General features: G+C 47.3%; 2 protein-coding genes and 2 long non-coding RNA genes across 10 annotated transcripts; 2 read left to right on the top strand and 2 right to left on the bottom strand.

Moving 5' to 3' along the window:
• The first annotated feature begins 31,916 nt into the window (after window positions 1-31,916).
• FSCN1 (fascin actin-bundling protein 1) lies at window positions 31,917-41,475 on the top strand. Its single transcript, XM_047713633.1, has 5 exons — window positions 31,917-32,880; window positions 38,990-39,146; window positions 39,234-39,355; window positions 39,554-39,721; window positions 40,154-41,475. The coding sequence occupies exons 1-5, from the start codon at window positions 32,049-32,051 to the stop codon at window positions 40,354-40,356; spliced, it is 1,482 nt and encodes a 493-aa protein (XP_047569589.1). The 5' UTR covers window positions 31,917-32,048; the 3' UTR covers window positions 40,357-41,475.
• A 3,055-nt stretch (window positions 41,476-44,530) lies between these two features.
• Window positions 44,531-50,311, bottom strand: LOC125091166 (uncharacterized). Of its 2 annotated transcripts, XR_007124594.1 has the most exons (4): window positions 50,230-50,311; window positions 45,599-45,721; window positions 45,081-45,336; window positions 44,531-44,702 (listed from the first exon to the last, which is right to left on the bottom strand). It is a non-coding gene; the product is annotated as an uncharacterized LOC125091166 (long non-coding RNA). The 2 variants fall into 2 exon arrangements; XR_007124595.1 differs by lacking the exon at window positions 45,081-45,336.
• Window positions 50,312-51,370: 1,059 nt separating this feature from the next.
• RNF216 (ring finger protein 216) lies at window positions 51,371-196,090 on the bottom strand. Of its 6 annotated transcripts, none has more exons than XM_047713079.1 (18): window positions 195,933-196,090; window positions 185,016-185,113; window positions 180,116-180,251; window positions 173,640-173,773; window positions 166,678-167,535; window positions 165,840-165,916; window positions 155,546-155,648; window positions 153,990-154,154; window positions 146,874-146,988; window positions 142,564-142,703; window positions 140,768-140,818; window positions 139,697-139,834; window positions 137,818-137,966; window positions 137,195-137,273; window positions 74,386-74,483; window positions 68,083-68,305; window positions 54,883-54,952; window positions 51,371-54,308 (listed from the first exon to the last, which is right to left on the bottom strand). In XM_047713079.1, the coding sequence occupies exons 3-18, from the start codon at window positions 180,180-180,182 to the stop codon at window positions 53,989-53,991; spliced, it is 2,787 nt and encodes a 928-aa protein (XP_047569035.1). In that variant the 5' UTR covers window positions 180,183-180,251; window positions 185,016-185,113; window positions 195,933-196,090; the 3' UTR covers window positions 51,371-53,988. The 6 variants fall into 6 exon arrangements, with proteins under 6 accessions (XP_047569035.1, XP_047569036.1, XP_047569034.1 ...); XM_047713080.1 differs by having other exon boundaries at window positions 185,016-185,110; XM_047713078.1 differs by lacking the exon at window positions 185,016-185,113.
• LOC125090422 (uncharacterized) lies at window positions 133,396-136,055 on the top strand. Its single transcript, XR_007124330.1, has 3 exons — window positions 133,396-133,496; window positions 134,423-134,675; window positions 135,396-136,055. It is a non-coding gene; the product is annotated as an uncharacterized LOC125090422 (long non-coding RNA).
• Window positions 196,091-229,418: the final 33,328 nt, after the last annotated feature.

Genomic DNA, 229,418 nt, shown 5'->3' with positions numbered 1-229,418 from the left:
TGATAACCTGTGGGTCTGCTCACTTTTTTTTTTTAAAGATTTTATTTATTTATTTGACACAGAGGGAGATATCACAAGTAGGCAGAGAGGCAGGCAGAGAGGGAGGGAGCAGACTCCCCACAGAGCGGAGAACCCGACACAGGGCCCCATCCCAGGACCCTGGGATCATGACCTGAGCTGAAGGCAGAGGCTTAACCCACTGAGCCACCGAGGCACCCCGGGTCTGTTCACTTTTCTGACACCCTACATTTCACTTTCGCCCCTGTGGCAATCCCAAGAGGTAGGCAGGGCTGCTTTCATGATACTGTTGTTGTTTTTTTAAAGATTTATTGATTTGAGTGGGGGAGGAGCAGAGGGAGAGAGAGAATTTCACCCAGACTCTGTGCTTATGCTCACGACCTCAAGATTACTGCCTGAGCCACAACCAGGAGTCGGAACCTTAACCAACTGAGCCACCCAGGTGCCCCTCATTATACTCTTATAGCTGTTGGCGTCAAAGCCCACCGTGGAGGTTGGAGCCCGGCCTGTTGTATGCACAGCTCCCTTCCTTTTGCACGGGGCCTTGCTCACCAGGATGAGGCGAGGAGGTGAGCCCCTAGCTGCGACCCACTGTTCCTTCACAACCAGATGCTCTCGGCACCAGCCCTCTGGGGGGGTCAGGCCCTGTCCTGCTCACTCCTGTCAGCTGCTGCAGGAGACCGGAGCTGTGGTCCGGGGCTCCCCAAATCCAGGTGAGGCCCAGAGGGGTGAAGGGACATGGCCAAGGTCACACCCATGAGGGAAGAAGGTTGGTGAGCTGGGGCATGTCTGCCTTCTCTGTGATCCTGGTCAAGTCACTTTACCTGGAAGAACCTTGATCTCTCTGTTAAGATAGGGGTGTGGGGCACCTGGGCGGCTCAGTCAGTTAAGCATCTGCCTTCGGCTCAGGTCATGGTCCCAGGGTCCTGGGATCGAGCCCCACATCAGGCTCCCTGCTCAGTTAGGAGTCTGCTTCTCCCTCTCCGTTTGCCCCTCTCCCCGGTACTGCGCACGCACTCTCTCTCCCTCTCTCAAATAGATGACTAAAATCTTTAAAATAAAATATAGGGGTGCCTGGGTGGCTCAGTGGGTTAAGCCTCTGCCTTCAGCTCAGGTCATGATGTCAGGGTCCTGGGATTGAGCCCTGCATCAGGATCTCTGCTCAGCAGGGAGCCTGCTTCCACCCCCCCCCCACCTACTTGTGATCTCTGTCTGCCAAATAAATAAATAAAATATTTTTAAAAAAATACAATACAATACAATACAATTGACCTCTCAAAAAAATTTTTTTTTAATAAAATAGGGGTGAAAATTTCATGCGGCTGCCAGAGGATGGACCCAGAGTGTGTGTTGAGTGGTTAGAACAGTGCCACGTGGGGCCTGGCTGGTTCAGCCGGTAGAGAATGGGACTCTTGATCTCGGGGTTGTGAGTTCAAGCCCCACATTGGGTACAGAGATTGCATAAATAACAACAACAAAAAAAACCCACAAAAAAACCACTTTAAAAGAAAAGTGCCCAGGGTCGCCTGGGTGGCTCAGTGGGTTAAGCTGCTGCCTTCGGCTCAGGTCATGATCTCAGGGTCCTGGGATCGAGTCCCGCATCGGGCTCTCTGCTCAGCGGGGAGCCTGCTTCCCTCTCTCTCTCTCTCTCTCTCTGCCTGCCTCTCTGTCTACTTGTGATCTCTCTCTGTCAAATAAATAAATAAAATCTTTAAAAAAATAATAAAATAAAATAAAGTGCCCAATGGAGGTACTGGGCTGGAAAATGTTCATTCATGTCGCCAGGGAAGAACTGGGGACCCGGTGGCTTCTTTATGGCACCTGCCCAAGGGGTCTGCTTTGAGGAGGGAGCAGGGAGGAGAAGGGTGTCCATGGATTCAGCTGACCAACTGAGCTTCCTGACCTTGCCTTTTGCCTATTCCCAGGGGCCGCGTGAGCAGAGGGCAGAGAGCAAAGGGCGAAGGCTGGAAGCTCGCCTCTCCCTGTCCTCCTGGGGCCACTTGTAGACATGATCTGGGCTTAATCATGACAGTCACCTTTCCTTGAGGGTGTGCTGGGTGTGGTGCCAGCCTTCCAGCTCAGCGTCTCTGAGCAACCACCTCACCTGACCCCAGCATTACCTGCGCTTAGGAAGGGCGGGGCCAGGAGTCTTGGCCAAGTCTGGCAGGCGCCCCCACACACAGAGGAGGGAGTGACCCTGCAGGTGCCTGAGCCTTGCAGGGGAGCTGGACCAGAGTCCCCACCCTCTGCCGCCCTGCCATCTGATACTCAGCTTCATGGGCCTTGGAAACTCTTTACGAGGCCTGGGAATTTCCGGGGGACTCAGGAGAATGACGATCTTTCCCAGGTCACTCATGGGGGCCCCTTTGGGTGCACCTGGGCCTGCATTCCCAGCATCTGGGGTCCTATGGTGGGGGATTCACATAGTCCAGGACTGAAAAGCAGAACCTGTGGAGCACGCTGGGCCCTGCCGTCTCTGGGCCTCAGTGTGCTCATCCCTATTATGGAGCCCAGTGGCCTGAGACCAGAGCTCCAGGGTCCCAGGGGGAACTCCAGACCACCCAGATGGCTGAAATACCGAGGTCTCAGAATCCCACAGTGCATCTACGCCATTCTGCCAAGTGGCCAGGGTTGGAGGACAGGACAGGTGAGGGTAAAAGAGGATATTCTCTGTCCAGAATCTGGGTCCAAACATCAGGCTGCAAGACAGAGACCCAGACACTCCCGGGTTGGGGGGGCGGGGGTAAGTGGCTAGGTCTAAGCAAATCAGAGGGCGGAGGGCCCACCTGGACACCCCAGGTAGGTAACTGCCTGGGTCCCCAACCATCCTTCCAGCCTGGGGCTGGCTTGGCCAGTTGGGGGGGGGGGTCCCATCGTCACTGCCTCTACCCAGGGCTCCAGCGCTGAGGGGTGGGGTGGGGTGCTATTATCTGGCGCTACCAGGCCCGAGCGGCTCGGGCTCACGTGGCCGCGGCTGCGCGCCTCCCTGGTCCCCGGACCGAGTCTCGCGCGGACAGATAAGCCGGGCGCTCCCAGAGCGTGTCCAGCACCGGCCTGAGCTCCCCGCGGGCCCCCTCCCCGCCCTCCCCCATCCCCGGCCGGCCCGGCCCACTTGGCCCAACTTCCTCTCCATAAAAGGCGAGGTTTGGGAGCGCCCGGGGAGGGGGCGTTGGACTCACAGGCCTGGCCACGGAGCTTGGCCTGGGCCGCCCCCCACGTCCTCCTGCACCCTGGGGCTGGGCTGCCGTGGGCGGCTGGGGGGTGGGGGGCTCACGGCGGGGGCGGGGTTTCCCCAAATCCCCGCCTCGCGCTTGCCGGGGGAAGCCCCCAGACTACCGTCCCGACCGCGCTCCCCTCCTCCCGACCCGCCTGAAGGCCATGCACTTTGTCCCCACTTCGCGTTTGAACAACCTGAGGCCCAAAGCCAAGCGGGTCCAAGGAGCGCGGGGTTAGGCATCTGGGAACATCAGGAACGACCATCGTGTCCGAGGGTCACACTGTTACTCAGCTCTGTGGAGATGCATTCGAGTCACACTCCGTGGGGGACGGTCGAGTGTATTTTAATACCTCTAGAGATTATACTCCCTCCCCGGCATCCTCGTCCCTTGGCTAGCGTGTGACCTTGGACGCCCGTTACTTTGGCGCCCAGCCTCAGTTTCCCTGTCCGTTAACCGGGGGACAGGCTTTTCGTCTCCAGAGTTAGCGCAGATGTAAAGCACAGCACCCAGCCGGCCCCGCGCGGGGTTAGAGCCGGAACCCCGAGGGGGGCGCAGCCGCTTCCCACCCGCAACCCCCTCGCCCCTCCCCAGGGAGCCTGCAAGGGCTGCGTTGAGGCTCAGAGGCCGCGGATGCGGAGACAAACAGTGGGTGCTCAATAAATGCAGCGCCGCACCCCCCCCTCCCCAGGGTGAGTCATCCCCGTCCTGGCCCTGCGCCGGGGATCAGGGCCATCGGGTGCCATCGGGCTCCACCCCACCGCGCAATGTGACCTCGGCAGGGCTCCGCCCCTCTCCAGGCCTCAGTTTCCCGCCGCCTAAGTTCAAGAGAGGCCTGGGCCTGACCAGCTTGGCGGTGGCGGGGAGCGCGGGCGGCCCCCGCGGCCCCCCCCGCCCCGCCCCAGGCGCGGCCCGCAGTCCCCGCCGGGCCCGGCCACGTCCGCTACCCACGAGGCCGCCATAAAAGGCAAGCGGCCGCAGGTCGCGCAGCCAAACTTAGTCATCCGGCCCGCGGGTCGCCGGGCTGCGCGCAGCAGCTTCCTCCCCGAACTTCCCGTTTTCCGAGGGGCCCGGGGAGGGGGCCGAGGTGCGGCTGGGCCTTTCGAAACGCCTCGGCTCGCAGTGACTGGGGGCTTGGCCAGGGGGCGTCCCCGGCAGGCGCGATCTTGCCGGAGCTGCGAGTCCGCGCGGCGCCTCCAGGAGACGCCTGCGGGGGAGGCCCAGGCCGCTGCCCGGGGAAATCTCAGCCGGCAGCCAGAATGTGAGAGCATCGGGCCGAAACCACCCTGACAGCGTCCCTGGAGCAGGGATCGGTCGGGAGTATGGGACAGCATGCAGCGCAAAGTAAGGAAGCGCTCGCTGGTGCTGCGCGGGCCGGCGGGGAGCGCATGAACCCCAGGGGCACCCCTCTCGCTGTCTGCTTTGCGCTACATTTAGAGCCAAAGCTAACTCGTGGTGAGGGCGGTCAGGACGGTGGCTGTCCAGAATGGGGGGCAGGTCCTGCTTGGCTTGGAGACAGAGGCAGGAGCCTTCCCAGAATAGATGCCCCCCCACCCCACCCCACATCTAGGGTGGTGGCCCTAGGGCTGCACAGTCAAGGTTGGTGACCTCGACTATGGGGAAATTATACCCCAATACAGACTGTTAAAAAAAAAAAAAAAGGAATGCACACACAGGACACTCCCATGGGTTGTTTAGGGTTGTCTACAAAGGTACCCAGGTCATAGGGACTTGGGAGGGAGTCAGTGTTACAGCTTCAGTGTGGAGGTGGGAGGGGACGCAGGAGACCCATGGAAGGGGACATGCCCACCGATTTTGGTCTCCTCTATTCCTTTCAGAACACAAAGCTGAAGGAAATGCGGTAAGATGATGACTAGGTCTTGGAGTACATTATCTTCCTCTCTGTCCTTTTCTTTTCTTTTTTTTTTTTTTAAGATTTTATTTATTTATTTGACAGGCAGAGATCACAAGTAGGCAGAGAGGCAGGCAGACAGAGAGGAGGAAGCAGGCTCCCCGCTGAGCAGAGAGCCCGATGCGGGACTCGATCCCAGGACCCTGGGATCATGACCTGAGCTGAAGGCAGAGGCCCAACCCACTGAGCCACCCAGGCGCCCCTGTCCTTTTCTACCTAATTGAAATATTGCACACTTTTCACAATGAACGCGGGGTGGGGGGCACAATGGCTGGGAATTCGACTCGGTGGTCACCTTCTTCGACCCTCCGTTTCTTCATCTGTACAATGGGGCCATCAGTAATCCCTTTGGGGAAGGTTTATTGAGAATTATATGCAGTGATGTATGCCAAGTGCTGAGTATGAGCCCTAGGTATGCTGTAGGTGCTCGACAAGGCGGTCTGTATGGGGCTCCCGTTTTCCTGAGCCGCCCCTGGGAGAAGGGAGAACTTGCTAGGTTGGGGGGCCAGGGTGGGAAGGTCTTCAGCCCACAGCTCCATTAGGCCAATGGCCTAGCATGGCCTGGCTGGGAAGGCTTGTGTTTCTGACAAATGGGGCCAGCCAACCCCATGCCTTGCCTGTCCCATCCTGTCCTTACTGTCCTGTCCCCGGGGCCAGGGTCACTCTGGGTGAGGCTCAGGGCCAGAGTCCCAGCAGGACACAGGCCGGCAGGTCATCTGGCCTCAGATTCCAGGTGGCCGGATCATCAGGAAGCCTCTGTGGATGGTGAGGACACACAGGTATGGGGGGGTGCCAGCCGGTTGGTCAGCCCTGTTGGGGACACAGAGTCCAGAGAGCCCCGGAGGGCTGTGGGCAACCCAGGGCAGCAGGAAGGAAGGGAGGAGGGTGCAGGGAGGAAGGGAAGAGGGGTTAAGAAAGGGCATCCAGGAAAGGAGAGGGAAGAGAAAAGAGAAAGCAAAAGGACGGTAGCCGGCTTTTCCTCCCAGTATTTTTGAACTCCCATATGCGGGCACTGCATCTGGGCTCTCTGCTGAAAGCCTCCCATGATCCTCCTAGGGGTTGGAGACACCCCCCCCCCGCCCCCCCCTCCCCCCGCCAAAGGCAGCAAGGTTACATGACTAGGCCAAGGTGACCTGGCTGAGAGGGGCAGGGTCTGGGGAGAGTGTGAGCAAGGGACATTGAGATTGTGTGGCGGGGGGGCAACAGAGCCCAGGGTAGGGACTGTGAAGCAACTCCAGTGAGCGGGGAGCCCTTGAGAGTGAGGAAGGAGGGGCAGGGCTGAGGCAGGACTGGCTGGAAGACATGCCTCTTGGGTGCCCTCTAGCGGGGACATTCTCCCTGGCTAGGCGGCTCTGTGTGTCCGCTTTCCAAACGTTAGGGAATGACTGGATTCTCCCCCTGGGGGACCCGGCCCACAATAGGTACCCCTTCATAGCACCTCCTTTTCAACCGTCCCTCACTTCCTCAGGCTCTTTCTCACCCCAGGCCTTGCTGCACAAGAGGAGGCCGTGAGAAAGCCTCAAGCAGGAGGAGCGCCCTTAGCTGCCCCAGGACCTAGCCATCACCCTCCCACCAAGAGGTCTGGTTGCAGTTTCCCAGCTACCCTACTGGGGGAGACATTTCTCTCCTCCTTTTTATTTTTATTTTTATTTTTTAAAATGATTTTATTTATTTATTTGACAGACAGAGATCACAAGTAGGCAGAGAGGCAGGCAGAGAGAGAGAGGGGGAAGCAGGCTCCCCACTGAGCAGAGAGCCCGATGCGGGGCTTGATCCCAGGACCCTGGGATCATGACCCGAGCTGAAGGCAGAGGCTTAACCCCCTGAGCCACGCAGGCGCCCCTCTCTCCTCCTTTTTAGATGAGAAATCTGAGGTATAGAGGTTACACAGGCACCCTTTCCCTGATGCACACAGTGGCACTGGGGGGCTGGGCACCCTGAGTCTGCACTCTAGCTGAATGCACTTGAACCTGAGCGTCTGGGTGCGGCAGCCTCTGGGGCTGGCTGAGGAATCGAACCTTCCCTGCTGAAGACCCCGTAACATCCTCGTCTAAAGGGACCCTCTTGCAGACGCCGACAATTCACCAGGTCTATAGACTGAAGTTTCAACCAACCCATCTGTGGCCTACATTCAGTGAGGCAGACAGGCCAGAACTTTCACGGGATAAGTGGGAGAAAGAGGCCAACGGAAGTGACTTATCATGGTAACCTGCACACCTTTGAGAAACATATTGGTGAGGCAGCAGCCTCATCCCTGTGCGGCTGCCTTCTGTGGCCGGGTGGCAGGGGTGGTATTCTACTGGGATGGACTCCTGATATCAGGGGGCTGGTGGAACCCCGAATGGTAGAGGCCGAGCAGAGACTTTTTTTTTTTTAGATTTTATTTATTCATTTGATAGAAAGAGAGATGGCAAGTAGGCAGAGCAGCAGGCAGAGAGAGAAGAGGGGAAGCAGGCTCCCTGCTAAGCAGAGAGTCAGAGGCAGGGCTCGACTCCAGGACCCTGAGATCATGACCTGAGCCAAAGTCAGAGGCTTAACCCACTGAGCCACTCAGGCGCCCCTGAGCAGAGACTCTTAAGGGTAAGAGGCCAGGTGGAAGAGGGAACACAAACAGGGACAGAGGGAGAGGGAGAAGCACACTACCCACGGAGCAGGGAGCCGGATGTGGGGCTCAATCCCAGGACCTTGGGATCATGACCTGAGCCAAAGGCAGATGCTTAACCACTGAGCCACAGTTTTTTTTTTTTTTTAAGATTTTATTTATTTGGCAGAGAGATCACAAGTAGGCAGAGAGGCAGGCAGAGAGAAGAGGGGGAAGCAGGCTCCCCGCCGAGCAGAGAGTCCAGAGCAGAGAGCCCGACTCGGGGCTCGATCCCAGGATCCTGAGATCATGACCAGAGCCGAAGGCAGAGGCCCAACCCAGCCACCCAGGTGTCCCTGCAGGAGTTTTTGATAGAGGCTAATCATGGGGCTCCTAGGATTGAAGCAGCTGATTTCTACTACAGTGTCGCTTGAACAATATAATGGGAAAACGCAAGGTCTTGTGGACAGAAACCTGACTAGAGCCCGCACAGCCTAGAGTTTCTAGGCTTGAGATACATTATTTAATGCACGAAGAAAGAAATGCATATATTGGTTACCGGGCCACACATTTGTACTTTCAACATGCTGAGAGCTGTGGTCACAAAATCCCCTTTTTAATTCTATGTATTTTATTTTACAAATTTAAAAGCGTCGTTCCTGGGGTGCCTGGTGGGGGTGGGGAGCGGCACAGTCGGTTAAGCATCTGACTTTTGGTTTTGGCTCAGGTCGCTGAGATCCAGCCAAGAGTGGAGTAGGGCTCCGTGCTCAGCGGGGAATCTGCTTGAGACTCTCTCTCCCTCTGCCCCTCCCCCTTGTGCTCTCACTCCCTCTAAAATAAATAACTAACTAAAAAAAAAAAAAAAAAAAAAGGCACATCATTCTGACCAAGTGTCCATGATGAATGGGTAAACAATAGGTACATACAATGAGATATAATTCTTTTTTTTTTATTTTTTTATTTATTTTTTATTTTTTATTTATTTATTTGACAGAGAGAAATCACAAGTAAGCAGAGAGGCAGGCAGAGAGAGAGGAGGAAGCAGGCTCCCTGCCGAGCAGAGAGCCCGATGCGGGGCTCGAACCCAGGACCTGGGATCATGACCTGAGCCGAAGGCAGCGGCTTAACCCACTGAGCCACCCAGGCGCCCGTACAATGAGATATAATTCTACTTTCAAATTTTTTTTTAAGATTTTATTTATTTATTTGACAGAGATCACAAGTAGGCAGAGAGAGAGGAAGGGAAGCAGGCTCCCTGCTGAGCAGAGAGCCTGATGCAGGGGCCCATCCCAGGACCCTGAAATCATGACCTGAGCCGAAGGCAGAGGCTTTAACCCACTGAGCCACTCAGACACCCCATAATTCTACTTTTAAAGGGAAGGGGATTCTGACCCATGTTAGGACATGGATGGACCTTGAGGACATAATGCTGAGTGAATAAGCCGGCAGGGAAAGGACCCATGCCATATGATCGCGCCGGTAAAGTCAAACTGGGAAACAGAAAGTGTAAGGGTGATTACCATGGGGTTTAGGGGAAAGGAAAGTTTAAAGGGTAGAGAGTTTCAGATTTGCAAAGAGAGAAGGTTCTGGAGTGCTGTTTCACAACGGAGTATTTCTGACTAAACTCCAGTTAAAATTGTTCAAGATGGGAAATGTTATGTTATGCTGTTTTACCACAATTTTAAAAAGGCGGGATGCAATAAAACCAACTTAAAGCCTTCAACGTTTTTTAAAAAGCATGATTCTGACAGGGGTCCCTATGTTGTTACCCTCAAATGCTAAGGACCACCGCAAGGTCCCCGGCACCCAAAAGGTTAAGAGTCCCGGCGTCTCCTATTGGCCGAACCTAGCAGGAATTCCGGGGGCGACCAGGGATTCTGGGAAGCGTAGTTTGCAGCCCCCAGCCGGAGCCTCGCGGTGATGGGTGGGTTTGGGGCCGGGAGACAATGGCTGCAAGACCGGCATCCGGTCTGGCAGGGAATTCTCAGGATGCAAGCTCAGCGCGCCTGTGCCTACGCTGCGCACGGGCAGCCTCACACACAGTTGCACGGTCGTGCACACCTGTCCCCTTGCACCATGCAGCATGTGGCGCTCCCCATTAGCAGTCTGCATCTTTTCCAATCTAACTGCTCACTCAAGGATCTGCGGGTCAGGCTGGCAACTGCCCTCTTGCTCTCCTCTGACACATCCCCGCTGGAGCAAAGACTTTGGCAGTGACCGTGGGAAGGATGTGCAGGCTACAGGTGCCCAGGGAGGAGCGTGCCAGTCCGAGGGCCCAAGCTTGTGCAAAGGCCCCGAGGCAGGAGCCTGCATGGCCAGTAGGGTGGGTGGGGGAGAACGGGAAGGGACGAGGTAGGGTTGGCCTCGTTGGCCACGATGAGGCCTTCAGAAAAGACTTGAGCCGGGTCTTCCAGGTGAGCGCTGGAGCGCTGCCTATAGGGAATCGAATGACACTTTCCCTCTGGGTCTGCCGCGGAAGCCAAGTGACTCAGCAGAATTCCCGGGAGCTGGGGGCGGGTGTGAGGGATGCTCCAAAGGGGCTGAGGAGGGGCGTTGCCCGCGCGGAGGCCCCACCCCCAAGCTCTGGCGGTGGGGTGTTCCACGAAGCACACCCGCCCACTGGTTCCAGGCGACCTAAGTCCCCATCCCCAGGCCGGGTTGGTGGTGGGATGTAGCCTGAGGATTTAGAGAAGAAGGAGGGAGCACCCTCCTGGCACCTCCATCCCTGAGCCTGGGCTTGGCTGTCAGTGGGGCCGACTGAAAGGAACTGGCGTGGCTTGGGGGCTGGTTGTTGGTAGTTCCGGGACCCAGGCCTTTGGAAAGGAGTTGGGTGGACAGAGGTGGCCCGGTCTGAACTCCCTGCTGACTCAGCCCGGTCAAGCTCTCTTGGGAACTAACCCCCTTCCTCTAAACAAAGCTAATTGTTCAATAAACAGGCCTGCAAGGATAATCATAAATTTCCTGGTGGCACATTGGGCATGTGTGTGTATGTGTATGTGTGTGTGTGTGTGTGCGCGCGCGCGCGCAACGCCCCCATACACACCCAGGCTGGAACAGGTTTGAGTGGACCAGAGCACCGGGACCAATATGCTAAGAACCGAGCCTCAGTTTTCCAATGAATAAAATGGGTATAAGGACCCCAAGAATGAGCCTTGCTGGAGTTAGCGGCAAGCGGCGCGCTGCTCATGTAATTCCCCTAATTCACGGCAAGATCACACTCAGGCTCTTGCAACCAGGAGCAGCTGGCCTGAGAATGCGAATTAATGACTGTCTGCATGTCCCAGCTCCAACATGCCTCCTTAGAGAAGCTGTCCACGACTACCAAGACAAAAGATACAGCCTGCTTCCTCCTAGGCGCGAGAGAGGAGGGAACCCCACCCAAGACTCCGCAGTCCTCAGGGACCCTGCGCGGTCTCTACGTCCGGATGGGGCTGCGGAGCTCCTGACGGCCGCCAGGTGGCGCGAGAGACGCGCCTGCTTCGCCAAGCTGGGCGGGGCTGAGCCGGTCCTGGAGTAGGGGCTCCTCCGGAAGTCTTTGCCTCAAACCTATTTAGAAGCCCTTTGTACAAAAAAGCAAAAAAATGCGTTCAAATATGAGTCAATATAGGTTTAATAACCGCCGGTCATTACATATTTCTGTGGTCAAATTACAACTGAACTAGCCTTCTCCGTCCTAGCCCGAGGCCTAGGGACCCCAGCATCCCTCTGAGATGGGGGTCTAGAGCAGGGGCCTGCAGACCATGTCCTGGCTGGGTTAGAGGAGAGAGAACTGGGTGGGGTGCTTCTCAGGGCAGGGAGGGTTAAGCCAGGCTTTAAAAGTGGGTAGAATTTTGAGGGGAGGGGGGAGGGGATTCTAAAAGCTGGGGAGTTGGGGCACCTGGGTGACTCAGTGAGTTAAAGCCTCTACCTTCTGCTCAGGTCATGATCCTAGCCCCCTAAGATCAAGCCCGCATCTGGCTCTCTGCTCAGCAGGGAGCCTGCTTCCACCCCCCAACCCCCTGCCTGCCTCTCAGCCTACTTGTGATCTCAGTCTGTCAAATAAATAAAATCTTTAAAAGCTGGGAAGTAGAATAGGTTCCAACAAGTGGAGTGGGTCACTCAGGTGGGCAAGAGGATGGCATCTGGCAAGTGTGTGGGGCTGTGATGCCCTGGCCTTGCCCAGCTTGGGAGTGGCCACACTTTGTCCCAGAGTGGTTTCAGGGACACTGACAAATATGGAGGCCACCATGGGCTGTCCTGGGCCCTGGGTATACAATGGGCCTGCCTGTTTTCTCCCAACATAACATGATCCATAGCTCCCCAGGGCTCCTGAGAAGAAACTGGGGCCTCAGCCTGAACCTCCCAGCTAATGGCAGCTAGACCTCCAAGTCACATGGGTTAGAATGGGCTGGACCGTGACTCTGACCTGGGAGCAGTGGCAGGTCGGGGTGGCGGTGAATATTCAGGGAGACCCAGTTCTTGACCCCCTTCCAGCCCAGACCTGATGCAGGTCGGGGGAGGAAGGGCCCTGGGCTGGGAGATAGGTGTCAAAAGTATCATTCCCAAAAAGCTAAGGTCGGGACATGTGGCTCGTTCAGTCAGTAGAGCATGGGACTCTTGATCTTGGGGTCGGGAGTTTGAATCCCATGTCGGTGGTGGAGATTACATTAAAAATTAAAAAAAAAATTTGTCAGGGAACCTGGATGGCTCAATCTGCTGAGTGTCTGCCTTCGGCTCAGATCATGATCGTGGAGTCCCAGGATGGAGCCTGCATCAGGCTCCCTTTTCAGCTGGGGGTCTGCTTCTCCCTCTCCCTCTGCCTCCTGCTCCCTTTGCTTGTGCTCTCTCTTGCTCTGTCAAATAAATACATAAAATCTTAAAATAAAATAAAATAAAATCTTTAAAGAAAAGCTAAACTTGGGACGCTTGGGTGGCTCAGTTGGTTAGGCCGCTGCCTTCGGCTCAGGTCATGATCCCAGTGTCCTGGGATCGAGTCCCACATCGGGCTCCTTGCTCATCAGGGAGCCTGCTTCTCCCTCTGCCTCTGCCTGCCATTCTGTCTGCCTGTGCTTGCTCTCTCTCCCTCTCTCTCTCTGACAAATAAATAAATAAAATCTTAAAAAAAAAAACTAAACTCATGACTTACACAGTTAGACAAGGAGCATTTGTCAAAGATGTAATTCAACTTATTAATTAATGAGGGAGCACTAAGATAGTAAATTGATGCAAAGAACATTTGAGGAACTGTATTTTTCGCTTTCTCCTACCCCCCCCCCCCCCGAAGAAACTGGCATTGATACAATTCATTTAAAAATGCTGGGATGAGGGGCGCCTGGGTGGCTCAGTGGGTTAAGCCGCTGCCTTCGGCTCGGGTCGTGATCTCGGGGTCCTGGGATCGAGTCCCGCATCGGGCTCTCTGCTCGGCGGGGAGCCTGCTTCCCTCTCTCTCTCTCTCTCTCTCTGCCTGCCTCTCTGCCTACTTGTGATCTCTCTCTCTCTGTCAAATAAATAAATAAAATCTTAAAAAAAAAAATGTTGGGATGAGGGACGCCTGGGTGCCTCAGTGGGTTAAGCCGCTGCCTTCAGCTCAGGTCATGATCCTGGGGTCCTGGGATCGAGTCCCGCATCGGGTTCCTTGCTTGGCAGGAACCTCTCTGCCTGCCTCTCTGCCTGCTTGTGTGTACTCTCTCTGACAAATAACTAAATAAAATCTTTTTAAAAAATAATTTAAAAAAGTGCTGGGATGAAAAAAAATGCTGGGATGAGGGGCACCTGGGTGGCTCAGTGGGTTAAGCATCTGCCTTCAGCTCAGGTCATGATCTTAAGGCCCTGGGATCGAGCTCTGCATCTCCCTCTCCTTGCTTCTCCCTCTGCCCCTCCCCCCTTTCTCTCAAATGAATAAAAAAAATATATTTATTTAAAAAATACTGGGATAAGGGGCTCCTGGTGGCTCAGTGGGTTAAGCCTCTGCCTTCGGCTCAGGTCATGATCTCAGGTCCCTGGGATCGAGTCCCGAGTTGGGCTCTCTGCTCAGCAGGGAGCCTGCTTCCCTCTCTCTCTCTCTCTCTCTCTCTGCCTGCCTCTCCATCTACTTGTGATCTCTCTCTGTCAAGTAAATAAATAAAATCTTAAAAAAAAATACTGGGATAAGATTCCTAATTCAAGGGGCACCTGGGTGGCTCAGTGGGTTAAAGCCTCTGCCTTCGGCTCAGGTCATGGTCCCAGTGTCCTGGGATCGAGCCCCACATCGGGCTCTGTGCTCTGCAGGGAGCCTGCTTCCTCCTCTCTCTCTATCTGTCTGCCTCTCTGCCTACTTGTGATCTCTGTCTGTCAAATAAATAAATAAAATCTTTAAAAAAAAAAAAAGATTCCTAATTCAATAAAAAACAAAACCTGACTAATGTCCTTTGGGGCAATCAAGAATAACCTTTGAAAGACGAATAGCATATAATTTCACTGACATGTGGAATTTAGAAAACAAACACAGGAACAAACGAGAAAACAAGTAGACTCTTAAGCACAGAGAACAAACTGGTGATTACCAGAGGGGAGGTGGTGGGGGGTGGGGAGTGGATGAAATAGGCGAAGGGGATTAAGAGATATAAACTTAGAGTCATAAAATAAGTAAGTCCCCCCCCAAAAAAAAGTAAGTCCCAGAGATGAAAAGTACAGCATAGGAGGAGCCCCTGGGTGGCTCAGTCCGTTAAGCATCTGCCTTCAGCTCAGGTCATGTCCTGGGATTGAGCCCCACTCTGGGATCCCTGCTCAGCTGACAGTCTGCTTCTCCCTCTTGCTCTCCCCCTGCTTGTACTTTCTCTCTCAAATAAATAAAATCTTTTTTTTTAAGATTTTCTTTCTTTTATTTCTTTTTTTTTTTAAGATTTTATTTCTTTATTTGACATACAGAGATCACAAGTAGGCAGAGAGGCAGGCAGAGAGAGGAGGAAGCAGGCTCCCTGTGCAGCAGAGAGCTGATGTGGGGCTTGATCCCAGGACCCTGAGATCATGACCTGAGCCGAAGGCAGAGGCTTTAGCCCACTGAGCCACCCAGTTGCTCCTCAAATAAATAAAATCTTAAAAATAACAACAACCCAGTAACTTTTGTTGCTATCTTTTCTATCAGACACAAATCCACAGGTTAACCTATAACTGAGCCCTTAAAAGAAAGCAAATAGCAAGGCAAACAGAAGTTTCCTAAAGGGGCGCCTGGGTGGCTCAGTCGTTGGGCCTTTGCCTTTGTCTCAGGTCATGATCCCGGGGTCCTGGGATCGAGCTCCGCATTGGGCTCCCAGCTTGGCTAGAGGCCTGCTTCTCCCTCCCTCTTCCACTCCCCCTGCTTGTGTTCCCTCTCTCACTGTGTCTCTCTCTGTCAAATAAATAAAATCTTAAAAAAAAAAAAAAAAAAAAAGAAGAAGAAGTTTCCTAGGGAGTTAAATCACCTGTAGATGCACTTGTTATACAAGGCAAGTCCTGCTCTGGGCCCTATTTCTAGGTTTTGGATGACTTTTCCTGACACAGGAGACGTGGCTGCTTGGCCGTGACCCATGGCAGAGGTGGGAATTCTTCTGACCCGTTCTGGCCTCAGCCTCCTTAGCCAAGGGGCTCGGACCACATCTTCTGGCTCCTCCGACAGTCTCCACCTTCCAAGACCAATATTACCTCCCAGATGGACCCAGGATCCCCACTTCATTTCATCTCCACCCCTCTCAGGGCATCTATGTTTCCAGTTGGCCAAAAGGCAAGGTGCGGGGGATGACTGTGGCTACCTCTGCCTGTTGTTCTGCAGAGGACCCCAGATTTGAGAATTTGGGGATCCTCTTTGCCCTTGATTCCACCGAATGCCATTCAATTCAAATGGACTGAGCCAGTGGGGGGAGACCCGATATGCTCCTGGTGCTCAGGAGCTGGGAAACAAGGTCTGGTCTCTTAAGATAATGGGAGAGTCAGGCACTTGGGTGGCTTAGTTTGTTGAGAGTCTCTGCCTTCTGCTTGGGTCCTGATCCCAGGGTTCTGGGATGGAGCCCTGCATCGGGCTCCCCACTGAGCAAGGACATTGCTTCTCCCTGCTGCTTCTGCCACACTCTCCCCCATGACTCCCCCTCTCCCCAGCCGTGTTTCCCTCTCTGTCAAATAAATATTTTTTTTTTTTTTTAAAGCTAATGGGAGAGTCTGAGACTTTGTGGATTCAGCAGGAAATTGTTTGGCAGTTGACTGGTAATGTCTGCCATGAGTGCAAAAGTGAAAACAGGTCGTAAATTCTGTAAATACCACCCATTTACCTAGGATTGATGTGAGAATGGAATCAACATTGTCAATGAATATCTTCACGTTGCAAGAAATGGACACCACCACTGAATCTTGCCTGAAACAATGAATTTTGGCTTCTGTAACTGTCTAGGGATAATGAGACTTCAGGTACGGTATGATCAGGGTTCTGGCTCAATTTCTCTGAGACTCTCTTAGCATTGTCTTTTCCACAGGCCAGCTCTGTCTACAAGGTGACCAAATGCCTGCTACAAGTTCAGGTGGCACACTCACAGGCCACACTGACCTGGGGTAGACAGCAAGGCTCTGAGCCAGCAGGCTAAGCAAGAGCCCCGAGATTGCTCCTCATTGGACAATTTCAGTCACATGCCCATCCCTGGAGCACAGATCGTTGTCTGGGTGGAGGGGTGGGGTAGGGAGGAATGGGGTGTGGGGAGGAGGAACAGGGCTGTACCCCAGGCTCACAATTGAGGGGAAGAGTGAACTGTGGAAGAAAACCAGTCCAAAGGAGGGAAGTGATGGATGCTGGGCAGGAGCGCCCGGAGAGCCCGGTGGTTGGGAAGAGGACTGCCTGTTAAGAAACCCCTCCAGGCTGTCTGAGGACTGCAATGGGGCCGGCCGGCGGGGGAGGCGGGAAGCAGCGCTGCAGCAGGGATGCGGGCTGGAAGGGGCGACTTTGGGGAAGGTTCCTCGGGTTGGAGATCTCAGAAACCACGCCCTGCAGGAAGCGAGTCCGGCCTCCCGCCAGGAGCCTCCACGTCCCCCTAGCCTCCTGGGGCGCTCTCGGCGGTCTCAGACGGCAGGAAGGGGGCTTGGGGGGTCGGGGAGCCCGCCCGGCCCGGCCCGGGACGCGGTGGGGGACTGAGGGAAGTACCGCGGAGCAGGGGTCGCCCCCTTCCCAGCCGAGCCTACAGTTGGGAGTAGTTGGGAACCCGGATCACTCGGGTCCCATCCCATCCCCCGCGACTTGATTCCAGGCTCCCAGGCCCCCAGTCCCCCTCTGCGCGGGGCCCACACCCTCTCCCCGCCTACAAGCACGCTATTGGCTTTCCAGATCTGCGCTCTCCTCGGATTGGTCCATCTCCGGGAGGCCACGGCCCGTCAGCGGCACAAAGCGGAGACCCACCCCGCCTCGGGGCGCTCAGACTCCGCGGAAGCTGGAAACCCACTCCCTGGCTGCGAGCTCCGCCGATCCGGAGGCGCGGCTGAGTCACGGACTCCGACGTGGGGGTTGTAATAGGAGCTGCGATCGTGGTTGTTATGAGCTCCAAATGCATGCACTTGGGCCTTGGGGTCTCCGTCCGTGTGTCTCTACCTAGACCCCGGCCCTGGTGCTCTATTACCTTCGTGGAACTGACTCACAAGTCCCCTCCACCCCCAAACTCCTCCATCCACTTCCCCTCCCTGCCCGTAGTGCTGGCGGTGGGTGATGGGTGGACTCATTTCATTATTAGTTACTTGATTATGAAGCTCGTACGGATGAGCAAGCTGAGACACAGAGAGGGTAGGTAATCTGCCATAAGTCACACAGCCGTCAAAGGTAGCCCATTACTAATAATGAGGAGTGGGAAAAGGAAGAGATGTGGGTAGTGTAATCATCCGTGCTTCACCCTCCTCCAGTTTCTCCCCAAATACACCAGAGACCATAAGCTAAAGCAGGAAGGGGTGGTCAGGCTGAGAGAAAGGTATCCCCAGGCAAGTTGTCTGGGGGTTGGAGGAGGGGATTTCTTTTTCCTTTTCTCTCTTTTTTTTTTTTTAAGATTTTATTTATTTATTTGACAGAGATCACAAGCAGGCAGAGAGGCGGGCAGAGAGAGGGGAAGGGAAGCAGACTCCCAGCCGAGCAGAGAGCCTGATGCAGGGCTCTACCCCAGGACCCTGAGATCATGACCTGAGCCGAACGAAGGCAGAGGCTTTAACCCACTGAGCCACCCAGGCGCCCCGGAGGAGGGGATTTCAATAAGAAAACTTGGCAGTGGTATTTAGAGAGCCTGGACAGGCTTTGTTCCCACCTCGCCCTCCCAGGCAAGTTTGGCCTCCTTGAACTTTACTCACCTCTGAACTCACCTCTGAAATGGGATAATAACAGCTGTGAGGATTAGATGAGACCTGCCCGGCGCCCGGCACACAGTAGAGGCTAGACATGGAGCATCTTTGGGTACCATGAAGACCCTGTGAAGGGGCCAAAGTCCACAGAGCATCCTTAGAGCAGGGTGAACCTGTTCAGTGGGGGCAGAGAGAGAGAGAATCCACAAGCAGACTCCCTGCTGAGCACAGAGCTGGAGGCAGGGCTCGACCCCGAGATCACGACCTAGGCCAAACCAAAAGTCACCAGCTCAATGGACTGAGCCACTCACGTGCCTGTGGATGGTGCTTCTGAAGCTCTGGGAGAGGGTGGGCAGGTTCGGGGGACACTGGCCAGGACTCCTGGGGTCAAGCTTGATGCGTGTGGCATATCTCCACGTGTGTTTCACCTGTGTCCTCAGTGGCCAGGGCTTCCCTTCACCTGTCCCCCAACCAGTCAGTGGCCCTGTTCTCCTGTATTTATAGCTCACCTTCTCTGCCAGTGAGAACCTGGCTGCCATTATCCTAATGTTTCTGTTTATTTTCTCAGTCCCCTGATGCACCCCTGTTTCCCATGGCCACCACCACCCTGCAGAGGTTTTTCTCCCTGGCTCAGCCACCAGGCCTCCACTGGATCTCACCCCACATGGGCTTGGATGCCCTTCACCTCCCCTGCCTGGAGATGCTTTCCCCCTCCACTGAGCCCCCATTCCTGCGCATCCCCCAGGGAAGCCCTCTCCACCTGCCGGCCTCTGGACCTCCACCCCTGCTCAGAGCCACAGTGTGGGTGTCCACTTTGCTCTGCCCCAGCTGCCGGCCCCAGCGAATGGCTTTACGACTCAGTTGTTCCAGAAGGGAAAGGAAAAGAGAAGGGGACAAAGAGAAAAGGAAGGGGTCTTCTCTGTTTCCTGCTTTATCTTGAGAATTTGTGCCAAGTATGCATTTATACCAACGCACTTCCTTTCGATTTAACAAGATACCCTATCCCACGCCCCACCCCCCAGCACACCTGCTGGGAGAGTTGATGGGGGCGGGGGGAGCAGAATGCTTCCAGGACCAGGGGTTAGGCTGCTGGGGAGGGCTGGAAAGGGCAGGGTGGGGAAGGGGGCGCCCTGGGAGAGAGGCAGACTGGGCAGACGGCCTCCTATCCTCTGAGCTTCCTCCCCAGACAATAGGCTGCCTTCTGGGGCGGGAGATAAGGGCCAACCAAGTCCGGCAGACCAGACGGATGGAATCCTGGCCTCCTGTTTGCGGCCAGTCCGGAGCAGGCTGCTTCCCTGGGGCTGCCCCCACTTCCCCCACCAGCCTGTGGGTTTCTGGTCCCCATCACCCTGCGCCTTTGAGAAAGGGAGGTGCTGAGGCCCTGCCTTGGCCCCAGGACCCAATCACTCAAGGATAATGTTTTCTTTTAGTTTTAGTTAGGGTTTTTTTGTTTTCTTTCTTTCTTTCTTTTTTTTTTTTTTTAAGATTTACTTATTTATTTATTTGACAGACAGAGATCACAAGCAGGCAGAGAGGCAGGCAGAGAGAGAGGTGGAGGCAGGTTTCCTGCGGAGCAGAGAGCCCGATGCGGGGCTCGATCCCAGGACCCTGGGACCATGACCTGAGCCGAAGGCAGAGGCCTAACCCACTGAGCCACCCAGGCGCCCCATCTTTTTTTTTTTTTTTTTTTTAATTGAGGCTTCCAGTACCTGAAGTACACAGACCTTTACCACTCAGACTCCGTGTGCGTTGATACGAGGGTGTGGACCAGGACTTCGGCCAGTGAGGCCCAGGATGGCCCCTGTGGTGGGGAGCACTTGGGCTGAGGGGGGAGGTGAGCTGGATGACTTTGTTCAGGGGTGGAAGGAACCTAAAATTTCTCAACAATTTTTATATGCGTTATATGTTGAAATGATCATATTTGAGGCACATTAATGGGTTAAATAAAGTATATCACTAAACATTGATTTCACTGATTTTTCTTTTTTAATGTGGCAGCTAGAACACTTCAAGTTACACCAGTGGCTGGTATGGAAAATGTCAAGCCCCCCAGGCCCCCTGGAGCCCCTGCCCCGTCAGCCACCTCCCTAGAGGTCACTTGCTTCTGTCACCCCAGACTAGCTTGGGTTGTTCTTGAACTTAGGTAAATGGTGTCGCACAGCAAGAGGCATCTGTGTGATGGCGTACTCACGGGGACCTTACCAACTCAGACCCTGGATGGGACAAGGGACCACAGCAGGGTCCTTGCCCTGGAGAGCCCACAAATGACAGAAACAATGCCTGGGGCCACCAGAGGCTGGCCTAAGTGAGGAGGATCCTCTCCCAGGGCCTCCCAAGCAAGCCCGATTTCTGGCTTCTGGCCTCCAGAACCCTAAGGAAAGTCCTATTGTTTTGAGCTATGCGGCTTGAGGTACTTTGTTTTGGCGGCGCCAGGAAACTCATTTGTGGAGCAGGAGGGGAGCCTGGCAGCCTCACCCACCCAGCCACAGAGGGGAAACTGAGGCCCTGGGAGCAAGAGAGTGAGAGCTGCTTGCGGAACCTGGGTTTGGGGCCCGGTCCTGACTCGCTGGGCCTCCCCAGGCAAGTCAGTGCACCTCTCTGAAGAGCACTGTCCCCGAAGTGGCGCTGCTGGGGCTGGACAGGGACCCTCCAAGCAGGGCTGATGGCACTGTGGATGGTGCGGAGGAGGAGTTGTCTCTCGGAATCCCACAGGCGCCCTCAGGTGGGTTCCAGAGTGGCACAGACGTGCAGAGAATCTCCCCCACCATCCCCAAAACCACTGTGTGGTCAGAGCCTGCAGCGCCCTGGGACAGTGGCCTCGAAGACACTCCTCTATTGGGATTTTGCCTTGTGTTGGTTTTACCAATAACCCCACGACTAGCTGGGCTGGGGACCCTGCTGCCCTCTGCCCTCCACAAGCCTCTGCCAGGCTGGGGGAGCTAAGAGGAGGAAAGGGAACTCTGCAGACCCTTCCCACCTCCATCTTCCCGCCTGGAGTGTGGGAAGCCTGGGACAGCGGGAGAGGAAGGGACAGAGGGGTCCCGCTCTGTTTTGGAGGCTGGGTCTGGAGGAGGGAAGCTGTGCAATATTACCACTGGTCATGACTCGAGGAGGCTTGAGGTCCCCAGGGGCCTATGTGGCCCTGCTCTCCCTCGCCACTGCCAGCCCTACTCATGGTGTCAGTTCTGTCCCCAAAACAGAAACTGCTTTCTGGGCACATCCTCTGGGTTTTGCTTGGCTGGCCCTTGAGGCCCTCAGAATTGGGGTCTCTGCCCCAGGTGCGGAGAGTCTCCTCCTGCGGGCTGCATTTCTTTCCCCAGCCTCGGCCCCAGGCTGGCTTCGCCTCACCATCTTCCTATAGGTGACAACGGGAGCAGTGCACACTCCCGCTCAGCCCTCCCATGGCTCCCCGGCGCTCTCAGGATAAACCCCGTGAGCACAGGCCTGCAGGTCTGGCCTCTGCAGTTCTGTCTCCCTTCCTCTGCACCCCAGATCTAACCTCAGCTGGTCCCTCAACTTCTACTCCTCTGCTGACTCCAGACGATGCAACCCCTTTTCCAGAACATTCCCCCACCACCCTGTGGGGTCGGCAGCATTGCCTCCTTTTTACAAAACATGGTCCCACTCGGAGGCTGTCTGTGCACTGACCTCTGTGTCTTTGGGCTCCCTTTTTCACTCCAGTGGTGTGTGTTTCTGTCTCCTCTCAGAAGGGCATGTCTCTGGGTGACACGGTAAGTCACAAAGTCAGGTATGGCCGCCATTCAGCTCCCGTCCCTGTGAAGGAGACTCCTCCAGAGACCTCATTCCTATTCCATTCAAATTCATATTTGTCCTTTATTGTCTAGCCTACTTCACACAGCGTCCTTGGGGCTAGTCCGTGTTGTGTGCTTTCTTTTTGACGGGTGAGTAATATTCCACTTATGGATGGACCGCATTCTGTTTGTCCATCATCCATCGACAGACCCTTGGGTCGCTCCCACCTTTTGGCCAGTGGGAGTCACGTTGCTGTGAATATAGACCCACAAATACAGTGTCCCCGCTTTCAATTCACTGGGTACAGACCCAGGGAGGAATTGCTGGATCACAAGGTCATTCTTTGGGGGTTGGTTTTAGAGAGGGGCACGTTTTGCAACTTGGCCAAGAGAATTCAGGAAAGATGTGCTAGAGGGGTTGGGAAAGTGTTTCTCTCTCTCTCTCTTTTTAAGTAGGCTCCCTGCCCAACCTGGTGATTGAACTCACGACCCTGAGATGGAGAATCACGTGCTCTAACAACCCAACCAGCCAGAAGCCCCAGTATTTCTTCAATGTGCAAAGATAGCCCTCTGCAAAGAGCTGCTGGAACTGGGGAGTCTGGAGTCTGTGAACCTGGGTGGGAAATAATCATGTGTTGATCGTCACTAACTGAGTTTAGCATTTCCCTCCTTTATGTAAGTGAGCAACAAACCCACCCAGGGCCCAGGCCTTGGTCACCAACAGTGTCACTGATGGCTTTAGCACATGTTACTCTTCCTGTGGAAATTTCAGAATACCATTTAGACTCAAGTCATGGTAGTTCTTGAATCCACCATGAGATATTATTATTAAGTGTATCATTAAGAAGCACACATATTAGCATATCACATTTAAACAATATGTTGACAACTTTAATATAATTGATTTCCTTTGTATTCGTATGTATTTTGCCTTCTGTGTTTAAATCATGATGCCGAGAAGAGGTTCATCAGTTGTCAAAAGCCTAGTGTAGATAATGTTAGGAAGATGATGTGATGTTTGGAGCCCTGGCAGCCATTTTTTTACTCTGAGGGGCTCAGCCTGATGGCAAAGCTGACTCAATAAGAATAGCAGAGGAGTGGGGGAAGTTCCAGGGTCCTTTCCCAGCTATTACCAGAATTAACCAACCCTGGAAACTCCCCTCTTTGGGACTTCTTGTTTCTTGCCATTAACTAATGGCTTCGTTGTTTGGCGAGCCAAGTCTGGGTTTTCTTTTTCTTTCTATCTTCTCTTTTTCTTTTTTTTTTTTTTTTAAGATTTTATTTATTTCTTTGACAGACAGAGGTCACAGGTAGGCAGAGAGGCAGGCAGAGAGAGAGGAAGGGAAGCAGGCTCCCTGCTGAGCAGAGAGCCCGATGCAGGGGTCCATCCCAGGACCCTGGGATCACGACCTGAGCCGAAGGCAGAGGCTTTAACCCACTGAGCCACCCAGGCGCCCCTCTTTTTTTTTTTTTTAAAGATTTTATTTATTTCGGTACCTGGGTGGCTCAGTTGGCTAAGCAACTTCCTTTGGCTCAGGCCATGATCCTGCAGTCCCGGGATCGAGTCCCACCTTAGGCTCCCTACTCACCAGGGAGTTGACCTCTCCCACTGACCTCTCTCTTTTCATGCTTTCTCTCATTCTCTCTCTCTCTCAAATGAATAAATAAAATCTTTAAAAAGAAGATTTTATTCATTTGAGAGAGAGAGAGAAAGCGCAAGCAGGGGGAGGAGCAGAGGTCGAGGGAGAAACAGGCTCCCCGCTGAGCAGAGAACCCAAGGCGGGTCTCAATGCCAGGACCCTGAGATCATGACCTCAGTCGAAGGCAGCTGGTCAACCTATGGAGCCACCCAGGGTTCCCTCTCTCTGTCAAATAAATAAATAAATAAATAAATAAATAAATAAATAAATAAAATCTTAAAAAAAAATCACGAGGAAGGGAAAATGCACTTAGCAAATCTACATGTAAGTGGGCGCACACGGTTCAGACCCACGTTGCGCAGGGCAGGGTGAAGTAGGCAATGGCGGAGCCGCTGGAGCCCTGTGGGGAGGGTGTGAGTGAGTGGAGAGGGACCGGGAAGGGAAGCAGGATGGGGGCACAGAGGCCAGACCATCAGGGACCCTGACATGCTGGGCGCTGGGCCCTGGGGAGCCATGGGAGAGGTTTAAGTGAGAAGGGCCCCATCACACTTGCCTTCTCAGAAGCCACTCGGGCTATCCTGGTGGACGCCCGGGAGCAGCTGTACTAGGGAGACACGCTTGTTACCCTTGTCCCCCCGCTCCCCCGAGCATCAGGAGTTGATCAGAACAGCGCTCAGGCCTCGCTGAACCAGGGAAGACAGACGCCTTATTCCTTGCAGCTGACCCGGATGGGCTGTGTTCAGGCCCTGGCAGCAGTGGATGGCCACCCCATTTGGTAGAAGGAGCCGAGGCCAGAGACGGGCCTGTCCCACTGAGGTTTTGTAGCACGGGTTGGGGGAGCCCTAAGGGGCGCAGGTCCTTCGGGACGGGTGGGGTGGTGGCCCACGCTAGGAGACCAAAGCTCGCCACCAGCCAGGGGCCTCTCCGCGGCCAAGGAATCCAGGCCCACTCCTGGCAAGGATGTCTTGGCAGGAGCGGGGCTCTGCCCGGGGTGCTAATGCCCTCTTAATTAGCCAGGCTCTTGCCAGGAACCTGCCGCTGCAGCCTCACTCTGCAAAACACGCCTGGGCCTCAGGGCCAGACCAGCATCTGCCCCCCTGGCAGGTGCGGCATCCTGGCACCCCGAAAACGGCACATCCTTCCTTAAAGCTGGACTAGGGCCTTTTCATTCCGTCCAGGCTTCGGTGGCCCTGTTTGTAACCAGAAGACACAACAGCCAGAGACTCGCAGGGGTGTTTGCCGGGACAGGGTGAGGGGGCGATGGCCTCCTTGTGCCTGCCTTGGCTCTGTCCCCACAGTGCTGGGGGGCAGCCTGTGGCCTTGGATGGCACAGGGGTCCTGGAGTCCTGCCCTGGAGGGACGCTCCCTCCCCCTTGCAGGCCGCTCTGGAGGGACGCAGGCCGTACCAGGCTGCCTCGAGGGGCCCCCTTCCCCAGCAGAACAACGGAAGCCATTCACAGGCTCCGGCCTCCAGGCAGGTCATTTATGGAGGGCTGAGCCGGGGACATCTGGGCGTCTGTGACGTGGACAGCGCTTCTGGCCCCTCACTGCCCGGGCCACACTCCTCTCCTTCTGAGGGACGGGAAGCCCAGTCCCCATCACGCAGCCCTGAGGATGCTGGCTCAGAGCTCCCAGGACAGCCTCATGCCCTGCCGTTTTGCAGACGACGAACCAAAGCTTCAAGGGGGTGTGATGAGCCAGCGGAGCCCCAAGCCCTGGTCTCTGGGTGATAGTCAAAGAGAAGCTTTGGGTGGGGGAGGGGTTGGGGGTGGCATGTGAGGTCTCCAGGGTCTCACTGGGTGTGGTGTGAGGCTGCCAAGCTGGGTGTGAAGGGGGAGCCCTGGGAGAGAGGTGTGAGGAGGCTGGGGGCTGGGAGGCTGGGGAGGCTGTAGCTGCCTGGGAGGAAGGGGTGTGACCCCTGCTCAAGGCAAGAGGGGGAGCAGCCCCCTGGGAGGGAGTACTCAGGAGTTTGGGTCCTCATGCTATCACACCTAGCGGCGTGATTTGGTTGTGTTCTTTTTTTCTTTTTTGGTTGTGATGGATTTTTAAAATTGGGGTAAAATTTACATAACATACAACTTACTATTTTGAAGTATATACTTCTAGGGCGCCCGGGTTGTTCAGTTGGTTAAGCGTCCAGCTTCGGCTTAGGTTGTGATCTCAGAGTCCTGGGATCGAGTCCTGCATCAGGCTCCCTGCTCAGTGGGGAGTCTGCTTCTCCCTCTCCCTCTGCCTGCTGCTCCCCCTGCTGTGGTGGCTCTCTCTGTCAAATAAATTTAAAAAAAAATTTAAAAAGTATATACTTCTGGGGCACCTGGGTGGCTCAGTGGGTTAAAAACCTCTGCCTTCAGCTCAGGTCATGATCTCAGGGTCCTGGGATCAAGTCCCACATCGGGCTCTCTGCTCAGCGGGGAGCCTGCTTCTCCCTTTCTCTCTGCCTGCCTCTCTGCCTACTTGTGATCTCTGTCAAATAAATAAATAAAATCTTTAAAAAAAAAAAGTATATACTTCTGTAATATTAACTACATGCACCAGCACCTGTCCTTAACTCCAGAGCATTTCTCTCACCCCAGAAGGAACCCTGCACCCATCAGGCAGTCCCTCCCCATCCCCCTGCAACCACCCATCTGCCTTCTGTGGGGTGTGTCCCTTCATCTCATCTGGGAAACAGGGAAGACTCCCAGCTCATCAGAAGGTTAAAGCAGAAAAAGTTCTCAGCACAATGCCTGGAGAATGAATTTTATGAGAATGAATGCCTGCCTCCCCAACCAGACAGACCCTGTGCCCCACAAGGGCAGAGCCCAGCGAGAGGGTCCCCAGGAGCCAGTCAAGCTAGCACCCAGCTCTCAGGCCGGGGAAGATTCCTGCCTTGAGGACCCCTGGGGCCCTGGGGTGTAGGAGGCGCTGGATAGCCCGGCTCAGCTCAGGAAGGGGTAGAGGTGAGCCCACGACCGGTCCAGGCAGTCATTACCCCAGACCGAAATGGGAGCGTCAGCCCCGTAGGAATTTCATGACTCCCCACATGCCCTAGTGTAAAGAGGTGGTATAGACAGCCCTGGTGACTGGGAGGGGGCGCTCCTTGGGAAGGGTCACCAAGGGATGGAAGCGAGATGCAGAGAAAGAAGCTGAAGCCAAGACAAATATGTAAACAAGGCCCTCAGAAATAAGCTATGCATTTCCGTATCTAATATCTATCACTATCTTCTATCTATCTATCTATCATCTATCAACCTACTATCTATCTACCTATGCATCTGTTTCTCTACCTATCTATCCATCTATCATCCATCTTTCTATCTACCTATCATTTATCAATCTATCTGTCCATCCACCATCCATCCACCCCCTATCATCTATCCCTCCAACCATCTATCTTCCCATCTATCATCTATCAATCTATTTATTCATCCATCCAACATCTATCTACCTATCTGTCCATCTTCTTTCCCCTACCTATCATCTATCCATCTATCTATCCACCCAACCACCCACCATCCATCATCTATCAACCTACCATCCATCTATCCATCCATCCATCCATCCATCCATCCACTTATCCATCTATCAACCTATAGTCCATCCATCCATTCATTCATCATCTATCAACCTACCATCGATCTATCCATCTATCCATCCATCCATTCATCATCCATCAACCTACCATCCATCTATCCAACCATCCGTCCATCCATCCATCCATCCATCCATCCATCCATCACCTCTCCACCTCTGTCTGCTTAACACATTTCCGAATCATCATAGAGAGGTCGGTCTGGTGGGCAGTGGTCGCAACACCAGGAGGGCAGCCCTCTCACACAGAGCTATGGCACAGGCGAAAAGAGGGCTTTACAACGTCTCCCAGGTTTTATTATTGTCATAAAAAACAACACGTACGTAAAAAACACTGAAGCATAGCGCACGTGCCTGTGCTCTCCCCGCCGGCGCAGAAATCACATTCCATCTATTCCCCCCGCCGCAACACACAACATTTTCTTGGAGGAGGGGCTGGGTATTTTATTTTTTATTTTTATTCTTGGTAGGTTTTTCCAAAGCCTTTTATTATGGAAATGTCCACAAACAGTTATTAAAGTAGAGACGATCATGTAGGGAGCCCTATGTGTCCGCCACCCTGTCTGGAATATTGTAAGGCAAACTCCAGGCGTTCCTGCCGTTTCAAGTGCAGGACTTTCGGGAGGGAAAGTGAAGACATTTGGTTGCTGTTTCTAATAGGATGTTGTGCTGAGATTATGTCTCCCTCGGCATTTTTCTGAGAAACTCTGCAGGTGTCATTACTCCCATCTGACAGGCAGGGAAACCGAGGCACCAGAGGGAAGTAATTGACTGAAGGTCCCACGGCAAGTATGTGTCAGAGCCAGGACGTGAGGGACGCCAGGGTCTACTCCTTGACTTCTGTGCCAGGTGAACCTTGGGATCTTGTCTCAGGAACCCCTGCTCATCAGGGGTGGGCTCAGGGATCCCCCCCGAGGCTGTGCTTGGGGAGAAAAGGTCTGGGTCTCCGTGGGTCAAGATACTCACCTGGGGATCTGGGTTTGGGGCCATCAGAGCAGCCCTTCCCAGTGGCCTCATTTCCCTCCCGTGATCAGGCACATGCCACAAGGTGGCCTGCCCAGGAGCTACTCAGGTCTGGTTCCCGCCATGTCCTCCTTCCAGGGCAGCTCAGGTGGCACCTGGACTCCCGTGGGGCCCGGGGACACAGTGCCCGTGTTCCTGTCCTTCCCCAGCGGGACCTGAGGCAGGGTCTGCCGACAGCACCGTGTGACTGTGCTGGACACAGAGGTGCCCAGTGTAACCGAAACATGGGCCGGGAGAAGGCCAGTGGAGGGCACACGACATGGGGGCAGAGCGGCAGGCGACTTTTGAAATGCTCTTTTGCTCAACTTGCCTGAGATTTTGTGCCTGTATTAGCTTCCCTAATAATTGATTATAATAATAAATATCTTTTAAAGCCAAGAAGCTTCTGGGTGCCTAGCTGGCTCCGTCACAGAGGCATGCGACTCTTGATCTCAAGGTGGTGAGTTCGAGCCTCACCCTCGAGTTGGGGGTTGAGATTACTTATTAAAAAAAAAAAAAAAGAGAGAGAGAGGCTTCCCTCTTACCCCATCCAAGACTCTATGGTCATGGGATCCAGACATGTGGTCGTTTGCCCACTCCATAGGACACCCTCGCTCCTGGCAGCTTCCGTGGGCCAGGGCTTCCTCACTCCCAAATCTCCAGGCAAGCTAGTGGCACGGCATATACATATCACCCGCATTGGCACTGGACAGAGGATGGAGTGAGTTCCCCATTACCAGAGGCATTCAAGGCAAGACAGGACAGCCTTAATTTCCTTACACGGTACACAGGGCATGGTCGGGCAAGGAGATGCACAAAAACATGCTGGTGTGTGGTTGAGGACTGCACTGTTGGGAGGGGGGCCTGGCCAAAACAAGGCATCCACCGCAACAATCCAAATGTCCATCCATACGGCGCCAGGTAAACAAACACGGCCCACAGTGCTGTGGAATGTTCTAGAACAGGGAAGAAGAACAAGGAAGCCGCTTTTGTACTGAAGCCCAAACGGCGTTAAGATAACCGAGTAAGAGGCGGCTGGCTGGCTCAGTCTGGAGAGCACGCGCCTCTTGATCCCTGGGTCATGAGTTCGAGTCCCATGGTGGGTGTCTTAAAAAAAAGAATAAAAAGATACATCAAGTGATAGAAGAATAGCAAATAAGGGAGAGAAGAATACAAAGGCAGTGGCTCGCCTTTGTGTAAAGACAGGGACACATAAGTGACAAATCTAACTGCCGATGAGGACAAGGTCCACTTTAAGTTTTTTGTTTTTTTTTTAAAGATTTACTTATTTATTTGATGGAGAGAGAGAGATCACAAGCAGGCAGAGAGGCAGGCAGAGAGAGAGGGGGAGAAGCAGGCTCCCTGCCGAGCAGAGAGCCCGATGCGGGGCTCGATCCCAGGACCCTGAGATCATGACCTGAGCCGAAGGCAGAGGCTTAACCCACTGAGCCACCCAGGCGCCCCTCCACTTTAAGTTTTTGATTATTTGAGTCATGGAACCTATCGTCTATTCAGGAAAAAAAAAAAAGCAACTTAAATACTAGTAATTTAGTTCCACATCCGTCAAAATTCACCTCAGTGCTTCCTATACTGACCCCAGTGACCCCAGCAACCTGCAGGCTCAATTTTGTTCACTGGGACTGTCCTTGTCCTGTGGGCAGGTCCCGGGGGTCCTTCCTCTTCCTCCTCCTCCCACCTCTGCCCTTTGCAACATTCAATTTTAATTTATCCAACAAATAGGCACAAGGCTCTGAGTTCTGATGGATCCTAAAGGCTTCCCACGACTCTGCCTTTGCTTCACCGCAGGACTAGGGTCCTGGGGATTCCTGGGGACTCTGGGGGCCAGAGAAGATCCGTCTGTGTCCCCAGGATCCACCTGTCCATGTTGTTAGTGAACAATAAAACAGTGATCTTTGCTGCGCTCTGACCACATGCCAGGCACTGTCTCCTAGGCGCCTGATGAACCACCAACTTTAGCTTCTACTGTCCTACTCGGCATTTCTGCTGGGGCAGGTGCTGTCACCATGACCCTTTCAGAGAGGGCAAAGCAGAGAGCCAGAGATGTGCATTTGAACCCAGACTGCTGCCAAACCCAACTGGACTTGGAACTTGCCAGTCTTTCTACCCATCAAAGCATCACCTGGGAAAGACTGGACCCTCCCCCACCTCTGATCTGACCGAGGGGCAGGAACACTTCCTGGCCTCCAGGCTGTAGAGTTGTAGGACGGGCCTTTGGGTCAGAGCAGGGGCAGGGAACTGCAGACCGGAGGGAGGGGCCACCCAGCCCTGATCCCAATAGGCGAGTCTCAGCATCCTCCAGACCCCCTGTCAGCACCAAGCTGGGCACTACACAGCCTTCTGGAAACGCCTACAACTATTCACCCGCCTTTCCTTTGAGCCTTGGAGGAGGTTGGCCAGAGGTCTGGGGTCTTTCCAATTAGATGCACGGCTTCCAGGGGACTGGACTGGCTCCTGAGGGTGGACAGGACAGTGTCTGAGCTCCATGCCCCCAGGGACACTGAGACCCTCCTGAGATGGGGGATTTATATCTCTTCTACAACAATGGAAGCTCAGAGAGATTACACAACTTGCCTGAAGTCACAGAGCCAGGGAGATCCTGGGTTTCAAGCCTAAGGGATAACCTCAAAATGAGAAATTTTTGATGTTCCAGCTCTTGAGGAATAGATTTCGTGGGGCAGGAGGATATGGCCACTGCCTGCCTGGGGTTCTAGGCCCTGCCAGGAAACACATTTGAGCCACAACGGTGAGAAGGTGACACCATCTTGCCCTGGAAGATTAAAAAAAAAAAAAAAAAAAAAAAAAAAATCCCTGGAGGGGCTTGCCTGGGGGAAGACACAGCCCAGACCAACCAGTTGGGGAGCCAGTTCAGGGCTCTATGCCTTTGGCCCCGAGACCTTGTGGGCAGCTTGTGGTCATGCTGGCATTCCACGAGCTTGCTTGGCATGTGGGGAATGTCCCAGCAAAAGTCCTGGCCTTAGAAAAGGGAAGTGTTCCTAGAAGGGGGAGGACGTGGCGGGGGTGGGGGTGAACGCCTGCAGGGAGTGTCCCCCTCGAGGGAGAATGGTACAGAGGAGTCGGGGTCCTGAAGGAGGAGGGCTTCCACCAGTTCAGCCACCTAGAAAGTGGGAGCCTGGGGGTATACATTGAAGGGCACACTGGTCCTGGAGCCCCCAGCCTGCCCACGCCCTTCAGACTGTGGGGCCAGGAGTGGTCCCACCTCTGACCAGCCCACCCCACCGCCTGGAAGACCAGAACCCTGAGACTTCTGCATCCCCAGAATGGGAACAGCAGTCACTTGTCTCTGTCACTACCTTGAAGAACTATTTTGGGCCAGCATGGCTGAGTGCTTGGTCCTTGGGCAGGGTCTGGGTGGCCTGCAGGGAAGTGTCTTACAAGGCCTGAGTTGGGTGAGTTGGGGTCTGTGAGCCCTTCCCCCAGCTCCTGTCCTGCCCCACCCCTCTTTGGCTCACCTGCCCCTGCGCCGGGGGGTGAGTGCAACCTCCCTCCTTTAAAGCTCTGCTTCTAAGGCCACCTCCTCCGAGCAGCCACCGGTCCGCCCCCACCCAGTACTGATACGTTCTGTGGTCTCTGCGGTCTCTGTCACAACCTCAAACCCTTCCTCCCGGCTAGGCTTAGAACGGGGAGGACTCCAACCGGTCCCGAGCTCCGGGTGGGTCCTCAGGCTGCGGCGCTGCGCGGGTGGGACCCTGGCACTGGGGGGCGCGAGCTGGGGGCGCTTCAGAGGGCGGCCGTGCAGAACCGGGGGCACGCTGAGAGCCCAGCCGCCACCCGCGCCCCTTGGGTCCCAGCGCAGCGCGCTCCCTGAGCCCCCTCCCCCGCCGAGCCCCGGGGCGGGGCGGGGGCGGGGCCTCGCGACGCTGACGTCACCGCGCCTAGAAAGGGGCCCGCGCGGCGCGGGCCGGCTTTGTGGAGCGCTGCGGAGGGTGCGCGCCGGGCCGCGGTCTCGAACAAAGGAGCAGGGCGCCGCCGCGGGGACCCGCCACCGACCTCCCGGGCCGCGCCGGGGCCCTCCCGCTCGCCGCCACCATGACCGCCAACGGCACTGCTGAGGCCGTGCAGATCCAGTTCGGCCTCATCAACTGCGGCAACAAGTACCTGACGGCCGAGGCGTTCGGGTTCAAGGTGAACGCGTCGGCCAGCAGCCTGAAGAAGAAGCAGATCTGGACGCTGGAGCAGCCGCCCGACGAGGCGGGCAGCGCGGCCGTGTGCCTGCGCAGCCACCTGGGCCGCTACCTGGCGGCGGACAAGGACGGCAATGTGACCTGCGAGCGCGAGGTGCCCGGCCCCGACTGCCGCTTTCTCATCGTGGCGCACGACGACGGCCGCTGGTCCCTGCAATCCGAGGTGCACCGGCGCTACTTCGGCGGCACCGAGGACCGCCTGTCGTGCTTCGCGCAGACCGTGTCGCCGGCTGAGAAGTGGAGCGTGCACATCGCCATGCACCCGCAGGTCAACATCTACAGCCTGACCCGCAAGCGCTACGCGCACCTGAGCGCGCGGCCGGCGGACGAGATCGCCGTGGACCGCGACGTGCCCTGGGGCGTCGACTCGCTCATCACGCTGGCCTTCCAGGACCAGCGCTACAGCGTGCAGACCGCTGACCACCGCTTCCTGCGCCACGACGGGCGCCTGGTGGCGCGCCCCGAGCCCGCCACGGGCTACACGCTCGAGTTCCGTTCTGGCAAGGTGGCCTTCCGCGACTGCGAGGGCCGCTACCTGGCGCCGTCGGGCCCCAGCGGCACGCTCAAGGCGGGCAAGGCCACCAAGGTGGGCAAGGACGAGCTCTTCGCCCTGGAGCAGAGCTGCGCTCAGGTCGTGCTGCAGGCGGCCAACGAGAGGAACGTGTCCACGCGCCAGGGTGAGTGGGGACGCCGCCCCCCTCCTCTCCCGGTCGGTGCACAAAGCGCACCCCACCCCCGTACCTCCGGCCTCCCGCCCTTTCTCACCCGCGGCGCTGCTACAGTCCCTAGCGACGCCGGGTGCGCCCTCGCTAGGCGCGCTGGCCACCCCGCCTTGTCGCGGGACGTGCGCTTGGGCCCGGAGGAGGGGGCGAGGGGTGGGGCCATGCCCATCCTTGGGCGCCACTGCACCCTCCTACCCGGCGTTGGGGTTTCGGCTCCCTGGGTCCCCGCGTAGGCGCCGCCCTATGTGCCACCCACCGAACCCGCCTGGGACTCCCCTTGCGCGCGGATTCTGCGGATCGCCCGGCCCAGCCCTGGGTTGGGGGGAACGCCCCTCCCCCCTTTCCTTGTGCCCCTCCCTAATCAGCCGGCCTGTAGCTCACGGGCGGAGGCGAGGGTCGCTACGCGCGCGGGGCTCACCCCCACCCCCCACGAACCTCCCAGCGCTTGCGGGATGGGGGAGCCTTTGATCTCCGTAGGGTGCGCTTCCACCTTCCAGTCCTCCGGGCCTTTCTGTACCTCCACTTGCAGACTTGAGGGGTCGGCCTCTGCTAGGGGGCTGCGTCCCGTGTGTCTGCCCTTCCCCCCCCAGCCCCTCCTCCCGCGCCTGCCCCGCGCTTGAGGCCGCGGCCTTTGTGAGCAGGGGGGCGGGCTCCTCCAGAGGGCCCTCCCTCGCCCCCTTTGTCCTGCTCGGTCTCTGCAGATGGGAAAACCAGATGCGGAGGGGCGGGGGAAGGGATCGGTTTTCTGCGGGCCCCCCCTGCTGAGGACCCCCCGCGCCGTCTCCGGCCTAGTGCCCCGGTCCGGAGCTTTTCCTGGAGGTGGCCTCCCTCCTCGCGCCCCGGTCCTGGGACGGCGTGGCGCGGATGGCGCCCTGCCAGGCACCCCGCCCTGCGCCCGCACGTCTAGGGTCTGTTGCGCTCTGCCCTGCGGGCGTTGGGAGGGCGGACTGAAAGTGAGCCCGGAGACCCTAGCCCGGCTCCCTCGGGAAGCCCCTTCCCTCCAGTGAACCAACCCCAAGTGTCCCGCCTGGAACAATTGACTGCAACTCGCTTGGTCCTTTCCCGGGCCTCCCGCTGGCCTGGCCATTTCCTACCGGCCTGCGCTCCAGAAGTGAGCCCCTCTCTTTCCCTTCTTAGATTCTCCCCCTGGGCGGATTCTCTTCCTTCTGGCGCCCAGTTGATTCTTTGCAGCCGGAGGCCCCGCTGGAGAGACCTGTGGGGGTCCCGCTCTGCTGAATGGGAAGTTGGGCCCCAGGCTCTGGAGATGGCTGGATGGGAGCCCAATCAGTGTCGTCCTCCTGGTGGAGTGGACTTTCCTGCCTTCATCCTGAAGGCCACCCTCCTGACTGTGGGCAGGGTCTGTGGAGCTGGGCCTTACAGCCCCCTAGCAGTGGGGTCCGGTCTGATGGGGTAATGGCTGTTTTGTGCCTCAGTTTGTTGATTGATTTGGGCAGTATTGTCTCCGTTGGATGAGCCTGTTTGCCTCAGAGAGGTGAAGCCATTTGCTCAAGGTCACACAGCAAGTAAGCAACTCGAAGAACTGGGTCTGTTTGATTACAGAATAGGCTCTTTTCTGACACCCCCCCCCCCCAGGCCTCCCAGCCTCCAGGGCACAGTAGCCTCCCCCCTCCCCCCACAATGTAGGTGGGGCAGGACTCCTCACCTGTTCAGCAAACCTTGAGCCCCTCCTACCAGGTGAGACATGGTCATTGGTGAACGAATGAGTATATGTGCCTGGACCCTTCCCTTTTGTAGCTGATGTTCTTCTTGGGACATGATCAGCATCCCAGAGGTGTCACGCAGAGGCCTAGGTGTCCAGAAGGTACATCAAGATCTCAGATTAGACTGCGGGGTGGGGGAGACACTTCCGAAGAGGACCCTGGAGCTGACCTGAAGGATGAATACAAGGTGGCATGTATCAGGCATGTGGAACAGGGTTGCAGGAAAAAAAGACACAGCTTGTGTAAAGGCCCTGAGGCAGGGAGGAGCAGAAAGCCCATTATGGGTGAGTAAGAGCCTGTGAGGTTGGTAGGTGTGATTGGAACCGCCGGTGGGGCCACAGGACCCACGATGGGCACTCACCCCTGCAGGGAGGCTGCGTCCCTGCTGGGCTGCATCCAGGGCCTTCCTTGGGGAAGACGAGGAGGAGCGGGTGGACCTGGCCCGGAGGGTCAGGGATCTCATGACTTCCTCTTGAGCGGAAGAGCAGAGCGAGTCTGGGCAGATGCCCTCTCCTCTTTATTAGCCCTTGCTGGAAGTGTCACTGTGTGATTCAGGCTGATGGGGCAGGGGGAGTCCGAAATTGGGCCAGAAGTGTTGGCTCATCTCTGAGTTTAAAGGTACGAAGAACTGGGGGAGGAGTCTTTGGGGGCTGAGATTGGGACTCTTTGGGCCTCGGATCTAGGGGTCCTCCTCTTGTTCTCATGTTAACTGGCCCCAAGGCTTCCTGGTAGGATGGAAGGAGACCTGCAGCTGCTGTGTGGTTGGGGGACGTGTCTCAGAGGCCATTTTGGACAGGCCTGCGTGGCAGAGGAGGCGGTGTCTGTATTTCTGACACATGTTGGGAAAAGTCAGCCAGGGAGGAGGCGGCTTCTGGGCTTAGCTGGCGGGGGGATGTGAATCATGCCCACAGGCTTGCACAGGCCTGCCTGGCAGGGGTGCGGTGCTCCCTGCTGACACTGCAACCTGCTCTCTGGCCTCAGTTTCCCCGTCTGTAAAGGGCTGGGCTAATTCTCTGAGCCAGGGTTTGTTTCTGGGAAGGGGGCCATCTCAGCCACCAGGGAGCGGGGTCCCGGTGTCCGGGGACTGATGTGATAGGTGGGTGGAATCCGTCCATCCCAGGGCCTCAGAAATTGTGTAGCTGTGACCACGTCACTGGTGAGGGCCCTGGCTTGGGCAGGGATGAAGGATGGCAGGGTGGCTGGGTGAACGGCACTTCCCAGCCAGGTGGGGTGTCTTCCGCCCCCAGTACTCCTTGGAAGTCTTACCCGCCCTGGATGTCAGGCCCACATTTCCCACTTGGTCTCAGCCTCCTTGCCTTGGGGGTCCATGCTTAGGATGCGCACTGTCCCAGCCACTCAGAGGCCTCAGAGGCCAGGCTGGCTGGTCGCCTGAGAAAAGGGCTGGTCAGGCTGGGCTTTGCAGGATGTGTAAGAGCTCTCCTTAAGAGCCAGGGCATTTGAGGTAATTCTTGTGCAAGGTTGGAGGACGGATCTGAGGTGGTCACGTAGTAGAAAGAGGGCATGGGGAAGGGAGGCCACAGGAGCTTCCAGGCTCCTTCCCCTAAACTGAATGGGGTGGTGGGGAGTGCCTCTTTTGGACCAGCCAGGGTAATTTGGGAAATGCCAAGGCTGAGGGGGATGGAATGTCCTCTCTGAGCCACCATAGGGAATAGCTCAGAGGCTTGCGACAGGAAAAGCCATGAGGCAGAGGGACAGGCAGGGCGGGGGATGTGGGGGGGAGGCAGGAGATGAGCTTCTCCCAGCCCCGCATCTGCCTCTCCGGGGCTCCTACGGGCCTGTGACTCAGTGCCGCTGCTGCAGCTGATGAAAAGAAAAATCCCAAAGAAAACCCTGTTCCCATAGTAACCCAGCTCTAATTAGAGACTCCAAGGCCAAGTGGGGCCTTTCCCGTCTGGGCAGGGCCTTGGAGCCAGGAAGGGCCCTGCAGGATGTTGGGAAGGGGAGACACCCCCCACTCCCACCCCCGCTGCTGTACTCCTTCCTGTTGGGGTCAGAAGACCTGGTGTCAGCTTGATACTAGGGCCCTGAATCCTTCCACCCTCCTGGCAGAATGGAGAGACCCTTTTGATAGACAGGGATACAGGCTGAGTGAGGGGAAGGCACTTTGGGCGCCCACTTTGGGCAGCACCCTGGCTGGCCCAGGTCGTTCCATCAGACCACGTCCAGGACTGGATACGAGCAGCACATGGGGTCTGAGCAGCCGAGCAGATGGCCTCGGCTGTGTGGCCCTTGGGTGGGGCCTCCCTTTGTTTTTCTGTGGGAAGAGCAGGTCAGTATGGATTTTGTGGAGCACAGGGCTGCTCCTGGCTAAGTCTCCCCGAGAAGGAGCCTCCTGACTTTCTGTTTAACCTCTGGCTAGAGATTGGACTTCTAATCCAGGTCCCTTTCCTCCTGGCTCTTTTGCCCTGTTTTCTGGAGATCCCCTTCTGTCCTGTCTGCTGCTGGAGTACAGCCGAGGAGGCCTTTCCTCCTGTCTCTCCCCTCCTTCTGGGCAGCCAGCACACCCCACATTGGGCAGGTGGTACCCAGGGTCTGGGGTGGGCTGGCTTATAGGGTGGGGCATGTCCACCAGCTTTTGGGGGACTCTGGCCTCACGTTGTGCTCCCCAGAATGGCCTTAGAATGGTCCTATTCTTGGTGGCTCAGCTACCCAGGGGGCCCAGTCCCTGTTGACCTTCATCGTCTCTGGGGGTGTGATGGTGGGTCTGGGTCACTACCTGCCTCCTAGCAGTCAGCAGATCCTTGAGATCAGGGCTAAGAGGGCCCAGCAGGCCTGGAGGCTTGAGCCCAAGGGGTTTTGAGAGGAGCTATTCAGGACCCTGGGTCTGCCAGTCCATAGAGAGAACACGCAGGAGGAGGCCGGAGTTTGCCCACTTCCCCTCCTGAGGCTTACCAGCACTTACCAGTTTCTCTCTGGGTGACCTTGGGCAAGGACATAGCACTTCTGGCTCATTCTCCTTGAAGTGGAGGTGAAGGTCTCCACCCCCTGGTGCTGATGGGGGTTAAGACAGGCTCATACCCTTCAGACCCTCCACTTGGTGATGGAGAACTACATGTGGGTCCTGGGCAGGGAACCGGGGCTCCCCCATCCACTAGCCTCCGTCTGCTTATCTGAAGGGCTGCCTGCCACCTCCCACTGTGATCCCATCTTCCTAAAGGTATCCAGACGCAAATGGTGACACACTTTCGAGCCCCGAGACTGGATGGCCAGCAGAGTGGGCGGACGTCCCTGCCGTTGCGGTTCTTAGAACCCAGGCGTTTGGGGAGTATGAATTTGTTCTGCTGGAACCAAATAGCCTATTTCCAGGTTGTTAGCTGGAAGAGGTAACACAGGGGGGGCCCCAGAGATCAGCCGCTGGGCAGCAGCGCACGGGAGCACGGAAGCCCCCTCTGTCACATCAGGTGATTTAGAGACAGGGAAATGTGTGTGAACAGTGTTGCCTTAGAGCATTTGCAAATCGAGATCTGTGGCACGTGTGCCCTCGAGGTAGTGAAAATACGTGTGTCTGCACCAGGGAAAAGGCGAGGAGGGTGTGTTTACCTGCCATTTGCAGTGTGTTCTGGGGGTGCGGGTGCGGTGGGCATTGGGGGTATGTGTCACTCCCCCGCCCCCGAGAGAGAGAGCAAGGCCAGGAGGGGCAGAGAGAGAGGAGAGAGAATCTCAAGCAGACTCCAAGCTCAGCGCGGAGACCCAGGACTTGATCTCATGACTCTTGAGATCATGGTCTGAGCCAGAATCAAGAGTCGGGCGCTTAAACTGCTGAACCACCCAGGTGGCCCCGTGTGACTCCCTTTTTATGCATTTATGAGTTTTATAAATTTTCTGAAACGAGTGTGTGGCATTACGTTTCATTCCTAACTTTTACACACATATGGGAGCAGGAAGGATAGAATCTATGGATTTTCCCCCAAGCGCGGTATTCTGCCGTCTAGCTCCATCTGTCCCTGTGTCACTGGTTTTGATTGTATTTAAAGCAAATCCCTGACATCAAGGCATTTCATCTCGAGATATTTGTGGATATCTGAAAAGTTTTCTTACATAACTTTTTCTTACATAACTACTATATGATTAACAATAATTAATCCTTATATTTAATTCTCGGCCACATTAAGATTCTCCCAATTGGTTCTAGAAGGTCTTTGTGCAGATGGTTTGTTGGAAGGTGTTCTGGCATGGGAGAAAATGATGTGAGGGTGGGCGGAGTCGGCCGCCTGGGGTCCTGGGTTCTGCCCCCTGATCTGGAGGCTGAGGTGATGTGTGAGGGCAGGGCTGTGGTTCGGGGTGAGGGGGTTCCCCGTGCCAGTCGGAAGTTCTCCCTGCAGGTATGGACCTGTCAGCCAATCAGGACGAGGAGACCGACCAAGAGACCTTCCAGCTGGAGATCGACCGTGACACCAAAAAGTGCGCCTTCCGCACCCACACGGGCAAGTACTGGACGCTGACGGCCACTGGGGGCGTGCAGTCCACAGCCTCCACCAAGTGAGTGCCCCGCCACGCCCAGGCTGGCCCTTCCCGGGGATCGGGGAACCGGGGGCAGCCCCGCCTGACCCTTCCTGCCACCCCCAGGAACGCCAGCTGCTATTTTGACATCGAGTGGCGTGATCGGCGGATCACATTGCGTGCGTCCAATGGCAAGTTCGTGACGGCCAAGAAGAACGGGCAGCTGGCTGCCTCGGTGGAGACAGCAGGTAGCCACCTGTGGGTGCGCCCCCCTCCCAGGTTCTCTGGGGGTTCTGCCCACCTCATAGCCACTCACCAAACTGCCCCCTCCCCACGCCCCCACCATCCCAGGGCTGACATGCTGGGCGACCCCAGACTCCCTGCTCTCCCTCTCTGAGCCGCGCCCCGATCATCCCACTCACCGCCCTTCCCCTTTCCTGGGACAGGGGACTCAGAGCTCTTCCTCATGAAGCTCATCAACCGTCCCATCATTGTGTTCCGTGGGGAGCATGGCTTCATCGGCTGCCGCAAGGTCACGGGCACCCTGGATGCCAACCGCTCCAGCTATGATGTCTTCCAGCTGGAGTTCAATGACGGTGCCTACAACATCAAAGGTGGGTTCTGAGGGGTGGTAGTTCTGGGGGGGTGCAGGGGCCAGCGTGGCCACACAGGGATTGAAGCGCCCTTGTCCCACATTGGGGCTCAGCCTGGCCACCTTGTGACTTGGCTCTGGGGACAAGCATCCTGTGGCCACCAGGCCCCTTCTCCTCTTCTCTGTGTAGGAGGGAGGACCCACAAGCTAGGAAAGGGGGAGGAGAGCAGAGAGGAAAACAGGATTCTGGGAACGGTGGACAGGGAAGGTGTCCCACACCTGAGTTATAGGACTTAAAGTCCTGGTAGGGGGAAAAGGCTCAGACCTCCATCCAGCAGGGGTGGGAGGCGTGGGTGGGCATCACACAGAACTCACCCCAACTCCAGAGGCCATGATTGTAGGGAGGGGAGCTGGCCCAGGGTGGGGCCTGATGGGTCTCACCGCCCCCCCCCAGACTCCACAGGCAAGTACTGGACAGTGGGCAATGACTCGTCGGTCACCAGCAGCAGCGACACCCCCGTGGACTTCTTCTTCGAATTCTGTGACTACAACAAGGTGGCCATCAAGGTGGGCGGGCGCTACCTGAAGGGGGACCACGCGGGGGTCCTGAAGGCCTGCGCCGAGACCATCGAGCCAGCCACCCTCTGGGAGTACTAGCCTGCCGCCCAGCGCCCCGTCCCTGCCCTGTCCAGACCCTTCTGCTAATAACTCTCTTCTCCAGGCGGGCTCTGGCGTGGTGGCGAGCCCCTTGCCTTTCAAACTGGAAACCCAGAGAAAACGGTGCCCCCCCACCTGTTGCCCCGTGCCTGGTCCTTGAAGGGATCTCAGACCCCTCTGTCCTCTCTTTTCTGCTATGGGCGAGGCTGGTAGCCCTTTCTTCTGACCTCAGATGACTCTGAGCCTTACTTCCCCAAAGTGGCCGAGGAGAGTGGGGGAGCTGGGAGGCCTTCCTGTGCCCCCGGGCCTGCTGGCGTAACTGGAATTTCCTGCCCCCTCCCAAGAGCCTCTGCCCGCCCCACTTCCCTGGAACTGGGTGCCTGCCCCCAGCCTATCACCCCTCCGCCCGGCACACCACCCCTGCGTCAGGGGAAGGCCGCAGGAAGGGGAGGGGGTGACACTGGCATGTACCCACTGCTCGCCCCTCTGCACCAAGCGGACCTGCCCACCGCACACCCCGTCCTGGCCTGACTGGAAGCAGAAAATGACCAAATCAGTATTTTTTTTTTAAACGAGGCATTATTGCTGGAGGCATGCAGGCCAGCCTGGTGGCAGCCCCGAGTGATCTTCGAGGGGTCTTGTGGGGGAATCTTGAAACCACATCTCTGGGCATCGGTGCCCTCCTTGTCTGCTAGCTGGTGGGGGGCAGGGTGCTTCCCTGAATCTAGAACCTGTCCCCACCTCCTTGGGGGCCCTTGCCGGCCCCCTCCCTCCTGCCTGCCCAGGCCTGTGTCCCCATCTGGTTGGTGCTGAGCCCCTCACCGCCTCAGCCAGAGCCCCCGGTGTGATCGGTGCTCCCTGTCCGACTGGACTCCTCGGGTCTCGGGGTGGGATGAAGCTGGGCGTCGCCCTCCACCGGGAGCCCCACGGGGAGGCTCCAGGCCCCTGGCTCCCAGCCCTGCCCCTGCCAGCCCTGCTCCCCTCAACCAGTTCATCTCTGCCATGCATCTCACTCTGGGTGTCTTGGTCTTTTATTTTTTGTAAGTGTCATTTGTATAACTAAATGCCCATGATAGTAGCTTCAGACTGGAAAATAAAATAATGCGAGTGTGCAGCCCTGTGAGCTGGCCTGTGTGTGTCTTGGGGATGCAGGGGGGTGGGTCGAGGGTCCTGTAGATGCTCTGAGCCACCGGGACATCTCTAGGAGAGGAGGAGGCCTCTGCAAGGGGTGGCCTTTGACCCCAGAGACCAGCCTGGGGCCTCCAGTGTCCCAAGGGCATAGTGGGATCTCCCGGGTAGGGAGGTGGCTGAATCTGGTTCCACAACTTCCCTTCTCCATATCTATCCGGAGGCCTGGAAACAGGCATGCACTTGGGCTGGGCCCGTGCACCGCATGCCTGTGTGCATAGGAGGTAGAGCGTGAGGTAGCATGATTGCACAGATCCAGCTTCCTCCTCCTGCCTCCACGGATGCACCTTGATGGGGCCCTCTTCACACACTGCAAGAGACCCCAAGCACACCCCCAAACACGAGATTCAGGTTCCCCAGGGGCTGGGATTGCGTGGTCCAAGGAATCCCCTGAGGATGGGCGCAGAGATGGGTTCGGATCCTGGGAGGAGTCTGCTGGATGGGCTAAGCTCCTTCAAAGCAGGACCCCTAGCCTCAGCCCCGGGAGTTGGGGGGCCCCGTCTCCATCTGGCAGACCTCCATGTGGCCTGCCCTCCAGGGACTTCAGGATCTCATTAAGCCAGAGCTGCGGGAGGGGCGGTGCTTTGCCACCTTACGGAGGAGAGCAAGGCTCAGAGCGGCAAGGCCTGGCGAGTATAGCGATAAGCAGATGGTGACTGGGGATGATTGAGGATGTGTGGGGGGCATCACCGGGTCCTGGGGTGTGGCTCTTGCTCCCACCTTGCTGCCCCATGGTCAGCGGAGTGGCTGATTGGCTGCTGGTGACCAAACCAGGATGCCGGTGCTGTGCCTGGGGGTTCCTGGGGGTCCCTGGAGGCAGGAGATTGACAAGGGCAGATGGCGCCACGAAAGGCTGTCGGGGCCCCAGTGGGGTCCTGGTGACCCATCCCCTACCCCTGTTAAAGCCAGGCTGGAAGCCAGAAACGTCTCGGTGATGTGGAAGGAACAGATGAATTCGTCTGAGCCAAGATCTTCCAGACCATGGTGGAAGAGGGGAGGCACACTGAGAGGGCTCCGGGAGCGGGCAGTGGGGCAGCTGGACATGGTTCCCTGCGATGCCTGGGAGAGCAGGAAAGAACTACCCTGGAATGAGCCCGGGGTCCCCTGGCCGAATCCGAGCCTAGTCTGAGCCAGGTGAGCTACACATAGGTTGTGGATTCCATTTGTTCTGCAAAAATTGGGCACCTGCTATGTGGCTGAGCTTTCTGGGGGCTGCTGGCTACAGTTTACTTGGGGAGATGATCACAACCGGGGAAAGAGGACAGTACAAGGGATGGGAAGGTCAGTCTGGGTAGAGGGAACAGCATAAGCAAAGGCCCTGCAGGAGAGATGGGACAGAGCCTCCTTGGATGGTAGTTGGAGACTTGGTTTGAGCGAACGAGGCTGGTTGCCTCCACAGGAATGCCAACTCCCCTCCATTCGCCTAGACCCCGACTGGCAGGTCTTCCTTGCCTCCAGCTGTGAAGGTGGGTCCCCTCCAAGCTTGCCATGGAGGGTGAGCAAAAGTTCAGCCTTCCATTGCTCAGATGGGGAAACTGAGACCTAGCAGATGCCCAGTGAGCCTGGGCAGGGGCAGTAGTGCTGAGTTCCAAGTCACAGTTAACTGTGAGCCCCAAAGATCATGATTGAAGGAAAAATGTTCCATGAAATTTATAAGGAAGAAAAAGAAAGGAGAGACAAGCACTCTTCCCCCCAACATGTCCGTCCCTGTCAGGGGCAGAAAAAGGCTGTGGACCAAGCAGCTTCAGACAGGCTGGAAACAGGTAGCCATGTAGCCAGAGGGCACAGGACATCCCAGGGCCTCACCCCTGGGCCTTACCCCTAGGCCTCCCCCCTCCTGTCTGCTGGGGTTCCCACAGGTGTGTCCCTGTAGGACCCTTGTTGGGATGGGACCCCAAGCCCCTGCAGGGGGACCTTGGAGCTGTCCCTCTGGTGGGAAAGGCCTCTGAGCTTCCCAAGGGTGTCTCCCTGGGACACCCCTGCCAAGTAGGTCCCCTCCCCAACTCAGGCTCCTCCCCTGTTTATTTCTGGGGAGACCTCAGTGGAGGGCACCCCAGAGCTGGCTGGGCCTCACTTCCTCCAGGGTCAGAGCCGCCTCTTCCAGAGTTGGGAGGGATGATAGGTGACTTCCAATGACCTCATACTGTAGCATAATGTAGGTGAGGCTGCAGAGGAAGCTTGACTCTCTGGGGACCATCTGTCCTCAGTTTCCCCCATTTGAGCAATGGGCAAATGGTTCCCAGGGCAAGACTGCCCAGTTGGAGGAGAACCTTGGGACAGTGAAAGAAGGGAACAGATGCTGTTTCTTCAGGCAGAAGAAGGCCTGGAGAAGCCCGCCTCCCCAAGACACGCCTGGCAGGGGAAGGGAGGGCTGGGTCGGGTAGAGCATTTGCCCTGAGGCCCAAGCCCCATTGTGGGGACCCTGGGCTTAACCGGGAGGAGGATTGATCCTCCAGGAGGGGTGAATAATGGAGACAAAAGCTGCACAGATGTGGGGAAAGGATCTGACCCCCAGGACGGGAGGAGGAGACCCACCTTCCAGGCACCTCCCACTGGTGTCAGGCACTGATAGGTCCTCTGAGAGGGTTACTGCGTCGTCATTGCTGTTAGCTTAGGAATTAAGGTAATGAAACGGGGCACCTGGGTGGCTCAGTAGGTTAAGCCTCTGCCTTCGGCTCGGGTCATGATCTCGGGGTCCTGGGATCGATCCCCACATCGGGCTCTCTGCTCGGCGGGGAGCCTGCTTCCCTCCTCCCCCTCTGCTTGCCTCTCTGCCTACTTGTGATCTGTCTCTGTCTGTCAAATAAATAAATAAAATATTAAAAAAAAAAAAAGAAGGTAATGAAAGCACAGAGTCTGGTGTCGGAGGATCCCAGCAACCCCCAGAGTAACACTGATGGCAGTCTTTTACTTTTCTGGAAAATCTTACTTTTATGTGAAAGCATTCATATACAGCCCTTGCTAGGTGCTGGGTACTTACCCTTCATTCACTGGCTCAGTCCCTGGGATGCGCTGAATTGGGTCCCCCGGGATTCGTGTATGGAGGTCGGAACCCCAGCACCTCTCGGTGTGATTGTGCGCAGAGACAAGGTATTTCAGGAGGTGATTAAGATTTAAAAAGGTTGCTGAGGTGAGCCCCACTCCAATCGGACCGTGTCCTGGTAAGAAGAGGAGATTAGGAGGCAAATGTGCACAGAGGGAAGGCGGGAGGCCGCGGACAGAGGCCGGGAAGACTACCCACCCCCTCCCCACTTTGGGACTCCCGCCTTCACGGCTGGGAAAAAACTCGATATGTTGAGGCGCCCAGCCCATGACTCCTACCACCCACATCCCAGCCCCGCAGGGGAGTGTGTCCTGCGACTCACTGCTGCAGAAACTGAGCTTCAGGAGGTTAAGTAAGTTGTTCCCAGCTCAGGGTGCAGCTGGGATTTAAATATAAACGTAACCCTTATGGGCAAGCACGTGGACACTCATCCTCGTGTGATTGGTTTCCCCAGAAACAAACAGACACGCACATTCAAGGCCAAGTGGCTTACTTGGGTGGTGACCCCAGGAAACGGGGGGAGGGGCGAGAAGGGAACGTGAGCCGGGGGTGCACAAGGCATCTGTCCTTCTGTGACCACTTGTGTGACTTGGCCCTGTGTCTGCGAGGTTCACCCGTGTTGTGGTGTGGGTCGGATCTCTATTCCTTGTTCTGGCTGACTCGTGTTCTGAGGGACACACGGATGTATGTGCCGCTCCCCGGACGGACACCGGATTGCTTCCAGCTTTTGGTTCTTATGAATGCTGCCGCTGAGAACACGGGTACAAATCTGAGTCCCTGTTTTCTGTTCTTTTGGGTTTACACCCCAGAGTGGCTTTGCTGCTTCTTATGGTCATCCCAGTTTCATTTTTTCAAACACCCTCCCTACCCTGTTTTGCACAGTGGCTGCACTGCTCTACAGCCCCAGCAACAGTGAGCGGGGGTTGTATTCTGCTTTTTTGCACACTCGGGATTGTGGGCTTCCATGGCCCCCTCCCTTCAGTTGTCACCTGACACATGTGTTTTCCTTACCTGCACAGGCAGACCTTGGTCCGGCTTCTCGAGGTCCGCTCTGTCCTTAGCCATCCGATCTAGTCAGTGCACCAGTCATGGACACTCCCGTCCATTCTCCCTCGTTCTGAGTGGCGTATGCTGCTGAATAGAACAACAGTGGGCAGGAAGGAGACACTTTATGAGGCTCTTGGGGAAGTATCTGGAAGGGCAATTCTTTTTTTTTTTTTTTTAAAGATTTTATTTATTTATTTGACAAAGACACCAAGAGAGGGAACACAAGCAGGGGCAGTGGAAGAGGGAGAAGCAGGCTTCCTGCTGAGCAGGGAGCATGATGCTGGGCTCCATCCCAGGACCCTGGGATCATGACCTGAGCCGAAGGCAGACACTTAACAACTGAGCCACCCAGGTGCTCAAGGAAGGGCAATTTTTAAGTCACTTGAGGTTTTGATAGATGGGGCTGGACTGCCTCCCCAAAGACCCTCCCACCCCCACCCAGCTGTGGATGAGTGTGTCTTTACGTTCTCCCCCTCCTGGATGGAATCATTCTGGAAGCTTCTTGCCAGGCTGAGGTGAGAGCGAGGGTGCTGCATAGGTCAGGAGTGCAAGGGTCACTTGTGGGTGAGTCTGTGCTAATGGGGAGCACCTAAGCTGGGCGGGGCCTCTCCACCTCTTCCCCCTGCCTCTTGGCATCCTTCTTCCCTGGAGCACGGAGCACGGCTGGCAGATTTGGGGGGATGTAAATAAAAGCCGCCACATCTCCCAGGGCCCCAGATAAAGTCTCCTCCAAGAGCTGGCTGCTGGTCCCTGCAGCTACAGGTGGGCCTAGAGGGGCTCCACAGTGGCCCATGCTGTGACCGGCTGCTCCGCACCTGGCCCCAGGGCCTCTCCACAAGGTCCCCGTTTGCAGACCCCGAGTGGCCTGTCCGGCTGCTTCCTCCTCCTTCACGCCTCTGCCCTGTGGGTCCTCGGCGTCCCCAAGTTTTCAGGTCTGTCTCCTCCATGTAGGGAGGTCCCCAGTCTCTGCCAGGCTTCTACCACTCAGGCTACCCAGCCCAACCCTTCCCTTTTACAGATGGGGAAACTGAGGCTCCAGCAAGCAGGGAACTTGCCCCCCAGGGCACAGGTGGAGAAAGCAGTTGCTCACATTTTTGGATTCCAAACACAATTAAGCTGACATCTGTGTGGTTCCACAGGTCACACTGTGTCTTTGCCTGCAGTAGCTCGCTGAGTGTCCTGCAGACCCCCTTCCAACAACTATTTCCTGAGCACCCCGGGCCCCAACTGGGTGCCAGAGATGCAGAGCCGAGCAGAATGGTGCTCTCGGTGCTTTGGGGAGGTGGACACTGTTCTCGGGAGGAGAGGCACAGAGGCCTGGGCCGTGGCTCACAGCTGGGGAATAGCATTGCTGGGCAGGAACTGTGTGCCTGCATGTTCTTCAGTGTTCCTGGCCTCCAGAATGTTCCAGGCCTCTTTTCTGGCCTTGTTCCCCATCAGAGGCAAGAGAAAGGAGATGTCTGTGGGGGAGGTGGCGTCAGAGTCGCCAGAGGTCTGAGGCTGAGCAGGTGAGGGCACCCCGTGGGGAGCCATCCGGGTCGCCCACTCAGTGCCCAGGCCCAGGCCTCCCCAGAGCCCCAGCGGGTGGCCCCCCAAAAGCCCATCAGGGCCTGGGGCTGCCCCTCCTGGGCCTCTAGCAGGTCATGGAGACGTGTGCTGCCTGCGGAGCTGTCTTCTTTGGAGCTATGGGCACATGTTCAACCCATGGCCACGGTTAACACTTACAACTCATGTGCTTCTCCATGTGAGTGGCCAGGAAGGGGGCCAGGCCACCTGGCTTCAGAGCCCCACTTCCTGCACTGTGCTCTTTTAATACTGTTGCTTTGCTTCTGTTCCAGTTCGGTTTTTCTGGTTTTCTATCATGGGTATTTTTTGGTTAAGTGGCCTCAATCTGGATAGAAAGGAGGAAAGAGAGAGAGAGAGGGAGAACGAGACTTGAGGGAGAGAAAGGAGACACCGAGAGTCCCCTTGGGCGGCTGCGGCCCTGGTCTCCTTGTGGTGATGTCCTGGGCACAGGTGTACCACCCCCAGGCTGTGAACGCTGCTCAAACTGGGAGTGGTGGTTTGTGGTCCCGTTTCTGCTTGGGAGGCAAGGGATTCCCCCGTCCGGGTGGCCCGTGGCTGGGTCTGGCCGGGAAGGATGCACGCGGATGGCTGCTGTGCCCACTTAGGGCACTGCAGGAGGGAAGCTCGGTCCAGGAGCGATGGGAGGCCAGGGCAGAGCAGCCCTCGCGGAGGCCATCTGGGGGCTGCAGTCTCAGCTGAACCCCAGCTGAGAGCGGAGTGGACTGGTTGAGCCCATGAACCTGCAGCGCTGTCCGAAGCAGCATCGCCGGGCTTCCCAAGCTGCCTCTGGGGGCTGTGCTCCCCGCCCTTTAAAGGTGACATTTGGGGGCGCCTGGGTGGCTCATGATCCCAGGTCATGATCCCAGGTCCTGGGTTCGAGCCCCGCGTCGGGCTTTCTGCTCAGCAGGGAGCCTGCTTCCTCCTCTCTCTCTGCCTGCCTCTCTGCCTACTTGTGATCTCTCTGTCAAATAATAAATAAAATCTTTAAAAAAAAAAATGAAGGTGACATTTGTTTATTTGAGAGAGGGAGAGGGAGAAGCAGGCTCCCTGCTGAGCAGGGAGACAAATGCGTGTCTCTATCCTGAGATCATGACCTGAGCTGAAGGCAGATGCTCAACCGCCTGAGTCACGCAGGTGCCCCGTGGGCTGTGGTCTTATTCAGCAGGAGATGGGAGCCCAGAGAAACAGGGGGGAGGTGGCGCTGGAGGAGGGGAAGGACACAGGGTGCTGCTCCCAGGCACCCAGAGGAACCGGAGGGCCTGAGACAAGGTTCCGGGGAAGCTCCGAGAATGCCTGCAGGTGGGCACTAGAGCCCAGCACCAGGTTCTCCCGTGGGGGCACCAGCTCTCCCAAGCCCACAGTTTTCCTCTGCTGCCCTGGCTGCCCTCCACCTGTCCTGTCATCAGGGTGGCCCTCGGGGTCCCAGCCTGGCTCGCTGTGCCATCCCCAGGCCTTCAGGGCTGGGTCTGCTGTAGGACACCTCTTGGACAAACACACCCATCGGGATGGAAGACATGGCCTCCGCCCTTGGGCCCCAGAGCGCCCTGGCCCCCTGCTCCACCTGCTGCCCTTACCAGTGCTGAGTGGCAGCATGGTCCTCCTCTCTCTGCAAGTCCAAGAGCTGGCCCCTGCGGCCAGCTCCCCTGGATCTCTCTGGAACCCTCCCAGATGTGCTCCCGCCCGTCGGGCTCCCACCTGTAGGCATCCATCCGTCTCCCAAACCTCCTGCCCCAGGACTCCGCCAAGGATCTGCAGTGATCCCTACACTGACGAGCTGTTGAAAATGCAGATTCCTGGGAACCACCAGCATCGCTGGCCCTGCAGCCTGCATTCGGTCCAGCCCCGGACCTGGACAAGGAGCTAGGCTGGGGCCCCAATCTCTGCCTTCCCAGCACCTGGGCCACCCCTACCATGTTCCGTGCCCAGAGGCCTCTTGTTGCCCCGTGGAGTGGTGAGTCCAGCCCAGGCAGCTCCCACTGGGTGCGCACACATGGCTGCGTGGGGCACGTGTGCCCGAGATTCTTGCGTGGGGCTCAGCGTAGCCCCAGATGCACCACGGACGAGGACGAGGGCAGGTGGTTTGGGGGGAATGGACCTGTGGGGTGGTGAGGGGCAGCTGCCCAGGGGATGTGCCTGGGTCTGAACTTGGGATAGCCTCTGGGAGTGGACGCCAAAGGGCAGCAGCAAGGGAACCCAACAACTCTTATCACGTGAGAGACTTCAAGCTCTTTTCTGGCTTTCTTAAATTCTCTTAGCCTGATGAAAAGGTGCTGTAATTATCCCCACTTGGCTTCAAGCAGCTGGCTTCAGTGACCTTCCCTGGGGCCCCACAGCGCTGCACCTGCAGGAGCCACAGGATGGCCTTGGGCCCAGTGCACCACCCCCACTTAGGGAAGAGGCAGGTCCCAGTGATCCTGGTGACCCTGGCGACAGCCTGTGCTGGCTCCATGCCCCTCTAGTGAGGGTCTTAACTGGCATCGTCTAGGGCAAAGTCAAGCTGCTGATCAGTTCTGGGCTGTCTTTGCCAAGACGTACTGATGAAGGGGGAGGAAGCAAGGAGAGGAGTCACTTCCGACTAAATCCTGGGAGGGAAGACCCACAGCTGGGGCTTTGGGTGGGGCTGTGTACCCCTAGGGGTCATGAGAACAAAGAACAACTGGCAGGACGGGCAGCTGTGGGCCGGTATGTAGAAGGTGATTAAGAAGTCCAAACAGGGGGTGCCTGGGTGGCTCAGTGGGTTAAGCTGCTGCCTTCGGCTCAGGTCATGATCTCAGGGTCCTGGGATCGAGCCCCGCATCGGGCTCTCTGCTCAGCGGGGAGTCTGCTTCCCTCTCTCTGCCTGCCTCTCTGCCTACTTGTGATCTCTCTCTGTCAAATAAATAAAATAAAATCTTTAAAAAAAAAAAAAAAGTCCAAACAGAAAGCTTACAAGCCTGCGGCAAGAAGGCTCTAGAAGGAGGAGCTAATTAAAAATCATATTTTGGAAGAAATTGCTCATACCTTGCTAAAGCTCATGATAGGGTACAAACCTGCGTGTCTGGTTTACTGGTTGGGGAGACATATATACCACAGAGCAGGAAAACCTGGAAGGAAATGCATCAAAAAAATGTTCAGTAGGGGCACCTGGGTGGCTCAGTGGGTTAAGCATTCAACTCTTGACTTCAGCTCAGGTCATGATCTCAGGGTCATGAGATGGAGCCCTGTGTCGGGCTCTGCAATCAATGGGGTCTGCTTGAGATTGTCTCTCTGTCCCCTCCCCACTCCCCCGTGCTAATAAATCTTTAAAAAATGTATATATTATCAGTAGTTACCTTTGGGTAACAAAGCACTTTTGAACTGATGCTTTTCTATATTTTCAAATTTTCTGTTTTAAAACATGTATAATTGGCCAATGTGTACACGTATACATCACTTTAAGGATGGAAAAGTGAGTTTGGGCAGGACAATTACAAAGGCACCTGACTTAAACAGCAGTTCCCTCTAAAGGAAAATGTGTCCATTCTAGTGTCCCCATGAGGTCGGATCCCAGGAGACGATTCTTAGGACAGCCGAGGGACCGAGGGACTGTGGTGACAAAGATATACCAGCAAAAGGTGAGGACACAGCCCAGGGCGGGTGGGATGACACTGTTTTGTCAAGGAAATCTGGCGAGGAATCTTGCAAAAGCCATAGAAATACACACCCCTGTCCCTTTTATGCACAACTCTGCTCCTGGAAAATACATCCTTTGAAACATCCAAGAGGGTTAAGCAACTAAGAGGGTGGCAGGAAGTGCGAAGCCCCCAGATTTTCCATCAGGATGGCACAAAGAGAACCAATCAGACCCAGAGGGCACTCCGAGATTGCAAAGGGAGAAAAATAAGTCCCGTTTTGAAAAGTGTAGAATCACGTTTTCTGGAAGGGGATTCTGTGCCAAAGAACAGCAGCAGCGAAAAGCCACCCAAGCAGGGCCGGCGTGAGACGCCGCCGGATCTTCCTTCAGGGGAGGGGTGGGGTCTCACTCCTCCCCGCAGCTCTCCAGCGGCAGCTGACATCCGGTCCTGGGGAGTGGAGGCTTCATAGGCCCAATCACTCCCTGGGAATCTGCCGCCTGTGCGCGGCCCCTGTAACTCCGTGGGGGTGGCAGAGCCTGCCTGGTAATGCCATGTGGACAGATGAAACCAGAGGGAGTGTAGTGCACAAACATTTATTTACAAAAAGTCCAAGTTACATATGATACAGGCTCTTTACACACAGTAGTTTAAACAGAATTATTTTGATGTATTTTTACTACCAGAAGGTACAGAAAAAAAATTTAATAAACTAATCATTTTTGCTATTTTTATACAAAGTGACAGGTCATGCACACTTTTTTTTTTAAGTTTTAAAATCTTTTGCTAAGTGCAAATACTAGATTCCTCTCTCCAGTTTAAGGCAAGTAGAACGGGACTGTCGCTGGGCAGTCTCTGGCTTGGGGGAGCAAACACTGTGGCCCAGAGAGGGAAAGGTGCCAGGCTGCCTCTGGGATTCCTGCCTTGTCCCTGTGACTGGCTAGTCTCTGTGGGTCTCCTGTCATCACACCTTGCAGCCATTTGCTGGCTGGTCAGAGTACTAAGGTCCCCTCTCCCCTGAACTCTCACTAGTGCAGGCTATTTCTCAAGAAGCCTGGGGTCCTCTGGAACACAGGCACCTGGACAGTCACTTCACAGACAGGTGGGGGACATCATGCTAGCATCAAACTTGTGGCAACGACCTTCCCCCAAACAGCAACTGTGCTGCTGCAGGCCTGGGACCTGCCCCACAGTCCAGGTCGAGGGGGATCATCAGAAACTGGGCACCCGTGGTTCCCTAGCAGCTGCTTATGGCTACAAACAGCCCGAATTCCTCTCAAAGGACAAGTCTTCAGTTTGGCCTTGGGGGAAGCAATCATTCTTGCCTCTTCCTGTGCCAGGGGGCCTTCACATGCCGCCCACCTGGGGTGTGTCCCTTCAGCTGCCCAAAGCACCTCACGAAGCCCTGTGCCCTGGCTGGTTTCCTCCTTGGATCAACTGTGCCAGGGGGCCCAGGAGGTTTTGGTGTGTCTACTTGGTGGGATGTCCACTAGAAGCTCAACTGCTCTGAGACCCCTGCTGCCTTGGGGATGCACAGGGACCATGCTATAAAGGTACTCAGACCTGTCACCGTGCTCCATAGGGCACCCCCGGCAGGGCTCTCCCAAGGGACTGCCACAGGCTCCCAGCCATGCAGGCCCCTCCTGGTTTCCTGCCCCACACGCAGAGGACTCTGCAAAGTCCTCCCTGGAGGAAAAGCAGGACAAAGAACAGGCAAGTTAGCAGATTTCCGCCCATTTTAATCCTCGAAATACATGAGAAATGGATGGCAGTGGGTGCCTATGCACAAGAATGCATGGTCCTGGGGCACGGCCTGTAGGCTCACCCCACTGCGGTCTGTGCACAGGTGCTGGGAACTTCCGGGAACCCCACAGCCATCAGAGATACAGCAGCAGTGACAGAGGCCAACACTGGGTCAGGCAGGGTCGCTCACGCAGAGGCCTCTGCTCTGTACAGCGGAGGCTAGTGATGGGGCAGAGCCTCAGGTGGGCTGGGGCTGAACGGGCAAAGGTGAGTGGGAAGGGGCAGGGACTCCCATGCCAACTCAGAGCTAGACTCACCTGGCCTTGGGCAAGGGCAGCTCCATGGGCGGATGCTGGGTGTAGTCTGGGTCTTCTGTCCCCCTGTGGAAACCCACTGCTACCACCAAACCTCCGGGGAGAAGCTGCTCATTACCAGTAACTGGGCTGCCTGGGAAAGCCACCAAGCCTGTCACAGGCACCTCGAAAGGACCTTTTGTTTGGCAAGATTCAGGACCATCCAGCCCTCACTGGCCGCCTGGCATGGGAAAACAGATTTGACTTTCCAGAGACTGAACGAGAGAAACTCTAGCAGGCCACAGAAAACCCAGTAAGTTCAAAGTGAGTAAATGGCAAATATTTCTTTAAACTACAAAACAGAACTGATAGCATGAGATGGCTCTCTGTGGTCTCATCGGAGTGGGCCAAGGACAAGAGAGACCAGAATAGTCATGGTGGTGGCGGCCTGGGGTTCTGGATTTGAGAGATAAAGTCTGCAGCCTCTCCACCCTGAGCGGTGCTCCCAGGCCTGGGGACATGGCTCTGCCACCGCCTCACTGGGACCAACTGGCTTGAAGCAGCAGGGTGTACTCACTCTGGATGGGCTGCAGTACTGGGGTGGGGGCAGGGGGAGAGCCCAGCCTTCACAACATGGTTCAGACAGCTCAGCTCTCTCCAAACTCCAGACTCCCTCCAACTGGGACTTCAGCTTTATAGAGAATCAGACTGTACTGCGGTAAGGAAGGCCTACGTGGTTAACTGAGAGACTTCTGAGGTCTGCCAGGGGGAGGGGACGGACCCAAACACTTCCCTCATCTCTGTCTGCAGGGACAGGACTGACAGAGCAGAGACGAGCTACCTTGTGGTGAGAATCCCCGCACTGTGGCTTGGACAGTGGAACTCTCTAGGGAGGCCCTACTCTCTGGTCCAGCAAGTGCCAGACCAATCCTTTTACAGGCACCTGAGGGCACTGGCCTGCTGGCCGCTCTTCAAGGGGCAGGAGCCCTTCCCAGGAAGGAGCAGGAAAAAAGCCAGCCTATCCTTTTGAGAGCCAAGTGCATGATCCCTACTCTGAAGGCATGGCCTTGGGGGCGAGGCGGGGAATCTACAGAACCCTGGCCTTGTACAGGCTGGGCTGCTCAGTGGCAGGGCTCCAGGGAGGACACAGGACACAGAGCTGTCAGAAGCGATGCCGTGGCTGCGGGCCGAAGTGCATAGGCAGGTTGTGCTCCAGTGGCACGTGGACGGGAGCGAAGTCGTAGTTGACACGCACATTGGGCAGAGGGGGCACGTAGGGCGCTGGGACTGGGCCCATGTTGAGAGGGAAGTTGTTGAACATGGGCCGGACGGGCGGCAGGGGGAAGGGCGGGTGCACGAAGGCATAGGGGGGGATCTGTGGCTGGTGCAGGTTCTGCGGGACGGGCCTTGGCAGGGCTTCGATCCTCTGGACTTTCTCTGGAGGCTTCTCCAAGGGGGGCCCGATGCGTTTGAAGGTGTTCTCTGAACAGGAGATGGGATTTAGTAAAGAAAACAAAACCAACTGTGCTTGCATGTGGGCTGGGACCAGGGCTGCATATCCTGCTCAGTCCCACCTGGCCCTAGCGGAGAGCCCAGAGCACGAGGGCAGGCCAGGACTGTCTGACCTTCAGCATCATTCTTACCTATGGACACAGAAGGGGTGGCCGGGCCAAATAAGGCTGATTAACGCGTGTATGCGCACCACCCCCCCTCAGCTGTCCGACCAAGCATTAGCTCAGTGATCACGCTGGAAAGTGGTGGATTCCATGACTTTCCTTCAGAGCCAGGGCCTAGGGACTCCCAGAAACTCCACTTCATTCTTTTGTGACTTCAGAGAGGCAAGGGTGGTGTCTGCCCCCTAAACTCAGACTCATCCCCTGGGACCTCCTGACCATGAGGGGGATGCTGAAACACTCCTATGCTTCATAGCCTCTCCCATGGGGAGCGGGATGGATGCCTGGGTGGTCCCCGGCTGGGCAGAGGGCCAGCCATGAAGGCTGCCCCCCCCCACACATGGAGAGCACCAGGCACGGGGCCCATGCCGGGGAGCACTTGCCTCCATTCTTTCTCTTCTGCTCCTCTTCAGCCTCCTTCTGGATCTCCTCAATCAGCTTCTCATCGTCCTCCTAGAGGAAAAGCAACAAGATGTTGAGCTTGCCCCAAGCAGTTCCATGTCATGCTGGGACCCCACTGGGAGCCCGGGGATGCCAGAGGGCTGCTAGTCAGCAGACGACTCATTTCCAGACCCAGAAAGTAGATTCCTTGCTTCATCACTGGGTGAGGCTCCCATGAGGAAGCCCACCTGAAAGGCCGTGGCTGAGGAGTGGGACTGTGCACGGTGGTGGCCACCTTGGGGAGGGGCGAGAGCCTGCTTTGTTCGTTCAGCCGCAAAGTTAGCAGAGAGAATCTTCTGCAGCTCGGGGTGGGAAGACTGATAACCCAAGGGTCTGGGGCGGGCAGGGCCGGAGGAGTTTCAGATCTAGAGTCTACCAACAAGGAGCTCCACACCCTTTTGTGCAAAGCCCAACAGTGTCTTACTGATTCTGTGACCTCAAGGGAGACAAAGGTCTACTCGGGCCAGCTGAGCCCTGAAGCTGGCCTTTAGCTTCTAGATAACTGGCAGGCTACGGGAGTGGTGTCCTGACAGTCAAATGGTGGCTGGGGCGGGGACCCGCATGTGGGAGGAAGGGCGCAGCAGTTTAAGAGTGAGCTGAACGGGGGCACCTGGGTGGCTCAGTGGGTTAAGCCACTGCCTTCAGCTCAGGTCATGATCCCAGGGTCCTGGGATCGAGCCCCGTGTCGGGCTCTCTGCTCCCCAGGGAGCCTGCCTCCACCTCTCTCTCTGCCTGCCTCTCTGCCTACTTGTATCTCTGTCAAATAAATAAATAAAATCTTAAAAAAAAAAAAAAAAAAAAAAAAGAGTGAGCTGAACGGAGTGGAACATCACCAACTGCGTGGACTTGAACTGAACGACCGACAGGCTCGTTTCCTGGGGTCTTCCAGCTGCTTCTCCGCGAGTTAGGAGCAGTCACGCTGGGAGGAAGTGTGAGGAGGGCACTGGTGCACAGGGTAGAGCCAGTCCCCACACTTGAGGAGGTGTTTCCTAGACAAGGCATTGGAGCTTCCCCCCATGGCCAGGTGTGTCCTGGCTTGGAGCAGTTTCAGTGACAGCTCGATTTTTCACACTGACCTGAGGCTCTGACCAACTGATGGCACCCAGCAAACTTGGGAGATGTGAATGGAGGACCTCTGAAAAGAGCATCTGAGCTGGAGAGAGCACCCTGCCTGGACAGCGGAGGGCATGGGGGTCCCACCTGTGCGATGGGCAGTGTGGACGTTTACTTAGCGTGTTATTAACGGCGCTGCCAAGACAGCGGTCAGGGACTTCACCACACAGTTCCGAACCTCAAGGACTCGAGAGTCAGGAGCAGCCTTCAAATCAGCGTGTATTGGACACCTGCTAGTGCCAGACACTAAGTTTGCTGCTTAGACTTCTGATTGACAAGAAGACTAAAAGTCCCACTGATGGAATGAGTAAATAGTTACGTAATATTCCCTTTGGTAGATAAAAAAATCTTAGAAAAGGGGCGCCTGGGTGGCTCAGTGGGTTAAGCCTCTGCCTTCGGCTCAGGTCATGATCCCAGGGTCCTGGGATTGAGCCCCATGTCGGGCTCCCTGCTTGGCGGGGATCCTGCTTCTCTCTCTCTCTGCCTGCCTCTCTGCCTGCTTGTGATCTCTGTTAAACAAATAAATAAAATCTTAAAAAAAAAAAAAAGAAAAAGAAAATTGTAGGACAGAATTGCTGGGGGCCGGAGGCTCTGTGGGCAATAGCAGAGACCCTGTTAAATTCACGGACATTTTCCCACCCTCAGGTGCTGAATGACAGACTGAACTCCGTTGTCTCTAGATTCTTTCCACATTCTCTCTGACATTTGGAAATTCTTAACGCACAAATCTTTCTCAGCCTCACCTTGCCAGGTGTTCGGAGCAAGGCAGGAGGAAGAGAACTGCCAGGTGCCAAAAGAAACCCTCGGGGGCACCATGTCTGTCTCTCGGGTTAACATATGCCAAATTCTCCATTAAAAACCCCAAGGCCCGGTCGTCCAGTCTCTCTGTGAACACTCCAAACGAGGGAATGGAGTCCTCTGCACGGAACCACTAAGCCAACTGATGCAAAGGGCTCCGAGAACTCAGTACGGGTTGGTGGGCACAGTCTGAAGGTCTCTGTCTGCATGTAGAGATACACTCTATCAATTATCTAGAGGAGGAGGAGCTGACAAACCTCTTCACTTTGGTGCCAGTGGACGGTCCAGGACAAAAAGATTTTTAATGGGGGCAGGGGAGTGATCCAGAGAACTGTCAGGTGGGAGAGCAGGGGCTCTGTGGTATCTCCCACTAAGCGAGTTAAAACATCCATCTTGATACCTCATCTGTAAAATGGGCTGTTGTAAGGATGGAATGAGCTCAAGTAGGTAAAGGACTTGGCACAGATCACTCACTATTAAAGGCAGGAAGTTCATGGAAAACAGCAGAAATAAAGATTTTAGAAAGACTAGAAGCTTTGGGACGCCTGGGTGGCTCAGTGGGTTAAAGCCTCTGTCTTCGGCTCAGGTCATGATCCCAGGGTCCTGGGATCGAGCCCCACATCGGGCTCTCTGCTCAGCAGGGAGCCTGCTTCCTCCTCTCTCTGACTGCCTCTCTGCCTACTTGTAATCTCTGTCAAATAAATAAATAAAATCTTAAAAGAAAAAAAAAAAAGAAAGACTAGAAGCTTCAAGAAAGAGTGGAGAGACTGGGAGATGTCCCAACACTTGCCTCTGTGGCTTCTTCATGGGGCAGGTGCCTGGCTTTCTCTGTTAATTAGGGCCACTGAGTAAACCGTCAGTTGCAGCTAGAATAAGGGTCAGATGGTTCAGATTTCAACTTCCTCTGACTGGTTGGAGTCACAGGACACTATTTAGAAACTAACAATGAAAATGCTTTTTAATATATATATTTTTAAATTACATTTTTAGCTAAATGTGTTCGACTCTAAGGTGAAGATTTCTTATTTCATCCAGGGCAGGGGTTCCTTCCCAAGCAATTTCTCTTAAGCATTTAAAGCTCCTCAAGTCAAGAGTGAAATTTTATACGTACTTTACCATAACTAAAAAAGGTAACGTTAACAAAAAGAGTGAATGTGGCAAGCTTTAGAGTTACTTTGAGATAAAACACGAAGACTAGTCCCTTTGGGCTCCCGAGGCCTTTCTGAAGGTGTGTTCCCTTAGGAAACATTCCAGGAGCCCCAAGTGTCACCGTTCATGGTGAACGAGGACACTTGCAAAAAAGGCTTGCCACTCGCAATCTAGGACACACCTAGGCTGCTGGAAGCAGGGAACAATAGGAGGAAAGCAGATGAGAGAGCCGGGTGCAGTGGCCAGGTCGCCGAAGTACCTGACCTCCAGCACCCCCGGAAGGGGCTGAGTCACCCACAGGAAATCCAGGCAAGCTGGGGCGACTGGCCGTGGCAAGTCTTATCTTCAAGCAGCACTGGCTTCCTAATGGACAGACAGTTGGCGCGGTGGGAAGAACTCCCGTTCTGGGGCTCCAGAGAGCTGGGTTTGAGGACCCTGTTACGCTCCACAACCTGACCTGGAGCCCATTCACAGCAGCTTTACGTGAGAAGCAGATGATCTCCCTTTTACAAAGTGCCAGGCTCAGCGACAGCAAGAACGGAAGCTAATGTTTGCTGAGGGCTTACTATGTGCCAGCTCCTGCTGTAAGCACTTCACAGAGGCTGAATCTTCCTAACAGCTCCATGAGTTAGGCCCTATTAACTAATTCCCATATTACAGATGTGGAAACGGAAGCACAGTGAGGTTTAAACCCAGGCCTTCCACTCTGGAGGCTGGAGCTCTTAACCACATAAACCCCAGGTTTCTGAACTGGAGCTTCTGCAGCAGGGACTGCAAGGCCCCTGGAACTCTGCCCACCCTGCCCTGAGCACCATCAGAGGCCCTGCCTTGTTCTAGAATGAGTTCATCTTATCCTCCTTGAAATACAAGAGGGTTCCTTCTCTCTGGGATGGGCAGAACTCCGAAATCTCCTTTTTCCACTAAATACAAGAGAATAGGGCAAAACAAAACGCCTCCATTCAAGAGGATGAACAGCCAACACAGCAGAGAAGAGGGTCACTTCCCTGGAAATTTTTAGGGAATTCTTTTCTTGGTCAGCTCACCCAGAAATGCACATATCATCCCTTAAAAAAGATCCATTCGCCAGTGTCTGACTGGCTTCCCCTGGCACCAGGCCTTTGAGACAAAGCCAGCAGATCCCTCTTACCACCTCCTGTCTTCTCACCCAGATGGAGCCAGGAGCTCCAGGGCCCACAAACCTCACCTCTGAGCCAGAAAGCCAAGGTGCAGGCCAGGGTCTACCACTGAGGCCCAAAAGGACTTACTGGCTCACAGTGGTAGGGTCTCCTGTTGCCTCTGACTGGGCTGCTGTTCTTAGTCCCTCTCCAGAGTGGGAACACACACTTCTACATTTCCCTGCCTGACATGCTTTCTCATGAGGCTACCAACTTACTTGCATATCACAGTGTTCCACGGAATTTTCTCTTTCTGCAACAAAGGACCAGTGTTTTTGATTCTCATATACATTAAATCAATTTTGGGAGAAAAAGTTTAACAACACCCAAATAAAAAAGTGACCAGTAACTTCTTTCCAGAGAGAACTCCTGGGAACGTTCTGGACCACTTCCCACTGCCTGTGCTTGTATCCCCACCTCACTCAGAAACCCCACCCCCCACCCCGAGGTTCTCTTCTGGAGGGCTGTGCTCTGCACACTCAGGTCCCACCTCCCTGTGTCTTGCTCTAGTTCACATGCGCACCCTAAGTGTCTCTCCCAGTCATGGAGGGGGGGTGACAGATTCTACCTGCGAGGAAACAGGCTCTGAGATGCAGTTACATGCTTAAGATGACGGAGTTGTGAGAAGTGCTACTGGGACCAGCACAGAGCCTGCCGTTCCTTCTGGGCTCGCATCACCGAGGGTGCCTGGGCAGTTAGCGCCCCTCTACCTGCTCTGCCCTCTACAGGGTTGGAGGCCAAACTGGACCCTCTTGAGACTCAAGCTCCCCATCAGCCTCTGCCCACATGGGCTGGCTGGGAACCACAGGAGGAAGAGACGGTTCTGTCAGTAGTCACCACACTGGGCACCCCAACAGGCCTTAGTGAATGGACACAAGGGTGACACGTCCTCCTGTACTCCTCCACCTGGCTTTTGGCATGTGATTTAAGATGGATCCAGTAGGCCTGGATAACTTCCATTCTCTGTATGCTTCCTGGCCCCTTCTAATCTTGGTGAAAATTTCCACACGGATCCATGGACTGTGCATATAAGCAAGGCTAGGCTGAAAGAGGAGGGAGCAGACACCAGTTGGAGGTCAGAATGTCCCAGGACATGATGCCAGGGTCCTGGGATCGAGCCCCACGTCGGGCTCCCTGCCCAACAGGAAGCCTGCTTCTCCCTCTCCCTTTACCCCTTCTTCCTGCTTGGGCTGTCAAATAAATAAATAAAATCTTAAAAAAAAAAAAAAAAAAAGACTGAGTATAACGAAACACCAGGCTAGAGTGCAAGAGAACCACCTAAGCACTTTTTATCACTACCCATGGCCACTCTGGGCAGGGAGCCCACAGACCACAACCAGATGCAACAAGGACTGTGAAGGGAATGAACACAGCACCCACGGTGGGCCAGTGCACCCCAAATGCAGTGCTGAGGATAAAGGAATACAGCAGAATGGGGCGTGGAGTCTCATTGCCCCCGGGATCTGGAAGAATACTTTAAAGGAAGAAATGAGTGGGTTGCATCTTAACAGGAAGAAGGTTTTATTTCCTCTCCCTGAATTCCTTTGAGCTCAGCAGGACACAAAGTGTTGGCCTGACTCGAAGGACTTGGACACGCCTGCTTCACATGGAGGCAGCAGGGAGCATGGCAAGGGCATGAGGCTGATGGCAGGGGCCGGGCTTCTCCAAAACACAGACTCAGCACGGCAGCAGTCGCTGGCAGGAAGTGAGGTAGAGTTCGCCAGAGAGATTTAAATTAAGAAAAAGCAGCCCAAACCTGGACTCTGTAACCCGCCCTGCAATAAGGAAGCTTTGCAGCTCCGCCTGAGCAGCAGGGTCTGGACAGGAGGAAACAGAGAAGCTGCAAATGGTTTGAGAAAGAGGAGGTTTCTGCCAATCAGACATTGACAGTGATCGCCACCACAGGCTGAAGGGCCCTAAAATAGATGTGTGAACACTTGGCCCCAGGCTGCTCTTGCCAAAGCTTTGAAAAGTCCCTTTGAGCCGTTTTCTTCATTTCTGATCATCATGGCTGGCGGCTGGCTAGCCTGCTGTTCAGCCTCCTTCGACTACGGAGGAAGGATGGGTGACTTTTCTTCTTCATTTAACTTTCCTCCCCTTAAAAAGGTGACTGGGAATTCCAAGTCAACTGCTGCTTCCCCTCCTGTGATTTTGGGGGTGGGGTTGGGGCTGGGATCCAGGTCATGTGTGGCCACAGCTGTTGTTAATAAACTTGCAATGATTTCATAAAAGGCTTCCAAAGGACTGAGGATTTAGTTTCAAATTATTCCCAGATCGGCTGCAGATCGCCGAGCAACACCAGACCCTAACCCCCAGCTCCAGCTGTCCCCCTGCAACAGGAAATTGGGGGGAGGAGGGTGAGGCGCAGCCTGAAGTGGCACATGCTGTGCAGCTGGGGTCTGGAATGGCCCGGGGCGGGGGCGGGGGGTGCTGGACGAGGTGCTGGAGAGGCACAAGGACAGCAAGGACAGCAGGCTCTCAGGTCACAGAGACCCAGCACCTAAATGCTTTTCCATCTAGAGCTCCCCCATGGGGACCTGGAGGCAGCATGGAATGTGGCCACCTTTGGACTCCTGTCAGGGTCAAGTACTCAGCCTGGGGCCTTCTGGCATTTGCTGAAGATGACACATATCTACATGCTGCCACCCTCCTTGGTAAAGTCCTCAGTGATACCTAAACCCGATCAAGCACACTGTCAAGCTTTGGAGATGCCAGGCCCCCCTTCTACCATCGACAGCTTGCTCAATGGGGAAAGGGTCCAGCGACGGTCCCACACCGCTATGGAGGCCGAGCTGGTTCCCTGGGCTCCGGACCCCCATGGGCACCTAACTTGGTGAGCTGCCAAATTTGTGACCTGTCACTCCAGAGCGTGGAGACTTCTGGAGTAAAGGGAGCTGACATCTGGTCCAAGACCTGGGCTTGCATCCCACTTTTACCAAGTGACCTGAATCTCATTTTCCTCATCTGTGGACTGGGAAGCGGTCATAAGTGACCCGAAATATGATGCTGAGGCAGGGGACTCAGATTACCATCTTTGTATCTTTTGTAGAAGGTACATTTATTTATTTATTTTTAAAGATTTTATTTATTTATTTGACAGAGAGAAATCACAAGTAGGCAGAGAGGCAAGCAGAGAGAGAGGAGGAAGCAGGCTCCCTGCTGAGCAGAAAGCCCGATGTGGGGCTTGAACCCAGGACCTGGGATCATGACCTGAGCCGAAGGCAGCGGCTTAACCCACTGAGCCACCCAGGCGCCCCTAGAAGGTACATTTAAAATGGTACGGAAAGAGAGGTGCCTGACTGGCTCAGTCGGTACAGCATGATCTCAGGGTCAGGAGTTCAAGCCTCACATGGGGCACAGAACTTATTACTATTATTATTTTTTAAGATTTTATATATTTGACAGAGAGAGAGAGAGAGAAGAGAGAAAAGTAGGTTCCCTGCTCAGCAGGACTTAATCTCAGGACCCTGGGATCATGACCTAAGCCAAAGGCAGAAGCTTCACTGATTGAGCCACCCACATGCTCCAGCACAGAGCTGACTTAAAAAAAAAAAAAGAAAAAAAGAAAAGAAAAAAAAGAAAAAAGAAAAAAGAAAAAAAGGAAGAAATGTTGAAGCCAAAATCTAGTTAATGACTTCACCTTTGGTCTACCTTTCCCATGGGCCTTCTGCCTCTCCTGGGCCCACTCTGAAAAGCTCTTCTCCCTTCCATTCCTGCAACACGCCCTCCTTTTCCTGACACGGGTCTCAGAGTTGTGCGGTGTCCTTTGCAAACTAGCCCCAGCAGGGAGACACTGGGCCCTGGGCTAGTCTGGGTGGCACTGGAGCCACAGGCGGGAGAAGGCAGGTGGGTGCCTTAAAGACGCCAAGAGAAGCAGCAGTGGCTAGAGCCCCGTGCTATGTTTACGGACCACAGCCTTTGCAGAAGTGAAATGACACATCTGCCTTAGAGAATTATTGCAGAATTAAATATATTAGCCCAGGTTGATGTCACGTTCGATTCAATGTAGGCTTGGGAAAAATAAATAAGTCTCCTGACAAAATGGCTAGGCGGTAATGGTATCAAACTGGACATTGGTTGTAAAAGCTCCAGGGTTTTATTTGAATTGAACAATCTTTTATATCCAAAAATCAAAGAAGTTCTGGAAAATAATTCTGTGCAGTTGCTGGTAACCAACACCCAAGATAAACACTGACTTGGTTTTCTGTTTAAAGAAGAAAAAATGCTGTTGAGAATTCTGCGCCACTTCTCGAATCCAGACGGCCAGGGGACTCCAGAGAGGACCAGGGTGTCTGTCTACCGCCGAGCTATGCCGTGCCAGCCCTGCCGCTCCCTCAGCTGCAGGGGGTTCGGACCCAGTCAAGCACTAGGATGCCTCCCTCCACGGCAAAATAATGTCTGCTCACTTCTGTGTCAACATGTGGCTTTGCATTCTGCCCCCCAATCAGAAAAGTGTGGTTTGCTTTTTCTTCCCCTTCTTTTTAAAAAGACATCTTGCTTTTTAAGACTTGTGGCTGAATGTTTTTGGCTTCATTTTGATAACACAGAAGGCAAGTTACATTCATCATTTTAGTTTTCATACAGAGTTCGTTTGGGTTCCCAAGCAATCTCTAGTCATTAAGGGATAAAACGCAACTTCTCTCCAAACCACGAAGGGACGAAGAGATTCTTCCTGGCCTTGCTGGTTAATTAAGCCAGAGAATAGGCCTGGATGACAGGGCATGCTTTGTTTCCCTGAACTTCTGAATGGCTTTGTGTTCTCAGAAGCCCCAACAGATGCTGGCTTGGAATCCAATCAGTCTCCTGGTGAGAATCAAGGAAACGGGGCTGATCCCAGATTTGATGGGAATGGACAAATGGAACCAAATCTCTGGCTATGGCTGCCCGAGGAAATCAGAGGGATTTGTATTTGCCTGACCTTCCTTTTGAATGTTATTTTGAGCAAATACAGAACCTTTCTCAGGGTGGAAGACAATGATTCAATAAGAAAACAAGGGAGCAGTCACATGGTACGGCACCCAAACAAGGTATAAAGCACACAAAAAACCTTTTAACTCATTCCACGCGTAGTAGGAAAAGGGAGGCGGCAGGAGAAGGAACAGGAACGAGCGGGAGCAGAAAGGAAAACAGCGCCGGCCGAGGAGAGGCCAGCAGCTGTATACCTTCTGCTGTGTAACTCTGCTCAGCTCTGTTTCTGGAAGGCAGCGTGGTGTGTGTGCGTGGGGGGACGACTCGGAGAACTTCATAGGAGATGCAGCTGAAGGAAAAGAGTCCTATTTCCTCGAATAAGAGATGCTGAGGCCCGGGTATGCTGGCTGCACGGCGCAGTGGAAGTGAGTCCGCAGAGCTGCCAGGGCCCGGGAAGGTTTGTCCGAGACAGCAGCACGAGTTCCCTTGCCGAGCACTTGCCACTGGTGGCTGGACCTCCTTCCACTGAACCAAACCAGCAACAGAAGGGTGACCTGCCTGCTTACAAAGTCTGCCCTTTCCTTCAGTGACTAGGGATGCGCTGGGGGGCGGGAGGAAGGCTTGCTGAGACTCTCAGTGGGTGGCAGAGCTGCCTAGTCAGAGCCATTCCCGGATCCCTCTGCCCAATCTTCTGCCCAGTGAGGAGGTGGCTTCTGACACGCACACAGCTGGTTTCCATTGAGGACTCACTATTTTTCAAAACTGGGAACTCCCAGGATTGGGGTTAGGCCAGGAGAATGGTTTGCTGTGGTTCTCACACTGGGCGGGCCTGCTGCCCTGACATCGCCTCTTGGTAGGCCTGCCGGACATGTTCGAAACCAGGGGTAAAGTCTGATGACTAACAACCTATGTTTTGGCTTATGAAGTGCTGGTATGAAACATAAGTTTTAAAGATACTTGGATTAACGGCCAATCTTTAAAAATCAGAAGATAGGGGCGCCTGGGTGGCTCAGTGGGTTAAAGCCTCTGCCTTCGGCTCAGGTCATGATACCAGGGTCCTGGGATCAAGTCCCGCATCAGGCTCTCTGCTCAGCAGGGAGCCTGCTTCCTCCACTCTCTCTCTCTGCCTGCCTCTCTGCCTACTTCTGATCTGTCAAATAAATAAATAAATAAAATCTTAAAAAAAAAATCAGAAGATAACATATTAAAGTCCAGAGTTCCACCTCCTCTGGAGAATCTGAAGCCATGGTAACCATGAGCAGAATTTCACCTGGTGACAATCTGTGGGAAAGGAGGAGTAGCCTTGGATATGACCTATACCCTCTCTGGTTTGCCTCACCATATCCCACTACCCCAGACACGGCCCACTTTATATTCACAAATCATTTATGTTACTATTCGTCCCTGTGGTAACTTGGGTCTATGACCCCAGCTACACGCTGTTGGTGTTCTATGCTGAACAGTGAGCCTGATGGGGGGGCTCAATCCCAAGACCCTGGGATCATGACCCAAGCCGAAGGCAGCAGCTCAACTGACTGAGCCACCCAGGTGCCTGAGCACAGAACTCTTGATCTTGGGGTCAAGAGTTTCAGCCCCGCGTTAAGTGTAGCGATTATATAAATAAAAACCTTAAAAAAAAAAAGGTATATATATATTTTTTAACAGATTAAATTCTCATTTAATGTGTTTCTGGTCTCCATTTTGTCTCTCAGATCTAGTTATTAGCCTACTTAGTTTTGATTAGTGTAGCTTAATAAAAATTAGTCTCCAGGGGCGCCTGGGTGGCTCGGTGGGTTAAAGCCTCTGCCTTTGGCTTGGGTCATGATCCCAGGGTCCTGGGATCAAGCCCCACATGGGGCTCTCTGCTCGGCGGGGAGCCTGCTTCCTCCTCTCTCTCTGCCTGCCTCTCTGCCTACTTGTGATCTCTGTCAAAAAAAAAAAAAAAAAAAATTAGTCTTCTTTATAAAACTGGAGGTAATTTTTTAAGGGGAAAAAAAAAAGCCTTACTGAACTTAAATGGGAATTGCAGCAAATGTCTAGATTTCAGATTGAAGTGGTATGTCTGTAATACCAAGTCTTCCCTCTGAGGGATAACGGGCTTCTCCAGGATCAGGTCAGCAACTTCCTGGTCCTCAGAGAAGCTGAGGAGTCACCGGCTGTCACCAGGCCTCCAGGGGCCTTGGGCTGGGGCACTTCCTCAGGCCTTTGCTCTGAGTTAGCAGGGTTTTCACTTAAGCTCAATCTTTTTGGTAGGACAAGTCCTGGCACATACTGCGCTGCTGTCCTTACAGAGTTTCAAACTTGAAAATTATTTTAAGAAAAACTGATACAGTTTATATTAAAGCTTACTTAAGAACAAAGCATGGGGCCCCTGGGGGCTCAGCCATTAAGTGTCTGCCTTTGGCTCGGGTCATGATTCCAGGGTCCTGAGATCGACCCCCGCATAGGGCTCCCTGCTGGGCAGTAAGACTGCTTTTCCCTCTTCAACTCCCCCTGCTTGTGTTCCCCTTCTCGCTGTCTCTCTCTGTCAAATAAATAAATAAAATCTGAAAAAAAAAAAACAAAAAACAAAAAAACAAAAAAAAACAAAAAAACCCCATAATTTAGAAAAAAACCCCAAAACAAAGCATATTTCTCTGTATGTTCACGTCTCTTGATGTCCTTCAACATAGTTTAATGGTGTTCTTCATTTTTCTTGTTAAAGCAATTCCTAGGCTATTTTATAAATAATTTTTTTTTTTTTTTAATTTGACAGAGATCACAAGTAGGCAGAGAGGCAGGCAGAGAGAGAGGAGGAAACAGGCTCCCTGCTGAGCAGAGAGCCTGATGCGGGGCTCGAACCCAGGACCCTGGGATCATGACCTGAGCCGAAGGTAGAGGCTTTAACCCACCGAGCCACCCAGGCGCCCCTATTTCTAGGCTATTTTATGATTTATATTGTTATATAATGTGAATGACATTCTGTGTATTTATTTTGTATCTAGACATCTTTCTACTGCTTCTAATAGCTTTCCAGTTGATTATTTTGTCTTTTCTCAGGCTGAAAATGGTAGATTTCTCTTCCATTATTATGTATAAAAGTGCTTAGAATGGTGTCTGAAACACAGTGGGTACCCAATGAACACAGGCGATTATGTTCTATTCTCTTAGCTAACTGAATTGACTAGCAGTTCCAAAACTAAATAGTGGTGATAGTCTTATACTGATTTTTTGGTAATGCTTCTATGTATTTCACTATTAAAAACATGCTAAGAACTGTTCTGAAGTATGGGATTAAAAAAATATCCTTCTAGAGGCGCCTGGGTGGCTCAGTGGGTTAAAGCCTCTGCCTTTGGCTCAGGTCATGATCCCGGGGTCCCGGGACTGAACCCCACATCGGGCTCTCTGCTCTGCGGAGAGCCTGCTTCCTCCTCTCTCTGCCTGCCTCCCTGCCTGCTTGTGATCTATCAAATAAATAAATAAAATCTTAAAAAAAAAATCCTTCTAATACTGTTCTTTAAACCTTAAATCAAGAATAGATATGTGATTTTATTATGTCTTTTACCATTTTAAGTTATCATATGGTGAGTTATGTTAATAAAGCTCTTAATACTGAACCATCCCTACATCTCTGGAACAGTCTCACTTGGTTATAGTTTTTTTTCTAGATTTTATTTATTTGAGAGAGAGAGAGAGAGAGAGTTTGAGATTGGATGGGGGGTAGGGACAGCCGGAGAGGAGAGAAAGAGAGAACAGAGCAGACTCCCTGCTAAGCACGGAGCCCCATTCAGGGCTCAGTCTCAGGATCTCGAGATCATGACCTGAGCCAAAATCCAAAACAGACACTCAACCACTGGGCCACGCAGGAGACCCAATCACTTGATCCTCGTTTCTATTTGCTGACATATTCCTATATTTTCCAAAGTCACAATGTGTTACGTATATGGAGAATCCCTTTCATTATGTTATCTTACCAACATTTTCCCCTACGAAGCAACAAGCAGCCGTGCATTCACTTACAGTGGGGTCGGTCCAGAGAGAGCATCTCGAACACTCCTGGCAAGGGGCTCCCGGTGAGCGAGGATGCTGGCAGAAATGGTCATATCCGTTGATAGATACGCGACAGAGGTAGCACATTTGGGCGCCACAGCGGCAAGACATGCGGTTGCAGCCTTCGGACTTGATGAGGCCAGTCCCACACTTGTGGCATTTTCTAATGCGGGCTGCAGTCATTTTTTCTTCACTGAGAAAAGAACACATGAATGGAGACAGGAGGTAAGAGGACGAGGAGAGAAAAGCACGCAAGGCACTAAGTACATCTTCCCACAGGTGACTGCCTAGACCTTTTGGTGACATCTGAAAGTGAAAAGAACCTGTGCTTTGGAGTTGAGAACTCCGTTCAGTTCATTATCTCTATGGCCCTGGATGAAGTACTCAACTGCTTAGAGACTCAGTTTCCTCATTTTTAAATTAGGAAAACCCAACTTTCTTCATCATCTTTTGAGGATTATTACAGATAAGACAGCAAGTACCCTGGCACAGTGCCTGACACCTACCATTTAGAAAATTACTATTCTGTTTGTTATAGGAGTCCCTGTATCAAGGTCTTCCTTGATAATGTGTTTCATATACGTAAACTGGCTGCCGAAGAGCCACCAAGCCTAAACCTTAGTTATATACACATTTTGGATTTTACAGATTTTTTTCTTAAAATGTTGGGGGAGAGAAAGAGGAAGGGGTGGGAGGGAGAGAGAGAATTCTGAGCAGGCTCCACATCCAGTGCGGAGCCCGACATGGGGCTTATCTCATGACCCTGAGCCGAAATCAAAAGCTGGACTCTTAACTGACTAAGCCACCCAGGAGGCCCCCTCCAACCCTGGATTTTAAAAACTTAGTGTGGGATGGGGAGACACAGATGGGAGACAATCCGACAGCCAGTTTAGAACTTCTTCCTGTTGGCAAGTGCCCACCTCCATGTCAAAATCCCACATTCCTAGGCCCCCTTTTAGCAAGGGTGTTGGCATTCCCTTGAGGAGTTGTAGGCCTGGCCAATGGGAAGCCTGTAGGAAAGCTACTTGTTTCCAGAAGCACTTTAACTGATATGGAGGGTCAGATGATGAGAGCCAAAATGACACATCTTGGTTCTTTACCAAGAGCTGGCACTACTGAATTAGTTTCTTCTGTAGTGCCCTGTTCCTAACTCTAAGACAACACTTGCTACCCTGGCCTATAAACTGTTTGTGTGTCTGTCTTCCTCTACTAAGTTGAGTTCCTCGAAGGTGTCAGAAAGCATGCCTATGGAGACTAGGGAGGGCAGGAATGACACCAACAGTGGAGAAGCCCTGAAAGTGGGACTTAACCCAGTGCTCTGAGAACTGCTCTTCTTTCCAAGCAGGAAGCTGGAGTGGTGGCCAGGGAAATGCTTCCCTGCAAAGACTCAACAGTCTGGGGATGAGTTCTGACCTGCAGGCTCTGTCCTTACAGTGAGAAAACAGCTTTCTTCCTCCCACAGCTCCCAAGGTTTCTGCTAAGTAAGGGAAGCCAGGGGAGTCTAGGGTCAAGACAAGTGTTTTTAATTACTGATATTTAGAAGACGGTCGTAGTTTGCTCCTTAAAAGCTAGATCATGTGCTTAAAAATAGAAAAATGAGGGACACCTGGGTGGCTCAGTTGGTTAAGCGGCTGTCTTCGGCTCAGGTCATGATCCCAGGGTCTTGGAATCGAGTCCCGCATCGGGCTCCTTGCTCCGCAGGGAGCCTGCTTCTCCCTCTACCACTCTGTCTGCCTGTGCTCTCTCTCTCTCTGACAAACAAATAAATAAAATCTTAAAAAAAAAATAGAAAAATGAACTAGGAAATTGGTTGCTATTCATTTAGGTCTAATTTTTGAATGGTCCAAAAGGCAGGAAGGCTCTAGCTTGAAAAGAATTTAAACCCAGTTCAAGTTACAGAAGAACAAATGAGTTCTAAGTTTTGCTGAGCAGGAAACATCAAGGAGACAAAGTTTAAATAAAGTGAATTTGTTATTGTCAACTTAACATAGCACACATGTTCATGATTTCTGTTACTCAGAATCTATGAAGATACTTTTCAATGCTCCCTGTTAAGACTTAGAAGGTTCTGATGCCAAAGTGTCCAAGATGAAAACCTGTGGCCAAGACACAACTGCGATTTTCTATAGCATAAGCTTTCTGTGTCAGAGCACCTTCAAGACTGATGTGGGGCTTGAGGCTGTCATACTTCGGGGGCCTGGGGCTGGCTGACATTCTCCCTGGGTAGCTGCTATGGCTACAGTATAGAAGAGAAGTTCATGAAAAGAACCAAGGTTGGGCCGCCCGGGTGGCTCAGTCAGTTAAGTGTCCAATTCTTGCTCTTGGCTTAGGTCTTGATTTCATGGTTATGAGTTTGAGCCCTGCACTGGGGCTGAACATGGAGCCTACTTTAAAAAAAAAAAAAAAAAGAACCAGGATTATGGAGTCCTTTCCTGAAGGCTTGGGAAGAGGGTGTATTTATTTGTTGCTGTGTTCCACCAAGCCACCAAGTCACCAAAGTAATGATGGATATGGGATGCGAGAAAAGGCACTCCGAGATGAATGGAGGGATACACAGAGTGAGCACCACTCAAGATTGCTCTAAAGGTCACAGAGCTGTTCAAGGCTGCACGAGTATCATCCAAGTCCTCATTCCCGCACTCTTGAGACTAGTACTAGGTAGGGCCAGAATGACTCATACCAAAAAAAGACTGCTTTTATGGATTGTGGTGACCACCTATCCAGTAACATAAAAGTGCAAAATGGGATGAGAAATCAGTTGATTCTTTTGGGAGAAGAGTAATTTAGGAACTCGATTCTAAACTAGGGAGGAAACAAACAGCCCTACAGGATGTGTTCCTGGGCAGGACAGGAAGAGAAGCCTGATCTGCAGCTGTGTCTCCTGACCTTGTGTTCAAACAGGAAGGTTCACTGCCTTCCCCTACATAACCAATCTAGATCCTATAGCTCTATGAGTATTTGTTCTCACCACTTTTAAGTATGTTAGTAATTTCTGTCTGGGGGCTGTCTTCTTTTTTGTGGCCTTCACAGGTGAGGCCATTGTGTTCTTTCCAGAGTCCCTGACACTTCCTACATTTTGAATATACTATTCAAAATGTTATATACTATTCAAAATGTTAGATGGCTTTCCTTTGTGAGTGTGTGTATGTATTTTTTAAACTGTGGTAAAATGCACATAAAATTCCCATTTTATTTTTTTAAACAATTTTATTTACTTATTTGATAGAAGAGACACAGCGAGAGAGGAAACACAAGCAGGGGGAGTGGGAGAGGGAGAAGCGGGAGCCCGATGCGGGACTCAATTCTAAGACCCTGGGATCATGATCTGCGTGGAAGACAGATGCTTAACAGACTGAGCCACCTAGGCGTCCCTATTCCATATACTTAACCACATCTACAAGGTCTCTTCTCCATGTCAGGTAACGACATTCACAGGCTCTGGGGATTAGGACATTCTGCCCACCGCAGTCTGTCCTCAAGCGTCCAGATTAATATTCAGCCTGCACCCCTACAGTCACCTCAACCTAGGACCGGATCCCAAATCTCACCATCTAAATCGAGTACAGGTGAAGACACTGGATATGACCCATTCTGGGACATACTTCCTTTCCAAAGGGAAACAATGGAAGGAAAAAAAAGGAGTCATCACTTATAATCAATTTAGAAATCCAGCTGGGCAAACTCCCTAATATTTCAGATCTGAGAACCCTGTGGTCATGGCGCTACTGAGCAAGCCTGCCTTTTCTCAAGAAAGGTAGCGTGTTTGCAGCTGGGTTGTTTTTAGTCAACCTGCTTCCTTTCTCTAGAATTCTGGGCATCTGGTGGACTTCTTCCCTTCCACACTCTTGTGTCTTTCAGGCCAAGCTGCAGTGTTTCTGCTGACATGGGCACTCTACCCAAAGTCAGTTCCTAGAAGAGCCCACCTCTGCTTCGGGTTTCTGCAGAGATGGCTGAGGGGGTGATGCCTGAGACTCCAAAAGACTCCCTTGTCTGCCTGAAGGGATCGGAAGGGTTCCCCCTTGACCTCCTAAGAGCCTTTACAGGACTGAAGACTCTGACATTTGGAACACACCCTTGGTCTTCTCTCCAGGAGCATGCTACTCCTGACAGCTGAAGTCTTAATTTTGGGGTCTTCTGTCACCTGAGCAGGATGGGAGTTTCAGGAACAACCAAATCTTGTTCCTGCCCCTCAATCTCTCCTGCTCACACTTTCCTCTCACCATGCTCAGCCCGCAAGTTTCCTCAGCTACACGTCCAGACCCATCATCTACACCTTCTGCTTTCTGCACGACTGAGATGAACCAGCTGAGGTTCCTGCCACCGACATGAGAACACGCTCTGCACGCACTTCTGAGTCCTCATCTGTGGCTCTGTGGGGGTTCGGGTATTCTCCAGGGCAATTCTGGCCTTGCCCATCATGCTCCTCCCTTGCTTCTGAGCCCTCAAGGGAGAGGTTTCTATAATCTGTATTTCTACTAGTTCAAGGCAATCTAGGCTTTTTTCTACCCTGGTTTTCAAAACCGTTCCAGCCTCTACCCATTGTCCAATTCCAAATCTACTTCCACATTTTTAGGTATTTGTTACAGCAGTACCCCACTTCTGGCCCCAAAATCTGTGTCAGCTTTCTACTGCTGCTGTAGCAGACCACAACTTTATTAGCTTAATGTAATACAATTTTTTTTTTAAACAAATGCATTCTTTTACACATCTGTAGGTCAGAAGTCCAACACAGGTCTCCTCCGACAAAAATCCAGGTGTCATTGGGCTGTCACCTACTCTGGGAGAGAATCAATTCGCTATTCCTGTGGGCTGTCAGCAGAATTCATTCTTTGGGGCTATGGGACTGGGATACCCATTTTCTTACTGGCTGCCAACTGAAGATTGCTCCCTGCTTCTAGAAAGAGCCACATTCCCTGGCTCAAGGCCTTCCTCCTCAATCTCGAAGGCCAGCAGCAGGAGGTGGAGTCCTCACATCTTTCTGGATCTGTCCATCACTGTACCTCTGACCACAGAAAGGCTCTCTGCTTTTAAGGAATCATGTGATGAGACTGGGCTCACCTGGATAATCCAGAATCATCTCCCCACCTCAAGGTCCATAAACTTAATCACATCTGGAAAGTTCCTTTGGCCATAAAAAGTAACAGGCTCACAGATTCCAGAGGGCAGTGACATCCTTGTGGGGTCATTAGTCTGCCTACCAAATCTGTGGTAAAGGACAGCTGGGAAACCATTTGCTCAGATTTCAAGCCCTGCTATGCCACTTACTACCTGCAGGATCACGTGCAAGTTTCTTTAGCTCTGCCTGTTGTACTGTTTTTGTAAAATGAGGGTCATAGTACCTACTTGTGCTGGACACTGGAAGACTATTCCCTGCTTCTAATAGCTTCTAATTTCCCATGTCATTCTCTTACTAATGAAACCCACTCCTCACCCTTTGAATTTAAGTTGGACGTAGAATCACCCAGCTAGAGATTATATACAGTGTTTGCCTTGAAGCTAGGTTGTGGCCACATGACTCAGTCTAGATCGATATGAGAAGTCACAGGCACGGATGTACGGACACACACACACACACACACACACACTGCTTACAACTTAAAAGATGCCTGGCTGGCAGCTTTGTTCTTTCTCCTTTTCTGTGGGCTGGAGTACAAATGTGGTTACACTCCAGTCACCATCATGTAGATGAGAATACCACCTTCGGGAATGGTGAAGCAACGTGATAAAGGAACCTGGTCTCTGAGCGACCTCATGGGAAAGATCTGCCTGGCAAGGCTGGGCCATTATTGGAGAAAGAAATGGCCTTATTTAAGCCAACATATTTAATGAGTTAATATCTGTAAAGTGCTCAGCCACACAGGGAGTGCTAAACGGTAATGGTGCTTATTATTACTGATGGTATTATTCTGCATTCTGGAGACTATAATTTTGCTTAATGTCTTAGGCCACTAGTATCCTATAGGAAACATGGATATAAGGAACATTAGTGCAATCTAATCTAGTTAAAGTGTGTGATTTGCTTATTTGTTCGGATCAGAAGGAGAAGACGAATGAACATTTACTGAACTCGCATGCACCGGGCACGGACTCCAGGACCGGCTCTATGAGGCTGAAGAGATAAGGAAACAGAGGGGGTTACGGTCGCTTCCTGAGGTCACTCTAGATCTTCGTGGCCCGAGAGCTTCCTCCCCACAACACTCACTGCCCTCCCCGGCCAAAGGGCAGGCTAACGGGGGAGCTGAGAACCAGCGGCAAGCCCCTGAGGTTACTCACATGGAGGTTCGGTACTTGATGTCATCTTTCTCAGCCAGCTCTTCACAGGTGAGGCCATTGTGTTCTTTCCAGAGTCCCTGACACTTCCTACAGGTTTCCTGGGGATAGAGGAGAGACACAAAGACAGGTCCTGGTGAGGAGACACCATACAAGCTTCTGTTCAACAACAGGAAATGCAAAACCACCCTCATGTGGCTCGAGTTTTTCCTGAAGATGATTCTCCCCTTCTAGCAGAGATATTTCTAAAGACATCTCTCAAGAGAAAAGATAAGAATCATGAGAAGAAAGCATGGGGGAAACTTCCTTCTCCTTAGAGCCAAAAAAAAAAAAAAAGAAGGGGGGTTTCCCCATCACCCAATTGATAAAAGGCCTTCAAAATGCCAGGAACCACCTGAAAAAACAAAAACAAAAACAAAAAAACCCACCAAACACGGAAGACAGACTTATGTGACCCTGAGTTTTTTTGTTTTTTAATTTTATTTATTTATTTGACAGAGATCGCAAGTAGGCAGAGAGGCAGGTAGAGAGAGAGGGGGAAGCAAGCTCCCCGCTGAGCAGAGAGCCCGATGCAGGACTCGATCCCAGAACCCAGAGATCATGACCTGAGCCGAATGCAGAGGCCCAACCCACTGAGCGACCCAGGTGCCCTGAGTCACCCAGGTGCCCTGAGTTTTTCTTTTTTAAAGATTTTATCCATTAGAGAGAGAGAGGGAGAAGCAGACTCCCCACTGAGCAGAGTCCAATGTGGGGCTCGATCCTAGGACCCCGAGATCATGACCCGAGCCGAAGGCAGATGCCTACCCAAGTAAGCTACCCAGGAGCTCCCGATCTTGGGTTTCTAAAAATGAACTACTGTAAGGCGCTTGAGGGCAGGGTCTATTTGGATCTCCTTAATTTCTGTAATCCCTGTGCCCAGTGTTCCAATGTTGGCCAGACACAGATTACATCTGTTGAACTGAAGAATGGTCTAGATTAGGATTAGTAGGGATCCTTACGAGAAATACCCCCCTCAGTCGTCCCTTACTTGTAAACACTGATATCAACCTCCACAGCTTAACCCCATCTATAAACCTAATTAAAAAAAAAAAAGGGGACGCCTGGGTGGCTCAGTTGGTTAAGCCGCTGCCTTCGGCTCAGGTCATGATCCCAGCGTGCTGGGATCGAGTCCCACATCAGGCTCCTTGTTCTGTGGGGAGCCTGCTTCTCCCTCTGCCTCTGCCTGCCACTCTGTCTGCCTGTGCTCGCTCTCTCTCTCTGACAAATAAATAAATAAAAAATCTTAAAAAAAAAAAAAAGATTTATTTATTTGAGAGAGAACGCGAGTGAATGCGTGAACAGGAGGAGCAGAAGGAGAGGGAGAGGGAAACTCAAGAAGACTCCGTGCCAAGCCTGACACAGGGCTTGATCTCATGACCCTGAGATCAGTACCTGAGCTGAAACCAAGAGTCGGACGCTTAACCAACTTTGCCATCCAGGCTCCCCTATAACCATGAATTTAAAAAAATTACTGCTCTTTATTCTAGAACTTTCCTACTTTACAAAATTTATATGTGTCAGGAACTATTTCACATCCACAACAAGAATTTAAAGAACCTTTAACCCAATTAAATTTCCATAAGTGGAAATAACAAACTTAGTAAGTATAATGAAGGAAAAGTTGGGTGTCGTCAGCTTTAACTGGGAACTTGATCTAGTCTCTGGAGGGGAACGGTGAAGGCTTGAGGAAGTGGAGTCTGAGTTCTGAAAGATGAGTCAAAGACAGCGAAAGGAGAACAGCATTCCAGACGGAGGAAAAAAAAGAGAATACTCTGGCAGACAAAGCTGGGCAAGTCTGGTTTCTGTGCTGGACTGCGGAGAGTAAAAACAGGCCTGGTGCAAGTCTGAGGGACCAGGCCATTTGGATGTGACCATCAGTCTGGCCTTTGTCTTAAGGTTGCCAGGAAGGCCTCAAGAAGTGTCAAGCGTGGAAACACCATTAGCAGGTATCTGGTTTAAGAGATCACTGTGTGTGGACAACAGCCTGGAGGGAGGAAAGAATGAACATGCCAAAGACACTCAGGAAACTGAGAAAGTCACCCAGTACAGAGCCTGAGAAGTCCCAGACCAAGAAAGTGGGTGAAGGCAGAAAGGAAAGTTCACTGACTGGAGAGAACTCAGGAAGGGGTCAGGATGATTTCTCGGTTTCCGGTTCATGCAACGCAAGACACAGATGGAGCCTGGCAACAGTGGAAAAGGTCTGGCTTGTCCATCTGTGGGACACCATTGGTGATGTCTGGTAGTGAGCCTGAGGGGGTCAGTGTTTCGCATTTGGGAGTGGCCGGGTTAGGGGTCGCCCGAAGATGTACTAGATTATATCCTGATGTCAATTCTAGAAACACTCCAATCGGTGTATTCGCCACTTCATTACTGAACTTTCTCTAACATATACTGCCGAGATGACTCAACAAGGCACAGAACAGCATGTACAGTATAGACGGCACCATTTCTACAGAACAAAGATGGAGGTGGTGGTGGTGCTGGGGGAGAATACGGCGACCCTATAAAGTGAACCTGGAAGGTTACCTAGGAAATTGGTAGTGCTGACTGTCCCGAGTGGCCGGAAGGCAGGGGGAGACTTCTTACTGCAGGCTGTTATCATCTTTTGAATTTTATACTATATATGTGCACTATCTAATTAAAAAATAAATTACATTTAAAAAGATATGGACAAATGAAGCAGACTGCTGGGGGAGCTAAGAACCTGAACAACCCTTTGATGGATGTGACTAAACAGGGTTCAGTCAGTGGAATGAGGCAGGTAGGGGTAGAGATGAGCCCATTAGAAATTCGATATCACACACCACCGCTTCCAAGGGCTACGATGTTCTCTGGTCCCTACCTACATTCCCCGCCAGTGAACAGAGGCTACATCAGTAGGGACTTCATTATTACGCACCAAAATGTAAAGCAGCCCCAAACCTGTTTTTTAAGAGACTTTGGGCCTGACTATTCTGGGAAACTGGAGGATAAACAACAGCTGGAGAATAGATGAGCTGGTATCTGGATCCTAACCTTTTGAACAATACTGGCCTAGCCACCCCCACCAGGAATGACAGCTTGACAACAATGCGCGGCATTTTTTTTAGCATTCCTGGTGATGCAGTTATTAATTCATGGGACCTTCTTCGTAACGAAGAACCCATTTTCCAAGGGAGACACGGTTGTGACAGAAAGCTGGCCTGGCCAAATGGAGTCACTTGTGAGCAAGAGGACGCCACTGTTCACTTCCAAAATCACAGCAATTCTGTGGCAAATCCAGGGGTGGATTTTCAGCCACGGTGTTTCTCACTGAAGGGCCCAGGGTCCCAGAGAATAAAACGGAAATGTCTTTTGAAGAGACTAACTAGCTAGACATTGAAACCCACAATTAACTTAAGGTAGGAGAATAGCAACCTGGGTGAATTTAGCATTTGGAGCTTTCTGTGTTGTTTCTTTAAAACGCATCGTTCTCTTATAAACACAGTGTATATTTCTCTGAATTGTAATTCTCTCAAGCACAGCGAGGCTTTGCTCCTAGACTCAACAAATGCTTTAACAACATTAGGCAGAAGAAACGTTCTTGCACATTTCTAACACAAAGATAATTACGTTCTTCAAAGTAAGGCTAATGAGAAGGTCCTGAGGACCATTATGGAAGGCGGCGTACATTCTGCATGCAACTTCCCAACACCCCGCCCAAGCGCACCCCGGCCATCAGACCTGATCGGCACAGGGGTGGGGTCACTAAGGTCTGCTGTGGGTCTGGGTTCTTCACGGCAAGAAAGAGATTCCTGGTCAAGTTTTACGGTGCCCTTTAGTCCTCATGATGCATCAAGGTGTTCGGACTGCTCACTGAGATCTCAGCTTTTCTAATATAAAGAAAACACTCCAGAGCCTCCCTTCACCCACTTTCTGCTGCTTAAATACTGTTCTCTGGGCAAGGCAGCAGATTAAGCTTGGTTTCAGACAACCCTGTCAGAGAGCTGAGAGCTCTTCATTCAACAGCTTCCTCAAAGACCAGCGAGCAGTGTCCCCGTCATCACCTCACCTCTGCACAGGTAGCTTCCTGCTGCTGGCAAGGAACCCAAGAGAAGGTGAGACCAAGAGTCCAACTCACCAGACTGTCCTCCTCATTCACCGCCCCTCCAGGCCTACTCTGAAGTGGCTTGGCTCTCTGTGCACCCTGCGTCTTACCCTACTGGACTTCCAGCCTTGTCCAGGGAGTGGAACACAGTAGAAACTGCTCACTTATTTTTAAATGGTTCCTCCAGTGAAACTTCTAGATCCACTCTTTAGGGCAGAGAAATTGCTGACCTAGAAATGGGGCATGAGGCTGCGGCTGACTCAAACAGAATCTCTGAAACTCAAGCTCTGCCATCTCAGGCACTCCAAGAATGGTGGGGCTCTAAGTCCCCAAACCCCTTAAATCAGAAGATGAGGCCCAGGAACCGGACTCTTTACAAGTGCTTAGCAAACTCCAGGAGCCACAGGGCCATGTGTGTTCAGACCACACCTGTCTTTCAATTGTCAAGGTCACCGTTTCTTCCCCACCTCCAGGTCAAGATGACAAATGCACACCAACTTAGTCCAGCAAGAGACTGATTTTAAGACCATGAGACTGATGCCGGGATCCCTGAGAAACAGTAAAACCAGGCAAACTTAAAATTCAGCAGAATTGGGGCCTTTCCTTCCTTTAACTGAGGAAATCCGAGAACTTCTGTTTTTCCCAGGGTAAGGGTGCACACAGTGCGCTTCAGTGTAAAAGTGTGCACACATGCAGGCTTGTGCACACGTGAGAAAGACAGCCAAGAAGAGGGGGAGGAGCTAAGTCACACAGGAGTTCTTGGAGGAGTTGGCAGCTTCTTGGGACTGAATAAGACAAGAATCATGAGGGATGAGAACACCCAGGCAATGCATACAGTACTCCTCCCATCACGACTCAGATCTCTCTGGGAAGTGCCTTCCCCAGCTCCAAGAGCCATCAGAGCCAAGTATCTAAAATGCAGAACCAGACCCCCCAAACATTCAAACAATGAAATGAAACACAATGTTAATATTTTAATGAGCACAAAAGAATTTCACATCATTAAATAAAATTATTTTGAAGTATAATTGCATCCCACCCTCTTAAACTTTCTGTATCTAAGTAAGTTCTGCAATGTATGTTCCAACAGAAGCTATAAATAAACTAGTTGGTTATAAATAAGTAACTGACACACACTGGGGGTATTCTGCTCTACACAATTCGGATGCAGTGAGCAATCACAATATTGTGCATCTCCTGCTCTAGATACTGGGAAGTCATGGAAGGGACCTAGACAGGCCAGCGATCGGTCTGGGGGCTTGTTTTTCCAAAAGCTTTGATGAATGGAAGAAGCTAGACCAGAGGTGGGAAGATGGCTGAGCAGCAACTAGAAGAGTCTATGGAAGAGACGAGGGTGAGAGAAGCCTGCAGTGATTCTGGGCTTCCGACTTAAGACACTGCTAGGCTGCTGGAAACATGTACTTGGATAAAGTGATGCAGGAGCAGCAGATCTGAGTGACAGTGGGAAGAGGTGTGAACATAAGTTTAATTTTAGACTAACTTACTTATTCTTTTTATTAATTTATTTGAGAGAGAAAGAGCGAGCAAGCACACCCACACACGAGTGAGGGAGAGGGAGAGAAAGGATCCTAAGCAGACTCCGCACTCAGCATGATACAGGGCTTGATCTCACAACCCTGAGATCATCCAATTAAGAATTGGATGCTCGACTGACTGAACCACCCAGGCGCTCTTATTCACTCCTGATACTGTCCTATCGCTTGTCATGTGCTGTAGGAGATGCTGGGGATAGCTATAAGCAAGTTAGACTCAATTTCTACCTTTTTTTCTTTTTTAAAAAGAAAGCTCTATGTCCAATGTGGGGCTCAAACTTATGACCCTGCAATCAAGAGTCATGTGCTCTATCAACTGAGCCAGGCATGCACCCCATTACTTTTTTTTCCCCTAAAGATTTTATTTATTAAGGGGCGCCTGGGTGGCTCAGTTGTTAAGCGCCTGCCTTTGCCTTGGGTCATGATCCTGGGGTCCTGGGATTGAGCCCCTTATCAGGCTCCCTGCTCGGCCGGTAGCCTGCTTCCCCCTCTCCCACCCCCACTGCTTATTCCCTCTCTTGCTGTGTCTCTGTCAGATAAATAAAATCTTAAAAAAAAAAAAAAGATTTTATTTATTTGAGAGACAGCAAGAGAGAGACGGAGGGAGGGAGAGAGCATGCAAGTGGGTGGTGGGGGAGGAGCAGAGGGAGAGGGACAGGTAGACTCTGCGCTGAGCATGGAGCCTGTTGCAGGGCTTGACTCCATGACTCCATCACACCCTGAGCCCAAACCAAGAGCCAGATGCTCAACTGACTGAGTTGAGCGCCTCCACCCGCCCCGCAACAAGCCCCTGCAGTGTATGTTTTAATGAAGAAGAGAAAATACGAAACAAACAGGACACGGCTACAACAGTGATGGGAACATTTTAAGAGGAATAGCTTGGGAGCCCAAGAAAGCCTTTTTGAGGATGTGACATGGAAGCAGAGCCCTGAAGGGTGTTGCAAAGTCTGCCAGATAAGCGGGGGAAGGGTGTGTGTGAAGGCTCTGATGCAGGAGAGGACCTGTCACTGCAGGAGCACAGAGGAAGTTGGTCTGGCTGGACCTCAAGGGGCAGGGCTTGGAATGGCCAGTGAATCTTGCTTCCTGCTACTTCCTGCTGCAGGCACTGAGGCTGGAAGAAGAGTCTGGAAAGCCAAGGCGTGGGTAGGAAATGCAATGACCTGAGTTACGTTTTCAAAAGATCACGCTGTTTGCACAGGCAGGGAATGGGTTCCGGTGGTAGAGACTAGATTGTAGGATCTTACAGCCATCAACTTGGGCCAAGTAAATAACTTCTAGGGAAACAAGCCCTGGGGTCTGGATTTGATTCCTGGCCAGAGCTCCTCAGAGCCCTCCACCAATAAGGCTACGACCTACTTCCTGAACCAAGCTGTGCCAACACTGAGCCTGGCAGGAGTAAGGCCGGCCTGTGACTGGGGAAATGGCAACAGGCCTATCTTGTTAGGAATAAGAGAACCACTTTTCCAACATGGCTTCAGAAAAGGACTTTATTTTGACAAGCAGACAGAATTTCAGTTTTGGCTCTCGAGATGAGTTGCCCACTGAAATGCTATCTGTATGTATGGGAGCATCATTTAAAAAAAAAATACATTTTACTTTATGCCCAAGTTTTTATTTAAATTCAAGTTAACATACAGTGTAGTACTGGTTTCAGGAGAACTGAGTGATTCACATCACTTATATACAATGTCCAGTGCTCATCATAACAAGTGCCCTTCTTAATGGCCATCACCCATTTGGCCCACCCCACTCCACCTCCCCAAAATTTCAAGTAATCTCTACACCCAACCTGGGGATCAAACCCACAACCCTGAGATCTAAAGTCACACACTCCACCAACTGAGCCAGTCAGGTGCTAAGGAAGAGAACAACTTTTTTCTCTTTTAAAAAAAGATTTAGGGGTGCCTGGGTGGCTTGCCTGGTTAAAGCGACTGCCTTCAGCTCAGGTCATGGTCCCCAAGTCCTGGGATCGAGTTCTACATTGGGCTCCCTGCTCAGTGGGGAGTCTGCTGTTCCCTCCAGCCCTCCCCCCTCTGATGCTCTCTCAAATAAATAAATAAAATCTTAAAAGAAAAAGATTTATTTATTTGAGAGACAGAAGAGAGAAGATGAACTATTGGTGGGGTTGGGGGGCGGTTAGAGAGAGAGGGAGAGGGAGGGGAGAATCCTAAGCAGACTCTGTGCTGAGCGCAGAGCCCACCAAGATTGGGCTTGATCTCATGACCAAGATCACGACCTGAGCCGAAACCAAAAGTCAGATGCTTAACCAATGGCACACCCTGGCACCCCAGGAAGCGTCTTTAATATGTGTCTTGACCTCACACATCCCTCCCGCTAACCCCCAGCCCTGGCTCAAGGTTCCAAACCTGTATGTCTTCCACTATGCGGTGCTTTACACACACAGCTCATTCACATCAACTTGACAAGGAAGTACTGGACCATATTTCCATTCTTTTTTAAAATTTAAAATTTATTTGTATTTTTTGAGGGAGGAGGGGCAGAGGGAGAGGGAGAAACAGAATCCCAAGCAGAGCGTGGAGCCTGATGTGGGGCTCAATCTCACAATCCTGAGATCATGACCTGAGCCGACACTTAACTGACAGAGTTATTACCCCTCCATTCTTTTTTTTTTTTTTTTTTAAAGATTTTATTTATTTATTTGAGAGAGAGACAGTGAGAGAGAGCATGAGCTAGGAGAAGGTCAGAGGGAGAAGCAGACTCCCCATGGAGCTGGGAGCCTGATGTGGGACTCGATCCTGGGATTCCGGGATCATGACCTGAGCCGAAGGCAGTCGTCCAACCAACTGAGCCACCCAGGCGTCCCTACCCCTCCATTCTTTTTTAAAAAAGTAAATGAGAAAAGGAAGGCTCAGAGAGGCAAATTAACTTGCTTAAGGCCATGAAGCTATGGACTCCATCTGCTTGCTTCCAAATCCACTTGCTCTTTCCACTGTGTTCTCAGTGCTTGCCAGCATGGTGTTTGCTAGCAAGAACAGGTCACTGTTTACTGGAAAACCCAAGGGCACGAGGCTATGAGACAAGCCCTGAGGTTACAATGGGCATCTTGTGTGAGAGCAGATGAAAGCACGCAAAGCCGCGGAGAGGCGCTGGGGTCCATAGGGCGCGGACCAGAAGCTGCAGCTGCGCAGGACGCCTGCTTCCCGGCGCTTCCTGGAGAGCTGGGGATGGCCCAGCAAGAGGCAGGGTGCACCAGGATTAAGCCCGAGGATATCATTTCTTAATGATAATGATAGGAACCTGCAAATCACAGCAATCTTGGACTGGACACAAATGAGGAAGTTCCTTTTCCGACTACCCCTGGCCAGCTGTGGGTCTGGTGGGGCACCGGAGGAAGTGTGTTTTTAGATTCCCATTAGATGTGCAAATGCGCTCAGTGGGAGTGTTCCGCACCAGAACCAAGTACCACTTACTTGGTCCTTCTGTCACTCAGCCCCTGGGCCTTCATTTGTACACACCTGCCACTCACTTCCCCAAAGGAGGCCAGGACAATGCTGTACAGAGACCTGCTAATGACAGTGCTGGAGACCATCATCCCACCATCACTGCTCTGGGTTAAGTTTTATTCCCACTGAGACTGGTAAGGGAGACATTTCTGTGCTAAAAGGAATAGTAATACTCTCCCTTTCCCTTCCTTGCCCCCTTCAACAAACACCTTCTGAGAGCGAGCCTGCCACTTGGACCAGACTCTATTCCTAGTGAATGATCAATGAACAAATGAGGTCTCACTCCACACAGTCTACATTCTGACGGACAAGTAGATAAAGGTCCACTCTGCAGGAAGACAACGAACACTCCAGGCACAAGTGGGGGCGGGGAGGCCGCCCTTTGACAGTGGTGTGAAAGACAGCCTTGAGCCTGGGTGGCGTTCCAGTGTGAACCTGAAGGGGAACTGGCATCATGGAAGCAGGGGGTGGGGGGAGAGTAGGAGAGGAGCTCAGAGAAGCAGCCCTTGGGGGCCTCATGGCCGATCCCCAGCTGGAGTCCAGGGACAGCATGGTTGGCCTCCAGTCAGTGACACACGCCTAACACCCTCAATCTGGCAATGCTCTTCGGAGATGTCCTTTTTCTTCTGGCAACACCAACCCGTCAGTTCTCATTTCAAACACTAGGGGCTCTGCGAGACCCAAATGACCTGGGTGAGAGTTGGCACTCTTCTGCTGGACTCCTGGAGCACTTGGCTCCCACTCTGTAACAGCACTCCTGTCTTGTAATTATCTGATTACATCACATCTCCAAGGAGCCAAGCCCTGCTTGCAGGCAAAGACTACGCTCTGCTGATCACTACAGACAGACTTGGAACGGGAAGGTTCAATTAATCAATTTTATATTTTGTGTCACATGGGACTGCACTGGTGAATAAACCAGCAGAATTCTGGATCACAAGGTGCTTAGAGCCTAGCACACAAGGTCTCAGGTATCTTGGGATTTCCAGGGTCATGCACTAGGTCTGACCCACGTGAGGGAGTGAATAGATAACAAACTGCAGAGATAAAGGCTAGTGAACACAAAGCACATTCCTCTGCATGCTGGAGTTACAAACACACCTCCCACCCTTACTCTTGGGACTTCTGCATTTTATATGTAAAAAAGGCATTTGAAATCTTTTAGTAAAATGAACCCCTTCCCCCCAAAACATTATCTCCTCCTTATCAGGTCTTTGTATTTATAATCACGCAAGTACAATGATGAGCTCACGAGAAAATCAAGTTCTATGTAAGACACTTTTAGGGGGGGCTTGGTTGGCTCAGTCGGTACAGCATCTGGCTCTCAAACTCAGGGTCAGGAGTTCAAGTCCCACGTTGGGTACAGAGCTTACTTAAAAAAAAAAATCAACTGGATTTAATAAAATTAAAAAAAAATCATCATCATCATTAAAGATTTTATTTAGTTGACAGAGATCGCAAGTAGGCAGAGAGGCAGGCAGAGAGAGAGGGGGAAGCAGGCTCCCCGCTGAGCAGAGAGCCCCGGGCTCGATCCCAGGACCCTGGGATCATGACCAAAGCCAAAGGCAGAGGCTTTAACCCACTGAGCCACCAAGGTGCGCCCCCCCCCAAAAAAATCAATATTATTAAAAAAACAAAAACAATAACAAAACCCAACCAAAACCTTTTCAGGTTGTCATTACAGCTTGTGCCTTAAGGACACAGGCTGTCTTTTTTATAGTGGTTCCTTTCTTCACTCTCCCCTAATTCCCTTCCCCAATCCAATGCACAAAATTATCAAAACCAGTTATTACCAAGAAACTAATGGTCAAATGCCTGCAGATGGTGCCTGAGAAAGCCACTCCATCTGCTTCAATTCTGATGTTCTCTGTTGCCTTTCACCTATAACTTCAGTATGTGGAAACGGATCTCTCATTTTGGGGAGGTGCTTCGCAAACAGCAGTGCCTGTTAACTCGTGCCTGTGAGAAAGTCAGGACTGAAAAATCCATCAGCCTGGCTCTCTCCCTCCACTGCCCAGAGCTCGAGAAGGTCAGTTAGCACCTGAGGTCAGACCATAGGCTCCTAGGGCTTCCACCTACCAGAACAAGACAGTCCAAGCCTGCCCGGGGCTATTTTTCTTAAAGAACCAATGTGAGCATTAATTTTTTTTTTTTTAAGATTTTATTTATTTATTTGACAGAGAGAAATCACAAGTAGGCAGAGAGGCAGGCAGAGAGAGAGAGGAGGAAGCAGGCTCCCTGCTGAGCAGAAAGCCCGACGCGGGGCTCGAACCCAGGACCTGGGATCATGACCTGAGCCGAAGGCAGCGGCTTAACCCACTGAGCCACCCAGGCCCCCAGCATTAATTCTTTTAATGATGTTCTGTAATTATCTAATGACATCACATCTCCATAAGAAGTCATGCTCTCCTTGTAGGGATTTCTTTTTCTCAAAGTAAATTATCCCTCTGAGGCAGAAGAACCTTTTGATTTCTTTCTCTTTTTAAAGATTTATTTGACTGAGAGAGACAGCGAGAGAGGGAACACAAGCAGGGGGAGTGGGAGAGGGAAGTAGGCTCCCACTGAGCAGGGAGCCCGACGTGAGGCTCAATCCCAGGACCCAGGGATCAAGACCCGAGCCGAAGGCAGATGCTCAACAACTGAGCCACCCAACCTTCTGATTTCTAACTGCAGAAATTCAAATCTGGGCATGGCCAGGCGACACCTCTGGGCAGCAGTACTTAAGAAAAAAACCTCTCTGGGAAAGATTTCACTGTTCTTATTTTTTGAAGGTTATATATACATATACTAATTTTTAAACATGTGTGCCTTGGATGCGTATTTTCCCATTTCTAGATACAAGGTCACTTTGAAAAAAGAAATCTCTAAACCTTACTCCTGCAGATTAGGAAGAAGCCAAGCATTCCTTTCCTTTAGATTCACTAGGATTAAGTGACAAATTGGAACGGGTGGTTTTGAATTTGGTTTCTGGGCTAATGCTGCCCCCTAGGGACAGAAAGCTAAAAAGGCACCAAGACTTCCAGAGTCAACCTGCCCAGTAGAGCTCTGGCAATGCTTGAGAAATCCAGACTGGGAAAACCAGCGATATCATGATCACAGGGGTCTGCTTTTTCACTCTGCTATGGGGATCAGGGCCTTTTTTTTTTTTTTTAAAGACGTTATTTACTTGACAGATAAGAGATCACAAGCAGGCAGAGAGGCAGGCGGAGAGAAAGGGGGAAGCAGGCTCCCCGCTGAGCAGAGAGACCAATCCCAGGGCTCAATCTCAGGACCCTGGAATCATGACCTGAGCCAAAGGCAGAGCTTTTGAGATAAAGTCGGATGTAAAGACTTTCTGGAGTAAAAGTAAGTTTAATTTTACCTTTACCAGAGTAACAAAAATACCAATCCCTTTACAGAGTTATTCAAATACTAATTTCACTGTTTCTCACGAATGCCCATTTAATAGGAACAAGATCAATGCCAGGGGGTGCCTGGGGGGCTCAGACGGTTAGGCCTCTGCTTTTGGCTCAGGTCATGATCCCAGAGTCCTGGGATCGAGTCCTGCATCAAGCTCCCTGCTCAGCGGAGAGCGGGCTTCTCCCTCTCCCTCTGCTGCTCCCCCTGCTTGTCCTCTTTGTCAAATAAATAAATAAAATCTTAAAAAAAAAAAAATCAACGCCAGGAGGTGGGTATTTATATAGAAATTTTGAGACAAATAGGTGAGTTAGTACTAGGTACTATGACTATTGCTCTGGGCACTGGGGAAGAAAAATGAATAAATATAACCCCTGCCTTCATGGAAGTTACTGGGGGTAACTCCAGTTTACTTATTTATGTTAAAAAAAAAAAAGTAAAAAAAAAAAAAAGTTTAGGGCGCCTGGGTGGCTCAGTGGGTTAAGCCGCTGCCTTCGGCTCAGGTCGTGATCTCAGGGTCCTGGGATCGAGTCCCACATCAGGCTCTCTGCTCAGCAAGAAGCCTGCTTCCCTCTCTCTCTCTGCCTGCCTCTCTGTCTACTTGTGATCTCTCTCTGTCAAATAAATAAATAAAATCTTAAAAAAAAAAAAAAGTTTACTTATTTATGCTAAATAAGTAAAATATACATAAGATAGGATTTTATGTGCTAAGGAGAAAATTATAGGAAGGAAGAATATTCTGGGGTGTTGAGGTAAACAGATAGTTCACGATTATAAAGTGGGTGGTTGGCGAAGGCCTCCCTGAGAAGGCGTATTTATTTATTTAAAAGATTTTATTTATTTATTTTACAGAAAGAGGGAGATCACAAGTAGACAGAGAGGCAGGCAAAGAGAGAGAGCGGGAAGCAGGCTCCCTGCTGAGCAGAGAGCCTGATGTGGGGCTCGATCCCAGGACCCTGAGACCATGACCTGAGCCGAAGGCAGAGGCTTAACCCACTGAGCCACCCAGGCGCCCCGAGAAGGTGTATTTAAACAAAGATTTGAGGAAGTTGAGTTAATGAGTTTTGTGATGTCTGGAGTAAAGCATTCTAGGCCAATGGAGTGAGGTGGGAAGGCCAGTAAAAGGAGATCACCTGGGAGGTGACGACAGGGACTGGTGGCATGTGCCCAGAGTAAAGAGAGGTTGACCTGAAGAGGATTCTCTCACAAGGGCCTGAGTAGGTGAGTCCCAAAGAACCCCTATGTGCCCATACCCTTTTCATGGAGAACCTTCCTGCTGTGAGCCATCCTGTCTTCCTCTGAGAGGGCTGAAAGGGCAAGAGGGCAGGGGTCGTGACTAAGCCAGTCCAAAGGGGTATGCCCACAGGAGATGCTCAACACAACAGCACAAGTTTGTAGAACCAGAGTCCCTTAGAGCTATGATGTTTATACTCTGAATTGCAACACACTGGTGGGTCATGAAATCATTTTAGTAGATTATGACCAGTGTTTATTTGTTCATTTATTTTTCAAACTACAACAGAAAAGAAGATACTGGAGTGCACTCCACATGTCAGGTACCTGTTCTGTGAAACTACTGTTCTGGTTATATACAAGTATATTTCCGTATACAGTGGTTTTACGGTTTACAGCAGGTCACATTCAAAATAGTTTGAAAGTCGTTAACTTAGCATTCATTCATTCATTCATAAACCAAAAAGTTTTTTTTTTTAAATTTTTAAAAGATATTTTCATTTGCACACGTGAGAGAGCGAGCGAGCACACAAGCTGGGGGAGCAGCAGACTCCCTGGTGAGCAAGGAAACCAATGTGGAACTCAATTCCAGGACCCCGGGATCATGACCTGATCTGAAGGCAGACACTTAGGACCGAGCCACCCAGGTGCCCCCCAAAAGTCTGTTACTTAAAAAAGACTGACTTATTTTGAGAAAGAGTGTCCCGTGTGCTAGGGGGAGTGTGGGGCAGGGGTAGCAGGGGGAGAGGGAGAGAGAATCTCAAGCAGACTCCCTGCTCAGTGGGGAGCCCAACAACATGGGGCTCAATTTCAGAACCCCAAGATCATGACCTGAGCCAAAGTCAAGAGTGGCATGCTCAACTGAGTGACCCAGGTACCACGAACTAAAAAGTTTCTTTTTAAATTTGAGAGAGAGAAAGAGGGAGAATGAGTGGGGGTGGGGGGACAGAGGGAGTGGAGAAGCAGACTCTCTGCTGAGCAGGGAGCCCCATGTGGAACTTGATCCCAGGGCTCTGGGATCAGGACCTGAGGTGGAGGCGGACAATTAACAGACTGAGCCACCTAGGCGCCTAAGGAGAGGCTCTTTCTCAATAGGAGCTCCCAGGAAACACTGTGTGGAATTTAAAAATGGCCCCACCTCTGGTTTACCCTGGAGCTACTGCTTTCAGTGAGGAACACTGCAGAACAGCTTTCAGGAGGGCTCACAGCAAAGCCATGTATTAGGAAGTGGTGAATCTAATAATAGACCATTTCAAACTTCGAAAGTAAACACTGCTAGGACTTGGGGAGAAAGAAGCCCAAGCACATCTCATCTTTACTCACTGCAAGGACTACTCCTGAGCTTCCTGGAGCTTGTGGGAAACCTGGCCTGGCAGGAACAGCCAGCAAAGCCTGCTAGCTCTTCACTGCTCAGACTCCACGGTCACCAAGCCCTGGGAGCGGCTCCAGATTTCAGGCAAAACCTAAAGACGCTATCCCCACGGTGTGCTTCCAGACCACATCTCTATTTTCACGTCATTGGCGGACTAGGCAGGTGTGTTGAGGGTAAGCAGACAACAAAAGTAAAGGCCTTCACCGCCCAGACCCCAGGGAGAAGTTACCCTTGCTCTCAGTATTAACATGAGAAATGCTGCAGCTTTTCTGGGGAAGACAGACAAGTGGCAGGAGGGCTCAAGGAGCAACACTGCGAATCACACAGGACACACAGGATGTGTGACCGAAAAGAGCACTCCAGCCTCAGCCGCAGCTACCACTAATCTGAGGAATGGGAAGATGTTACCTGAGGCTAGAAAAAGGGGAAATCAGGAATGTGCCAGTCTGACCACACTCCCAAGGGCGAGGGAAGGGCACTGGCCAGCTTGAGCATCTCTGGCCTTGTCACAGCTACCATCCTGCAGCAGTGACAACTGGCCATGGGCTCCCTCTCAGATGTGCATGTGGGGACAGATGGCATGTGCCGGAAGGCCAATTTGAGTGTCTATGTGATCGTTCTGTGACTGAGCTAGCATTCTGGTTTCTCTCTCAACCTCAAACGTGTGGATCTGGTTTGGGTCAGGAGGAGGAAATTCAGCTTCTGGACCAGTAATGCCAGACACACCCCTGGCCCTGGCACTCACTTTTCTGTGTCCACAAGACTCACCAGGGCTGCTAATGAAAGTTGCAGATCCTGACTCTGGGGTCCCAGGTGGGCCCAGGAATCTGCATACAGGCCAGCTCCTGGGGTACTGTTACAGCAGGCTTACAGACTGTGTTTGGAGAAGTCCCGCCCGATTATAGCACTGCCTGTGAGGCCTTGCCTTGGTGGCTTTCCTCTGTGAGTCACGTCTACTGCTCCCTCAATGATTTGGTTTCCCACAAGGGAAAAGCAATAAATGCTAATTAATGTCCCTCACCCAACAGTCTATTCAGTGTCCCTTCATGGGTTCCCAAGTAGACAGTATATACACTTTTGCCACTTTTTCCTTCCTTGCTGAAGTCAGAAAAAAAATTTTTTTTTTGTACATACATGTGCTTTTATCTTAGTCTAGGTCTGAGAATGTGCTGTGAGGCAGTGAAGTAGAGAAACCAGGCCCTGCCACTCAGGCCCAAGCAGCAGGGGTGAAGGCCACTGTGGCATTCCTGTGTATGCCTGGTCTGGCAACAGGCTGGGGGAATTTTTTAAGCTGGGCTTAAAAAAAAGTACACACTCACACACACAAAATTGTATATATATATATATATATATATATGTAGGAGCAAGGATTGAGATGAAGAAGAAAATAAAACTCGCACAGTTGATTCTAATGGTGTACCCTACAAAGGAGTGTGGCTGACTCAGACTGCTCGCCTTGGTTCCAGTGAAAATTTTTCTCACTCCCAGACTAAGCACACTGCCTGCCCCCTACACCTTGGGTTCAAACTGCTCTTACTGCCGTTATCCTCCCTAGCTTTAAAAACAGGTGTAGAATAACTGGATTAACGTCCATATTCACGAATCAGAAGGCAAAGCACTACCAACAGGGCATAAGCACGTAAGTACAGGTGTATTCTGGGGTGGATCTTTCACTGATGCTTCTACTTTGGTTAGGTTTGTGGATTTACTTCACTGACTTCATCTAAAAACAACTCAGTTTTAGAATTTTAAAAACTCTGAAAAAACTCTGAATAGTAAAAAATCAAACTTGTGAGAATTAGCATATACTCAGAAAGATGGGTCCCGACAAGTGTGAGGACCTCATGGAATCTCTGATCCTGGGATATACGTGGTTCTGGATTTCCTGGACAGCTTTATAGATATTAGGACTTTGCATTTTTTAACCACCTGGGATGGAATCTTACAGGACAAAACAGAATTCAATCTTTTCCTGATTATGCACAGTTATGGTCCTCTGGTACATCCATGACTCTGAGCTGTAAGCAGGAAAGCCACTGGAGTCTAAAACGTGTTTGGGCAGTCTGTCCCTACCCCGAATGTCCCTAGGCCACTGCCTCCTTGGAGTCTTCCTGTTTGACTGGATGGTTTCTTCCCTGCTTTCAGATGACCCCTTTTTGCTGCTATTTCTATGCTTACCTGATGCACTTCCTCCTTCTCCCCATCGATCTGTTAAACAGTTGAAAACCAGACAACTAAACATTTTAGAACTGGGTCTCAAATAAGAATAGAATGATCTGAAGGCAAATTTCTAGTGTTCCGTCGGAGGACAGAGCATCACAGACTGTAATGCTAACTATTCTGGAAGCTTCAAAGGCTTTTCAGATTAGCTCCTGCTACCAGTTCAGTGTGGAAGATGAAAAAAGGCAGCTGTGGAAAATTCTTCTCAAATATGATTATTGTAAAATTTGCTCTTACTTGACCTTGATGGACCTTTCCTAACCTGATTATTTTCACCTACTAGGCCAACACCGTGGCGGGGATGGTACACTCTGTCTTGGCAGACAGGTCTGTGGGGACTGTGGGGGTACTCGGTCAGTCTCTTCACCTTGTATTGTTTCTCTGAGGGTGGATCTTCCAGTCCAGGCAGAGTGCCATTCAGACCAACACCAGTCTTTAGTTATGGCGGTGGAGAAAGGTGCCTATGTCTTTCTCAAGTTGCCAGATGACAAGCTTCCCTCTGGCTGGGACATACTCAGTCAGTTCTCATCAACAGGCTTGCTCATGAAACCCAGCCCACGGGGTCAGTGCAGTGCGAGACCCAGGCATGTTACACGTTTTTTGAGATCTGGTGCCCAGGTGTCATTATGTTCACCCGTTTTAAGAGTCTGTGAACTTTAATGAAGCTCTCTCTCAAGAAAAGACTTAAAGACAGTATAGAGATGCAGTATCTCGAACTGTGACAGCAGATGGGTGTTTACTAATGGGGTTAATCAAATGGGGCCTGGATTTACCAACGCAGCCTGCATTTATTCTCTCATTTGAGAAAATGGGAGAATAAGCTGGGGATATCTGACCCACCTAAAACACCCCACAAACTAACCCTAGACTGCTAGGAAGTGTAGCTTACCACAGTTCTAACTTAAATAAAGTCAATAACTTACCTTTCCAAAATGAGGGCATGTTTTCCCCCAGGACTCAAGAATGGAGTTACTCTTGAAGAAAGCGTGACAGGTTTAAAGATCAGGCAGGGGATTTCTGAGAACTGCCTAGGAGGTATGGTCTGAGCCCAGGTGTGGGAAGCTCTGGCATGTGGAAAGCGATTAAAGACACAGCTTGGATGAGATCACCGTGGCAGGTGGAGACAGATGCACAGGGGCACAGGTCAGAGCCCCAGGGTGCTCCAGGAGTGGTATGCAGGGCTGACAAAGGGAGGACCAGGAAGCTTCTCAGTGAGGGGGTAATTAAAGTGCTAGACTGGGTTTCTAAAATGGAAAGATGACAAAGAAAAGAGAGAGCAAGAGAAATGGATACGCACCAGCGACTGCAAGCTTTATCTTTTGGGCTAGTTTATAACTCTATATCCATCTCTCTCGGCCTAAGTAACGAGGCACATTTTTCATACATTTCTCTGGTGATTATCTTGTAAAATTTGAAACAGAATTTCCATCATTTTGTAGTCCTAGAGTGACAGAATCCAAAGCCCTTGCAAATGGTGAGCTTCCTGGGACCAAGAAAGGTACAAGTAACTGACCTAACTCTGAGCCCATCCAACCACTAGCTAACACTCAGGTAATTTCTGGCTCAAATTCTGTTAATTACCAATGGTTTAGAACTGCAACATTCATGAAATATAAGATCACAAGTTTGTACTAGCAGTTTCCCAGAGCCACAAACTTCAGCTCTAACCAAACAAGGAACTAGATAGACATTCAGGGTGGAACATATCAATACGCTCTTTCTGGCAAAGCTGGGCTTGTCTGCAGCCGTGCTGGGGAGTAGATGTGTAAGAGTGGAGCCTTCATTGAGTTGTTAAAAGTGGGTTACATGATATGATCCTTCTTGATACTGAGACTGAACAGTGACTTCTGGAAAACTTGGGGACAGGAGAATAGGTTCTTAAAGGAGTGGCAGGGGTCAGGGTGGGAAACAAAGCGGACAGTAAAGCAGGCTGGGGTGGCACACAGCATTCCACATTCTTTCTCTGCAGCAGCTGCTTTCTCCCTGGCACTCCCAGACAGGCCGTGTGCATCTGCATTTCTCTATCTTCCCGATACCCTCCCTGCGGAGCCCTCGATCCTGTCTTTCTCTAATGATGTTCATTTCCTCTTTCGGAACTGGACTTTATGAGGAGGCAGAGGCCCTTCCCTTGAATGTGGCCCCCGCTCACTCTTGGTTGAACAGTGCAATCTCTCTAGTTGCCTTTTGGTTCCTGTGCCTGGAGAAAGACACACAAACATGTTCTGTTGAAAGGATTTTACGACTCACCACTCTGGGTAGACAGAATGGAGGAAAAAATGACATAAAGGAAGTAAATGGCTTCTGAAGTGTGGTTTCAGGTGCACTTCTGGGATGGTAACTAGGAAGTCCCCATGGATTTCCTTCTATTTTTTTTTTTAAAGATTTTATTTATTTATTTGACAGAAAAATCACAAGTAGGCAGAGAAGCAGGCAGAGAGAGGGGGGAAGCAGGCTCCCCACTGAGCAGAGAGCCCAATGTGGGCCTCGATCCCAGGACCCTGAGATTATGACCTGAGCCAAAGGCAGAGGCTTAACCCACTGAACCCCCCCAGGTGCCCCTCTATTTTTATTTTTGAAGCTCACCGGCTTTCCCTAGCTGTTGTCCCAACTCCTGAAAGGAATGAAGACAGCACAATATAGCAGAAAGAGCCCGGGTTTTAGACATTAAGACAATTTGTTGCTATTTATGCTATGGGCTGTCTCCCTGGTCTCTTCTCAAAGACTTACTCTTGGGGCGCCTGGGTGGCTCAGGTTTGAGGTCATCAAACCACATGCTCTCTTCAGGCTTCCGATATTAGGGACAGCTCCACGAGAGGGCCTAATCCTTCCGCTGTGAACCCTGGCAATACTCTGCTTGGACTACATTTGCCCACAAAGCTCTCTTCTTCTGAGTTCAGGGCCTTCCTCAATGCCCAGGGAGCAGAAGGCCATTTATAAACCATTCATGTGCCCTCAGCCACACAGTTAGCTCCGGGAAAAGGGATGGGAATCAAGGGGACAACACACTTGTAAAGGATTTTCAGATGACTTTCCTCCAAAAAATTCACATTTCTTCCACACTGATGTCATGAGGAGCCAGAATTCTGTCTTCGCAGAAAGAACAAAGGTAAAGCAAATTTGAGATTGTGATTACCTTTGGGGCACCTGGGTGGCTCAGTCGGTTAAGCCTCCGACTCTTGATCTCAGCTTGGGTCTTTAACTCAGGGTGGTGAGTTCAAGCCCCATGCTGGGCTCCACACTGGGTGTGAAGACTACTTAAAAAAAAAGGGGGGAGCTGCGTAATCACTTTTGATCCTTCTTGGCCACCTCAAAATTCACTAGTTCTGTTCTGGTATCAGCTGAGGAGGTATAATAATGATGGGCTGTTTAATTCTTGTCAAGCAGGACAAGAAAACCAAGAGTAACAGGCTTGCTCATATGCTGCAGACGACAGTCCCCCTTCTCTAGTGTTGGAAGGAAAGTCCTATCCTTGACCTTAGCTGGAAGCTGAGGTGATCCCATACTTCACAAGTGCCATGTATGTGGCAGGCTTACAAAGAGAAAGCTGCTGCCCACGCTGGTATTTTTTCACCTTCTCATTAAAAACAGAAACAACAACAAAAAAACCCCTTCTGCCCCGTAAAAAGCATACACACACAAATAAAAAAAACGCTTTTCAGAGTAACAGCAAAGGTGGGCTTTTGGTCATTCCCTCCTGTTACTACTGAAGTATGACAAAAAGGCAAGTCTCTCTTGGGCATAGGAGATATGAGTGGAGAATGCGGGTCAGAGAAGGGAGGAAAATAAGGTCAAAGGAAAACAAGGTCACATCGACACTAGCATGATAAGCAGTGCGTGGGGAAGAGTCCTAGCTCGGAAGGCACGGCGAGAGGCCACCTGCCCGGATCTCAATCGAGCAACACCGCCCGATGAACAGCACGAGCTTGCCACTATTCTTCCAATCCCTCATTCCTTTTATTCTCCCAGCTCACAAGGTTTGACAAGCCCAGTTACGGAATGAATGTCTTTCACATATTTTTGTTGTGGAAAACAGCACAACCCTGTTTGGCTGGTACATCACCCATCGGACGTCTCCAGACATTACTGTTCCTACATTCCTACTCACATGCTCCCATGGCTCTCTTTCCAGCTGAAAACTAGTCCTCTCCTTCAAAAAAGGAGTGGCTTGCTTAATCAATGACTTTTAGTTCTGCGGGACATGCTACTATGAAGAACACTGGAGAACATTTAAGGCAGGCAGGTGGCTACAGATGGTCCTCTCAAGGGACAGTTACCTACTCCCTTGCCCCAAGCAGCACTGTCCGTACCTGGGAGCTTGTCAGGAATGCAGAACAGCTGGCTCCACTCTTAGACCTACCAATCAGAATTGCATTTTGACACAAATGCCAGTGATTCTGATACAGAGTGAACTTTAAGAAGCCCTGACCTGTTTTTATACAGGTTTTGGTTTTGCTGATCCTTTTGATACCTCTATGGGGGGTGGGGTGGATCAGACAATCTGGGTTCTTCAGAAGATCAAGTTTGCTATTGGCAATTATAGGGAAGTTAACTACATTCATTCACTATCCATTCTTTTGCTCAATGCCCCTGAAATCGTCACTCCATCTTGTTTCAAGGAGAAGGTGATCAAGAGTCTTGACAGTAAGACACCAAAAAGGTATGAGAGAGTGAGGTGTCAGGAAGGGCTGGCAGTGAAGTCTACAACTGTTCATGTTGTAAATCAAAGACTAAACTCAGTATCAAATTTAGCAAATACTGTTGAAGATGAGACCGCGGACAATGTATTTTGGAAAGCAGTCCTGTAAACGGTGCTGACACAGCTTCAGGACTGTATGTAAACTATTTGCCCTGAGCATACACTTGTCTGAGCGCTGTGGCTGCCTGCCGATGCAAGCAGGACCCAATTACGAGGGGAGGTGGGCTTGCCTGATGCCATGTCATATGGGGGCAGCTGTCAGGAGGAGATATTCAGACCCAAGGGAGAATGCTGAGCAGATTATCTGATGAAGACAAACCATCTTCTATTGTCTTGTCTGATTATTCCTGGATATATACATTTTTGTATATACAAAATAAAACAAACCTTAGGATGCCACTATCTCAAACACCGTCACAAAAGTCTGATCCTAGGGGCGCCTGGGTGGCTCAGTGGGTTAAGCCTCTGCCTTCGGCTCAGGTCATGATCTCAGGGTCCTAGGATGGAGCCCCGTATCGGGCTCTCTGTTCAGCAGGGAACCTGCTTCTCCATCTCTTTCTGCCTGCTGCTCTGCCTACTTGTGATCTCGCTGTCAAATAAATAAATAAAATCTTAAAAAAAAAAAAAAAGTCTGAACCTAAAGAATTCTTAATTCCTACTCCCACTTTCTCATTAGTTTCTTCACATTCAAAAACCTAAACATGACCTCTGGAAGCAGAAATGCAAGTAAAATATTGATTGTAAGTATGTCTCCTAACACCATATGTTGCAAATGTGACCTTCTTCAGGATTCATCTGCAGCACCAGCTCTCAGTTCCTGTTATAGGGCCACCTGGTGCAGTGGTGGCCACATGTGCAGCCCACCTACAGCTTTACTGGAGGGCAAGAATCCAGCCCAGGAAGGGAAAGCTGAGGGTCTACATGAAGGTCCAGATGAAGGCGCCCCCCCATCCTCGTCCCTTGCCCTAGAGGGCTTATAGTGCCTCCTGTGAGCGCCCAGCCCTGCAGAAGACTGCCAGAGGGTAGCCTGCATTCTGGCACTGCTAGTAACGGTTTACATTCTTAATTCTTTCCTTACAGCAACTGCTCAAAATAACAACAGATGGACAATAGGATACAACTTCACTGAAACCATGTGCCTTTTGCAGGCTCCTCCAGCTCTGCTCTACTCAGGCTCAGAAGCAACTGCTCTATGTGTCTGGATGAAGGCTGGACCTGGAAACACCTAGGGGATGCGTTTGCTAATACTCTAATTGATTTGTCTATGGCACAACTAGAAGCCCAGTCATAACTGGTCCTGCTTTTTATTGCTCTCCCAACTGACTATTTAACCCAGTAAAAAGACCCCACACCATTTATTTGTAGCTGTTATGGACTGAACTGTGCCCCCTTCCCCTAAGTTCAGATGCTTAAGTCCTGGCCTCCAGTACCTCAGAATGTGTATCTATCTGGAAATAAGGCTTTTAAAGAGGTGATTAGGTTGACAAAAGGCAGGGCAGACCCTAATCCTACTGAATAGTGTCCTCAGAAGAGGAGATTTGGACACACAGAGACACACCAGAGATGCATGTTCACAATGGGAAGGCCATGGAAGGACACAGGGGGAAGGTGGCCACCTGCAAGCCAAGGAGAGAGATCTTAGAAGAAATCAGATCTGCTGACGCCTTGATCTTGGACTTACAGACTCCAGAAAAATGAAAATAAATTGTGAAATGTAAAAAAAATCAGTTTCTGTTGTTTAAGCCACCCAGTCTATGGCATTTGGCTATGGCGGCCCTAGCAAACTAATAAAGGAGCCTTTGATGTCGATCAAACCCTAGACGGCGGTGCCTCCTGAGCAGTCATGACCCCTCACAGCGCCCCCTGATCTCTGCATGCACTGGAGACTCTGAGTCATGGTTCTTGGGGGGACAGATGGAAACACAGACTGTAGAGTTCCAGAAAACCAAGAATGTCACCCATTTATTTCTAATCCAGATGAACACATGGCTTCCTGGAAGTACCTGCCTCTAAATGTGTGTTTACTCTGGGGGAACATTAACCTTGTAGTGGTATCAGTCAATTAATTACGTTTTTAAACAAGTAATCTCTACATCCAATGTGGGGCTCAAACTCACGACCCTGAGATCAACAATGGGCTGCTCTAACCACTGAGGCGGCCAGGTGCCCTAGTTACTTTTGTCTTCACTGAAGATGTCAAAAGTCTCACCCTACAAAATGATCAGGTTGGAGAGTTTGTTTGCTAAATTCAGTTAAAAGAAGCGGAGCAACCAGCCTTAGAATAAGCACCGTCCCCCGACCCCCTCATGAGAGTATAGTGCTCGCAATATGCAGAGATAGTTTATGCTACTGACCAACTTCGACAGGAATGAGACTCTGTATTTTCTGGGAATAAAGAGAGGTCTCCAGAATTCACAAAACACATGTTGAATTAAATTTGCATCCATCTTCCTCTATCTTCTCGCCAGTACCAGAAATAGTTAGTTTACAATATTTAGGTGTAATTAATTACATCTATTTCTACAAATATTTACCAAGCAAGCCGGACGCCGTGTTAGGAAGTGGACTCTGTCCCTAACTTTCAGGAGACTGTAATATTCCGGAACACAGCTGCCACACTGGGGAGGGTATGTGCTATGGTGAGTGCTGTGAAGTGTGTAAACCTGGTGAGTCACAGACCTGTACCCCTGGGGCTAATAATACATTATATGTTAATAAAAAATAAAAAATTGAAAAAATAATAATAATAAAAAAAAGAACACAGCTGCCAAGCAAAAATGAGATTCAGATTGCCCAAGGTTTTAAATTTAAGAGAAGTCAGAGATCTGGAATTTTTCACAAAATCTGATTTTATCTATTGGTAGCTAACTAAAAACTCGTTCATAATGCTGACAAGGACTACACACGCATGGATCCGGTGGGGGTGTGCGTCCACTTCACAACTTCCCCGCGTGCACTTCACAGGTCAGGCCCGGGACTGGATACAGCCAGGGGCAATTCCGGGCACCGAGGAAACATTCACCCACTGAACTGCTATACTTGCCGGCTCGGCCCGTTGTTCTCACCACTCCCAGCCCACGCTTGAAAACGCATCACACGTGGTTTTCTTAACTATTGAGTGAGGAAGGGGCCAGAAGCCTGGGGCTCTAGAAGCCACTGGAGGTTCTCCCTAGGTGATGTGAAGGAACAACAAGGCTGACCTGGCATAGGGCAGCCGGGAGGGAGGACACTTGGGGATGAAGTGCAGGAGGCCAGGGCTTCGGTCCAGCCTGAGACTCGGGGCCAGGTGGAAGAGCAAGTCGGAAGGTTCTGAAGAACCTCTTCCATCCAGCTAAAGAGAAAACCCCCAAACAACCCTAAGAAACCATAGCCTATGAGAAAAATCTGCTGGCCCAGGACTCCTAGGAAAGACTGTTCAAAGAGGTGTTGACGCTCACTCATTTGTAGGAGCAAAGGAGGGGAGCCTTTAAAGCAGCATGGATGCAAAAATGGTTAGTGCTTCTGCTGTAAGACGGCAGAGTCCCACAACTTAACTGAAAGCTTCATTTTTTTCATTTTTATTTTGAGATAACAGCATGGAAAGCAGCAATGGCTCTGGAACACTTAGATGAGGTGGCTTTTATTCGGTGCCCATTATGAGCTAGTTACTGGAGATGGTGCCTCCTGTCCACATCTCAGGCACCAGGGCTATCGTAGGCCCGCATGGGAGGCTCCTGCTGCGGAGACACTTTGCCGGGCTGTGTCTCCGTGGACAGGGAGAGGCAGAAGCACACATATCCTGAAGCCCACGGCACCTCCTCTATGGAGTTCTGGTTCCAAAGAAACTCCCTTTTCCCCAGTCCCCTACCTGTAAACTTTAACACAAAACAAATCTGGCAGCGAAAGTGTTGATGGCAGGTGTGAAGAGCAAGACAAGCCGGGTCACAGCTGACCTGCAGCAGAGCCTTGAACTGTTTTGCGCAGAAAGAAACGGCGTCGAGTGCTCCAGACCCACTGCTCCAGTCCAGGCTGCCTGGTGTGCGGCTCCCACAGCTTCAGTGGTGCTCCTGGGACACCCAGAGAGGGCATGGCAGGGTGGGGGTGGGGGTGGGCAGAGGCACGCCTGGAAAGAGTAGCCCTGAGCCGGAAAAAGATGGTCTAATCTAAGACCTTATTTTTATGGAAGAATAGCACTTCAGGCCTAACAACTGGGAAAAATAAAACAACAAAGGACTCACAAACACATGGGACAATATGAGAACCATGACATAGAGAAACACCACCAGCCTTCCTTAGGTCTCAGGCTCAAACAGCTTCCCCCCTAGCCATTGTCCGATGCTGTGATTTCAAGGCTGACCTTGGGTCCAGGACCAGGTGTGTGTCCAGCTGGGCTGCTCCCACGGGACCAGAGACTTCAGGACACAATCTCACTAAGGTCCCTATTTCCAGCGGGCATTATTTATATATATAAATATACAGGCTACTGCTGCTTTAAAAAAAAAAAAAAAATTATCTGAGGGACCTGAGCAGCTCAGTTGGTTAAGGATCTGCCTTCTGCTCAGGTCATGATCTCAGTGTCCTGGGATGGAGTTCCACATTGGGCTCCCTGCTCTGTGGGCCAGGAAGTCTACTTCTCCCTCTAGCTTCTGCTCCACTCACCTGCTCATGCCCTCCCTCTCTCTCAAATAAATAAATAAAATCTTAAAAAAAAAAAGAAGATTTTAAGGGCGCCTGGGTGGCTCAGTGGGTTAAAGCCTCTGCCTTCAGCTCAGGTCATGATCCCAGGGTCCTGGGATTGAGCCCCTCAAGGGGGGAGGGGTGGTCTCTGCTCAGCAGGGAGGCTGCTTCTCTTCCTCTCTCTCTGCCTGCCTCTCTGCCTACTTATGATCTCTGTCTGTCAAATAAATAAAAAAATCTTTAAAAAAAAAAATGAAGATTTTATTTGTCAGAGAGATTTTATTTTATTTTATTTCTTTGTCCCCGCTGAGCAAGGGAGCCTGATGCGGAACTTGACCCCAGGACCCCAGTTAACCAATTGAGCCACTCAGGGGTCCTGGGGCTAATGCCTCTTAAAAGACAAATCAAATGAAGTTGTGTTAAATGATCTTCTTTTTTTCCTCTTTTAAGGATTTTTTTTCCTTTTTAAGGATTTTTGAGAGAGCAAAAGAACGTGCGCACATGTATGTACATGGCGCATGTGGGGTAGGTGGGTGGTGTGGGGGAAGGGACAGAGGGAGAGAGAAAAGCAGGCTCCCTGCTTATCAAGGAGCCTGATGTGACTGGATCCCAGGACCCTGGGATCATGGCTTAAAAGCCCAAGGCAGCCTTTTAACCAACTGAACCACCCAGGCACCCAGTCAAATGACCTTAAGAAGAAACCACTACAGAATCTAAACGCCACAGCCTTCCCATCCAACTTTCTAAGAGCATACTCCTGCAGAGCTTATAAGGTGCAGGGAGCTGAAAAGATTTTACTTTGTATCATTTCTAAACGTCAGGGTGTTCATTTCAGAGCAAGCACATATTAGAGACTGCTAAGCATACATTTCTCCTGATCATTTCCCCCTGTCTCTGAACACTACCTGCTCCACTTGCTGTACGTGCGTCAAGGCCTCCAATGCTCACTGAAGATGGGCAGGAGAGAAGTTGTACCCATTGTAGAACGTTACTGCTAATGATATAACCATTCTTTTGGCTTTCTTACCATTTCCCCAAGCTTTCTACCATAAAGGAAAAAAAAAAAAAAGGAAAAGAGAAAAGTAAGATGTAGACCATGACTGAAAGGTCCATATACAGTGTGTAGTTGATGATAATAACAACAGGCCCTTATAAAGGCATTGTTTGAAGCACCTACAGCCAGGATCCTCTGAGTGGAAAGAAATTACTAAGAACTAGTCTGGAATCTGGCCATTCAATTGCTAATACTGAGGGTTAAGAGCCAAACAGCTAATCCCATTCTGGGTGTGTCTGTCATTACCTCACTAGCATTTACGGTCCACAGCCCTGGGACAGCTGCTCAGAACATTCCAGGAAAGAATCTGCCCGGAGGGAGGGTCACATATACGGAGGCCATTAGAGTTACTGAATCAGAAACCCAAAAATCAGGGCAAGGGGATACTAGAATGTGAAGGAGTTGGACAATTAATTCTCTGTTTCCTTCCTGGTTCCCGAAGAAGCCAATGGGTTACTCCTTTACATACAATGGTGCACACTCTCATGCCCAACTCTCAAAGCAAAACCACACATGGACTATCAGGTCACCAGATTCTGCAACTGTTCTTCTGTAATTAACTGTTAATTTCTACCTTTTGCTTGATTCCTATCTTGATCCTGGAGGTGCCGGGGTTTCCTCCCAGTTCAGAGATGATCACTCCAGTGCAGGCTTGCCTAAATGCATCCCTACTGAGCCAAAGGGCGCTGGCTCCAGAACTGGCAAGCATTCAGCCCAGGCCAAAATCTAGGCTTCTTTTGTGAGGCTCTGGGGTCCTCTGCTGGCTGCCTGCTGTAACTGTTAGCTCTTCGCTAGACTAATAAAACAATCCCCCTCGGAAAGCTACTACCCATGTTGGGTCCATCGATAAGGCTTTCAACTCACTTAAAACAGCCACCTGCAGAGAAACACAACACAGCTTTAAGTCATCTGAGCTTCTGCAATGTAAATATTTTATCCATATCTCATGAACAGGATCTGCAGAACAATGGCTTGTGACCAGTCTCAGGAAGGAACTGACAGACAACCGTCTGCCTCTGCCTGAGATAATCCTCTGATCAGCATCACAGCCTCCCGAGCACATACTGCTAATCTTGTCACACAGGCGAGTGGGATTCAGACAGACGAATGCAACAGGGCTCCCCACATAACCTGTCCCACATAACCAGCGTGGTCAGGAACGCTGGGTAGATCTGGGAACTTTGCCTCGGTCACTTACTCAATGGTGACCACGGGTGGGTGGATGCCTCATCTCTCCCACCTTCGGTTTCCAAATCTATAAAAGGGGATGTCAGGATTGGGGGATGGAATGAGACCACTCCCCTCCAGCACGTACAGCGCTGCAGCACGTGGCAGGGACTGTAAGTGGGGAGAGCCGCTGCTCTGCGCCAGCCACCAGGCTACTGTAGGGATCGCTCACCCCGTCGCCCTTCCAGTGCGGTGCAGGACACCCGGCCCTGCCTGCACCAATCAGGGCGGAGAGGGCCCTCGCACAGAGGGGGACACCGATTTCTGGACACCAGCTCACCAAGTGAGAGCTGGCTTCTCTCTCTTAGAAAGCAGAAGGAAAGGGAGAGCGGACAGAGCAATGAGAGCAATGAAGGACCGGACAGCAGGTCTGCAGAGACAGCCAAGGAGGCCGCACGTGGCAGTGGAGCAGAGTGTGAGCATCTGGAGACGCGGGGGGCACAGGCGGTTTACCAGCTGCTTTCCAGTAACTCCTCCCGCACGGGTCTGGAGATGGCCCTGAGCAGAGCAACAGGAACTGTATGGGGGCCCCGAATATCTGAGTAAGGCTGCCAAATCCAGGAGGACGAGCTTAGACACGCAGCAGTGTGAGGGACGACAGCCAGCACCGGCTCAGTGCTTATGGACTAAGCACCTTCTTACCTTAAGTCCTTCGGCCCCGGTAATAGACCTCCCTCCATGGGAGCGCGGCGCCCGTGATGAGGAGACTGCAGCACAGGGTGATGCGGGTGGCTGAAGGCCGCCCAGCTATTGAGACGGGGGCTGGGGTCTCGACACAGGCAGAGCTGCTCCAGCCGGGCCTGCCAAGAGCGCCAGACCGACAGCCAGCTCTGCCACCACCTAGGGACTTTGGGCCAATCTCTTAGGCCCAGAATAAAGCTGCACAGGGAACACTGTTGCCTGACCCACCTCCAAGGGACAGGCGGTGAGGATGCCAGGAAGTAGGCCGAGGCCTTCCGACGGGGAAAGCTGACTGGAGAGCCCCTCAGCAGTCCCCTCTGCCTGGTGTTTCTGGGAGCTGCTGTCTGCACAGCATAATCAGTCATCTGACAAGGCCTGAGCTCTAGGTACTGTGGCAATGGATCACAAAATCAATCCACTGAAATCAAGCAAGTGAAAGAACATGCCTGCCGTGGAATCTGCCAGTGGAATGTGCTGTTGCAGGATGCAATTTAAAAAGCAAGCAAGCGGGGCGCCTGGGTGGCTCAGTGGGTTAAAGCCTCTGCCTTCGGCTCAGGTCATGATCTCAGGGTCCTGGGATCGAGCCCCGCATCGGGCTCTCTGCTCTGCGAGGAGCCTGCTTCCCTCTCTCTCTACTTGTGATCTCTCTCTGTCAAATAAATAAATAAAATCTTTAAAAAAAAAAAAAAAAAAAAAAAAAAGCAAGCAAGCAAGGAAGCAAGCACAGGACAGCACCGGGAGAAGGAACACATTTCTGTGTGCGCGTTTAAAACCCCTGATCTTACGACAACAGTCACAGAAGTGCCTTTAGAACTGGCCCGGGGGGGGGTGGTGGTGGTGGGGGTTGGTGGGGGGGGTCGGTGTGCCTGGGTGGCTCAGTCCATTAGGTGTCCAACTTTTGGTCTCAGCTCAGGTCTTGATCTCAGGGTCATGAGTTCACGCCCCACACTGGACTCCATGTTGGGCATGGAGCCTACTTAAAAAAAAAAAAACAAAAAACACAACAAACAAACAAAACAAAACAAAAAAACAAATGGCCCACCAATAGCTAGAGTATCACACAGAATCCAGAGCCAGCTCCTATCACAATCTGATAAAGCCAGTTGCTCCCCCCAAGGGCCAGCCCGCCCATGTCTGCCTTTTTGCTGGTGACAGATGGTCCCGTAATGAGGGGGGCAGTGCGGCAGCACGAGGTGTCTTCATGCCGCAAGCTGCCCTCTCTGCTCTCCCTGCTTCCAACCTCTTCTCACCTCCAGACCTTTCTTCAAACTGCTATCAGAATATCCTTCCGAGGGGCACCTGGGTGGCTCAGTGGGTTAAGCCGCTGCCTTCGGCTCAGGTCATGATCTCAGGGTCCTGGGATCAAGCCCCGCATCGGGCTCTCTGCTCAGCAGGGAGCCTGCTTCCTCCTCTCTCTCTACCTGCCTCTCTGCCTGCTTGTGATCTCTCTCTGTCAAATAAATAAATAAAATCTTTAAAAAAAAAAAAAAAAAAAGAATATCCTTCCGAGACACTGAATGTGATCATGTTGAGCCCGTTTCCTATCCTGGATGGACTTCCCACAGGGACTGTCCCCCTCCCAACCACGTCACTGCCCCACCCACCCTTGGAAACGCTTTCAATACGCTGCACCCTTTTCTGGCAGCCTCTCCTACTCCTCTGCCCCAGCCCTAGAGCAGCCTTCTAGGTCCAGTCCTGGAGTCGATTTTCCACGATATCCAACTCTCCCAGGCAAAATCAGTCAGCCCCCGCCGCCCCACCCCTCCCCGTTGCACCCAGGCGCTGACGGCTCCCCTACGCAGCAGGCTTACAGCTCCACCTGGCTACACATTTCTGAAACAATCCAGGATCACCTGGTCTCCTCACAAAGCTGTTTAGTCTCCCCTGTGACACTAAAGGATATTACCACCCATTAGCTAGTCCTTCCAGCTCTACCTTAGGTCCCTCCACTCCTGCTTGTGCCCAGAAACCACCACCATTTCTGACTGAGACCACAGAAAGAGCTTAGATTTTGATCGTCACTATCCCTCCAGGGCCTGCCACTGTGTCTTCAATAGCATCTACACTTCTGGGAGGAAAACCACTAAAAACCACTAGCCCTCTTCCAGTGCACATCTCTTCCTAGTTTATTCCAAGGGTTTTCTCAAAGCCTTAAGGGTCAGACAGAACCCTGAGCATCAAGGGCAGGCGTCCCCCTCCTTCCTAAGTCTACCAACTGACCACATCATAAACATCTCCCTGACTACATGACTTAGGTCGTGTCAACAACAAATCTCGCAACTCAACTTGGGACAGTTGCATCTGGCGAGCTGGCCCAAGCCTCACTGGTCACAACTTCCACATGTCACAGACAGCACTGGCCTGCCTGAGTACAATATTCACGGGCCCGGGCGTCCAATCAAGTGCCACAGTTCAGTTCTGAGTTTACAAATGGGACACACAGCCAGAACGGGAAGGGAAAAGACCAAACTCAAAACAAGTTCAGAGTCAAGACGGTGGCCTCAAAGGGTGCATGGATGATCTTCTAAAGAATGCTACAAAGGGGGGCGCCTGGGTGGCTCAGTGGGTTAAGCCACTGCCTTCGGCTCAGGTCATGATCCCAGGTCCTGGGTTCGAGCCCCACGTCGGGCTTTCTGCTCAGCGGGAAGCCTGCTTCCTCCTCTCTCTCTCTGCCTGCCTCTCTGCCTACTTGTGATTTCTCTCTGTCAAATAAATAAATAAAATCTTTAAAAAAAAAAAAAAAGAATGCTACAAAGGTGATTGAAGGTGACAAACTCCCTGAGCCACCCTAAGCCTTGAGGGAACATGTTCATGCTCTCAAGACAGAGCTTCACGTCTCACTGATAACGAAGAATTTAAGAAACAAGGCAGAGGATCATAGGGGAAGGAAAGGGAAAATGAAATAAGACAAAACCAGAGAAGGAGACAAACCATAAGAGACCATCGCAGGAAACAAACTGAGGGTTGCTGGGGGGTGGGGGGCAGGGATAGTGTGGCTGGGTGACGGACACCGGGGAGGGTATGTGCTACAGGGAGTGCTGTGAATTGTGTTAGACTGATGATTCACAGACCTGTACCCCTGAAACAAGTAATACATGCTATGTTAATTAAAACAAAACAAAACACAACACGGCCTCGTGGGCAAATCTGTTCTCGCTCTTCTCGCACTGTTTCTCCCCCCAGCAGCAGCTCTCCTCACAGCAGGGTCTGTCCAGAGGCACCCTCACTTCGACTGCAAGCACGCCTGTCCGCTCGGAGATCACCCGAGAGCACAGCGAGTGCCGTCCTGCCGGGACACACAGCGCGGGCTTTCCCCTTTCTAAACCGCAAAGTTGGTTGATTCTGTACCTCTGGGCTGGCCCATACCGGCTTTTGCTCAAAGGTGGACTCTAAAGATCCCTATTTTGTTTTGAAATCCTTCGGAAACACTTCAAAACCTATTTCACAGAGTAGCCCTTCACAGTTGTCGGGGTAGCCAGTGTCTGAGCTGAAAAACAGACCATGGCACTTTTCTTTTTAAAATATGCAGCATGGGGGCGCCTGGGTGGCTCAGTGGGTTAAGCCGCTGCCTTCGGCTCAGGTCATGATCTCAGGGTCCTGGGATCGAGCCCCGCATCGGGTTCTCTGCTCAGCGGGGAGCCTGCTTCCTCCTCTCTCTCTGCCTGCCTCTCTGCCTGCTTGTGATCTCTCTCTGTCAAATAAATAAAATCTTTAAAAAAAAAATATGCAGCATGTACTGGAGGAAAGGGAACTATGTGTAACTCAAATTTTGGAAAGAATTTTGGAAGTCTGAAGAAAATGGATTCTCTTGGACCCAGGAGTTCTACTCTAGGGAGCTCTCCTAAGGAACCATTTTAAGAAAGAAGAGGCTTTATGTACAAGAGCCATGCACTGCACTATCTGCAGCAGCAAAAGCGGAAAACACTTCACACCTGGGACTCGGGGCACATGGAACTCAACCAGAGTACATCTGTCTGACACAAGTTCACCAACTGTTTAAGAGCGCAGAAGGTGTTTCTGTCAGGCTAAGGAAAAAAAAAAAGCTGGGCACGACACGGTGCTTACAGAATGATTACAATCATGTGGCAAAAAGCAAATGCGAGACCACAAGCTGAAGATACAGCATCACATGTTAGGAAGAGGGAGACGGATCAGCCTCTGTGTGAGGTTGAGCAAGTCCCGTGCCCTGGGCTTCCTTGTCAATAAAAATGGGGAGAACAAGTACCTGGCAGGATCTCCGCAAAGATAAATGAGAAACTGGGTGCACCCCATAAAGGACAGCTGCTCTTCTCACGCAGTAATGAGGGGGACAGCCGGTGCCTCCTACATTCCTCGCCACACCAAGGTAGGAGCAATGTCATCTCCTTGCTCTCCGTGAGATGCACAGGCCACAGGCACTCACGCATCATCTTTTTTTTTCTTTAAAGATTTATTTACTTGAGAGAGAAAAAAACAAAACAAAACAAAACAGAGTGCACGTGCATGCAGGAAAGGGCAGAGGGAGAGGGAGAGACAGTCTTAAGCACTCCATGCTGAGTGTGCAGCCTGACTTGGGGTTCAATCTCAGGACTCTGAGATCACAACCTGAGCCAAAACCAAGAGTTGGGTGCTTAACTGACTATACCACCCCGGCACCCCACGGGCATCACTGTCTTAACTATGTCACTAGAACCTTCTAAACAGATGTGCTGGCCTCAATCCTGGCTCTGCTGTCTATGGATGTGTACTTAACCTGAGCCCGGCAGAGGCCACTTTTAGGCAACAGGCTTGGACGATGGAAACATGAGTAAGGCACAAGGGCCCACAGTGACCACTGGGCTGAATGCGAACAGTTCCATCAGGCCACCCACCCTGAAAGAGCCACAAGATCTGACTCACCAATTGGCTACTTGCGAGCAGGCACAGGTACCACAAAAGGGAAATTCTGTGTGTTCCCATATGTCCTCACTCTCCCCTAACTCTAGCCTCCTGTCACCATGTCCTGGCACACAGCCTCCCCTCTGCTGTCCTGCCCACTGCTCCCTTGCAGTATATTCAGTAAATATCTAGGTCTTTTGTTCTGCCTCAGATGAGTCCTTCCACCACCGTGCCAGTGGCCCCCAACCTGATCGGGTCACCCCACAAGCCCCAGTGTCCCCATCTGGTAAAATGGGGGTAATGACATCTCTTTCAGGGTAACACTGAAGCCCGGAAATAGTTTTTTTTTTTTTTTTTAAATATTTTTTATTTGTTTATTTTGAGAGAGAGACAGAGTGAGAGAGAGCATGAGAGGGGAGGTCAGAGGGAGAAGCAGACGCCCCATGGAGCTGGGAGCCCGATGTGGGACTCGATCCCAGGGCTCTGGGACCATGACCTGAGCCGAAGGCAGTTGCTTAACCAACTGAGCCACCCAGGCGCCCCCGGGAATAGTTTTTAAAGAGCTTAACAAAGCAGCAGATAATCAATGAATTGTACAGTTATTGTGGGGGATGTGGGGTGCGGGACAAGGACAAGGCAGGGAAGTTTTTAAGGAAAAATAGTAACATTGTATGACAAGTTACATATGGTGAGAAGGCTGGCTATGGCTGAGTTAAGGACTAGATAAAAGCAGATGGTGATGTGTGAAGAACAAGGGGGTAGAAAAGCAATTCAGCCTGGCCAGTATTTGACACGGACTTGTGATGGGTGAACATGGGGTTCCACTAGTTGGGCTTTCTAAGCTGAGCCTGTGCATTAAAAAGCAAAAGCAAGTGCTCGCTTTGGCAGCACATATACTAAAACAAACAAACAAACAAACAAAAAAACCAAACAAAAAAAACAAAGAAAACCATCCTGATGTTCAAACTACTGCCAGTCTCTGTTACTCCTGACCTGCTACAGGAAGCACCAGCCGCCACTCCTGGAGCGTGATGCCCCTGGGGTTTCTGGAAAACAAGCCTGGCTCATGTCAGTGGCAGCAAAGATCGCCCTAGGAGTTGTGTTGCGTTCTAAGGTCTGCTCAAGGCCCACGTGTCTGTGCCTTGCTAGCTCCCGAGCAGAGGGGAACAGGGCAGCCTCTACTGACACCTTCACAGCTATTTCAATGGGCTCCCAAACAGCATCTGCTCAAGGCACAAAACCTTAGCTTTTGTAGGGTCCCCTCCTGTAGCAGGAAGGGAACGTGAACTCCTGCTGGGGCAGTCTGCTGCTGCTCCCCAACCCCACGCCCCAGGCTGTGCAGGGAAGGGCCATCATTCAACATCCTGTCCCCCGCTCAGGCTGAGCACAAGCGCCCGGCCCTGCTGCCGGGGAGCGGCACGCCGGAGCGAGCCAGCTTCTGTGGGCTACACCTGTGCATCCCCTCAACCCTGCCACCTTTGTCACTGGCTGCTCATTCCACACTCTGCCTCTTACAGGGAGCCAGACCACAGCAGAAAGACAGTGAGCCTTCAGTCACTGGCCTCAGGCTGCCAGAACCAGGGAAGCTCCCCACAGCTGTCATCCACCACAGATGTGGACACAAGGGTGGCTCTGCTGGCAGGGACAGCCTGAGGTAGAAAGAGCACAATTGCCTTGAACAAAGACACCGCCTTCTCTTTGCTCCACAGGCTCTCGGCCCTGCTCTGCCTTCACAACTAGACAGATAATTGTGATCAATGTTGGGAGAGGAGACGTCCACTGGCCCCTGTCCGGGGTCCAAGTGAGGATTTTTACATCTCTGGAAGAGCAGGGCTGTAGAAACTGTTCTGTTATCTTATCGTCCTGGATACCAAGGGATGCACACTAAACACTGCTACTTTGAAAACACAGCAGGCTATAAGATGAACTCTGTAGAGGCAACTTCTATTACCTTTTCTTCCCCCAACTGAAAGGACAAAGTGATGAGCTGAAAATGAACGGGGAGGGGCTTTGTGGGTAGGGAAGCATGCTTGAGCCCCTCTCCTCTCACAGACACATCCAAACGGCAAGTCACCAAGGCTGGAAACGCTGAGCTCAGGGGTAATTAAATCAAATTAATCTTGGGAAAAGAGCTTTAAATATTCAAAGCCCCATTAATCCTCATGCCTCGTAATTAAATATGTATGTTAAGAAGGTTTGGACAAAAGCAAAACATGTTCAAAATGTGACTTCTTTACATTCATAGCATTATAATGCATTTAAAGTACTGATCTTGTAGAAAACTATGTAAAAAATTCAGTGAAGTACACGTTGTAAAAATGCGGCAGAAAGAATATAGCTAGAATCTCTGGTCATCCTGAGCTTTAGAAAAAAGAGCCTTGATAAACATCGTCACTGTTTTTAGGCTCCACAGCATTTGCCCACTGATAATTCCCACTTTAGTCCTCACTACTTTGGGTCTTGACAGGGCACCCCCTCCCCCAGAGTCTTGGAAAAGTTCTTTGCTTCTGTTGTCCTGGGATCCTCTCTTCTATTTTATCTTCTCATTAAAACACATTGTTCTGTGTCATCCTCCAGAGATAACCTTCTCTTTGATAATCAACCACCGAAGAGATTGTGGTCACCCCAACCTATTGTGTGTCTTGGAGGGAAGACACCCAACTTCTGAAGATGAGAGGTGCTACCTAAGAACCTTACCAACATCCCTTCTTCAATCCTCAGACAACCCACTGAGACAGGCAGATATTATCATACCCATTCTACAGAAGAAGAAACCAAGTTACTAAGAGAATGAAGAACTTGCCTAGATTACATAGGTTATGCCCCAAATTCTTCCTGTCATTCCATAATTAGCAGCCTATCACTCCGTTGTTTCCTCTGTTTTCTAGCAGGAAAAAAACAGCTTTTCTGATAAGTTTACTTATGTTGGATGGAAGGTACTAGCTTTTGGAAATGAAACCAGAGAGGTGGCTAGAGCAGTAAATAAACATCAGAGCAATGGGTACATCCAATCAGCAAAGTCTGTTTTCTGTGTATTGATTCTGTTCCCTAATTGAGAAAACATACAACACAGATTTTAGCATCAAAGTTCCTGCTATGTGAATCTCACGTCTTCACGATGACAAATATGGACACTGACACGAGTCTAGGTCTAACAGATGGAGGGAGCCGTGCAGTTCAAATGAGTGAGATGGAACTTTACCATCGAAATGCCATGAAGCTCTGCCAAGATTTCCTGGAACAGACATGAGAGTGCTCTTAACAGAAGACATTCCTGCTTCAAGTCCCGGATTCCTACTGTTGGGCAGTGAGGACACCAGGGTGTTATTCTGCTGTTAAAAGCACAAAACTGTGAAAAACTAAAAGGCATTTCTAGCAATGATTCGTCTTCTTTCAATTATTTTATGTTGAAAGGAGAGCATAAAAAAGTTATAAAAAGTAGACTGTAAATGAAGTGGGGTGGGAACTGTATATAGTACCAGACACTCACATATCCAAAAGCTACAAAGAAATGGAAGCCGGAGCTGCTGACTGGTTCATTCCAGACACACTGAATGTCAAGAGGAGAAAGGGTTTGGTTAAAACACGTTTTCTGTCTTGGAGTTGTTGGGTGTTTTGTTTTAATCTCTGTTAATACAGAGATGACTGGTGAGAGCAAGGACACCTGTGTACACACTACTAAGAAACACAAAAGGCATAAATGAAGACGGAGTGGACTCCTCTTGTTTTAAGCCTTCCGTTAGCAGTTTTTGTTTCATTCCAGAAAAAGATAATATACATACTTAACAGATAAACCTTTTACATATTTATACAAGAGGACACAAACACAATGCACACACTTTACCTCGCTGTTTTCACTTGATAGTGCATTTCTTGGGAGAGGTTTCCTGATCAGTACCTATAGATCGATCTTATTGTTTAAGGATGGGTTATGTAAAATTTTGTTAGTGACTCTAGCAGTGGAAAATTCTCAGTTAATCTATTTCACATTTTTTTTAAAAAGATTTTATTTGTGGGGCACCTGGGTGGCTCAGTGGGTTAAGCCTCTGCCTTCGGCTCAGGTCATGATCCCAGGGTCCTGGGATCGAGCCCCACATCGGGCTCTCTGCTCTGCAGGGAGCCTGCTTCCTCCTCTCTCTCTGCCTGCCTCTCTGCCTACTTGTGATCTCTGTCTGTCAAATAAATAATAAAAAATAAAAATCTTAAAAAAAAAAAAAAAAAAAGATTTTATTTGAGAGAGCTAGAACGAGCAGGGGGAGCAGCAGGCAGAGGGAAAGGGACAAGCAGATTCCCTCCTGAGCAGGGAGCCCAACATGGGGCTCGATCCCTGGACCCTGAAATTGTGACCTGAGCCGAAGGCAGACACTTAACTGACTGAGCCACATAGGTGCCCCTATTTCAAATTCTTATTAAAAAAGGGTTGCTTTTGATAAAGTATGACAAAGGCGCCTAAATGGCCATGGCTAACATTACCATACAGATCACTGTGCTTTTTAAAGTAAAATTTAACAGACTCTGAACTCCAATGTTGATTAAATGAGGAAACAGAGGAAAAGAGTTCAAAGAACTGAATAAAGGAAATAGCCCTTTTTCATCAAGTGGATCTGAAAAGCTCAGGGTATGGAGGATTCTGCTGTGGCTCCATCCTTTGTAGAAGAACAGGAGGGCAAGGCGAGGAGACAGAAATTCCCAGTGCAGGGCAATGCCACCTCGGGATGCCTGCCCTTCCACACAGCCTGCTTCAAGCACCTGGTTGGTGTGGGACATATGGGAAAAAGTGACAGGATTTACTGTTTTGAGAACTGTGACTCACCCCAATACTCTGTCAACTGTGGCCACATCTGTAGTATTAAAAAAAAAAAAAAAAGAAGAAGAAGAAGGGAAAGAAGAAAAGACAAAGGCAAAACATCTCAAGACCAGGAGGCAGGGCACCTAGAAACCTACCTCCTCTCAGTTCTACTGTCAAGTGATCAATAATTCCTCTTTCATTAAGCTATTTTTTAAAAAAGCCCAAGGGTGCCTGGGTGGCTCAGTGGGTTAAGCCGCTGCCTTCGGCTCAGGTCATGATCTCAGGGTCCTGGGATCGAGTCCCGCATCGGGCTCTCTGCTCAGCAGGGAGCCTGCTTCCCTCTCTCTTTCTGCCTGCCTCTCTGTCTACTTGTGATCTCTCTCTGTCAAATAAATAAATAAAATCTTTAAAAAAAAAATAAATAAATTAAAAAAGCCCAAGCTCTGTGTCCTCTCAAAATGGTCTTTTGTACTTTTAAACAAATAGAAAATATTATTTCAAAGTAGTTTTCTTTTCCTCCTGGACTTTCTACAAGCGACATTTCCACAGCATAAGAAATCTAGTTCAGGACTGGAATCCTGTGATAATACACAGGTAAAATAATCTAAATATGTGTAGTTCTAGAAAGTGGTATGCAAAGGGCCAGGTAAGTCTGTATTTTATTTTACTCACATCTTTAAAGTCCTTTTCTATTTCCTGTTCCTCTGGCAGACACGGTCAGTGTTCTCAGGAGCCAGACGGGTTTTGGCTAAGGTTCTCAGGTGACACGAAAGGCCTGAGATTCATCAGCAGCTGTGGCGCAGTGAATGCTCCTCTCTCTGAAACCTACGCCGCTCGGGCCGGGGGAGGAGATGCTGCCCTCACCTTAGAGAACCCGCCACTGCAGCTCCCACCGGGCCTGTCAACCCCTGTCTTCCACAGACATCTGCCACCACCACACCACCCTCCGACCAAGCAGGGCTGGTGTTATCCTCATTCCAGAGAGAAAAGGTGGCGGGAAGGGCCTTGGCTAGCTGAGGACAGAGTTAAATTCAGGGCCCTCCTCTGCTGAGGATGCTCTGCCACCCAGTATTTTGTGAGTCAGGTCAGTTCCTGCGTTTGGTCCCCCCAGTTCACATCTTCCAAGAGCACAGATGAACGCACGGAGGCGTACCCACTCACCAAGGAGTCAGGCTGGAGTGGGGGGCTTAAAAGATGAGCAGACTCAGACCTGGAGGTGAAGGGCTGAGGCAAGCCACACAGCACGTGACCCCGAGAGGACGAAGCCAGCCCTCTCCGGCAGTTCCTTCTGGCTCACACCACGGTGCTGTTCAGCTAGAGCAAGAATTCTGGAGGTTTTTACGTACTAATACAAACAAAACAAATCCCCTTCTCTAACCCTGTGCACAGACAGCGAGAGCCCGTGGTGACAGAGGTGAAGAGCACTTATTTCCCCCTCCTGCCAGCAAGGTCTCTACCGGGTCAGCCTGTGGTGAAAGCCCACCTCCATCCCGAACAACAGAGCACAGACACCAAGCAATTCTGCCCAACAGCAGTATTTTATTGTTATGACACTGTCTTGTGACCCACTTTACTCCCTGCTCCTTACTTCTCGGTTATAAGCAGTAATTAGTAATGTCAGCGTTCTGGCTGGATTGCTCCAGGCCCATTAATAATGCAAGAGCAGGAACAGGATGGATGTGTAAGTGTGCAATAGAGGTTTCAAGGTTAAAAGCAGTAATGGAGAGACTACAGGGGTGTGTGTGTGTGTGTGTGTTGGGTGGTGTGCAGGTGGTGTTGGTAGGGGAAGAGGAGAGGATGTGTGTCTGTGAGAGGGAGGGAGAGAGATAAAGATATGGAAAGAGAGAGATTTAAATCTATTTTCTGAAACGCACATAGTCCCTTTAGGGCAATATGTATGGCAAAGCGCAACTTCTTGGTGTCCTCGATGGAGCTCGCTCCCTCTTCTGAAGGGGACACACGTCTCTGGCTACCTGGCAGGGAGTGTGTCATGCTAAGTCTCCGGCTGGGGAGAGTTACTAGTGTATGAAATTGAGGTCAGAGAAAAGTACACCAGTATCTTTCAAACATATTTTCGATGTTTTAAATGACTTCTCTCATAAAAGGCAATGCCTGCTTGTTCAGCAGAACTGGTACCTTCCCACTTAATGCTTTTAAAGGAAAGTCAAGACAAGTGATGCAGAACAGGTCCCGGGTTTGGCAGCCAGGCCCTCCCTCGTGGAAGACAAGACTGCGTTGTTACAACTGCTTCCGCATCTGCAAATCCCCCACACGGCCATGGCTCCAAGGGGGATTTCCAAAGGTACCATATCCAACCTTCCTGCAAAGAGCTTCGTAGAAAGAACTGAATGACCACACACAAGCCTGCAGATTATGCACGGAAAAGGATCAGAACAGCTATCTGAGAAATATTTGCTTGGTAGGTGGGGGAAGGGCCACACAGCAAGGCTGACCATTATCTGTGACTCCTGAGCTGTTCCTAGCTTCACTGTCTTTTAAGCAGAGAAGGATTTGCTATTAAACCTTTTATTTGTCCCTCACATACCAAAAGTGAGCTGTTTTCCGTAGTAGGAAAGTAACAACTTCATCTGCTAGTTTCACAATCAAGGGCAGACATTTTTAAAACTGGTCATCGTAATGCTTAGGTGAATCAGAACCCATTCTTACTTGTGAGTCAGAAATAGTCTCTGTGGGAAAAGGAAGCAGCTGGAAGCAGTCTTGAATGGTAACTAATGAAAGCTGTATTTATCCCCTGACTTTGGGGCCACGGTTTTCTCACTGGCTGTGTACTGTCCAGCAGTTCCTGGGCACGTGCTGTAGACGGGGCTCCTGCAGAAAGGGCAGTGAGAAGGAGAGCTGCCGAGTTCCAGCTCTTTCCGCTGACCCTGAAACCCCACCACCTTACCTATAATCTGAGGCCATGAACTCTTTTTGAGGGAGGTAAAGTCAGCCCCCACAACAATCCAGGAGAAATGGCTACGGGGTCGAACATATGTAAGCACAGTTTAAAAATCACATTTCTACCTTTCGAGTTCCCTTAAAACCAACAGAACAAAATCCTTTTGCTTTAAAATTTTGGAGTTGTCTGGGTTGACGAAAATGAGTACATTACTTTTTGAACTGAAAAAGTAATACAGACTAACTGCCCCCTCCCCCAGCTCCGTGGGCCTCCCCTGAAGCACCTCCTGGGGACCAATGCAAGAAACTGCCCTTCCACATGGATTTTCCGTACATGTCAGCACACCTGTCCTCCGCTCATCTGAGACCCAAATATAAACATACCATACCCACCCACCGCTCTACACCTGGCTTTACACTTAACAACATCTTGGAGGCAGCTCTGTGTTGGCACTACTGGACCCATGTCATCCTTTTAAATCTTATTGTGTATGCCAGGGGCTGACTGGAGCTCATGGGCCTAATCTGGCCTGCTGCCTGTTTTTATAAACATCGTCTTACTGGATCACAGCCACGTTCTTTCATTTACGCACCGTCTAGGGTTACGTGTGTGCTACCAAAGCTATGACACAGACTGTGTAGTTGAAAAAGCCTAAACTGTCTGCTCTCTTGCCCTTTCTAGAAATAGCCTGCCATCCCCTGGCGTATGCACCGAAACATATTTAACCTGTTTCCTGCTGATGGACATTCAAGTGGAAAACTCCTTAAAATTCCTTAAGAATAAAATGAGACTCTGCAAATGCTGAGAAGCATTAAGAAGGCTGAGGAAAGGAAGAGCAGTAACTAGCTGGGCAGAGGCCAGCATGGAGGAGAAGGCTTAAAGAGGGAACTTCAGGGTGAGCTATAACCTCCTAAGTGTCACTTCCTCTTTTTAGAGGAAGCAAGAGGAGATCTGTAGGACTTCTGATAAGAGGAAATCCCCCTTTGCTGTATCAAAGCTACTCCCTGTGTTTGTGTTTTTCTAAGTTTGGCAAGGCTGCCTGCAGCATACTGTGACCAAATTAGGAAGTGAGCAGGCTGATGTCTCTAAGCTGGTCACCACATGGCCAGGACGCCCAGGCATGCGTAGACAGTGATGGATGGGGAGGGAGAGGCTCTATCCAAGAAGGAAATGCTATTTGCTTGAGAAATTAGCCTGATAAAAATTACACCTAATAAGAGTAAGTATTCCTTAAGATGGAATTCTCTTGCTGCTGCTGACAATAGAACAAGGTTTCTACAAGGAAAGACTGTATGAGACAGGCAGTGGAGACAAATTCTTTTGGGCATTATTCTGTTTATTCCGAGGGCAGTGAAGATCTTGAGAAATACCAGGGGAAAATATACCAATTAGCTCTTTAATAGATTAAGATATTTAGTTTTATGCTATTGAGAAAAAAAGAATTTATAGGTCATGCTAAAAAAGAATTGTGTAAATGCTCCATTTTACCACGGCCTACCCACTTGCTTTATTTGCTGGAACGGTAAGATTTAAGCTCATCTTAACAGTTTCCAACAAGGTCTAGGAATGTGATCCTGAATCATTCATAACGAGCTTGTTTCTGCCATCTCTATTCAGTGTAACTCTCTTCCAAGAATGACTTCTGAGTTAACTTTTGATTCTGAGCCAGTGAGCTGAGAATCTATTCTGACCACCAGTACTATTGGGGTAATAAAGTTTAAACTTGAAAATCCTTGCTTTCCTCCCAAATTTCCAGATCAGCAAGGTTCTTGGACATGGTTTTTATTCCCTGAAGAATGTGCCTGGTTCATTTCCAGCATCCGCTATGAAATCAGATGTGCAGTTAAGAGTTAAGGTAAGGGTAGGGATGTCTGGGTGGCTCAACTGGTTAAGCATCTGACTTCGGCTCAGGTTATGATCTCTGGGTCCTGGGACAGAGAGCCCTGCGTAGGGCTCCACACTCAGTGGGGAGTCTGCTTGTCCCTCTCCCTGCCACGGCTTCTATGCACGTTCCCTTGAATGAATAAATAAAATCTTTAAATTAAAAAAAAAAAAAAAAAAGAGTTGGGGCACCTGGGTGGTTCAGTGGGTTGAGCCGCTGCCTTCGGCTCAGGTCATGATCTCAGGGTCCTGGGATCGAGTCCCACATCGGGTTCTCTGCTCAGCAGGGAGCCTGCTTCCCTCTCTCTCTCTCTCTCTGCCTGCCTCTCTGCCTACTTGTGATCTCTCTCTGTCAAATAAATAAATAAAATCTTTAAAAAAAAAAAGAGTTAAGGTAAGTGTAAATGACAAACCTTAGCTCTTTATAGGAAAACCTTCAGGGGAGTTAGGCAAAAAGATGTGGGGACAGTTCTCGGCTCAACCTGGGAACCTGCTCTCTCTAGGGCAGTGGCTGCTCCAAGAGAAGGCGGAGGCCCAGGGCAGAGGTCTGTGCCTGTGGCCCTGCTGTGGCATGGGGCTCCAGCTCACTGTATGCTAAGCTCCCATTCTGGTTTCTTCACCAGGCTTATGGGGCAGGAATTCTACAGCCACTCTACTGTTACCAAAAAAGCTAAATGTTTGCTTTCTACCTACTCCTATACTGACTTTGAACAGTGTTTATTTATAATCACCTAAAGGATCCATGAATTTTATAGCCAACAACATTACAAAGAAAACATACTTTCTGGAATGCCCTGGCTGACTGACAGAGCCATCCACCAAGTAAGAATGATATTTCTATTAAACTGGATCGCTATGGCTCACAACTAACGGAGGCAAACAGAGGACATATACAGATGAGAGAACTATCCCTGAATCCAGAGTCCACGTATAAGTGAAAAACAGAAGTTGGAGAATTTCCTCAAACTACGTGAACCTTGCACTTAACCTCTTCCCTTTATCCATACAAGGAAGTTGTCGGGGCTATATGATCTCCCAGGTCCCCTGATAAATCCGGTGCCTATATTACAAACCGAGAAAACCAGATGCCAGTATCAGAGAACCACCTGGGCAGGCCTGGAGCAGTTCCTCTGCACAGCCCTGGACTACATATTCATGCGTCCCACTAGATGAGTACGAGATGCCAAGGACAGCCACGCCTGCTCCGACCTCACTATGCCCAATCAGAGAGCACGGCTCCCATGCCCTGCCCTCCACTGCCGCCACCGCCCTGCGGCCTGGCCTGAGTAGGAGGTGTGCATAGCAAATGCATAGCCGTGCTTTCTCCCGGGCTGTCTTCTGCTTTCTCACTGCAGTGCAGAAGGCGCCACGGCTCTACACAAGCTTCGTTGCCCTTTTATGGTAGAAAAATGAATTGCTTGCCCAGCAGTGGAGCCGAGAGAGATGACAGAACGGAAAGTTGTCATTTGTTGTGGTTTTGGCAGCAACAGAATAGAGCATTCTCCCCTCAGCCACCCTTGGATGGACAGTACACACCAGGCATTCAGCAGGGGAAAAGCAAACCCCCGGCCAAACTGCTCCCAGATGCATTCCTTCCCTGCCTAGCCCGCAAAGGGATGTGTTTATTTATGAACAGTGTCAAGCCTTATTTTGGTGGAAATGCACTTTTTACAAAACAAGGTATAAAAAAGGCCATTTGTGTTCTGCTGGAAGATCTAAGCAGAGGTGGCCCAGAAACACGGTTCCAATCAGATCTCATCCAAGGAATGCCTTCATTTCCTTGCAAAACGAGGCCGTGGGGGGCGCCTGGGTGTCTCAGTGGGTTAAAGCCTCTGCCTTCGGCTCGGGTCGTGATCCCAGGGTCCTGGGATCGAGCCCCGCATCGGGCTCTCTCCTCAGCGGGAAGCCTGCTTCTCCCTCTCTCTCTCTGCCTGCCTCTCTGCCTACTTGTGATTTCTGTCTGTCAAATAAATAAATAAAATCTTAAAAAAAAAAAACAAAAAAAAAAAACGAGGCCGTGGGACTGAAGCTGGGCAGTGAGGTGACCTTGCTCAGAGGAAGAGCTGCCACTGCTGGTGAAGCCCAGCCCAGGCCAGCCTGATCCCTGTCTCCTGCGTGGCTCAGAGGGATGGGGGAGTCCAGATAAATACATTCCTGGGAAAACACACCAATATCCAAGTCCCTGGGGTAATAAACAGCAGTTGGTACCAGAGAGCCTTAAATTGTTTGCATTTCTATCAGGAGGCTCACAGAAAAAAAACAGGCCTCCCAGCAGCTGGGAAAACATGTTGCAAAAGGAGAATTAGGCAATTCTCTGTATGCACATCGGAGTTAGGGAAATTAAGCTTATCTGAGTGAGAGAAATTAAGCTTATCCAACAAGCTTTCGGCTGGAAAACAAGCCTTTTTTTAAATGGGTGGGAAAAAGCTTGTGATGGTTACATGGTTTCTTCCATATTTAAAGCACCCAAGGATTAAGAAAACCACGTTGGCCATGGAACTGGAGCAAAGTAGCAGCCACTAAATGAGAGGCCAAATGTCCGGTTTTCCGGTAGCCAGGACTCCAGACCCCTCCACCACAGCATCCCCTCTACCTCCCTCCTCTTCCAACGAGGGCGGGGAGGGTGTGGGTGTGGGGCGTGGGTGGTGGTGTGTGCTCCAGCGCCAGCAGGCCTCCTGCATGTGTACGCCCAGGATCCACTGCTAGCCTTGGACCGGCTGCCTCTCCCCTCTGGCCCCTTAGTCAGCTCTCAGAAGACTGGTGTTTCTCTTCTTTTTTTTTTTTGGAAGATTATATTTATTTTACCTGTCAGTGTGGGCGAGAGAGAGCATGTGCTTGAGTGCACAGATGGGGAGCAGCAGGCAAAGGGAGAAGCAGGCTCCCCGCTGACAAGGAACTCGGTCCCAGGACCCTGGGATCATGACCTAAGCCGAAGGCAGATGCTTAACTAAGTGAGCCACCCAGGTATCCCAAGACTGGTGTTTCTTTAGGCCAATTCACTCCCACCGAGGCCTCCTGGAGAAGGGTAAAAGAACGCTAGCAAATGTCCACAGCACTGCACAAATGGGCTTTGGGACTAGACGTTTTGTTAACCAAGGACCACAAGAGCACTGTGTATCCCCAGGTCTCAGGCTGCTAGGTCACCAGAAACCACCAGATGTTCCAGGCACCACCTGCTGCCACCCACCCCCCATGCCCTCTTTTGTGGCTGTACAGGATGCTCCCACTAGCACTTTGATCACACCATCTCTACATCAGGCTTGCAATAGCTCCCTGGTGTGTCCAGAATCAGTCAGGCCTCTACTTTGTAGAGCCCTTTTTGAGTCCATCCATCCTCTTAGTTGACTTTCTTCTGTCACACATGTCTACTGGTTGACCCCTGAATAGCTCTGTCTGCGCCACTCCCAGGCTGGGAATACTGGTCTACCTGCACCTATCAGGTCCCGTTAAGACTCTGTCAGGCCAAGGGCCCCTTGGTGGCTCAGTGGGTTAACCCTCTGCCTTCTGCTCAGGTCATGGTCTCAGGGTCCTGGGATTGAGTCCCACATCAGGCTCTCTGCCTGCTTCCTCCTCTCTCTCTCCCTGCCTCCCTCTCTACCTACTTGTGATCTCTGTAAAATTAATAAATAAAATCTTTAAAAAAAAGACTCTGTCAGGCCAAGATCCAGCTCTTCACAAAGTGTTTCCAGACTGCGCCCAATGAAAATGACTGTCCCCTCCCTCCCTCTTTCTCCAGCAGTTCCCATTACATCTCACTATTTAGCTGTCTGCACAAGGGAGTTGGCTTCCCTTGCCCCAGATCTCAGGGTAGGACTGTTGCTGCCTATTGTGTATTTCTTGAGGCATAGCAATACTCCATAAAAATCTGAATGAATGACCAAATTCCAATCAAAGCCAACCAGCCTGTGCTGGCATAAGCCTATGCTGAGGGAGCAGCTAAGAAAGCAAGGCCAAAGTTGTAGGAAGGTGTGATTCCAAGGGAAGAATGCAGGGGAGAAGGAAGCGCTGCACAGCAGACAGGGCAGTGGTGACAGAGGGCTCAGGGGCAGGGAGTCTGCCTGGAGAGAAGAGGAAGAGGCTTTTATGGGGAGGTGAGAGGGCCGGGGAGCCAAGAGGATTATGGCAACTGGAGATGTCTGGAACAGCAAAATCTCACTGAAGTCAACAAACTGCAGTCAAAGACAAAAGAAGAAAAAATTGTGGCCTATATCACTCTCTTTGGGCTAGAATATCAATCAGCTTCTCAGGTATAGGGAACTTTTGAAACTTAAAACGCTTTTCTCATACGAATTTCTGATGAAATAAAACTGAAAAGTGCTTTTATGAGGCTATAGGGATTTGATCTGAGAAACTCTTAGACTATTTCTCTTTGGAAAGCAAATACAAACACTAGTTTGAAAACCCTCAGTATTGGAAACCAGGGACTTTGGACTGGAAGGAAACCCAAAAGGTCATCTGGTCTCTTCTCTGGCCTCGAAGCTACACCATATGCTGGAAGTCATTCCAGAGAAAGCCTATCCAAAGCTGTCCAAAAGCCTCCAACAGGGCCTTGGCACAGGTTCCTAGACCCTGTTTCACTGGTTATATTATGGTCTAGTGATCCGTTCTGGATTTCCTTCGGGGTAGCTGAAGTCTTTTCTTCTCAGGGAAGCTGGAAAACACCAAGTCATGACCACTCCTACAGAAGAATCTTGTACAAATACAGAAACTATAGACAGACAGACAGACACACACAGCCTTCCCTCCTCCAAGATGACCAGCCCTTTCATCTTCCCACAAAGAGCTGTTAACATTTTCCTATTATGTAACAAATTTCCCTCATCTCTTAAAAAAGTGACCATGCCACAGAATTGGACATCTAAGTACAGATATTTGCAGTTCCCCAAAGTGAGATGCCTTCAAAGCAACAAAGTAGGTAAGAACACAAATATAGAAAAGGCAAGTAAAACTAGGTTTTTTCTCAATATGATGTTTTAAAAATTAACTTTTTTAATATATGAAAGTGTAAGCAATAAACATGAGTGATGGGTCCCCACATACCTATCCCTCAGGTTTAATAATTATCAACTCAGGGCCAATTAGCTTTTTGTACCCCATCTACTCTCCCATCTTCTCTTGCTCAGTGTAATTTTATTTATTTTTTATAAAGATTTTTATTTACCTATTTGAAGAGAGAGACAGTGAGAAGGGGAACACAAGCAGGGGGACTGAGAAAGGGAGAAGCAGGCTTCCTGTTGAGCAGGGAGCCTGATATGGGGCTCCATCCAGGACTCTGGGGCCATGACCTGAGCCGAAGGCAGACGCTTAATGACTGAACCACCCAGGCATCCCTGCCCAGTGTAATTTTTTTTTTGCCCGACATAAATTTTATTTTTTTAAAGATTTTATTTATTTATTTGACAGAGAGAGATCACAAGTAGGCAGAGAGGCAGACAGAGAGAGAGGGGGAAGCAGGCTCCCTGCTGAGCACAGAGCCTGATGCGCAGCTAGATCCCAGGACCCTGAGATCATGACCCGAGCCAAAGGCAGAGGCTTAACCCACTGAGCCACTCAGGCGCCCCTGCCCAGTATAATTTTATTTTATTTTAAACATTTTATTTATTTATTTGACAGATAGAGATCACAAGCAGGCAGAGAGGTAGGCAGAGAGGCCAGCAGAGAGAGAGGAGGAAGCAGGCTCTCCACGGAGCAGAGAGCCCCATGCGGGGCTCGATCCCAGTACCCTGGGATCATGACCTGAGCTGAAGGCAGAGGATTTAACCCACTGAGCCACTCAGGCGCCCCTGCCCAGTATAATTTTAAAGCAAATCTCAGATGACGTATCATTTCATTTATAAGCATTTCAGTTTGTATCTCTAAAAGACAAGGACTCTTAACACCAGCCAGCTATACCCAAATCACACCTAGAACCACCTAATACCAAGTAAGGCAGCCCTGGATTTGGTTCCTCATGTCCCCCGCTAGCTGTGATTGCACAGACAAGGAGCAGAAAGTCCCCAAAAGACGCCACTGGTAAGAGCTCCACTGGCAGGCCTGTCAACATCTGCCTGTTGAAGGTGCCAAACCCCCACCTCACAGGACCGGGACCGCCTTTGCTCTTTCTGACAGAACGGCGCAGGAGCCGAGGCTGTGCTTCTTACCCTGACCTTGGCAGGCTGGACTCAGTTTGTCAGAGCTGATCCTAGTCGCCAAGGTCGTTTTCTCAAGGAGCACTGGTATGTGGTGCAGATACAGGGCACACAGCTGCCATTCGCTCTCAAGAAATGGCAGGGCTGGCTCCCGAGCCTGTTACCGTGGAGACGAAGGGCAGTGGGCTCTGCGTTCGTGCAGTTAATCTCACTCGGAACAGTAAACTGGCCCACAGATACAGACATGCATTTCTAATCGTGGTCTGGGAGAGGGCCATGCAGCCTCGGGGGTGAAAGAGGCCCTCCTCATTCTCTATATGTTTGTCTCCAAGTCAGGGAGGACACTGAACAGTCAAACGCCATTTACATTGGTCAGGCACTACCCAGCAATAGGAAAATGACCTTGAATCCAACAGTACACATGAGAAATTCCACCCTGCGACAGCTCCGCTCTGTGCTTTAAGCATTTGTCTTTGCTCCTGTTTCCCTTGCCCACATTCCTCCTCCCTGACACATACACACCCACAGGGAGATGGGGTGTTTTCATGCCTGTGCTATTACCATAGCAACAATTTCTCTTCTACCTGCAAGGGTGGAAGCCCTGCAGTTCTCTGTGCTGAGAACGCAAAGAGGGGACATGAAGGCTCTGTGCTCCGACACACACGTGCATACCACACACACGCACACGCGATACACACACATGCACGTGTGACGCAGGCACACTCCTCCAAGGACACTGCAATGAGAACCAGTAAAATGAATTAAATTAAAATGTTGCCACCTGGTCACACAATTAGTGGAAAGACAAAAAGAAGGTAAATGACTATAAAAAGATACTTTGTAGACATCAATTCTTGAGGGATTTTTAAGGTAAGATTTCTAAAGACTTTGAATCAAAATGTGTCTCTCCTTTGATGAGGCCACAGGCACACACAAGAAAACCATTAAATTATTTTAACAAAACATATGAAGGCACTCAACAAATAACTGTGGTTTCCAGAAAGATAAGCACTCAGAGCTGTTGATCCCCATATGGTTTGTGAACAGGGCTGGGCTGTGGTGAGTCTGATAAGCAATGGCTCATGGTGGCCACAGAAACCAGGAGAAAGGGTCAGCTTTAATAACATGTCCATCCAAGTCTGTTAAAAATTCACAGTCTCTTTCCATACCACAGACAACATATCTTAGCAGAAACCCAAACAACAAAAGAGAAAGGAGGTATGTCCTTTCACTACAAGGACAGTGAAACTGTGAGCAGCCCTGACTTCCGGGCCTGACTGCCAAACTGTGGGTGGGTGGGGTCGTCAAGACTCAAAGATCTGTACCTACCAAGAAGACAAAAAACAGGGGTGCCTGGGTGGCTCAGTGGGTTAAAGCCTCTGCCTTTGGCTCAGGTCATGATCTTGGGGTCCTGGGATTGAGTCCCGCATCGGGCTCTCTGCTCAGTGGGGAGCCTGTTTCCTTCTCTCTCTGCCTGCCTCTCTGCCTACCTATGATCTCTGTCAAATAAATAAATAAAATCTTAAAAAAAAAAAAAAAAAAACCCTCAGGGGCGCCTGGGTGGCTCAGTGGGTTAAGCCTCTGCCTTCAGCTCAGGTCATGATCCCAGGGTCCTGGGATCGAGCCCCGCATCAGGCTCTCTGCTCCGCAGGGAGCCTGCCTCCACCTCTCTCTCTGCCTGCCTTTCTGCCTACTTGTGATCTCTGTCAAATAAATAAATAAAATCTTAAAAAAAAAAAAAAAAGACAAAAAACATAACCCATGTGTCATGGAGACAAACCATGGATTTTTATCTTCAATGTGACTAATTCTGGGTTCTCTAGCAAAACGAACTATTGTTTTTCTAGGTCCTTCCTACACTCATCTCTTGAAATATTCCCTGAAATGCCAATCCTTTCAGAAAGGGATTAAAAAAAAAAAAAAATCAACGAGAAACCCAAAAGGAGGGACACAGCAGTGCTGTGGACCAAAAACTGAGACTCGTAGGGCACAGGTGGCCTTCATCAGGACATGATCTCCCCACAGAAGCACGGGACCTTCTCTGAACTTGAACAACGCGGGCTAAAGCAACAGTAGTCATTTCTTACAAAACATATCAGCACAAAATTTAGCTTAAAAAAACCTATCCTCTTTCCACTGTGGCACGCTAGTGAGAAAGTAGTTTTCTGAGTACGTGATGTGAGAAGCTAAGGTATGCGAGAAGTCATCTTTTGGTCCCTCATGGGACTTTACATCTGCCCACCTTAGGGGAATTCCACACTCTTGAGGGAGAGTTTAGAAATATGGGACAATTTCCTCCTTTCTAGGAATTCCTCACCTGCGCGCACTGCTGGCGTCAGTCTCCACCTTCCCTGTGTGGCAGCTGGTTTCCTGACCCAAGACGTGCCATGCACTGGAGCTGGCGCGGTCCCCGCTTACCCCCCCCCCCCCCCCCCCCCCCCCCCCCGCCTTGAGACACACTCAACACGACACTGACTTCTCCCCAGAGGTCTGTGAGGTAGGTGCAACCGGTCTCTTTTTACAGATTTAAATAATGTGGCTCAGGGAGGGGGCGTATTTACCCTAAGTCACAAAGCCAAGAAGCAGAAGAGCTGGAAGGAAAGCCTGAGCTGGTTTAACGTCAAAATCCCTTGTCTTCTCCGGGACGCCAGGCTGTCTTCTGAGCCGCAGCGCAGGCGGCAGCCACGGGCGCCTCACTATCTGCAGCTTCACGGCGCGCCCAGCTCAGCGCTGGGTCCAGAGCCGCTCGCCAGCGAATGCTTCTCACACGGCGGTCTTCCAGAGAACTCTCCAAATTCCGAACTTCCTAATAAAGCCCAGCACAAGTGTGCGTTCCAAGCACTGCTGACGGAAGAGGAACACAAAGCCTCTTCATTCGGAACGGAGAGTGCTGTGATTTGTCTCCTGGAAGGTGGCAACATTTTAAGCATCTAGAGCAGCTTCCCCGGGTGAGAAATGAAGTCCCGGAATGCTCTCTGGGGGCAAGGCAGAGTCATGCCCACCTCCTGGGTGGGGTGGGGGTGCGTGTCAAGGAAATGGGCGAATACCCAAGTCCACACTGACAGCTCAGCCTGCCTGGACCGTCTGGGCTCTGAAATGCGCTCCTCTGCGTGCTGGAGAGGCAGCGCCGACCCGAGTTCCCAGGGTAGAAGTAGGAGGGCTGCCCTGGCCTACTGGAGGGGCCACCCCGCTGTCCTGCCGGTGTCCGCTCACCATCCTCTCAGCCTCTTCGAAGGCAGGCCAGGAAGGGGAGGCAGTTATTTTCACTGCTCAGTGCCCAGTGTCAAGGGACAGAAAAGATTAAATATAGGAATAAAAACTACTCCCATAGGACCAAGGGGAAACGAAAAAAACCCCGTTTTGTTTATATTAGCTTTTCTGTTTAACCTGTGTGTATACACGCATGTATACGTGTGTGTATAAAGATTTTTATTTATTTGAAAGAGAGGGATTGAGAGAATGAGTGGGAGGAGGGGCAGAGGGAGAAGCAGAGCAGGGAGCCGGACACAGGACATGATCCCAGGGATCATGACCTGAGCCCAAGGCAGACGCTTAAGGACTGAGCCACCCAGGCACCCCAAGATTTTGTATTTTTGAGCAACCTCTATACCCAACATGGGGACTGAACTCACAACCCCAAGACCAAGAGTCGCAAGCTCTACTGACTGAGCCTGCTAGGCGCACCCCTCTCCCATGTATACATTTTATCTTTCCTCCCCCTTGAGTAGATCTCTTTCTCCTTTTCAGGTAAGTGCTGCAAACAACAGCAGACACCGTATTTTATACGACTTTTACTGGGAAGGCAGCATAGGAAAAAAGGTAAACAATATTTGCCTTTTGTTGTTTTTATTCTTCTTGGGAACACACACACACACACACACACACGCACATCCACTGAAAGAACCAGGCTCTCTAGTCACAGTGTTAGATGTGTGAAGATGTTAAGTAATGAAGTGTAATTGTCGACCAAAATCTTCCAAGGATCAAGAAGCCAATGATGAATACAAACACTGTAGCTGTTTGCTATGAGGAATTTTAAAAACTGGAAAATAACAAAAATATTAAGTTAAAAACAGAGTTAGATCCTGAAACCTCACTGCCACGATGCCAGCTCTGCTCCAGGATTGACGGGAGGGCACCCACAGGGATGCTGCTTGAGATCTACTCTGGGACTGTGTCTGAGGCAGGGAGGCCTCCCTCTGGGTTCTCATCATTGGGTAAATACTGTCCCTCCACTCCACACCTCAGAGGTCACTTTTTAGGGTGGCTGGGGGAAATGCCGGGAACTGAGAGCCCTGAAAGGCACCTACCCAACATGCCTGCATGCCACACAGCCTGCGGTCTTAAACTATTCCGCCGGAACCCTCCGGCTCTGAAGGAAGTGACTCACCTTGTGAGCAGGGGCATGCCAAACCCCCGGGAGGGAATTCCCATCCCACCTCACCCCACTTCTTTTGTGGACTTGCATAATGAAGCCTGGACTTCCACGCCAGAGAATGAGCGCTTACTCTGGGACTTAAAAAATCCTTTTGTTACCCAAACATTCGGTTCTTGTCAACATAACTTCCTAAATAAAGATCATCCCTGATAGTGAGAACAAGAGGATCAAGCTTCATTCCGATCTAGATAAATGTAAACGCCTGTGCTCAGCACAGGAGTCAGCTGACTGGCTGGGCCTCAAATTATAGTGGTGCTAGTAAGTGCCAAGCGTCCACTGTCACAGCTGGAGCCGCCCTGGCACTGACAGCTGGTCCAGGCTCATTTACATTCTCTTCACACAACCATCCAGCTACGGTAGGCGGCCGCAGATGCTGGTTTTTTAGCAACAAACTGGTTCACTGCAGATGTGAATTCTGGTTATATTTCACTGCCGTGGAGTCAATAACACTGAACGCTACAAAGGACAGGATGGGGCCTGGAAACAGTAGAAAAAGAGGAGTACGGAAGAGACAAGAGAAACACAGAAAAGAAAGGTGAGAAAGACACAGGAAAACAAGTACAAGTCACACCAGGAAAAGACATGTGATTGTCCAGCCATGCTCACCCTCTTGGTTTCACTACGGAACACCCAGCCAGGGGTCCTTCACAGTTCTTCGACTAAAGTCTTGCCACCTGATAGGGCTCCCTCCCTTACTTCATGAATAGTCTTAAACCTCCACCTTCTAGCTTTGGCTACCTTTCTGGAAAGCTCTACGTACAAAACTCTTGAATTTATGGAGCAAAGCTAGGATTCTGGAAAAGTACAGAAAGACTCAACAGGGAAATTCTGACCCTCAGAATAAATATTCCAAATGCATCATTTTCAAATCTCCTTTTATCTGACACTCTGCAGTCCCACACCAAACACATTCAATTCATTCCTAAAAGCACCATGCTGAAAATAAACCGATGAATCCTTTATCTGCAAACACACAGGGCGCTGAGGGCCTTGACAAAAGCATTCCATCATATCAATGAAACAAAGACTCTCTCCCCATTTCATCAAAGATACAGTATCTTATTCTCTTCAGGGATTTTAGAGGAATGATTCCAGGCATTCAAGCCCGCCTCTAGATAATGCATTAATATAAACGCCTCATCTCAGAGTGACAAGTTCCTGGAAATCTAACCGGAGTTTAGATTACTGGCAAAGACACTGCAATGAGGAAGCAGATGCCCTTTGTCTCACATGGGCCAAAAATCAGTTTGTGGCTCATTTCTTAAACATAAGCAATCCACAAGGATTAACGGCTGGTTTAGCCACCTAGCTGAAAAGAAACGATGTCATAAGGGGAATTAATTTAAGTGAAAAAGGTAAAAGCACAGGTCCTAAAAACACTGACATCTCTGATATTAAATTCCAAATGCACACAGTGGTTTGCTTTGGTACTGAGCCTAAAAGAATTCTGTTTACGAGACACAGTCTTGCTGACTGACATACTTCTGAACTGCTCAAGAGGAAAACCATTTCTCATGGAGTGTCAGTGCCACCTAGTGGTGACTCTCCATAGTGGCGAGTAAGGAGGGACCACTTTAGACCTAATTGTAAGCTTTCTCTCCCTTCCCCAGTGAAGAACAGGGCAGCAACTTCCCAACCTGCTGTCTCTGCCTCAGGTTCCCAAGAGACAGTTTTTACTTTATTTTCCACGGTGGGCCAAACTCTGCAGACATTACCCGAAGGTGGAAATTGTCCAGAACGTGGATGCTCTCATATGCAGGGAGGGTCAAGTTCTGAAGCACACTGTCATTGAGAAAGCCTTATGATGCATTCTCTTTACTGGAAAACATTACTAAGGGACATAAAAGGATCTGAAAAAATGTAAATACATGCTTTGAACCTATCAGGACTCACTTTAAAGATAATTATTTCCCTAAACTCATCTATGAATTTGATGAGACTACAGCAAAATGCTGTCACCATTCTCTAACTCCTGTAACCTACTTCTTAGATGGCCTGCCTCAGGCTTTCGTGCTCCCATATCTGTTCCCTGTCCCCAGGGCTCCCTCCTTCCAATGCTTCTTATTCTTGACTACAGAATTTTCCTCTAGCCTAGATCTTGCCTCATGTTCCTGACTCCAATCACTTTCTAAGTAATTACTGAGCACCTACTATGTGCCAGGCAAACATATACAAACTGAACACCTCCAGCCTCAAAACTCTAAATGTCTAAAACAGAATCGACCAACCTTCTCTCCTGGAGTCTTTTTCTATTCTTGTTTTCCTTTTTCTAAGAGAGGGGAGGGGAGAGAATCCTAAACAGGCTCCAGGCCCAGTGTGGAGCCCAACATGGGACAGAATCTCATGACCTCGAGATCGTGACCTGAGCCAAAATTAAGTGTCTGATGCTCAGCTAACTGAGCCACTCAGGCGCCCCTCTTCATCTACTCGATTGGCAACTATGTGTGAATAGCATCATCACCCACTTACCACCCAAACCAGAGAAGTGAGTCATCTGGACTTCTCCCTACCCCTCCAGCCAGAGTGTGTCCTTCGAATCCTATCTCCCCATTATCTTTCAAATCTGTTCCTTTTCTCCACCCCCATCATCTGTTTTGGTTCTCAAGATCTGTACCAGTCAGGACACGCTAGGTTATGCTGTTGGAACCAACTCCAACTTCAGTAGCTCCAAATAGAGACTTACTTCTACCTGTCCATCTTGGCAGAAGGAAGGGACAATGAACCATTAGCTCTCTTTTTCGTTGGGTTAAAAAAAAAAAAAAACAAACCATAATACACAAAATCTACCCTATGAACAAATCTGAAAGTGTACAGTACAGTACTGCTGACTAGATATGCACTGGTGTAAAGCAGATCTTGGGAAGTTTTGCATCCTGGGTGACCGAAATTCACAGCCATTGCATGGCAGTTCCCTGTTCCCGCCTCCCCTAGCCCCTGGCAACCACCATTCTCTTTCTGGCTTCTGTAAGTGACTACTACCTGCAGTAAGTGGGATCACACAGAATTTGTCTTGCTGTGATAGGCTTATCTCACTAGCATCATGTTCTCAAGGTTCACCCATGTCGTAGCATGACAGGACTTCTTTCTTTCAAAATCCTGACTACTATTCCATTGTACAGAAAGACACTTCCTGTAGCCATTCAGCCATGGATAGACATGCTGCTTTTATGTCTTGCCTACTGTGAACAATAACGTAATGAACGAGAGCACAAACAGCTCTTCAAGATCCCGTTTTCAATGGACAAATAGTCAGAAGTAGGATCACTAGATTGTATGGTACTTATATTTTTTAATTAAAAAAAAAAAAAAGATTTTATTTATTTACCACCCTCTCCTCCCCACCTCTACACCCAGTGTGGAGCCCAATGTGGGGCTTGAACTCACAACCCTGAGATCAAGACAGAAGCTGAGATCAAGAATCGGATGCTTAACCAACTAAGTTACGCAGGTGCCCCAAGATTTTTATTTCTAAGTGATCTGCACGCCTAATGTGGGGCTGGCATTTACCACCGTAAGATCAAGAGTCACACATTCTACCAACGGAGCCAGCCAGCTACCCTTATTTTTAATTTTTAGTTTCCATAGGGGATGTACTGCTTTACATTTTCATCAGCAATGTACAACGATTTCAATTTCTTCACATCCTTATCAACACTATTTCCTTTTTCCCCTTTTTGTGTCAGTGAGCGTCCTAGTAGATATGAGACGACCTCACTGTGGCTCTGATTTGCATCTCCTGGACAACGAGTGATGTTGAGTGCCTTTTCATATACCTGCTGACCATCTGTGTGTCCTCTTTGAAGAAATGTCTATTTTAATCCTTTGCCCATTTTTTTTTTAAATTTTTTTTTTAAAAGATTTTATTTATTTGAGAGAGAGAGATCACAAGTAGGCAGAGAGGCAGGCAGAGAGAGAGGAAGGGAAGCAGGCTCCCTGCTGAGCAGAGAGCCCGATGCGGGACTCGATCCCAGGATCCTGAGATCATGACCTGAGCCGAAGGCAGCGGCTTACCCCACTGAGCCACCCAGGCGCCCCCTTTGCCCATTTTTTAATTAACTTATTTCTGACTGTTACTGAGTTAAAGGAATTCCTGTGTATTACGGATATTAACACTTTATCAGAGAAATACTTTGGAAATACTTTCTCCCATTCCACAGGCTACCTTTTCACTGTTGATGGTTTCCTTTGCTGTGCAAAGGATTTTCAGTCTGATGCAGTCCTATTGGTCTATTTTGGTTTTTGTTGTCTGTGCCTTCGTTATATCCACGAAATCCTTGCAAAAACCAGTATTAGGAAGCTTCGTATGTTTTCTTCCAGGAATTTTAGATTGTATGTTTCAGTTTTTATTCCGTTTTGAGTTGATCTTTGTCGTGTTTCTACAGGCAGTCATCCAGTTTGTCTGGCACCATTTGTGGAGCAGAACGACCTTTCCCACTGTGTAATCTTGATGCCCCGGACTGCACAGGTATGGGCTTCCTTCTGGGCTCTTTGTTCAGTTCACTGGTCTGCAGGTCTGTCTTCATGCCAGTACCATTCTGTTTTGGTTACTTTAACTATGTACTATGCTTTGAAGCCAGCGAAGTAGGAGGCCTCTGGCTTTGTTCTTTCTCAAGACTGTTTTTGGCTTATACGAATTTTCGGATTGTTTTTTCTGTTTCTTCAAAAAAAGCAGCTGGGATTTTCATAGGAATTGTGATTAGATCTGTTAAGTGGCATTGGGCAGGTAGGACATTTTAACAATATTAACTCTCCCTTATACCGTGTGGGTTCATTTCAATTGGGGCCTATGTGGCTTCTTGAATCTGGATATCCATTTTCCTTTCCCAGACTGTAGAAGTTTTAGGCTCTGATTTTTTCAAACAAGCTTTCTGTCTCTTTCTCTCTTCTCCCGAAACTCTTACAGCACACACACTGATTCACTTAATCATGTCCCTCCCACTGGTGCCTCAAGCTTTCCTTATTCTTCATTCTTTTTTTCCTTTCTGTTCTTCTGGCTAGATAATTTCAAATTGTCAGGTAATTCACATACCTCCTTTTCTTTAGTGTCCTTTCTGGATATCTACTCTGTTCCTTTGGTTGGATCGTATTTCTTCCTGTGCCTTGTTGCTTTGTGGCAGGATCCACACATTTGAAGAAATGGTCCCTGGCTTTGCATAGGGAAAGACCTTTACCAGTCAACCTAACTATAGATTCTGGGAACCTTTACTTCGGATGTGTCTTCTCTGGACTTAACAAATGTAAATTCCCAATCAGAGAAGTTTTGCTAGCTTATCTTCAGGAGCTTATAAATCTCTTTTATAAATCTTTTATAAATATTTATAAATCTCTGGTGTCTGCTTACAGTACTATAGGACTGCTATAAGCAATCCACCTTCTTTTTGTTCTCAGCAGCCCCCAGTTATCTAGAGCGCGGTGGGTCTCATCCATGCTGAGGCGGGCAAGAGAAACCAGTTCCTTCAAAAACCTCCTCCCCCAAGAAGCAAGAACACTGGGTACGCACTCCACTCTTCCCTTCTCCAAGGGAGAAGCTGTCAAACCATATCAACCGCTGTCTCTGTCTGAACCATGGGTCCTCTGGGGCAGCAGCGAGCCTCGCAGCTCTGGTGTTCCAGGCATCTAGGGTCCGCTGGGTCCTGTCAGTGCGGTGAGTCAGGTGAGACAATAACCAGCCCTTTAGGCAGTACTCCCAAAGTCAGAACACCGGACCTATGCTTCAGCTCTTTCCCTCTTCAGGCAGAAGCAAGGAGTTGGGGGTTTTCTCCAATTCTTTGCACACTAAACTGAGGGGAAGGGCAGTGGTGAGCAAGTGTAAGCTTAAATGTTGCTTAAAATGTTGCCTTTGGGGGCACCTGGCACCTCAGTCAGTAGAACATGTGACTCTTGGATCTCTGGGTCTTGAGTTCAAGCCCCATGTTGGGTATAGAGCTTACTTAAATAAGTAAATAAATAAAATGCTGCCTTTGTTCTCAGCAATCTCCAACCTGGTGCCCCTTCCTGTCAATGCTTAGGGTCATGAAAGACCAAAGCCAGCCCCCTGGTTAGCTGCTCAAGAAGTCTGAACGCTAGATTATGTTCGAGTCTTCCCTCTCCTCTCCGGGGGGAAGCTAGGATTTAGGGGTTTCCTGTATGTGCAGATGGGTCTCTGGCAAGTGAGTTTCATGAATTTTCCTACAGGCTTCAAGGGAGCCAGCTCTGCAATGTCTGGAGTGCAGGAGCCTCTTAATTGGTTTCTAAGTTTCTCGTAAAGGGAGCTGGTCTGTGTACTATCGATCAGTGTATCTGTAGGGGGCTGGGGAATGAAGGTCTGGGGCTGCTTACTTGTTGATATCACCCCAAATCATGTTTTTACCACTTTTTCTCCAAGTGACTGACTTCATCCACATTGACATTTCATTGACCAAAAGAAGCTACATGGCCACCTCCAAGTTCAAGAAGATATGTATATCCCTTTCACGGAGAGGACACTGAATATTTGATGTTTCTGCTTCAGACACTTTCACTGACTTCGCAGGTTGAAGTTCTGAAGACACTAACAGGACACGTTTCAGACTCACATATGCCCATAAGACTGCCTGTTACTGTCTCTGGAGAATACTGACCTCAGCTTCTCTTTGGCCTTCCAAATTGTCTATGAGCAGTTTTATTGGGAGAGTCTAATTTGGAATTCTCAGAGGAAATGTAGTTCCCAGCTCCATCTTAGCAATTCATGGAGACTCCACAGGAGGTGGCAGTGACGGGAGTCTCTGACCTGGCCTACAACAGCCAAAGAGCTCTCCCTGGTATCTCAGCGCCCCCGTCATTCCCCCCTCCACCACCTCAGACTGGTATTCAAGACCTGCATAACCTGGCCCCACCCAGCTTGTGAGCCTTCGGGACTACTGATCTTCAGACCTACAACATTCCAGCATCCCCACTTCCCCCCACTCTCCCCTTCCTTTCCTTGGCTACTGCCTCCCCAGGCATTCCAGTGCTGGGCGCTCGGGGGGCACACATGGCAGTCAGGGTCTCCACTTAGTTCCAAAAGCCAGAGACTGTTGGGACAATTGTTATACAACAGCCTTAGGGTGGGGACACGTAAGTTCTAAGAATACACTCAGGTTTTACAAAGAAATGTGAATGCTGAAAACAAAAGGAATAAAATTTAGTCCATGAGTTTGGTTTCTTCCTCCTTTCCCAATGACTACTTTCATTTCTTCACTCCCACAACAAGGCAGAGATATTATAATGTTCAACTCTGGTCATGCTATTTTCTTTTTAAAGATCTTATTTATTTATTTGAAAGAGCTCACGAGCACAGGCAGGAAAGGGGGTTGAGGGAGAGAGAAGCAGATGCCCTGCTGAGCAGGGAGCCCGACGACGCAGGGCTCGATCCCAGGACTCTGAGATCACGACCTGAGCCAAAGGCAGACGCTTCACCGACTGAGCCACCCAGGCACCCTGATCATGCTGTTTTAGGAAAATGGCTTAAAACATACTTGTCTAGGTTGATGCTAGACATTTAAAAACTCTAAGTGGCTTGTAAATAGCTGACACATTTGAAGATGTTCTTAGCTCACAGTGGAGTCTAGTTAAAAAGAAGGTTTTCAGCAGCAAAATGACTGGACGGCTTTGGCACCCAACACAATCAATTCTTATAAGAACAGTTAGTGAATAATCTACCAGATGCGACAGAGATGCCATCATGATGCCGAGGCCTTTATCCCTTCACATTTTACATCACAACATTTGCCCTCACAGGAAGGCCTCCAACAGGTGACTGGAATTCCACAGGTGGCCCCATCCCTGCAACCATGTCAACCATGATTCACCAAGTACCAAACTTCATTTGCTTTCATGAAAAGGAGAGGCACACAAATCCTTCTCACAGGTCAAAAGGCAGAGGGGCACCTGGGTGGCTCAGAGGGTTAAGCCTCTGCCTTCGGCTCAGGTCATGATCTCAGGGTCCTGGGATCGAGCCCCGCATCAGGTTCTCTGCTCAGCAGGGAGCCTGCTTCTCCCTCTCTCTCTCTGCCTGCCTCTCTGCCTACTTGTGATCTATCTCTGTCAAATAAATAAATAAAATATTAAAAAAAAAGGCAGATAACCAGCAGGTATGTGGCCATCAGTGTAGTCTGTAACATCAAAATCTAGAAAACAAATCTAGGAAAAAATATGCTTCCCTACCTTCCGGCAGCGAGGATTGGGACAACTGAACCTCTTCACATCACTGTCCAACAGAGCAGGAAAGCTGCAGGAGGGGCACCTACAATCAAAACAGCAGAAGGAATATTACTCAGAATATTAAATTGATTCCATGTAACATAGAGTTTTATTTTTTGTTGTTTTTTTTGTTGTTGTTTTTACTTCTTTTTTAAAATAGAGTTTAACTTGGACAGCCTTATCTCCTTATTTTTAATTAAAACACAGACCGAGGATCTCCTTTGTACTGGCTCTTACCAGGAAATGCAGGTGCCATTTTGGGTCCTGCCTCAATGCAAACCGCTCAATAAACATAGACCCCTACCTCTGTGAGAACTCCTTGCCCGTGTCACCCCTCCTCCACCCTCCAACCCAATGTGTAAGGACTGTACCTATAAGCTAAGTGATTAAGAGGTACCAAGGAATGTGAGTAAAAATGTGAAATGTGGATTTTCCCATTAATAAAATTATCCCTATTGCTCAGAAGACCAGAAGACCTGGAAAATCCAGCTTTGTTAGACATTTTCACTGTCTAATGAAAGTGTTCAGGCAGTCTTCATAATGGAGAATGAGGTGACAGACAACACTCTCCAATTCTGAGAACTCACCTGACAAGCTCATCGGCGTAAGCTGCGGCAACTTCTTCTTCGGCTTTCCGCTCGTAGTATTTATACAGGATGGTCTGGGGAAGCACCTTCTCCAGCTCACTGGTTGGGAACGAACATGTGCAACTGCCTTCCATGCAGCTGAGTTCTGACTGGAATTATAAGGGCAGGAGGCAAAAAAAAAAAAAAAAAAAAAGGTAAAATTAAATTAAAAAAGAAAGAAGGAAAGAAAAAAAACTCAACCAAATTTTTAGAAAAACAAAAGCCTCGGGGTTTAATGCATCCCTCAACAGGAAGCAAACAGTGGTTAAGAAAGAGGCCATGCTCACAACAAGGAGACCGTGATAAAACCCCACAAAGTCCATCTATGAAACAGCACCAGAGGGCCTCTATCAGTCCGAATCACAGTAAGGTGCAGAGCAACAAGGAAGGTCATCGTGCAGTGTCTGAAAAGGTGGTATTTGTGAGAAGTGAGTTGATTTCCTCCAGAGACTCTAAAAAGGCTGGACGTCTAGACCTCGAGAAAGGCAGAAGGCGAGTGATAGAAGAGGGGACAGGAATACAGACTAAATCCAAGGGGATTGTGTGAAAAGTCTCTGTCTTGATCCTAACCCCATCAGATAGAGTCAAGGGACTAACTCTTCCAAGAAAAAGGAAGACAACTTCCAGGACAGTTGCCCCAGTGGGCGCTGGCCGTCATCTTCAAAAGCCATCAGCAGATGTCCTTCCCATCACATCAGTCTCACTTCCTCTTCTGCCTCTCTCATCCATTTTTAAGGATGCTTGTGATTACATTGGGCCACCTAGATAATCCAGGATACTCTCCCCATTTCAAGGCCACCCGACTAGCAACCTTAATTAATTCTCCTCTGTCATGTAAGGTAACTAACCACAGGTTCTGGGATGAGGATGGGGACATCTCTGGGAAACAATTATTCTGCTCATAATGGTTACTCCATTCTTCACTAAAACTGCAACTGACTTTAGCATAACTGATGTTGAATGATTACTGGTCAGTTATTTATGAAAAGTAATTCTGGTTTTCAACCATTCCATAACACAAAACAAAACACCTTTACGTATTATGTTATGCTGGTATCAACAGACACTAACTTCGGACAGAGAAATATGATCTTGGACAGTTACTTTTTTAAAAGCTTCTAGTTCTTTTTTTGTCTGTTTTTAAAGTTCACTTATTTTAAGTAGTCCCTACACCCAACGTGGGGCTTGAACTCATGACCCCCAAATGAAGAGTCACATGCTATTCTGACTGAACCAGCCAGGCATCCCAATAATTATTCATTTAACTACAAGTATAAAATCCTTTAAAAATTTTGTGTAAAAAAAGCCCAACAATGCACTCTCATTCAAACAGCTGTAAGGATCTCATTTTTATTACAAAAAGGTTCAATGAGTGGGGCTCCTGGGTGGCTCAGTGGGTTAAGTCTCTGCCTTTGGCTCAGGTCATGATCTCAGGGTCCTGGGATCGAGCCCCACATCGGACTCTCTGCTTAGCAGGGAGCCTGCTTCCTCCTCTCTCTGCCTGCCTCTCTGCCTACTTGTGATCTGTCTGTCAAATAAATAAATAAAATCTTTAAAAAAAAAAAGGTTCGATGAGTGAAGAAGTCGCGGTGCTCCTGGAGTAGGCATGAGGGAACAGAGGAACAGTGCCATTCCAAGAAGAAATCTGCTCTGCTTTACAACCAACACAATCACACCAGCCAGGCATTGTCTAGGAATCACACACTTACCAGCATGTCTCAAAAGCTCCACTTCACCCCAGAAAGGGCAATTCCACGAGGCATTTACACTCGTCTATAGATGGGGTCTCATACTCTGTGAACATTTCCTGTGTATGCGGACATATTCTGTTGAGTCTTACCTTTCCAGATCCAAAGACCGCCTCTTGGGCGTATCTGATGAGACATTCTTTGCAGAACAAGTGAGCATCTGCACACTGAGTGAGCTCCTCGAATGGAAACTCCCCGTAGCAGCAGCGGCACTCGATCAGCTGGCCGTCCTGTGGGCCGTCAGAGACAAATGAGATGCTAAGCACTGAGGTAGAGGGGCTGCTAGATTTCATATTCCCCCATTCCCAAACACACGCTGAGGTCAGAAGTCACCTCTAGAAGCCGTAAGACAACGAAGAGCTGTTTTTGGCTCTGCAAATCTAGCTTGAGGTGCTAGTACAAATATCAATATATAACTAAAGACAGTGAGAATTTTCATGGGTTTTTATTCTTTGGAGTCATCCTTTGTATAAAGTGATCTTATCATGAGCTCCATGGTGTCAGTAGAACTATAACATCTATACTCAGATGGTAATAGGACTGTGAGAATCAGGAAGTGGCATAAAGGATGTCATCCCCAAAATCCGCTGAAGTTGGACTCTGTTCTCCCTGTTAGAAAGCAGGTGTATAAGGGGGTTGTGTCTCAACCCACACTGTATCTCACTGGACCACAAAGCCAGCTAGAGCAGCAACCCCCAGTACTGTGAGCACTAGCAAACCAGCTCTTCTCACTGGCAGAGACAGACCCAGCCCCCAGGCCATCCCCACCATCCTAGAAAAGGCCTCGAGGTGAGGACGGCAGAGAGTGGACAAGAGCCACCTGGTCCTAAGGTTAAACACCACATCTTTTCCTTCTAACTTTTTGGCACCAGAATTCTGAATTTTCCTCTAAAAGTCTATTCGATGGATTCTAGGAAATGTTTTTTGATTTTTTTTTTTTTTTAAGAGAGACAACTATGTCGTCATCTGTGCTTCAATTCTGATCCAGTCTGGGATCAGGAGCACCCATCACGGTTCAAGCATCCACAGTAAGCTGGCTGAACCATAAACCCAGCAGATGAACAGGGAGTCACACGGACACCAACTTGCCACCAGGAAATGTGATAAAGAAAACAGGTCATGTAAATACCCAGAATAAATGAATTAGTGAGATTTCAAACTACCTTTTGATACTGTTCTTCATTCATCTGGAGGGCAAGCAAAAAGTCTTCATGCTGAAGAACAAAAATAATACAAGCAGATACAAAGTTAGCAAAGCTGCCACAAACATTTAGCATTTATTTCAATGGACATAAAAGAACTCGATTATGAATAACCATCTCTTCAGTTATAGTTTAGTAGTTTAAAAAGGTACCTCAGAGTAAATTTTAAATCCATGAGAAAGCTAAATACAAAAAAGGAAACCAAACAAATACTAGAAAATATTAAGGGAAGCTTTCTTGAATCTGACTCAAAGTGCAGAAGGAATAAGTGAAAAGATAAGTATATAGAAACACTGTTGAATAGCACAGAACAGCATAAGCAAACAATAAACCACACGGTAAAAACCAAGTTTAACAACATCTTTTGTCGGTGAGGGGGGTGACCAGTGCACTGCTGCACACTGCTCAGAGTGCAGACCAATGCAAGCACTATGGACAAGACCTGGCACTATGTATGACACATTACCTACGTTATTTAGGTACTTTGATTCACCAGAGGCACTTCTAGGGATGTATCCCAAAGATACTAGGGGGCAGAAGTAGGAAATACGGGATGTTCAAGGTTATTCACCATGGCACTATTTCTAATAGCAAAAACAACGGAAACAACCCCGGACATCCATCAAGGAGAATAACCAAATCCACACCGCTACTGCAAACAATGGCACACAAAGCAGTTTTATTTTATTTTTTATTTTTTTAAGATTTTTATTTATTGATTTGACAGAGAGAGAGAGAGAGAGAGAGAAAGCACAAAAGCAGGGGGAGCTGCAGACAGAAGGAGGGGGAGAAGCAAGCTCCCTGCTGAGCAGGGAGCCCAATGTGGAACTCGATCCCATGGCCTGAGCCGAAGGCAGCGGTTTAACCTACTGAGCCACCCAGGAATCCCTCATTACTAATTTTTTTTTTGAGAGCAAGTGAGCGAGCACATACACATGCAGTGGGGGGAAGGAGAGAGAGGAGACAGTTTCAAGCAGGGCCCATTCCCAGTGCAAACGGGGAGGCGGGGCTCAATCTCAAGACCTGATATCACGATGTGAGACATGCTTAAGGAACAGAGCTGCCCAGGTGCCCCTCATCAAAGGCATTTTTAGGTAACACGGACTTCTTTTTTAGATTTTTTTCTTTTTAATTTAACAGAGATCTCAAGTAGGTGAGAGGCAGGCAGAGAGAAAGGGGAAAGCGGGCTCCCTCCTGAGCAGAGAGCCTGATGTGGGGCTTGATCCCAGGACCCTGAGATCATGACCGAAGCTGAATGCAGAGGCTTAACCCACGGAGCCACCCAGGTGCCCCTCACGGACTTCTTTTTTAAACGCTGAGTGCAGGAGCACCTGGGTGGCTCAGTGGGTTAAATATGTAGTAATACGTAGAAAACCACCAGTATATAAACTGGTATATCTACCACCAGTATATATATCAGGTCACCGTGTACACTTGACAGTTTAATTGGAAGAACTGAAGAGCTAAGTGGGCTCTCTCTCTGGTTGTTCTCCGTTACTAGAGGCTGAGGGAGGTGAAATACTTATGTTCACCAAGCTCCAAATTAAATTCTCTTAACAAGCACCTAATTTATAAAATGGTGACCTTCAGTCAATATCCTTACAAAACCCAGGTTTTTTTTTTTTTAAGCTTTATAGTTTATTAGTTTATTTACACCAACTGCTTCAAAGACAACGTAAATCTTAAAGGATAGTTTTATACTAAGCCCTAAGACCAAACCAGAATGTCAGAAACACAACCCAAACCCATCCTCCTACCTCTGCCATTTCTTTGATTTTCTGCTCATAGAACTCTTGCTCTTGCTGCACAGCCGGAAGAAGGGCACGCCGGTCGTAGGACCTACAATGTCGCCGCTTATTTTCCAGAAAGAACATCCTCTTTTCTATTTTTATGTCACCTAGGAGGCATATGACAATGCAAAATCATGCAGACAACTGTTGCGAGGAATCCAGGGCGTCCCTTCCAGGCTCCTGTGGCCCAATCCCCCATGTATCCCCCAACAGTACGTTTCTAACTCCAATAATGTAGTCTACGTTCAGGAAAATTCAGCCCCTTACCATTTCCTAACTTGTCATGCATATATTTTGACTTTCATTTTCCTTTTCCTTGTTATGCTCCAAATGGAAGGTCCCTCCTATCCTGGCAGTACACCACCGTGTGAATATACCACACTTTATTATTCATTCTACTAAAGACAGCTGGGTTTACAGTTCTGGGTTACCGTGAACAGGGCTGTTGAATGTGTCTGCAATTCAGCAGAGCGTACATGAGGGAGTGGGAATGCTGGATCAGAGATAGGCATATTTGCAGCTTTAGAAAATAGTGCCAGTTTTCCAAAGCATGACAAAGTATGACACACTGGCAGTGTGTCATACCACGTCCCTATCACCTATAACTGTCAGCTTGTAATCGTAGTCATTCTGGTGGGGCAACATGTGTCTGATGAATGTTTTTTTAAACTTTTTACTTTGAAAACCTTCATACAGAAAAGCTGAAAGAGTAGCACCTAAATCTACAATAAGTAACAAATATTTAGAGTAAAAGATAACAGAATGATAAATATCAGACAATGCTATTGGCCTGTTCAGCTTTTTTATTTCTGTGCATTTGGTAATTTATGTTTTCTAGAAAACTGTTCTACCCAGATCATCTACTCACTCTCTAAAGTCTCTTCATAGTCTCTTCATTTTGGCTTTCTCAAGATTTACTCTATTAGGTTCCTGACACTTCTCCCACTTATTCTCTTCAAAATTTTTGGCTAGGGGCGTCTGGGTGGCTCAGTGGGTTAAGCCGCTGCCTTCGGCTCAGGTCGTGATCTCAGGGTCCTGGGATCGAGCCCCACATGGGGCTCTCTGCTCAGCAGGGAGCCTGCTTCCTCCTCTCTCTGACTGCCTCTCTGCCTGCTTGTGATCTCTATCAAATAAATAAATAAAATCTTTAAAAAAAAATTTTTTTTTGGCTAGTCCAGTACCTTGCCTTTCCATAAAAATTCTAGGATAAACTTTCCTATAGCTACCAGAAAGTTTTGCTGGGAACTATGTATCAATTTGGGGAGGATGTATCAATTTGGGTAGGACTGACATCCTTACAATGCTGGGTTTTCCTGTCCATGATCACAAAACAGGTCTCCACTGCCATCTACCTTTGGTTTCTTTCTTCAGGGTTTTCTAGTTTTTTGTTTTTTTAAATCACAAGTCTTATACATGTTTTGTTAGCTTTAAACCAAGTATTTAATGGGAGAGGCAGTAATTATAAATAGTATTGTACTGCGATTTCCACAAGCTGATTTTATATATATATATATATATATATATATATATATATATATACACACACAATATGTATATATATATATATAGTATATAGAAATATCAGTTTTTCCAGGTTGACCTTATACCTTGCAATGACACTGAACTTATTTAATGATTGTAGAAGATGTATTTTCAGTAGATTCCTTGGAGTTTCCTCATTGGCTATAACTTCCAATTCATGTTGAACAGCAGTAAACAGATGGCATGCTTCCCCCATTACTGACTGAGGGGAAAAGGATTCACTATTAAATACATTAGCTTTAGATTTTTCTTATAGATGTTATCAAGTTGAAGAAGCTCTTCTCAAGTTCCTAATTTCCCGAGTTTTAATCATGATTAGGTGTTAAATACTGTTAAATGACTTTTCTGTATCATTTAACACGGTCATGTAATTTTCCTTCTTTAACCTGTTAATATGGTAGATTATACTGACCGCTCTTCAAAATACTAAATGAGCCTTATACCCCTGGAATACACCTGACTTGGTCATGGCACATAATTCTCTTATATATCGCTAATTCCTATTTGCTGGTATTTTGTTAACGGATTTTGCATGCCTATTCATGAGGGATATTGGTCTATAGTTTTCTGTGCTTTGTTGGCTTTTGTTATCTGGGTTAATACTGACTGCATAAAATGAATTAGAAAGTGCTTCCTACTCTTTTATTTTCTAGAAGCTACTATGCAGAACTAGTATTAATTCTTCTAAACTTTTAAAAAAAGATTTTATTTATTTGACAGAGATCACAAGCAGGCAGAGAAACAGGCAGAGAAAGAGGAGGAAGCAGGCTCCCTGCTGAGCAGAAAGCCCGATGCAGGGCTCGATCCCAGGACCCTGGGATCAGGACCTGAGCCAAAGGCAGAGGCTTTAACCCACTGAGCTACCCAGGCGCCCAATTCTTCTAAACTTTTTTAGAAGGCTTTTCCAGTGAAACCAAATGAGGCTTGAGATTTTTTTAATTATTAATTAAATTTATTTATTAAAATTATTAATTCAGTTTCCTTGAGAGCTACAGGGCTATCTAAGTTATCTATTTAAACATGGGTAAGTCTTGGTATTTTGTTTTTTGAGGAACTGGTCCATTTAAGTTGTCAGATTCATGGGTGTAAAGTTGTTCACAGTATTCTGCATTGGCTGTTTGTAGGGTCTATGGTGAGAGGCCCTATAAGGGGTGAAAACTCCTGATACTGGTAATTTGTGTCTTTTTTCTTGGTCAGTTTTGAGAAATAGTATGTTGCATTTTTTATTGATGTTCAGTTTAGATCCAGATTCTACCCAGACTCTTCATGAGAAGACAGTCTACTGGTCACCTCATGAAACCATTGAAAGGACAGTGAGGGAGAATCCTGACTCCCTCTTTGAGCCAAGCAACATGTAACCCAAACAGTGGTGCTTGGATGGAAAAATGGCCAAATAGGTGAAAAATTAGATTCCTGGAGCAAATGGAAGACTCTGAGACAATCTATACTTGTAAACTGCTGTCAAGGAAGGTTAAATGTATCTGTTAGCCGTAAATATTAGTGCTGAGAGTTGTCTCCACACAGCAGACTCATCTGGAGTACCCTGCCCACCCAGACTTTCAAAGATTCTGACAAGCTAGAGGAGACACACAGAGAAAGGCACTCAGAAAGACAAAGGAGGAAGTAACAGATTCCAAGTCTTTTCAGAGACAAGAACTACACCCATGGCAAGAAATTTTGGGAAGGTACATTTTGACCTGATAGAAAAGAATTTTCTAAAAGATAGAGGTGACCAACAAGGGAGTGAACCATTTTGCAAAGTGGTACTTTCTATTCTCTACCACTGACAGAAACAAATATGGAACGGCTATGTATTTGGGATGCCGAGTCTAAACTGGATAAATTTAGCTGAATGAAGAACCACCTACGCACTGCCCCCACTTTTCCGTTCTCTGGCAGACCTGTAAGAGTGTCATGGCAGGAGAGCGCTGCTCCAAAGACTAGCTCGGGGACCTCAGGAGTCAGAGCCTAGGGGATTCATTTTAGATCCCGAGGAGCTCAGAACCCCCAAAACTTTCTAAGTCCACAGTTAGCTCACAGATTTTCCATTTAGTCAGACCTGAAATCAAGTTACATAAGTATTGATTTAAGAGAAAGACACAGAAAACAAAAGGAAAATTTACTGTTTATGACACAATCTATAGGAGAAGTGACAGTGGGCTCTTTTCTCAGACACAAGCAACTCGTATCAGATTTGATGTAAAATTTAACACGTTTACCCTGGGGGTGGGGATTAGACCCAAGGTAACATCTCTGGAAGGGCTCTCGGCAGTTACGTCATCAATAACACAATGTTCAGCACACTAGCGGCTGTTTAGGAGCTGCTGGTTTCTCCTGTGCAGAAGCCACTCTCTCAGGCGCACAAGTGGTCCCTCTGCAGGGAGCAATCAATCTCTGGCCTAAGTAATTTTTCTAAAGATAAAGCTAATTCTTGTCAAACCTTCAAGATTAGCCTCCTACCCCCCAGCTTGAGAAGTCCCCACTTTCCCACACATGAGTTCTTTGCCACTGTACACGATGTTCCGATCACAGTGTACCCTAGGCAGAAAGAAGGAGGGTGCAACCACAGCCCTTCCTCAACATATGGCTGCGTCCCCAAAGAAGGCCACGCAGCCAGTCCTTGGGCTGGCCTGGCAGGGTGGCCATGCCACAGCAGCTTTTATGGGCTGTGTGGGAAGCAGAAGGCTCCACAGAGCTGCTTCACACAGTTGGCAAAATTCAGAGTTGGCTATTACCTTGTTCAAACTTGAAATCTATGTAAGAGTACTGATTCATTTCTTTTCTCTTTTTTCTTTTTCCACTGGTTTCCGGTGATAGCTCCTGCCATTTTTTAATGGCATCAGAAAAGGCCTGAAAATTTAGAAAAAGAAAAGTTACTGCTGTACATGGGACACAAGAATACGGGAAACCCAGGCAACCCCGGCAACCCCAAATCTCATTCTGACTCTGTTTCAGCTAGCTCCCCTGCACAGCTTACTAGAAACAGGCTGCAGCAAAGTGAACAGGGAGTGTTTTCATTATTTTCGCTTTCTGACTTTCACAAACTGCTACAAGGGCAGAACCGAACGCTTACTGACAAAGCAACATAAGAAAACAGCAAGTGGGCAAGCTGTCTCGGCTGTGTGCAGGGTGGGCCACTTAACAGATGGCTGGAGAGTCACACTCTACAGGCATACCCTAAATGGCACACCTCTGGCCAACACTCTCCTGTCCACTTTCCACCAACACTGCCATATTCCTTGTGGCTTCACCTGTGTCCCCTCTCTGTACAGCACACTGGAGGGCAAAAGTTTTATGCCAGTGATAATTCCTTTCCTTCTGAGCTTCCCTCTTTTTTAAGTCTTTCCAACTGACATTTCAATATGCTCAAGTCTTGCCATCTTTAAAAAAAAAAGGGGGCGTGCCTGGGTGGCTCAGTCATTAAGCATCTGCCTTAGGCTCAGGTCATGATCCCAGGGTCCTGGGATCGAACCCAGCATCGGGCTCCCTGCTCAGTGGGAAGCCTGCTTCTCCCTCCCCCATTCCCCCTGCTTGTGTTCCCTCTTTTGCTGTCTCTGTCAAATAAATAAATAAAAAATCTTAAAAAAAAAAAAAAAAATCCCTCCTCCCTGGCCTCCTTCCCTTTTTAGGTACCAGCGACAACACCCTACCCCGAACTGCTTGAAGAGGCCACCTGCCCTGTTTGCTCATCTCACCCTGTGTGCATTTCCCAGCTCCCTCCAATTGGGCCCCGAAGCCCATCTTTCCATTAGCTCATCTCCTTGGTAACAGGAGGCAAACTCCAGCCCCTACGTTTTAGTCATCATCTCACCTGGCCTCTCAGCAGTACTGGTAACACTGACTGCTCCCCGTGCCTGGCGTCCCGCCTCCTCTCTGCCCACTCCTTGTCACCCTCCCTCCGCTTGGTCTTCACACGTTTGGAGGCCTCCAGGCAGCCTCGGCTCTCCCTGTGCCTACCTCGTCCAGGTGGGGAGGTCACCCGGCAAGTGCCAATGACCCTCACGATCCCCATCTCCTTTGGCCATTCAAGCACCCAAATGAATTCTGTCTACTTGGATGTCTCACAAGCTTCACTCAACAGGCTGGCAACTCAATGCTTCCCAGGCTGAATTAATAATCCTTTCCCTCCAACTTAGCTCTTCTACAGTATTCCCTCATTCCAGGAAGGGACACCCCCCAAACCCCACTTACTGAACTCCTACTTATACAACACTCAGGTCTGTGGTTAAATGTCTCTTGCTCAGGGAGGCCTTCCTGGAGCCTCTCAGTCCACCCTGGGTCCTCGGGCTACATGCTTTCAGAGTACTTTTTATTTTTCTTTGAAATGCTGGTAACAGTAATGATACACTTATTTGATTCTGTTTCATGTCAGCCCCTCCGCTGGACGATGGGCTTCTGGAGGCCACAGAAGGTGACCAAAGCCCAGGGTGTAACCTTGGCAACCTGCGGGGTTTGCATTTCATACTCTCAGCGAATAACAAAAGGTTACGGGGATATCGGTGTGTTACAGGAATGTTGCCAGTAAGTCACATTCTGAATGTTTATCTTAGGAAAACGGCTGTGTCCCCCGCGGTAAAATGAAAGCAAGAGAAAACAAGTGTTTTAGCTACAGAAGAGGGACAGATCATCTTTGTACCCTCATCTACCTTCTATCCCCTCCTTCCCAAAGTTCTTAAGTTTGGGAACAGGAAGGGAATCGCCATGGGCTTATACACCTCTGTGAATGACACATCCTGTGTGGGTCTGGCGACCCCTCAGGTCATGGGATTCTCACAGCAACCCTCTGAGGGAGGGCTTCTTTCACAGCAGAGGGAAGCGAGGCTTACAGAGAAGGACACTGCCCCAGTCAAATTAATTAAAGCTAGGATATGAACTCAGGCCATCGCAGAACTAAGGCTCCTTCTTCTCTCTGACATCGCCTTGCCCTCACGGAGCGGTTTAGGGAAACCCACCGAGGGCTGGCTGACAGCAGAAGGCATCCTACTACTTCTCCATCTTCCTGATCAACATCCTCCCTATGACTCTCTGTTCCCACAAACACTTAGGTACCAGTCTTAAAGTGACATGTTTGTACTCCACGGCAAGACCACTAATTTCTATCAGTTTTACCTAGAGGTAAGCACTCCATCCTTGAACCAGGGCTATCTGCTGAAGGCAGGACAGGTTAACATAACCTAAATTTACAAATGTGGTGATTAAAGGGTAGATGTCATTTATCATTTATAAGTAACTAATGAAATGGGAATGTGAACTTAGTTCAGAACTTTTACCTGGTGGCCCACTGGGTCTTCAACCACACCACCCTTTTGTCTGGAGGTGAAATGAGGTCATTACCTTGGTCCCATTTAAATACTATTTCTGTTAGAAGGAAAAAAGGTCCATACTGGTCCTTGTCAGGAAAACTGTATCTTAAAACAAATGTGGCTGACCAATTAAAGGAGACTCCAAAATCTTAGTTCAGTAGTTATGACAACCGCCCCTTATCTTAATATTAACTAAAGATCTAGTTAAATAGACCAAATACAATTATAAATCAAAGTTCTTCCCTTTTAAGAACTGCCAGTTATAAATTCATACCTACTTGCTCAAAGGCACCATGGTTACTTTTTTTTTTTTTTGCCTCTGCACACAAGATTTCTCTAGTGAAAACAACGTTCCCTTAAGACCTTGTTCAAATGACACCCACCCTTTCTTTCCTAGTGTTCTCATGTACATTTATTCACTCTTTTGTAACACTCATCACACCATTTTAATTTTCTTTTCCCTTTAATCTTCTCAGACTGAAAGCTCTTTGGAAGGAAGCTAATCTGTGTTCTACAGATGCCATTGTTTTCAGGGTCTGGCTGATAACTATCACAAAGTACTCAAAAAAACCGACCAGGAGGAACACAGGAACAACAGATATCAAAGATAATTTTTCCTTTTACACTTATCTGGTATTTCTCCCTCCAGCTTGCTCACATTCACAAATCAAATCCCCACTCAAGGTACTGGTTCTGAGAACCAAGGATATAGTCTGCTAAGATTCTTAGGATATCTTGACAATGGCCAAAATTCCTTTAAGGCATGACCTAGAAATACTACAATGGGTATCTGATGAAATAAAAGCTGAGAAGAGGCTACAGACTCCTCTGTGGAGCCTGGTGAGGGTCAGGTCCAAAAATGCAGACATTGTGACCTATAAGGAGACCAAGGTGATCATTAAAGTACACAGGGGAGAAATCTGGGGAGGCTGGGAAGTGGAGACCCTCAGAATGAGCACATGTCAGAGGAACAGAAGTTAAGGGGTGATTAAAAGAGAGAACACTGTCCACTAGTATTAAGCTCCATAAGGGAAGGGGCCTTGCACTGTTCACCGTGACTCTCCCAGGGCATGGCCCATAGCAGGCACTCAATGTGCTGTCTGAATGAAAGAGACAGTTGTATCTGTGGCAGGATTATTAAGGAGAAACTTGGTGGAGAAATAATTTTTAGCGCAGGGAACTATAAGCCAAGTGTGAGTGTGTAAACCAAGACAGAAAAAGAGGTCAAGATCTAGAACACAGAGGATCAAACTCTGTCCAAAGGCAAAGGGCACTCCCAAGCAGAAAGCTATACACAGGCATGGAGGAGGAAGGGAAAAAAATGAACTGAGTGTTGATGGACAGGTTTGACAACAGGCAAACTGAGATGAGAACAGTGTTTTAGACTTGTCAGCCACAGCATCAAAAAACAAAGCAACAAAAACAAAAAAAAGTAAATGAAAAGACGGAGGAAACCAATGTTAACTCCAAGAAAAATAGAAAATTCAAGAAAGAAGACATTATCATAGTAGCTTACTTGCCTCAGCAGTGAATACTTCCACAGTCATAATAATAAAACTTTAAAAACAGACTTAACAAAAACTGTATATTAAAAATGTAGTGTGTATGGGTGTGTAAGATCCAGAGCCCGATCTACCTTAAGAGAATGAAAGTAATTTCTGAAACTAATCAAGGATAAGCATGTGTTCATAAATGTGGAGATAAGTACTAGGAAAAAAAAACAGATTAAGAGTTATGTCTGGAAAACAGAGGAAGAGGGTGAAGAAGGGGGCTTCAGCCTGTGGTTTAAAAAATTACAAATAAGCATTTTGGCACTAACTGATTTTTAAATTTATGGCCATAAATTACTTTGATGAAAATCAACATTCATTTTAACAAGGAGCTCCTACCATGAGTTTTAATAATGATCTGTTCCCTCTAGTTAGAAGTTATTTATTTTTGGGAGCACTTTGGTCCCTACAGAGCTAACAACCAGAGGAAACATTACTGCAGCTGCACTGTGGTCTCCAAGAAACCTACGCATAGGACACATCCACAAAGAGCTGAGCTAACTTATCTTCAACCACACACGCACTGGGGGCAGAGTCTTCCTATACCCCAAGGCTCCATACCACCGGCTGGCAACAAACCAGAGCAGGTCCTCAGGTCACAGGCCCCTCTAGAGTGAATTCAGCACTGTGAACCTGAGGAGGCCACATCAGAGAATGTGGTCTTGTAATATTACTCTAAGAACTGACTCTTAAGATCACACTGAAGGTGGGCTACTGGGAAATTTCTAAATACAGAGGCTTGACAACTGTTCCTCAGTACATGGAAGGAAGTGCAAAGGAAGGGAACTTATCACTGAAACCTCACACACACGAAGCACTGTGCTGGGCTCGCTCTACACTGTAACCCATCTAATTCTCAAGCCATGTAAAACATCCGCTATTTACCAAGAGAACTGAAGCCCTGCACTTTCAAGACACAGGCTCAAAGTCAAAGACCCAACTGGCAGAAATGGAATTAAAATTCAAGGGGGGACAGAAATTAAACCTGAGTTTGATCAAGATTTTAGATCTAACTATCAAATTATAAGAAATACAGTACACCAAAGAACCAGTTAATGATGCCACAGGGTACAGTCAGCAAAATCTAGACTGTCAAAACCGGTAAGATAAACTGATTTTTTTCAATAAATGAGCAGCAAGAAAAAGTAAAGGGGGAAGGATTAAGAGATTAAAGTAAGCTATCAACCAACTGCAAGAAAGACTTTTACTTGGAACGCAATATGACTAAAGGTTTTTGACACATCCAGAGAAGTTTGAACAAAATGAGTGGATATCTAATAACATCACTTTCTAAGGTGTGATACTGGTATTTTGTTTTTCAAAAAAGAATCCATCCTTTAAAGGTTAACACTAAAATAGTTACGGATTTAAAGAAAATGAAACAATTCTTAGAGTTTGCTACAAAACAGGGAGGGAGGAAGTGGGTCCACATGGGACGAAAAACCGGGCAGGAGCTGAGAGTTACTGAAGCTGAGTGATGGGTAAGCAGGGCTCATTATAGTACAATTGCTAATTTTACGTGTCTTTGATGTTTATAACACAAAGGGAAAAAACCCAGGGAAATGTGATGGTCTCCAGTGAACACGCATATGCATGCATGCATGCATGCATGTATGTATGTATGTATGTGTGTGTGTGTGTGTGTGTATATATATATATATATATATACACATCAGGAGACCAAGCTATCATCATGTCTGGGGAGTGGCACAGGGAAGATGTGCTATGGCCATAATTAGAAAACATCTCTGGGTGTGCTTCCCATACCCAGTCCACAAGAGCATCACTGTCCACAGGGCAAAACCCCTGGGCGTGATTTGCATACAGCAGGGAGAAGTTCTAACTGAATGCAACAGGTTTTAGCTTCTGCCAAATAGTACTGCCCCTTATTAAACAGCCCACTTTCATTCAAACAGTCCACCCCAACCGCATTTTAAAATGCTGTATATTCTCCAACTACTCACCAAAACAAGCAGACACTATAAAAAAATAAGATCAGAAAGACAAGGAAAGGGGTAAAGAAGATATAAGAAAGAGGTGAACCACAAAATCCTACCAACTTCCCACCCAAATGATGAGTGGGCTGTGGGATGACCAGGGAGAAGCATCTGCTAGTCAAATTCCTTTTATTGGTCCCAGGACAGTAGCCGGAACATTGCTAATAGGACCACCCACCCTCTGGGCCACAGGAGCCACCTCCTGCTGCTGCCCTTTCCCTTTTCATCTGGGCTCCCTGGGAGCTTGGCAAAGGAACCTCTAGAGCAATGAAGATGCTAGGAAGGCCTCAAGCTGTGGTTGCTGGTTTTTTTTTTTTTTTTTTTTGGGTGAGGGGGAGGGAGCTCATTCATTTTTCAATGACAACACAGCATTCCCTATTTGGCATGAGGAATGAGATTCAGAAATAGAAAGCACTAACTGTGTTCCCCTCACAGTAATTTTCCTAAGATTAACCTACAATTAGAGGAGTTTGTTGACAGCTGCCTGAATCTTCTTGGCCATATAAGGGGGAAGGGATCTAAACTCGGGGTGAGGCCACATTCATCAGGAGACCTGCTCCCAGCTGGAGAGGAAAGCAAGGAGGGGCGCCGGAACACACTTTTCACTCCTAATCATCTTCCCGTCCACAGTAACATTCATTACCCGTCATGTCTTCATGGGCCAACCAGAACTTCCCTGCTGCTTTTTTGAAACTTTTTTTTTTTAAAGTAGGCTCCATGCCCAAGGTGGAACTCACAGTTGTGAGTTCAAGAGTCACACGCTCTACTGACTGAGCCAGCCAGGTGCCCTCAGAACTTCCCTGCTTCTAAACTATGATTTCTTTTCATCCAGTTCCTCCTGATCAGTAAATACCTTTGTCTATTTATCTTCACCCTGACAAACTCCTTAGTGCTTTGCCATCATAAATCATCCCAATTTCCACAAGCTGAACTCTTCATTCTGTTATCACAGGAAGAAGCAGTCAAGAGGTGTGACCCCATCAGAAGACCAAGCACAGCACCTTTCGGGTGATTGCATAGTGTCCTTTGAGCTCATGCAGGGCCCACTTGATGTCCTGACTGCTGAGCATTTTGAAGTCGGCCATCAGGAGGTCAGCAGCCTGAATGAAGCAGCGCTGGTCGAGAGGAACCAACTGAGAGTAATCAAAGAAGTCTATCTCAGGCGACTGGAACGAGAAGGCAGAGGGTGGGGGGCACGACATTAGGAAGCCAGATAGCGCATTTCCCACCAAGGGGCATCACTTTAAGAACTGCTTATTACAAAAAGGAATCATCTCACTTGTATTCATGATTACTCCACAGAGGGTACCAGTCCTGTACAGAAATGAAGGAACCGGTAGTTCGGAGATATTAAATCACCCGTCTGGAGTCTGGAGACGAGTATGTGCCAGAACCAGTAAAAAATTATAGCTATGGATTTGAAACCGAGCTTTCAGCCAGCTTCTGTCCACAAAATGTTCAGAAAAAACTAGCATTTTTCCTGCTACAGAATACATAAAAGAGACCGTCAAAAGACAGTATGGGGAGCAGAAGGATCAAGCAGCCATGAAGCAGTTCTGATCTACACTTTCCTTCACCACTTGACACACTAAATGCTAGTTAGGATTGCAATAAAAATGATGATTAAGATTTAAAAAGAAATCAAGGACGCCTGGGTGGCTCAGCTGGTTAAGCATCTGCCTTTGGCTCAGGTCATGCTCCTGGGGTTCTGGGATCGAGCCCCACATCAGTGGGGCAGGTGGGGGGCAGGGGGAAGGTCCCCTGCTCAGCAGGGAGTCTGTTTCTCCCTTTGCCTCTCCACCCACTTGTGCTTGCTCTCTCTTTCCCTCCTCAAATAAATAAAATCTTAAAAAAAAATTAGAAAAATTAAACTTTTTATTTTAATACAGGTTTGGTTATATAGCTGCATGCATTATATATAAGTCATAAATCAAAAGAAAAACTATCAACAGATATTGAACTCTAGGTGATGAAATGCATGCTGAAGTATGTAGGTATGGGGCAGTGTGTTGATTTTCTTGTGATTTATGTATCACAAGAATGTATCATAATGAAATCTAAGAATTATAAAAGAAATATAAGAGAAATGCACTGATGGACAGAGGAATGGGTATGTGACGAAGTGGATATAATAAAATGTTAACTTCTAATAGTATTGCTGGTAGATACACACGTGATCAGTGTAAAATTCTTCTGGCTTTATGTTTGAAAATTTTCATAAAAAAATATTGAAAAAACAACAACCACTACCAAAATGATACAAAGAATCCTGGCCAATTCTTGTTTCATTTTAAAAACTTGCTTTGTAAGACTAAAGATATGGAAGGTTTGTTTTTTTGTGGGAAGAGACGCTGGAGTTACAACAAAAGAAATTAAATATAGAATCCAAAGCGACTCAGGTTGGGAAAACCCACTGAAGGGGTTAAGTGTATTCTGAAATCCTATTTTCCTGGCTGGTCTTTAAAAAATGTGTCCCAATAAGGCATTTTCTTACCACAAAGATGAAAAAAGCAGAGGACTTTGAGGCAGACTGCAAAACAAAGAGCACAACACTTGCCTTTGTCTCATCTTGGCTGGCAAGCAGGCTGCTACTGGGATTGATAATGACTCGGTCTTCTCTCTTTGGATAGTCTGGATTTTCCAGAAGAAAATTACAAAGTCTGCAAAAATAAATGATGTTATTTTCATAGTACTTCCAAATCCCACACCTGCCATTGATTTAAATACAATGTTTGAAAGATAATGTGCCTCGTTATATGCTATGATTGGCCTATTAAATTGTTTGCAGATCAGAAAAATGAAACAAATAGACAAAAAACAGATATACTTAATTCCTATTTTTACTTCTAGTTTTAAAAAGCAATAAACATACTAATTAATGCACACTTCCCTGTTCGTCAGGTGCCAGTGTCATGAAGTCACTGAAATTCTTACTGGTTGAACTGTATGGAGCTGGGAAATTTAGATGAAAAGTATCTACAGTCTGTGAGAAAATTGTAACAGACAAGGGGTGGGAAAATGTATTCACATTCGCAATTAAAAACAGTTTGCTCCACTCTGGAAAACAGTATTGACGTTCCTTAAAAAGTTTAAAATAGAGCTACCGTATGACCCAGCAATTGCACTACTGGGTATTTACCCTAAAGATAAAATGTAGTGATCTGAAGGGACACCTGCACCCCAATGTTTGTAGCAGCAATTTCCACAATAGCCCAACTGTGAAAAGAGCCCAGATGTCCCATCGACAGATGAATGGATAAAGAACATGTGGTAAATATAATACATACACACACATCAGAATACTACTCGGTCATCAGAAAAAAAAAAAAGAAATCTTGCCATTTGCAATGATGTGGCTGGAACTAGATATCATGCTCACCGACATAAGTCAATCAGAGAAAGGCAGCTATCATATGATCTCACTGATATGTGGAATTTAAGAAATAAAACAGAGGCTCATAGGGGAAGAGGAAAAAATAAAACAAGATGAAATCAGAGAGGGAGACAAACCATAAGTGACCCTTGATCATAGGAAACAAACTGAGGATTGCTGGAGGGGAGAGGGGTTGGGGGTTGGGGTAATTGGGTGATGACATTAAGGAGGGCACGTGATGTAATGAGCACTGGGTATTATGTAAGACTGATAAATCTTCTGTTAATTCATTAATACTTTTTGTAACCCTCTGGTAGTATCGGTCCCCATGAAGAATTTCAGTGACACTCAGTTTGCCCAGCTGCAAGGCTGAAGGAACAGACCATGTTTGCTTAAGAACAGACTCTCTTCACGCCAAATGCATAGCTTTGTCCCTTTATCACTATTATGAAACACGTTTAAAGGTAAGGATATAGAGTAACATAACACGTGCTGATATATCACTGTCCAGACTGAACAAATATTAACCAGCGAAGTCCCTCACCCTGTGACAACCAAATACAGCAACATACTGAGCTCTTGGGATGACTCCACAGAGATGAGGACAGGCTGGGGGGTGTGTAGCTCTCACTGCTTCAGTAGCAGGAAAGCTTCTCAGTGCAAAGGGTCATGGAGATTCCCCATTCCACCTCTCTCCCTTTCCTTGCTCCTGCAGGTTCTTAGGACGACTCCGCCCCAGGATTCTTGAATCCCTTCTTCCCAGGTCTCTCCTGTCCAGTGCCAACAGTGGAGCCTTTAACAGAAGGACAGGTCCCGCAGGAAGAGGAAAGAAAAAGCACTCCCCTCCAGCTCTTCTTCTCCCCCACAGGGGAGAAGTGGGAACAGAGTCGGGGGGTGGGCGGGCTTCTTCAGCAGCCCCTTCTGCAGGTTATACAGACTTCTGTAGGCTGACCCGAGAATTAGCCACTACCAAGAATCTAGTGTCCATGGGGAAAAGCCTCAAGGTCGAAACAACTCTGTTCACATGCACATCTGGACAAACTACAACCCAAATGTGGAGCACCTCCTTCATTTCAAACATGCCTGTTTACAACATTCTGGTTAAGTGCGGCTACCACAACCCAATGAAAGGCCAGATATCAGGAACTTGGGGAAAGATAAAAAGGTCACTCAGTGAAGAACCTTCTTTAACAGCACAGCTATCATGGGTGCAGCCAGTGGCATCTACGTGGTGCGCACAGCAGATGATCTGCTAGAGTACTAGCAGAAAGTATTACAACTCCTATTTTTAAAAATCTCATCCTTTACAATTTTCTATTTTGAATTATTTTCTAAAGTATATGATACAGAATTACAGCATATGACACAGAAGTAGAATAGTAGGTGTAATTTCTAGAAAACAAAACAAAAGCCAACCATGTATTAGGGGTTCTTCTCTGACCAATTCATTTCGTATTTTCAGTATTAGGAAGATCGCACCCAGAAACACTGCAAGAGAAGGAATTCCACATGGCAGAAATCAGAGGTTTGCGTTCGGTTACTTACTTATGTTTCAATCTCAATTCAAACTTGTTTGTGATGCAATATATTTTTAAGTAATCTGTACACCTGACATGGGGCTCAAACTCATGATCCCAAGATCAAGAGTTAGAGGTCCTTTACTGATTGAGACAGAGGCCCCTGGAGGCTCTCATTTTTTTTTTAAGATTTAAAAAAAAAAAATTTTTTTTTTTAAATTCATTTATTTGACAGACAGAGATCACAAGTAGGCAGAGAGGTAGGCAGAGACAGAGAGGGAAGCAGGCTCCGGGCTGAGCAGAGAGCCTGATGTGGGACTCCATCCCATGACCCTGATATCATGACCTGAGCCAAAGGCAGAGGCTTAACCCACTGAGCCACCCAGGTGCCCTGGAGGCTCTCATTTTGAACTGTCAAAGTCATTTGTATTTTAATATCTTTACCCTTACCAACAGTTCTTTCTTTTTTTTTTTTAATTTTTTTTTTAAAGATTTTATTTATTTGACAGAGAGAGATCACAAGTAGGCAGAGAGGCAGGCAGAGAGAGAGAGGAGGAAGCAGGCTCCCCGCTGAGCAGAGAGCCCGATGCGGGGCTCGATCCCAGGACCCTGGGACCATGACCTGAGCTGAAGGCAGAGGCCTTAACCCACTGAGCCACCCAGGCGCCCCCACCAACAGAACTTTCTTGAAGGTTAAATGATATTCAGTGGCACAGGTAATTAAATACAAAGTTTCTTTTCTGTAGAAATGGAACTATAACCCAAGACATCAATATTTACAGCCTGGGGCAAAGGCAGTGGAAGGCTTATCAGAACTCAAATCTCCCCACCCATGTATATTATTTCACACCTGATCTGACCTGACAAGCTGAGGGGTCTCAAGAAAGCACTGCTACTAAATGAGCCGGGCTAGTATTCCAAGCTTTTATTCCTTAGATAGCTGCTGCTGCCTCGATCTAATTTAAGATTCACCACATGTGAGTGAAAAGTCTTAGTAATCAGCTCAAAGAGATTACCAGCACAGGAGGTTGGTTCTCTGGTGAATAAATCCCTCGTGCTAAAATGACCAGATGGTTATGTCTATAGGTGACTTAAAGATTGCACATAAAGTAACCGAGAGTGTCAGCCACCTACAATGCCAGCTTGCTCAACTCTGCTTTGTGCCTCCTTTTGGGTCTGTATTAACAATATTTAGCTTAGCTGTTGTGGGAATTAACACCTTAGGTCCCAAGAGCCCAGGGATAAAAGTCATAACAGGAAACTCAGAAGACTACAGGTGTGAAAAGATTTAATACAATTACCGCACAGTCCCCTTTCTTTGGATTTCACAAGTATTTTTATATGTTTAAGAATGAATATTTGAAGGGTGCCTGGGTGGCTCAGTGGGTTAAGCCTCTGTCTTCAGCTCAAGTCATGATCTCAAGGTCTTGGGGTGGAGCCTGGCATTGGGCTCTCTGCTCGGCATGGCTTCCCCCCCACCCTGTCTGCCTCTCTGCCTACTTGTAATTTCTCTGTGTCAAATAAATAAAATCTTAAAAAAAAAAATGAATGAATATTTGCATCTGAGTGATGTTAAAGGCATAGAATCAGTAAGTCCCTAGGAAAAAGGATATGTATGAGACTCAGGAGGTAAGAGAACAAACTGTCACAGAATCTGTCAATTTCACAGAAATTAATCCTGCAAAAGTTGAAAAATAATACATTACATTTGTAGAATGAGAGGGGAACATTAAAGTATATTAAATTTCTAAAGGGTTACTTTAATATTTACTATAAATTATTAAAGAATACTTAAACTTGGCATTTCCTATTCAAATCTGTATTCTACATTCTTCAGTATATACTACAGTATTAGCTACATGTGCTGGGTTTATACTTAATCATTTATGTTTTCCAAATGGACAAAACAAGCATTGCATTTCCTAATCAGGAAAACATGAACAACAACAAAAGAATTCAGTGAGAAAAGGTGCAAACAATTCACATAGGAGAGAAATACAATTAGTAAACAAATACATGAAAAATCCCATGCAGCCCCCCTTATCAAAGAAATAAACAGTAAGCTCCCTTATGCCTAGTTAACACCACCATTATGCATCATTACTGAGACATTACTAAAGCAATTCACGTACAGTTCCAACAGCAACATAAAGTGGTATGACTCCACTGGAAATCTATGGGGAAATATATTTCAGTGACCATGAATTTGTTAATAATGTCCAACCCTGAATTTTAACTTTTAGGGTTTCAGCATGTAGTGAGTATACAGAAAGAAAAGGGAAAGTGCCATATAGAAAATTATGTTCCTTAGAACAATGGTGAAAACGAAGAACAAAGTATTTAGCAAAGAGAAAAACTCAATAATTAACTATTATTAAAGGTGATCATTATTAACCTCACCATTATTTCATAAACAAGATACCCAGAATTGCATCAACTCTCTGAAAAAAATGGTGTTTGCATTCCAAGAAGAACTAAAAGCTTGCATACAAATAAAATTAGTTGTTTTTTAGTTGAGGGGAAGTCGAGATACTTTTTATTGCAAAAATGTACTAGTTATTTCCGTTCAATTTTCCTATGAATCTAAAAATGCTCTAAAAACAGTTTATTAGTTAAAAATAATGTAATTATGAAGTCATTACTTTCATTTTTAGCAATGGCAGACCAATCTTCCCAAAGATAAGAAACAAGACCAAAAATTCAGAAATAAAAAATTTCTGCTTGAAAATATCAGTAGCCAGGGGCACCTGGGTGGCTCATTCAGTTAAGCATCTGCCTTCAGCTCAGGTCACGATCCCAGGGTCCTGGAATTGAGCCCTGCATTGGGCTCTCTGCTCTGCAGTGAATCGTCTTCTCCCTTTCTCCTTCTCCCTCTATGCTCTCTCTTAAGTAAAAAATAAAATCTTAAAAAAAAAGAGAGAGAAAGAAAATACAGTAGCCATCAGGATGGCAAAGAAGGTCAAATCTGGTAAATACTGGAGGCTCGGGAGGGACGTGGAAGAATGGTTCAAAGGTGCATCATTTGTGAAAGCCAAAAAGTGGAAACAACTCAAATGCTTATCAAAAGCAGAGGTAAAAATTATAGTATTTTGATACAAATGGGATACCACACATCAATGAAAATGAATGAACTATAGTTATACAGAGCATGGGTAAACCCCAGAAACATAATGCTGAGTGAAAGAAGCCAGTCACTAAAGGATAGAGACAACATGAAATCTTCACAAAATCTTCAGTGTTCGAAGATGTCCTTTTGTTTTTGAGGATTTCTAGATGGTAGTTACATGAATGTCTGGTTTGTAATCAATTATTAGGCTCGCTATCTTTATTTTGTGCATTTTTCTGTATGTGTATTACAGTCCACAATAAAAAAGGTTTTAAAAATGCTGACTATCGGGGCGCCTGGGTGGCTCAGTTGGTTAAGCGACTGCCTTCAGCTCAGGTCATGATCCTGGAGTCCCGGGATCGAGTCCTGCATCAGGCTCCCTGTTCAACAGGCAGTCTGCTTCTCCACCTGATCCTCTCCCCTCTCATGCTCTCTCTCACTCTCAAGTAATAAAAAAAATCTTAAAAAAAAAAAAAGTACATCAAATTAAAATTAGAAGTTCTTAGGAGTCCAAACCTAAGTGAAAGTGAAATCCCAGAGAAGGAAAGCTAAACAGAAGCAAGATTTTCCTGAGTGTACTCACCAAGTCACTTACATATTCAAAAAGAAAATAAACATAATGATAATCATCTTCTTCTTAAGTCCTTACTTCACAGGGCACAGAGACAAAGCTCACAGGCCCTAAGGAGAAACATGCCTTAATACTGATGATGAGTGGACGGAGAGGAAACAAAATGTGCTCTGAGAATTTGTGAATATTATACCCAGTCCTCATCCAGGACTAAATTCTTACTATCTCGATGACTCAAAGCCTTACAGACAACAATCTAAAGGATAAAGTAGTGTTAGACCAACACTGCCCCTAGGCACGTGCTGAAAGACAAAGTGAATTCTTCCTGAAGGAACCATTTCTATCAAAACCCCAAGAATGAGCTGAGGGTCAAAATTACAAAATGCACAAGGAAAAGAGGATACAAAGAGTCAGCAGAAACAACAGTACAAGGGTCACAAGGACCTCAAGTGTCAGAATGATCATACTCAGATCACAAAGAAGCTATGTTTATTGTGTTTAAAGAACTAAATGGATTAAAAATATAGGCAAAATAAAATGACACTAGAAAAATGATCTGAGAATTACCAAATAAGGATGCCAGAATGAGAAGAATATACGAAATGGAACTAAAAAACACTGTGGATGAGTTTAGCGGCAGATTACACCCCACTAAAAAGAAAATTAGTGAGCTAGATGATTGCCTTGAAGAAATCATCCAGAGTATATCAGAGAGGCAAGAGATGGGGTCAAGAGCCACAGAGGACGGGGGAGAAGTGGGACAGGAGAAGGATGAGAACAGGATTATTTGAGGATATACTGGCTACTGAATTTCTAGAACTGAGGAATGTCATCATTCTACCACCTAGGATAGCCTATGTTTTGTTTTGTTTTGTTTTTTTAAAGATTTTATTTATTTATTTGACAGAGAGAGATCATAAGCAGGCAGAGAGGCAGGCAGAGAGACAGGAGGAAGCAGGCTCCCCACTGAGCAGAGAGCCAGATGCGGGGCTTGATCCCAGAACCCTGGGATCGTGACCTGAGCCGAAGGCAGAGGTTTTAACCCACTGAGCCACCCAGGCTCCCCGATAGCCTATGTTCTAACTGTACTGCCTTAGTGAGATATGCATTAAGCATAAAATAACTATAAAACATTTTTTACTTCACTCAGTAGTAGTCATCAGTAGTAACACTGCTACTACAATTTTATGTATATTGTAGGAATAAAAAGTTGTATTAATGTTACTAGAAACTATAATTTTAGTGGAGGAACACATAAATGTAAAATTTAGAACGACTGATGGAGGGGCGCCAGGGTGGCTCAGTGGGTTAAAGCCTGTGCCTTCGGCTCAGGTCATGATCTTTGTCTGTCAAATAGATAAATAAAAAAAATTTTTTTTTAAAGATTTTATTTATCTATTTGACAGACGGAGATCACAAGTAGGCAGAGAGGTAGGCAGAGAGAGAGGAGGAAGCAGGTTCCCTGCTGAGCAGAGAGCCTGATGCGGGGCTCGATCCCAGGACCCTGAGATCATGACCTGAGCTGAAGGCAGAGGCTTTAACCCACTGAGCCACCCAAGCGCCCATATAAATAAAAATCTTAAAAAAAAAAAAAAGACTGAGGGAAAAAAAAAAACCTTAATGTGAAACTTGAATGTGAAATTATGAACATATGATTAGAAAATCCCATATTCTCTTGGTATGTCCCCTGTAAGAGCTGACAAGTGATGACATGCTAGTGGCAAAAACCTGGCTTTCATGGAGAAATAACCCTATTCCCGGTTTAGGGCAGAAATGTTCAAGGTGGGGCGCCTGGGTGGCTCAGTGGGTTAAGCCGCTGCCTTCGGCTCAGGTCATGATCCCAGGTCCTGGGTTCGAGCCCCGCATCGGGCTTTCTGCTCAGCAGGGAGCCTGCTTCCTTCTCTCTCTGCCTGCCTCTCTGCCTACTTGTGATTTCTTTCTGTCAAATAAATAAATAAAAATCTTAAAAAAAAACAAACAAAAAAAAACAAATAGTCTTAAAAAAAAAAAAAAGAAGAAATGTTCAAGGTAAGCCCAAGCAACTCTGTATTTCAGAAAGCAAGGACATGCTCAGACTAATAGGGTCATGTCAAAATGACTTAGATTCATCTTAAGAAGCTCCTACTGGTTAAACTTAGGATAATTCAGTACCAAAAACAAAAAAGGCTGTAACTGATTGTAAAATATCACTTATATAAAAACTTAAAGTCCGGGCGCCTGGGTGGCTCAATGGGTTAAGTCGCTGCCTTCGGCTCAGGTCATGATCTCAGGGTCCTGGGATCGAGGCCCGCATCGGGCTCTCTGCTCAGCAGGGAGCCTGCTTCCCTCTCTCTCTCTCTCTCTGCCTGCCTCTCTGTCTACTTGTGATCTCTCTCTGTCAAATAAATAAATAATATCTTTAAAAAAAAAAAAAAACAAAAAAAAAAAACTTAAAGTCCATAGTAACTTAGAAAAAGACCAAAAAGTAAAAGGACAAAATCTTACAGAGGAACACCAGATAATAATCTGGGTGGTGGATATATGGGGTTCATCATACAGTCTTTCAACCTATGTTAAAAAATACTGGGGTGGCTCAGTTGTTAAGGGTCTGCCTTCGGCTCTGGTCATGATTTCAGGGTCCTGGGATCGAGCCCCACATCAGGCTGCCTGTTCAGTGGGAAGCCTGACTGTCCCTCTCCCACTCCCCGATTGTGTTCCCTCTCTCGCTGTGTTTCTCTCTGTCAAATAAATAAATAAAATCTTGAAAGAAAAAAAAAAGTGTTTACTTAAAAAAAATACTGGGAGGAAAATCAGTGACATTAAAAAAAATTAAGTGGAGGACTGTTCTAGATTAAGAAGCTAAAGAGATAAACACATTATAAAACTCTGACTCAATTCTGGTTTAAAAATTGGTCACAGAGGTGCCTGGGTGGCTCAGTCGTTTTAGAGTCTGCTTTCGGCCCAGGTCATGATCCCGGGGTCCTGGGATCAAGCCCCAAGTTGGGCTCCCTGCTCCTCAGGAAGGCTGCTTCTCTCTCACCTCCCCACTTGTGCTCTGCCTCACTATCTTTGTCTCTCAAAAAAAAAAAAAAAAAAATTCCTAGAAACAAACAGAAAACCAAAAACTGGTTAGTGGCTGTCCCTGGATAGAGGGCGACGGACAAGGTGGCCCCTGGCACCAACAGTCTTTGTATGAATCAGAAAAGAGCATCTCCTCTGGCTGCTGACCTGGGAAATGGGGCTCCTCCCATTTGGCCGTGGCAGGGAACAGCTCTCACTTGCACTCCTGGCTGAGTACTATAGTACTGGGCATAATCTTCTGAGGATAGAGCTTTAGGTATACTACCTCTTCTGTCTAACGGATGTGATCTGTATTAACTGAAAATTTTCTTAGTTTCAGTATTCTACTGTTCTTCACAAATTTACAACTATTTCACCTATGCAGACTAGAAGGGGGGCGGGCAAAAGTGTAAAAGGGGAAGGACTTATTTGGTTTTTTGGGGACGCTTCAATTTTTTAGAAAATTATAGTTATCATTTTTTTTTTTTTTATTTGACACAGAGAGAGATCACAAGTAGGTAGAGAAAGGAAGGGAAGCAGGATCCCTGCTGAGCAGAGAGCCCGATGCGGGGCTCGATCCCAGAACCCTGGGATCATGACCTGAGCTGAAGGCAGAGGCTTTAACCCACTGAGCCACCCAGGTGCCCCTGTTTATCATTTTTATGATAAACACTAAAGAAAACATTTCCATGCACTTCTCCAAACACGCAGAGTAGTTGAAGAACACTTTCTGTTACAAATAAAGGGAAGAAAATGTCTTTTAACAACCTGACCAGAACATGTAGTATCAATGCTCAGAATTAACAAAACACCTTAATTCCATAACCATGCAGCACTAAGTAAAACCCAGAAAGTCTGTATATGACTAAAATTAGAACTCTTCTAACAGGATCATTAAAGGAAACATAATGCTAAATGAAATAAGCCAGTCACAAAAGGACAAATACTGTGTTATTCTACTATTATGAAGTTTCTGGAGTAGTCAAATTCAGAGAGACAGAAAGTAGAAGTGTAGGTCCCTGGGGCTGGGGGTGCAGGGGTAGAGGATAAGGAGTTACTGTTTATGGGGACAGTTTCAATTTGGGAAGATGAAAATGCTCTGGAGATGGTGGGGATGGTTGTGCAAAAATGTGGAGATACTTAATGCCATTGATCTGTATACTTAAAAATGGCAAAAAACACAGATTTTTATATTATGTGTATTTCACTACAGTAAGAAAAACCAAAGGCATGTGGTGTACTTACACATTCAAATCATAATAATTCTTCAAATGAATTATCTCCTCAATATACCCATTTGCGACATCTGGAAATCTTGCTTCCTGAAAAGGAATAAAAACATTATTTTTCATCCACTAGAATGCTTTCAAATTGCTATAAAAACCAGATGGCAAAAAGTAAAATAACTCAAGACGAGAGAGAGGCTGTAAGGCAAGTCTGTGCCCAGACTTAATGTGTCTACATGAAGTGTGGACTCCAGAAAGGACCCTAGAGATTACCTGGTCCTTTGCCACTTTGTGTATCTGTTCTTCACTCTTTCAATTAACAATGAACACCTCTGCCCAGGCCAAAGGAGTCCAAAAAGGAGAAAGTGCTACCTCTTAAGATGCACATGAGCTTGTGTGCCAGACAAAAACACCCAGGGGAAAAGGGCTGAAAGCCTGTTCAAAGGCAATGAGCAGCTGAGCCAGAACCCACAGCCCTGCATCACACTCTGCATCAGGGATGTCCAACAGAACTTCAAACAGTGATGGAAATATTCTATTCTGTGCTTTCCAGTATGGTAGCTCTCTGGACCGCTGTGACTACCAGGTACTTTAAATGTGACTAGTACCACCGGAAACAGAATTTTAAATTTTATCTAGTTTTAAGGCACTTAAACAGGTACATGAAACCATCACACTGGACAGTGCAGCTCTAGGTAATCTTATTCTTCAGAGAGTCTTTCTTCTGTTTTATGTATCCAGCTCTAGATCCCTGATGAAAATGAAGTGCCCCCCCCACCCTGCTGTGATTTTGCAGTAAAAGAAAACCCAGTACATTTAGTGTCTGTAATTATTCACTTAAATAAAGTAAAACTTACTGTTTCTTTCACTAAAAGTGCAATGAGTTCTTGATCTACCTCAGTAGCTTCCTGCCCCCAAAGGTTTTCCAAATTGGGCTCCTGAGATCCTTGGAGTGGAAAAGCTGGCCCTGGCTCTTCATCGTCTATTGCTAATTGTTGGTCTTCGAGCTCCCCTAGAGGATGGGCAGGCTGAGGAGAAGAGGGGCCTGGAATCCCATCCTGTTGGGGTTCTGGTCTTGGAAAAGCTGGTCTTGGAAAAGTGAGCCCCGGGGGTTCATGCTGATACAACAATGGGCCCAGTTCTGCTTCAGGCTGCCGCTCCTGAGGAACAACCTGGTTTGTTATCTCACGGGGCTGTTGGTTTAGGGACTGGAAGTAAGGATGGTCTAACCAGCAGTCTTCTTCGATGGCTTGATCATCCAGGATAGCAGTCGATTCTTCAAGGTTTGATAAAAGCTCTGTCTCTGAATCTTCAGATGACTGGTTCTGAGTGTCCAGAGGATCGCTGTCTGGTGAAAGAAGGCTACCTTCTTCCAAGATAACGATTTTCTGCTCTGACCTCGGGTTGATGATGTCATTTGCTGTTTGGTTATGACTTGGTCCAGGTTTGGGTTCTCTTTCTGTTTGGCCACTTGGCTTAATGAATTCAGAAACTCCAGGAGGCCCAAGATCCAGAAATTCACCGTAGTCATCCTCAGAATCATCCTGTGCCCCAGAATCAAACAATGAGCTGTTACACACTGAAAAATAGCCGTTCTTATCTGATTCAAAGGCTGCTCTAGACTTTTTAGGCCTTTCTTCTCCCAATCTTTTGAGATCTTGCCACTGGGCAGCTGGTTTGATGAGATTGGGTCGTGATGTCTGAGGTTTATTTGTCTAAGAAAAAATGAAATTTTAATAATAATTCAATTTCTTTCCTAGATCTATGTCTCCTTGTGTAATTATGTTGAGCTCTGGAGACAGGACAGGAAAGAAACAAAACCCAAAACACCCTACCCCACAAAACCTATTCTTTTTTTTTTTTTTTTTTTTAAAGATTTTATTTATTTATTTGACAGAGAGAGAGAGAGATCACAAGTAGGCAGAGAGAGGGGGAAGCAGGCTCACCGCTGAGCAGAGAGCCCGATGCGGGGCTCGATCCCAGGACCCTGAGATCATGACCTGAGCTGAAGGCAGAGGCTTAACCCACTGAGCCACCCAGGCGCCCCACAAAACCTATTCTTAACATTTCTCTTAACACCGAAATTTGATCACAACTCTAAGAATCAACACAGCCATTCATAGACTGGAACCTGAGTTCTAGTTTGCTTATATAGTTACACATAGTTTATATATAATAAAATTTATATATATAAAGTTTAAAAATTGACTTAAATTATTAAAAATTTATAAAAGTTTACATATATAGTTTATATAGTTACAGCTATAATTTCCCCTGACACCACTAAAATGCAACTGCATTGCAGAGGAAATAATGAAAGAACAAGAAAACAGCAGAACAAGGATTGTTCAAAAAACATGAAAACAATTTAAACCTCATCGGTCATTAGCAAAATGCAAATTAAAAAAGGATCTCCTCCACCCCCTCATAAGACTGGCAGAACTTTTAGTTAGGTAAGTCAGAACACTGATAAGGATGTGGGAAAACTCTCAGGCTATCATTCACTGCTGGTGAACTGAGGAGAGCAATTTGGCATTATTGATTAAAAATACATATCCTTAGGATCTATCAGTGTAACCTTTTTATATCTATTCTATAAACCCTTATGTAGCTAAAGGGCACATATTTAATAGATACTCACTGCCACACTGCTCAAAACATAAAAAGAAAAAACTCGGAGACATTCTACAGTTTATGCCCGGGAGAGTGGGTAAATTAAGAGGGATGTCCAATTTTAAGGTCACGGAATGCAGGTCCTCTGTCCCTTCTCTTCTCTGAAATCACCCCAATCCAGGCAGAAGAATGAGACACAGAACTGAAAATCTTTGATGAAACCAGCAGACACGTGCAATCCCAAATCACAGCATATAAGAGAAGGAGCCAATAAATGCTGTGACTGAGGTAGAACTACAGATTTCCGGCAAGGAAGAGAAAGCTTCAGAAAGGCAGAAAGTTTTCCAAAGATGGTGGTGTGCCCTGGGAGGACAAGACCAGTGCCCTGTTTGGAACATGGGGAACGGCCACTCCATTGACAGGAATTTCTGAGGATCTTAGACTATAAGGGGACAAACACCTCTGTAGGGGGGCAGGCTGTCAGTGACGCGGGATGGACAGAAACTCTGAAATGGGCTTCTCTGGAGAAAGCAATCTCTGCCAGGTCCTAAGAAGAGAACGCTAAATAAATCTAAGTCCATGTGCACAAACACTCCCTGCCTACGCACCTACACACACCCACACATACCCATCACCCACCCACCCTCTGGTAAGAGAGAACACCCGCTAGCCAACAACGGTCCCTGAGCCTTTCCCCAACATAACTGCCTGGGTCCAGGAAAAGTTCAATTGCATTCAAAGTTGAGTAATAAAAACCTACTAGAAACTATAGAAAGATACCCAACTTTAAAAAAGAAAAAGAAATGGTAGATGAATAACACAATTAGAAAGTTAGTACTACACAGCAGGTAAAATAATGACAAAACAGAAACAAGAACACAAATTAGTAAAAGAATAATTATCTCTTTAATATGAATGTTTTAAATCGTGGTTGAGTAGAAGTAAGATAATTGTCAAAAAATGGGAGGGGAAGTGGCCAGGGGTCCAAAATACACTTAAAGCTGATTAAATACATGTAAGGACAGCATATGAAACTATAAAAGTAATACCAGAAGAACTAAAAAGAATAAAACTAAGGATAAAAAGCTTTAAAAAAAAAAAAAAAGTTTTCAAACTACCAGCTACACCACAGCCCCAAAATAAGTAAAAACAAAACCTCCTTGCATGGAGCACTGGGTGTGGTGCAAAAACAATGAATACTGTTATGCTAAAAATAAACAAACAAATAAAACAAACAAACAAAAAAACAAAACCTCCAAGATGCAAGGAATATATAGTGAAAGATTATTCTTTTTTTTTTTTTTTTTTTTTTTTTTTGACAGAGAGAGATCACAAGCAGGCAGAGAGGCAGGCAGAGAGAGAGGAGGAAGCAGGCTCCCTGCCGAGCAGAGAGCCTGACGCGGGACTCGATCCCAGGACTCCGAGATCACGACCCGAGCCGAAGGCAGCGGCCCAATCCACTGAGCCACCCAGGCGCCCGATAGATTATTCTTTAAAAACAACTTATGGGGTGCCTGGGTGGCTCAGCGGGTTAAGCCTCTGCCTTCAGCTCAGGTCATGATCTCAGGGTCCTGGGATCGAGCCCGGCATCGGGCTCTCTGCTCAGCAGGGAGCCTGCTCCCCGCCCTCTCTCTGCCTGCCTCTCTGCCTACTTGTGATCTCTCTCTGTCAAATATATAAAACATTAAAAAAAATAAAAAATAAAAACAACTTAGTTATTTTTGAGAGAGAGCATGCGAGCACATGAGCTGGGGAGAGAGGCAGAGGAAACCTTGTTGAATGTAGAGCCTAACAAGGCTTGAGCCCATGACCATGAAATCATGGTCCAGCCTGAAATCAAGAGTCAAATGCTTAACTGACTGAGCCACCCAGGTGTTCCTGAAAGATTATTTTTAAAAGAGTAAAAATGTAAAGCAAAATAAATATTACAAGAGAACTAAAAACAAATTATAATAGTCACATTTTATTTTATTTTTTTAAAAGATTTTATTTATTTATTTGACAGAGAGAGATCACAAGTAGACAGAGAAGCAGGCAGAGAGAGAGAGAGGGAAGCAGGCTCCCTGCTGAGCAGAGAGCCCGATGCGGGACTCAATCCCAGGACCCTGAGATCATGACCTGAGCCAAAGGCAGCGGCTTAACACACTGAGCCACCCAGGCGCCCTAATAGTCACATTTTTTTTTTTAAGATTTTATTTATTTATTTGTCAGAGAGAGAGAGGGAGAGCGAGCAAGCACCGGCAGACAGAATGGCAGGCAGAGGGAGAAGCAGGCTCCCTGATGAGCAAGGAGCCCGATGTGGGACTCGATCCCAGGACGATGGGATCATGACCTGAGCCGAAGGCAGCTGCTTAACCAACTGAGCCACCCAGGCGTCCCTAATAGTCACATTTTAAATATAAATGAGGGGTGCCTTGCTAGCTCAGTCGAGGGAGTGAAGGACTCTTGATCTCAGGATCATGAGTCTGAGCCCCACCTTGGATATAGTGATTAAATAAATAATTTAATATAAACAAGATCAATTCTCCTATTAAATTTAAAAGTCTCTTTAAAAAGATCCCCTAAAGCAAAACCCAACCACACACTCACATATAACCAAGTTATTGGCACACAATGATTCAGAAAGCACATGGTTAAAGACAAAAAAATGGACTTCTTTTTTTAAAAAATATATTTCATTTATTTATTTGACACAGAGACAGAGATCACAAGCAGGCAGAGAGGCAGGCAGAGGGAGAGGGAGAAGCAGGCTCCCCACTGAGCAGAGAGCCCGATGGGGGGCTTGATCCCAGGACCCTGAGATCATGACCTGAGCCGAAGGAAGAGGCTTAACTTTCTGAGCCACCCAGGCGCCCTTGGACTTCTTTTTCTAGTAACAACATACTAGATCATTCAGAACAACACTTCTACTGAGTAAAAGCAGAAAACTTGTGTCAAAATATAAAAGCAACATCAAACATCTACTTGAAGGCCTCAGAGATATAGTGGGACAGGGACCAGGAAGAAGCAGTCCAGTAAAATGAGCCCCACACTGGGGTACTTTTCTCTTATAGCTGCATTTGCTAATTCCAGAGCCAGTTGAAGAGAAGAAGATAAACAACACTTCCGACATCCTTACTGAGGAGCCATGGGCACCAAAGGTGGCATTTACAACTCACCATGGGGGAGCGTTCTGGTAAATCTCAAGCTCAGGGGTGAACTGGAGATGTGCTGGACCTCTTTGGAAACAAATCCTCCATCTGAAATTGCTCGTTCCCCAACCGTATTTAAAAAACAAAAGTGAGGGGAACCTGGGTGGCTCAGTGGGTTAAGCCTCTGCCTTCGGCTCAGGTCATGATCCCGGGGTCCTGGGATCGAGCCCCACATCGGGCTCTCTGCTCAGCAGGAAGCCTGCTTCCCCTCCTCTCTCTCTCTCTCTCTCTGCCTGCTACTCTGCCTACTTGTGATCTCTCTCTCTCTGTCAAATAAATAAATAAAATATTTAAAAAAACAAAACAAAACAAAACAGAAGTGACAGAAAATCTAAACATGTTAATTACCACAGAGGAAGCTGAGACAGTTTCAAAGAACTGGCCCCCAAGAAAAGCAACAGCCCAAATGCCTATAGGGTAAATTCTATCAAATCTCTAACACGTAACTCCGATGTTATTTAAAATAGTAATGTCAACACAAAGAAGAGGAAGGAAGAAAACTTCTAAATTCTTTTCATGAAATCAGAATCAATCATGTTTGTAAAAACCCTGTCAAAGACAGCACAGGTGCACACATATACACCTACAGGCCACTCTCCCTCATAAGAACTATGGAGAAAACCCTAAATAAAATCTTAGCAAATGGAATCCAAGGGCGTATTACCATTACATTACAATACCATTACCAAGCAGAGTTGATCCAGAGATAGCAGAAAAATTTATATTAACAGATCGTAGAAAAATTGTATGACAATCTCCACAGATGCTGAAATGGAATTTGACAGAATTCTATATTCACTAATAAAAACTTAAAGTAGATGGCTATTTCCGTAACATACTTTAAAAAATGGTATCTCAGCGTGCCTGGGTGGCTCAGTTAGTTAAGAGTCTGCCTTTGGCTCAGGTCATATCACTGAATCCCAGGATCCAGCCTTGCATCAGGGTCCCTGCGCAGGGAGGAGTCTGCTTCTCCCTCTCCCTCTGTTCCTCCCCTGCTCATGCTCTCTAATAAAAATCTTTAAAAAAAAAAAAAAAAAAGGGTAACTCAAGCAAAAACCTACTATCTCACTTAGCAAAGAAACATTAATAAGTATTCCCATTTATGTCAGTGGATATTTTTCTCACTCCTACTCCCATTATTAAAATTTTTGAGAAGGCATTATTTAATATAATTAGACAAGATATAGACAGAAATAAAAACTGGAAAGGAAGAAACTGCAAGTATCATTATTTGCAGAGGTAGATCAGCTGCCATCCCTTGAGAGGGTCATAGGGTCAACTGAAAAACAACTATAGACAATAAAGATAAGGTGAAATTAATATAAAATTAATATAAAAACTTCCACACTTCTAAATTAAAAAAAAAATGGTTAGAAAGTACAGTGGAAGAAAAGATACCATTTATAAAAGTGATAGAAAAGATAAAATAACCAAGAAGAAACTTAACAAAAAATGTTTAACATTTAAACTAAAAAAAAAAAAAAATTCAAAATGCTCTAGCTGAGGGATATAAAGGAAGGCTAGGCCAAATGGAACAGAAGTTAGAAAGGGTCAGTATTACAAAAAATTGTTAAGTTTAACAATAAGGTTTGTTTTGAATTTCATCATCAAGCTACCTGCTGGAATTAGAAAAGCTGAGCTCAAAATTCATATAAAATATTAAGCACAAAGATATCCAGGATGATTCTGAAAAATGTAGAGTAAAAAGGGGAGATGAACACTACAAGAAGGATTTAGTAATTGCAACAGTGCAGACCGGTGCACAAACAGAGCAATAATGCAGAAGTTGACAAACTGACCAAACATTTGGCTTCTAAAGTTACAGGAGCATCAGTCAGAGCAGAAAGGGGCTATTCTCAGAGATGCATGACCACAGCACACACAGAGCCACAGTGCAACAGAAATGGTGTTCTCAAGCTGTCCTATGAGGTCCCAACAACCACTAGCACAGGGCCGAAGGATCAGATCACTAACTTGCAATAATGCCTCATCATGGTAAGTTTAAGAAAACTCACTTCTGTCAGGATGACATCATCATCCAGGTCCTCATCGTCGTGTTGCTGAGGAGCTGGGGTGACCAGCATAGGAACCCCTTCCTCATCAGAGGAGTCAGATATGGTGATGGGTCCATCTCTGAGATTGATCCAGTCTAAAAGGAGGCAGAGAACATGGTTACCAGGAGATGAGCATGATCTTCAGTCTTTTAATTCAATTTTGGCATGAAAAGGGTCAAGCCTAAAGCCAAATTCATGGCTACTGGTGTGTTAGCTTATCTCTTCAAGCAGCACACATGCCCAAATATTCACAGCTAGGTTTCTGTGGTGAGCCTTGCCAATAATACATTTTGGGAATCAATAGAGAAAATCTAACAACGTTATCAACCTTTTCTTACACTAGGTCTGAGAAATCTGTTGATGAAATCTTGACTGCCAGTTTTTAAAAAGTGAAATCACAGTCTCCCACCTCATCTCTATTCTTCCCAGGGAATAAAACATTGTTTTATTATTCAACTGACTAATCTGAAAAAACTTTCACTCAAAACTATAAAATTTTCATTTAATTTGTTCACCTTAGACATAAACTTTAGATACAATTTATACACAGTTCAATATTTCAAAAACCCATTTATCATCTATGACCGTAAACAACAGAAACTTTCTAATTTCTTTTTATTTTTTAATTTTATTATTATTTGTTAAGATTTGAGAAAGAGAGAACATTAAGTGAGCGCTGGAGCAGGTGAAGGACAGAAGGAGAGGGAGAAGAGAAGCAGATTCCCCGCTGAGCATGGAGCCCAATGTGGGGCTCAAACTCAGGACTCAAAGTCATGACCTGAGCCAAAATCAAGAGTTGGACACTTGAATGACTGAGCCACCTAGGTGCCCCATCCTTTTAAGTACAGCTAGAGTTAAGCTATCTGGATACAGTAATTATGTTGGAAGTTTCTAACTCCTTTTATTTGTTTGAGAACAGAGCATGCTGGGGAACCTGGGTGGCTCAGTAGTTAAGCGTCTGCTTTTGGCTTGGGTCATGATCCCAGGGTTCTGGGATCAAGCCTCACATCGGGCTCCCTGTTTGGGGGGAGGCCTGCCGCACTCTCTCCTACTCCTCCTGCTTGTGTTCCCCCTCTGTCAAATAAATAAATAAATAAATAAATATCTTTAAAAAAAGAAAGAAAATGGTACTTAAAAACAAAAAAGAAAATAGAGCATGTCTATGAATTACTAGGTAACAGAAACTGTTAATTTTTTTCTGCCTGGCTCATGGGAACATTAAAGGTTAAAACAGGTAAAAAAGAGCAAATGCATTTGAGAGTCCTAGGTTAGAGAGGGGAAAAAAAACACAATGAGAAAAGAGGCACCATCAATTACAAATGTTGAAATTTCTCCATTAAAGCTCTAATATCTTTCCTCAAGGCAAATGCCTCATTTATTTTTACGGTATCCAACAATTTGAAAAGCAATCTAAAGTCAATTATCTCACTTCATTCCTGTAACAGAGCTGTGGTGAGCCAGGGACAGCAGTCTGTTGAATCTAAGGTCAGACTACCCGGGTTTCAAGTCTCCGCTCCACCATATGAAAGCCGCGTGATGCTATTACCTAACTTCCTCAAGCATCCACTTCCTCAACATTAAAAAAAAGTTAACGATGATGGCTTGAGGGGAGAAGGCTCACACCCACAGCCTACAGGGTAGACAGCCAACCAGAGGTACCCCTATTCATGACAGAATTCCACATTTTCCTGAATGTTCCTTATCATTATATTCCTTTGGTCATTTTCAGATACTGAAAAAAAAATTTTTTTGTTGTTGATTTTTACAATTTTGCTTAATTTTCTTTGGAAGAATCTAATTGGCTTTATTAAGCAATTCTTGATTTGGGCAACACCCCATCTAGCAAGCAGAATGGAGCATCGGACAATTTTGTCTAATTTTACCACTGGTTTTGGAGAGAATCTGTCAAGCTCAGTCGGCCATTCCAAAAAAACCCACCCTGTGGAGGTCCACTATGAAGAGACACTAAGGCAGAGGCACCAGGCACAGGGTCAAGAGAGTGCCAGTGCAAGAGCATAATGAACAAGCCTCCGGCCGCCTTCTATTGCTTCGCTCCCAGAATGCTGGCAGTCTCTGATTCCTGAGGTAGGAAATGTACATTCCTCTCTGCAAAAACTGGCCCAAGAACAGAACACTTACTGACACCCTTGGAAGACCCAATGAAAAAGCTGGCTTGAAACCTATCATCTCAGAGTGGAAGCCCAATGGTTGACAAGATTATTCCCCAACGCACCATGTATAAATACATTAGCCTTTAAAAAATTAAAGTGTAACAAAATCTATGAACCAAATGTCAAACTCTATGAATTAATCAAAAGGCCCATACCTGAGTGACCATCACCGAGGTCAGTAAATACATTTCTAGCACATTAATAGTCTCCTAACTCCACAGACTAGTTCTGCTTGTTTTTTGAGTATACATTCGTTTCTGGCTTTCTTGCAAATACCAGGCCCACACATCCATGCTATGGCATGTGCTGTAGCTCTCTGCTGTATGTAATCCACTATGTGACTCTATCGCAAGTTTTTTATTTTTCTGTCAATGGACATTTGGGTTAGTTCCAGTCTTGGCTATTTTGGATAACATGGTCTTGAACACTTTTTTTAAAGATAGAGAGGGAGAAAAATTCTCAAGTAGGCTCCACGCCCAGCACGGAACCCAACTTGGGCTTGATCCCATGGCCGATTATCATGATCTGAGCCAAAATCAAGAGTTGCACACTTAACTGACTAAGCCACCTAGATGCCCCTAATGCTGTCTTGAACACTCTTATGCATGTCTCTTGGTATACTCATTTTAGTTGGGTACATTCTAGGAGGGAAGTGCTAAACCATAGGGAAAGCGTATGTTCAATTTCAGTGGACAACGCCAAATCATTTTCTCAAGTGTGCTAATATACACTCCTGCCAGCAGTGTGGGGTGGGATGGTACCTGTACTTCATGTCCTCGGCGGAACACAGCCATGCTCATTCATTTATGTATCATCTACAGCTGCTTTCACCTTACAATGGTATCGCTGAGTAACTGCCAGACAGCATAAGACTTCCAAGGCAAAAACAGTGACTATCTGACTTTTAGAAGTTTGTGGAGTCCTCGTTTATTCAGTTTTCTTCAAACCTGATATTAGATGCGTCTCATAAGCTTCAACAATTTGTATTTTCATTATCACGCAATTCAAAATATTTTTATTTCCACTGTGATTTCTTTTTTGAACCATAAAGTCATTCTGAAATGTATTCCTATGTTCCACACACAGAGGGATTTTCTAATTATATTTCTGTAATTGATTTACAACTTAATTCCAACATGGTTAGAGAATATAGGCTATATGATTTCAATCCTCTGAAACCTGGATCTTGTTTTGTGGTTTAAAATGGCCAATTTTGTTAAATACGTTGGGTGCAATACTCCATTTATGTCTATTATGTCAAATTTGTTGATCGTGTTCTATATTCACACCAATGTTTGTGTATGCTTGCTCTGTTAATGAAAGAAACATGTTTAAAATCTCCATTATAATTGTGCATTTACCCATTTCTCCTTTTAGTTCTGTCAATTTTTGTTTGTGTATTTTCACAACATGTTACTGAGTGTACAGAGATTAGAACTGTTTTATCTTTCCGGTGCACTGACCCCTTTATCATTATAAACTCTTTATTTATTAATACTTCTGACTAAAGTGTCCACTTTATCTGATAATACATAGACATACCATTTCTTTTTTGTGCTATTTGCATAACCTGTCTTTTCCTATTCCTGTACTTTTAACCTTTGTTTATTTTACCTTCATTTTTTTTTTAACTTTTTTTTTTCTTACAATTTTATTTATTAGTTTGACAGAGAGAGAGCACAAGCAGAGGAAGTGGGAGAGGGAGAAGCAGGCTTCCCGTAGAGCAGGGAGCCCGATGTGGGGCCTGATCTCAGGACCCTGGGATCATGACCTGAGCCAAAGGCAGATGCCCAATAACTGAGCCACCCAGGTGCTCCTTACCTTCATTTTTTAAAAAAGATATTATTTATTTATTTGACAGAGAGAGATCACAAGCAGGCAGAGAGGCAGGCAGAGAGAGAGGGAGAAGCAGGCTCCCTGCTGAGCAGAGAGCCCGACGTGGGGCTTGATCCCAGGACCCTGGGATCATGACTTGAGCCGAAGGCAGAGGCTTAACCCACTAAGCCACCCAGGCACCCGACCATTACCTTCATTTTTAAGCCTATTTTTACTGGATATGGAATTTTTGCAACTGAATACTACACAGCAATTAAAAAGGATTTAATTTAATGCAACATGGCAAAATCTCAAAACATCACACTGCACAGAAAAATTCAGGCATAAAGAATATAGACTGTATGGTTCCATTTATATGAAACTGTATAGTGACAAAAAACAGATCAGTAGTTTCCTTAAGCTGAGAGTAGGGTGAGGACTGACTGCAGAGAGGACAAAGAGGAACCTTTCTGGGATGACAGAAATGTCCCACATCATGAATAAAGGGGGTGATTACATGGGTATTTTCATTTTTCAAAGCTCACTGAACTATATCCTTAAAATGTGTGCATTTATTTAAGTAAATTATACCTCATAAAGCAGATTTAAAAATAAAGAAATCTACAGGAGTTGGCACTATAAAAATTATTAATATGGCTCATAAAAGCAAAAGTCTGCAATCTTGAAAAAAATCTTATGCAGGGTGCAAAATACACAAAACTTGTCTAACAGAAAAATATACCTCCAAAGTGAATAACTTCCCCAAAGGAATTAGTTGTTCTGAAACCCTGTTCAAGTATATTTAAAACCCAGTTAAAAGACAACTACAGGGGGCGCCTGGGTGGCTCAGTGGGTTAAGCCTCTGCCTTCAGCTCAGGTCATGATCTCAGGGTCCTGGGATCGAGCCCCGCATCGGGCTCTCTGCTCCACAGGGAGCCTGCCTCCACCTCTCTCTCTCTGCCTGCCTCTCTGCCTACTTGTGATCTCTGTCAAATAAATAAATGAAATCTTAAAAAAAAAAAAAAAGATAACTACAACATTAATTTGATATACATGTTTAAAAGATTTGGAAACGACCCCATATACAAATTATAGCTAAGATTTAAAACTTTCTGAATCGTAATAAATTACGGCTCTCTTACTACCAAGCTAGAATAAACTCTTCGTAAAATCCTTAAAAATTAGTACTTCTTTTGCATTAATAATTTGCATAGTTTAAGCATTCTATTTTTCTCTATTTGCTTAATAAAATCTGTTCAACTTTAGGGATGCCTGGGTGGCTCCGTGGGTTGGGCCTCTACCTTCTGCTCAGGTCATGATCCCTGTTCCTGGGATAGAGTCCAGCACTGGGTTTTCTGCTCAGTGGGGAGCCTGCTTCCCTTCCTCTCTCTCTGCCTGCCTCTCTGCCTGCTTGTGATCGCTCTCTGTCAAATAAACAAATAAAATCTTAAAAAAAAAATCTGCTCAACTTTAAATATTCTCTGAAAGCCAAATGTATACAATTTACCCTCTGCTGGGAAAAAAAATCATCTTCATAAGCACAAAATATTGTCAATGGGAAAAAAACCTCAAAAACTATATAGTACAATTTCTTCCATGGAAATTTAAAAAAAAAAGATTATATTTATTTGAGAATGTGTATGCACTCAAGTGGGGAGGGGGAGTGACACAGGGAGAGGGAGAATTAGACTCCTCACTGAGCAGGGAACCCGACTTGGGACTTGATCCCAGGACCCCAAGATCGTGACCTGAACAGACACTTCACTGTCTGAGTCATCCAGGAGTCCCCTTCCATGGAATTTATACTTGCAAAAAATACTTTTCCTACTCAGCAGCATGAATTTTTTCCTTTTAGCCTAGGTGTAAATGTAATTTGACAGGAAATTTCACATGCATTTAGGAATGTTACAAAAATGCAGGCTCCCTTCCCTTTTTGAATCAATGAACTTCTCCAAATTTTAAACACTGTACAATGAAAGAATATATATTCTAAAATTCCCTATAAGGCAACCAGAATCTTTTGGGGAAAAAAATTAAGCATCATATGAAGGGACAAAAATGCTGTAGCAGCACTTTCAGATCATACAGCCCTGGAGAAGCACTCCTTTGAAGACCCCATTCCTTCAAAAATGGAACTGTCACAATTCCCACACTCCCACCTCTTAAGATCCAATGACTGCACATTCACAGATTATTGTGGCTTGCTCATTAATAGCTTAATAATCCACTTGTGATGAAAGATTCTTAAAACTTCATTCATGCCAGTATGTGTCACCATCTGACACAAAATTCCAGTCTAATGAGCCCATTACACCAGATGTTCTGAGGTCTAAAAATGAAATGTCTCTGGGGTCCACCTGGTGCAAAACAGGTTCATTTCAAAGAAACTATGACTATACCATAAAGAGAAAAAACAATAATAAAAGGGAGAAAGTGAGAACAAACACTTACCTTGTCCCCTGTGGCAGTGAAAGTTGTTCAAATGAATGACTTCTTCATTATTGTTTCCCTCTGCCATTTTCAAATGCAGACATACACATATGTGCTTGCTAATATCTAAACATGGTGACTATCTGTTCAAAAGGGTCTGGGAAAAAAAAAAAAAAAAAAAAAACCACATTAAGAATGAGGGATTGTCAGGGCACCTGGGTGGCTCAGTGGGTTAAGCCGCTGCCTTCGGCTCAGGTCATGATCTCAGGGTCCTGGGATCGAGTCCCGCATCAGGCTCTCTGCTCAGCAGGGAGCCTGCTTCCCTCTCTCTCTCTCTCTCTGCCTGCCTCTCTGTCTACTTGTGATCTCTCTCTGTCAAATAAATAAATAAAATCTTTAAAAAAAAAAAAAAGAATGAGGGATTGTCAGAACTCTTCCCACATATGTGAAGGTAGCATTCTAAGCTTATGGTGAAACCACTGACGGGAAAAATAAAAGAATGCGTAACTAAAAAGCTGATGGGTGGGGGGGAGAAAAATAATTAAAAAAAAACAACCTATTACTGTAAGAGAACATAACCTATTATTGTAAAAGAACAGAGGAATAAAGGATCAAAGAACAAATGGAACACATAAAGAATAAAATGAACTTAAAAACTCAATCACAGCAACCTACGGAATGGGAGAAAATATCTGCAACTCATAGTATCTTGTAAGGGGTTAAAATCCAAAATATACAAAGAACTTCCAGGACTGGATAGCCAAAAAGCAAATAATTCAATTTTAAAATGGGCAACGGACCTAGATAGACATTTTTCCAATAAGACACTCAAATGGACTACAGGTCCATGAAAACGTGCTCATTATCACTAATCACCAGGGAAATGCAAATCAAAACCAAGAGTGATGGCCTCCCCCTTGTTAGAAAAAGATAAAGAGATAACAAATGCTGGCGAGGATACAGATAAAAGATAGCCCTCATACACTACTGGAGGGAATGTGAATTCCCTTCATGCAAACTACTAGTATGGGGGTGCATCAAAAAATTTTAAAAAGGGCACCTGGGGGCTCAGTCAGTTACGCCTCTGCCTTTGGCTGACTTCATGATCCCAGGGTACTGGGACTGAGTCCTGCATCGGGATCCCTGATCAGTGGAGAGTCTGCTTCTCCCTCTGCCTCCACCACCCCCAACCTCACTTGTGCTTTTCTCTCAAATATATTTAAAACAAAAAAATAACCCCCCCAAAATTAAAAATAAAACTACCATATGATCCAGCAATTCCATTTCTGGGTATGGATCTGAAGAGGTATCTGCACCCCCATGTTCGCTGCAGCATTATTTACAACAGCCAAGATGTGGACACAGCCCAAGTGTTCATTCAGTGAATGGGTAAAGAAAATAGAGGGGCACCTGGGTAGTTCAGTTAAGTGTCCAACTCTTGGTTTCAGCTCAGGTCATGATCTCAGGGTCCTGAGAATGAGTCCTGCGTTGGGCTCTGCACTGAGCATGGAATCTGCTTGACCCTCTTCCTCTGCTCCCTCTCATAAGTAAATTTTAAAAAGAAAAAAAAAGAGAAATGCTAGAAAACAATGCTACTAAGGTGTAAAAAAGAGGGCAATCCTGTCATTTGCAAGAACATGGATGAATTATACACTAAGCATTATACACTAAGTGAAATGAGACAGAAAAACAAACAAGATATGATTTCACACGTAGAGTCCAAAAAACAACTCGAAACCCCACAAAGACCCAAACTCGTAGAAAGTGAAATCACATATGGTTACCAAAGGTAGGAGAACTGGATAAAGGAGGTCAAAGGGAACAAAGGTCCAGTTATAAAATAAGTAAGTAATGGGGCCAGAAGGTACAACATGAGGACTACAGTTAACACTGCTGTAGGGTGTATTTGGAAATTGCTAAGAGAGTAAATCCTGAAGATCTCATCGCAAGGGAAAACACATTTTTCTCTTTTTTGGGGGGTTACCCATATGAGATGATGATGTTAACTAAACTTCCCAAGGTAATTAGTTCGCAATTTATGTAAGTCGTTATCTTGTACAACTTAAATACAATCATATTGGAAACTGTATTACATAAACAGACAACATAAACACTGCTAAGAAAAAGCTTTAAAGCAAAGGATGGAAAGCAATATACTGGTCAACTAATAAGATACTTTATTTTTCAGTCATAAGATGTCCATCTGATTTTTTTTTTTAAAGATTTTATTTATTTATTTCACAGACAGAGATCACAAGTAGGCAGAGAGGCAGGCAGAGAGAGAGGGGGAAGCAGGCTCCCCGCTGAGCAGAGAGCCCGATGCGGGGCTTGATCCCAGGACTCTGAGATCATGGCCCGAGCCGAAGGCAGCGGCTTAACCCACTGAGCCACCCAGGCGCCCCCCCCCAATCTGATTTTTTAAATAAACTCCAATTCTATGTTGAAGCTCTCTTTTCAACTAATCTTTTCATTTTGTGGGGGCAGAAGGGGTACAACAAAACCCATGAAAAATTCTATGAATAGACTAGGATCAGACAAAATTGACTTAAGTAGTTATTAGAGACGAGTAGGGAGATTTCATCTAGTTAAGAGGGTCAACTCACAGAAGATACAGTATTAAATGTGTATGAATCTAATAATACAGTTTCAAAAATACATACACCTCAAACTGACAGAACTTAAGGAAGTAACACAAATCCACACTTATAGCCGGACAGATCTGAAGAGCACTATCAAACCACTTGACCTCATTGACATTGATAGACCACTCTACTAACAACTGCAGAACACATATTCTTTTCAAGTATATAGAGAACATTTACAAAATGGATTATATCCCGAGTCATAAGGCCAGTCTCAACAAATTTCATGGGCTTGAAATCATACAGTATATCGTTACCTGATAACAGTGAGTAAAAGATAACCAGGAAATTTCTAAATACTGGAAATTAAGCAAATTAAACAACTCATGGATTAAAGAAGAAATTATGACAAAAATTAGAAACTCCTGTATTTTGACTGGATGAATCAAATAGTAATGAAAACAAAATATGTCAAAATTCATAGGCTGGAGTTAAAGCAGTGTTTAGAGGGCAATTTATACATCCAAATGCTAGTTTAGAGAAGAAAAAGGACCAAGAAATCAATGACTGAAGCCTCTATCTCAGGAAGCTAGAAAAAGCACAGTAAATCAAACCAGAAAAATAGAAGGCAATCCTAACAGCAGGAATCAACAAAATAGACACAAACATATAGAGAAAAATCCAAACAAAAAGTTGTTTCTCTAACAAGATTAAGAAGACTGATAAACCTCCCTCATAACTGATCAAGGGAAAATGGGAGAAAACACAACCAACCATTATCAGGAATGTAAAAGAAGACACCACCACAGATTCTACAATATAAAAGGAGTATTATGGGGCGCCTGGGTGGCTCAGTGGGTTAAGCCGCTGCCTTCGGCTCAGGTCATGATCTCAGGGTCCTGGGAGCGAGTCCCGCATCGGGCTCTCTGCTCGGCAGGGAGCCTGCTTCCCTCTCTCTCTCTGCCTGCCTCTCTGTCTACTTGTGGTCTCTCTCTGTCAAATCAATAAATAAAATCTTAAAAATAAAAGGAGTATTATGTATAATTTTATACCAATCAATTTGAAATTGTGACTGGACAAACTCTTTGAGATACAATTTACCATAGGTGAAGAAAAGTTTTTATTTATTTATTTAAAAATTATTTAGTTAGGTAATCTCTACACCCACTGTGGGGCTCAAACTCATGGCCCTGAAATCAAAAGTCACATGCTTTGTGGACTGAGCCACCTAGGTGCCCCTGAACAAAGAAAACTAAATTTCAACAGAGCTCTACCAAATAAGGAAACTGAATCAGTAACTAATAACTTTCCCACAAAGAATACTGTAAAAGCCCTGAAACCTTTCCCAGTAAAGTCTTCTAAATATCCGAGGAAGAAGTGTAACTAATATTACAAAAACTGAGAGAACAGAAAAAGAACAAACATTATTTCTGAATCATTTTATGAGGTCTGCATAATTCTGATACTAAAAGCTCATTAGAACAGCACAAGAAAGACCAATCTCTCTCATGAACACAGATGCAAAAATCATAACCAAAGCAAAGTTAGTTATGTTATTGGAATAAAGAAAAAACTATATCATCATTGCAGTAGGTTAGAGGAAAAAGCATTAAAATTTAACAGCTATTCACGATTAAAATCTCTCAGCCTACTGATTAAAGACTACCTTTGCCAAGTTGAAGACATTTCAAAAACACTAGAGAAAACCTCACACCTAACAGTTTAACAATGAAAAGCTTTTTCCCTAAAATTGAGGACAGTTTGCACCATTTCCCATCTACACTGTACTGGAGGTTGTAGAAGGTGCAGTAGGGCAATAAAGAGAAATAAAATATCGAGCCGAAAGGAAGAAATTAAAGTGGCAATATTTGCAGATGATAAGATTTTATATACATACATACATTTTTTAAAAAAGATTTTATTTATTTATTTGACAGACAGAGATCACAAGGAGGCAGAGAGGAAGACAGAGAGAGGGGGTGAAGCAGACTCCCACCAAGCACCCGATGCGGGGCTCGATCCCAGGACCCCAGGATCATGACCTGAGCCGAAGGCAGAGGCTTTAAACCACTGAGCCACCCAGGGGCCCCAAGATTGTCTATTGATGCAAAGACAGAAAAACAGACTAGAGGGCTCAGAAACAGACCCATATACGTTTGGTCATCTATATAAAAACAAAGGTGCTACTGCAATGCAGTGGGAACAATGGTCTCCTGATAAACATTGCTGGGCCAAGTGGGTATCTATAGAGGAAGAAAATGAGCCTTGGATTCATTTCTTATACCACACATAAACATTAGTTCCAGAAGGATTATCAAAAGATAAAACAACAGGGGCACCTGGGTGGCTCAGTCGGTTGAGTGTCCAACTCTTGATCTCAGCTCAGATCTCAGTCTTGGGGTCTCGAGTTCAAGTCCCACGTTGGGCATGAAACCTACTTAAAAAATAAATAAATAAAATGATAAAAATACTGGAAGATAACAGGGGAATGAAACAGTGGGACAAATACATATAAGTGACGGTACATAGAACCACCACTGTAATGAGTAAGTGGAATGAATAACAAAGTCTACGGATACAAGGCCAATATGCAAAAATGAATGCTATACTAGTAAGAAACAATTAGAAAATGGCATTCTGAAAGGATACTCCTTAGAGTAGCATCAAAAACTATCACATATCAAGGAATAAATGCAATGAAAGATGTGCCAGACCTCTATATAAAAAACTGTAAATCACTGAGCGAAACCAAAGAACACTAATGAATGGAGACACATACCACATTCATGGACTGGAAAGCTCCATTTTGTAAAGATGTCAATTCCTCCCAAACTGATCTACAGATTTAATATAGCCTTAATCAGATTTTTAAAAAGTGGCTATATACTACATGATTTTAAAATCTACAGGAGGGGCACCTGGGTGGCTCAGTGGGTTAAGCCTCTGCCTTCGGCTCGGGTCATGATCTCGGGGTTCTGGGATCGAGCCCCACATCGGGCTCTCTGCTCAGCGGGGAGCTTGCTTCCCCCTCTCTCTCTGCCTGCCTCTCCGCTTACTTGTGATCTCTCTGTCAAATAAATAAATTAAAACAAAAATAAAATCTACAGGAAAATGCAAAGAGCCAAGAATAACCAAGGCATTCATAAAGAAAAACAAGAGGTGGAAGACTTAAACTATTAGATAGTTAAGTCTTATTAATACAAAGCTACAGTTAATTAAGACCATGCAGTATGGGCAAAAGAAGAGAAAAACAGACAAAAGGAATAGAGTCCAGAAACTGATTCATTCACATGCGGATGTCTGATTTATGACAAAAGTGGCATTGCAGAGCAGTGGAAAACATGTTTTTACTGTATGCTGTACTAGAAAGCTGTGGGGGGGGCAGGAAGGATGAGGAACTAAGTCTCTTCCTCATGTCTTAGACAAAAATGACTTTAGGTGAATTCTTGATTTAAACACAAAGGTAGAAGAGTTTCTAGAAGATACTTTAAAAAAAATGCCTTCACAAACTTGGGGTTGGGAAACAGTTGTACATATTGTACTACTGTAAATATTGTACATTAAAAATAAAATTTTGTACATTAAAAATAAAAAATTCTATTCACAAAAGAAATTATTAAGACTGAAAAGGCAAGCCACTGGGGGAAGCAGCTGTCATACTTTGAAAACTGCATGAAAAGGGATTTCTGTGAAGTTGGAAAAGCTATTCTAAAGTACCCTCCTTCTAAAAGTCCCAAAAAACCCAATTTCATTAAAAATGAGCAAAGATTCTGGCCTGCAAAGTTTCTGCTGAAAAAATGAGTTAGAAAAGGACTGATATCAAAACTCCTATAAAGTTGTAAGAAAAACAAGCAGTAGCAAAACAACATCCCTATAAACAACAAAAACATGCCAGAAAAAACAACCTAAAGGACACTATGAAAATAATACTAGACATAAAACAACAACATAAATCAGAACAAGAAAACTCAGAAATGGCATGGCAGATCTCAGGAAAGAAATAAAAATTTTAAGAAGTTTTAGGAGTGAAGACTAAATTAGAAGGAACATAAGTGTGAATAAACACAACACATACTGCTTAGGAGAACTGGAAGGTAAAAGGAGAAAAACTTTAAATAGAAAAATAAAGAGATAAGGAACAAATATTCAAGACAAAGACTGTCCAACATAACAAACAGCAGCTCTTGAATAAATCAAAAGGGAAGAGAATACTAAAAATTGTAACAGAAAAAAATTTTATTTTTCCTAAAATAAAAATGTTAAGGCTACATTTCAAAAGAATACAGTAAATACCTAAAAAACAACAAGAAAAACAAAAAAACAAAACAAAACCACCCAAAATGACAACTACCAAGACACACATACTTTAAAGAGAAAAAAATCCTTTTAGGAGCTGGGCTTGAGCCACTGAAAAGAAAGAAAATTAGATTAGTAGACTTTGATAGTGACGCTTTATGTCATTAGAAAATGGTGTAAGATACTTTTTTTAAAAAATATGAACCAGAGATTTTATATCCAGCAAAAATAATTTCAAAGAAAAGGAGCACAAATTTATCAACATGTAGAATTTATGGATTACTGATTGTTTCTATAGGACCTTCCTAAGGAATCTGACAGAAAAATAAACTTCAGGCAACCAAAATGACTAAAGACAACAACACAAAGGCTGGCAATAAACATTAAATATGTAATTACTTGTAGCACAAAGATTAAATAAGAACTAAAATTAAGCAATATAGTACAATCATAAAAATTATGGGGGGGAAGCATATGCAAAATTTTAAAGTCATGTAATCATAATGGTTGTGACATTCTGAGACTTTCATTCTGACACTTTTGTGTGTAACAAGTTAAAAGATTAGCAGTTATGGCATATTCTATTAATCCCTGTGCCCTCGAGAATGAAGAATTTCAGTGTAAAAAAAGGAATCTTCTTTATAATATAGAAGAAAAAGCCTATAGAAAAAACCTATAAAAGAAGATTTAGGGCTCAATAGCCCTAAATCTGAATTAGTGTGAACTCATAAAATATTTTAGTTCTGTCCTGCCCCCCTCCACTCCCAAAGGCCTAAAAACCAATTACTTGTAGCAATGAACAATGCCTAGATTATGTCTTAAAATACTATTTCCCTCCAAAAGAAACCAGGATTTTTTAGAAATTACTAATTCCAATTCTGGAGCAGGAATATTACAAAACGAGCCTACAATACCTTGTCATACTAAATATCAAGAAACCAATCAAAAACTACTTATCAAAGACTGGGTTCAGTCAGAATAACACAGAAAAAAAAAAATCCTGAAGAGGCTCCCACTGGCCAAACATGGGACAATGTGAGCTCCAAGAAAGATAATAATATGGCATGAGACTCTTAAAAAAACATAAATAAAAATGGTCATAATTATTTTCCAAAAGGTCATTTTCAAAGGATATTATCAACCAAAACTTTATCTTTAAAACTGGTAAAACAGGGGTGCCTGGATGGCTCAGTCAGTTAAGCATCTGTCTCGATTTTGGCTCAGGTCAGGAACTCAGGGTTGTAAGATTAAGTCCCACAATGGGCTCTGCACTGAGTGTGGAGCCTCCTTAAGATTGTGTCTCCCTCTTCCTCTCTATAGATAAATAAGCAACCAAACAAATAAAATATAGATGAAATAGAGGCAAGGAATCTGGTACTTTCTTGCCTTTTCTATATAAACTGTATGTAACTGGACAAATAGTACACAAGAAAATGGTTTCTTTATAAAAATATTCCAGTATTAATTTAAAAAATCCAACTAAAATACCATTTTGCAATCCTCTATGATTACTAAATCTGGACCTTAAATATCACTGGCTGCTAACATCGTAGAGACAAGAACTAAGTGCCTTCCAAGGAAAGAACACTATTCTACAGTCTTGTGAAAGAGATGGAACCAGAGTTTGGACAAGGATCTGGACCCAACCCCTTTTAAAATAGAGGCTAGATAGAAAATAAAATTTTTGAAGTGCACCATAATTATGCAACCCAGACCATGTATTCTCAATGAGAGTGCTTTTGTAAGGGTGTGAAAAGATCTTAAGATATTATAGTGGTTTGTGACCCTCCAAAATTCAGTCCCATCCAGTAAAATCTTATTCCTTAGTATTTAATGAGAAAGGATTAGAAATAAAAATGTTTTAAAAGGCTCTATATGGGGATGACAATTTTTTTAGAAGACTGATGAACACCTAGCTAGGCTCTGGGAATTACAGGTCAAATGGATCAGGTTCAACACCAGATAAATTATAAGGGAAAAAAAAAAGGAAGAGTAAACTTAGATTTTAAAAAAACATCAAAATTTTAAAATGAGATTACAGTATCTAGGAATGTACTCTTAAGTGATAAAATAAACATGAAAAAATGATTATAAAAGTCAGATTAGGAGTTAATTTTGGGGGAAGGAATGAGTTATGATCAGGATGGGATAATGGCTAATGGCTAAGGCTTAGAGATGGGAGTTTACTTCTTAAACTGGGTGGTGGATACAAGCATCTTTTAATTCATTAAGCCATTCATAATGGTTGAGGGAAGGAACCCAAATGTAAGAGAATATACCTCGAATGACTTCATTTAGATGAAGTTTAGGCACAGGCCTAAACTGAGTTTGGGGTCAAACTTCTTTGTGTGTACTCTATTTCAAAATGGGAAAGTTAGGGGAACAATAGCCATTCTGAGAAAAAAAGCGGTTGCCTCTGTGAAACAGTAGTGTTTTGAACCATGTGAACCATTTTCTTGCTTTATTTTAATGAAAATAATTAAGAACCAACGTTCTTGGTTTCAAGAAAATCTCAATTTTTTCCACCTTTCTGGGAGAAACATGCTTTAGAAAAAGTAGACCCCAGACTCTAGCTTCTCATATAATGATGCCTATACAAAGTTAAAAGTCAAATAACATCAGCATTTTTCCAATATAGAGAATACTAGGTTGTGTATCAAGACAAAGTTTAACAGTAAAACTTTCTGATATCTGTAACTGGACAAAGGTATCTCAATTTTTAAAAATTTACAAATCTCCCTTGAAATAAAAGTGGCATCATTTATAAACAGCACGGTAAAAGAGTTCTAATGTCAAATTTAAACTGTATTCAAATCTTTACTTTTCTTTCAAATACAATTTTAAAAAAGTATTGTGAACATAATCCCACTAGCCATGTTCCTTGTTTCTTCTTTTACCACAAAGTTCTTTCAATTTTATACTGGAAGTCAAAGGGAAATGTGACTCATTTTACATATACCTAATTTAGCTAGAATGTCAAGCTTGTAGTTAAACACATTACTGGCGGTGCTTTAAAAGCAAGATTCCTCATGAGCAAGTGGTACATTCAATGTCCCCAAACTTCAGTGAGAAAAGTAGTCTGATGAGGGAATTTCTACTCCTTACTAGCTTCTATGCAAAGGTCATTAAAGTCCCTGACATTCAGTCCTCTCATCTGGGCTTCAGATCAAACTACCTAAGCATGAACCCTGGCTTCACCATTTAGTGACTCAGTGACTGCATAAATTGCTCAATCTCTTGGACCTAGTTTATTTGTAAAATGATTTTACATTTTACATTTACATTTTACAATTTTAAAACAACTATTGTTTTAAAATTGAATATATTTACCATAGTGTGTGGCACATGCCCAGTGTCACATTATGGCTATTATTATTCCCTATGAAATGGAAATTGCTATTCTTACCTTGTTAAGGTTGTGCTGGAATATGAGAAGCCGCTTTGTAAATGGTAAATGTCACCAAAACAGGAGCTGGTTATCAAAAGTACACAGTAGATGTACAGTGTTTATTAGTAAGTTGACAATATAGCCAAAGTGGGGGTAGGGCTTTATTTTCCTCTTCCAGGTTACTTTTTGCTAGTTTTATGAGAACTATTCAGTTAAACTTTTACTTCCTTCTATAAGAAACTTCATTTTTCCTCTGGAAGTAGCTTCTTCATCAGACAGCTGAAGAAAATGGCTCAACAAATGTGGAATCCAGAAATGAGAAATGCTACCTAACAGAATAGTTTTTCCTCTTCCTTTTATTTTAAAAATTATCATATGTACATTTGTGACTATACTCTATAGTCAATACATCAGATAATGCTTCCAGATTAGAAATAAAAATTAGCATACATTTTAGCACTTCCTCACCCCACAGAGAATCGTATGTAGTACTACTGTATTGTAAAAACTTAAGAAAAATGAGGTAACAGTTCTATATTCTCTTCCACCTCCTACAATTGTCCTCATTACCTTTTTAAAAATCTCCTCTTCCTTGGATGGATATAGCAACACGTGACAAAGTTCACATGTGAACTGTGTTCTCCATATGCCCTTGACTACATCTTATTCAGAGCGGTATTTCCTGTGTCTGGCACAGTTGTTGAGTAAATGAGTGGCTCCAAAGACATCTTCATCCATCAGAGCCATATATAACCAGAGTTAGGCTTGAGTGACAACAATCAGTTTATCAGGATTTTCTTCGGTTATAAATTTCTTCTCATCCTTCTATTTGCGTTACATCTCCATTTTTCCTTCCACATGCTAATAATACTGCATGGTCCTGGGGTTTGTGATGTTCCTGCTTTCCAGAGTAATCGCCATAAATATGTCTGCCACATCTGCAACACTGGTCTTGGGGTAGTATGTTTCCAAGTGAATGAGTTAATCTCTGGGAACATTCCAGCGGAAGGTGGGCGAAGCAGAGCCAGGCACAGGCTGCAAGAACCTGTCCGTGCCCACGTCGTAGCACTCCACAACACCGTTTCCCAGCATGGTTTTCTGAGTGACTCTAAGTGATTACTGCTCTGCATTCAAATCCTAGCTCCTCATCTTAACCATCGTTTGGATATTCATTCGTTGTAAGCCTATACTAAGGTTAAATCAATATTAAATCAACACAACAAAAAGTTAATAATGGTTATTTGTAAGTACTAAGTTTAAAGTAGTTTTTTTTGCTTTGTTATATTTCCTGACTTTTCTATACTGAATTATTTATATTATCTTTTCTTTCTTTTTTTTTTTTTAAAGATTTTATTTATTTGACAGAGAGAGATCACAAGTAGACGGGGAGGCAGGCAGAGAGAGAGAGAGAGAGAGAGAGAGAGAGAGAGAGAGAGAAGCAGGCTCCCTGCTGAGCAGAGCCCGATTCGGGACTCGATCCCAGGACCCTGAGATCATGACCTGAGCCGAAGGCAGCGGCTTAACCCACTGAGCCACCCAGGCGCCCTCTATTTTTTTTTTTTTTTAAGTAGGCTCCATGCCCAGTGTGGAGCCCAACATGGGGCTTGAGCTCAGGACCCTGAGATCAAGGAGCTGAAATCAAGTTGAATGCTTAACTGACTGAACCACGCAGGCACCCCTACATGACTATTTAAAATTAAAATACATTAAAGAATTCAGCAAATACTACTGTCATCTTTCCATGTGGTATAAAACAGTTGTGGGGTGCCTGGGTGACTCAGTTCATTGAGCATCTGACTTTGGCTGTCATGATCTGGGGATCCTGGAATCAAGCCCTACATCAGGCTCTGTGCTCAGCACGAAATCTGCTGGTCCCTCTGCTGCTCACCTTGCATTCTTTCTCGCTTTCAAATATATCAAGTCTTTAAAAAAAAAAAAAAAAGTGTTATGCACCATGGGGAATACATACAAAGAAAATACAACATGGATTTTGCCTCAAAAAACTTGGGGAGTAAAATCAGTGAGAGAAACCCAGCACACAATGAAGCATACTACAAAATAAAAAGAAATAGCACAACAAAGACACTATTCCAGTTAGGAGAGGGCAGGTAGTGAGGGAAGCTTTGCCCAGATAGTTGTATTTAAGCTAAAATGAATGCTGTGCTAGCTCCAAGCTTTGCCTTTAAGAGAACAACTTTGGGCAGCTTCCACCTAGGGCTCCTGGAGGTCAGAATTACCATTAAGAGGTCTGCCTCCTGATGGAGAGAGCACACGGAAAGCCGACACTACCCGAAGAAATAAAACATAGCTGAGCCCTGCCTCCCTGCAGTCCCTGACAAGGCATGGAGTGAAAAAGCATTTTGGAAGTGGAACCTCCAGCCCTACCACCTCTGCTAGCAACATGTGGACCAGGGGGGGAAAAAAGAAAGCCCACATTAGTCCTTCCCAATCTCCTGACTCACAAAATTGCTGACAAGTAAAATTGTCATATTAAGTTATACGTTTGAGAGTGGTTTGCTCTGTGCATCTATGGATAACTGAAGTACAGGTCAAATTTTATTTTCTAACCAATAAGAAGTAATACAGAGACTTGTACTTTAGGAAAATCAACCTAACTGCAATGTGTAAGACTATAAAAAACATCTAGTAGCAGGAAACCCAGGAAACAAGAGGCAGTGAAGTATGAACTAGAGATAACAATAAGCAGGGAAAAGAAAAAGATGTAAGATACCAACTACGGTTAGATTCAATGGGATTTTTGTATGTAAAGAGCCATGAGGCAAGAAGAAAATAAAGGAGTCAAAGTTGACTGAGATGTTGAGGACACCTAGATGTTGGGTGACTGAAGGATGGCAATCCCATTAAGAAGGAACAAGGCAAGTGATGAGTTCAGAATAAAAAAAAAAAAAATGCAATGGGTGTATATTTTAATATATAGACAAAGTTAAAGAATTAAGATAAAATGGCATTCATAACCAAAGACAGAATTATGTGAACAATCAGTCTGCAATTTTAGCAGAGTTTAAAAGAGCTCTAAAAATCCTCGTATCAGTGTCTTTCTACAATAGGAAAGGTTTTAAACCAAAAATTAAACTCAAAATCTTCACTGGGTTGGCTAAAATGTTTAACATATAACCTAAGATTTTCCTCAAATGTTGAGTAAAAATTGATTCAGAAACTGGAATAAGCAAGCACAGCCTCATCCACAAAAGGAAAAAAAAATCGTTTTCAACAATCTTTTTACAGGTGAATCCTCTGTGAACTCATGTTACGTGACCCCTTCTATCTCAGTAGTGTCTGACATATCTTCATGTAGCATGGAGGCTGGTTTGTGAATCATAAAAATCTCATCATGGGAGGACCAAAATCCCAGGCCTGTGAAATGCTGCCTCTTAGGATCCTGGCTGACACAGCTAGCCTCAGCTTGCACCCCTCCCCCATTCACAATTTTGCAGGGACCATGGCTCAGTCCCTTGAACACGCCATACTCCTTCCTCTTCCCTCTAGCTGGCTGGCTATTTTTCACTGCCTCTGACCAAATAAACTCCATTCATCCTTGAGTTTCTCATCTTAAATATCACCTCCTCAGAAGGACCTTTCCTGACTATCCCCCACTGTTCATTCACACAACATATCACAATCCTTCAGAGTTCTTGGCACAACAATAATCTACAATTACTTAGGAAGCTATGTTAGATAGCTAGCTCCTCCGCTAAAACAAGTTCTAAAGATGTAGGGCCCTACATCTTACTGACTCCCATAGCCACAGGACACAGCACACTGCCTGGCCCCAAGTAAATACTCCAGAACTTTTCAAGTAAGTATCATTCACATGTTTAGCAAAATAATTAGGAGCATAAACTATGGAACCAAACTGAGTTCAAGTCCCAGCTCTGACCCTTACAAGCTTTGTGATTGTGTAAGTTATTTTTCAGTACCTCATTTTCTTCCTTTTTAAGAACAGAACCCCTATCACTGAAGATTAAAGGAGTTAATATATATAAAATGTTTAGAACAGTGTCTAGGACATAGTAACTGGCATCATGTTTTGTCTTACTGACAATGAAAATAACATCGCCAGCTGTGACAACTAGTTATAAGGTCTGAAAAGACCCTAATACAGCCTAGAATATAACGAACACTGATTAAATAGAAGCCATCAAGGGTGCTGGGTAGCTCAGTGGGTTGAGGCTCTGCCTTCGACTCGGGTTATGGTCCTGGGGTCCTGGGATCCAGGCTCTCTGCTCAGCGGGGGGCCTGCTTCCCCCCTCCCCCTCTACCTGCCTCTCCACCTACTTGTGATCTCTCTCTGTCAAATAAATAAATAAAATCTAAAAATAAATAAATAAATAGAAACCATCAGAGTTCGCAAGCAAAGGTGCTCTTGTCTACCCTATTTCATAAACTTTGTCTCCTTGACTCACATTTCAACTTCCTTTATTAGATTTCCTCCACAGGGGCTGGAAGGCTTCTTTTTCACTTGCTGCCCGCTAACCTCTATTTAGGATTACGGGGGAGATCCCAAATCTGGCCCCAGGTTCTCCTCAGATTCACACCACTCCCTATCCCCAGCCCCAAGAAATTACCCATACAATAAACACAACAAAGCACGGCTGTTCCTCGGCAGTCTTTCATCACGCAAGCGTGCTAAAATTGAGGTCGGTCCTAAAATTTTCCCTATCTCTCCCAGCTCCCAGCAGGGTAAATAAATCTTCTCTTTGCATCAGCAAAGTGCTTAGGACCAGCTCGACCCAGGCACTTATCACGTGTGCGATATTCGGGTTATTTACAGGGCCCCTGGCTGGTTTACATGGGACCCCGCAGGGACCCTGGGGGAGGGGAGGGGTCTCCCACAGGACTGAAGTGGCCCAAAGTTTTGAGACAATCGTTCCACGCAGTCTCCAGCCACATCCCACGCGGGAACGCCGGTCTCGTTCACTGTGCGGCGCTCCAGGCACATTTTGTCGGGCTCGCGCTGCACGGGGTTTTGACGCACTTGGATGTCTTCACGAGGGCTGGATGGGAGTCGCCGGCTTCCTCGAGAAGACAGCCCTCCTGAACCGAGTCGGGAGGATTGGGGACTGAGGCCCGGCGCCCCTGGGTCGGGGGCGCCGGAGTTCAGAGTCACAGGGCATCGCCGCCCGCGCGCTCCAGGCCGCGCTCGGCTCCACCGACGCCGCCTCCCGCGAGGTGCCGCCAGGGAAACTCGGTCTTTCGGCGCTTTCGCCCTCGCGCAGCAGGCCGAGGGACCGGCCCGCGAAACTTCCCGAAGTGGCCGGCGCGGGGGAGGGTCCGCCGGCCGCCTGCGCCTTTGTGGCTCCCGCCTCGCCGCCGGCCCCGCTGCTCGAGCCGCCCGGCGCTCAGCGGCGCCCCGCGCGGCCCCGGGCCCGCTCGCGTTCGGGCGGCCGCCGGGCCAGGCCCGCGCCCCCGACTCTGCGGCCCCGCCGCCCCTCACGGCTGTGGCCCCCGCCCCCGCCCCCACCCCGGGGCTTAATGGAGGCGCCGGGCTGAGACGCCACTCGCCTCACGCGGCCTGCCGAGGAGCCGGGTGCGCCCCGCAGCCGACACTTACTCGCCACTCAGCTCGCCGGCTCGCCAGGCGGGCTCGGCGGCCTCTGTCGCCACGGCTTTTAGTCACCAGGAGCGGCCGCCGACAGCTTCGTCGCCGCCGCCGCCGAGGCCGCCGCTGCACTCCTTCCGGCCCCGCCGCGGCTTCACCCCGCGCCTGCGCACAGCGCCCCCTCCCGACTAATGACAGGAAGAACCATAGAGGCACGCCGGGTGCTAGGGAGGAGGGGCCTGGGGAGTAGGACCATAGAGAGGGACCTCTGTCCGCTCACCGCCCACTGAGTCTTGACTCCCCCACGAGGTGGGAGGACGAAGGAAACTGAGGCGCCCCTCCCCCAATCCCAGGAAGTGTCGCCCTCTCCCTAGAGCTGAAAAGGGGGGTGTGTTGGGGGGGGGATGTTGGGAGGGAGCAGGTGCCCATGGAAATCTATGCACTTATTTGCACACCTTGCCTTTGGCAAATCATTCACTCAACGCATATTTTTGGAGAGCTTCCTGTGTGCCAGGCACTGTTTTAGGAACTGGGGATACAACGGCATGGAAGGTCCCTGTCCTCCCAAAGCGATGTTTTAGTGGGTAAGTATATAACCAACTAGCGAACTCACTAACAAACGAACTAAATATTAGCCTAAGCAGGAAGTGTTGTGGGGGGGTGGGACCCACAGGAAAAATAAAGCAGCGGAAAGGGTAGAGAGGTGATGGAAGTACAAGTGTGGTCAGGGAGTCTTCTGAAGAGGGAACATTTGAGCAGAAAATGGAATGACATGAGGACATGAGCTATGGCGACCGCTGGGAGGAAACACACTTCAAGCAGAGGGGATATGCCTGGTGTGTTAGAGAAACTGTGGGTGCCTGCAATGCAGGGAGTGAGACAAAGAGTGGTAGGGAATCGGGGTGGGCCAGGTGATGGGGGGCCAGATCAGAGAAGGTCTTATTACAGAATCTGTACTTTATTCTGCGATGGGAAACTACTAGAGAATTGGGAGTGGGGGCGTGGGTTGATTTTTACAAAGGGGACTCTGGTCCTAGAGAGCTCAGAGTAGAAGCAGGAATGCTAGTTAGGAAAAGACTGCAGGAATCTAGGTAATACTGGATGGTGACTTTAACTAGTATCGTCAGGAAGGAAGTGGGGCAAACGATCAGATTAGGGATTTTTTTTTTTTTTTTTCAGGTGGAACAGAGAGATTTGCAGATGGATTGGATGTGAGGTGAGAGGGAAAGGAGTCAAGGGTAAATACAAGGTTTTTGGTGTGTGCAACTAGGTGAATGGTGGTTTTGGTCACAAATACGGGAGGGGGGTTTGGGAGGTATAGATTTTATTTGGAGTAGGGAGAAGTGAACATGTTTTGGGCACGTGAAATTGCCAACTGGATCTTCAAGTAGAGACATCAGTAGGCAGTTGGGTACATGTCTGCAGCTTCAGAAAAACAAATGTTAACCCAAGACTAGGGGTTTAAATTGGGAATCACTGAGATAGAGATAATGTGTAAAGCCATGGGACTAGTACACTCACACCTACGGAATGAGTGTAGGTAGGGAGGAGAGGAAAGCTGAGGATGGATTTCAGGGTCATGTCAACATCTGGAATCTAGAGAAGGATGCTGAGGAGGAAAACCAGGAGAGTGTGGTATCTCAGAGGCCAAAGAGAGAAAGTATTTCGATAAGAAGGAAATGATTGGCGTTTTCAAATGCTGCTCAGAGAAGCCATACGATGGGACTGAACCTTCGGGAAAGGAGAAGGAGGGATGTTAGCTGATAGTGAGGTCAGGGAGAAGATCTGGGAGTTTGGTGAAGGAAAGAGCAAAGGGCGAAATGACCAGCCCAATGCAGTAGTGGAGTTCTGTGATCCGAAATTTGAAATGAGGCCAGGCAGCAAGGATGTGGATCTTTCTCCAGCAACCTGCTTATGTGCAGGGGGAAGAAGGAGCTGGAGAGATAGGAGGGGGTCAAAGAGGAGTATGCTTGACACTGAGATTTTGGAGATGATGCACTTGTCGGTAATGATAAAGCCCACGGGCAACTATGAGCATGGCTGACGTGGGGAGGAGGTGTAGATCCTCCAAGGGGAGGAACCAAGAAACAAAGGCATGGATGTAGCTAGATTATTTAAAAGGATATTAAATCATCAAGAAATATGTCAGAAACAGGAGCAGGGCACAGAATGAGACAAATCCTAAAATTTTCAATGAATGAGAAGGAAAGACCAGTTGCACAAGGAAGAGGGTGGTAAGGTCTGATGGCACAGGCTTCTGAAGATTTAGTTAATTGTGGTCATTTTAGGGATATGTGGACCCTGCTCCATCTTTTTTAAAAAAATATTTTATTTATTTATTTGTCAGAGAGGTAGAGAAAGAGAGCGTGCAAGCTCACAAGCAGGGGGAGTAATAGGCAGAGGAAAAAACAGACTCCCCACTGAGCAGGGAGCCCCATGCAGGACTGGATCCCAGTACTCTGGGATCATGACGTGAGCCGAAGGCAGACGCTTAAACGACTAAGCCACCTAGGTGTCCCTGGCACTGGTCCCTCTTATCAGGATGCCACTGATGAGTTCACACCTGTCCTCTCATTGAACCACAAGACAGCAGAGCAGGACAGGGAACAGTCTTTAACAGACCTCAAACATATGAGCAGTACAGCAACACTGCAACATTTGCCACCCATGACCCATAAGTATTATTTTGTTCTTTAGATGGATTCATTTTTGTCAAAATATATTTTAAAAATTTAAAAACCCATGACCCATAAGTATTATTTTGTTCTTTAGATGAATTCATTTTTGTCAAAATATATTTTAAAAAGGAAGCCTTATTTCGCTCCATAAATAGAAAACAAGTCTCACTTTGATTAAGCGGAAAATGACCATAAAAATGGAGTCCATGAAATACAACAATGTTGTTGAATTCTTAAAAAGTTAAAATTAGAGTAAACCAACAAATAAACTACAAAAATTAAAATCAAGGTGTGAAGCATAGACCTGAAAATCTGCTTCCTCAAGACAAGGATGGGAATCTGAAACTAATAGAACACTGTATGTTAACGAACTGGAACGAGGGACACCTGGTGGCTCAGTCGGTTAAGCGTCTGCCTTCGGCTCACGTCATGATCCCAGGGTCCTGGGATCGAGTCCTACATAGGGTTCCCGGCTCAGTGCGGAGGCTGCTTCTTCCTTTGCTTGTCCCTCCCCCTGCTTGTGCGTGTGCTCTCTCTCTGACAAGTAAATAAACAAAACCTTTAAAAAAACCTAATTGGAATTAAAATAAAAACTTTAAAAAAGCACCCGGCTGGCTTAGTCAGTAAAGCAAACGACTCAATCTTAGGGGCGTGAGTTCGAGCCCACGTTGGGTGTAGAGTGTGCTTAAGAAACAAACAGAAAGTAAAAAAATTTAATCTCAATTTAAAAAGAGAGAGAGAGAGAGAGAAGGATGGAATAGTTTGTGATCAGTCGGCAGTAAAGGGATTTTTGCTCCATGTTTTTAAAGAGAAATGAAGTCCTATGTCAATAAGAGGGGTCACTCTTTTTCTTCTCTTAATGTTAATCAGCACCAGCAATCAGAAAGGGCAGAAGATACCTGCTTGTGGACAGAACCGTTGTGAAGAAGCGATGCTTTCCTGTTTTCCTGGGTAGAAGCATGTGGATTCCATCTATGGAAATTCGTATCGTGTGTACTGGTTATACTTCCATGCAGTCATGGCGGAAGGTATGACCCCTACGAGCGCTACGAGCATTCCAGAAAGCTGGGGGTACAACTCACACACCTCTGTGAGTCCTCGCAGGACCGTTGCTTCTATTAAGTTTTCTGGTTACAATTAGTGGAATGTGCCGGCCACTTGTAAAATCATTTATAATCACAGAGGACTACCATTTCCACAATTTGTAAATCATCTTCACTTTGTTCCCAAGAGCTGAAAGTACTGCCATCACTTTTATCTAAATGAAGCTGTGTTAGTCTGGCCGTGGAGGAAATTATTCCCGAACTCTGTCTGCTTTCAGAAGCAGTAATTTCCTGCTATTCTACCACATTGCTTTTTTTTTTTTTTTAATCAGTGTTATTGCAGAATGATTTATATGCAGTACAAGGTGCCTGGTTTAAGTGTACATTTCTGAGTTTTGACAGATTTATATGCCCACGCATGCAGCCACCACCACCATCAAGATAGAGATCATTCCCATCACCCCAAAATATTCTCTGGTATTTCTTCCTCGACCTGTGGTGCTCTTTCCACCATCTCTAACACTGGTGCTAGGCAACCACTCATCTGCTTTCTGTCACTTTAGATTAGAATTGCTTTCTCTGTAGTTTCAGATAAATGAGATCATAAAGCAGGTACCTTCGTGTCTGGTTTCTTTTGCTCAATGCATGTTTATTTTCTTCATTATTTTCATTGTGGCAAAACACACATAACAAAATATTAAATCTTAACCATTTTTAAACAGACACCTCAGTGGTATAAAACACATTCATAATGTACATTGTGCCAACCACCATCACCATCCGTCTCCATAACATTTTTCATTTTGCAAAACTGAAATTCTGTACCCGTTGAATGATACCCCCACCTCCCCCTGGCAACCACCATTCCACTGTCTGTCACTGTGATTGTGATCGCTCTAAGAACCTCACATAAGTGGAATCATGCAGTATTTGTGACGGGCTTATGTCCCTCAGCATAACGTTCTCAAGGTTCAGAATGTCCTTCCTTTTAAAGACTGAATCATATTCCATTGTGTGCATGACACATTTTGTTTTAGCCATTCATCTGTCAATGGACACTTGGGTTGCTTTCATGTCTTAGCAATTATTGTGAACATGGGTGTTCAGTGATCTCTCTAAGACCCTGCTTGCAATTCTTCTGAGCATATTTCCAGAGTGGAATTGCTGCGTCATATGGTAATTCTATTTTTAATTTTTGGGGAAACATCACGTTATTTTCCACCATTGACATTGCCCCGGACTGGCTACAAGGGTCCCAATTTCTCCACACTCTTGCCTGTACTCATTATTTTCTAGTTTTTAATAGTAACCATCTTAGTGAGTGTGAGATAATATCTTTTTGTAGTTCTGATTTACATTTCTCTAATGGTTAATGATCTTTAGCATTTTTTCATGGGCTTATTGGCCATTTGTATATTTTCTTTGGAGAGATGTCCATTCAATCTTTTGGCCATTCTTGTGTGGATTTGTTTGTTTCTTGGTTGTTGAGTTTCAGAAGTTCTCTATATATTCTGAATATTAATCCTTTTTCAGATGTATGGTTTCCAAATATTTTCTCCCATCCTGTGTTGCCTTTTTTTTTAACCCTGTTGATACTGTCTTTGATGCACACAATTTTTAAATTTTTATGAAGTCCTATTTGTCTCTTTTTTCTTTTGTTGTATGTACCTTTGGTATCACAGCCAAGAAATCACTGCCAAATCCAATGTCATGAAGCTTTTGCTCTATGTCTTCTCCTACTTGTATAATTTTGGGTCTTTCATTTACGTTGATCCATTTTTAGTTCATTCTCATATATGGAATTAGGTAATTCATTTTTTAAAAATTTCCATGTGGATATGCACTTTTCCCAGCACGATTTGTTGAAAACACTCATTTCCCCCATTGAATGGCTTTGACATCTTTGTTAAAAATCATTTGACCATATATTTGAGAATTTATTTCTGGACTTTTTATTCCATTGGTCTGTATGTCTGTCTTCATGCCAGGACCACACAGTTATGAGTACTGCAGCTTTGTAGTGAATTTTGAAATTAGGAAGTGTGGGTAATTTAGTTGGTTAAGCATCCAACTCTTGGTTTCAGCTCAGGTCATGATCTTGGTGGTTGTGGGATCAAGCCCCACATGGGTCTCTGTGCTCAGTGTGGAGTCTGCTTCAGATTCTTTCTCCCTCTTCCCCTCCTCTCTCCCTCTCTCAAATTAAATAAATAAAAACTTTAAAAAAAAAAGAAATTAGGAAGTGTGACTCCTCTGGGCTTTGTTTTTCTTTCTCAAAATTGCTTCAGCTGTTTAGGTCCAATCAGGATTCTATATGAATTTTAGGATGGGTTTTTCTGTTTGCTTAAAAAATTTTCCTGGGATTTTGATGGAGATTGCATTGAACCTATAAATTTCTTTAGGTAATATTGACATCTTCACAATATCAGTGGTTCAAGTCCATGCACCGGGAATGTGTTTTCATTGGTTATGTCTTTCAGCAATGTTTTGCAGGTTTCATCGGACAAGGCTATGTCAGCCACGTGCTTTTAGGTTTCTCTGTGTTGTTGATGTGTGCCAGTGGTTTATTCCTTTTGTTGCCGAGTAGAATTCCGTTGCATGGATATAGCACACTTTGTTTATCCACTCACCTGTGCATGGGCACTGAATTGTTTCCAGTTTGGGGCTATTTTGAATGAAGCTCTTAGGAACACTAACGTATATGATTTTGGGCGAATATGTGTTTTCATCTTTCTGGGTGTGGAATTGCTGAGTCATGTATTAAGTGTCCGACTGTTTTCCGAAGTGGTTGTGCCATTTTGCTTTTCCACTGGCAAGAAAGGAGAGTCCCAGGTCCTCCTTCTCCTCATCAGCAGTCTTTAATTCCAGCCATTGTGATGGATGTATGGTGGTGTACTGGTGTGGTTTTAGTTTGCATTTCCCTGATGGCTAATTGTGTGGTGCATCTTTTCTTGTGCTTGCTGGCCTTTTTACACCTTCTCTTGTGAAGTTTTTGGGATTTTCTGGGACGAAGGCATTATTTTTTAGAAATATTTTATTTTTTTTAAAGATTTGTTTATTTTAGAGAGAGGAAAGGGAGGGAGGGAGGGAGGGAGGGGGAGAGAGAGCAGGGGCAGAGGGAGAGAGTATCTCAAGCAGACCCCACGTGGGGCTTAATCTCACAACCCTGAGATCATGACCTGAATCAAAATCAAGAGTTGGTTGCTTAACTGGCTGTGCTGCCAAGGTCTCCCCTAAAAAGATTTTATTTTTAAGCAATCTCTATACTCAACTGAGGCTTGAACCCCCAACCCTGGGATCAAGAGTTCCATGTTCCAACAACTGAGCCAGCTAGGTGCCCTGTGGCCCATTATTTAAATTGAGTTGTTTGTCTTCTTATAATTGAGTTGTGAGAGCTCTTTTTATATTTTGGATATGAGTCCTTAGTATTGTGTATATTTTCTCTCACTCTCTTGACATTTCATTTTCTTTCTTTCTTGTTGGTTTTTTTACAACATAATTAACCGGCTTGAGCAAATAAACATATGTAGAATAGTGCACATAGCGGAGGAAGAGGTATTCTTTTCACATATATACATATGAAAACTAATTATGTGCCTGAGCATAAAGCAGGCACCAAAAACTCAGATAAACAGTATTTATAAGCATCATTAGTGGTAATAATAAATGGAACATACTCTGTTCAAGAAAAGGATTACCCGGGGGCGCCTGGGTGGCTCAGTGGGTTAAGCCGCTGCCTTCGGCTCAGGTCATGATCCCAGGTCCTGGGTTCGAGCCCCGCATCGGGCTTTCTGCTCAGCAGGGAGCCTGCTTCCTCCTCTCTCTCTGCCTGCCTCTCTGCCTACTTGTGATTTCTCTCTGTCAAATAAATAAATAAAATCTTTAAAAAAAAATTTAAAAAAAAAAGAAAGAAAAAAAAAGAAAAGGATTACCCAATATTCCAAAGATCAGTTTCCCCCCGAATTGGCCTTTAGATACAGTGTAATCCCAAACTAAATCCCTGTGGGATTTTGGAGGAATTGGTTAAACTGATTACAAAATTTATACAATAATGCAAAGAGAAAAAAAAAAAAAGAAGGTCAAGACACTTCTGATGAAGAATATGGTAAGAGGACTTACTTCCCTGGATTTCAAGACTTATTAATACACAGTAAGTAGGACAGTGTGGCAATGACAGAGGAAGAGACCAGTGGAATAGATCAGAGAGCCCAGAAACAAATCCATGCATAAGTGGAGACCTGACACAGGATAGCTGGGGAGAAAAAAAGGATGCCTCAACAATATATGCTCTTGAGACAAACTGATTATCCCCATGGAGGGAAAACAAAAAAAGAATACAGATCCCTCCCTCATACACACACACACAAATCAACTGCAGATAGGGCCCAAATGAGAAAGGCAAAATTTCTAGAAGAACGTCTAGGAAAAGAAACAATTCTTCAGGCATCCAGATGATGAAAGGAAAGCTCCCATTGGCCAGACTGTGTAAACATGGAAACCATCTCTGGTCCCCACCACCTGACCTCCCCTGTTCCTGCTGATAGGGTGAGCCTGATGGGGACATTCACTGCTCTCTGCATCCCTCCTTTCTGCGTGTTATTGCTCAACTTGACTTTCTTGCACTGACTCTCTGAGACCACCACAGCTGCAGAGATGGTGGGGGGGGGGCATCTGGATCCTTAGCCTCCAGAAGGGAGCAGCAGGAGGCACCAGCAAGGGTGGGGCAGGAACATTTTGTCATTTTTTATAGTGTCTTATGAAGAGTAGAAGTTTTTAGGGAGGCCTGGGGGGCTCAGTCCTTTAAGCTTCTGCCCTCAGCTCAGGTCATGATCTTGGGGTCCTGGGATCCAGCCCCATGTTGCATTGGGCACCCTGCTCAGTGGGGAGTCTGTTTGTCCCTCTCCCAAGGCCCTTCCCTCCACTTATGTATCTCCCAAATAAATAAATAAAATTTTTTTTTTTTTTAAAGAGCAGAAGTTTTCAGTTTTGGGGCTCTTCGGTGGCTCAGCTGGTTAAGCGTCAGACTCTAGGTCTCACCTCAGGTCTTGAACTCGGGGTCGTGAGTTTGAGCCACCAGGAATCTACTTTCAAAAAAGGAGTTTTTAGTTTTGATGTATTTTTAAAAAAATTTCCATTCAGGGGCTCCTGGGTGGCTCAGTGGGTTAAGCCACTGCCTTCGGCTCAGGTCATGATCTCAGGTTTCTGGGATCAAGTCCCTCATCGGGCTCTCTGCTCAGCGGGGAGCCTGCTTCTCTCTCTCTCTCTCTCTCTTCCTGCCTCTCTGTCTACTTGTGATCTCTGTCAAATAAATAAAATCTTTAAAAAAAATTTCCATTCAATTTAAACATTTTCTTATTTCCCTTGTGATTTCTTTGTTGACTCATGGGTTATTCAGAATTGTGTTTAAAATTTTTCTTTTAGTTGCGGAGTTTTCTAGATATCTTTCTCTATTTAATTTTTTTTTTCTTTAAGCAGGCTCTATGCCTAGTGTGGAGCCCAGCACGGGGCTTGAACTCAGGACCCCAAGATCAAGTCCTGAGCTGAGATCAAGAGTCAGACGCTTAACCGACTGAACCACCCAGGCGCCCCTCTCTTTGATTTCTAATTTAATTTCTTTGTGGCTAAAAAACATATTCTGTATGCTGTCCAACTTTTAAAAATTCATTAAGACTCGTCATATGGCTGGGGAAATTTTGGTGCATTTTCCATGGACATGTGGAAAAAATGTGTATCCTGCTGTTCTTCAGGGAACCTTCTATGCATGCTAACTAGGTCCATGTTAGAATTTACATCCTTACTGATTTTCCATCCCCTTGTTCTTGAACCTAGTGAGAGTTGAGTCTTGAAACTTCCACCTGTAACTGTAGTCTTGTTGACAGCCGATAGCTGGTTCTTGCATTTTTATCCAATCTCACAATCTCTGTCACTTAATTGAAGTGCTCAGACCATTTTAATTTAATATAATTCTTTTTTTAAAAGATTTTATTATTTATATATTTGTCAGAGAGAGAGAGAGCACAAGCAGGCAGAGAGAGGCAGGCAGAGGCAGAGAGAGAAGCAGGATCTCCACTGAGCAAGGAGCCCACTGTGGGACTCGATCCCAGGACCCTGGGATCATGACCTGAGCCAAAGGCAGTGGCTTAACCAACTGAGCCACCCAGGTGCCCCAAATTTAATATAATTCTTGACATGATTGAGTCTAAATCTATCCAGATTGTCTTGTGTTCGTTCTCTATTTGACCCTCTGATTCTTTTTTTCCTGCCCTCTTTTGGATTTAATTGAGCAATGTCAAATTTTCCATTTTCTCCCTACTGTTGGCTTCTTCGGTATTCTTCCTTGTATTACTATTTTAATGATTTCACTAAGTTCATAACACGCATGCTGACCTTATCACAACCCTCTTCAAACGTTGCACCATTTTACGTTTAATCTGAGATCCTTACAAGAATATACTACCATCTCTTCCTCTACCTTTTGTGCTCTTACTTCCACAAATAATATGAACTCCATGATTCTGCCCTTTCTAAAATCATGCCTTATGATTTCTAGCTGCCTGAGTCTCTCTGAGTTCTGATCTCTATCTCCTCCACTCAGTAAGGTTCCTGGGTTCTGATTAGATTTGCCTTCCTCATGCCTCTTGGGTCCGGAAATTGCTTCCAGGCAGAAGCTGGGGTGGTGATAGGGCTCAGCTCATTTGTTATACTACTATTGGGCATCCTGTCCTGTTTTGTATGCTGCCCAATGTCTAGAAACTTCTGTGTCATATATTTTCTTTTCTTTTCTTTTCTTTTTTCAGTTTTCCAGTTGTTTGCTGTGGGAAGATGACTCACCAGCTTAGGAAGTGGAAGTCTTAGCACTATTTACTTATTTACTTTACCCTTCTCCTGAGCCATAATGTTTTTTGAAATCATGGGTTTTGTGTTGCTTGCATTCTATTAACATGTACACATGTATCTGTTAAAATGATTTTGCCCAGCACCGGTGGTATATGCCTCTGCTTTGGAAAACCAGAAGCCAGTCTAATCTCAAAGTATTATAAATAGGGAGGAAAGAGAGGGCGAGTGACATACCCAAGGTCACACAGACTGTTAATGTCTGATTCTGATCTGAAACCCTGAAGGTTTGCCGATTTCCAGGTGATTTCCACTGCAACTCCCACCCCCGCCCCATCGCTCTTGCTTGTTTTCTATCTCTTTTCACATCCACGTTTTCAAAGGAAGCTTCTGGGGGAAGATTCTGATTCTACGGATGTGTACCGAGTGCCTACACCTTTTCTGTTCATCATTCAGTTATTTGATCAAATGTTATTTTTGTCATGGAAACCTTCTCTGACAGATCAGTTTTCCCTTTGAAACATCCCTTTCTAGCTCATTTACCATTTGTTATTATGTATGGATTAGTGATTAGTTATTGTTTGATTAATGCTCTCTCCTCCAGTGCACCACACTGAATGAGGACAGGTGCTGGGCTGGGTTCTTTTTCTTTCTTTCTTCTCTTCTCCCCACTCTTCTCTAGTGCCCAGTGCCCAGTGCCCAGCACATTGAAGCCACTCAATAAATATTTGTTGAATACATTTGATAAAAATAGCATCCATAGAGAAGCCATAAAGCCCTCAAGGTCTCAAAGAGATGCCTGAATAAGATGTGATCGGGTCTTGCTGGTTGAGCTCCAAAAAGCAAAAAATGAGCAGAATATGTTCCTGGATCCATCAAAGTGACCCCAGTGTGTGAGGTGTGGTCCTACACATGCAGCCTCCCAGCCAGACAATGCCACTATCTTTCAGTGACCACCTTGGAAGGATGCCAGGCCATTCTCAAGTCCCCTGAATCAGCTGACATCACCAGGGGATGTGAGCCTCAGTATTGCCCTGAGATCCAGCCATCACAGACTGCCCACCGGAAATCCAAACCCATGACTGTCATGGGACTCAACATTGGGGGTGGGGGGAAGGATTGAGAACCAGAGAAGCAATCCTTATAACGTACCACCAGAGAGAGCACCCATCAAAGAGAGGCCACAAAGCGTCAAAGAAAGGCCACACAGATTGGCATTCTGACAGTGATCCTGTGACTTTTCTTGCTCACTGGTCATCCCAGAAGAGGAAGTGGGTACAAAACTCTGAAAGACAAAAGACTTCTTGCTGGCACTTAAAGTACCTTGCTAGGACGATGCCCACGTGAGGGGCTTGCCCCCCCAGGACACCAAACTGCCTATTTTGATTGTACACCTGTGGTTCCCAGTGCTCCGCCTGCTCACTGGAAACTCTACAGAGCCATCACCACCGCCCCATTCATCTTGAGAGACAACGAGGCCCCTGGGAGGTGCTGAAATGATTTCCTTCCTGCTCTGGCTTGAATTCAATGCAGGCAACAGATGTTCTGGGTTAGACTTCAGAAGGTAAGAGCACTGCACATCCATCCTCTCTGATAATAAGCTTAGTGTCAAGTTCTTAGTAGGGTGATGTTATGGGCTGAGCTGTGTCCCCCAAATATTCATATGTTGGCGTCCTAACTTCTAGGACCTCAGAACGTGACCGTATTTGGAGATAGGGTCTTTAGAGAGGTAGTTAAGTGAAAATGAGGTCATTAGGGTGGGCCATACTCCACAACGGCTGAAGAGATCAGGACACAGACACATACAGAGGGAAGACCACGTAAAGAGAAGGTGCAGAGGGAAGGTGGCCGTCTCATGCCAAGGACAGAGGCCTCCGAAGATACCGTATCTGCCAACACCTTGATCTTGGCCTTCCCATAACTGTGAGAAAATACATTTCTGTTGTCTAAGTTGCCCAGTCTGTGTACTTGTGATGGTAGCCAAGTAAAGAAACGATGGGAAGTACTCCCATGGGAAAAACTCTGTTAATAAGGTGCATGTACTAAAAAAACAAGATGCATGCCCTAAAAAAAAATTGCATTAATATGTAATGTAGCAGTTAACTGTAGAGACACAGAGAAGGGGGTGCTCAGTCATTCGTGGCAGAGGGGTAAAGAGGAAGGCTCCATCTATAGCAGGCGAGGCAGATTCTGGAAGGATGAGCAACCATTTGTTGGGGGAAAGTTTGGGCTGGTGGAGGAGGGGAGAGGCTGAAAGAATGTGAAGGATGTTCAGAAGGAAAGTCCTGATGGTGAGAAAGAACCCAGGGAGCAGAGGAGCTAGGGGCTGGGCCATGAAGCAGGGAACAGACAAGGAGGCGGGAGGTGGGGGCAAGGGATGAGAAAGGCTGGAACTAAATCCCTGAAGGCTCTGAGTGCCAGGCTGAGGAATCCGAGCCTTCCTCCAGGGGGCAGACGGAGCACCGTGGAAGGGTTGGAAGCTGGTGGAGGTGTGCACTTCCTTTTAAAAAACCCACTTGGGGGACGCCTGGGTGGCTCAGTTGGTTGGGCAGCTGCCTTCGGCTCAGGTCATGATCCCAGCGTCCTGGGATCGAGTCCCACATCGGGCTCCTTGCTTGGCAGCGAGCCTGCTTCTCCCTCTGCCTCTGCCTGCCACTCTGTCTGCCTGTGCTCACTCTCGCTTCTCTCTCTATGACAAATAAATAAATAAAATCTTTAAAAAAATAAAAAATAAAAATAAAAAAAAATTAAAAACCCACTTGGCGGAGCACCTGGGTGGCTCAGTGGGTTAAAGCCTCTGCCTTCAGCTTAGGTCATGATCCCAGGGTTCTGGGATCGAGCCCCGCATCAGGCTCTCTGCTCAGCAGGGAGCTGCTTCCCTCTCTCTCTCTGCTTGCCTCTCTGCCTACTTGTGATCTCTCTCTGCCTGTATCAAATAAATAAATAAAACCTTTTAAAAAAATAAATAAATAAAAACCCACTTGGAGGGGCACCAGGGTGGTTCAATCAGTTGAATATCCGACTCCTGGTTTCCGCTCAGGTCCCGATCTCAGGATGGTGAGATCAAGCCCTGCCTCGTGCTCTGCACTGAGTGTGGAGTCTGCTTAAGATTCCTTCTCTCTCTCCCTCTCCCCCTGCATCTCCACCCCTGCTTGTGCGTGCATGCGCTCTGTCTCTAAAAAAAATAATAAATTAAAAAACCCCACTTGGAGAACGGCTGCGTCCCCTTAGTAACAGTGAAGTCATTGAGGCAAGCCTTCCATGGGTGACAACATGAACGGTGCAGATGTCACATGAAATAAAACAGCTTCCTGAAATAATCAAAGGGCTGACAAGATCTTGAGTCATTAGTGGGCTGAGATCCAGAGAAGACAGTCATCCTGAGGGATCAGTCACGTACTCAGGGCTGCCCCGGGCTGAGGTCACTCCTGGCCATTTCCTAGGAGAGACTCTGAGGGCTTCACGGGGCCAGGGAGGGGATGGATGTGCTGACTTGGGAAACTTGACAGATGAGGTACAGAGGAGCGTCCATTCTAGAGGGCGAAGCCACAAGTTTCAGCAGGGGCTTTCTGCGTGAGATGCTTGCCCCCACAAACCTCGGGGCTCCCTCACTACAAGTGAGCTGGTCCCCTGTCATAGAGGGTTCACAAAGGGAGGAGTTTTTGAAGAGCCTGACAGTCAACCTTCCCCCAGGCTCTCTTTTGCCGTTCTGTGTCCCTAACGCTTTACCCTGAACTTGGGGTACGTTTTGTGCATCAACTCTGCTCCTCTCCTGGGCTTGGCACTCTGGCCCTTTTTTGGAAAGCAGGCCTCCAGCAAGAAACCCTCTTCTTCCAGAACTGCATCTTGTCTGCTCTCGTGTGAGTCATTTTTAGCCTCAGCTTGTCTCTTTCTTGAAGGACCTTTGGGAAGGGAGCGCAAAAGCAGCTGACGTACTCCACGTCCTAAATTTTTCTTACTAAAGCTCTAATGCTAATGTTAAGAAGATATCCTTACCTAACATTACGTGAACATTCCAGATTGGGTCCAGAACATCCCTTCCTCTCTCTCGACATTTCTCTCCTGCCCTTTTGGCACATAGGAAGCGTTACCTAAGGAGTCAAAGAACTGTCATGGAAGTACCTTCATGGACACATTATTTTGTACATATTTGGTCATGATTACTTCTGGGGACAGTTGTGTTTTGTTTTCATTTAGGGACATCTTTCAAGGTTGTGTTGTTGTTGGTGGTGATTTTCAGCAGGGGGTAGTTTTTTACACTTGGTACTACTGGAAATCTTGTTAGAAACAGCTCCTTTTATTATTTTTTTTTGAGATTTTATTTGTATATTTGACAAACAGAGATCATAAGTAGGCAGAGAGGCAGGCAGAGAGAGAGAAGGAAGCAGGCTCCATGTTGAGCAGAGAGCCTGATGTGGGGCTCGATCCCAGGATGCTGGGATCATGACCTGAGCTGAAGGCAGAGGCTTTAACCCACTGAACCACCCAGGTGCCCCAGAAACACCTCTTAATTTGAGGATGATATACATATAGGAAAGTACACATATCATGAGCTTGATCAGTTTCACAGAGTGAACACATTTCCATCCCTGGCATCCAAAACAAGAAAAAGGGCTTGACCAGCACTCCAGAAGCCCCCGTCATGCTCTCTTCCAGGCACTACCTACCACTGCAAGGGGAGTTGTCATCCTGAGGTTCAATGCCATGGACCAGGTTCTCTAGGTTTTTGGACACTTTATTTCCTATGTATGTACAGAATTATATTGACATACTCCTCTGAGCTTGGCTTCTTTACTTCAACATTACAATTGTGAGGTTCCTTCCTATGTGGGTGTAAGTCATCATCACTATTGTAGAGTGGTTCTCAAAAGTGTGGTCTGGAGGGGCGCCTGGGTGGCTCAGTGGGTTAAGCCTCTGCCTTCAGCTCAGGTGCTGGGATCGAGCCCCGCATTGGGCTCTCTGCTTGGCGGGGAGGCTGCTTTCCCCTCTCTGCCTGCCTCTCTGGCTACTTGTGATCTCTCTCTCTCTCTCTCTCTGTCAAATAAATAAATAAAAATCTTTTTTTTTTTTTTTTTTAAAGTGTGGTCTGGAGAACTCTGGGGCTTCCCAAGACCGCCTTCAGGGAGTGTCTGAGGTCAAAACTTCTTTCATCATAACATCTGGCATTATTTTCCACTCTTGCTAATGGTGCAAAGACAATGATAGGTAAGACTGTGGGTGTCTTAGCACGAATCAAGACAATGGCACCAAACTAAAGCCATGGTCACTGTATTATTTACTACCACACACTTGCAAGGACAAAAAAAAAAAATCCAGCTTCACTTAAGAATGTGCTTTACTAAAAGCAGTGAAGGTACAGATTTCCTTCAATCTGGACACTTGAGTATGTATGTCTTTTTCATACTGCGAATGGTGAGATGCGAAATTTGCACAGAATGCAGTGGTTGTCTTGAGGAAAAGCTTTGGCATCATCATTTAAGTCACCAGCTGTGCTGGCCACTTTTTTTTTTCTTTTTTGGAACATCATCTTTTTTTTTTTTGGAACATCATCTTTTAAGAACGACTGGCCAACCAACTATGATTCTTCAGACTTGAGTACTTGGCAGACATTTTCTAGAAAGTGAATGCAAGAAAATCTCCGTGTATTTATTGCCAGTGATAAAACTTGAGCTTTTGAGAGAAAATTAGAATTTATTCTAACTTTTCTATATTCTATATTTCTATCTGCCACTGTGAGATTGACAGTTTCCCAATACTTAAAACGTGTTTTGATGAGATGGCAGGTGATATTAATGAAGTGATTCTCTCCTACTTTATGAAATGTGTCAACATTTGGAAAAGTTGCATAATTCAGTGAAGAAATAGTCTCTAAATGAGCAAAGCCTGATATGACAAAATCATGCATATATAAGAGATCTATCGCAAAATGGGAGATAAACCAAAAGATTTATGTATGTGGATATGGTTTTAGATTACTTGTTACAGTTAGCCCCCCCCCACCCTTTTTTTAAAAGTAACCTTACTCCCAGCGTGGGGCTTGAACTCACAATCCCGGGAGGAAGAGTCATATGCTTTACTGACTGAGCCGACTGACCTTTAAGAAACCACCATTTATAAAGTTTGAGTAAGATTCCCAAAGAAGAATATACACAATTATTTGACATGGCTGTTAAAATACTCCTTTCCTCTCCCATCACATATATATGTGTAAGTCCATAATTTCTTCACACACTTCAACTAAAACAACATATTGCAACAGACGGAATGCAGAAGCAGATATGAAAATACAGCAGCTTCCTCCGAAATCCGACATTAAGGAGATTTGCAAAAATGCAAAAACAATGCCATTCTTCAAGCTCTAATGTTTTTGGGGGGTCATGGAAAACAGTCGTTTTCCATAGCAATAAAAATTTATGTTACTCTGTAATGAGTTCGCTATCATTTTTTGTTACTTTGTAATGAGTTCATCATTGTTATTTCTAAATGAATTAATAAGTCAACATTTGAAGAACTCTCAGTTTCAGTTCCTAATGCGGTAAACATGATAGGGCTTTGGGGTCTCACAATTTGCATGAAGCCTTTAGGAAGCAAGTAAGTTTGAGAAAGCATGCTGCACCACATTTTATGAAAGTAAAATTTTAACTGCAGAAAGCATTTATTTCCAGTTAATTTTTTTTTTTTCAGTTACCTGGCAGAAAAAGCCATCATTCAATTCTGGGTCCAGCTGGTGCAGAAGTTGAGGACAACACCAGGTCCTGAGCCAAATTGAGGGTACTGGATCCAGGAGAGTTCCTCTCAGAGTGGGCTCAGCTATGGAAATGGAAACCAAGGACTGTAACAGGTTGTTAGAATAATGACAGCCCGCCCTCCTCCCCGCGCCATTTGTGGTGTGACTTTGTCCCTGGATCTGGGCAGACCTGGAGACCAGCAGAATGCCACAGAAGGGACACTGCACAGTGGTCATTTTAAAAACATTCCCAGGGAGGAGAGCTTGAACTCTGGAACCAGATTCCTGGAAGAGTGACTGAAGCCTCCTCCAGCACCATCCCTTGCCTACCTTGGTGATGTGTGGGTGAGTTGGCTGGGATGGCAGCCCAGGGTTAAGGGAGAGCTGTATGCACCCATAAGGCCAGAGTTGGATCCAGGATTCTTATTGGAGATTGCTCATGAAACCAACAAGATTGGCTGGGGTGGGCGGAACCTCGGGTCCCAATGCCAATGACAGAGTTAGAATTAAGTCATCTGATCCAAGAAGATTCGGGGTCCCTATCAACGCAGTAGCAGAGGGTTGATTTCTTAAATTTTCTGAAAGGCAGGCTCGTGTTGTAGGGATGGACCGAGCTTGGTAATGCCCGAGGCTGGGTCGTGCAAGCAAAAATTCTGTGAGCAAGCATGCATGTCCTTTTTCTCAGGGATCTCCAGGGTTTTCCCTAGAGGCGGCACACCTCATTGTGTTTAATGGCTTCTTGGACACCTAACTCTTAAGCCCTTTCAGGAGGGTTGGCTAGATCAGGGGAGCTAGTGTGTGGCCGGCATGCATGTGTGCCCTCACTGGGCCTAGATATCATGGTCCTCATGCTCAAGTGTGTTCTGGGCTCTCCCCAGCTGTGATAGGCACATGACACGAGGGGCTTTCTCTAGCTAGGATCAGTTGTGGACCTTTTCTTGACACATTCACACTTCCTGTTTTCCCTGGGGCCAACTTTGTACCAGAGCACAGTGGTTTGCTGGGGAATGTTTTACAACCTGCTCTGGGGAGGCGGGTGGGGGGGGGGTGGAGGGGCAGGGGGATGACTTGCATTGTTTGATGATTTCCATGGGTAAATCCTTCCTCCATGGCTGATCTCAACCACCAACTTGTTGCCGACTGACTTGCAAAACTCTTAAAAATGTAAAAGCCGGGCGCCTGGGTGGCTCAGTGGGTTAAGCCGCTGCCTTCGGCTCAGGTCATGATCTCAGGGTCCTGGGATCGAGTCCCACATCGGGCTCTCTGCTCAGCGGGAAGCCTGCTTCCCTCTCTCTCTCTCTCTGCCTTCCTCTCCGTCTACTTGTGATCTCTCTCTGTCAAATAAATAAATAAAATCTTTAAAAAAAAAAAAAAGTAAAAGCAAATAAGTAAATAAATAAATAAATAAAAGCCATGGGATACCTGGTTAAGCATCTGCCTTTGGCTCAGGTCATGATCCCAGGGTCCTGGGATTGAGTCCTGCACTGGGCTCCTTGCTCAGGGAGGAGCCTGCTTCTCCCCCTCCCTCTGCCTATCACTCCCCGTGCTTGTGCTCTCTCTCTCTTTCTCTCTCATTCTGACAAATAAATAAAATCTTAAAAAGAAAAATAAAAGCCATCTCTTGCAAGCTGGCGTGAGCTGGATCCAGCACACCAGGGCGGAACGTGGGTACTTTGGAATCTCCTGTTCCGGAGTCTTCAACGATTCCTGCTGTCTCAGGCCATGTTCTCCATGTTCTTAATATGCTGGGCTAAGCCCTGATCACCCTGTGAACTTCCTCCTCCGTCCTCACCTCCCGCCCCTCCCCCTTGTACCCACCCCCACCCCATAGCTGCTCCTCAATCCTGGAGGGCTGGCTCAGTCTCCATGAACATGGCACTTCGGGAGCTTTCTGGAATCATGAGGCTGCACAGCCTGACTTTGCACAGCTGTTAACTGAATACATCCAGCTTCTGAGAAAAGCCTGGAACTCCTCCCGTGGCTGCAGAGAGAGTTCTCCCAGCGGTGTGGGTGGAGGCCACTGCGTCTTACGGTCCCTCACTCCGCTGCGAGCTCAGGGGCATTCCACAAGTCCTCATTTGTCCTCGGTCACTGCTGTCACATCTCCCACACCAGCCTTTCCAGTGCTCCATATCTGTTCAAGCCTGCCCGTTATCTGACCTTACTTTTCCATGATGCTCAGGAAAATCACACATTGCCTAATTTACGTCAATGGAGAGACCCAGCACAGACTCCCTCCTCCAGAGATTTCTAGAAGGGTCCACTATCACTCCCTACCCTTCTGCTTTGAGAAAGTGTCTTTTTTTTTGAGATGGGGGAGGGCATAGGGAGAGAGAAAAATCTTAAGCAGGCTCCACGCCCAGCACAGAGCCTGTCTCGGGGCTCAATCCTGTGACCCGGATATAACACCACCAGCCAAAATCAGAAGTTGGACACTTAACCGACTGAGCCACCCAGGCGCCCCAGTTGCTAAACTTTTCCTAGTACCATTAAATCATTAGGCGGTCTTCCTTGCAGGCAATGACTGACCTCCGAACCATTTATCTCATTTCCAGATCTCTCTCTCACTTGCCACTCGGTCGATACTGAGCCATTTTCCTGCTCTGTGTGAATGTTCCCGCTGCTGCTTCAGGTCAGGCTTGTGCTAACCCCATCATAACTTTCTTGGTCAATGTCATTAATCAAGTCGAGTTTCTGGGCTGAGATCATTAAAATGGCCTACACTTCTGGATCTGAAATTCAATAATTACGATGGCAACTCCAGAGGAAATCGAGCAATATTTAGAATGGGAATAAAAGCCACTTTGGATCAACATTTGTGCAACACCACTGACAATTACATAATGACAGCTGTTTAAGCACATTTATGAGGAAACAAAAACAGCTAAATGATGAACTCTAGAGGCAAACCCAAAGCAGCAGGAAGAAAAATTAATGAAGATAGGGTCAACTCAGGAATCAATCATAGAGATATCAGAAGAAAATAAAAAAAGGAGACCATTCTTTGAAACCGATTTTTTTTTTTAAATTAAGATGAACATAACTCTGATCAAGAAAAGAAGAGTTTTAGGGGCTCCTGGGTGGCTCAGTGGGTTAAGCCTCTGCCTTTGGCTCCGATCATGATCCCAGGGTCCTGGGATTGAGCCCCGAATCAGGCTCTCTGCTCAGCAGGAAGCCTGCTTTCCCCCTCTCTCTCTGCCTGTGATCTCTGTCTGTCAAATAAACAAGTAAAATCTTTAAAAAAAAATTAAAGTAATAGTCATACAACATAAAATTAAATTATTTCCCTCCAGTTCCTGTGTGACCAGACAAGGCGTTTGCTGTTTCCCAGGGGGTCTGTGTAAACACTAACTTCAAGTCAATGCTCCTCACACACCCCGTTACCAGCAAATGCACCTTTAGAAACACTGCTCCGTTGGAGGAGTTCCCATCACTGCCTGATTCCAGGGTCACCCCTGAACAACACAACAGAGGGACGGTGGTCCCTTTCCAGACAGCACCCGCAGTGAACCAGGCTTAGTGTTTCCCCCTCCATCATCTGGTTATAGGTGACCCCAATTAGGCCTCAGATGTGAAGTTGAGTGACAGGCGTGGTTGCAACAAACGTAGGGGAATGTGAGAGCTAGTCTGGCTTCTTCATTCATGTAACTTATTTTTGCCCTGTGAACCTGCTCAGGCCTAATCTAGAAAATACCATTTCCATCCCAGCATGGAATATGGCTTTGCCCACTCAATTTTTATCACTTGGTGGATCTGGTCATGCACAATTTGTGATGGGCAGCTCTGGTCTTCTACTCACTTGATGCCTCATGGTCAAGGGCTTAGTCTGGGCTAGAAGCTGGTAGCATGAAAAGAGCTGCCTTTGAATTACGAATGTGCTGAAGACAGCAGAGCTTTGTTCTAGAATCCTAGGTATCTGCACTGTGGCTTTTCCATAGGGGCTTGCCATAGACGTCACGTCCCGTTGCTATCTCTAGCATCATGGCGCCCACCATGGGTACACAGAGCACGGTGGCCTATGACCTGTCATATAAGTCAAAGGCTCAGACAGGAGGGCCTTTGGACCCCAGCTGGGACGTGCGACAGAGCTCGCTCTCGCTCAGGCAGCAGTCATAAATGTCAGCCTTCTGAGTCACCTAAAAAACAAATTATAGCACTATTCTCATGGGTGACGTGCGTTGTCTCGCAGATTCGGAGAGGCCTATCAAATGCTCATCCTCTTTCTTAACAGTAGGAGATAAAAATGTATAATAGCTTGTCTTTTCTTCGGCAATACTGCACTGTCTTGAATAATATAAGCTGTCTACTTTATCCCTTAGAAACCTTAGCATATGAATCATTGTCCTTTTAAATTCCTGGTCTGATAGTTCCAACGTCCCTGCTTGTGGGTTTCTGCTGGGGTGAGCTTGATTCTTTTTCTCATTCGCCTGTGTGTATCTGTCTGATCTGGGGGGCAGTGGCTGATCTGGGGGGCAGTGGCTTACCCTACGACCTCATGGGCCGATGAAAAGTTGTTTTCAGTTTGTTCAGCTTTTTATTCATTAGGATGGAGGGGCACCTTCCGAGCTCCTTGCGTACCAGAGTTCTGTCCCTCTGGCGTGACATGTTTGTCCTCCTTTATGTAAATGCGGAAGTTTATGGAGATCCTGTGGGGCAGAGTCATTGGGATCCTCCCCCGTTATCCTTGTTGTTTTGTTCACTTCTTTAAGAGCAGGAAGACTGGAAACCAACCTTTCCCCATGATCCTGCCAAACGAAAACACTTTTCCCCCAAAGCCTAATATATGCCAGGAATTGGGCTAACCACTGGGGTTGCAGCAGCGAGTAAGACCCTGTCCCTCCCTCCCGGCACTCGTCTGCCTGGAGGAGGACACACTCATCTTTTGAGTGCCAAGCCCCCATGCTCCCTGCTCTGTGAATCTCGGCTGACAGCAGGCTCCTCCCGTGGGCCCGGAGACATTGCCCCATTCCAGAGTTCTTTGTGCTGAATGAGGCCCAGACCCACAGACGAGGCAGGACACTTCTTCAGACTTCTTCCGACACCAGGAAGAAGTGGTGAGTTTCTGGAGAGCTGCCGTGAGGCCAGAAGTCCGAGGTGTCCTGACTGCAGAGAAATACTTTCCCATTACCAGCTGTGCCTCCAGCTAATAACAGGGAAAGTCATTCCTTGCACACCAACCTCGGAGGCAGAAGGATGGTGTTCTCTTCTGCAGGAAGACTCATCAAGAGATAAATGAATGAGAAATCCTTGCCTTGGCTCTGTGGTCTTTGGTGTCAACGTATCTCCATTCTTCTCTTGCAGACTTGGGGGACCTCTATCAATCAAGCCATGCTCCTTTGTTCCACAGGCTGCGGGACAAAGCTTCAGATTTGAAATCAGCCCCCAAATCAGCAGCCAAAATGGACATGCAGAGGCTTATCCTCTCTGAATCAACACTCATTCAAAACAATCCAAACAAAGAATACGGACGAGGATATGAAGGCTATCTGAACAGTAAATGACATTTGCAAGGGGCGTTTGTTTATGTTTCTGTTTTCATCCACGGGGTTGGGCTAAAGTGGGTGTTATTGCCACCGGGCCCCAAAGGATCGTGATTCTGTGATTCTCTGTTGCCATGGGGATGGGATTATATGATTCACAGGCACAGCGTGTTCTGTTGCTGAGGTAATCAAGGGCAGCTTCACCCTCTCTCAGGGCCTGCTTTGTCACAGATATTAGCCATGGGACAAAATAAGCATGGGGCCTCAGGTGCCTCGAGAGAGAGCAGGGAAAATCAGCTCTGTGGGAGGTTTTGCAGGCAATGAAAAATTCCACCTGCTGGTTGACCTGGGTGGTCCCCTGGTGACAGCTGGAAACATGGATGGCGTGGTGGCAGGTGTCTTTAGCAAGCGAGTGCCAGGGTACAAGTTAGGCGGAGGCGGGACCCAGAAAGTTCACGTGTTCCAGAAGGTGTCAGAACCTTCCAGATGGTGGGGAAAGGTGTCTGTGGGGAGGGCATAGCGTTGGAGTAGGAGTTAGGGGAGCAAGGTTCTAGTCCCCAACTGGGCACTAATTCACTCACCACTAAACTCTCTGGGCTGCCACTCAACCCAGGGGCACAATGCGGCTACCGGAGCTCAGGGGACGAAGCACCCTGGAGGTCTTTGTACCAAGGAGAGGAGGAGCTCTGAGACTGTTTACACCCCGTAAACAGTAGGCGTAGTGTAAAATGCTTGTCGCTTCAGGCACTCAGGGGCTCCGTGGTTTCCATTCTGGGGGCAGGAGTGGGGAATCAAGAAACAAATCAGGGGTGTGTGTGTGTGTGTGTGTGTGTCAGGAGGCAACATTTCAGAACAAGATGGTCAAGTCGAATTCTCGCTTTGCCACTTCTGATCTTGTATGATGGGGCCGAGTCATTCTTTTGTTTCTCCAACATCTCCCAAGTGTTCGGTGCCAAAGCTCTCTGATCCCTGGTTTACATAACTGTGAAATGAAAAGCGCAATAATAAAAATTCAGAGGAGGAGGGGAAGGCAGCAGAGAAGTGAGTGTAAGTGTCAAGGAAACTGTGGAATTTCCCACAGCCTGGATTTTGTGGATTGTCTCATTGTGGGGTCATCCGACCTATTTCTCTGCTGCTCCTTGTTTTTCCTGTAGTGTGGGTAGTTAGATCCACAGGCGTGGTCAGGTTTTTTGTGGTGTTTTTTGGTTTGTTTTTTCTGTTTATTTTCAGGACTACTCACAGCTGATGTTCCTTAATACGAGATAGAGGAACAGAACATCTGGCTTGCTTGGTTTTTTGTTTTTTTTTTTTTTTTTGTTTTGTTTTTTTAAAGATGTCGCTGGTGGTGGGTGATCATTGCCTAAGGGGTCATTAAGGATTGTAAAAATGATAAGTAGTATGATTCGATCAGTTCTGAATTTATAGATTACTCCTTATCAGTTATTTGTTTACCCAAGGATACTATTTATATAGGAATGACAGGATAATTTCAACTCCTATATATACCCATTCTCAAAATAATGACTTGGTCTCCTAATATCTTCCAGAGGTGATTAACAAATATTTCTGGAATATTTTGGCAAACGTGGATTTTTGCCAATCCAAAAGGTGAGAAATGGCCTCCCCTCACATATCTCTTATAATGAATGAGATTGAGCAATTTTTCATATGTTTAAGGAAGTTGCTTTTTTTCTGAGAACTATCCATGTTTACATAGGATTTTTGTCTTTTTATCTTCTAATTTTTAGGATCTCTTTCTGTATTAGGCAGAGCAACACTATAGGTCCGTAGACCCTATCGGTCTAGGACCTACACCACAAATATTTCCCCTGGTACATCAATTGCCTTTCTATTCTGGCTATGGTATTTTAAGCTTTGTAAATGTTTCCTATTTTCATTCAGTCAAGTTTACTATTTTTTCCCATTATTGTGTCTGGATTTTGAGTCATATTTATAGAGAAGGTTTCTTCATTCCCAGTTACAGAGAAATTTCCTCATGTTTTCCTCTAATACTCATATGGTTTTGTTTTTTGTTTGACATTGAAATATCTGATTCATTTGAAATCTATTGGGTGTATGGTGTGAGGAATGGATTTAATTATATCTAATTCCATTAGGCCAGCCAGCTGTCCCAGCATCACACGTTGAAAAGTCCTCAATAGGGGTGCCTGGGTGGCTCAGTGGGTTAAAGCCTCTGCCTTTGGCTCACGTCATGATCCCAGGGTCCTGGGATCGAGCCCGGCATCGGGCTCTCTGCTCAGCAGGGAGCCTGCTTCCTCCTCTCTCTGCCTGCCTCTCTGCCTACTTGTGATCTCTGTCTATCCAATAAATAAATAAAATCTTTAAAAAAGAAAGAAAGAAAAGTCCTCTATCCCCCTGATTGGAAATGTTGTGTCTTGTACTTTGTTTTGAGTCTGTACCTGGTTCTGCTTCTGGATTTTCTCTTCTGTTTCTGTGCCCTTCTGTCTGTGACAAGACCAGTGTCTCATTTTAATGACAGAGATTGTATATGTGTTCGAATACCTTGGAATCTGGCTGTATTTCAAGCACTATCTGGCTGTTTTATTTCTTCTTGCCCAAATTATAATCTACTTGCTTTTAATCCCAGGAGAAGAAAACGAATGGTTTATTGTTTTGTTTTGTTTCTTGAGATCCTGTAATATGTATAGATTAACCTGGGGACAACTGACATCTTCGTGATGATCCAATCCAGGAATGTGACACGACTTTTCATTCGTTCAAGCTTGCCTTTGCCTTCCAAATGTGTTTTTATAGCTTCTTATATGGATTTTAGATATTTCTTTTTAAGATTACACTTATATTTTATTTTTTTATAAAATCACCAATAGGGTCATCTCTCCCATTATACCTTTTTTCTTCCAATGTATCTTTCGAATGATTTATGTTTATATAGATTTTTGCATGCTGGTTTTAATACTTGCATCTTTTACAAAATGATCCTTTTAAAAAAATTTTATTTATTTATTTGAGAGAGAGATAGAGATAGGGAGCCCAACATAGGGTTTGATCCTACGATGCTAGAATCATGACCTGAGCAAACTGAGCCACCCAGACACTCCCCCAAATGCTTCATTTGATTACACCATCTGAAATTGTAGTTTTATCTCTTTCCTTGCTCCAATTTGCTTTTTCTTGTTTCATTGCAGCATATAACTCCAGCACAGTGTTAAGGAGCGGGAAAGTGGCTTTAGCTTAGTGGGCAAGTTTCCAGTATTTTATCATTGGGATGAAGTATATATATTTTTATCATGTTAAGGAAGTGTTCATTAATTCCTATTTTTATAGCATTTTTATCATGAATGGGTGTCAACTTTTAAAAAATGCCCTATGCTACTTCTTATGAAAATGGTCATACAAAATTTCCCCTTAGTCCTATTATTATAATATAGTAACAACTTTTCCCACATTGAACCATCCTTACAATCCTGTTGGAAATTCCACCTGATACAATGTCTTATTTTATTTTATTTTCTAAAGCTTTTATTTTTGAGGCGTCTGGGTAGCTCAGTCGTTAAGTGTCTGCCTTTGGTTCAGGTCATGATCTCAGGATCCTAGGATTGAGCCCCGCATCGGCTCCCTGCTTAGCGGGGAGCCCGCTTCTCCCTCTCCTCCTGGCTCTTGCTCTCTGTCGCTATCTCTGTGTCTCTTTCTCTCTCAAATAAATGAATAAAATCGTCTAAAAAAATAAAGATTTTATTTTATTTTTTTTTAAAAGATTTTATTCATTATTTGGCAGAGAGATCACAAGCAGGCAGAGAGGCAGGCAGAGAGAGAGGGGGAAGCAGGCTCCCCGCCGAGCAGAGAGCCCGATGTGGGGCTCGATCCCAGGACCCTGGGATCATGACCTAAGCCAAAGCAGAGGCTTAACCCACTGAGCCACTCAGGCGCCCCAAAGATTTTATTTTTAAGTAATATCTATACTCAACGTGGGGCTCAAACTCGCAATCTAGAGATTAGGAGTCACATGGGCTGCTGAGTGAGGCAGCCAAACGTTCCCAATGTCTTACTTTAAAAATAGGATTCTGGGGGCACCTGGGTGGCTCAGCGGGTTAAGCCACTGCTTTCGGCTCAGGTCATGATCTCAGGGTCCTGGGATTGAGCCCCGCATCGGGCTCTCTGCTCAGCGGAGAGCCTGCTTCCTCCTCTCTCTCTGCCTGCCTCTCTGCCTGCTTGTGATCTCTCTCTGTCAAATAAATAAATTAAAAAAAAATAAAAATAGGATTCTGTTTGCTAATATTCTATTTAAGATTTTAGAATAGTTCATGAACAAAGTTGGTCTGAAATTTTCTTTCTGCTGTGTAATGCCTGCCAACATTTGGCATAAATGACATACTTGTTTCATAGATAAATTTTGGAAAATTTCCTACTTTTTCTATGTTCTGGAAAGGCTTGAGAACAACAGGAATCATGTAATCTTTAAAGGTTTGGAATAGGAGCACTTGGCTGGCTCGATCAGTGGAGTGTGTGACTTTTGATCTTGGGGCTGTGGGTTTGACCTGCACATGGGGCCTAGAGTCTACTTAATTTTTTTAAAAAAAGATTTTATTTATTTATTTGACAGAGAGAGATCACAAGTAGGCAGAGATGCAGGCAGAGAGAGACGGGAAGCAGACTCCCTGCCGAGCAGAGAGCCCGATGTGGGGCTCCATCCCAGGACCCTGAGATCATAACCTGAGCTGAAGGCAGAGGCTTTTACCCACTGAGCCACCCAGGCACCCCAATTTTTTTTTAATTAAAGGTTTGGTATAATTTCTCTATTAATAAACAATGTGGACTTGGTGCTTTTCAATTATTTTCCCCTGTTTCTTCTTTGGTAATTGATCTATTCAGGCTTCCTGTCTCTGGTGGGGTCAATTTCGATAAATGGCATCTTTCTAGAAAACTATAAATTTCTTGTAAGTTTCCCAATCTCTGCATGGAGTTCTGGGTTTACTAATTGATTGGCATAGAGTTGTGCAAAATAAACTAGCATCTTACTATTTTGCAAAATATCCCTGTTTCGGTAGCTATTTTCCCTTTGTCCCTTCTGATGGAGGCTCACCAGATTCACCTGAAGGTCACCTGCATTTACCAGAGTTCTCCTAGATGAAATCCCAATGCAACTCAACATCATTCAGCTGCAGAGAGTGAGTTAAAGCAGGAACAGAGACCAAAATGACTAGCTTATATGGAAAAGTACATTAAGCAGAAGAAACTAGGTACTGTTACACCTTTGTCAATTTTTCCAGGAGTGTTATTGATAAGTACATGTGTGTGTGATGTTGCCTCCAACCCCCCATCCCCTGCTCCTTCCCACATGCTTATGTGGGAAGCCCGGTCACCATTAACCTTTTGAAGGGGTATTTCCCTCAAATGAGTTCTAAGTTCATAGGCTAGAAATTCTAGATAAATGGGGATTTTGTTTTAACTTAACATATAATGTAACACAACTGGTATCTTGGTGAAGAAGAAACCAAGAAAGATTTCTGTTTTGCGCCTACTCTCTCTACTCTCCTCCTCTTCTGCTCTGGGTTGAGGCTGAAAATCCAGGTGTGAACAATAGAGCACCATCCTCCAGCATGCTGGCTTTGAATTCAGAAAGGCTGAATTTTTTTTAAAAGATTTTATTTATTTATCCGACAGAGATCACAAGTAGGCAGAGAGGCAGGCAGATAGAGAGAGATGTGGAAGCAGGCTCCCCGCTGAACAGAGAGCCCGATGCGGGGCTGGATCCCAGGATCCTGGGATCATGACCTGAGCCGAAAGCAGAGGCTTTAACCCACTGAGCCACCCAGGTGCTCCAGAAATGCTGAATTTTTAATCTTGGCTTCTAACTGCGTGAGTCTGCATGAGTCATTTCATTCCCTCTAAACCTCACTAAATTAGAGATTCGTAAATTAGAGTTTCTAACCATACCTGTCTCCCAGGTTGCAGTGAGGATCCAACAAATCCTGCGTGGAGACCATCCGTACGGTGGCCAGTGTTCAGAAAGTCATCAGTTCATGTGAATCAGGAGTGCTGGTGCGTGACCTGGCCGGCCAGGCTCTTGGGACGTCCTTTGATCTAGGAAAGGTCATTTATTTTTATTTTTTAAGAGATTTTATTTATTCATTTGACAGAGAGATGGAGAGCACAAGTAGGCAGAGCTGCAGGCAGAAGGAGAGGGAGAGCAGGCTTCCCACCCAGCAGGGAGCCCGATGCGGGACTCGATCCCAAGACCCCCTGGATTATGATTTGAGCCAAAGGCAGACGCTTAATCGACTGAGCCATTCAGGCCCCCACAACTTTTTTTTTAAAAGATTTTATTTATTTGACAGAGAGAGATTACAAGTAGGCAGAGAGGCAGGCAGAGAAAGAGAGGAGGAAGCAGGCTCCCTGCTGAGCAGAGAGCCCGACGTGGGACTCAATCTCAGGACTCTGAGATCATGACCTGAGCCGAAGGCAGAGGCTTAACCCACTGAGCCACCCAGGCGCCCCATAACTGATAAAATTTTTTTTTAAGAGCAGATTTAGGTTCATAGCATCTTGAATGGAAAGCATAGGGAGTTTCAAATATGCCCTGTTCCCACCTGTGCATAGAGTAGTGGTCTGTGTATAAGAGTAGCCTCGGGGCTGGCCCCACATTGGGCTCTCTGCTCGACAGGGAGTCTGCTTCCCCTCTCTCTCCACCTACCTCTCTGCCTACTTGTGATCTCTCTCTCTGTCAAATAAATTTTAAAAAAATCTAAAAAAAAAAAAAAAAGAGTAACCTCCCCGATGACCACCATTCCGTACCACCGAGCAACACATGTGACAATTGATGAACCCACAGTGACACATCAGAATAACCCCAAAGTCTATAGCTTACCTTAGGGTTCATGCTTGGTGTTATACGTTCTACGGGATTGACTGAATGTATATTGACATCTATCTACCACTGTAGCATTGTAGAGAATTCTTTCACTGCCTTAAAAACCCTCTGTGTTCAGGGCACCTGGGTGGCTCAGTGGGTTAAGCCTCTGCTTTTGGCTCAGGTCATGATCTCAGGGTCCTGGGATCGAGTTCCGCATAGGGCTCTCTGCTCAGCAGGGAGCCTGCTTCCCCCTCTCTCTCTGCCTGCCGCGCTGCCTACTTGTGATCTCTGTCAAATAAATAAAATCTTAAAAAAAAAAAACCCTCTGTGTTCCACCTGTTTATCCCCCCTTCCCTCCTAACCCCAGCGAGTGCTGATCTTTTCCTGTTTCCATAGTTTCACCTTCTCCAGAATGTCCTGTATTTGGAATCCTACCGTATGCAGACTTTTCATATAGGCTCCTCTCACCTGGTAGTATGCGTTTAAGGTTCTTCCATGTCCTTCTGTGGCTTGATAGCTCGTTTCTCTTTTAGCATTGCATAATTTTCCATGGTCTGGACGGACCACAGCTTATCTATGCATTCATCTAATGGAAGAACATCTTGATTGCTTCCAGGTTCTGGCAATTATGCATAAAAGCTGCTATAAGAATCAGGTTTTTGTATAGGCATACACTTTCAACTCCTTTGGGTAGATACCAAAGAGCGTGATTGCTGGTTCATATGGTAGGACTATGTTTGGTTTTAAAAGAAAGTGCCTAACTGTCTTCCAAAGCCGTTGCACCATTTTTCATTCCCCCCAGCAGTGAACGAAGAATTCCCACTCTTCCACATCTTCCCCAGCATTTGGGGTTCTCAGTCTTGGATTTCGACCTTCTGAGAGATGTGAGGTCATTGTGTATCTCATCGTTGTTTCAATTTGTGATTGTCTAATGGCCTAAGCGTGCAGGGTGGGTCTATTCACAACAAAACCCTCAGTTTCATTTGTCTGAGTCTTTAATTTCCTTTCACCTTTGAAGAATAATTTTGTAGGTTACACGATTCTAAGTTGGTGGGTTATTTTTCTTTTCACACTTCAAATATTTTACTCTATCCTCTTCTTTCTTGCATGGTTTCTGAGAAGTCAGATTAATTCTTATCTTTTTTCCTCTATAGGTAAAATTGATTTTTCCCCTCTGGCTTCTTCCAGGATTTTTTTCTTTATTTTCTTAAGTTTGAATATGTTATGCCTAGATAGATTTTTTGTTCTTTATTTATTTGTGTGCATTTTGGCATTTATCTTGTTTGGTGTTTTCTCAGCTTCTTGGATTTGAGGTTTGGTGTGTGACATAAATTTTGGGATTCTCATTTTTCTTTCAAATATTCCTTCTCTTCCCTTCTCTTGTTCTTCTCCTACTGGCATTTCCATGACATATATGTTATGTCAATTTTATATACATAGTTTTTGGATATTCTAGTCTGGTTTTTCATTCCTTTTTTCTCCTTTGCTTTTTAATTTTTGAGGTTTCTACTGAGATGTCCTCAAACTCATGGATTCTGTCCTTAGATGTGTCTGGTCTACCAATAAGCCTGTCCAAGGCATTCTTTATTTCGGTTGCGGTGATTTTGGTTTCTAATATTTCCCTTTTATTCTTTCTGAGAGTTTCCATTGCTCTGCCTACATTATTCATCTGTTCTTCCATATTGTCTTCCCTTTCTATTAAAGTCCCTACCATATTAATCACAGTTTTTAAAATTTTTTGGTCTGATAATCCAACGTTTCCGTCATATCTGATTCTTGCTCTGATGAATGTTCAGTCTCTTCAAGCTGTTTTTTTTGCCTTTTAGTATATCTTGTAATTTTGTCTTGATGGCTACACATGATGCCCCAAGTAAAAGCACTGCTGTAATGGGCCGTTAGTAATGTGTGCAAAAGTGTCGGGGAGGGGGAGCATTTATAGTCCAAAGATAAGGTCTCAGTTTTTTAGCCAGCCAGTGCCTCTGGACTGTGAGCCTCCCAGATGCTGCTCAGTGCACCTCCCCCGCTGAGTGGGGCGGGGGGGGGGGGGGGGGGGGGGGGCGGTGCTGAGTACTTCCCTTCCCCAGGTCAGTTAGGCTCTGATAAAGCCCCAGTAGGTTAGGCTCTGGTTAACTAGTTTCTCCTGAGGGCCGGCCTCGTTAAGAAGAACAGAATGCTCTGGTGTATTTAAAAATGGTTACTTTCCCCTTCCCTTTGCAGGAAGCATGAGGCTGTTTTCTTCCCCTCTTCACTGAAGCACCAGGTGAAACTCCCAAGGTAAAAGTCCTGAAAGTGCACCCCCTTCCCAAGGTCTGGACTCTCGGACTTGTCCACACTGAACCTCCAGTAATTCATCCATTACAGTTGAGGTTTTCTTAACCCAGACTGATTCATGTGAAGGTTTCTGCTCCGGTAAGTTGTGAGTCTCAGAATCTGCCCGTCTGTATGTTTGATTTGGGGGGACCACAGCTTGCCCTGTGACCTCACATCTCTGATGGATCTAAGTAGAGGTGGTGGGGTTTTTTTGTTTGTTTGTTTGTTTTTTGTTTTTTTTTAGTTTAGTCAGTTTTTAATTTGTTGTTAGGGTAGAATGGCAACTTCTGAATTCTTTAATCTGCTGTGGTATTTATAGATATCCTGTTGACTTGCCGGGATCTTAGAAAAGTGGGACCACAACAGCCTTGGGAGAGAACTGGTTCACCTTGGAGATGCGGAAGGAAGCATTAGTTTCTATGGAAGACAGAGCAGACTTGAAAGAAGGATGGCAGATTCTATTTAGGCTCCTGAAACCCACATAGGTGGGTTTTTAAAGTAAGGGGTAAGAGATTTAGTTATTCAAATTTTTCTAAGGAGGAGGACCTTTCAGTATCGGATATTAATTCCTCAGTTGAAGCTTGATGATATCAGGAGTTCGTAATCCTGAAATCTGGGACTTTTTATAGCGTCGGTTTTGTGTTATTTTAACTGTGTTGTCATTGGCTGTTTGTTAGATTGTTACTAGTTTTTTTTTAAGAGCATGGAGCTGCCTTCTCTATGGGGTGAGTTTCCGTGTCTGGAAAGAGATTTGACGTTCAACCGGAGGTTGAGAGCTGCTGTTGGGGGCAATGTTTCCAATAGGAATTAGCGACAAACCCTGTTGTATATTTGAATTAAGGATTCCAAGTCCACCTCTCAAATGGAGCTATTGAAGGAACCCCATTAGTTCCCATGGAAGATGGCCCCGGCTTCAGCCATGGAAGAAGGAAAATAGATTCTACCCCGCAAGCCACATACTCTAGACTCAAGTTTCTCATGATTTAGATCTCTGGTCTGATGAGGCTGTAACTCCCTGGCCAGTTTGCATAAGCTACTTGATTATATTAAACTAATGGTTCTCAAATTGGGACAATTTTTTCCTCCCTGCCCCTCTCCCACCACTCCAAGGACATTGGTAGTGTCTGCAGACACTTTTGGTGGCCATAAATGGGGAGGGGGCTTCTGGCATCTGGGTGCAGAACAGCGCCCCCTACAACAAAGAATTATTTGGCCTCAAATGTCAATAGTGCTGAGGTTGAGAAATTTCCTCATCAGTGTGTACCTAAAGGTAAGTTTGCTGGGGCACAGCGAACATTCACGCTCAGCTTTACTGCAGCAGGCCAAAGCGTTGCTCCATGTAGTTGTATTCATAGCCACTCTTCCCCAGTAATGAGTGCCCCGTTGGTTTTTACAACCTTGCTTATCTTTGGTGCTGCCCCTGCCAACCTGGTGGTTTGTACTTTGCTTTTCCTTGATCATTACTAACGTTGAGCACCTCTTTGTATCCCAAAATGCCCACTTGGGTGTTCTCTTCTGGAAAATATCTGTTTGGGTTTTTTTAATCATTTCTTTTTCCCATTGCATCATCTCCTTTTTTTTTTTCCTCCTCAGTGAT

This window comes from Lutra lutra, chromosome 18 (assembly GCF_902655055.1).
Source record: "Lutra lutra chromosome 18, mLutLut1.2, whole genome shotgun sequence".
In the NCBI taxonomy this organism is placed as follows: domain Eukaryota; kingdom Metazoa; phylum Chordata; class Mammalia; order Carnivora; family Mustelidae; genus Lutra; species Lutra lutra.
Note: the sequence above shows the minus strand (reverse complement) of the source record. Positions and strands in the feature narration are given on the sequence as shown.

Bases quoted from the DNA above. Each gene is read 5' to 3' on its own strand.
- RNF216 (XM_047713079.1), bottom strand. From the start codon at position 180,182: ATGGCAGAGGGAAACAATAATGAAGAAGTCATTCATTTGAACAACTTT. The intron at 68,306-74,385 runs GTGAGTAACCTC...TTCTTTTCTCAG, and splicing joins ATCAAGTACCGAACCTCCAT to TGAAGAAAAAATGACTGCAG. The intron at 54,309-54,882 runs GCAAGTGCTCCC...TCTCCTGTTCAG, and splicing joins GCAGAAGAGAAAGAATGGAG to AGAACACCTTCAAACGCATC.
- FSCN1 (XM_047713633.1), top strand. From the start codon at position 32,049: ATGACCGCCAACGGCACTGCTGAGGCCGTGCAGATCCAGTTCGGCCTC. The intron at 32,881-38,989 runs GTGAGTGGGGAC...TTCTCCCTGCAG, and splicing joins GAACGTGTCCACGCGCCAGG to GTATGGACCTGTCAGCCAAT. The intron at 39,722-40,153 runs GTGGGTTCTGAG...GCCCCCCCCCAG, and splicing joins CGGTGCCTACAACATCAAAG to ACTCCACAGGCAAGTACTGG.